The sequence below is a fragment of the Ciconia boyciana genome, chromosome 8, assembly GCF_034638445.1.
Source record: "Ciconia boyciana chromosome 8, ASM3463844v1, whole genome shotgun sequence".
In the NCBI taxonomy this organism is placed as follows: domain Eukaryota; kingdom Metazoa; phylum Chordata; class Aves; order Ciconiiformes; family Ciconiidae; genus Ciconia; species Ciconia boyciana.
Genome location: NC_132941.1, coordinates 52,060,176 through 52,318,650, shown reverse-complemented (window position 1 = coordinate 52,318,650; position 258,475 = coordinate 52,060,176). Strand labels below are relative to the sequence as shown.

The following is a 258,475-nucleotide window of genomic DNA, read 5'->3' as shown; positions in this document are numbered from 1 at the left end:
GGGACTCACCGGGGGGCTTGACACGGAGAGGGTGCTAAAATGGCAGCAGCGGCACGGGGCTGGACTCAAGGTGCCCAGCGGTCAGCCATGTGTTGGTGCCAGCCCCGTCTGGAGACAGGAGCACCATGGAGAAGAGGATCTCCCACCGCGGCCAGGTCCCAGCGTGTCCCCACACAGCAGTCCCTTGCCCAGGCTTGCACCCCGGGGAGAAGTCAGGGCGCTGGCACTTGGGGTTAATTCACATCTCAGAGGAGATGGCCCATGTTTCTGGGGCAGCGGCAGAGGCTTTCTACAACACCGCTCCCGGCACGCCAGGCAGCCTCCATGCCGGATTGGCATGACGAGGTTTATCAGATGCTCAGATAACACGTTAAGAAAACACAGAAAAAAATAATTGACTTAGCAGCTTATCTCCTACCCTGGCATTTTTCAATCAGGGCAGTACTTGGGGCACACCTAACTCCGCTGGATCAGCTCGCCAGACTGCCGCTGGCGTGGGCCGGCGGGTGTTAACCCATTGCACGTGCACCCTGCTCACTCGTTTCTCTGTAGGCAGCCAGCTCACCAGCCTCCGCTGGCCTTTGGGCGAGGAGCAGTGAGCCGAGCCTGCCTGCTGGGGTTGCTGATACCTCAGAGGAGACCCCCAGCCTCCCATGCCTCCCCAGCCCCTCCCCAGGCTCTGCTGCAGCCCAACGTGATGTCTTTGGTCTGGTTATCATTTGAAGGGAGGTTGTAAACATGCTGGAGCACTGACATTTTGGCCACAGACAGTTATTAAAGGAGCTTTATTCCTGTTCCCAGCTAGCCCTGAAATTAGAGGCACAGCAGGGAGAAGGCGGTGAGTGCACCGGAGCACTGAGCTCGGACAAGCCCAGATCAGGTGTGACTCATTGCTGGAGAGCAATTAACACTTGCAGCTCTTCCCAAACAGGGATGAGTCCGGCTCTGACTCTGGGCAATGAGGTTTCTTTCCTGTTGCAGCAATGGGAAACGGAGGCAGGGCTGGACGGAGCCACCCTTGGCAGCATGGGGCCCTACTGGCTGCAGCCTGGCTGCGACCCCTCTGCTCCCCAGCAAGACCAAGGCAGGCTGGGAAGTTACTGTGGTTTTGGGGAGTGCAGGCAGGCACGGCTGCAGCAACCATCTCCCGACACCAGAGTGATGTGAGCTGTTGAGATGACTTGAATCCTCCGGGGGAGATTCCAGCTATAACCTAGAAACCTAGAAACCCCACTGAACTAAACTGTCAGCTGGCATAAATGCATGTCAATCTGAAGAGGGAATCCACTGCTATAAGGTCGGGGGAGAGGTCTGGCTTGAGGATGGAGCCAGCCAACTTGCCCATCCTCCCAGCCTGGAGCAACCCTCTCCCTCTGGCCAAGAGCAACGAGCTGCACCACATCCTGCTCCTCAGGGCAGGAGAAGAGCTGGCACAAGACAGCAATAGCTCTTCAGAGGGTCCCCCTGCACCATCACCCCTCCGGTATTGCTGGGGACAGGAAAAAAGGAGTGACAAAACCACTGAAGCTTTCCCACCATGGTCCCAACCTCGGCTTCGGGTGGATGCTGCCCTGGCATCGCTGGCCACAGACCCCCTGCCCTGCCGGGACCCCCACGCACTGCTAAGGCAGGAAGGGTCAACAGCAAGAGCGTGGCTGCAATGTGTAGGGGAAGAGCAGTTTTAGGGTGCTGTGGCACATCATGTTACAAGCATTGCCATGCTCCCGAGCCTGCCAGAGGCACCTTGGACCCAAAAACAGCCCAGGCTGCTACAGGTACCTTTCTGAAAGTGCTCAAAGCAGTTTTGGGTGTAGGGCAAGAGCAGCTTGAGTTAAGGAGCTTAAGAAAACCAGAGCAGAGATGTCTCCTTGTGGCTTCTTCCCACTCCCAACAGGAGTGACATCTGTTTCATTTCATGTGCTTATCTATTCTATTAATTGCACATTAACAAGAGATCTAGTAATGCCCAGGGAACAGATACACAAGTTTGAACACGTTTTCCCACTTTCTGCTGACCTATTAATTATTTCAGAGCTCTTGTGCAGCTTTCTAGCTGTACTACATGCAGTTGGAGACATTATCCTCTGCCTGTTGCAGCTTGGGCAGAAGCAAACCTGCTGTGGATACAGGTTGGTTCAAGAAGTACGTTTTGGGTTTGGCTGCTCTCTCTGTAGCAGCAGAGGGGTTAATGCCAGAAAGTCCTTTTTTGGCTGCAGACCCTGCGTCTCCACTCGGGCACAGCATGCGGCTGATGCAGGGACACTGCTGCCCTCGAGGATCTGACACGTACCCTGGCTGGAGGGACGAGCGTGGACCATCTGCTGGGCCACAGGGCTCTCTGAGCAGGCACATCATATGGATGGTTAGAAACACCCTTGTCCCATTGAGGGATGTTCACCATCAAGCAGAGCCTGGACGCAGCTGGCTGTGAGCAGGGACTTTAGCCCAGTCTTGGGCTAAGTACTGGGGCTCCTTCCTTCTCTGAAAATAGGCTGCAGCAAACTCAGGCTGTTCTTTTTTGGGAGTGGGAGAGGCCCCATGGCAGGCCCAGGTTAGCGTTGTGCAAACCTGCCAGGCCAAGACAAACACACCCACGGGTGTGGGAAGGGGTCACCCAGCATCATCCCCCCAGACTCCCCAATGGGATGAGAGTCACCATGAGCTCTGTCACCTCCTTTTGTCACTTGCCTCAGGACCGTTTGCAGCCCCAAGAGTCTCTCAGGGAAGGCTGCATGGGATGCCCAAAGGTTTCAGGGCTCATGCCAGCCCTTGCAGCTCTTCCTCCTTCTCCTGGCCCCTGTGCTGTGCCTGGTCAGACACAGAGCCTGCACCTTTCCCTTTCAAGGCAGGCATGAGACACGCATACCAGCCCTGCCCAGGGAAGCAGACACCCAGAGACCTGACAAAAGCAGAACCCGCAGCTGTTTTTTAAAAATCACCACATTTTATTTTTCAACCCTCCTCTCTGTCATTTGCAGTGTTGCTATTCAGAGCCTGAGTTAATGCCCTGATGGCTTTGTGACTCCTATGTCTCCTTCCCCCCGTCCAAGGGGGCCCAGAGTTGACAGTCCCCCAAGGCTGCAGCTCCTTGGTGCTACCATGGGGACAGTGAGATGCAGGACAAGGCTGACGGCTGGCTCTTGTGCTCAGAGGAATGGGTAGATTGCAAAAATTAGAGCTTAAAAACAATTAGCTATTTCTCTCCTGGATTGTGGCAATCGCAAAGTGAATAAAACCTGAACCTGAGAGCAAAGAAGGCATGGTCCAAGCATTGGTCCCTGGACTTTGGGGTGCTCCCTGTGCAGAGGGGACAGGTCCCTTCCCGCCTGCCAAGGCATGATCCAGCTCTTGGTAAGAGGCCACTGTGGTGGTTTAAGGCAGCAACATGATTTGGTTCCTGGTATGATGGCAGGGCGCCTACTTTCGGAGGTAGGACTGTGCTCTGAGCCCCAAGGGAGAGAGCCTGATGCCTCATGGGGCCGAGCCCAGTGTCCGCGAGAGGCTCAGACAGGCTGGGCAGATCCTCCTGCGCAGGGCAGGAGGAAGGCACGGGAAGCGCAGCCATCGCCCAGGGCAAGAGGGACGTGGGGAGGCAGGGACATGGCCAACAGCGGATGGGGGAAGGCTCAGGACAAGCCGAAGTGCTGCAAGCTGGGCACGCAGAGCCAGATCCTGCCTCTCCGGGGGAAGGAGGCAGCAAAGACGGTGCTGGGCTGGGGCGCAGATCTGGCTGGACCGTGCCTCTGAGCCCTGCTCAGGGGACGCGGGGTTGGTGGTGGCAGGGGGCCAGAGGGGTGCGATGGATCCCGAGGTAGTCTCCGTTCACAGTCCCTTGTTAAAATAGACATATGGCACTTTGTCCCCATGCTTGGCCACGATGCTGTCACGCAGCTCTGGCTCGAGGTCAGCCAGCGCAAGGGAGCTGTGGGGAGAGGGGATAGACACTGAGACCCATGATCCTCCTCCCTGACCACCGGTCAGGCCACCCTCCCTCCCCATTGCCATTCGAGGTCCCTTGCAGTCCCTGGGATCTTGAAGGCTCACGTCAAGACCCACCACCCATCCCTGGCATCCACCACTCCCAGTGCTGGGGGACAGAGAGCTGCCCAGGGGGCTGGGGGTCCCATTGCTCCCAGCACAGAGCAGGGGAGGCACATGCTCTCCTGCTGCCTGGGGCACCAGCGTGTACAGGCAGGCGCTGCCTCGAGTTGAAGGGTGGGTGCCCATCATGCTTCTCCTGGGATGGGCAGAGAAGATCTAGAGGAGGAGGAAGGCTCCCAAGGTCCCGCACAGGAGGGGGAAATAGGGGGACAGGTACCATCTCTGTGGGAACAGGGCGCAGGCTGCTGGCACCATGAAGAGGAGGCTGCGGGACAGAGAAGAGCCGAGTGTTAGTGTTGTGGATTGCAGCCCATTTGCCCTCTGCCCGCAGGGATCTCAGCCCAAGAGGTGCTGCTCACGCCCCACAACTCCCAATAACTGGGGAAAGCCCAGGCTGAAAGGCAAGCAGCTTTGCAATCCCCTGCTGGGAAAGAGGTCTTTTTTTTCTGGGGTGATTTCAAGCACCCCTCAGAGCCACGCTCTGGACACCCATGGGCTTCAAGCAGCGAGATACTTACAAGCCCCCACAAAGCAGCACCTGCAGAGGCCCATGGAGAACCCGGATCCGCTGCAAGGGAAGAGCCAGGAGTGAGTCCCCAGCCTCACCACAAGCCCCGCTCACAGGGTGGGAAGACTTCTCTCCTCAACAGGGCTGAAAGCCCAACACCTCCGGGGTGCCACTGACCCCGTCACCCTCCCGCAGCCTCTCCATGTCACCCGAGAGACCTTTGGTGTACCAGTAACTTGAATAGGGGGCAAAGCAAGCCGGGCTCTGCAACACCCCCATTTCATCCCCAGCATCTTGGCGGCTGGGGAGCAGGGCTGGGGCACCACAGGACCCACTAGAAAACTGTGGCAGGAGAAACATGGGCTCACCTGCATGAAGGGGAATTTCTCCAGCCGCTCCATGATGATGGGCAAAATAACTAGGTGCAGAAAGAAGAGGTCAGAGCCCCCCCACAAGCCAGCCCACAGGGCTGCCCCAGCAGGCCTCCCTCCTGAAGGCCATGGCAGCAGCTGGTTGTGCTGGGGGCTGCTGAGTGTTTGCTTACGGCAGGGATCTGGCACGGGCACCCCATCCATCCATCGTTCAGGCAGCACGCTCTGTACTCCTCGTGCTCCCGTCCCTCCTGCCGGGCTTGCGGCACGGCAAGGGTCTCATGAGGGCAAGGGGATGTGGGGCTGTGGGGTGAGGAGTCAGGGCCAGAGAGTGCGAGAGGTGTCGTTGTGGGGCCCGACCACCCTGGGAGCACCCCACATCCCCCACAGGCTGTAGGTTGGGATGGGGAGGGCTGGGAGCTCGGGGGGCTCTGATGGGAATGGCAGGATGGGAGGACCAGCTCCATCAGTGAGATGAGACCAAACGCCACCTGAGATGCAGGGCCACCCTCCCTCTTCTTCCCGGGGGGAAACTGAGGCAGGGGAGGGTGAGGTAGCAGGTTCTGGGGGAGCCCCTGGTCTGGTCCCCCACCCTCCCACCCCACACTCACTCATGCCTGGTGCCGCCATGGTGATCCTGGAGACCACAACCTGCGCGATGCCCTTTGCTGCCGCCCTCTGCAAGCAAGAGCAGTGGGTGAGCCCCCACCGCACCGTGCCCCGACCTGGACACCCATCCCGAGACTCACCCTGGAGCAGCCGAGCTCGTTGTTGTCCCCGTCCGTCACTGTCACCCCATTGATGATCTCCCTGGAGGGGACAGGCAGCAGTGAGTGGTGGCTGGGATGGCTGGGGAGTCATGAGGAGGACGCAGCAATGGGGTGAGGTGGTGCCAAGGGGTCCCCCAATGCTGTGCTGGCACAGCAGCCCCGGCAGCCCCCAGCCCCGGCCCCAGGGCACAAAGCTCCACCGCCCCGGGGTGCCGCGGTCCCCAGCCCAGCCGATGCTGCCATCTTCAGGGCATGGCTGCGAACAGGGTCCGGCCGTCTGGGGGACAGACACCCGCCTGGGACCTGCAGCCAAGCCAGGGGACAGTCCCTGGCACAGCACCCCACCTCCCCATGCCGTGACCTGCGGGGGACCCCAAGCAGCAGACACAGGGCTCCACGTGGGCCCCATCTAGGGGGTCCCAGCACCAGGACATCGAGGACTGGGGCTCTCCCATGACCACAGGCAGAAGACCTTTGGGTCTGCGGGATCTTCCAGCCCAGACCCCAGAACAGCTATCCTCAGCCCAAAATCCCCCTCCTGCTCCAGGCAGAGGCTGAGCCACCTACCCGGCACCCTCCACCAGAGACCTGGCACAGCAAATGCGCAGACCCCACGTCACCTTCCTCCCGTCCTCCCACCCACTGCAGCCCCTGGGATGAGAAACCACGGTAGGGCAACCAGGCTCCCCTGGGTGCCACCGGCTCGCCTTTGGAGGGAGCCGGGTCCCTCAAGCGCCCCGGCCGTGCATGGCACTTACTGTTGCCGCATCATGGGGATATTGACACAGTTGGCAGCAGCCACGGCCGCAAAGGGGACCCAGCGGGCCAGCAAGGGGGGGGCTCGCTGTGGGAGACAGGCTGGTGTCAGTGCGGGAGGGCAGGATGCGGCCAGCTGCCCCACCCGGCCCCAGCCCGGCGTACCTTGGTGTAGAGGTTGAGTCCCACTGCGGTGGCCAGGGCTGTACCAGTGGCCGTGACGTAAGCCACCCCGATTTGCCTGGACAGTGATTTGCAAAGAAGGGAGAGCAAAGAAACACCAACTCATGGATCCTGGTCCTTCGGTGCCCAAGACAGGGCATGGGGGTCTTTACGGAGCATCGGGGGGGGTCCCGACACAGAAGGTCCTCGTCCCGCGCAGGGGCACACTCACCTCAGTGAGATGGGGGAGGCGGCATTGCGGTTGGTGTAGTTGACGATGGCGTTGAAGGACTGGTTCACCCACTGCCAGAAAACCACAGCGGGCACCGTCCTGCGGAGGGAAGGGACCAGAAGAGTGCCCGAGGGCTGTCAGGGACACCTGGCCTGTGCCCGTGGCCAGGCTTGGCGGGGAGACAGCCAAGATGCCCTCAATACCCTTGTCCTGGTGTCTCCCAAGGGAAACTGAGGCACTGTGGCAAAGCTGCAAGCCAGCGGCAGAGCTGGGAAATGACCCCAGGAGTCCTGGCTGTCACGGGGCTTTGGGGAGCACAGGAGGGGGCCCAGCTCTGCAGGGTGCTTGGCCAGGGTTGGGAGACCCAGCTCTCAGCAGGGCGGCAGCCATCCTGCTGGGCTGAGATAAGCCTGTCAATGGGAGCAGCATGGAGGGGGCACATGGGGACAGAGGCAGCTCTGATGGTGACCAGCATGCCTGGGCTCCTACTGGTGTCTCAGGGACACTGAGGTGGGGCAGGAGGGGACATGAGGAGACATGGGTCTGAGCAAGCTTTGGGATGCAGAACAGTGGAGATGGGCTGGGAAGACAGTGACCTATCAGCACTGGGAGATCCCGCACCCAGGCTGGACCTGGCCAGCAACTGGCAAACCAGTCCAGCAAACAGGGATGCGATGGGACGGGGATCCACTGGGAAAGGCAGTGTCTGTCCCACACGTCCTCTGTGCCAGGGACAGGATTGCTCACCCCCCCCAGCAGCCATTTCAGAAGGGAAGTGTAGGGAGCTACCAGCATGGGCTGGGGATGCTGGAGCAGCCTGGCCCGGGGGCACATTTAGCCCGCAGTTTTGGGGGCCGTTATGGTCCATGGAGCAAGAGCAGCGGCCATGCAGGACTTGGCTGCATTAATCATTACAGGGGCTCCAGGAAGAGGTGAGCTGAGCTGAGCTCGGGGTGAAATGAGACCATCCCCAGCCATGCCTGGGGCCGGGAGGATCCATGATGTTTCCACCACAGGCTGGGCACAGAGGACAGGGCATGGGGACAGAGGGCTTGTCCGTGGGACAGAGGCAGGCGCAGCAGCCATGGGCATGCCTCGGGCAGCAGCCAGCCCGGGAGGAGGCAGACTGGCTGTGCCCTGGCCCTTCAGGATCCCTTGAGGGGCTGGGGGCTGCGAGGGCTGCATCCTCAGCCCAGCGTCCCCAGGGGCTCACCGGTAGAACTGGAGCATGCAGCCGGTGAGGGCCATGCCCCCCGGCACCTGGAAGGACATCCTCCCAATGAGGTTCATCTTCTCGCCGCTGTCCGGGTGGAAGGCCGAGTCATACAGCTTCTTGGCGTAGAGCAGCTGCTCCTGGCTGCTTCCCGGCGGCACCAGCCCAGCCCTGCAAGCCCAGAGCCCATCAGGGGGTGCCGCGCAGCCCCGCCGGCACCTGGCACCACCGGGGCGCAGAGCCCCGGACGCCAAACACGAAAGGCAGAGGAAACACCTCCCGCGAGGGAAACTTGTTCCAGCTTGAGGCTCCCGGGAGAAGCCTGGGAAACTCCCCCAAAACTACCTCTGACATATGTTACGTCCCAGCGCGCCCACTGGGGGACGACTGCCTCCATCCCCCCGTGGCCCCGCAGGGTGGTCAGGTACGGCCATGGGCACGGGGATGGCGCCTGCCCCAGCTGCACCCCAGCCCCTCACCTGCAGCCTTCCACCAGGGCCTTGGCCCGGTCCAGCTCCTCCTCTGGCACCAGCACCGTCCGCGGGTCGGTGATGTTGAGGAAATGCTTCAGGCGCCCCAGGAAGGTGCTCTGGTCCCAGCGTGGGACGTCAATGTTGAAGCCAAGGGGGATGGTGGCCATTTCAGCGCGGGTCTGGGCAGGGGGAGAAGGTGGCTCAGGAGGATCCTGCCTCACTTGCCCGTTGAGTGCAGGCCTGCCACGGCCACAGGAGCGGTTAACTGGGTGAGAGCCGTGGCAGGTTTATATTTAACGGCAAAGTTGGACTTTCAGCAGCCCTGAGCCCCAGAGCCTCCTGCACCTCTGCTGCAGCCAAATGCTGCAGCAAGGCCGCTCCTTCACATGCCACTGTGCCTGCATGGGGTCCCCCTACTTGCGCTGTCCCCTCCCAGCATGTGGCACCCTCTCCTTGGGGTGGGCCCGTGCTTCACAGCACTGTGCGGCCCAGCTCGCCCCCTCCACAGGGCTGCATGGGGGCGAGTGCTCCCCGCTGGGGCATTACACTGCACCCCCCACTCATATGCACACAGCATGGCACTGCATCCCCGGCACTGTGCTGTATGTCCCCCAATGGCACTGCATGCCCCCATGGCAGTACACTGCACCCTCCCAGGCCTGCACTGCATGCCCCCCCAGAACGTTGCCTGCACCCACTGTGGCACTGCACCCTCCTGTGACTGCACTGCACGGCCCCACTGATAACTGCATCCCTTGTGGCACAACACTGCACTATCCCATGGCACTGCACCGCACTACACTGCACCCTGCCATGGCACTGGCGCTGCACTGCACTGCATGTCCCCTGTAACACCGACAACACACCTCTACAACACTGTCATGCTCTCCCCCATACCACTACACTGCATCCTCCATGGCACCGCACTGCACATCGCCCATAGCACTACATGGCCCTGCACCCCTGCAGCACTGCACTCCCCATAGCACTGCACTGCACGCTCCCCGGGGCATTGCACTGCACTGCACGCTCCCCGTGCTCCGGCACCGCACGCGCCCCTCGGCACCGCCCTGCCCTGCCCTGCACACTGCCCGTAGCGCTGCACACCGCCCTCGCCGCACTACAACGCCCGGCCCGGCCCGGCCCGGCCCGGCCCGCCCCACGGCACGGCCCGGCCCGGCCCGGCACTGCACGGCACGGCACGGCACACCCCTGCCCCGCCCCGCGCGCCGTGGCGCGGCCCCACGTGGCCCTACCTGGAGTCCCCAGACCCCTCGCGCGCCGTCTCCCGCCCACGTGGCCCCCACCTGCCCCCGGGCTCTGACGCGTGGCCGCCCTCAGCCAATCACAGAAGCCCGAGCGGCCGCGCCCATCTCCCCCCACCCCCCACCCCGGCAGGGTGGCCCCTTGTGCGCGTGCGCTGATTGAGGGGCGGGGCTAGCCGCTGGCTGTGGTGTCGGGCTCCGCCCCTCCCGCCGGCCGTCGGCACGTTCCGTACGTACGGCGGGAAGCGCTGACGCTGTACGTAGCGGCGGCGTGTGTGTGACGCAGTTGCCCATGGTAACCCCGGAGCCGCGCAGAGGATGGTGAGTGGGGCGGGGGGTGCCGGGCCCGCGGCGGGCGGCGAGGGGAGGGCGGCTGGGACGGGGGGCCCGCCGGGACGGAGGCGGGGCCCGGGGGGTCTGGGCCCGGCGGGCAGCGGAGGGCCGGCGGTGCCCATCTGAGGGGCCTGGTAGGCCTGAGGCCGGGGGCGCCTGCCGCGGGGGAGCGTGGGGTAAGGGGGGGCCGGAAACGCCCACCCGAGGCTCTGGCGGGCCTCGGGCCGTGGGGCCGGCGTGCCTGGCCGGGGTTCACGGCGGGCGCTCTGGCAGGCCTGGGACCACGAGGGCTGGCGACGCCCACCCGAGGGGTCTGGTAGGTCTGGGATCACCGGGACCGTGGGTGCCCACTCGGGGGGAGCGTGGCGGCCTGGGGCACCGGGGACCTGGTAGGGCAGGGGCATCCAGTCAGGCGTGGGGGCCTGGGTCTCTGGGGGTTGGGGCACACAGGCAAAGGGATGCCACTAGGGCTGCGGACAGTGTAAACTTGGGGTCTCCAACCACGGGAGACCCTGGCTGGGGCTGGGGTTCCTCGGGAGCTGGAGGCTATGTGGGACCTGGGGAAGGGGGTTGAGTCGTGTCCTGGCAGGGGCTGGGAAGCTTGAGGGTGCTATGGGGGGGCCTTTGTTGGGATGGGATCAGCCTGCCTGGAGTTGATTCAGTCAAGGTGTGGAAGGCATGATGGAGGGTTGTGTGCTTGGGAGGGCTGGGGAGCAGGATGGCAGTGGCTCACTTGGCCTGAGGAGGAGGGAAGGAGCAATGGAGGAGCCTGGTGAGGATGGAGGACAGTGTTCAGGGATTGGCTGTGGAGAATCTGGGAGCATCTGTGATGGTGAAGGGACACTGGACAATCCAGCCAAGGTGGGAGGGAGCCACCCTGGGGCTTGGGTCCTGGCTACAGGAGTTGAGGGAGCTATAGGAGAGCTTGCTGAGGTGGAAGGGCCAGTTGTTGATAAACAGCCTTAGAAGGGGAGTTCAGTCATGGCAGAGGAAGTCTGGATGAGGGGGTTGGGTGTTCAGGGATGGACAGGACTGAGACACAGTGCTCGGGCTGAAAGAAACCTGCCAGCTGGGTGGGATGAACAGTCTGGTGAGTCACTGGGAAAACCCAGTCAACGCTGGCTGGCTCGGATAGTTTGCTGGGATGTTGTGTGCTCTGGGGGTTTCTGCCAGGGGCTGGGGAGATGAGGGACAGTCTGGGCTGAAAAGAAGAGATAAGAATACACTGTGGGAAGGGCCGGAAGTGGAGTTTTGATGCTGATGAGAGAAAGAGAGGACCCAGGGAGGAAAGAAGTGTTCAAGGGAAGAAATGAATTGTTTGAGAGGGAGCAATGTGGACTGAAGGGAGGAATTAGGGTCTTGGGTGTAGCAAAGGATCTGGTTAGGGTGGAGGGCAACGCTGGGAGATAGGTGGGGTGGTGAGGGTGTAGTGCAGTCTGAATCGAGGTTGGCGTAAGGTTGGATGATGGACTGGGGTGTTGGAAACCGCTTGGGTTTAGATGCCGGAGTAGTTGGGGTGGGACAAGTGGGCTGCTGGCAGAGTCCAGCAAGGACTGTAAGGAAGGGTTGGGGCTGCCAGGTGAGGGGTGGTAAGAGAGAGCTGTGGTAGGTGTGGGAGCTGCTACTGAGGATGCAGTGTGTGCAGAGAGCACAGGCAGAAGGAAATAGCAATGGGAAAGAGCTTTCCCAAGGGCAAAGCTGTTTTTTGTCCAGGAGCCCTCTGGACGCAAGATGTATTCATGCAAGTGGACAGCACGAGAGGAGGCGTAAGCAAGAGCAGCAAAGGCAGCTCCTTATCTTCACTGGGTTAATTCTGGCTGCATCCCCACCTGCTGGGCCACGGAGAAAGAGATTGAGATAAGGTCTGTGGGATCTGCTCTATTTTAGATCAGTTGATGATGGAGCATGTCACACCAGACACCGAAGCCATCACAGGATGGGCATCTGCTGTAAAGATGAGGGCAGCTGCCTCCAGCAGTGCAGTGCTTTGTGGGACACATTTGGCCTGCAGCTGCTGCTAGCCAAATCTGGTCTTCTGCCTTGTGATGTCCAGATAAGCTGGTGTAGTCTGGGATCTGGCTGCCGTTATCCGAGCGCTTTGTGTGTGGAGAGGGTGGACTGGGTGTTTTCCAGTGTTCATGTTATTTGATACAACATTTTACTGCCTCTTTGTCTATTTTCCATTTCTGGGAGTTGTTTTGTGATGCAGCCTCTCAGGCAGGGTGGGTGGCGCTTCGGGGTGCCTGGTGGACTGGCTGGGCTGGGCAGAGGACTGCAGAGCTCTGTACTGTCTCTCTGGATTCTCAACTTTCACTTAAAACAGAATAATCCTTAGTGGTAGAAACTCTCTGAAACACCAGCAAATATATTCAAAGCAGCTACAGCAGCCTCGGGGTGTGGGTCAGCAGTCAGAAATGATCCAGACAGCTTGATTTAACAATTTACTGTTTGTCATCTGAGCTGTGGTAGCTGCCTGTGAGCATGTTTCTGGCATGTCATGATTGCATTGGGAAGTGCTTAAACCCCCTTCAATGACTGCTTGCTCCAACTCCAGTGATAAGAGGGTTAATGCTGAGGTTTAAATTATTTCAGTGTTCATCCAAGTGAGTAAGTACAGAGGGGAAGTGTCTCCTTCTGCAGAGCATACCAGCATTTCTCACAGCTGTGGGGCAGGGGTGGTGGAAGGTCATAGGTGGAGCACGGAGGGAAAGATGAGCCATAAAGCTGTATAACATGAGGGATGTGTAGCGCTGAAGTCTTTGGCGCCATTAAGCAGCATCTGTGGTGGGCGCACAGCAAGGGCAAAGGGAGGCTGCTACATGAAAGGATACGCAGCTTTCCAAAGTTTAGGAAATGCTGTGTGAAGCAGAGCTTGTGGCTTCCTCATCACTGCAATAACAATCTGTACCAAGTGCAATGGTATGTTATTGATAGATGGTGGGGCCAGAGGATGGCTGATGTTTTTCTAAAACCGTTGATTGAAGATGGCATCGTTGTGGCAAAACCAGGGTTGTCAAAGTGTGGCCCCATTTTACAGTTAAGGAAACTGAGTCATGGAGTGTCTAGCTGACACTAGGCAGATCTGGTGGAGAGGATGAAATACCAGCATAGCTAAATGCATAGTCAGGCATCTTTCTCCTGGTCTTGAGCTCATGTTTCTAGAGAAAACAGCATCTATCTGTTGCCTGCTGTAGGTGTACCTAGTACCCAGAACTTCTTTCTTTTATCCCTTGTTGCTTGGCAGTAAGGCTCTATGTAAAATGACCCCATTAAAAAAAAATGCTTTCAAGAGCTTTAATAGTGCCTCATTGCTTTAGTTTCCCAGTACAGTTCCATGCCATATTTTTGGCTTATATTACTGATTGCTGAGATGTTGATATGAGAAACTACTTGCAGATAGGACAGTACACCAGCAAATGGACAAGACTTTCAAGTTCTGAAACCAGACAAAGACCGCTGACGTTGTCCGGTGCTGGGCATCACCTCTTCTCTGCACAGGGCATAACGCTTCCTTCAAACTTGCTAAAACCAGAGGAGTTTGATTTTAATTACGAAAGGAGGATTCATGCTGGTATTAGTTAATATACCAAACCAGAAAGTACTGTGTGACCTCTTTGACAGAAAACTATGTTAGCAGGTTTGAGCTGGAAAAACTCTGTAGGTGACTCGACTCCATTAAATTTTGGATTTCAATGCAGGAAAGAAAGTCTGCATTGAATGACACCATATGGTGGAGACATGCAGCAAGCAAATGATTTTTTGGGAGTTTTGCCAGAGTAAGAAGTATTGAATAAACTGTGCTCAATAGATTAATTTACTTCGGTTGTATTTTGAAAAAGACTGGGTGATTTTATGACCATTAGTGACACTTGCAGTTCTGCAGCGGAAGATAAAGGTAATCAAACGTCATTCTTCAGGGCACCAGCTAATCAGTGCAGTTGTCAGGAAGGACTCCCCTCCTCCAGCTCTGTGTGTGCAGGGTTGCACCCTGGACAGCAAATGTAGCCTCAAATATCCACTGCTGAAGGCAGGATATTTGGCTCAGCTAAGCCTCTCGTCCTCCCCCATGTCAGCTTCTCCTGCGTGACTTTCTGAAACCATCATGTGCACCCTCTATCTTTAACTTACTCTTTAAAAACAGTAAACTGCTACCATATTGCTTAATTAAAAGTAAATTGTGGGCCAGAGCTGCGCTAGGTGCCGTGCAGGCAGAACACGGAGATGTTCCCCATGCCGTGGAAATATGGTCTGTCTGAGGTGAGAGATAACCCGAGCGATACGAGTGAGGAGAGCCCAAGACAGGTTTGAACTTGGCATGTTGGATGCCTGAACCTCATCAAGGATTGTAGGTGTGGCAGAGAAGGAATTAGCAGGAGAATCACAGGATGGTTTTATGGATATTTTGTGAAGTTTCTCCCACGGTTGTAGGAAAGGCATAACGGTTTGAGAATAGAGCTCGGCAGTGCTGGGGCTGGCATTACAAGCTGTGGGGAGACAGGAGCCGTCACCTCCATGGCAAATGTGCTTGGCTGGGAAGGGCCTTGAGGGTGAAGACAAGCGACTTGCGGTTGCAGCAGCGAAGAAGAGGGCATCTGTGCAGGGGTGTAGAGATGGGGGAGATGTGGTCGCAGCAGCAGGCTGAGATGCTGAGCTTTGTGGCTGGATTGCATCTCGGTGAATTGATTTGATTCTAGCTAAATATCCACATCTAGTAGATATGCAATTGCTGGTGACTGAGGGTGGTTTTATTTTAAATTCATTATCTGAGCTTTGTGGCTAATAAAGTTAAACAGAATACATTTACTTCTCTTTCCTAATAGGAATCAACTATGTTCTGCAGCAGCTTGTGGGCCATGCTTTACCCATGCCCTGTGTATCCAGCCCTCAGTACAAGGGGAAATTGTTCTTTCCATTATGGCTTTATATTGCCAATCTGATACAATATTTAAACAGATTATCTCAATGCTCTGTTTGTCCCAAACCAATTTTTGCTTTGGCCTATAAAGTGAATCTTCCTTTCAGTGGCTTCTGTGGTACAGGATGTAGTTACATGCATCAACTAGTTCAAAAGACCCATATACAGCATGGATTTAAAGCTGAATAAACCCACAAAACCCTTAGCTAGGACTATAAATGTCACTGTATTTTTATATATGTCTGGTTTTTTATTTTTAAGAGAATAGGATTACTGCATGCAGCTATAACTGAAAGTCCTTTGATAATTCAGTGGGTATTTTAAACCTAGCAATGATATACTTCCATAAAACCACACATCCCTGTTTTCTGAAGGATGCTAATAAGATGGTTAGCTTTGCTTTCATGCTCGATGTGTTTATGAGTGCTCTTGCCCATTTAGTTGCATCTCTGAATTTAATGCCCCACTCTGATTTCATAGTAATTGTCAGGAGTCTTTTTTTCTTTTTGTATGTCCCCACTCACTGTCTGGAAAATGCAGTCTCCTCATTGCTGACCCCATCAGTCTGTCTCCTCATCGTGCTTGTAAAGAAAACCCTCTCCACCAAGGACAAAGATGTTTTTAAACAAGCCAATCTGATATAAAACAGTTTGCTTAACCCAGAGGTGACCAAGAAGTGGTTGCTGGCTGACTGTGCCCAGCCTTGAGTTGCTGTGTATGGCTGCCCTTCTCCAAAGGCTGCACGCGCTGCCATGCTGTGCTGTTCATTATCTGAGCAGCATCTGCAGTTCCCTTCTCTGTTACAGATGCCGCAGTCTGCTTAGTTTTGTGCAAGTGACACCCTGCCCTTATACTCCTGTGAGTCGTCTCTGCAGCTCCTCAGCCAGCTAATGTCTCCGCTGTCCTGCTTGAGACTTGTCCTGCTCCTCACCCTGGATACCCCAGTGAGCAAGTACCACTGGCCTGGCTGCCATGCAGGCATCCTGGGCATCCTCCCTCCTCACTGCAGGTTAAGGCCCAGCATCGAGGCATTTGTTTGCTGCCCCACTTCAAAGGCCCGTTCCTCTCCTGTTGCTTCTGAGCATCCTCTTTGCACCAAATTTTCCCATTTCATGGCTTTCTACCTGACATCTCCCATCAATAACAAGGGGTTGCTTTCTGAATCTCATCAGCCCAAGTTAGTTTCAGCATTGTGTTGGTGAGCGGAGAAGTGCTTGTCCATCAGTGTGTGTGCAGTAAGGGTTGCTTGTCCCACATAATGGTGGCATGCAGCAGGGAACTCGGCTGAGTTATTTTTTCCAGTCTACTAAGCTGTCAGGAAATGCTTTCTGTCTTCCTAGCCAGTGTGCTCGTAAGACCAATTAAAAAAAAATTTAAAAATGATACAAACCCATCTGTGCATGGCTTTCCTTAATCTTAAATCTTCACTAACTAGAGGGAGAATGCTGGGTGCAAGTTTTAAATAATATTTACAAAATAGTAACACTTGTAGTAACCAATACTATTATTTGGCTCTTGATTTGTGTATACAGACCATGTAACCTATGCCGGCAGCTACTGAAATAAAGTCCACTTCTCTATGTTGGCTTGCTTGTCTTCCAGCCTTTTAAATCAGCTTACTTTATACCTTAGAGAATACTTTTATTTCTATATATATCCTCTCTTCTATTGGCTACCCCAGATAATCCTGTGATCAGCCATGCAGCAGTGTCACTTGAGTAGAATATGGAACGATGCTGATCGTTTTCTCGTAGGCTGTCATACTAGCCCAGAAATAGCATCCGTCTACAATGGGAGAAGCTCTATTAACATTTACAACTGTTCCTCTTCCCGACCCCTGAGAATTGCTCCGTGGTAGATAAGCAATACTTTGTAATACGTTTCTTTGCACTCAGTATTTTGGAGTTGAATTCTGAAATATAAAGGCTTCTAATCCTGATCTGCTCTGGGATACACTACTCTGCTCTTAGCAAGTGGTGCTGTGAATAGGATTAGCATTTCAACAGCTTCTTTTTTTAACTGTGAGCAATAAACTAAAATAATAGGGCCTGATTCAGAGCTCTCTGAAGTCGGCAGTAGTACTTTGGCTGATGTGCGTTGGCTTTGGGTCAGGCCCATAAGAACTGGAAATTCAGTGTTTCCCTGGTGAATGTGTGAATTTTAGAGTTCCTGCTCCTGTGGGGTCTGTCCACACTGAGCTGAAATCCATGGATTTACAAGCCAACAAACACAACTGTAAATTTGACTGCAGGTGAAAAGAAAATGTGTGTTGCTAGTCATGCAGTTAAAACTTGTGTTTTTTAATGATGTCAAGGGCACTTAGGACATGCATGTAAACAAGTAAGCATTAGAGGTATTTCTGTCGCTGTTCGTTTTTAATTCCCTCAGACGTGTGGAAGTACAGACCGTCACCGGGGCAGAATGTGGGCCAGGCACTGCGGCCAGGGAGTTGAGCTGTTGGGTTGGGAGGACTGGCTGCACTGAACGCAGCCCTTCAAATTCATTAGCTACTGGCCCGGGGGTGAGAGCCAGCTGTGAGCATCTGGCCCTCAGGGCTCAGCACGTGATGTTACAGGCCTGTACGCTTCAACTAAAAGCAGTTTGGGGATTTACTGTGCCTGCACCATGCAGGCATGGCACCCTCTACCAAGCAGAGCCTGTTCCTTATTAACAGCTCTTGAGGGGGTCCTGTGTTCCCAGTTTTTTACCAGCCTGTTTATGAAGTAGGTGATACCCTGAGCCCGCTTATTGGGCTGTAAGACTGCAGTTTTGCTGTTCCTTGCATGAGCTCTGAATTTCTGAACATCGCCTTTCCACAGTGCTTTTTAAAAGCACAGCAACAGTGGCAACCCTGCAACTTTCTACAGATACCCTTCAAACCCAATTTTACCAAGTTCCTTCTCTTCTCCCTGTTTCTTACACACCGTGCATGTATTTTGAGCTGTGTCTGGTAATTAAATGGAGAACCAGTAAATTACCTGCAAATTGAAAATGCTTAGAGGCGTGGATCAAATCTCACGTGCGTTTGAATCTCAGTGTGTTTTCGTCCTGCATTATTGAAACCTTCGGCATTGTGACCTGTAGCACCACGTCCTTTGCAAAATGCTTCATGCCTCGGAGCGGTGTGATGAGCAGTTGGAAGCGGGGCTTTCCAAATGGCTGAGGTGGGGCTCTCCAGGAGTCGGCAGAAGGGCACTGCTACAGACAGGGGACATGTTGCAGCGGTGACAGTTGTACCGCATCCTGCAGCTCTTTATCCTGAGGACAGGTTTCTGATTGCCGTGATCTGGAGGGGATCGGAAACAACCTTCACAGCTCAAATAGTCCTTAGCTCCCAGCAGGAACACTTAGAGGGTGTAGTTCCTCATAGCAACAAAGCACTTCATGACATTTAACTGATTCACCCTTGCAGGTCGACAAGAAGCATTGTCTCCATTTTGCAAATGGGAGAATAAAAAAACTTGAGATGGGCCCGGGTTTGTGCTGATATCTGAACTTTGTTCCCAGGTCTGGATCTTAGTGGGCTGAAGAGAAACACCTCACCATTGCCCTTCAGGACATGGGAATTGTCTGGGAGAGACCGAACAGGAGTTCTGAGGGCTCCAGAAAGGGCTCTAGGTGTATTCCTCTCCTGAATTTGTTCAAGCAAATTAGTTGCAAGAGCATCTGTGTCCCCAGGCTGGGTCTCAGTGTGGTGTGCGCTGCTCGGGCTCCGAGGAGCCGTCCCTGCCAAGCAGGGGGGTGTGGAGCAGCATGGCTATGTGTCCAAGGACACCGAGGCAGTCGTGGGCTTGCAGCCTGCTCCTGTGCCCTTGGCTGCAACTGCCCCTCCCCTGTGGGGCCAGGCTGGGCAGTGAGAGGCAGGTGGAAGTGGGGTGATTTGCATCTCTTGGTTATGTGCCAGGTTCCAGAATATTTTTCCAGCCATTTTAGAGAAGTGCAGGTCTTTGAGCAGTGGCACTGACAAAAGCTTGGGTGTGCTGCTGTACTGTGCGCGGTTGTAAATGAGCTGACCTGCATATTCTGTTTCCTAATCCTGAGTGATACTGTCAGCTCGGAGAGCTGAGCCTGGCTAATGACTGAAATCCACTGTGCTTTTCTTAGCGAGGATGTGTGGTGATCTGAGATAGTTGTTAAGTGCTACATCCTGAGAATCAGAACTGCGCGTGCCCCATGGGTCTGGCGTATTTTAGACAGATAAACGGGGTTTGAGATGATCAGGGAGTTACTATGAAAAGAACTGATGTCAGGTACACAGTAACCTGCAGTTAACTAGGAGGGAGATTAAATTAATGGGGTTTTCCCTCTGATGAAGATAATGAAGAGCTCGCAAGGACTTGGTTTGCAGCTCCTACACGTGATATCCATAGGCACTGTCTTCCTGGCATAGGGAATGCCAAACAGCTCTGTGACAAGAGCAATGCAGCCAGTGGTGCACCCCACTGAGTGATGTTTGTACTGTCTGAGACCTCGTCGATACTCTCTGAGATGAAGGAAAATTGGGGCGAGGGGGAGGAGTTATAGGGGGTGCAGGAAGGGGTTCAAGGTGTCCTGGGATTCACTGCCATACAGAACCCATTTCAAGGGAGGAGGGCATGGCATGGTGGGGAGAGAGAGTCAGAGGGGGAAATAACAGCTATGATCTCTCTTGCGGATTTAGGGTTTACTGTCAATCCTGCGTAAACTGAAAAGTGCCCCAGACCAGGAGGTGAGAATCCTCCTCTTGGGACTGGATAATGCAGGCAAGACCACACTCCTAAAACAGCTGGCATCTGAGGACATCAGCCACATCACGCCAACACAGGTGAGGAAGGCCTTTCCCCGCCCAAGGCAGTTCTTGTGGTCCCACCTGCCTTATTATACAAAGCACTAAGGATTCAGCAGAGTATTTTAGTAAAAGGGGGAGCAACTGCAGCATGGTGCACCATTAAGTTTGTGTGTTATCTGCATAAGAGGAGGCTCCCTGAAGGAGCCAGAAAGCATCAGGCCAGACCTGTCAAGTAGTGCAAAAGTGGATGAGTACCATGGAGTTCTGCAGAATGCTTTTGGGTCATGCTAGTGTTGCATGGATGAGACTTTGTTCCTGTTGTCCTTGCCAAACAGGGGACATGTACAGGGGATGCTGCAGCATTGGGCAAGCCCCTGTCTCCTTTCATCTTTCACCCAGGCAGCTCCAAGGGTCTTGCATATTCCAGCACTCCCTCTCTGATGCCTCTAGTCCCCTTTCTTTGAGCCTCAGGCTTGGGGCGAGGGAAGTCTTCCATCAGAAGCACTGCAGCATTGCTCCCCTGTTGACCAGAGGAGGTTGCTAGAGAGCTATGGGAGATGCTTCCCCCCACCCCGTAGTTGCCTCCCAAAGTTCCCAGCTTCGACACCCTGATTCCAAGCCCCAGTCCCCTGGGTGGTGTGGCAGCGTGTTGCCAGCCCACACCACATCCTGTTTTTTCTACTTGAATGCCCTTTCAATTGGTGCTCTAATTGATGAAATGGACCCTTCAGACGTGCAGCTGTTGCTCTTTTAAGCCCGGCATTAGCTGTGTCGTGTCGAATTGAGCTGAGACCTCTGACTTTGTGTTAGCTGGGACTCTCTACTCAGCTTTCACAAGCTCAGTCCTGCTTCTCACAGCGCCCTTGTTTTCTCCTTATCTGCAGCTCTCCCACCTCTTCCTGCACCCACCCTGCTGAGCCCTCCCAGGGCACTAACTGCATCATATGTCTCCATAGCCGTGACAGCGTCAACCCTTGACCCAAGAACACTGATGGGTTGGCAGCTGTGTTCACTTTCGCCAGCGCCTCTCCCACAGCCAATCCATCTTTGTGGCTGCCCAGCCCATCTCGCTGCGTGTTGCAGGCATGGGATATATAAGGTGTTAATGTCTGCTTATGTACGTGATCCAGCCATTCAGGTTTATGTTCTATGTGGCTTTGTTTCTGCTCTTTCCAGGGCTTTAACATCAAAAGCGTACAGTCTCAAGGCTTCAAGCTGAACGTATGGGACATAGGTGGACAGAGGAAGATCAGGCCGTACTGGAGGAACTATTTTGAAAACACTGATATCCTTGTGAGTATTGGCTGCAGTTGAATGCTGTGTTCATGCAATGGCTTTCCAAGGTCTCAGCCAGAAATTCAGGAACAAGTAATGTAATGTCCCAGTCCTCAGCAACACCATTGCCATTGTAACAGGAGTTACTCTGAGTGAAATAGCAAGATTGGTTGGGTGCAGTAAGAAAAATACAGTGATGTTTGGAGAAATCATTCAGTTGTATGTTTTTACTTTCACAGGATGGTGCTGGTTATAGCCAGTTCCTTTCCTGTCATCTCAGTCTCCTTCAGATGAAAGAACATGAGTAATGTGTAGTTTATCCATCTATAGCTCCTTTCACTGGAGACTCTGAAGGCCTGTCATGGGCATTAGTGTCTTAAGCCTCATGTGTAGAGGTAGGTCAGTATGGTGCCTTTTTTTTCTAGTTGGGGAAACTGAGGCACAGCAGAATTAAATGCTATGTCTGGCATCAGATAGGAAAGCTTCTGGCTGAGGGACACAGAGAGACCCCTTGTCTTTTGCTCCTTTAATCGTAAGACTGTCCTTTAATGTTTTTGACAACTTAGCTGTAATTACCTTACAATTAGCTACAGATGACTACAATTATATTTACAGTGCAGGACCTTTGTGTTTCCATGCCAGAGCACGTTATCCTGGGACCCTCCAAGTGCTGTCCTGACTAGTTTCAAAGATCACCTCTAACATGCAGCCACGTGTGCCAGGATGAAGGCAGGCTGGGGGCTCCAGGTCTCTCCCCACCCCAAGCAATGTTGCCTGTGGGAACAGAGAAAAGGCTATTCTAAGCAAGGTCTGCAGGGCTCCCCTGGGAAAGCGGGAAGCTTTCTCGGAAAGACGCCCGTCCTCTCTCCTGTCACACACACATACTCATTAATGTGTCAGGAGCTTCAGTGCACTTCCATAGAAGGATCAGTGCAAGTAGGAATAGGACTCTCTGCTCCAAGGCTCATGTCACGGTCCTGAAGGACCTGGCTGTGCCTGCAGGTTTAGAAAATATTGTCCAAATGAAGCTGTTATTTAAATGGGACTAATAAACCCTCAGTAATCTCTTTTGCAGATCCCCCTTTTTCAGCCTTAATTTGGAATCTGATGTTTGAGGGCAGCCACCACAGCATAAACCCGGTTGGTTGCTCTTGCAAAGAGTAATGGTGAGATCTTCCTAGGGGAAAGATCTGGGTTTGAGAAACTAGCAGGACACACTTCACGTGCTCCTCTGTGGCTGTCAAGAAGGGGGACATTGCATGTCTGTGAGGTGATTGTGCCCATTGAGTCCAAGCTCTGCAGCTGTGTGTGGTGGGGAGGCAGTAGGTGTGCAGATCAAAGTCAACACTGCAAAGCAGCAGCTAGGGGATCTTTGCCTGGTATGGCAGGTGCTCAAGCTGCAGAGACTGTGCAACCGCAAAACAATATCTGGAAGACTCTGCTGGCAAAGGCAATAAGCTACACTGGCCTGTGGGCTTCCCCCCTTCCCAGTGTGTGCTACATGGGAGGTGCAGAAATAAAGGTGAATTTAAAGACTGAAGGAGATGAAAGCAGTTGTTTTCCCTGCCCTCCTCCCACCCCAGTTAAAGCAATGTACAGAGAAAACCTTTCTTTTCATACAAGTAAGAACATGGGTAGATAGAAGCAGAATCAGTTTGGGGGTAGCGGCGGTGTGAATTCAGAGGGAATGGTGTGCACATGGACCTGAGCTCCCCTGCCTGCACTCCGTGCTGGCACCCGGTCCCAGACTGGGAACTGTCGGCACGTTAGTGCAGCGCTTTGCTATGTCCATACACACCAAAACTGGAATCAAGTATATGCTGATGACTCTCTCTCTTCTGCCAGCCCTCGCCCCCATTTTAGCCAGTAATTTTACCCTCTGACTAATCTGGTGCGGGTTGTGCCGCTGTAAATTGTAAAACTTATCCCTCATGTTATTTCTTCACCCAGTCCCACCACTTGCAATTTTTGCCCAGCCTACTTACTCCAGGTTTTATTTTGGCCTGTTGCTCAAAGGAGGCACCCAGCTTTACGGGAATGTCTTTCTCGAGCCCCATTTCTCCAAAACAGCGTGCTCAATGGCTGTTCAGACTGGCAAACTGTGCTACTGAGCACCACAGCCAGAAAGAGGCTCTTGTGTGGCCCTGGCCATAGAAGGAGGATGGCAATGAGATACGCTACAGTTCCCAGGACCCCCTGCTTCTGTCTCCTCCTAAACTATATTGCACAAAGCAGAAAGGACCCTCTAAAGGGTATTAAAAAGCAGGAAGTGATTGCAAATTCAAATCCATGCAGGTGCCTTTGAATGAGAGCTTGGTCTTGCATCACACACCTGTGATATTTGGAAGCTTAACCCAGGCAAATAAGGTGTGGATATCTGGCTGATTGCATATTCAGACAGGCACCTGCAGCTATTTGGCACAGTGCTTTCTGGTTTGGAAGTAGGCACTCCGCACATACTTTACCTTCTCTGTGCTGTGCTTTTGTGGCTTTTGCCCCGAGCGCTGTTGTCTCCAATTCTCATCTTGCAAAATAGCTCCCTAGCAAGGAACAGAGTGGTGCAGGAGAAAGCCTGGCTGGTTGGGACTTAGAGCTCTTCCTTGCCAGTTGGAGAAGCACCGTAATATGGGAGGGTCCGCCTTTCAGTTGAGAAGTAGCCCTTGACTATTGTGGTCATGTGTTGCTAAGTTTCCCCTGAGATGTCCCGAAGGAGGACAGATGACAGTCCAGTTTCATCCCACAGCACAACTGCCAGCCCTGCAGCTTCTTCCTTTCTTTTGGTCTGTGTTTCCTACCCCAAATGGGATGCACAGGGGTGGGTGCTTGGGAGGGGCAGAGAGGATGGGCGTAGCTGATACAGTATTGGTGCATGTGCTTGGGATCACATTGCGGGGAGAGGCTGTGTGTCACGCCGTGCCCATGGGCCTTTCCCTGTCACGTGGCACCAAGTGCATGCACTGCTGACGCATCCCCATGCAGCTGCGTCCAGCCCTGCCATGTGTCCCCCAGCCTCTGTCAGTGTGCATCAGCCCGGCCCTGGGAGGACCGCAGACCCCAAGTGATCAGCAGAGAGGTCTGCAAGGTTGCTGGATTACCTCCTCAGGCCTGGCATACAGATTTTCCTGCTGCATGTTTGGACCCATTTCAAACAACTCTAACACTGCTCATTAAGGGAGTGCCTACAGTTTAATAGATATGGCTGCTAGAGATCTTCCCTCCCCCTACTATTTGGTCAAAATTATCCTGGAAGCGTGGAGTCTTATGTTGAGACTGCCTGCAAGGATGTCATTTATCTTGATGGTGGGGTGCTGTGCTCATCTATTCCCTGAAAACCAGGCTGACACTTGCTCCCTGTAAGCCACCAAAGAGCATGCAGATGACATGCTAGCAGCTTCAATCACTGCTGATGGGGAATGGCAGGGACTGGAAGCAAAATGCTTAGTGTTTGTCACCAGTCCTGTCCCTGTCTGCTGTCCCAGCAGCCTTCTCCTTCAAAAACCTTCCTGTACCGAGTAATGAAAAAGCGATACCAGGCTATTCTTGCCTGGGTGTTATACTGAGGTTCCCCATTTCTTCGGATGTAGCTTGATACTTGTGTGCTCTGAACTGCAATAGCATTGCTAGGGGGAGGGAGGGTGGCTGGACTTACTAATTACATATTTAGAGGGACCTTTGAGGAGCCTTTTAGCCTGTGCAGACCTAGAGCTGCCTTCACTGAGAAGGCTCGTTTGCATTTACAGAAAGAAATCAGCATGTGCCATGCTGCTTGGAGAGGGTGGCAGTGAGCCTGCGAGCCAGGGGATCCACCCTTCTCCGTACCAGGGGACAGGTGTCTGGTTGGGACCTCCTCATGGACCATGAGATGTGGTGCCCAGCCCTGAGAGGGTGGCAGGACTCTGCTGTCAGTCTTTGTGAGCCAGCTGTTCCCTGTCTTCTCCATCATCCTGGCGGACAAGGTGGCAGCTGAAGATGGAGTCTCGCAGGCTGGATCCAGCCCTCCTCCCCAGCCACCTGCTCCAGGAGGTTGCAGTAGGATCGCCTGATGGAGAGGAATTCAGTGTCCCCAATATATTAATCTGTCCCCTGAGTGCCATTGTGTGCCTTGGTGGCTTATTGAGGAGGTGATGCGTCCTGCTAGAGGGCAGCATGGCATAGTCACACCAGTGCAGTGCTTGTACGCTGTTTGCTAGGGTGAAAGACCATGTCTGGCTCCTCAGGTTTTGCCCTCCTATGCTCAGCTTCAGCTTGTAAGCCGGTCATTTGAAAATATACCAGGCAGTCTCCTGTTGTCTTCAGATAATAGATGCTGTGGACATGGTGAGAGCATCCCCTATACTGCCCCCAGCTCCTTTCTGATCCTACCCATGTGGCTGTCCACACCCCCAGCTTTAAAAGAGGTGGTTCCTCTCCTTTCAGAATGTCATGAAGTTTTGTCAACATTTGCTATAAATAATACTGGGGATCTTTGTGCCCAAACCCATAATTATTAGGCTCAGCTCACTTAAGCACGTGATACTGTGGAAGAGTGTCTTCTGGGAAGAGTAACTTTTCCTCTCATTTCTTTTTCAGATCTATGTCATTGACAGTGCAGATAGGAAGAGGTTTGAAGAAACGGGTCAGGTAAGTTACTTATGCCCAGCTTCCTTTGAAGTAACTCAGTGCTTCTGAGTGCCCCTTGCTCACAAAAGTTAGGAAGATGATTTTGTTGTTTATGAGGGAAATTTGCATTTCAAGAGACTTGCCTTTCAACATCAATGCAGATTATTTTGGTAGATGCGAAACAAGGAAAACAGGTAGCCTAATTCCGTTTAAATAGAACGGTTTTCATTAAAGTTATACAGTAATAGCAAATGGAGCCCAATACTGAAAGCAAAAACTTCTCTAAGTCCTTTAAACCTTGCCAAACCAAGACCCTGAGGAATCCTATTTTCTTATTTACAAAGTTGAAATGGAAATCATATTGACTTGATTGTGTTTTGGATGTAATTGAAAAAAAAATAAGAACTTTGTAACTAGGACTGGCCAGAAAATAAGATTTCCGTTTTACAAAGTTTTGATGTTTTGTAACATTTTGTGTTTTAGGATGGAACAAAAATAGGACTTTTGAACTTTCTTTTGTAAAATTCGGAAAGTGACAGTGGCCCAAAATAGCTAGCAACAGATTTACCCCCCAGAAATGGGAGATTTAGTTTAAAGCCCTCTGTTCTGCCTGATTTGAAGGAGGCACTTGATCTTTCTCCTCTCAAGTATCATGGACACACCCTAGCAACAGAACTGTTGGTTGTTCTAGGGGTGAGGGAATCTTTCCCCTGTTGGAGCTATTTCATTTTATATCAGTAATTAAATATTCATTGGGCAAAAGAGAGGGAGAGGGAGAGGAAGCAGAAGCTTAGAGCACTTGCCTGAGTCAGGCAGAGTCAGCCTGGACCCCTCATATTTCCGCAAACATTTTTGGTTTCAATAAATCAGCCATGTCAGATGAAAGACCTATTTTGTTGAAAAATTCCCAGCCAACTCTGTTTATAATTTCATTCTCTCATCCTCGTTTCCAAACCAAACATTGCTTTTGGGGGGATGGAGTCAGATTTCCACTGCAGTTTAGCATCTCCCCGACTGCACTCATTTAATCCAAAGGTTTCTAGCCAGTGGATGAAAGATGTTAGGACAGTATCTGAGAGCATGAGACCTTTTCAGCTAAATAAGGAGCCCACAAAAATCTCATGTACTCATCTATCTGCAATGACAGCAGTCCCCACAGGTTCAAGTTCTGCTGGGTTTGTCATATGTTCACATAGGGAAATGATTTGAGACTGTGTGCTTGTTTCACATGAGGCCATTGCACAACCCTAGACATGAAGTATTTCAGCCATCATTGATCCACTGCAGATTCAGATTTGAGCTATTAAAAGACTCTCTTTGAGTCACCCAGTTTTGAATGAACAAACCCATTTCTCAAGATGCCACCCAATGTGTGCTGTGCATATGGAGCCAAAATCCAGCTAGTAAAGCTGATCTAGCTTGTCTTCAGCTAGCCAATGCCTTCAAAAGCATCGGTGCTTTCTTGTGGGAGGGATATTTCCATTTCTGGGGGAAAAAAAAGTCCTATCCCGCTCAAATTGCAGTGTATAAACCTTGGAACAAATCCCTGAAACTCGTTATTAGCAAAGATATCAGGGCTGGTGTCAACGGCTACTCAGGTACAAATGCCAGTCATGTAATAACTTAAGACAGATTCCTCATACTGCCAATTTACATGTTTTTTGCTGTTTCATCAGTTTTGGTCTCCTGGGAGCAGGGACTGGTAAAACACCAAAGTTGTAGCCTTTAAGGCAACTGCTAATTTCAGACTAAGATGAAGATTTTTGTAACCTGTAATTGGAAGAAACAGCTTTTGAACCTTGGGCAGAGATGATTGTATACATTTTTGCTCTCTTATAATAAGATCTAGGTTTCACTGGAACACACTCTTTTAGCATTTGCCCTAAATATATTTATAATTAGAGACAACCACTGGTGGTTGAAGGTTTTCTTCCCTTCCCTTTCTCCATCTTCCCCCCACTCCGCTCCCTTGTAAATGATATAGGAGCTGGCTGAGCTTTTGGATGAAGAAAAGCTTAGTGGAGTACCCGTGCTCATATTCGCTAACAAGCAGGATTTGCTGACGGCTGCCCCTGCTTCAGAGATTGCCGAGGGACTGAACCTACACACAATCCGGGACAGAGTCTGGCAGATCCAGTCTTGTTCGGCTCTTTCAGGAGAGGGAGTACAGGTGAGGCTCTGAAGAAGGCTTGCTGTGCCAGCAGGTCATCTGTAAGAGATTGTTGATCTTCAGGGTAGGGCTGGACTGGCTGCCTCACGAAGGAGGGTCAGCAAAGCCAAACCCTTGCAGCGCAGAATGCGGGGGGTGTGTGTCTCATTGCCTGTGCAAAGCGAAGGGGGAGCTGTGGGCCCTTGGGATCTCTCCATCCCCGGGAAAGGGGAGAGCGATTGCCTCCCCACCCAGGACCCCTTGGCTGGGCCAAATGAAGACACTGATTTATTTTAAAGAGACTGCTGTCAGGTTAATCATTTTCACAAAACAGATAATCTTTTACTGTTAACCCCTTTGACTGTTACGAGGTGCACTTTAGAAACCTGATTTACCTTCGCTACTAATGTTGTTTGGCACTTTGCTCAACCCAGGAGCCAGAGAGAAACTGATCAGTTTTTCTGATCCAGAGAAATGCAATAGTTGCAGACGGGGCAAGGACCACTTCTAATGGCAGCATGGGGGACAGCAAAAACCCACCAAGGGGGCTGAGCTGTGTTCCTGTGCTGAACTGTAATAGCTGTGTCTTGGGCTCCTGTGCTGTAGCCAGTTCCTGCAGTAGAGTAGCTCTTTGTAATGTAAATGGGACCTAGGTTTGTTTATTTCAATCTTAGGCTTTCCTGAATTAATGAAATATTTGCAGTGCTCACAATCCGAGCAGTCAGGAGTACTCCCTTCACTGATATTTAAAGAAACAGAATGGTGAAGACATTTATCTTCATTGCAGTTTCAGTAAAACCTTATTTGCAGATGCTACAGAGCTGTTCAGGATAGTCAGATCTCAAGCTGAGTATGAAGAGTTGCAGAAGAAACCTACAATACTGAGTGGGCAGTAAAATGGCATATGAAATTCAGTGTTGATGAGTGCAAAATAATGCACATGAGGAACAACAATCCTAACTATACACATACGATGATGGACTCAAAATTAGCTGCCATTACTCAGAAGCAGATCGTTGGGAACAGCAGCTTAGTGCTCATCAAAGGCCAGTGAGGAAAATCAACTGCTAGAGAATTATCAGAAAGCAAACAAGAAACATCCCAGAAAACATGTATTTTGTAGCAGGATAAAGGCATGGTGGGCCCATACCTTGACATTCATTTCTGCCTCTGCCCCGTCTAAAAAGATTTTAGTAATAGTAGAATCAGAGAGTCCAACAAAAAATTAGGTTGAAGCATCTTCAGGAGATCTTTAGACCAACCTCATGTTTAAAGCAGGGATAGCTGCGAGTCTAGAGGAAGTTGCTGAGGGCCTTGTCCAATCAAGTTATAAATATCTCCAGGCATGGAGATTCCACAGCCTCTCTAGGTAGCCTCTTCTAGCACTTAACTACCCTCATCAGAAAAAATCTTGTCCATATATTTGCTCAGAATTAAGAGAGATTTGAGAATCCTCTGTCGAGAATGATCAGTAGCACAGAGTGGCATCTGTACACAAGGATAATAAATAAATTAGGACTTGCAGCTTGGAAGAGAGAGGACAGAGAGTGGGAACATCTTCAGGATTTAGAAAATAAAGTATAAGAATGTCAGATAGACTGTACGCTATTTTTCACATTGCTAGAGGAAGGGCATTCCTAATGAAATAATCAGACAACAGCTTAAAAGAAGTAAAAATAAGTGCTTCTTTGTGAGTTGCGTAATTAAATCATGGATCTCATTGGCGTAGGATGTTGTGGAGACCAAAGGTATCAGTCGGTTCGGAAAAATACTAAGTGAATTTCTGAATAAGAGATCTGCAGGCAATCACTGACCACTAAGATCTGGAGGCAGCTTTTGAACGAGGAACAGCTTGGGCCATGGACGGGGAGGGAAGAACAGAGCAAGGGAGATCCTGTTCCTACATGTTCTTTCCCTTGGCATCCAGAAAGGGGATGCTGGCCTGGATGGACCATTGGTCTGACCCAGTACAGCAGTTCTTCTGATTTAAAATTCTTAACCTGATGTTTAGACCTAAATGTAGTAGATGGTGTCCTCCAAAGGGCCTTTATTTAGTTAGCAAAGATACAAATGCAGTTATGTTGTAGCCAATCTTGTGAAAGGCTTCAACTCTAATCTTTATTTTGAAGTGATGGTGGCAGAGGGAGATGCATTCCACAATGGCAGTGTATATTCAAGTCCAAAGAAATGTGATCAAGAAAGTGAGGCTGCAGTTCACAGGGTTGCAGGCAGGCATAGGTCACCTTCTTCCCTCCTCCAGGCCCTCCTCTAGTTTATGGAAGTCCAAGTGAGCTCTCCAGCTGCGAAGGGGCAGTAAAGTGGCAGATGAAATTCAGGACTCATGGAGGATGTGGAAGAACTAAATGACCGAAAGTGGCACTTTCTGTTTGTGAGCTTTGAAAAATGCCTCCTTCTCAAGCTGATCTGTGGGCTCTCTGGAGTGGGCTGCGCACTTCTTCGTTGATAGCGCCTTCTTCCTGTGCCTTCTCCTGGAAGTACAGTGCATCCCTATACATTCAATAGAGTAAAATACACAGCCCAATACCCTCTACCAGGGAAATGAAATCTGCTTCTGCATTCACTTCGAGAAGACAGGAGACAAGATCTACATAAAAGTATTTGCAGGCCTGTATTATTTTGTTCATCATGCTTATCTAGACAAATTAATTTAGATGCAGGCCAGATAACGTCCCGCTTTGTTGTCTGCAGTCTCATTGCCCTAAATACTGCAGCTTATTCCATAAATGATTATTGCAGAAAGGTCAGGGAAGTCACAAACTCTCTACAGCTTATAGAAAAAGAGCCCCTACATTTCTCTTCTGCCATAACTCCAGCCTGTCAAATCAGACAGCAAGAATGCCAAGCTCTCCCTTTTCTTGGAAATTAATTGAACAAAATGGTTTGGGAGGTGGCTTTTAACTCAGGACACCAGGATCACCAGGACAACCAGGTGATCAAGCCCAGTCAGCACGGGTTTATGAAAGGCAGGTCCTGCTTGACTAACCCAATCTTCTATGACAAGGTGAGACACTTAGTGGATGAGGGAAAGGCTGTGGATGTTGTCTACCTAGACTTTAGTAAAGCCTTTGACACCATTTCCCACAGCATTCTCCTGGAGAAACTAGCTGCTCATGCCTTGGACAGGTGTACTCTTCGCTGGGTAAAAAACTGGCTGGATGGCCAGGCCAAAAGAGTTTTGGTCAATGGAGTTAAATGTAGTTGGGGGCCGGTCACAAGTGGTGTTCCCCAGGGCTTGGTATTGGGGCCAGTTCTGTTTAATATCTTTATCAATGATCTGGACGAGGGGTTCAAGTGCACCCTCAGTAAGTTTGCAGATGACACCAAGTTGGGCAGGAGTGTTGATCTGCCTGAGGGTAGGAAGGCTCTACAAAGGGATCTGGACAGGCTGGATGGATGGGCCGAGGCCAGTTGTATGAGGTTTGACAAGGCCAAGTGCTGGGTCCTGCACTTGGGTCACAAGAACTCCATGCAACGCTACAGGCTTGGGGAAGAGTGGCTGGAAAGCTGCCTGGTGGAAAAGGACCTGGGAGTGTTTGTTGACAGCCGGCTGAATATGAGCCAGCAGTGTGCCCAGGTGGCCAAGAAGGCCAATAGCACCCTGGCTTGTATCAGAAATAGTGTGGCCAGCAGGACTAGGGAAGTGATCGTCCCCCTGTACTTGGCACTGGTGAGGCCGCACCTCAAACACTGTGTTCAGTTTTGGGCCCCTCACTACAAGAGAGACATTGAGGTGCTGGAGTGCGTCCAGAGAATGGCAACAAAGCTGGTGAAGGGTCTAGAGCACAAGTCTTGTGAGGAGCGGCTGAGGGAACTGGGGTTGCTTAGCCTGGAGAAGCAGAGGCTCAGGGGAGACCTTATCGCTCTCCTACAACTACCTGAAAGGAGGTTGTAGAGAGGTGGGTGTTGGTCTCTTCTCCCAAGTAACAAGCCATAGGACAAGAGGAAATGGCCTCAAGTTGCACCAGGGGAGGTTTAGATTGGATATTAGGAAAAATTTATTCACCGAAAGGGTTGTCAAGCATTGGAACAGGCTGCCCAGGGAAGTGGTTGAGTCACCATCCCTGGAAGTATTTAAAAGATGTGTAGATGTGGCACTTAGGCACATGGTTTAGTGGTGGACTTGGCAGTGCTAGGTTAACAGTTGGACTTTATGATCTTAAAGGTCTTTTCCAGCCTAAACAATTCTATGATTCTAAAGTAAACCTGGATCAGCCCAGGAAGAATCAGCATCTTCAGTCCTGGTACTCTAAGGAGAGGTCAACGTGCTCCAAATTTAGGGGAATCCAAGAAGAACTTGTTTAAAGAATGAGATTAAGAAGTTGAGGATTGTGGTACACAATATCTCTACCAGTCACTCAGAACAGGAGCTCTCTATGTGTAGTTAAATCTCAGGTCACTGCTTTAAGGACTTCTTGGAGAAATGACAACGAGTGACAGCAAAATAAATGAAGGCATGGAAGCATCAGGTATTCAGAATGAAAGCCAAGGAGTGAGCACGCTAACCGTCGCTGCTGATGGAATATATTAGCTGGAGTAAAATTGGAGACATCGCTGATGGATTTTGCAAGGAAGAGTGGTGGCATATCTAGTACTGAGTACGTGCAGGAACAGAGTTCATAGGGGAAGATTTTTGTGATAGCTTGAAGGAAGAGCAATGAGCAAAGATAAATAATGCCAATACATGAAGGAGAAATAGTTTGAAGGTCATTTAATTAGTTTAGCTGCTAGCACCATGGTGTATAGAATTGGGTAGTTAAGACTGGGGATTTCAAGGTTAATGAGATTAGATTATGGTTAATAGAATGATATAAATTTAGAGAATTTAACTATTATTTGAAATGGGATATTTAATAAAACTGTTAATTAAGAAGGGAATCCATATTGTCATCTTCTCTTTTAAAATTAACCATTGGGGACTCTCGAGAAGGGGCCCAGCAATGTCCTGTGCAGGCTCAGAAGAGAGGTGACTAGGTTAACTGGAAACCCCACGTAGTGTCCTCTGGATGCCAGCTGGTAGCCCCAGTTATGCCAGCTGAAGACTTCATTACCTCCTGACTGTAACCACGGGCAGCACTTGTCTTGTTAGTCAGACTTCATGGTGCCATTGAGGGAGGAGCGGCATCCCTCGTGCTTAGAGGCTTTTTCAAGCAAAATGTCTGCTCGGGTCTGATCTTATCCTTCAGCCCTAGTTAGGAAAGCAGGAAAGCCTTTTCTCCCTACCACAGCCATTTGGGCTCTGCCTCTGCAGCAGAGTCCTGCACGAGCTTACACCGAGACCCTTGCACAGGGTACAGCAAGCGAGGGAGGTAATCGCCAATGTCAGCAGAGAAACACAAGGGAACTGTTGCCTCACAACAGCTCTCTGGTGCCACATAGGCTCTCTTGGGGTTGTGTTTTGTGACCAGATCTCCAATTGTAGTCCTTGGCGTGCAAAAGCTATGTACGTTTCACCCTGGCCAGCTGGGGTGGGGTGAAAGCAGGCAGGACTCCTCTGCTTTGCAGCCTGCCCTCTTGCTGGAGGTGTTATTTAGGGGCCGGGGTGCATATTAAACATGACTCAAGGCTTTGGACCGGTCTGTGCTCTGCAGCTTGTTTCTTGTCTGAAGCAAGAGTCTCCGATCAAGACAGCAGGAGCTCAGCCTGCCCTGAGGAATCATCCTCCAGAACGATGCTGCAGCGTATTGTGTCCGGAGTCTCCCAAGCATAATGGCCCTCTGGAGACCATTAAAAGCCAGTGGAACTGAGAGTAGCCACTAAACTTCTCTAATTTATGCCAGAGGTGGTCTGGCCCAAAGGACTGTGGGAAGGGCTGAGCCGCCTTCTCCTCTCTGGCTGTTTCAACCCAGTTGAGAATGAAGCCCAAGACCTAAGTTACACCGATGCTGCGATTCAGCACTTTCATAAGGGCAAGATTCAGAACAGGACCCCCTGGCAATGTTGTATCTTCAGAGCTAGGTTTTGTCTTAAAGATGTCTTAGCCAGGGCAGGCTAGATGGGGATCTTCCACATCTTAACAAGGTTCTGGGGCTACTTGTAAATGTGATTTAAAACCAGTTTTGATGACTGCAGCTCTCCTGGGGCAGGCAGAGCCGGTGCTTGTTGAGGCAAAGCAGCCATGTTTCCAGATTACAGGGCAAAGTCTTGTGATTTTTAAGCAGGGTAAGGAGGGAGTCTGCAGCGCTGCATCAGGGGTACAAGGTCTCAGAGGACAAAAGAAAAGCTTGCACCCAGGCAAAAAAACAATGGATAATGTACTTGTGGGAGCCTGTAAAAGCCAGTCTGTATGATGACTGGAGGTGCAAAGAAATGACAGATAATGAAGGCACAGTCCTAGCTTTGCAGAGGGAGAAGAAAGTGACAGTTAAAATAACGCGTACCAAAAATGCTAGAGATGGAGAATTTTGTACTTGCGTGACCCAATTTGTTATGGCAGACAGAGGATTACATGAAAGGATTAAGCTTTGCTGTCCTTAAGGTCACATTAGGGGTCACAAGTTTGTGGCCTTGCCTGATCCCTGGCTTGCAGGGGAGCAGAAATCAGGAGGCTTTTTATGGGGTGGAAGGGACTTGTTCGCTGTGTTTGAAGTCAGATTACTTCACTCCTATAGCCACAAAGCTGATAATGCAGAGAATAAGCAAGCAGTGGGCTAATCTCAAGCAGGACTTTTTATTTCTCCCGGGGAAGGCTCTACCAGTCCTTTCCCAAAGGGTGTTAGAGTACGACTCCCTTGGCACAATAGCAGATGTGACTGCAGCAAGGCGGGGTTGTGCTGAGCAGCATTTCTCTGCAAGGAGCATTATCCTCTTCCCTGGAGTTCTCTCTCTTTGCTTTGGTAAAGTTTACTAGCTGCTTGTTAAGGAGCTAAGAGAGGCAAACCTGAAAGATCTGAAATCTTTCCCTGGCTAAGTTTTCCCAGGGTTGACTTGAGGCTGGAATACTAATATTGTATCCGTCTCCATCCTCAGAGTACCTGCCAATGTCTCTGTGTCGCAACAAAGCAGCTCAAGGACATCTATCAAGATCTAAATGTTACTGTAGGGATTGTACTTTCTGCATAGAGCCATCTTTTAAGCATGCAGATATAGGGACAGAGTGTGTAGGGACAAAGGATGACAACAGTTGACTCCTTACGGACTTGACTCTTTCAAGCACCGTTTCTTCCTTCCTGTGTGCCTTCCCCATAGGAGCTCTTTGTGTTTGTAGCAGCTTCCCTGGATTTCTCTATCTTACCAACCCTCCATCCTGCTTTAATCCTTAGGTAGAAAAACTGCAAATGTACCTTCTAGTTTCTTTTGCTTTCCCTTGCATTTGCTATTCTCCAAAGCATCTGGGGACACTGCAGAACACACACCCCCCAACAAAGTTGCACCACAGGCTACGGATGTAGCTGCAGTGTGGCTGAAGATGAGAAAGGTGTCTCACACGTACCTCTCTGATACAACACACGTAGAGCTGAGCATGTTCATTTTCCCTTTATCACTGTCAAGCAGGGAGATATTTACAATTAAATGTGATTTTTTTTCTGTCAATTAACTCATGCCAGAAGAGACTCTTTAAAATCTATTCCTGCTTTAAAAGTTCGGTGACCTACTTACGTATTTCAAGCCTGTTTGGAGTTCACCTTTCCTCTTGCATTTTGCTATGTCATTCTTTTGCCCTCGTTATATGCTTGACGCAGCCAGGCTCCCAGCCATGGTAAATCCCATCATAAACTCTGCTTTATGACCCTTGCTGTGCTGGTGCTGAAACGGTCTGTCTTTCCCCTTCCTGAACTCCCGAATGGCAGCAGGCAGAGTTCTAATCACTGTGAATTCAGGTTGTGGTCAGATTAGGTAGAAGATAGGATGCGTGTTTGTTGTTTTGCAGTGATGTATTGTTTCTGGGATTACTGTGCTGAATAGCAGAGGGTGTCAGCTGATATTTATTACTTTAAGCTGTCTCAGCTGTTCTGGTTCAGCAAATAAACCTACATTCAAAATGAATGAGGAGCTCTGCTTGCCTTGTATGCCATGATGTGTGCAAATGTGATTATTGCTTCCGAGGCAGGGGAAGCTGAAATCATTGTGGGAGCATTTTTAGTTATTTATTTATTTTTACTCTTTGCAGGCAATCATGCAGATTTCTAAAGCACACAATCAAGCCAAAGGCTTGACACCTCTCCTCCTAGTCCCATTGTTAAGCCCTGGCATTCCTCATGCTAGGAATCACTCTCTCCCTCTCTCTCTAAAGTGATAAGCTTTAAACCACGCTATTGATTGCTTAAGGCATTACATGTTTTACACCTAGGTTATCAGTGTTATTGAAAGGGGAAGACACAAAGCTACTGGGCCTTAAAATGAATCTACCTCTCGTCTTTTCCCATTTGCTCTGAGGATTTCAGACAATTTGTTTTACACTGATCTCTGCTGTGGAGCTAAATAAATGAAACTGGAGACATCAACCCTCCCCAAGGTTAGAGTTAGAAGTGTTATTAGTATAGGGCCTCATGTGCACCCCAGCACAAGCTGGGCTCGCTTATTCTTTATTTAACGCAGCAACAAGGGCTGATTTCAAAAGTTGCTGCTCCCCTTCAGATAAGAAGTGTCACATAGCGCAGCTATCAAGGTGAATTGGTATTTTCAAGTGAGAACCTCTCTGCTTCTGATTAAGCCCTGAGGACTCCCTCTCTTCTCTCTTAACTCTTTAGCTCCCCTCCAACATGGCCACCACCTTCATGGCTGAGGGGCAACATGGAGGCACGGTGGTGGGTCTCGGCTCACCTGAAGGGTCTGCCGTGCTCTGCCTTTAGCCGTCTGTCCTTGGGGCAGCTGAGGTCCTTGGCAGCCTTTTGGCAGTCTGGGGACAAGGGCGTAGGAAGCCAGCAACACTGCTACCACGGGGCTAGCAACGATGCTGGCTCAAAGGCTCTGGTCTTTCTTGGGGTCTAACTATGGTTTTAATGATCCAAAAATGATAGTTGAACATAATACAGTGAAATTCCCCCTCCAGAACTACAAGGTGATGTTTGCCCGATTTCCAAGCACAAAGATGTGCCACTCTCCTCTCATCCACAAAACCCTACCTGCCTTCTTTCTGTTCCGAGCCTCCCTGTCGGCAGAGATACCTTGTAGGCAGGGTAGAGGTAGTGGATTTGATGGGACACAAATATGAGGAGGCTGTGCATCTTGCAACTCTGTTCTGCACATCTCACAACAGACAAGTGACGAGAGCAGATAAAATGTCGCTTTGCCCTTCCATAGTGTATCCCATTCTGGAATCTCAGCAATAAACTCACGACTCGGGTATTCATGGCAGAAGTGTTACCATTCTGCTTGCAGTGGTCAGAGATGTTGTGCACACGTTTTTATGGAAATACCCTAAAGAGTATATCGACCTCTTAAAACATGACCACATGTATTCTCACTAAACCCCTGTGGGACCACTCAGGGCCCATTTTCTGTGGGGGCCCTGAGGCACAGGGAGCAGGGTCCAGATCCAGTTATTTCAGTGGCTTTCATGGATCTGGATTTCAAGGCTTGCAGCTAGGCAGAGAATTAGAGCTGTATTCTTAATAGGGAGCTGACTGTGTAACAAACAGCCCCCTAAAATCCACAGTCTCAAAGATAAGATGACTTGCCTGAGGTTACACAAATCATCTGTAGCTGAACCTGGAACTGAGCCTTCATCTGCCACTGACGTACCTTGACTGCAAAGTGATCCTTCCTCAAAGGACCCACACATAGCGACATGATGAGACGATGATACTTTTTATGGTCAGATTAAAGATTTAATAACCTCTGTGTGACAACATCTACTGAGCAATGAAGCACTTGGTTTTACCCACGGCAGTTTTGGGCACAGAGGGCAGGCGGGGGTGTAGATGAGGAGGCAGAACATGGTGCTTGCAGAATGGCGGTCGGGTGGGATTGGGGAATTCCTTTTCCCTTCGCTTGACTAACATTACCTTTCTCTGTCTGAAGGATGGCATGAATTGGGTGTGCAAAAATGTCAATGCTAAGAAGAAATAAAGCGTTCTGAGCTGCATGGAAATGGAGGAGCGGTGGGAGCAGAATTCTAGCCTGAAAACACTAATTTGCTGCTTTCTGACCAAATGTTTTTCCATCTGTGCACAGCTACAGCTGTTAAAAGAAAAAAAAAAAAAGAGAGTAAAAAAAGGGAACAACATCGGTTAAAACCTACTGCTGGATTTGGAACTTGACCTGCTCTTTAGTATCGTTTTTTTATCCCAATAAAGGAATTATATATTTCCTCCCTATGCATAAATAGTATTAAATGTCTGATTAGCAAGCAAGTTGGTAAGTTGAAGCAAGACTGTGATTCAGTGTGGAGCAGAGGGAGAGGTGAGTTACTGTAGTTGCTTAGATGCATAGGACCTGCCCTATATGTGCAGGTTTGCGGTTGCTGAGGACACGCTCAGGTGTCAGTCACAGCATCCCCTCAGTGACAGATAAAATGCGGTTGTGTTACCAATTGTCGGTAGTTTCTTAAAATAAAGCTGCTAAGGAATCACTTGTGTAATGAGGGTAGAAGACTTCCACATATTCCTATAGCCATAAAAGAGGAGTTTGATCATAACAAGGCACTGTTGCATTGCGACACTGCCGTAGAAGGGAGAGAAGGGTTATATGTGTATAATTGAAGCTCTTTACAGTTGGAATAATGCAGGATGAGCATACCTAGGGCTTTTCTCGCAGCTGAAGGAGAATTTAGCCCAGCATTTCACCTTGAGCCAGCAAAAACGTGGTTCCTACGTTCAGTAAGTTCCATATGTGAGATTAGTCTTGATGTTGAACAATCCCTGTTGATTGTCCCTTGATGTTAAGGCAACTCTGCAGCAAAATGCAATTAAGTCCATGATTACTTTCTAGAATGAGATACCAGGTCCCAGGTTTCCTTTTTGAAATGTGCAAAATATATTCTCCTGCCCCCCTTCCTCAGCAGGCCTTGCCTAGCCCTTCGGAGGACTCGGGGGACTGCCCCGCAGCGGGCTGGCTGCTCAGGGCCTGAGGTCCCCCAGCCCGGCGCCAGCTGCGGATTGCCCTGGTGGAGGGTGAGGAGCCCGATGAACGGCAGATGGGAAGCACTCTTTAAAATGAGGATTAATTTGTCCCCGAACTGGCTTTCCTCTAAAAGGATGCAGTCGCTGAAATAGGAAAGAGAATGTGTTTTCCACCTCCTCGTCTCCGATTCAAATCTAGCCCCAGCTGACAGTGAGCAGGAGTCATTAGCACGCCAAAGCAGCCATGTCCTGCATGAAGCGAGCTTGGTAACTCCTGGGCCAGTTTCTAATGCACAGATGGTAAAATAATCCCACTGCCCTGCTTGCCAGCTTTGTTTGCTTCCTGCCTGCTAAAGGCCAGAGAATGACTAGGGACTGCATTACCCCTTCCACCTCTTGGAGATGGACCGGCGGGCACTATGGGGAAAGCTGCGTGTCCTAAAGCATGTGGCTTTACCACGCGTCAGCGAGTTGCCTCATGGACCCAGGCAGACGGCTGACACCCCTGGAGCTCCCAGCTCTTTGCTCCTCCCTTCCCCTGGACGTCTCCACCTCACGGCAGAAACATCTGCACTGTACGTGAAGCAGCCCCTGGCCGCCTACATGTTACAGCCCGGCAGATTAAAATCCTCTGGGGCTGATTCCGGGTCCCCCCATCCATCAGGATGTACAGTAGCGGTTCAGGGGTTGATCTACGTGTAGTTCAGCTGTCTTTGCTGTGGCTGGGGGCAGAGGGACAGCTGGGACAGCAACTGCTTCAGCAATCCAACTTTAATCTGCCTGCGTCCGTGAGTCAGCACCCTCTGAGTGCATCTGTCTCCAGCACTGAGGCAGGACATGCATGCCGGAGTAGTACAGCCTTGCTTTAAAAACCGGACAACTGGGAGGGGGAAAAGAGCAGGCTCAAGCGAGCTGTTAAGCAATTGCTAATGACGCAAAGTGACACAGCTCCAGCTTTGCATGGGTTGAGTAAGGAGTCATAAGATGAGGAGAGATGTTCACTTAAACATAGCTCGTCCAGTGACTCCCCAGCTGCACTGGCTTATCAGGAGCCCCAGGAATCTGAGCACCACGTGTTCCTGGGTCAGCCCAAAGAGGACAAATGCATCCCATCATTGCCTTTTTCTTGCAACTAATGCATTTGCCTGATGCAAGCACTGTAAAGAATTGCAGCTCTTTCTCGAAGGCATGCTTTGTGCTGGCAGAGCGGCAGAGCTTTGTGGCAGATACTCCCGAGGTTTGGATTTGCCCGCACTGCATGCCAGGTGCAGAGTGAAATGCTTGGGTACCCCTCCTCTGGCCCGGGCAGGACAGAGCAAAGTCCCCTTGGGAGCTCGGGCGTTGATCCTTCTCACTTGCAAGGGAGTTGAGTTGGTGCTTCCCAGCTCCCTACTTTTTTGCTAGTGGCAAACTTACCCTGTGACCCTCCACCTGTGCCACAGTTAGTTTTCTGGATCCAAAAAGCATCTGGGAGGGTAATTTGGATTCTTTTTTGGTTCACATTAGTTAAACTTGGAAATGTGTGTAAAATAAATATATATAGTGATTTCCCTATCGCTCCAGGTTGGAAGGAAAAATTGCCTTACTGAACTCAGGATCCAAACGTGTTTGCTGGCTCAGTCCTTATGTTTGCGTGTAGCTACACGTATTGGTTGTGTGCATCTGTACCAGCCACAGCTTCACCTGTGATCCAGTAGATTCATTTGGTTTACCTGCACGAGGTAGTAAGAAAGGAAGACTGTGCTAGAGTGAGCCGTGCTGGGAGGATGAAGGTGGAGAATTAAAATTACCATGACTTAAGGAAATTATCTTGCAGTGATGGCTGTAAATGCTCCTTGTGTTGTGAACTTCTCTCTGTGCATTGACCTGGTGAAAATGTAAAAGGATTTGAGGTTCTGTTCACTTGCTGCTCCTTATCTGAATGCATTTACATCCGCTATATCCTCCGCAGGGCTCTTGTCCCTCAGCAGCACCTGGCTAAATACCACCTGTAAAACTGGCTGGGGCCAGCCAAAACGCCATTCAGTGAAACCCCTACCTTTCTCCCAGCCCTTCAGCTCCTGTTTGGTTTATGGTAATTGCATACGTGAGGCTTTGTCCTTCCAACTCTGTCTGCTTTGCCCTCCTTTAAGTGAGATTTGGGAGACACAAACCATCTCATTGGTATGGGTGGAGCTCTGCCACACGTCGCATCGATTCATAGATTTTTTTTTAAGCCAGAAGGGACCGTTACGTTCCTCTCTCCTGACCTCCCGCATAACACAGCCCATTAAACGCCATCCCGCTGGCATGGTGACTTGCAGTTGCATTAGAGCACCTCTGGTAGGAAGACACCCAGCCTTGATTTAAAGGCTTGGAGTGACAGACAGATCCACCCCAGGCCTCGAGAAGTTTGTCGCAGGGGTTAATTCCCCTCCTGTGGGGAGTTTGTCTTGCTACACTTTCACATCATTAAATCTGGTTTTACCTTTGTGATAGATGAAAGATGCCTCTCCTGCCCCTTTGTGTTCTCTGGAGGGGAGAGATGATGGAGAAGTGAAATTCTCCAAGGGCACATCAGGAAACGTGGGTCCGAGCCCCTGCTCTGACCACGAGTGCTGAACGTGGGGACTTGTGTCCTCCTCCGGCTGCGGCCGTGTCCCCACTGCAGCTCTGATGGAGAGTGTCTTTCCTTGCCCTCGGAGAATGCTTGCCAAAGCCTCATGCAACTTTCTCCCCTTTTTCCCCCTACCAATACTGCTTCTTGCACGTTAATGACTTTTTTCTCTGTCAAAAATATAACTGATCACCACTCTTTTTTTATTAAGTGTACTGGGCTGAGACCAGCCCACTCAAATTCACCCCCTGCCCCACAGGGCTCTTTCTTCTGCGAAAGCAAAAAGTGGCGGCTGTTGCATTCCCTGGGCCGGCCAGGTCCACACAAGCTCTTTCTTTTATGTTCCCTTTTTGAATTTCACCAAAAAGGGGTATTTGCAATATCTGGTCATGTTACTCAGTGTATAATTTAGATGTCTTTGTCAAAAAAAAAGAAATAAATTAAAATTTAGTAGAAAGACAACTCGTGTTTGGGCGTGATCCTTTTTCTTCAACAGGCTCATTTTTCCAGTGGTCAGTCGAGGACTGCCTGTTCCCAAGGAGCCGCCAGTCAGTCTGCAAAGCTGCTCTTCCACCGCTCCCCTCTGTCTCCCCATCAGAGACGGTCACCGGTACTAGGAGCAGTCAAAACTGTTGGAAGAAGCCTTTTCCCTTTGGATTTTTCACTTGTCCAAAACGATCAGAAAAGCCAGCCAGCGAGAAAGGCAAACTTTGGGAGGATCTTCTTGTTTCAAAAATCATTTTGTAGGTTAAAAAAAAAGTGTCATGAAACACATTCCCCACCGACCTGGCAGGAAAAGGGAAGGGAAAAAAGAAAAGCAGCGAATGCTTTGGGTTTGGTTCAGTGAAGTGGGATTTGGAGGGGTTTCAAGGGAGGGAAGCAAATTCTGGGGTTGTTTCTTTCCAACTAATTTGACTCATTACTGTTCCTGCAACACCAGGATGGGCCAAAAAGCGAGAAACTGTTAGAGCTCTTTAAAGCATCAGCTCCGTCCCTGCACGGCCAGGATGCCTGGAAGGTTGTCAGAGCCGCTGGAAAAAAACATTATAGATGGTCACACTTAATTTCTTTTCTCTTTTTTTTTAAGGCACGCTTTATACCGAGTCCTGGTATTTTTTCAGCAAAGTAGGAAATACTTTTTCATCTTGTTTGCCTAATGGATTGGATGTGAAAAATATTTCTCTGGCAAGTGAACACCCTGAGAGTTGTTTGACTTGTCACGACGTTATGTATCGGCCCCTGCGGCCCCCTGCCCCTGAAGCCGCCGCGCTTCCCCTCTCCTGTTGCTGTTTACGGTGGGACACGCCATAATTTATGGCGAGGCTGCGTGTGACCTTGCATGCGTCTGCTTGAGCGAACCGCAGCTCCCTTCCCCGCACAAGCCCCGCTTTACATTCACATGATGAATTTAGTGCTCCCGAAAGGACAAGGAACTGAGTCGATTGGATGTGGGGAGGGGAAAAAAAGAAAATAATAATCCACAGCCTGAAGGAGAAATAAACATTGAGATTTTTGTTCCTCTTTGACCAGTATTGCCCTGTTGTTTATGGCCTCGCACCCCCCCGCCCCGACTGCCTTTATCAGAGCAGAGAAATCGTCTGCAGCCGCAGAGCCGGAGATTTCAGCCTTCGCGTTCTCACCGCCCGGGCATCCCCCAGCCCTGCCGTGCTCTGCTGGGGCACGCGTCGGCGAGGGGCAGCCGGACCGATGGCCACGGCGGTGCTCCAGCCCTGTTGCCCACCCACCTGGGCACCCACCCAGGCGCTGCACTGAAGCTTTTTAAATTTTCTTTTATTTTGTTTTGTTTAAGTGGAAGCAAGCTTGCACTGCGGCCTTGTGATTGGCTCCTGGCTAAATTGCAGCTTTGGGCTCAGTTGGCTGAATTTGGGCTTGCTGGATTTTTTTATTGCAATCTGTTCACTTATTTCCCTTCCCAGTGCCGAATGGAAGCAAAACTCCTGTAAAGCTGCAGTCGGGCTGTGCCCGTGCTGGGGGACGCCGTCAAAGTCTTGCTGGGAACAGCATGGGGTGTGTGGGGGTGTGCCCCCTCCACATTTCCTATTTAGCTGGCTGACCGAGATGAATATCTGTATCCTTTTTAATGGGAAAAGGGAAAAAAAAGTAAAAATCCCAGTCGGAAGAGGAAGGGTTGGAAGGAGTCCCTCTGCTTGCAACGTACCATGACCGTGCGGCTCCGAGCTGCAGCCCTACGGGCGGCACGGCTGGGCAGCCAAATGCAGCCCTGAATAAATAATCCTACAAGGAAGGGAAGCTGTCAGGTAGGTTAGGCCCGAAGTCTGAGCTGCATTAGGAGCTGGCAGGAACGCCCTGCAAATAAATCATCTGGATGAGAGGTATTTTTAAATAGAAGTTGTCCTTGCTGCTTGGCTTTGCAACCTTTATTTTGTGCTACCGATGGGAGCCGAAGCCTGCAAGCTTTAATGCTTTTCTGGCTGATGGAGGGAAGCCAGCGGGGGCTCAGGGTGCCGAGGGGGACGCTGCCAGGGAGAGTGGGTCCCCCCACACCGAGAGCATCGCCTGTGGGCTGGGGACGCGAGCGGTCCCCAGCCTGTGACAGCTGGGTGCCGACCAAGCAGGCAAAGCCCAGCGTCTTGGGGTGGCCGAGCCAGCTGTCCTGCCCCGGCTCCATCACCCTCCCTGATGTCAGGCAGGAGGATTTATATGTATTTTGAGTTCATTTTTATAGCCAGCACCTGTGAGGCCAGTGCCAGGCAGGGATAACGGAGGGGGCCACGCCACAGGGGTCCAGGACAGTGGTATGGGCATGGAGGGCTGGTCTGGGGGGATGGGGAAACTGAGGCACAGCAACCCCTCCGCACCCAGGGGCGGTGCTTGGGTCTGGGACCGGGCAGGGGGCCGGGGCCGCAGCTTGCGGCCACTTTCAGAGCCGGGGCAAGAGCCGCAGCTCTTGCAGCCCCATGGGGGCCGGGGGGGGACATGCTGAATCGGGCAGATTCAGCGCAGCACAGCTGGTGCGGGCTGCAGGGCGGGGGGGCTGCAGTTGCTCCTGACACTTTTGCCTCTGAATGTGATGATAAACTCCCTTTCCCGATTAGCGCTGATCCCTCTGCCTCCAAAACAGTTGGCCCTAATGAACATACGGCCCAACAGCTGTAAGCGGTTATACATATGCATGGATATATATATTTATCCCCCCCCAGCCCATCCATATATACTGGAGATCACAGCTGTTGCTATTCTTCCTTGCAATGCAGATCAGACGCTCTCTCTCTTTGGAGTCTTACTTGACCTATTTTGCAGGCGCAAGATTTTTTGTGATGATGATTTCCCCAGTTGGTGCTTTTGATTCTGCCTGAAACATCTTGATTGAAGGCAAACAATGGCAGCTCCGGCAGCCGGCAGCGCCCCGCACCCACGCACCGCCCCGGCCCTGCCAGCCGCCACGCGCCGGGGGGGCCAAGGGACGGGGTCCGGCCGACGCTTCCCGGGGCGGCAGCGGCTGCTGGCTGGTCCAGCCCAACTGGTCTCCTCTGCCGCCCTTTCCCCGCACCCATGGCACAGGGCTCTGCCGCCTGGGCCATCCTGGGCCATCCAAGCTGGGCCTCAAGGCTTGTGCTGGTCTCCCATCCTCTGCCACCTCCAGCCGGGCTGTCCCCTGCTCAGCTCTGAGCCCCTTCCCACAGCTGGAAACTGCTCCATCACTCCAAAACCTTGCAAACCAGGTGGTGATGCCCCTTGGGGTCCCAGGAGTGCCTCATCTCTAAGGCCAGGCGGGGAGATGGTGCCCAGGGTGCCAGTGCTGGGGAGGTTGGCAAAACCCCAACGGCTGCTGCACCCCTGGGTGCTATGATGCTCTGAGCACCCCATGGGTGATGGAGACCTTCAAAGCCCCTTCCCTGTGAACCCTCGGCCTCTGCTTACTGCTCAAGGCAAGGTTTTGGGGCTGGCAGGGAGCCTCGGCGAGCCCTGCAGCACCCCTGGCTGCGCAGGTGCCCCAAAAGAAAGCCCCCAAAGTCGCTGCTTCCCAGTGCAGCAAAGCACTGTCCAGGCGCACACAAAGCCATTTCTTGTTTAGCGTTTTTGTTTGAAGCATGTCCTTCATCTGGGTTTCTAGAGCAACCGGGAAGTTCCTGGCCTGGCCTGGCTGGAGGGAGCGAAGCAGCCGGGAGAGTTGAGCAGGAGGGTGGGAGGGGAGGATGTGGGGCGGGAGCAAAAGTAAAAAATAAGTTTTTAAGAACCAAGGCTGCACTTTCCGCCTCCATCCTGGGCCTGAGGCTGCTGCAGCCAGGGCAGGGCTCCAACCCTGTCCCCGTCCCTCTGTCCCCAGCGCAAGTGCAGCCAGCTGGGGATGAATCGGGGGGGTCTACAACACCAGCCATCGGGGGCCCCTCTGTGTAAGAGGCACCCTGAAGTGTCCCACCCTGCTCAGCCCCGGCACGGCTGCATCCCCTGAGCCCCTCCACAGGCCTTGGATTAAATAGAGTGAATTACCTTAGAAACACACTTTTCTTAAAAAAAAAAAAAAAAAAAAAAAAGGCAAGCCGCCAGTGATTCATCTTAGGCAGCGAGTCTCTTCATTTATTCATTATGAGATAATACCCAAATCTGGCTAATTAATATTCCTGCATATTTTCCAAGGGCTGATGAGGTATCTTAAACATCTTGCCGAGATGGGCTTTCATATTTATAAGGTTGATGTGCAAACTTAAATTGACGCCGTCTAAATATACCCCTCATGTTTAAGCATGGGGCTTCACTCCCGGGGCACCGAGGAGGTTCCCCAGGCACGCGCTCCGGCTTGAAGTGGGACCTGGGAGCTCGGTGGGTGGGAGAGCCGCCCAAAAAAGCTCCCACGAGCCGGGGTCATGATGTCCCTGTTTCTGTAAAGATGTGAGATTTCTGTTTCCTTAGGTAATGGGAGAGGAGCATGGCGAGCACTGGCCCACTGGTGGCTGTGGGGTCAGCAGCGCTTCGGGGTAAGGGATCGGTGCGAGCACCCACGCAGCTGGACGTGGCAACAGGTACCGGAGCCTTTTCCAAGGTTAAAAATAGGACTTGGTTGCAAACTGAAAGCCTGGTTTGCATTCACCCTCATTATGTTGATTGCTTATTTACATGTATGCAAATGAGGAAGAGGCAGTGGATCCTCCACCTGGGGACCCCTCGGCACGGCAGAGCCTGAACCCCGCTGGGTAAATCCCTGCCAAGGGATGGGCCACGGTGCAGCCACTCCCTCCCCAGGATCAACCTGAAAAAGAAGCATCGGCCCCTCTCGAGGCACCCATCCAGGGGACGAGCTGCAGCCCCGCGACCCGAGCATGGTGGCCGGAGGCGCGGTCGTTATCGGCGCCACCGCCTCTCCCCTCGCCCTGCTCTGCCAGATGTGCGTGTCCGGCTCCAGCTGTTCCCCATCAGCCTCCCCCGAGCAGCACCGCCGGCCCTGGGATCCTTTTTCCACCAGGCCCCATGTCCTTCATCAGACACCAATTTGGTCTGGCCCAGCTGCTCATTTTTCTTTCCGCTGTGTGACATGTTTTCACCCAGCTCCTAATCCGTCTCTTTCCATTCACAACTCGAGCTGTTTATGGATGTGCCTCTGCTCCCCCCCCCTTTTCCCACCCCCCGGACAGAGCCATCCATCAATAAAACCCTGCCGAGCACCCGAGCATCAGCGCTCCCCCTCCCAGCAGCCCCGGACACCGTTAGCCCAAGCGGGCCAAGGGCATGCGTTCGTTCCTCCCGCTGCTTGGGGGTGACCCCGGGGGGGGCATCGCCTCCCTCCTGCCACCAGCAACGCGCGGGGTTTGATGGCATGGTGCCGCAGGTAGCCGCGACGCCGGGGCTCTCCTCCCGGCTGGGGGGGTCAGGGGGCTGCAGCACCGGGGGTCTGCAAGGGGCACCTGCTGTTTTGGGGCTGCTCCCTCTGGCAAAGGCATGGGGTGAGGGTGGCCTGCAGTGGGGACATGTCCCAAGCCCTTGGGGGTCACCCTGCAGGGTAGGGGCTGGCCTGAGTCCCCCCGTCTATAGGCGACAGGTGCTTTAATGCCTGCCTGGGGCCGGCAGCTGCCCGCTCTCGCAGGAGGAGGCAGCTGTGCCGAGGAGGAAGAGGAGTTTGATGATGAGGACAGCTGGGAAGGCAAATCTGGGGGCACCAAGCATAGGGGCCATGGCTGGGGAGCACCCTGGGGTGGGGGGTGGCCCGGGCTGTGCATCAGGGACCCCTCTCCATGGGGAGGGACATCACTCCTCACCCCAGCCTGCGTCCCCCTCACCACCGGCGCTCTCCCTGCCCCGGGCAGCCGGCCACATGGACACGGGGGGACATCACAGGGTCCCCGTGGCGGAGGCTGGGAGCACCCCACCCCCTCCTGCCACCCGGGGACACTTTGCTTCTAACAGAGAAGCCAACCCCCAAATGCCCCAATGGACCGGGTGTTAACTGCAGCGCCTGAGCAGGACGGGGCTGGGAAGAGCCCGGCATGGCAGTGGGGACGAGCCGCTGCCCTCTGCACCCCAGGCACAGGGCGGCACTGACCAGGGGGCGGCCAGGCGCACAGAGGGGCAGGGGGTGCTGGCCTCCCCCCAGCATGCCCTGGAAAGGGGGTCCCGTTTGCAAGGGCTCCGCTGCCGCTTCCCTCGGGATGGAACGGAGGGAGCTGGGTGCGAGGGTCCCCTCCCTCAGAGCCGCTGCTCCCCTGGTTTCGGCTCACTGAGACTCAGTCCCCTTCCTGTTTCTCACCGAAGCAGCACAGGGGGAATCCAAACCGGAACGAAAGCAGGGACCTGGTTTTGCAACCAGGAAAAAAATAAAGGAAGCCAAGCCTGAAGAGAGCGATAGAAAAACCCTAATGCCTCCAAGATGCTGCTCTGCTTTATGAAGTCAGCCCCATTTTCCCCGGATGAAGAGCTCGCCTCTGCACAGCCGCAGCCAGGCCAGCCCACGGCCCCGCCGCACGCTCCAGCTGAAGGTTTCCTCCTCGCCCTTCCCGGCCGAGCACGGAGGGTCCCCGAACCAGCCCGGGGTGCTGCCAGCACCCACAGAGCCCCATGGGGCAGCAGGGCTTTAGGTGGGGACGCAGACTCGAGGGAGGCCTGGGCGCCAGGGCTGCAGCGTGGCCAGTACGGTGGATGCCGGCGGAGGCAGGAAAGCTGCTGTCCCCGTCCCCGTCCCCATCCCACAATGGGGACTGTTCCGGAGGCCGCGGGCAGGATGCGGCCCGGCCGGCTGCACGCCTGACTCACATCCTCGCTGGCTGGGAGGGAGCCGGCGGACAGCCACAGCTCCTGCATCCCTCCCCACGGCGCTGGAATGCGGACGGGCACTGGTGGGGACCCCCCCCGCGGCCGGGACCCGCTGCCGCCCCATCCCCCAGCAGCTCCCCCCAAAACAGCCCTGCCGGAAAAATCCCCGCCATCGGCCGGGCACCCGCGGGACCTGGGGAGCGGTTACTTCCGAAAGCAGGTGGGAGCCTCCCGCCGGAGCTGGTGTTCCCGGGGGAAGAGCTGCAGCAGAGCGAGGCGTTTGCACTAAGTGATCACATTTATTTGAATATTTTTTTGTGTGTGTGTGTTCTAAAATCGGTTACAGAATAAATACCTGTGCCTTATAGCAGGAAGTCCACTTTTTTTTTATACAAAGTGCTTGTTACAGGAAGTTGCATCAGCGATACGCAGGAGGGGGGTGCATTTCGGCCGCGCTTCCCCTCCTGAAAACTAGAACAGATTTTTTTATTTATTTATTTATTCGTGTTTTTTTTTTTTTAAAGTTTCTTTTCCCTTTTTTTTTTTGTGCATTAAATTTCCTGCCATTGTGTATTTACAAATCTCTGAAAGAAGGAAAAAAAATGCCAATATGCATGAGAAGTGGCCTCATAACACAAAAAAAAAATCAGCCTTTAAAAAAAAAAAGGTAACAAACCCAAAATCTACGAGTATCGTTTCATACTGAATCAATGATAGATTTTTTTCTTTTTTTCTTTTTAAAAAGGGAAAGAGAGGGGTAGGGAAAGGGGAAAAACTGAACCAAACCAGAAAAAATTAAGTCGGAGAAATGGAAAGAGAGAAGGTGCCATTGTCCCTTCTGAAGTTTTCCAAAGGCAGAGAGGAGCGAGGAAGAGCGCTACGCACAGACCCAGACGCCCAACTGAAATCCCCATCAATTTCTTCTTGGTAATTTCTCCCTCGTCTTTTCCCAGCGAGGGGCAGGAAGGACTTTCCCAAATTAAATTAAAAAAAGGAATCAAAAGGAAAAAAAAAATTATTATTTTGTTTTAAAAGGATTTTAAAAAAAAGAGAGAGAGAGAGAGATATGAGAAAACAACCCTCCCCAAAATCCTGGAGGGGCGCGAGCCGGGGAAAAAATTGGTTTTGATTTAAAAGGTGGGGGGGGAAAAGAAAAGCCAAACCAAACCAGACTTTTCTCTCCAAATGCGTCATCGAACGGGACTCTCCGGAGAGTGTGACGGTTAACTGGTGACGTAGTGTTTCGCCGACGGCTGGCCGTAGACCCTATAGAAATCCTGCCGCCCGTGCTGCTGGGATGCGTCAATCCATTCCCTCACGGCAAGTCCCGGGAGCGACTGGGGGACGGCAGGGGCGGGTGGCAGCGGGTGGGAGTACTCCTGCGAGGAGACCGTCCAGGGGAAGTGCCCCGACCGCGGGTAGGGCTGGTGCCCGCTGTGGTTGGACACGGAGGAACAGTAACAGTTATCCACGGAGCAGACGAGGATTTTGCGCCCGCCATACTGGGAGAGCACGGACTGCTGAGATGACGTGGTGTTGGGGTAGTGAGATGGGTTGAAGACGGAGCCCGAGTGCACTGGCTGCGGGCCACTGGGAAGTCCAACTATGTGCTGCGTGGAGCTACAAGGCACCATGGCTTGTGCGGACTGCCCCTCGCCAGCCGAAGCGCCCTGGCTCATGTACTGGCTCGCCACAGTCCCGGACGATGGCTCGAGGAAGCTGCCCTCGGGGAAGGCGGTGGAGTGCTTGCGCTTCTCCGCGCCGGAGTTGCTGACGGTGCAGGGGTACATAGGGATGCTCTGCAGGAAGGGGACGGGGGTGCTCAGAGGACCTGTGGAGGGGAACAGGAGAGGGGGACTGCGTCAAGCACGGCACGGCACAGCTCCAGGGTGCTCCGGCCGCTGGTCCGAACCTGCAGCGAAGCCCCAAGACCTGCGCTCCAGCCCCGCGCGAGCAGAGGGTCCCCCAGCCTGTCCCACCAGTGTCAAACTGGGCACATAGCCATACGGAGGTGAATTTGCAGATAACATTTTGGGACCTTGCCAGCAGGCTCGGAGCAGCCCCACGTGCTGCTGTGCAAACACGTGCGCAGGCTGAGCCCATGCACAGCTCGTGACCATGGTCCATAACAGGATCAGAGCGGGACAGCCTGGGTGACAAACCCAAATCCCCAAGGAGAGAGGACTGGGAAGCCTCTGCAGGATGTGGTCTCCTCGCAGGCATGGGCTGGGGGCTGCGAGACCATGCCGGCCCCTGGCTGTCCCTGCCCACGCGCTGACCCCCATCTTTCCACTGACTTTTCCTGCCAATTGCCAGCCCCCACTGCTGTGTCACCCCAAAACACAGCCGTTTCACAAGCCAAGGGAAATGTCCTGGGGAGAGCCAGGAGCTGGCTTCATGGCATCTTCATGCCCTGACCTCACTGAGCAGAGGGGTTCCCAGCATAGGGGGCACCCTGCCGCACCTGACAGCTCTCCCCACCCTCTTGTACTGGGATCCGCAGGGCACCCAGCTATGGATACAGGAGGTAGCGAGGTCCCGTGCCCCCTCCCCCAGCACCCCTCAGGCTTCACCCACCTTCCAGCAACTTCCTGAGCTGCTTCTCCTTCTTGGCGATCTCGTTCAGGAAGAGCTTGGAGTTGAGGTGGCCGATTTTGGGTGGGGGCAGGCTGCCACCTGTACAGTTCTGGGTCCTGTTGGGGACCGTGGGCAGAGAGGAGAGGCATGAGGGACAAAGCACACTCAGGGGAGGGTCAGGAAGCCCCCACGCTCCTTCCCCTGCACCCTCCCGGGGCCAGACCCCCTCCCCAGGGAGGCAGTGCCAAGGGCAGTGGGGAGCCAGCCCTCTCCAATGGGCCAGTCCCTTCCCAGCAGGACCTTCCCCATCCAGCCTTGCTGTGAATGTCCTGTGCCAACACGCACCTCCCGCAGCCCCTGTATCCCCCCGCATTGCCACCCCAGCTCGCCCTGGCTCTGCTAGAGCTGGCTTTAACCCTGGGCCCTGGAGGGAGGAGAAGGAGAGCAGAGCTGGACTGAGCCCTGCGCCCCAACCCAGCTGGTCCCATCCTGGCTGGGGTGCTGTGTCCCAGCTCTGCTGTTCCACAAACACACCACTATGTTTCCCCTAGTCCAAGGGGAGGACTTGATTCAATGCCCCCAGGAGGGGATTTTTCATCCTCCCAGACAGAGAGGGAAACTGAGGCATGGAGCACGCCTCTCCCAGGCCCTGCAGCATCCCTGGCCCTGCTCCTCCTCCAGACACGGTGCTGGTGCCACCCCTGCGACAGCCCCCTTTCCCCCCCAAACACACCTGCCCTGCCACGCTTACCTGTCCATTAAGATTTTCACAGACTTGGTGTTCTAGGAGGGGAAGGAGAAGCCCTGGTCAGTAAGGACAGTCCCTGCCCGGCAGCCACCTCCCCTTTTGGTGTCACCTTCTGCAGCCTCCCAGGAAGGGACAGGCTGCCCAAGGGTGCTGAGCCCCCTCTCCCCCCAGCACGGGCTGCCCCAGCTGTGGCATCTCCTCAGAGGAGGCCAGCGCTGAGCCTGTCCCACTCCTCCTCGCCTTTCCCCACTGCTGAGTCCTCTAGAGGCACCAGCAAGTCCCTGTCAGTGCCTCTAGCCCGCTCCGCAACGCTCCCTACACAACCAGACCTCCCCCTGGACCCCTCCCACCCCCAGCACAGGCAGCTCATCTCACCTTCATGAAGTTGATGTCCTCGGTTTTGTCGAACATGACCTGGACAGAGCTGAGGAGCTTCTTGGCCTCCTGCATGCGCTCATTGAGGTGGAGGACCTGGGCTGCATTCTCATTGCAGAACTTGGCCTGGGCCTTGTCCAGGATCTCCATGGTCTTCCGCAAGTCCTCGTCCAAGATCTGGTGCATCTTCTCGTACTGCAGGCGCACCTCGTCCTTCAGCTGGCTCACCTTCTCCTGGGTAGAGGAGCAGGGTCAGCCCCTCTGTGCCCTCCAACCTCCACCATGATGCCCCAGGACACCTGGGTCCTTTCCCCAGCAGGGATGGGTGCAACTTGAGAGCTGTACCATAGCTCTGCTCTCCTGCAATGCCCACAGAGACCAAACCCTGTGGTCAGCTGCCACGTGGGACTCCTACGGGCCAGGGATGCAACAGGGCCACTGTGTAGGTTTGGCTAATCCAGCAGATCCCCTGGACCTACCTCCTGGGCTCTAGGTGGGGATCGCCTCTGGAGACCTAATGCCAAGCAACAACCTGCCACACCACTGAGGCAGGTGTGCTCCCTTGGAAAACCCTGCCCATACCCATCTTCATCCCCATTCCCATCCCCATCCTCGTCCTCATCCCTGTCCTCATGCCCACCCCAGGCTAGGGTCACGTCATGCTCCAGAGCCCTTCCCTCCACGCTCTGGGAGACCAAGGGGCTTTAAGGAACATGAGCTGATCTTGTTTTACCTGTGTCCCAGCAAAACGCTTCCTTGCATCTCTTCCGCCTTCTGGGTATTTCAGTGGTTTATTCGGGGATCTCCCATCTCCAGACCCTCCCCTCCCACTTGGGATGAAGTGGGTGGCCCGGGGAAGGCTGTGCTGAGCTGAGGTGGGGGGGCCACCTTGTATTTCAGGACAGCCTCATTCCTCGCCTCCCAACTGACCCCAGGACCCACGAGGCTGCAGGGCAGCCCCAAACACATTTTATCTCCCAAAAGTATGACTGCCAGGACAGGGATGGAGACAGCAGGTCACTCTTCCCCTGCATGTCCTCCCTCCTCCCTGCTCACCCGGCCCCTATGCCCTGGGAGCCTGTCCCCATCACGCCATGGGGTGACAGTCCCTGGGGCTGGCTGCAGCAGGGTGAAGCACCAGTTACCTCAACCAGCCGCTTGTCCGATTCCAGCTTGTAGAGCTGCTCTTCGATGTCTTGCTCCCGCTCCTCCAGGCGGTCCTGCTGCTTCATCAGCATCTTCTGCAGAGACGGGTGAGAAAAGCAGCCATCAGAGCCTGGTGACCACATGTGCTGGGAAGCTTCGGTGCTGCCTGCACCGGCTCTGCCCACACATTTTGGAAGGGACAGGGCTTTTTCCCAGCAGGATGCCGTCGCCGAGCTGAAAGCCCACACATGGCTGATAGAGGTGGAAACCTTGCTATTTCAATGGCCATGCAGAAGGGCCGTGTGTGCTGGGCTGCCTTATCAGCTGCGGACCTTGATTTGGGTCCCCTGGATGGGGGCAGCCCCTTGCCAAGCCCTGGGGGGTACACGAAGAGGCTCATCTCCCACTATGGCAGCACTGTTTTGAGGCCCATCACCCATCGCCGGCAGGCTCCCGGGAGACATCGCCGCCCCCCTCGCGCCCCCGTACGCCACGCCAAATCCTTTCTCCCTTCCCCGCCTCCGTGACAAGCCCCAGAGCCAGCGTCAGCGTAATTGGGAGGGACAGAGAGAGGAGGAACGGGGCCTCCCCCCACCCTGCTGCCAGCCCCCGGCCCCCACTCCTCGGGGCTGGGCCTGGGCCGTCAGCCTAATAACTGGGACAAAACATTATCCCCAGCAATCAGTCGCAGTGCCTGCTCCTGCGCACTTCCCCGGTCAGGATGAAACCCACTACCCATGAGAGAAGGGCTCCATCCCTGTGAGCAGGAGCAGCACTTCCCAAAACATCCCTCAAAATCAACTCCTAATTTTTTCCCACCATGGTTATCCCGAGGGAAAGCCACCACACCGGCGGGGTGAGGAGAAGGGCTTCGCCCGGCACGGAGATGCAGTGTTAGAGACTCTCAATGACAGGGGCGAGATGGGAAGAAACCGGCAGCGAGGATGAATTTCGAGGGGATTATTGCTATTATAAACCGCCACTCAGGGATTTATAATCAAGTAATTAATTCCTGGACGAGGCGGGAGGGGGAGGGTGGCAGAGGCGCTGCCGGGATTAATTGCATTGCAGGGAAAGGCTGTCACCTCCGCCTCAATTCGGGAGCAGGAATGCAAAGCCTCCTCTCTCCTGTTGTTTTTCTTAAGGTCTCGGGCACCTCCAGCTTCACTGCTGCTGGGCTCCTACCACTAATAATAATGAGGAGCTAAAAAAGCCCAGCTTCCCACTTGCAGTCGCACTCCACATACGTGCCCAGTGCCCACGTGTGCGCACCCACCCACGTGCATACATGGAGATGGACACACAGACAGCACAACCACTGAAACAGGGTCCAAGGGGCAGCGACAGCAACGCGGACCCCCAGCCGTGGCGGGACGTTCACTGGCACATGCGTGCAGAAATACATGGGCCCGCAAGCATCCAAGGGCATTGCTGCTGCTGTTTTTAGACCAGCTGAATAGGTGGGAGCGTCCACACAGAGAAATATTTGATGCATATATTAAAAATCTCCTTTTTTCATCATAAAAGGGTTGTTATTTGCGTTCTTGCGGCACCAGGAGGCTGCAACCTGCTCCCGGGTTAAATACGTGGGAACTGAGCTCCGGAGAGCTGGTGCAACACCACTTGCTCAGAGAGAGCCAAGGGCGCAGGCAGGAACCACGTCCCAGGTCCTGTGCCGGCAGCCAGGCCAGGGCGTGGGGCTGCTGGTGGCTTTTCTGAGGGCTAAGCCAGGGTTTTGGGTCCAGCACCGGGCAGAGCTGTGGGGCGGGTGGGCAGCAGCCCCATGCAGCCGGGCAGGGAGGTGGCAGGCAGCAACTGCTCCGGCATCGGCGCAGGCAGGTGCACGTCAACACAACCCGCTCTCAAGTACCGCTGGCTGAAAACACAGTTTGCAACATCCCTCTGCATGGGCCTGGCGTGGAGCGCAGCGAGTGCAGCCGGCTCTGGATCCTGCCCCAGCATCCACAGGCTTGAATTTCCCCACTGAAATCACAGTCGAATAATGGGAAAGCCACCTGCTCCAGAGAAGGAGATGCCTTCCCGCATCCCTGCTTGCAGGAGGCCGATCGAGCCTGGGAGCCAGGGCAGGTCTTGCAACGCAGGCTGAGTTTCTTGCTCTCCAAGCGGCAGAGCCAAAAGACATAGCGCGCCTTCGCACCAAGCCCTTCCCTGTGCCTCCCTCCCTGCCGGCAGAGACTCGCTGTCTCCACCGCGAGCAGCCAGACCCCAGCCCGCACCAGCCCGCCACTCCGGTGGGTCCCCTGGGAACAGCCGGGTCCCCTGCCCGCCTCCCCCAGCTGCCAGCTGGGGCAGGGCCAGGGAAAAACGTGGGATGGGATCCAAGACTCACAGTTCGCGGGGCACAGAGGCCAAATCCCCATCCTGCCCTGGCATATGCATCAGGCATCTGACGTGGAGCCACCCTGAGGCAGCCCCTGCTCGTCCCCCCCAGCGCTGCCGGGATGCTCTCGTGGGGAAAAGCAGGGTTCCCCATCACTGCCAGACGCCGGGCAGGCAGAGGCCACCCTGCCAGCCCCACCGGTGGGATGGACCGAACAGCCCTGGGCATGCACGTACCATCGTCCCCTCCCCACCGCCCCGCAGCTGCCATGGCAGAGCTGCCAACCTTTGTGTTTTGTAACAATCCTCAGGGTGCTCCACTCCTGGAATCATACAATTATGTGAAATCACAAATAAATAAATAAATAAATAAATAAATAATAAAAAACAACTTTTTATATATATAAGTTAATTTAATATCCCCTCACAGCTGGAAAAAGTGACTGAAATCCAACCTAAAGCCATAGAAATCAGAGAGAATAGAGGACATGCAGCATTTTCTTTAAATCTCACATTTGAGGCACTCTCTTGATTTTAGGGCCATTTAAAAACCGTATGTGCCTGGGATTGCAGTAGGATGGGAGGGCTTTTCACTCATGGCATCCAAACCCTTAACAAGACACATGGGTATGAACTACCCCTTCTGCCACCAAGGGGCGAAATCTCATTGTCTCTGCAGCACAGGCTGAATTCCTTAGGTATTTTGAAAAGGAAAATATATCCCTTCCCCTTCCATCCCCTCCCAAATCTGGTATTTCTGAAGTCATGAACTCCTCCTCCTCCTCCTCCAGGATCAGAATTTCTCAGGGTAATTTCTCATATTTCATGCATGACCTTGATGCTGGGAGAACTGCAGCTCCCTCCGTACAGGCGCCCTTCCTGGGCTCCAACCAACTCCATGATCCCAGTTTGTCTTTACCAAGACACACCACCAGTTTGCGAAACAGCCACCAAAAATGCTCTGTATTCCAACACCAGCTGAGAGTGAACTCATCTAATTAATTAATAAGTTAATCTGCGGCCAGGGTAAGTGGCCGGTCCACCCTGACCCCGCAGGCCACAGCGAGATGGGGCTAGTTGCTGGACACCAGTTTATTCTGCTGGAGTTCCATGTAATCTCCCCGCTCCTCATGGAAAAAAATAAAGCAGGGGAAAAAAAAGACTGAGCCCTAAGAGGAGGTTAGCGGGGCTCTCTGCAAACGCGCCGTGGGCATCCACCCTGCGCCGGAGCAGGACTGCCGAAGGTGGAAGGAGAAACGAGCGGAGGTTATCCTTTGCTCACTGATCAGGAGCCCCACCACCGGCGGAGCAGGGTGCATCCCGGGGAGCAATCACGGCAAGTCGGGTGGGTTTGGGGTACCGAGGCCACACACTGGGAGAGAAATGCTACTTGGAGGGCACCTCTGCGGGAAGCAAAGCAAGCGCTGCAAGGCCTCATTCCAGAGAGAAGGTGCACAGCTGGTCCCCATGGGATTGTGCTAGGGAAAGGCTTCCTGACCACCACTATCCTCCCAGCAAGTGTTGGGAGGAAACCACTGCCGGGGAAACCACCCTCGCCCCGTGTACACCATACTGCACCTCCCAGTCCGTTCCACCGAACCTGCACGCGGGCAGCTCTGCATGGGGACAGGGCTGCTCCGACAGAGCAGAACTTTTGCAAGATTAAATGCCTGCAGCCACAGGACAGAAAGATGGTAATAAAGAGTTTAACAGCTCAGACAATACGGGGCATCTGGGCTCCTCATCCGAGAGACATTATACGGCTGCAGCACCGTAAGCGTCAGCTGTGTTACACGCACGGGTCCAGCTCAGCTGGCCGGGCAACCCGCCACTACAAAGGGGGGCACTGGGGTGCGGGAAGGAGCTCACACCTACCCAAGACCTCCCAGGCAGGGAGAAATCTGTGGACAAGATGAATTCCTGGCTTGTCTCAGGCTGGTCTCACCACTGTTCTCTCCTGAAGGACAGGGCTAAGTCTGCAGTCACTGCTGAGCCCGTGATAACAGCGGATTATGCCCCTGCCCCGCCTGGAGCCCAGCACTCTCCTCATCCCCCCTTTGAAGCGCCCAGCAGTCTGTGGCCCTGGGGCCAGCACCGGGGCAGCACAATCCTGCGACATGCCCCAAGGTTTCGCCTGCTCCGAGGATGGCCAGGGTCCCTGCATGCCTCCCGGGGAGAGCTGGCAGGGGAGAGCCTGCGGCACCCCTTCCCTGGGGGCTCAAGCGCTTGCCAGCCCCTGCCCGACTGCCGGCAGGATCAGGAAGGAGCCTGGCAGCTTCACCAAAGCTGGAGAGGTGCCCCACGACCCGCCGAGCAGCTCTGGTTTTAAATGAGAGTGGGAGTAGTGAAAAGCCTTACTGTGTTCATGGGGGAAATGAAGCCCATGCAGCTTCTCTGATGTCTAATAAGGGTTGTGCATCCTTCAGGGCCGTTCCCCTGGCAAGACCAACCATGTCCCTGCACAACAACCTGCGAGACGTTTGCAGGATGCTAATTCCCAATAAACTGGACTGAAACCGGCCACGGGTTTGGAGGGTACTAGAGGAGGGCAGGTGGACAAACCACAAGGGCACACAGCCCTTGTTCCTGTAGGAAACCGGGGGGAGCAGAGAGCCAGACTGCCCCAAAGAGTGCCTTTAACCGCAGCTGGACGGCTGGCCCAGGACAGGCGCGCTCGCTCCTCTGCCTCCCTCCTTCCTTCTCCTCTGCGCCTGGGCCTTCCCCTCGCCGCCAAATCCCAGCCGCCGAGTGAATAAGGACATTGTTTGCAGCCACCGGAAAGCCAGAACGGAGGGAGCAGCTCGGAGCACGAGGGGGAGGAAGGGCGAGGAGGAGGAGGTGGAGGAAGGTGGAACCGGAGCAAGGAAGCCGTGAAGGGCAGATGCCTGCCGCGGGAATGGCTCCAGACACCTGCAGCTCAGCCCAGGGACCGGGATCAAGGGCCCCCATTGAGACCCGTGTCCCGGCACATTGCTGGAGACGGGCCTGAAGTCACAGTGACTGAATTTTAATGCACCGAGAGCCCTGGACCAAAGAGGCGAGCACAACCTTTCGCCTCCCCGCGCCTCCCACTCGCAGGCTTCCTGCTCCCCAGCCCCGCTCTGCTGTCAGCTGGCCGGTTTTCTGAGAAAAACCCACGCGATGAGCTATTCTCATCCCTCCTGAAAGCGTCCCCCCACCTGCCAACACACCGGCGCCTCGACACCACGTGGCTCTGGGACACGGCACCCCCGTGCCCCCCAAAAACAGGATCTCAAACCATGAGATCCTGCACTGCTGCAGCCTGAGAGGACCCATCCCCACAGCCTGAACCCCCTGGAACATCCTTCCCACCACCCCCCACGGTCTCCTGCTGACCAGACCCAGGCAAAAGCAGCTCTTTCAAACTCCCCGTGGCCCCCACAGCACTCGCAGGAGGCTGATCCGCTTACAGGGACAGGAAGGAAATGTTTTCTGGTTGGGGTTTCATCTTGCACACATTTACAGTAAGCACCAGGCAGGAGGGGAGGTCTCGGGCCGGAGCAGGAGGCCTCGCCTCCCCCCAGCCAGCCCAGAGCACACGCACGCTGCTCCGGGGTTTGGCTTTTCTCACGGTGCTCCCTGCACAGAGATCGGGCTGGTTTATCCCCGGCAGGGGAAGGAAGAGGGGAGGGGAACAGCCTCCGGGATATTAATAGCTGCCCTTGCTAGGAAGGGATGGGAGCAGCAGCCACGCAGCGCACAGGCATCAGAGACCCCTTGCTAGTGTCAAGGGACCCCCCGAGCACCAGGAGAGCTGGCGCTTTGTGGAAAAGGGCCGGAGGCCAAACATCCAGTGCCAGCTTGGGGGAACAGGATGCAGGGTGTCTCTCGCAAGAGTGGCTCTCTGCCCTGTTCTTACACCGGGGTGGGTGGAGATGCCTCCTGCCCATCTCCCTGCGAGATGCCGCCTGGTCTCTGAGCCTTCCCCAGCATGCCGGGGAGGAGAAACCGTCAGGCTAAGCCCCGTGTTCCACATCCATCAGCTAACCCAGACACAAACCCCCATGTCCCACCTCTGGTGCCCGCCCCGGCACAGGGCATCCCTACGGCGTGGCTGGCACAACAGCAGCTGGATGCTTCCCCCAAGCCACGACTCACGGCTGCTCAGCGGTAGTCAGGTCAGCCCTTGTCCCTGCGGCACCCCGGGACGGCAGGCACAGCAGACCACGCTCCTCCGCACAGCCTTGTACCAGACTGCCACGGGGCTGTGCCGGTGCCCGCAGCCCGGGACAGCTCTTCCCCTTGTTTACGCCCGGCAGAAAGGAAGAACTCGTTAGTAAGGGGAAAATACGAGGCATTGTGTTGCGTGGGGCCAGCAGCGGGATTTCTGGAGGCCAGGAAATGGGGACCTATTCTCCATCGGAAAGCGACCTTCAGAAGGACCTTGAGGATGTTAATTTGCCTCCCCGGGCCCCTGTATCCCCCCCTGCTCCCTGCTGCCGTGGGGGTTACTTGCAGCTGTGCCTCTTGCACAAATGGGGGAAGGAGGCTGGGGCTCTATTCGTGGTTTTCGGACCCCAACTTCAAGCCATGGCCTGGCTGCCACTGCTGTCAGTGTCCTCTGAGCAGGAATGAAGATCTGCTTTGAGGGGAAAAGAGGAATAAGGGAGACTAAGGAGCAGGGAGATGAGGCTGGCGGCTGCAGAAGCATCCCCTCTGTGCCAGAAGTCTCCTGCAGGAGACTTCCTGATACGGGGTGCCCAGTATGGGCAATGTGCCCCCCAAAACAGAGGTGCCCCCAACACCGAAGCCACTTCTGCAGCGTGTTGGAGGGTAGGAGCGAGGCTGTGCTGATCATGGGCCGGCGTCGGAGGAGCTGTCCCTGTGCAAAGTGCAGCAAGAGGCAGTGAAAGCAGGGCGAACCGCCTCTGCCAGACCTGAGGCCCAAGCCTCACTCACAGCGTGGGGAGGAGAGGAGGAAAGGAGATGGAAGCACACCGGGAAGATGAATACAGGGACAGAGGAGCTGGTTTGCACGCTGAGAATGCAGCCAGGTGAGTCCGGACTGATGCTGCCGGCTCCAGAGGACAAAGACAAGCCTCAGTGATGCCCGTGCCTTTGGCCAGTGCAGCCGCCTCCTGCCCTGGATCCGCCAGGAGAGGTGGCATCCAGCCGGAGAAAATGTGCTCCCACACTGTGTCCCAGCGGCACAGGGACAGCAGATGCTTTTGGGTGGTGCAGGAGCAAGACGGAGAGACCAGCTCTGAGAGCTGCCAGGGCTGTGGCTGCAGGCACAACCAGGCCCTTGGGGCACCAAGGAGCTCATGAAATCTTTTTTCTCTCTGCTGGGAAAGGAGAGAGAGGAGATCCCCGCCCAGGCCTGGGCATGGACATCGGCCAGCAGCCCTCCCCAGCCAGCTTTTGGGAGGGAGGACAGTCCAGGCCGCCTTTGCCTGGGAGCAAGGAGAGCCAGGAGGAATCACAGGGCTCGGGTCCGTGTTTATGAAGGACATGGTCCATATCTTCTCCACCACCAGGGATGCAAGGGAGGAGCTCTTCCCCCTGCCCCCTTTTGGTTTTAGGGGGAAAATGTCCTGGTTTGGGGCTGCTTATAAATCAGTGCCAAAATTTACCCTGCTGCTGAGCTGTCTCCAGCACAGGGCTCCAGCTGCAGGCCCTGGCACAAGCCCCCCCTGCCCAGCATGACCTAGCACCAAACGCCCCTTGAGCAACTGGCTCCGGAGCACCAGCGCGGGGGCATTGCTGGGGCATTGCTGGGGCACTGCGGGAAAGCGCAGGGGTTTGCGACATCCCAGAAAGTTTCAGACACCCAGACCCAAGCGCCTTGAGCAACCGTTTCCAGCCACTTGGGACCTCAGACTGACACCAACACCTGGAGCACATCTGGCCCCAAGGACCAACATTGCCTTGCGCTTCCTCCCCGCCATGCCAGAGGATAAAATCTGGGCCCTGCAGCTACACCGACTGGGATTCACCAGATTTCACAGCTTTTCGGAGGCTAAGAGATCGTGTAAGAAGTCCTGCCCTTTCCACCTTCGGCATGCTCTGTGCTTGTCATTTCTTGAACGTTTCAATCAATTTACATGTACTTTACGGGGGCCCTAACCTCCTTTTCTCCCTCTTCTGTCTCTGTTTTCATACATCTGCCCCTTCCCAACCACAGATCCAGCTGAAAAATTAAGCCAGTAAAAAAAAGCAGTCTCTTTTCAGCTGGATCATCTCCCCGAACTGGCTCTCACAAGGGCTCTGGCAGCTCCAGTGGTGGCAGTCTGGGCAGAAATGGGAGGTCGTTCAGTGCTGAAGCTCAGTTGAATCACAAAATCCTGCTCCTCACACAAGCCCTGTTGCTCTGACATATCATCTGTGAGTCGCTCCTTCCATAACCCCCACAAAAAAATAAACAGGCTTTGGCAGCACCCCCAATCCTGCCTCGATCTGCTGTTGTCCCAGCCTCGTCTAGCTCTGTTGAATCCCAAGATCTTCCCAGTGTGCTGCAATCTCAGGGTCCCGGCCAGTCGTCCCCAAACTGCAGCTGGCAGGATGCCTTGCCTTCAAAAGCAGCCATCCTGCAAAGACCCACTCCCATCACTTGGCAGCAAACCTACCCCCATCTGTAGCCCCTGCAAAATTGAGAAACCTTCACTCCCTCTTCCAAATAAACATCTTGGAATCAAGATCCAGCTGGCCTGTGTGATCTCAGAGCTTTCTCCCTGCAGGGGTGAAACACAGCCAGCCTCTTCCACCCTTCCTCCCATTGCAGGCTGAGCTGCCTCTCCCCTGCCTGAAGACCTCCGCTCCGCACCGCCACGGCTCAGCCCCACCATGGGAAGACCTGAGCTCTGAACAACAGCCCCTTCAGCTTCCTATCCCCCAATTTCTAATTTCTGCTCCAGAGGGAGCCCGGCCTGAGGATCTGGATGCACGAGCAGGTTTTTGGGGGAACCTGGATACCACCGAGGAGCAGCGCAGCCACACCGATACCCGCATTCACCCACGTGTCCCAGCCACGAGACCACCGATAAGTGCAAAGGCAACGACCAGCAGCCATGTGCCCCATCAGCACCTCGTCTGGTGACCCAGAGACGGGGGGTGCAGCCCTGTGGGCGGCACAAAGCTCCTCTCCGGGCTCAGGGCAGCACTAGAAGGAAAACCCTGCTTTGATTTAAAGGCCATGATTTTATTTTTTTTCCTCCCAACTGATCTAGTTAAACTTCCAACCGCTCAAGGCTATTTTAATTTGTACTGGTAAGTTAAATCAACACAAACAAGGGCAGAACAGGTTTATATGCACCTCTATTACTGGCTTGCACCAACTAGAGTGCAGCTAGATTTCTCCAGGCAGCTTTTTTTTTCTAATAAAGATAAGGGGGGACGTTTTTTGTGCACCTCCAACTGACAAATGGAACCTGAAAGTGAGTTGGGAGTCAAAGCCTTGCAGAAAGTCAAGGTGACTTATGTGCCAATAGGCTGGATTCAAAGAGCTTTGCAAAAATGCAGATCAACTAACAAGATTTATAAAACCCGTTAGGGGCTTAGAGGCTGCTTAATTCTCAAAGGTGCCAAGGAAAGTGCCTGACTCACAGAGGGATGGATGGGGCTTACAGAGGTGGCTATCTCAACCTTTCAGTTGAGAAGAAAAGGGGACTCAATTTCTCTTGGAAACGAGGTTTTGACATGCCGAGATGTCTACTCCGAGCCTTGGCTCCTCCATCACTTATTTTAAAGAAAAAGAAACCAAGTCCTGCTGCTGCAGACAACTGTTACAAACATGTACTACCCAAAGCCACAGCAGAATCTGCTGCTTCAGCTCGCCAGCACCAGACACCACCCAGAGGAGTATGAGATTCAATCGGATTCAGCACACAAGCTAGAAAAAATAAAGAGGGGGGAAAAAAGAAAAAAAAAGAAAGAGGACTTTGCACTTCTACAGCTCCCCAGCACCCGGCATTTTGCAGGCTGGAAGCTGCCTGTCAGCACCTATGGGCAGCCAAGGCGACGTACAGTGAGACCATCAGCCACTCCGCACCCAAGAGGAGACAGACCACGACCTGCTGAACGCCAAGGACCCCTCAGCCACCTCCCCGCTGGGTTTTCTCTCTCCCCCGTTTTTTTCGCGAGGCGGCTGTTGAGAATCTGAAAGCCCGGATTATAATCTTTATGAATCCCATAGTTAGATCGCGCTGAACAGCAGCCCAGCAATACCAGATGTTCAAACAAAGCTGCCAACCGACAGCTGTCTGCAGCTTGCAGCGTGTTTTTACTTTAAAATGCAAAATGATACCAATCTATATTAAAAGAGAGACGTTCGGAGCCTTGCGATAGCAGCTGAAGCCGCGGATATTGCTCTTTCACGCAGGGTGTGGCGGCAGAAGGAAATATCTCAGAAACTACTGCTTAAGCCGCCCTCCTGGCCCCCCCAAATCCTGGCCCCTTTCCTAATGGGAAAGAGACTCACGTTACTGCCTGAGTGCCGTGAATGTACCAGTGCATGTCCAAACAAGCCAGCAAAAAGAAAAATGCAGCATGAACAAACACCGTCTAACGAAGGATGCCAGAACAAATCTGGGCGCTGCACCTGGCTCTCAGCGGCATGGGGAGGACGAAGCGACGCATGGGGGGATGGAGGGAGCCAGCCCTGGGGTGGAGGGTGCAGCGGTGCCTCCCCTCCTGTGCTGGTGACCAAACTGGAGGTGCAAAGGTCCCTTCTGGCAGCAGAGCATCGGCGGTGGAAGCAAGTGATGGAGAGGAATCTCCAGTGCTCCCACCATCTGCCCAGTGTCCTGCTTTGCACTGTCCCACGTCCCTCTAAAACACACATGGATGCTCGTGTGGCGTTGGCCCCACCGGGGAAACTCTGCTGGGGACCCCTCCAAGACTTGACGTGCAGCAGGTTTTGAACTTGCATCGCTTTGTACCTTTATTTGTTAGGCTGGCTGGGACCAGGCACAAAGCCCTATACCCTGCAACCTTTTCCGCACGCCAGCAGCTGGGGAAGGCAAGAGCCGGAGCTCAGCCTCGCTCTCCATTCTTCCTCCCTCTGGAAAGGCAAGCCACCTGCACCCACCGCATTTGGGGGTGGCAAGTCCTGAACATGCTGGGCACAGCACAGTACTTCTGGCTTGCAGGAATAGTGCAAAGAGGGCTCTGACTTAGTCAAACGTGACGTCCCAAATTCCCCACCAGCCGCGATCACAGGAAATCTTTGGGACCGGTCCCAAGGCTGCCTCATTGTGCTCCGAGCAGCAACAGCATGAATGAATCACACTCCTCAACGTGACACCCAGCTCCCAGCAACGTACTCAGGACCAAAATATTTACGTTGCAAATGAGTAAGAATAGGACCAGATCCCCTCCCCAGCCTGGTGACATAAAAAGGCCAACCTGGTCTTGCATCAAGCAAGTGGGTGGCGGAAGGATAAGAAAGCAGGAGGCAGAGACCAGCCCTGTGTCTCGCAGCCTGGCTCTGCCCAGCAATGCTGAACCAGAGCCCTTCTCCGCAGCAGCAAAACCCCCGCAGCGGCGAGCACCGAGACTATGATCCCTGTGGTACCACACTCCCGCCGGAGCTCAGCAGCCGGGCAACACGCAAGGGAGCATGCTGGGACCTGTAGTTTCCAGCCAGCCAGCTGCAAAACGCCATCCGCCAGTAAACACGTCTCGAATTAAAGAGATGCGAGGCCCCTAAGCTCCTGGCAAGGTGCCAGCCATGGCTTCTTGTTGGCAGGTGCTTGGCCAATTCCCATGTGTTGCATTAGCCCCTTTCGAAGGAGCAGCCAAGAGCCCGCACCCCACAAAGCCCCTCGCAGCCAAGCTGCACCCTGCCCTTGCCGAAGCAATGTGTCTGCATGGACAGCAAGATGCTCCCAGAGCTCAGGTACAGCCCTGGGCTGCAGGAGACGTCAGCCCTGCTCCTGCCTTGCTGTGAGCCCCTCCGCTTCTGCTGCATGGCACTGGGCCACTGACTCTGGAGCAAGACCCCTCAGCCAGCTCTGCCCAAGCTTCAGCTATATAAAGCCCAACGCTGCATCCCTAGAGGGGTCAAATAAAGATGCCACCGAAGCAATCGGAGTTGCAGGCAGCAAGAAGCAACACACCAGCGCAGTGCTTTCAGGCAGAGCAGCACAAGCAGGCAAAGCTCTGCTGACCTACCATGCTGGAGGGGCTGGGGGCAACCACCTTCCCACAGCACCCCGGCCGGGCACGCAGCCTCCCCCTGGGTGCCGCAGCCCCGTGCTCCAGCAAGGCCAGGACCGTACGTCACGTCTTAGGGAGCGTGGCACCCCTCTCCTTGCCCGCTCACCCTCCCTGCTGCGGAGGAAATCGCGGCGCCCGGCTGATGTCAGGAGGCATCACTTCACACAAAGGCCAGGCTTCCTGGCGGGGAAGGGGTGGGGGAGCGGGGAGGAAGGGGAAGAGGAGCCTGGGGCAAAGGCAAGCGGCATCTCCAGCTCCCCATGTGTGCACGAGGGGCAGCGGCAGGAGATGGCACGGCCCCTTCTCCTTTAATTGCCCTTGCACTTGGGAAATTGAGGCAACATCCTATTTCCCAACGCCCTTCACAGGAGCCCCAGCATGGCTCTGCCCTGTGGAGCTGCAATGGAGCATGCACCTCTTTAAGGGTGCACAGAAAAAAAGGACTCAAGTTTATTTTAATTTGTTCCTGCAAATAAATCAACTCCATCTTCTCCACCTCAGCCGCACTGTGGCTGCTGCCAACTGGGAGAAGCATGCTCCAGCCGAGCACAGAGGCACAGCCCCCTGCCCAGTACCCACCCAGGAGAAAAGCCACCTCTGTGACAAGATTGAACGCCAGCACCCCCAAAATGGGCACAACCATGCACCCCACCTGACTGTCCCCTGCCCACAGGTGACTAAGTGCTCGTGGCACCCATTAGTTGATAAATACAGGTAAAAACAACATATTCAGGACAAAGCCAAGAGTCATCTGCAGCCCTCGTTTCCCAAACTCCTCTCCCCAGTGCACTCCCCAAAGCCGAGCATCTTTAGAACATGCAGAACATCACGGTACCCACAGTATCGACAAGACCTCCTGCTTCAGCCTCTCCTCCCCTCCTCTGCCTCCCGAGGCCCCAGCTCATCCCCCAGCAGTGAAAGCGGCTGGTGGCCAGCACCGGGCTGCATTGCTTTTGTCTTCACCTCAGCCGCTCTCCCAAGGGCAGGAGCGCTCCAGACCAACTGCACAGGGACCAGGGAAGAGGGGTTGGCTGTAGGGGACCTGCGGGATCTGGTTGATGTTGACTGAGGGGGGGAATCACTGATGTTGCAGGGGGCAGCCCGGGAAAGTGGGTTTTGGATGTGGGCACTGCCAGGGAATAACCATAAAGGAGCAAACCCCGCTGCTCTCCTTCAAACGTGCTGACTTCTGCTCCTAGGAGGAGGCCTGTCATTGGTTTTTAATCTCACCCGATTACGGGCCAGCCTTTGACATTATTGATCCCAGGCCCCTGAAGTATCATTTATCTTCCAGGTTTGACTCGGCGATCAGAGCTCAACAGCTCAGACCCCAGTTGGCTCCATCCTCCCAGGGAGCCAGGGGAACTGCTCTGCTCAACTCCACTCCTGCCGATTCATGTCAGCCGTATTCGAGGCTCAGTTTCCACCCCCAAATGAAGTGGCTTTCGCCAGATGCCCTCTCCCCACCTGGCATTTTATCTCCTGACTCAAAAATCCAGCTCCTCAGGTTTCCGGCAGACCAGCAGTGCTTTATCAAGGCCAGCAGTCCAAGGTGCCTCCAGCGCCCGCTGCTTCCCCCTTTCAGTTTCATTATCCTCTTTTAAAGAGGATGCGGTGGAGGCACAAATGTTACGGGATGTGCCGAGAGTTGCACAGGGATTGAGGAGGCAGCGCCAGCGTACAGGGTACAACCAGAAGCCATTTCTAGCTGTGACCGCACTGCCATTTTCTAGAGCAGAAGGACGAACAACAGTGGCTCCTCATCCCCTGGTAAGCTTGCACCCACAAAGAAACCTGGCTGCTAGCTTGGTTCTGCAGTGGCTTCTCCTTACCTGCCAGCTAGCACAGCTGCACCTCAGGGCCAGCTCATGATTTCTGCTTGACCTTCAAAACGTTAATGCCTGCTACTTCCGCCGGGCAGAACAAGAGACAGGCTCCACGGATGCAAAGCAGCCGGCAGGGCCGGGATTCAGGACGCCTGGGATCACCACCCCATGGACGGGACACATCTGGGATTGCTGCCCCATGGGTTCCCGCTCCCCTGGTTTCCCCCATCTTCCACCCAAGCTGACAGATGTTCCCAGCCTCCACCTTTTGGGAAGCACAAGGTCTTCCGCAAATGTCTGTGTCTAGAGTTACTGGGTGCAGCATGTGCGTGAAGGTTGTCTTTTCAGATGCCTCCTGTCTCTCTCCTGCAAAGCTGGGCCTTGCGTTTTGGGAAGGAGGAACATTTCCTGAGGAAGGCTCCAGCGGGCAGTTTTAATGCATAGAGGAAGGTTTAGCTTTTGCTTGTCGCCTTGGTATTGTTTATCAGATTGCTGCAAAAGCACTTTGATAAATGGAGATTAGTACCCTGTGCGTTCATAGACGATAGCGGTAGCCAGGAGCCAGCCTTGGGAAGGACCAGGGGAGGAAGCATCTGGGTGGGGGCAGCTAGCAGGGTCCACGTTCAGCAAGGTACCACCACCAGCAAAGAACGTCCGAGTCTCCAGGATTGCCTCCCCACACTGCCATGGACTTCCTGACTCCCTAGCAGGTCCCCTCACCTCCGCTTACCTCTACTTTAGTGTAATACCCTGACTTCCCTACCCAGATTTTAGGTTGTTGAAGAGATTAAACTGACCTTTTTCTCCCTTGTTGTAAGTAAAATGCTACAAAATCCTTGGCTGGAGGACAGGTCGTGGTTTTACCCGCTGGACTTACACCCCTGGGAGATGCATTTGGCAAGGGCTGGTCGTTGCACCACACGCAAGGCGTTATTTCCAGTCCCCTGCCTGGATGCCCTATCGTGCAGGATGCCAGCAGGCAGAGGCAGGAAAATAACCCCAAAATGTGCTCCCATTCCCTTGTAGGGGGCAGATCCCATCCCCATCCTCTATAACCAAAGCACCTCTGACCCAAACAGGGCTCGAGGGCCTCAGCCACCCAGCCACAATAGTGCAGCTGTGGCAGGAGAGCTGCAGTAATTCCCTCCCGGATCCAGCCACCCCCATCACTAAGGGGCTAGCACAATACCCGAGGGAAGGGGGAGCGCGGAACCCCCCCCCCATCCCCAAAGGGTCTGCGAGAGGGACAGGGACCTCGCAGCGCATTTATTCCGCTCCATCCATTTGAGAGGCGTGCGTCAAGGGGCTTTTTGCCGTCGTCGGAGGCGGGTGCACCAGGACAGGAGGAGAACAAAGGGAGGCACCGGCACCCCCAGCCCTTTGTCTGAGCGCAGAGGAGTTCACCTGCAGGGAAAACCAGCTCCCACCGCAGAGCCGGCAGCTCTGCACGGATTTGGATGGGGAGAGGGGATGCAGCCCCCCCGCTAGCAAGAGGATAATGAGCAGAAGGACACGATTGCGTTACCCTCTCTCCCCCTGCCACACGCACAAGCCCGTTACAGCGCACACCAACCCCCCCCGACTTTCCAACAACAACCGCAACCAGCAATAAAAACCATTGCCACAAAAATATCAACCCGCCCCCCAGCGCGATCGATCTGTGTCTGCGTGTGGCCGAGCACCAAACCCCAGAGCTCGGCTCCACCGACCAGGATCGACTGGGAGGGAAGGGGGTGGGAGACTAGTTTCCAGGGGACAGGGTTTTAAAGCCACACAATAACTGGCTCAAACGAGGGTTTGGATTAAGCTGTTGTACAGTGAGGGAAAACACTGCCTCCATTAGGATATGGGGGATTTTCCTTCCCTTTCTCCAAAGCTCCAGCTCTAGGATGAAGCTTCCAGGTCACCCAGGCAGGGAGAGGAGAACCGGGTGATGCTGAGCAAATGGGAGATCCCGCACAGGGAGAGATGGGTGGAGGGAGGAAAGGGCAGATCAGCCCTCCCCAAGCCCCGGATCATACAGTCAGCTGGTCTGACAACGTTTACTCATATTTCAGAGAGACACAGCCATCCGGAACGTCACTCCCTGCCAACTGCCTCATCTGGAGCCATCCGCAGCTCAGCTCTTCCCAGCCTGCTCCGGAGATGGCCCCCCCAGAGCATCCACACACCAAGGAATCGAGAAAGGACAGGTAGGGGGAAGAGAAGAAACAGAGAAATTAAATGGATACATGTTTAATTTTTTTTTTTTTTTTTTTTTACAGTTCTGGTACATTGTCCCAGCAAACAGATGACTTCACGTGTGTGTTACGCAGACGGCACCGCTGCAGAGTGGCAGGGCACTGCTCTGAGCCAGGAACTTTGCTCATGTTACCATCACAAGCGAATCACAAGATAGAAGAGGGACAACCACGATCCCCTGGTGAGAACAGGCCAAAGCTCTCCTTATCAGAAAGGATTCAGGGCTGGGAACCTCTTCCCCCAGTTCATCTGGGGGACATATGTAAGAACTCTTGCGTGCATCCAGAGTCTCACAGGCATAAATAACCATCCCTCCCTCCATATTTGCGACCAGGCATCTCTTCCTCCCATTCCCAAGTGTGCTGGCTGTAGCTCTCCTGGGTAAAGGAAGGGTGGCTGCCCCTATCAGTCCTTCTTCCATGGAGGAAAGAGAAGGGCAGGACAGCTCTGGTCCTGCACGTTCCACACCTCCCCACTGGTCCCCCAGCATCTGCCCCATCTTCTCTACCAGCAAACGGAGGTTCATTGCAGAAAATTGTCTACGACCGCAAGCAAGCTCAGCAGCTCTGACTCCTCCAAGCCATCCCCCTTACTCCAACCAAACCAGCATTGCCTGAGCCTACGGGCTGCTGATAAACACAGAAAGTTGACAAAGTCACCAGAACCTAGCCCAGATCCATAGCATTTTATTTTTTTGAAAGAAAAAAAGCCAGGCCAGACAGGATTCTGCCCCGAAGCCTGTGTGGCAAAGCAGAATCCGGCTCCAAGTGTTTATTTATAAATCCGTACATACATGTACATTTGAATTCTGACAGAATTAATTCTGGCATCCGGCTAATTCAAAGCATTCCTCCCCCATCACACTACTGTTGCAGGCCAGCCCAGCACAGAAGCTGATTATAAAATGCTGCACTAGCCAGGCATTTCTGCAAAGGCTTGTGCTATTGAGCATTCAGTCTTTCCTTGCTTGGCTATTTCATTGTTTCGGTGTCGATCCCTCCTCTCTTGCCCTGTGTTTCCTGGTTACTTTTGTCCCTGCTCTGGAAGCACTGCTGCTCTCAGCCCCATTTCAGTGTCAGATTGAAAAAAACCCAAAACAATTACATGAAATTAAAGAGAAGAAAAGAAGAAATTGCCACCATGTACCAAGACTTCCAGTAAACAGATAGGTAACGAGCAAAAAATAGGCCAATATGCTGCAAGGCAAGCTGCAGACAGATCTGGGGATAGAAAACTCGCTGCCTCCCTCCAAAGCACAGCTAAGAAATCCCTGTGTGGTCACACGCTGTCCTCTGGAGCAGAGAGGAGAGAGGTCAGGGCAGCCAGCACTGTAAGAGCCTCTTTATTCTTGGGCAGTTGCACGAATCTGATCGCTTGTGCCCTTTGTGAGACATGGAAATCTGCCTCTTCTCCTCCCACCCCCTTTGCCAGCCCCCCCTTCTGCTCCCCCTGCTCAGACGGGGGCAGAGGCAACTCCTCGGCTCCAGAGGCAAAGACCAGAGCCACAGAGAGGCTGTGGATCCCCCTCCGGCAGGACCAGGCTTGGCCGAGCATGCAGGAGAGCTCAAGGACAGTGCTTTGCTGGAGCGAGGGGAGGAGAAGGGAAGGATGGTCCTGGAAGGAGGGTCCTGCGTGTTCCTCGAAGGGCTCACCCAGGCTCCCACGTGCGAGGCACGAGGCTGAGGGCTGGAGGAAAGTCCAGGGTCTCGCACTGCAGCCCACGTCCTTCCTACTTCTCCCTCTCCACCATGCTCGCAGGCTTGAGGAGAGTGGCATGCTGCACACCTCCATGCCAGCAGCCACATGATGCTTATATAAATATCACGGGTTGGATTTAGCCTAAACGAGGGTCTGGGCTAAGTTTATTATGCCCTCATCACCAGCCAAAGCTGGGCTTACCTCCTGGTTCAGAGACCAGACCAGGACACCCAGGTCTCAGGGGCTCATTCAAAGCCACCGCTGAGGGAGGGCTTCAAGGCGGAAAGCTCTCTGGCCAGGGTTGTCTGGCATGGGTGGGCAAGGCTGTGCCTACACATCCCCACCTGCAAAGTACAGCCAACCCCTGTATACCACAGGGGCAAGCCTGGGCTACAATTTGTCACTGTTCCTTGCAAAGCAGCTCAAGGTCCTCAGATGAACCTCTTTCCCTCTTCTCCTTCCACCTCACTCTTCAGCAGTACCCATCCACAGAGCATTCTCCACTGCAGCCCCTGTCCTACTCCTTTCCCAAAGCTGTCCCCTCCATGCAAGCCTCCTTGCTCCCACCCAAATCCACCAGGCTGCCTCCTCGCATCCTCCATCTCTGCTGTCACTTCTCTAATTGACTCTACACAGAAGACTTGCTGCCGCAGGTCTAGAGCAAGCAACCACTGGCAACCTGATGGGCTAAGAGCAAGGAAAATACTCAAGCTTAGCAGTAAAGCAGTGGGAAAAAGCCCTTAATCCAAACCCCAGGGAAGCAGGAGACTGTCCCAGTTCAGCCAAAGATCTGGGACTGCCAAGATACCCGCTGACACTTGGCCAGCAAACTCAGATGGGTTTGCAGCAGACCTCCCCAAGACCTCTCTAGGGCAGCACAGGCTGCTGTCGGTTGAACCAAAATGCTGCCCCTGACAATACAGTGCAGGAAAGCCTGACAGATCGATGGTGGTGAACGGCATGGAGCTAGAAAGAGAGGCTAGGTGGGTGCTGGGATTTCTGTGACTGCCCAAGGCCCAAGAAGTCACTACTCATCATGGCAGCTTGACCAAATGACAGCATCCCAGGGCACAATGATCAGTCACATTTAGGAGCCTGGTGCTGGACTCCCGAGGCCCCTGAGCAGGAACCAGGGCACAGGCAAAGCCAGGGGAGGGAGAGACTTGAGTTAGGCTGACCTAACCCCTGGGTTGGGCTGGCTGTTCAGCTCTGAGGTGCTGGTGGAGGCTCAGATGGAGGGCGCAGGGAGAACCTGCACATCTCCAGCTTCATAGAACCTACTGCCAAAGTCATCTGTGGATCAGGTATGTTCAAAGAGCGCCCTGGGGAACGCCTGCCAGGCACCAGCCCACACCACCTACAGTCACGAGAGCCAAATTAACGCTCGAGCACTTGGGCACTTGCGCTCACAATGCCTCCAGTGAGCTGCGTGCCACGCTCCTCATAAACAAGTCATCTGGAAAATAAGTAAGCCCGTAAAAATCCAGCCCATCACAAGTTACCAAACCTGTTTCAGAGTAAAATAACCTACAGCAGCTCATGCTAGGAGCCTGGTGGTGGAGCCGACCACAGCCTCCCCAGCACTGGGGCTCCCTAGGTCCCAGCAAAATGTTCCCAGCACAGATAGCAGCATGGGGATGTGACATGGGACTCGTTTCAAACAGGAAGGTGTCAGGGCTGTCTAGCAAAGAAAAGCTGGTGGCATTTTCTCTCTAGAAACCTAGAGCTTTTGAACCGCAGAAGCAATCAGCTGGGGCAGGCAGGAAAAGCACATGGGCCATCTCTGCACTGGGGCTGGTGGTCAACGCTGGCAAGGGACCAGAGTTTCTGGTACAGACTTGGGATTCATCTCTTCCTGTGCTCCTACCAAGTACTCACCTTTCCTCTCTCCTGTACTTTAGAAAGCACCTGAGCTGGGTTTCTCTCGGGGGCTGTCAAGAAAGCAAGCCCAAACCCACCGAGGAGCAGATGGGCTCAGCAGCCCAGTCCCTGTCTGCCCCCCTGGATTTGCCAAATGGGCGCTGCTCCTACATGCCCGCAGAAGGATCCCCAACGTTTTCCCACAGGCCTCAGCACCACAACACGCTTCCTCCCTCTTAGTGCTCAAAATCACCTGAGATCTTCAGAATGTGGAGCAATTTTCTCGCGATTTCCCAAAAACGCACTGCAAGCTAGGTCAGAGGGAAATTTACCTCCATCCCCTAAAACAAAACAGAAGCAGGAGCAGAGCCTCTACCCAAGTCCCTTCCCACTGGTGGCACCTCCAGCTGAGGACAGGCAGCTGGGACATCCCCAAGGAAGCTCTGATGTACCTGGCCTCAACCAACCGTGTCCCACACAAAGATGGGGCAAACAAGGTAATGCCCCACAAGCGAGTCCTTTGGTTTGGCTGCTGCCTTCTGACCTGTGCTCCAATCCCAGCAATGTATTTTTCCCCTTTTTGGATGGGGGGGGGAAAAAAAAAAAAGCAGCAACGCATCAACCTCACGCTGGAGCAACTTTCTTTTTCAACCCTGGAAGCAGGTTCCCCCGTGTCGGGGAGACGGCAGGTTCCCCCATGCCGGCAGGAGGCACGTGGCTGGGGCAGCAAAGGCAAAGAAGGAAGAAAAAATGTTTCGTTTTGAGACCTTGACACAAACAAAACGACAAGAAGAAGAAAAAAAAAAAAGAGGGTGGGCTGTTGGCTTTTTTTTTCCCCTCTCCTCTTTAAGCGCTACAAAAACAGGAAACAAAGGAGAAAACATCTCACGGGGGGAAGGGGAGGTAAGCGCTTTATACGCCCACGAAAGAAAGATTAACCACATATTTTATTTACTGTTTGTATTACGGTTGCACTGTGGAGTTCAACCAATTCCGAGCCAGGGCTCTGCGGGTTTGTGCAGCACCTAACGCCGAGCGGTCCCCTTCCCCCAAACCCGCCAAGCATGCGTCTCCGCTTCAAGCGAGCCCTCCACAGACACCGTCTTTCCTCCTGCAGACACCTGCCTCTGGCCTCTTTCGCCCAGCACGAGCTCTGTTGCCCGAACTGCCAGCTGAGAAAGCGCTGGTGCTGTCCCCAAGGAGTTTTGAGCCCCCTTTCCCCTTCAAATCGGGCTGTAATCAGGGGTAAGATGCCCTCCAAGGTGGGCTGGCAGCGGAGCCAGAGTAATAAATGCCAGAAAAGGTGAGTTTATGGACAGTGTGTTTGCAGGCTCCCGACCCTCCTCCGGGCTATGGGGTCCACCGCTGCCACACTGGGTTGATGTCGCACCCCCACACACTTTCAAGTCCCCCGCACCAAGGACAGGGCTCCGAGCCTCCAAACTTTGACTCATTTCTCAATTAACGGCTTCCCGAATGCAAGCCACGCATGGAACAAACCTCTCACAACGGGGCCCGGACCTCCCAAGCCCGGCATTACTCATCCGCCCCCCAGCCCTCCTTCCCCAGGATGCTCCAAGAGCAGCTCACCACCGCAGGGTGAGCAAGCAGCCAGGAATCCCAGCCCCGGCTCCCGCAGGTGGGAAGCCGTCACCGGCTGAGCACACGCACCCTAATTTGGGGGCTGAGGCGGCCGCCTTCCTTGCCGGCTGGCAAGGGGCAGCTTTCAGCCAGAGACCTGCCCAAGGCCACACAGTGAGGGCAACCTGCCGGGCGTTTTTACTGGGGACCCTTCCCTATTCCAGCTGGTTCACGGAGGAACTGCTTCAACTGCAGGGGAATCCTTCGGGCACGCCATCGCCCAGCTTTGGGCTGTCCTCCATTGCCTCGGCCTCCGAGCACCCAACCGAGCCACGTGCCCAGCGGGAAGAGACAAGCTTATCATCGCAGAGAAAGGAAATTAAGATAACACGGCGATGGAGGTACCGAGGGATTTGGCCAAGGTCACAAAATAAGTCTGCAGTTCTACGATACAGCCATCCGACACATTCGGTGTCTGGCCACGTATCCTAAAATTACAAGCCAGGGCCAAAATCCAGGCTAGTCGGTGGCAGCTTTCTGCCAGGTCATTAGCAGCGTGCATCCGCAAGGAGCAGCGAACATCCAGCCATAACAACGACAGCAACAACAAAAAAAACCCATGCAGCAAGAGCGGGAATAGATGAGATCAAAGTGTCCTGGAAAAGGACCTGGAAAAATAGTTTTGGTCCCTGGCTAAGGCTCCCGGGAAACGCACACGCGAGCCCCGTCCCAGCCCCACGCAGCCCTGCTGGGGTGGCTCCCCACCCTGGCAGAGGGAGACCAAAATGACTCCCTATAAATAGAAGCAGAAAAGTGCTTCTCCAAAAGCCTGGCTGGGTCTTTCCCCTTCCAGCGCGTGTGGCAGAGCTGCTGGCACCTCCGCGGAGGTCTCTGGTTTTCCCCCAAAAAACCTGGAGAGGAAAATAACCTTCCTGTGAGCTCAGGCTGGCTCCTCTCTGCACAGAGCCGCCCCCCCCTCCCAGGCCTGGCCATCCAATTGGAAAGTAATTATACTGCAATTTTTATTTATGACTTTTTTTTTTTAATTGCTAAATGGTGACTCATTTTGGCAACATTAAAATACACAGGAAATCATCCCCATTTTACAGTAATCACCATTCAATTCATTGTTAAATATTTATTCGGCGGACAAGCGCCGGGCCTCTTTCGAAGGGTCGGAGGGGGAGCAGAGGGGCAGCCCTGGGAGGGGGGGAGGTGTGGGGGGTCACGGCAGGGCTGCCCGCAGGGCTGTTAAATGCCCACCACGAACTTCGGGGTGGAGAGCCAGGGGTGAAAGCTCCCGCCAGATGGTCTGGCCATGAGCAAAATACAGACTTGCTTTCCCTCGAATCCAGCGCTACGCCCCATGCTGCTTTAGGGAGGGGGGGCAGCTCTGTGCCCCCTGATAAAAAAACACATTACTTGGCCAAGCCCCAAGCGCAAATGCCCGCCAGTGAGAAGCCGTGGGTCTCTGACACGAAGCTCTCCCAGCACCGGGGCGAAGGGGATGGCGGCCACTGGCCCCGGCGGGAGGCGGTGGGAAGAGCCGGCAGTTTGACATGCACAGGCCTTACAATGGACGGCGTCCGCGTCTGTGGCCGCTTTGTCCCCCCGGGGAGCCCGATTTCGGGGCGACTCGACCTGGGACACAGGCGGCTGCTCTGCCTTCCCCCAAACGGCCACATGCCCCAGCAGGAACCAGGGAGACGACCCCTCCAAACCCCCCCAGCCCAGGACCTTGACCCTTCCCCGTGCAGCCCAGACCCGAGTGGCCGCAGGTCCTACAGCTGGCTGGCTCCGAAGGCCTCCCGGCGTGGGCCCCCTTCCCCGGGGAGCCCCCCGGCGCCCACTGGCTCCGTCACTGCTCAGCGTGGAGCGGCCACCTAACATGTCCGCCACAGGGCGACCGGGCGGAGGAGGAGCAGCACCGGGGTGGATTTTGTGTAGGCCCTACACAAACACAGCGCTTTGGGGAACAAACACGGCAGGGAAGAGGGCAGCCAGGGAGAGCAGCAGCCCCCCAGGGCTGGGCAAACCCAGGTCTCCACGAAGGTCCGACTTACCCTGATCTCATTGCGGCGGATCTCCACGTCGCAGACCGAGTGTCCCTGGTGGGCCCCGCTGTAGTAGCAGCAGAACTGGCAGACGGCCACCTGCTCGGCCTCGCAGTGGTACAGGCGGTAGGCGTTGTGCTGGGGGCAGCTCCAGGCCCGCACGTCGTCCGCCTCCACCAGGAGATGGCCCCGGGCCGTGGAAGGTTGCTGCAGGTGGGTCTGGACGTGGGACTGGCAACACGGGGCCTCGCACCTCAAACAGATCTTCTGGGCCGGCAGCGGTGGGCCCCGGCGGCAAAAGACGCAGTGCAAGACGGAGGGGGGCTTCTCCAGGTTGAGGGAGTTGAACTTCTCCACGATGTTGGTGAGCTTCAGGTTCTTCTCCAGGTTGGGCTTCTGGTTGTAGGCCTGGTTGCACTCCGGGCACCGCACCAAGCCCGACTCCTTGGCCCACGCCTCCCCGATGCAGCCCCGGCAGAAGTTGTGCTTGCAGGGCAGCTGGACCGGCTCCACGAAGACGTGCAGGCAAATGGGGCAGATGAGCTCCTCTTCGAAGCAGTTCTTCCAATTCTCAGCCATCTCTGCCGGCAGCCTCTGGCGACGTTTCCCCCCACCCGCTTCGGTCGCTCAGTGCGGTCTAGGGGCGGACGCTGGGGTCTGTCCTCCCTGCAACGGGAAGGCTGGGGGTGAACGGCTGGGCTCCCCCCTCCCCGCAGCACGCGCGATAAATAATAAACCGCAGCAGATTTTAAAATCGGGGATAAAATAAACCACAGAGCAGCACTCTAGGAATCTCCAGCGAGAAAACGCAACGTCCCCGTCGCTTCGTTAAAAAAGCAACACAAACGGTTAAAAAACCCCCAACGTGATATTGTAGGATTTACAGCCCAAAGTCTTAACCACCCCTAAAAGCCATTTGTTTCTTTTTACCCCAGAAGGTGAATCGAAACTTACCAAAGGTTGAAAAAAATCCATACAAAATCTAGCAGCAGAGTCCAAGTTCCATATAAAGCTCCTAAATTTAGCGCTCCGGATTGGATTTTTCTTTTCTTAGGTTTGCAACTGACATTCAATATTTTAAAGGGACTTTTGTCCCCCACCAACCTGGCTAACAGCTGAGAGCCCGGACTCGCTCAGGGGTTTTTTTTTCTCCCCTGGATTTCTCCTCCCTCTCCCCCTGATGGGAGTTGGGAATCAGAGTCTTTTAAAGGAAACAGATCAAAGAGTTAAGATCCAAAATGGGAAAAGGAGGAAGATTAAAAAAAATAATAATAATAGCAACGATGACGATGGCAAAAAACCGAATTCTCTCCGCGGGCCCCGAGATTTGCTTCTAACCCGGCAGAGCAGCAAAGAAAAAAAGGAAGAGGGGGAAAAAAAAAAAAAGACAAGACAGGAAAAAAAAAAAAAAGGAGAAGAAAAAAAACCCCCTCTCGTCTGTTTCGAGATTGCGAGGTCTTGAATGGGAGAGCTCGGTCATTCAGAGCAAACCCCCAGGCCAGCGCAGCCCTCCCAGCCTCGACCAAGGCTCCGGAGAGGGACGGGAGAGCGGATGGGCTTTGCCAAGGGGGGATCTAAACCCCGCGGACCCCGAATCAACCTGCTCGGACTTCGCAACGGGGCTGGCGGAAAAAAGGCGTCCGGGGGGGGGGGGGGGGCCCGACCTAGCCCGGTCTCATGGCCGGCCGGGGGGACGCAGCCCCCCGACGGCAACAATGCGATGGAGCCGGGGGTCCCGGGGCGCGGGGCAGAGGGACGGGTGTCCGAGCCGCCCGCGGAGCGCCTGCCCCCGGCGCGGCTTCCCCAGTCCGGCCCCGCCGGCAAGGGGCGAGGCGGCGGCGGCGGGCAGCCGGGAGGAGCCGGCCGAAGCGTGCGGTTCCGGGAGAGCCGAGTCAGCTCTCAGCCATTTTGAGCTGCTCTGCTGAAGAAGGGAGATCGGAGGCGCATTAAAAATGAAATAAAAAAAAATTAAAAAAAGGTATTAAAAAAAAAATTAAAGTCACCGGAACAAAACCGCTCCCGCTGCCTCCCCCGCCCGCGCGGCGGGGCTCTGCGGAGGGGCTGCGGCTGCGGGGCCGCGCGGCGAGCCGAGCCTGAGCCGAGCCGTCGTCCCGTCCCGGCGGGGCCGCTCAGCAGAGCCCCCCGCGCCTGCCCCCGCCGCCGCCGCCTCCAGCCATCTTGGTCTCGCCCTGGGCGCCGCCCGCCCGCCGGAGCCCCACGCCCCGGCCTTCCTCCCGCCGCCCCCGGGGAGGCGGCCGCGGCCCGGGGGGACGAGGGGGGACGAGGGGGCGGGGGGGACGCGGATCCCCGCAGCGGATCTCCTCGGGGAGGGCGGGGGAAAGGGGGGGGCGGCGCCTCGGAGGCGGCCGGGCTCAGCCCCGGCGCGGGGGGCCGGGGCGGCGGCGGGGGGCGGCCGGGGCGGCCATGGGGGCGGCGGCCGCGGGGGATATATCGACCGGGGGGAAGGGGGGGGCGGGCGCGCCCCGCCCCGGCGCGCCGAGGGGCCGCCCCGCTCGGGAGCCGGTCGGGGTGGGGGGAGCGGAGCGGAGCGGAGCGGAGGCGCCGGAGCCGGTGGGTCCCGCCGGGCGCTGCCGCTGCCGCCTCGGAGCTGCGCGGCGCTGCGCTGCGCTGCGGCGGGACCGGCCCCGCCCCGCCCGCGGGCCCGCCCACCGCGCGTCACGGGGGACCGCCCCCGCCCCGCCCCGCCCCGCGGCCGCGCCGCCTTAAAGCGGACACGGCTGGCGGCGGGCCCCACCGCGGTGCTCGGCGCTGTCAGCCCTCGGCCGGCGCGATGGCTGTCCCCGCGCTGTAGCCCAGCCTCCGAGGAGCCCAGGCTTGTCCCCAGCTGGGATGTCCCTGCTGGCCACTGCATCAGCGGTAGGGCCACCCTGTCTGGCCACCAGCATCCCTACGCGGCCAGGAGCCAGGGTTGCTCAGGGTGCCGGTCCATAAAAAGGGGCCGATCGCCCTGCAACCAGCTCACATCTGGGTCACGGCTGGCCCCGGGTACCAGAAGTGCCCTCTGGAGCCCCCTACTCCCTCTCAGCTCCCCCCGGATGGGCTGTTACTTTGCACGGGACCATTTCAGGTGCATTTCGTCCCCGTGCAGAGCGAGAGCCATTTGTCCCACAGGGTCTTCCCAAAACCGGCAGCCCCAGCACCTCCCACCAGAGCCCGGGGAACAGAGGTGTGTCTGTTAACAGCTCTCCCACCAAATGTTTCCGCAGCTGGTTCACGGGACACCGTATATCCAACCCCTGCCAAATGTGCGGGGCTGCTGGCAATAAAGCACGTTGCTGGTGTAAACCCATTTCCTACTGGCGAGAGGGTCACAAATGGCTTCAAAACGGAGTATTTAGACCAAAAAATGCTCAGGGTGCACAGTCACGTTTATGGTGGATTGACAAGGGGGCAAAGGCTCAGATGGTGGCTTCAGGATCTGGCCCCAACCTTGCCCCTGGGTGACACTTGCCGATGGCAATTTGCTTCCGGGAGGGATTTAGCAGAAATTCCTCAACTGCAGCCTCAAAGCCACGGACCAAACCGTCCAGAGACACCACCCAGTAGCATCTACTGTAGCACCCTATAGCCGCAGTGCCGTGGGCCACCCAGGGCAGCCAGCTGCCTGCTAGAGGGATGAGCATCCTACATCCTACACCCCCCTACAGAGGTGGGGGTGATCCAGGTCTTTCCAGGCTTTCCTTTATGGGAACCCCCTGTGCACAGGTGGGTCCTGCCAAGAGACACCCCAATAAGGAGACAGAGTGATGGATACCAGCTATGTTCAGGCTGGTTTGGATTTGAGATCCTCCATCCCATTTCCCTGCCTCCACCTTTCCCTTCTGACTTCGTGCTTTGATGGGACATCGGGGAACACCTCTACCTGCCGTCTGCATCGTGCCCAGCACACCCCAGTCCCAAAGTGCTGCCCCAGGGCAAATAATAACAAATAATAACAGCATCATACCCCAGCACACCCCACAATGCTGATGGGGCTGCAGTCGGTGTGCAGTGCCTAGGCTGGCTCAGGATGCCTCGCTCGCCTCTCATTTCTGGGTGAGGCTCCCACAGCCTCTTTGCCACGATAAAACCTATTTCTGGGCTCGGCCGGCCAATCCCTGCCTGCACGGGAAAGCCCACAGCCAGGCCACCCCAGGAGAGGGGCTCACCCTGTATCACCCCCCGGCTGCGCCCTCCATCTCCACACACCCAGCCCACGGCTCCCAGGGCTCGAGTGCCGATTCCTGCAAAGGGAGCGGTTTGCTGTCTAATTCCTCTGCCAGGCCTCAAAGCCTGCAGGCTGTACATCTCCTCCAGGGCTTTACAAGCCGTCCAGCAGCCGGGACCAGCGGGAACTGGGCAGGGAGACGCGGGATGCGTCACAGCTGCTGTCGGCCGGCCGAGCCTGCGTGGAAGCAAACCTCTTCTCGAAAAGTCAGTGCAAAACTATTTGTGACGCTCACTTCTTTATAAACACAGGCAGTACTGGGCAGCCCCTGGTGACAGCCACTGTCCCCACCCCGCGCAGCTCTCCTCCAGGGGCTGCTCGGGGCCTCCGTGCCCTCCGCTGTGGGTGAGCTGGGGAAGCCAGCTGGTATTTAGCAGGGTTTAAAAGTGGAAGGCGGATGGGATGGGGCTGAGCCAAGCCAAAAGGTGCGTCCTGCCCTCGGCTGGGAATCCCGCTACCCTGGGGCCGGCGCTGGCCCTGCTGTCATCACACCCATTTCTGGACGACGTCATCTCCCTGCCCAGCCCGGAGGAACCCCCTTGGCAAGGGGAGTCCCAAAGCCAGGCTGGGCATCACAACCCTTCCACAGGCAGCAGGACCTGCCTGGGGGGGCTGTAGGCAGGGAACCCCCCTGCCCACACAGCTCCCAAACACCTTCCTGCCAGCGCTGGGTGACTGATGGACACCAGCAGGCAGGAGCTGCAGAAAGCCTGCTGCACTTTGTGTTCCCCTCCTCCAGGACCTGGCTCCGTAGGGGTGCCCCAGCCCACGCCAAGAGGCCACAGAGGCAGTTTTTAGCTGAGTCGTGGTGCGCATCCCTCAACCTCATCAAGGCTTGCTTTTCCCAGCCACCGCCGGGCCATCGTTCCCCTTTGCTGGCAGTCTCACTTTGGCAGCCCTTAGCCCTGCCCTGGAGAGACCACCACCCCCACCAGCCTCCCTGTGAAGTATCAGCATCTCTGCTGAGGCCCCCGTTAGCACCAATGGCTTTGGGCTGTGGGTACCCACCCATGAAGGCCAGCAGAGCATCACCCCATGCCCTGCAGAGCCAGGATGCTCAGCCACTTGTCACCGGGGACTGGCATTGAAGTGGCATTGCCTGCTACAGAGGGATCTTGCCCCTGCGAAGCAGGGATGCACTGGCTGGTCCACAGAGCCCAGGCGCCTTCGTCACTGCGGGCAGGGGACGAGCGGGGCCGTGCCTGGCAGCTTGCGTCAAAAGCCTGCCTCTGCTTTCCCAGGCAGACTCGAGCAACGTTCAACCAGCCTGCAGACGTACAGAAACTCTGTTTGCTATTTAGGGCTGCGGACCCTACTGAGCTGATGGGATAGGGAGGGTGTTTGCACAGATTTACGGAATGGCTGGCTGTTAAAGTGACAGCTTCCCTCCCCGCTGCCACCCCGGCCCCAGGATGCTCCTGGCAGCTCCGGCACCCAGCCCTGCACCTTCCTCAGAAGCCTTGAGCCCTCCAAAAGTAATACAAAGCGATGTGCTGCTTTTATAACTCAATTAACCAGCCAGAGAGAAGCCATCACTGCCCTTCTGCCCCCCCTTCTGCGTAAGCCCGGTGAGGTGGCTTAGTGCGATGGAGAAAGCTCCCCCCGCCCTGCTCTGTGTGATTAACACGTTGAAGGCTTTCACTGAAGTTTTAAGACTGGGTTTAAGGATTTAAGGAACTCACAGGGTGGCAATACCCTGGTTTGCAGCACTAAATCCATCTGCTTGTGGCCGTCCCCTGTTCCCAGCTGGGGTGGAGGAGGAGGGAAACAACCCCACGGAGGAGGCACGACACAGAGGTCCCCACGGCCAGTCACCCCCTGCCCCAGCCCAGAGCACGCCGCTGACATGCAGCGCTTGTGCCCAGCCATCCCACGCATGTCCCCGCTGCGGTGTCACACTTGTCCATCCCACACTGTCACCTGCCTGCTGCGGCATCCTCGCAGCCCAGTACCTGCTGGGGGAGATGCACATGTGCACATGTGGTGCATCTGCAGGGGGAAATCCCATCCTCTTCGAGTAATAAAAAGGGACCAGAAGCTGGGTGTGCAGCCTGGTCCCCGCAGCACACAAAGCACGTTCCCTGCCCCAAGCACCCAAGCATTGCGATCCAGTGACACCCACATCTGACACTGGCAGCCGGGAACAGGGCTGGGACGGTGTGCTGGATGCAGGGATGGTGATGCCCTCGTCGGCCCCTTGGGAGAGCTTTGCCCTTGTGCAATGGTCGCACAATGGGGGCTCCTCTTGGGGCAAAAATGATGGGCTTTCTCCCTTCCTCCCCTAGGCTAAAGCATGGGCCAAAGCAAATATTGAGGGCTGGCCAAGGGGGACTGCATGGGGGGGGGGTGATGGAGGGGACCTCCACTTTGGCCTGGGGCAAATCCAGGGTGGAACGACGCAATCTGGGGTTGAACGGCCAAATCCAGGGTTGCACAGCCAGCCGTGGGACAGGGGTGATGCTCTGGGGCTCGCTGCCCTGGCTGGCCTCGGGGTGCTGATGGGTGCTGGTGAGGGCGGCAGTGGGTCTGGCAGCTGTGGGGCTGGAGCGTGGGGATCTGGGATGAGGGCCGGTGCGGTTCCCTGCCTGGTGGGGTTTCTTTCTATGCAAATGGCTGGGAGCAGCTGCCCTGCCGGCGTGACTCATTTCCTGCTCTTGTGTCACATTCTGGTCAGGCCAGTTTGGCAAAGGCTTTCTTCTCTCCCTCCCTGGCTTCTCCTCCTTCTCTCCCCCACGGCCGAGGGCTGGGATGTGCATTCGCTCAGCCCCTGGCAGGATGAGGCAGGATTTTCAGGAAACTGCGTCAAAGCCACAAAACCTCCATATATATATATATATATATATATATATATATAAACCCCAACCAAACAAAAAACCCAGCACAATTTTCTTTTTTTCTTTTTTTTGAGCATGAGGGAGACTGGCGGCCAGACGGGCTCCTCTGCTCTTCCCCCCGCTGGGGCGGCTGCTTCCCCCAAGATGGGATGGGACCCAGCAGAAGAGCTGTAAAAGTTTGCTGGGTGGCCGAGGGGAAAAAAAATGCAGCTTGGTCTAATTTTACCTTCTGCTGCCAGTTGGAGAGGTGCTGCCGGAGGTGGGCTGCCAGCAGGAAGCCTTTAACAGGGGATGGATGGTGTGAGCATCTGAGGGAGCTGCCAGCCCTGGGGTTCACCCGGTGTTTCTTATTCCTCAGCAGGGCTCTGGGGCAGCCTTACCACTGCGCCCTGAAAAATGTACTGGCTGGGGTTAAAAGTAACCCATTCGTCTTAGTGGGGTTGGGAAGGGATGCTAGCAAATGCTGGCAGACCCCAGCGTGGTGAGTCTGCATGGGGGTGCCATGTCTCCCACCGCAGGTCCGGGGCAGGGGAAGGTGATGCTGGGACCAAATCCCTCCCCACGGCCCCAGCTGGGCTGGCACTGCCCTAAGCCCAGGCTGTGCCACAGGTAGAAGAGTCACTTTTTGGGGCATTTCCCACCTTGGAGAAAGCAGCATCCCTCTACCCCAAACCTGTGGCTGCCAATGGCCCCGTCTCTCCCTCTGCACCAGCCACTTCCCTGGTGCATTAAGCTCTGACACAGCCTCCCGCACCGCAGCTGGGCATCTGCCTGGGGGACAGATGGAGCTCCTCGGCGCTGCCCACCCAGCGATGAGCTTGGGGACACAAAGCTGCCGGCCCCAGATCCGATCGTGGGAGACTGAGGGTGGGAGCAGGGTACGATCCCACCACCTCCCTTCCCTCTGCAGTTTGGTTCAGCTGCCCTCCCACCAGAAGGCCCCTGCGGTCCCTGCCCGGGCTGAGGTGTAACCTTTGCAATCTTCACTCTGGAGCAATTTCTCAGCCTTCCTCTTCCTTTTCTGCATGCTCCCTGCAATTAGAAGCCGGCTGCAGCCAAATGACCCAGCGCCACACGCATGCTAAAAAGCCCCCCGCCAGGCAGCTACCGAGCTTTCCTTTGAAGGGCAGAGCATCCACCGCCGCCGTGCTCCGTGCGACCCCCAAACCCACAGCCCCCGAGTCCCGTGGTGCCGCTGAGCCCCAGCTCGGTGCGGCCGGGGGAAACTGAGGCAGGGCAAGGGCAGGGGCTCGCCCCGGAGCTGCAGCCTGTGCACCCTCCACTGCTGGGGCTCTCCTTCCTCTCCAAAAGCCTAAAGGTCTGTTTGCCCCCAGCAAAGGGAAGAGCACGAGGATATCGGTGTAAACTAGGTCAGGAAGCACTGTCACTCCCGGTTGTGTAACGGGAGCAATTACGGGTTTAGGTCTCGTTAAGACACCAGGAAGGAAAACACGGTCTGTCTGGAGTAGGAGGAGTGTGATGGCAAACAAAAAGGAGGGTCCTGTTGACAGAAGGATGAAGCTGCCTTCGTGTCGGAGGTGTTTCCGTCCCATCCCGGTGCATCGGCAGCCTGGGGCTTGGATTGACTCCCGTGCAGGGGGATGCAGGGGGATGCAGAGAGCGGGTTCCCAGCTCTCCCTGTGCTCTGCTCCTTCCCCCAGGCACTCCAGGGCCCCAGGGACTTGGAGCAGGCAGTTTTAATCCCTCTGAAATCCCTGGTCCCTGATCCACCCCGCTCAGCTCAGCGCTTGGTGCTCGCCGTCCCTGTGCAGCCCTCCCTTGGGGTCCGACGGGGACCCATGGGCAGCGGGGCTGGTGCTGGGCTGTGCCAGGAAAGCCCGGGAGAAGCGTCTGAGCTCTTCCCGCCTGCGCAGCCACCACCGGCCCTCCTCTCCCGGGGAGCTGCCAGGCTTCCCACGCTGCCCACTGCCCTGCACTGCTGCCGGGCTCTGCGTGGGCAGCCTTCCCTAAGGGAACCGCCGGGCAGCGAACGCTTCTCTGCCTGTCCCTCCCTGCTGCCGGGGCGGCCCTGAACCCACCGGGCAGGTCCCTTCCGGGGTCTCCGGAGGGATGCTCGGGTGCTGGCGGAGGTCACCCAGAGCCCAGCCAAAATAAACCCAGGGCTCCCCATGAGCAAAGCCCTGGGGCACTGCCAAACCTGGGGTGGGGGCACCTGCGCCCTCTCCACGGAGGTTCCCAGCGTGAATCCAGCCCATGCACACTGCGAAGGAGGGGCTGGGGCGCCCGGCAGCCAGGGTTAGCCTTTAACCACCCAAAACACGGCATGGAGGGAGAGGAAATTCTTGAGGCATCTATTAACATAAAAAGAGTCGTACTTTATGTTCGGTCCCACTTATGGCTTATAAATGATTACTGCACCTTTTAATAAATGGTTAATCAAGTGTTAGAGTCCAAACAAGTTGATGGGTTGCTTATTACCACGGTTTATAACCTTTTATGAATGCCTTCTGTCGATGTACTTATAAACATCCATACCACATACTTCTCGTGTCTTGACATGTTGGTCACATCTGTTCGAAGTTTATTAACTCTTGAGCTGCTTGCTAACGGCAGACTGGGAGGGATCCCGCTATTTGTCTGTATTAATCCGCGTGGCTCAGAAAGCACACCTGTGTGGCAGGGGCTGGCCGAGGGGCGACGTGGGCATCCCCCTTCATCCGAAAAAGGTTTGAAGCAAGTGGGATGCATCCTCATCAGGAATAAGTCAGCAGCGGGGTGTTGCTCTCATGGGCATGGGTTTTTTTTGCCACCAGGACAAACAAGTGAGGGAAGTTGGTGGCAGATTCTTCATCCCTTGAAGTCTTCAAGCTGAGACAGGACGTCGTCCTGGACTGGCCACTTGAATCAAAGCCACAGGTTATTGGGCTCAATGCGAGAGGAATTGGGTGAAATTCTCTGGCCTGCAAACACGGGAGGTCAAACAGCATGATTTAATGGGCTCTTCTGGCCTGGAAATCCACGGAAATATCCTTGGCCGTCGCTGTTCATGCGCAGCTGAAGCCCCCCTCACGTCATGTTGCAAATAATGAAATAAAACTCTCAATAAGCTGAATAATCAGAAAACAATTTTCCAATAAAAGCATCCCCTGAAATCTCCTTTTAAGGCAAGGACTGGGATTCCCACCGCTGAGCGTGTTCCTGATGCTTCGCGTTATTGTTCGGCTGCCTGTACCGGGGCCGGGCAGGCTGCCACGCCGCCCCACGCCGCCCCACGCCCCCGGGGACGCTCCCTGCCACAAGGCCCAGCCAGCCCCCCCAATTCTGAGCCCTTTTTGCCTTGATTTTTCCCCTTTTGCTGGATGCTTCAGATAATTTTCCTGTTCAAAAAGCAAGCGGGGAGTACGGGGTGCTGCGGTCCCGCGTTCTCTCCAGCGTTTTTAACAGCCGGAGAAGGGATTTGTGCATTAAGCAGATGAGCATGGTCCCAGCCCAGGCGGGAAGCTGGGTCTCCCTGGTCGCCTTGGCCTTGCACACTCCTGGAGGTTTTTTAATATCTAACCGTGCTTTCCCCTTTGCTCCCTGCTCCCCGGCCCCTCCGGAGCGGGTACCCCATCTCTGGCAGCAGGAGCATCTCCAGCCTTGCTTGCTGCCCTCCAGCAGGTTACTTGTGGCTGGAGTGTGGAAATTCTGAGGCAACGTGAATGATGGGAAAGGGTGTTAAAAATACTTTTCCCCTTGGAAAAACAAAACCAAACCTGAACTACGCCTTTTTGGAAAGCTGCTGCAGCAATGGCTGCTGCCTGAAACGCACCCACAGCCAGTGCGTCCCTGCCGCAGGTGAGCGGTGGGGGGACCGAGGGGACCGAGCCTGCACTGAGGCTGCGCCGGCCGTGCTGCCGTGGCCTGTCTCATGCGCTGCTTCAATTAATGTGAGCGATGAGGTCTTGGGGCAAGACAGGGACATTTTTTTCTCCAATGCAAACTCTGCCTGACAGCGGGAACAGTTGCTCTGAAAGCTATTTGGAGAAGCTGGAGCTTTTGGGCACACCGCAGGCTCCTAGATAGGGAGCTGAGGCATACGGGGGGGCTTCCCTACAGTGCTTCTCCCATCCCTGCCAGGTCCCGGTTTCCTGTGCCAGACGGTGGCTTGCAGTGCAGCGAGGATGCTTGCCGGCTTCCCACCGTCCCCGAGGCTTGGCCATGGGGCAGGGGCTGCTGGTCCTGCGTGGGGGGAGGCAGCAGGACCCGGCCCAGCCTGGCTGCTTCGGGCCCCTCTCCGGTTACAGCTTGGCCATGGTGTCCCCAGGAGCGCGGGGTGTTAATGTGTCAGGTCCTGCGTACCGGGCGTGCTGGGAGGCTTTCCTCCGCACAGAGGTGCTGCTGCAGCTGGCTGTGCCATGAACACTGGCCGGACAAAACAGCAAGCAGGGAAGAAACGAGGCAAAAAGAGGGGGGAAAGAAAAATCCAAAGGGACTTGGTGTGCTGATACCCCACGTTTCTGGGTGCTGCGTGACACATCCTTGTGGTCCAGGTGGGCTAAAGCACGGAGGACTCCTCCCTCCCATGGCTGCACCATCCCGCCGTGGGCTGGGGGACATGCCGTGGGATGGGGGACATGCCACGGGAAGGGACATGCTGTGGGGGTGATGCTGTGGGAGGGGGTTCGGGGTCAGGACCATCCCTGGGTGCCCAAGTCCAGCACAACCAGAGGCCACATTGGCTCTGCTCTGGGTGGGCAGGGAGCACTGTGGGACCAGGAGCCCTTTGCCATGGGGGCTGCTCCCTCATCCCACGCCATGGGGACTCAGCTCCCATCCCACCCCGCCTCCCCCTCCTGCCCCGCAGGTGCACCCTCTTCCCCGCCAAGGTTCCCAGGTGCCGCTGTTCATTTTTCAGATGCGAAATGAGCCCCAGCCCTCCCTCTGCACTCAAAAAAAAAACCAAAACCAAGAGAGGAGAGAAATAAACAAACAAATCCCTTCCCTCTCCTGGCTTGGCATCTGCTTGCGGTCCTTCCATTATTAATTAGAGAAGCTGCCGGCATTATTAGCAACAAACCGCTCCTAATGAAGTTCAGAGCCGCAGATCCAGGAGGGGCTCCCAGACACTGCTTTTCAGAAACCTTAATTAAATTCAGGGCCCGAAGGTGCTTTTGGCTGGGGTGGAAGCAGAGGGGTGAAGCTGCCCGGGCCGGGTACGGCCACGCCAGTGGTGGGGCTCGGGCTGAAGGGTGACAGTGGGAGAGGGGCATCCCGCTGCATCGCAGCCCCCAGGGACACCCGGTCCCCTCCGGATTTGGGGCTGAACCAAGGGACCAGCTGGGATGCGCTGTTGCAAAGAGGAGACTGCCCAGCTACCGCAGGGATGGCAAAGGCAGACGATTTAATTCATTAATTAAATTAATGAAGCACCAGGGGCAGGGGTGGCCAGGGGCTGGCAGGGAGGGCTCCCAGCACTGCACAAGCAGCAGGGTCCCCGGCCAGTCCCAGCTCTGCCATCCTTGCTGGGATGTCCTAGCGGGGCGGCCCTTCGCTTGCAAATGCTTCAAGGCTTGGGAAGGCAAGGTCCCCTTGGGTGAGGGGACCAGCTGCAGGCTGCTTCTCGCTCGCTCCCCCAAGGGCGAAGTTTCCTCAAGTGACATGATGAAACCCAGCCAAGCTATGGCCATGTTCCCTTCGGCACGACTGGCACAGGTTGCTCTGCAGCGGTGGCGCTCGGAGATCCCGCCGCTTTGCCTTGGGGCTGGGACAGTTCGTGTCTGGATGCGGCTGCTGGAGAGGTTCTTCGGGAAAGGATGTTTTTCACCTCAAACTTCAAAAGAAAACAAATCCTTGCAGGAACCCTTTCTGCCGATTGCTCCCCTTCCGATCCAGGGAGGGCTGAGATAACACCCCTGAAGAGTAAGTGCAAAACCTGCCCAAAGCTGGATTTCAGCTCCCGTGCATCCTTTCCCTTCCCTGTCAACCTTCTTCTGCGCACAGCGATCTCCCCCCCTCCCCCCCGATATTCCACCCTTCCTCTCTCTGACCTTAAAGGAATTTATTACCGAGGAGTGTAAAACAATTACTGCAAAATCGTTCTGCGTTACTGGGAAATCATTGCAACATTAGCTCAGTAATATTTTTTTGTAAGTGTTTGCTGTGTCTCTTCTCCGACATATTCGGGCTCCACACGCACATCCACACCCCCGCAAATCCCCCTGAAGCCAAGAGGCGCTTGGCAGAGGACAGGAGCATGGACCTGACCCGGCACTCACCCCGGCTCCCTCCTTTCCATGCCAGCGGATGAGGTTGCCATCCCTCGGCCGACCGGCTGCGTCCTCGGACCCACGGGCAAGCACTCCTCATCCTGGCTCGTCCAAACAGCACAGAAAAGCCGGCCGTCAGGCCACTCCGGCTGCCCTGGCTCAAGGGGTTTTGCCAGCGGATGCTTATGGGATGCTCGCGCAGGATCCTGCACTGGGCAAGGCCGGGCATCGGCTGTTTTGCTGAGGATTTTTGGGAAAAGGAAGATCCCTTTCTCTCCCACGCTTGCACTCGGGAGGTCTGGGCGAGAGAGCCCGCTCCCCTGGGGCTGGGGGGAGACGGTGCTGAGGAGGAACGGCGGAGGAGAAGGGGCTGCCGAGGCAGACGCGGGGCCGAGCGGGAGGCAGGCAGCCCCGCTGAGCTGCCCACAGAGAAGGACGCCGACAATTCTGCAAATACGTTTAATGCACTTAGAATACACGGGAGGAAAAAAACGTTTAGTGATTCACAAAAATATTACAAAAAGTCACGTGCAGGCGAAACACACCCAGCACTGCAATAACAATGTAAGAATTTACATTAGAAACTAATATAAAATATTTAAAAACCTCTGCTAGTTTAGCTTTCCATTTGTTTTTTGTCTTTTATAAAAAAAAAAGGAGGAGGGGAGGGGGAAGAAAGGCCATCTACAAGGTACTGATACACCGGCTGCAGAAAAGCGGGCTCCTTCCAGCCCCGTCGGTAGCGTCCTTGGGCTCCTCGCTCGACGCGACCCCGCGCACGCAGACCGCACACACTCGCACACGCACACAGCTGAACTACAGAAAGGTTCACCTCCGGGCTGCGAGGGCAGCCCCAGCAGTCAGGGTTCGCTGTGGTCCCGGTCACCCCACGTGTCCCCCGCCCTGGGAAGCTTGCCTTTGCTCTAGGTTTTGCAGAAACCATCCAGCATACAAAACAAGTAGTGTCCCCAGCGAGCGGCAAAACCTCCATCCCTTTAAAAAAAAGGAAAAGCTGGTGTGTCCAGCCTGGGCTGGATGACAGAAGGGTTTTGAATGACTAAACTTGGGTTTGGAGCGTGATCGTGGCCAAACACGGAGCACCGGGACTCCAGGGCTGGATGGGTGTAAGGAGCATCCCGGCGCGGGGGCCAGGTTATCGGTACAAGCCCCCAGCGGGATGCCGTCTGCTTCCACGGGGCTGCAAATTGCCGCTTTGGGGAAAGCCAAAAGCTGAGAACAAAAGGGCCCGGAGCCCCCCAGCCTGTGATCAGTCACTGCCGGGACGACACGGCCACTCACACCCGCCTCCCCTTCCTCTGCCCCCCGCGGGTTTCGCAGCCCGCTTGCTGCCGCAGGAGGAACAGCGCAGGAGCTTCGTTGCCAGCACCACAAAGTCCTTCTGCGCTTCTGCGCCCATCCTGCCCGCGGCATTGTCAACACATGCCGTGTTTATGTAGGACCTACCGCACACGGTGACAGCTCGGTTCCTCCCACCCTCGCCGCTCGTGCAGCGGAGGGTTTCCGGAGCCGCACTTTCGCTGCAGTTGGGCCCCAGGGAAAGGAACAAAGGAGCCATTTTCATCTCCAGCCTCGCCAGGAGCGGAGGGAGAGGGCGAGAGAAAAGACCAGTGTTTGCAAAACACAACAATCGGCAGGAAATTTTCCTCTGGCTTTTCAAGGTTGGGGTTTTTTGCTCTCTCTTCCTCTTTTTAAAGAGGGGAGACATAGCATCAGGACAGTTTAATAACAACCAGGCACCGGCCAGCCACATCTGCCACGTGCAGCCCCTTCTGGGCTGATGTTCCTCTCCCGCTATCGGGGCCCTACGAGCCGAACGGTGAACGATGCTGTGGTCTTTCGGCAAGGGAAAGGGAAGGGGCTACGTTCACGGCAGATTAGAAATGATGTTTCTGAACTGATGTGCCGCTTATGATGATTTTATGGTCTGTCAGCGATTTTAGGGGAAACAGAATCACGGCAGAAATGAAGAGGTGGTGAAGCACGATACACGACAGGTTCACTGCCTGAGAGAGACAGGTCGACACAGGGCCGGGTTTAAAACACATTTGCAACCTCAGGCTTATTCTCCATTTGAAATTTTGGACTCATGTTGAACACAAGCGTTTTTTTAAAAAAGAAAAGAGAACAAGCAGACACTGCACAACAGAAAAAATGTTATTAAAATAGTAGGTTGCTACAGAGCTTGTTAAAAACTGCCACGGTCCCAGAGACCTAAATCCAGCTTTAAAATCTTGGGAGGTGAACCCCACCGGCAACTGTGCGTTTCGAGATTGTTTTGGATACAGTGTGGCTGCTGCACAGGCTGGCATTTATCGATAGGGACAGATGCACGGAACGGGATTCCTGGTTGCTCCACAATTCATCTGCCCTTGCAGCTTCACTCACAGGGAGAATTAAGGCACAATATATACTCTAAACAGAGGGCAGTCACATAGAGGATCAAGTCCCTGGGAGGTGGAAGGGCTCTCATGGTGCTGGACCTGCTCCTCACCTGGCCGCAAGAGCGCAGGCGCTGAAGCCCAAGACTTCATACAGCGGAGCCACAGGGTGCAAGGCCATGCCCTGGGCTAGGGGAAAATCACACACACAGGTCTAAGGGTTTTCCCTGGCCTGAAGATCTGCAGATCTCTTCTCCCCACCTGACATGACACTGCCTTGCCCCGGCCAGATACAAGCCGGCAAAGCAGGTCGTGGACTTTAGATGCCTACCTAGGAGGAGGGAGTAGTCATCAGGACAGATAAACAGCCGAGCAGCCACGATCCCATGCCAACCTGTCGTCTAACCCAGCGTCCTGTGAAGCATGCAGTCAGCCAAACATTTTCCAGTGAAGCATCTGAGAAAGGTTTTTGTGAGGAGCTGGGGGTACGTTTGATGAAGGGAACGGACGATGGGTGAGCAATAAAGCTCGCTCAGTGACCAGCCTGGAGGTTCTCACGAGATTAATTAGTGTGGGAGGTTCACCACCCCACACTAATTAAAATAACAAATGAGACTGGAGCAGCCACATTGCCACTCCCCATCTTTGACTCAACCTCAGATGCAGCTAACGCAGCCATTTGCAGTCTCTGTCATCAGCGGCAGGTACATAACAGAGCGTGAACACGCAGTGGATGTGCATGGCTGGCTGCTTGCACCCATGCAGGACCTCAGTGGGTCCCGGCATGGAAATGAGGACTTGCCTGCAGGGACCCCATGCTGTGCCGAGGCCCTGATGATGCTCACTTTGGTTTCTAGCTTGCCTGCACCCACGTTAGCTCCCCTTGCAGTGCCTGAGATGAATAAGGACTGCGCTGCCTTGAACAAGCCCAAGCTGTGGGTGCAGGAGGGAGGCTGCTAACCTGCTCCCCCACCACACAACCTCTCCCCAGCAATCGGCCCCCTCCAAGCCAAGCATCGCTTTCAACTATTTTGTTTTAAAAGCTACACCCCCTAAATATTTCTACTGGTCGTGGATGAAAAACACCACAACCCCCACTTCTTCAAAGACCATTCGATGACCCGATGGTGTCATTTCAAAAGTCATCCAAGAGCAACTGAATATTTGAAGTTAAGAGCTTCAGAATATCATTTCAAATCACTGTTGGCAAACCTATGTACAGTAAAACCAATATATCACCATCCTCAAAGACATTATACACAGCAGGCACCACCTATCTAAGCCACTGAAAATATCACTGTAGGTCACGCCAGCAACAAGACTGACTGCTCTGCTCAGATCGTATCCCACATACTTTAATATTGAAACTATACATTCCTTCTCCTGTTTTTAATCACGAGTTGAGAGGGAGAGTAGTCCTGGCTTTTGAGACTTCTCTTGTTTCAGAATTGCTGTCACATGTTGGATTTTCAAGGCATTGCGGGTCTGCCATAAGGCTCTTCATCTTTGGAAATATCCCTATCAACCTGCATCACAAGATTTCTCCAGGAGGGAGAAAACCTGTACTCGCTGCTTCCAAACTGCGTTCATTTCCATCCAGCTCACTATCTTTATCCAACACAAGCCTCACAGGCTTTGGTTTCATACAATCCTGCATCAGACCTTCTACACACTCTAGAAAAAATCAGCACCAGTAGACCTGCCATCTCAGCAGGTTTGGGCTAGAAAAATACCGTGGCGTTTATTAACACTGATGCATTTCCCTTTTTTCAAACTACTTGCTCACTAAAATACAAAGGTTTCTTTTCCATTTCCTTCACACACAGGCATGTCCTCTTTCCCCAAGATGAAAATATCCAAACTTGAGATCTCATTTACTTGCCAATGAGTAAGCCTTTGGCACGGTTGCAAACGTGATGTGAATCAGGGGAGGGGAGGTCCTGTGGGTGCACAGCTCTTCACGATACTGAGTAACATGCAACTTTCTTATTCTTAGATAACTGTTGAGAGGCAGCGACACAACCTTGGAGCTTAAGGGCTAGCTTTCACCAGTTTCTCTCTTATAGTTGGTCTAACAATAAGACAGAGATTTCTATTTTAACAGTTATTTGTCTAATATTTTTCCCTTTAACTAAACAAGAAGATTTCACTTCCTTCCCTTCAAACCTTCCCCTCAATTGTTATCTGGCTACCAGCAAAGATCTGTAAGAAAGTGTCTCAGAAATAGAGATTTCTGGCATGCCACCTGTTCATAACTCAAATACACAGAACTATATATAAATACATGACATGGAACAAAAATACACACACACAAGGATACTGGGTGGATTTTCAAATGCATTCAGTGTGCTCTCTCTGAAGTCAATGAAAACCCAACCCAGAGCGTCTGATGAGAGTAAATATGGTGAGGAAAACATACACATAAGAAAGGCAGAACTGGAGCACAAGCCAGCTTGGAGGAGGTGCTTTCCCTGTGTACAGCACTGCATCCCCACTGCGAAGGCTCAAAGAGTTCATAGGGCAGGAGGTCCTAAGCTTTCCAGATGTGTGTCAGAGCCCAGAGAGGGTCTGATGGACTTCTCTCTGCCCCGTGCTGATCTCTGCAGGAATAGCAACAATTGACCTTCCAAATGTCCCTTCTCCACTAAGATGTGGATTTTAAGCTCCTTTTAATGAGAGCTAGCATCTGGAAACAAGGAAGAGCAGCCAGCATCGTGGCAATGGGCCAGCTCTGCTGCAGACACCCCCAGCAAGCTCGTACAAGAGCAGTCCATGGGCTACTGTTGGCAGATGGCTTTGGGACAAAATTGTAGTTGCTGCCCTTGCCTTTGTCCCGACTGCCACAATTGTCTGTTTGTTCATTATCTTGTGGTGGGACACTTGGGCACGTCATTTTTGAAGCTGGACTGGTACATTTTCATGCCGCTTTCTCACCCACGCTGTCCCCTGCATATACATCTACAGTGCAGAAGGGATGCTTAGTGCTAACCAGGACAATGAAAACTGGCCAAGAGATCCCACGGATGAATGCAGTCTGCCACAGCACAGAAATCACTCTGGCTGGCACATGCAGATATCTGAAAGTTTGTTCTTTCGCAGCAGGATTTTAAGATGATCCTCTGAGTTCAGACAAAATGACAAACTCATTTACATGTAAATTGCTTTCGTAGCTTTGCAGAAAGGAAGGTTCTGCCGAGCAGTGTTGGACCCCGCATTTGGCCTGCCTTAAATTATAATATAACAATTATAATAATACAAACACTACTTTGTACACAAAGCACGCCCTCCCCTGCAAACCCTGGCATGCTTCGGTAGGTCCTACAGCCCTCTAGTCAATAATCACCCTCTCTGCACAGAGAGACATTGAGTGACTTGCCTGAGGCCACAGAGGAATTCTGTAGCAAGTCCAAGGAAAGCTTTGTGGCTCCTAGCTTTGCTTCTTGACCAACATTAACCAGCCTCAAATATATGCAAAAAACATCAAAGCTGACTGTGCCAGGAAGAAATTAAATCAGAAAACAAACAGAAAATCAACCCTGGGGTACTGTGAGGCCTCCTGGACTTTGCTGTTTGATCAGGGGAGTTAAGTGTTAAAAGCTTTTGTTATACTTGTCTTATGATCACACAGCAATTGCGCATAAATCACCAAGTTAGCTTGTAGGCAGAAAGGGGTGGAAGGAAAGCTGCACCTCCCCTGACAAGGAGTGAAGAGTTGTCACCAAAAGACAATGGGCAGAGGAAGGCTGGGGAATAAGCATCAGAAACAACCTGCAACAGCAGCAGGGGGTAAAGCCTGCAGTGGTTTGCTGCAGCATATCCACAGGGGCCAGCACCTCGATGCAGAGACACAACCTGACCCTGCAGGGACTGTCTCCTTTGCACACCACGTTTGCTCCAAGGAGGAAGCCACGGAGATCTAGAGAGAGGGTCTTTTCAAACTGATTTTGATGCTTCACAGTTCAAATCTATCTGAAAGGAGGGACACCCGCAACAAGAAGAGCCACCACAGTGAGGCTAGAAGGGAAAATGGAGCTGCACTAGGGCACAACCCTGCTGGAAGAGGGAGAATAGCTGGCTTTGTCGAGGCTGAGACTCCTCTCTGCTGCGCCAGGGCAGTGGAGATCTCCATTTCATATGCTTTCAAGCAGCCCTCTGGATCCTGCAGAGCTGCTGAAGTTGTCCCTGTGAACAAATGGTCCTTTCTAGCTTCTCAAATTCTGTACAATAGCAAGGAAAAAAATACTTGACAGTATCTCTTTAAAGATAAACACACTGTAAACAGGAGATCTCCCCCACCCCGGTAGCTTTCTTCCTCCCGCTTGTGCAAAACCAGAGGTTGCGACCTTCCCTGGGGTTCAGGCACAAGGACAGGATGCGCGAGAATAAAGTTGCCTCTGTTTGCAGCGATACCATAGCTAATAGCACCAAGACCAACACTTAAAACATGCCTAATTTGAGGGCAGGGAGGATCTGGGTTTGTTTTTCTTGACTGAACTAGAAAGTTCATCTTTAAATCTGTTCAGCTTCAAGCATGTGAGCTTTTGGCCTCCTTTAAACAGGGGAAATACCATTCCGTTTCTGAAAAGAAAAAAAAATAGCACATGGAAGAACAGTTCTGCAGTCAGTAAAAGTTTGGCTAACAAAAGGACTCCAGAGTCACGTAAAGAACATTTAATCCATGGATTATAGGCTCGCACCTGGCAGAAATGCATGTGTAAATACAGGCGTGCAGAGCATCTACACCCTGGGCTAAGGCAGAGGGGAGTTCTGTAGCTAGGAGAGAGAAAGGATTCTTACTACTAATTTTCATAGTTAAATATTTCTCACTCGCACTCACACATACGCAGGCTGTTCCCAGAGAGCTCAGCCTTGGGAAGGATAAAGGAAAGGGCTCAGTTCGGTCTGGGCTGGTGCTGAGTAGCTCCTCTTCTGTTTGCAGTGGTTGTGCAGCAAACTCTTTTATTTGCAGGCAGAGTTTTTACTGCATTAATTATCCTGTGAGTCACTGGGTAATGGACAGTAACTTGGCTCTCCCAGTTGTTAGAAGGGTGTAATTCAGCTCTAATGCAGCGGGTTGTCGAACACGGCATCTGGCAAGATGGAAACTTTCAGTTTCTTTTCAGGCCAGCTGTACTCCTTTGGAAGTTTAAACTGTAAGACAGTAAAGAGAACTAGTTAATGTATATCGCTGCAACCCACACAGAAAAACCAAAATAATTGCAAAGGCAGGCAGCCCCATGTTATTATTATTTTTTAAAACAAGAGGCCACTAAGAAAACATTTCCCCATCAGTATGTTTTGGACAGCAGTGGACATTAGATAACGTGGCCTGTGCCTCAGCTGCCAAAGTAAAGTTCTGAGATTTCAGCCCAAGCACTGTTTATTTCAGCAAATGGATTCTGGAGGGTTTCTGCCCCCATCACCATTTCCTCTCCTCAACCTCTCTGAAAATTCGCACAAGTATCTCCCCTCCTACCTGACCACGTCCCTTTCTTTTCACCTACCCTGGCCCCCAGAGCCCCCCATTTGCTTTAAAGTGAGACTTATGGCAGCTTTCAAACTCTTGCTTGTGCAGGGTGGGATGTAAGTGAGCTAGCATGGCTCTGCTGGGTGACAGGCTTGCAAACGGCTATCACCTCCGGGAGGGCAAACTGTGCCACCCTGGCTGGGGAGAGCCAGTGTTCCTGAACAGCATTTCTGCTCCAGCCCTACCCACCTCTGGTACAAAGGCTTCGCAGAGTGCCTGTACAATGCCTCATATTCATACAGGCACTCAGCTGCTCAGGCTGTTTTGCAAACATTGACTGAAGCACAGGGAATGGAGATTTTTTGCCCCAGTCTGGTTTATACAGCACTGTCTCTGGCCAATGTTTCCCAAACAAGGCAAGTGCACCGGTCCCATCCTGACGTTGCTCCAGGGCATCCTGCCTTGGGCTGGGAAGTCACTCCAACATCTCTGATCCCAGTCATGACCGTGTGGGGACAGAGGTCCAAGAAGCCTTACCACCAACCCTTCTCACAACCACCTTTGACCAGGGCCCATGCATTCACACAGATCTCTCAAAAACAGCTCTGTGGGGGGGGTGTGGGAGGTGGAATCTCTTAGGCTACAGATCTGCCCCATAGCTGGATGGCAACCAGGTCTGGACAAGCATTTCACACAATCCCAGCGCCCACACTGAGGGTCCAAAACCCATGAGGGACAGCTCTGGAAGCCAGTTTGCAGGATGATTTTGTATTTAAAACTCTGCTGTACCCACGGTGTAGCACCGCCTGCCACCCCAACGGGACTCCCAGGGAGAAATCTCACCGGGATCCCACGCCACCAGTGACAATTCAGAACAGTTACAGATACAGTGGTCCTCTCCTAGGAGAGTCCTCAGACCAAAGCCAGCAGTGCCGTAAGCTTCCCAGGGTCTACATGAATTAGAGAGCTGGTGCAAGGGGACAGTGACCTGCAAGTCATCCATCTTTATCCAATTACTTGTCTTTCTTCCCATAAGCTCCCCATTTCTGAAGGACATTAACACACACTCAGTGGCAGGTTCCTGCTAAAGGAGATCCCCTCCAGCTGCCTGCTCCACAGCAAGGGCGGCTCTAACATGAATTTGCTCCTGACCTTGCTCCATTCGCAGCTGTGTACGAGGGTAACCTGCAGCTGGTACCCTTAATATGCTGGGCTGGTGGTTCAGGGTCTGACCCATGATCTGGGGGCATGGCAGGAGGATCCTTCAGGACAGTGGCTACCATGAACTCCCACTCTTTCTCCTCTAGGAAACATAAACAGCCCAAGTCCCACTTATGGTTGTTTTTTTTAAACTCAAGCTCTGCGTATATCTTGCACCGTATAATCTAGTGGCCCTACACTGCCCAGGGGATTCTTCTGAGTTCAATGTCTACGGTATGTGAAAAACATGCTAAAGATACTCAGACAGATCATTTAACTTAATTTCACTTAACACAGGTGGCTCCTTATGTAGCAAAGGAAAGACTCTCCTTGCAGTGCTTCGTTCTACCACATGAATATCATTGGCAACAGCCACGGCTGCTGAGGAACCCCTTCAGCTGGCCCAAACCGGGATCCTGCAAGTTACAAATCCTTGGAGGAATCTGGATGCTGAAAGATCACATTTCATCTCAAGTATTTTCCTTTTTATAAACAGGAGTGGTTCCAAAGCAATCCTCTTGGAGAAGTCATCCTTTGCATTTGTTTGTTTTTCACTTTTTAATTTAGCGAAGTCACAGTAACTCAGAACCGAGCGCCCGCTCGCTGTGCCAGGAGCTGCCATGCCCATTGCCTCTGCCTCTCAGCGGAGAGCAAAGGAACATGAGCCGTCCAAAGCCTTAACTAAAGGGCCTTCAAACCACAGTGCTCCTGGGCTTCCATGTCACTAGCAAAAATGAGCTTTGGATTAGGTTTAACTGGATAAAAGCTGGCCTGAAAGCCACTGCACAGCCAGCAGCGTGCTCCCCTCACTCACACAGTGAGTGAGAACACCCTGGCATTAAATCAACTCTGGATTAAACAATTAGAGCCCTGAGATTTTCCTGGGGGGAGGGGAGCAGGGCGAGGGATGGGAGGGCTGCTCTACAAGCCAAGTAAAGTTTCTTTAGAGTCTGCAGGGAGCTGTAAAAAATGGGATTAAAAATATTACATGTCATTTCTGCCACTGCTCTTTGAAGTCAAGTAGAATATTTATATGGCATGCATGGGAGACAGGGTGTTAAATGTTCCCCAGGAAGATATCACATGGCAGAGGGAAGTTTAGCACCACACAGCAAAGCTTTATAAAGCTCCCTTGGCTGCTGCTATAACGCTTCCAGAGGTGATGGTCCTCTGCACACCGTGCAGCGGCAGCAGGTGAAGGCCAAGTAGCAGATGTGAAAAAGCCCCTGTCTGCTCCCCAAACACAAAAAAGGAGGCCCCTACAACAGACTGTTCAGCAGCAAATGTGCTGCCACCGCTTTCAGCCTTTCTGAAAGCGGGGAAGGTGATGTGCCTGGAGCTGCTGCCAAGGACACTATGAATGGAGGAAACCCCACCACCTGGCCCAGGGGCTGCACCGCTTTGATTCGAGGTGCTCAGATACCACATTGGGAAAGAGGCTGGCAGAAAGGAAATGCAGAGTCTCCCTTAACACCCATCTCTGCTCTGTATTTCTTGTAATCCCTTCTCGCAGAGCCTTAGTTCACAGCAGATGTGAAGGTTTAGCAAGGCCTCAAGTCTACGGGGCAGGGCTGCAGCCTGCGAGCTGAGGGGAGGATCAAAGGCAAGCTGCAGGACAGGCTGAGCTCTCTGGGACAGTACATGGGAGATACGGGAATGACGCAGCCTTACTTCCTCTGGAGAATTCAGATCTTCTAAATCTTCCAGCATTCTCTCTACAAACTCTTCGGTCAATAGGATCTGCAAAGGAAATACAGTAGTTTACGCCTTTACACTCCTAGTTTTAGCTAATTGCCAAGAAACAAAATGACTTCTGCAGAGAGCAGACTGTACCAGCTCACTCCTTCCCCCATGTCCTTCTTTCCCGCAATACAAAGGTTTGAGGGCAAGGAGCTCCTAACTTTGCCTCCCACCCCAACCACTGCAAAAAAATGTTAAAATTATATAGCAATCCTTTTTGACCCTCAATTATCTTCCTCAGTCTAAAATTAGAGGCTCGGCTTTAGACAGAGTGGGGAAGGAGGAAAAGGGGTCAAGATAACAACTGTTGGAAAGACAGTGGGAGACAGAGCCGCTTTCATCTGATCCATTGAAGTTAAGCTCACAGTTTAATCAGGAAACAGCAGTGCAGGGAGAGCCTGAGACCCATACAGAGCCGGTGCTCTGGGCACGGGGAGGGCTCTGACCCAAGTGCAGCACATCGTTCAGATGAACCAGATGCTGGGTACAGGAGGTGCTCCCAGAGGTGCCTGTGCTAGGCACCTCCACGTTGTATTGCACGTGCCCATCCCGCGTGCCTGTGCTGGGAAAGCTTTTGGCTCACCTCAAGGCCAGGCTGGCAAGCACGAAGTGGCCCAGGAAAGCGGCTGCTGATGGGTCAAAATTCCTGGCTGAGGGCTACGGCCCTGGCTCCATGGAGCCCCCCAAGCCACACAAACCAGAGACACCAGGGGGAAACCAGGCCCAGGAATTCAAGGGGAGGAACTCCCACCCTCTTCAAAAAAGCATGTGATAGCCAAAAGCAAACACATCCTGCCTCTCTTCACAACAGTCGTAAAGGCCAGAGCTCCAGGCAGGCCAGCTGGCTTGGCACAGGAGCAGAGACGGCAGCGCGGGACCAGGCAAACATCCCCACGCAGTGAGGGGGCGTTGGAGCGGCATTCCTGGGAGTTAGGTTGCAGCAGTATCCATCAGATTATTCCCATTTCAGCCTACAGGTTTGTTTCTTCCCCCCTGCTCCTCCTTTCTTTCCTTTGCTCCACCCTTTCCTCTGTCTCTGGTGTTGCTTTCCATCCTGAAGCACCCACCATCCCCATGCCCCATTTCTCACCCTTCCCTTTCCCTGTTCTCCCCAGCCATGAGCTCCGCGCTCACTCCCAGAGAAGGGACCGCCCCAGCACCAAACCCTGACAGAGCCAAGTGCCCAGCCCTGCTGCTCTCCACTGTCCCCTCCAGCTCACATCTGGAAGAGGGGCAGCCAGGCTGTCCCACCTCCATGCAGGAAGCCACCTCCCATGCCCAGCAGCTCCGTGGTGCCAGTAACGTCAGTGGGGAGTGAGTCACCGCCAGGATGCCATGGGCTGTTTGGCAAATGGAAGCCTCTGGGCTCCATTTTGGTAACACACAAGCAGGGCTATTGGACAGGAAGAGAAAGGGAAGACTCTGGTCTTCCTTTCTTCCTTTGGTTGGCAAGAGAAGAGATCCGACAACACCAAATCCAGATCTGAGAGCTACCAGGTGTCTGCAGTTCTCTCCCCTTCAACCTTGCCACCCCGCTGCCTTTGCGCACAGATTTCCCAGGGGATGAGGGAACTGCAGCCTCCCCTCTCCACCACATTCCCCTCTTCGCTTAGCTTCAACCTGCAGCAGGCTCCAGGCCAGGGTTTATGACTGAGCTGCTCAGCATGGATGCAGGCACCTCCATCAGGCCTTTCTGATCATACTTTGAGCCTGAAAAAACCCTGCTTCAGCTAGGAGCCAGGAGCTTGCTGCTTTGGACAGGACTCTGCAACCTGGCACCAATCCGCAGACTGGCAAGCTGAGAAACATTGCACTGAAACACGCAGTACCACCGCAAACTACTGCAGTCTCCTTGCAGGAGTCTGTAACTATGCTGCCTGTTGAACTGGAGACACTCGTTTGTTGACTGTTTGCAGGAGGAGGAAGCCGTCTGTCCGTGTCAGAGGCAGGAGGGCAACCCGATCGCTCAGCTCAGAAGGAAGAGTTGGGTGGGGAGCTGGGGCTCTGCACGGAGCAGATCGGTTTCTGCGGAGGTGCAGCCTGCAATGGGGTGAGGGAATGAAAACAATTTGGCAGACATCAAAATCCACAGAGCAGCCGGAAAAAGGAGGAGGAATTGGTATTCACAGCAATCAGGCAAGGAGGAAATGAATATTCAGCCATCCACGGATGAGCAAAAATGCCAGAGGTTGGGATGGGTGAGAGAGCAGGAATGAGGAGCCACAGCTTTGGCAGGGGGACTAGAAGACAAGCGCAGCAGGAAGACCCCTGGGCACTCCCAAGGTGCCAGAGGCAGGAGAGAAATGGGAACCATGTGTGCAAGGCAGCCAGCTGCTCTGAGGCTGGAGGAAAACAAGACAGGGTGTGCAGGGGTAAACAGCAAAGGGTGGAGAGAGTGAAGGGGGGGACGGGTCAGGTCCTGGCTAAGCCACAGACTCCCGGAGTAGGGACAAACCTATGTGGAGCACTGTGGCTAGGACTGACCTGGGGTGCAACCCTCTGAGATGGCTGAGCCCATCTGCAGCTCACTGCCCCCTCTCAGTGAGTTTTGGTAAACCAGCTGAAAAAACCCCCAAATTCCACTGATTTAGTGAGCTGAAGTGGCTCCCTGAAGGGTCTGACAAGTGGAGTGGGACAGGAGTCCACAGCTCAGCTGTCTCGTGGACCACATTTGTGGGATCAAAGCAATGGCAGCCTGCTCTACGCAGCACGCTGAGAAAAGATTGCAGCGCTGTTCTGCAAGCCCTGCATAGACAACTTTGGTGGAGGGCAGGCGTCACAGGCTGCAATGACAAACTGCTGCAGTGACACTCACACAGTGTGTCACTCGGAGCTGGTCCTCAACAGCCCGAGTCAGAAAAAACCCACCCCAAACCCTACTACCCCACATTGCTGGGGAGACCTGCTCTCCTGCCACCGGCACTCCTGAGCTCTCCCAGGGATGCAGGGGGAAGGCATGCGTCCGCAGCACATCAGCTGCTGAAGAGGGCTTTGAAGCAAGAAGTATTGTCATCCTGGAGTCATGTCTAGACAAGACTTCTCCTCTTAGAAGTAGCCCAATCAAAATGGGCCAAGAGCACTAAGGCCTGTGCTCATAGATCAGGCTTCCATCCCCACCTGCGATCAGCAAAACCACCTTCATGCTGGTGAGTGAGTCTTTGCTCCTATGGAGGATGAGAATAAATCAAATCCCATCTCAGCTTCCCTGACTCACAATATTTCAGGTTTCCAGTTCTTGTAGCATGCCTGCTCCTGCACAGTATGATACCCCATTACATTAACACACACACGTTATATGTGCATGATATTAAAGGTGACATTCCCAGCAAATAAACATGACAGACTGCCATTGCTCTAGGCACCTAATTTAATTTCCTCGGGGATTTAAACCTCAGAAGCTCAAATTAAACAAATAGGCCCCGTTCACTTTACATTTCAGACCTGAATCTAGAGTTTTCCTCCGATGCTGTTAACTGATCTTATCAACAGGACACTGCACAGAGATCACAATGATGAAGCAGCTTATTCCTTTCCCAAAGGAAAACAGAGCCCCGGTGTTGTGCTGCAGCCACGGGAAAAACCGACGCAATCTGGAGGGCAAACGAAGTCATCCCATGCACAGCGAACAGGCCTTTTCTCCCATGAAATCTCTCGGCTGGTGCTGAGGAAGCAAAGGAGCTCTCCCGAGTGGCGGCGGATGTCCCGGGTGCCGCAGCGGCCGGGCGCTCACAGCGCTGTGTTTTCACAGCTCTGTGCAAACACTCCCTCCGGCCCAGCCTGACGAAGCTGGTTACAGGGTGTAGCTCAGCCTTTGTAATGGCTGTTTGCAGTATGAACAGGGAACGGCCTCGCCAGCCAGCTGTGGGTATCTGAGACATCTCCTTCGGTGCTGCACGGTCCTGCTCGCACCAGGATCTCCCTGACCTGACTCACAGAGGCCTGGACACGTGCTATCCCATTGCTAGCAGATCCAGACTCCATTTTCTGTGTGCTTTGCGGCTCTGTAACTGTTAGTCATGCTGCAGATGCCTGGAAGACGATGACTAGCCAAAAGATAGGTAAGCCCCTGTTTTCTATCACAGGCACATACCACACAACTGAGGTCCAAAGTCTGGGTTCTCACCACCTCACTAATAGCTGCATGTGTCCAGACACGTTACAAAATGCCAGGCTAGGCTGTCTTCTTCAGGTGGATGTGTTCAGGGAACACACGGGCTGCGTGCATGATGTCTCCCTCTCGTGGCAAGCGCCACCTGAGCTTGCTGAAACCTACTTCTTACCTACAGGGCTTACCTGCAGGTCAACTGAAGGAGCTTGTGTTGAAGCTTTCAGTGTCGAAGCTTGCATACCCGCAGATAGTTGAGAAACCTGTATCGTGACTCGTTACAGGTACATGGCTGCGAGTGTATGAAAACAGGCGAGATCTAAAAATGGATGCAAGGTCATGGGGCTCTAGACCAGTTCGGCTGACTTTGAAAGCAACCGGTTCTTAGTAAAACATTAAAGACTTTATAGTCAGCTTATAGGTACCACCCCAGAGTTAACACCCCATCTCTCACTATAGGTTTCAACCCTACCATGAGGGCTTGAAATTCTCAGCTCAGGAAAGGCTGGCTGGGGCCAGAGGTCACACTGATGTTGAAAGCCTGGCACAGCTGGCAAGTCTTTGATCAAGGAAGACCCTCATAAGCTGAGCTAGGAATTGAGCTGTAGCTCTGTCCAACTTCAGGAAACATGCTTTGTCCAAGGCAAAACACAAGCGATTGGCCCAGGGACAATTAAGCAGGGGTGCTTTTACTGATAATACCCAATTTTCTCGCCTACCTAGAAACAAACCAAACAATCCCAAACTTTGCCCTAGTGCTTTGTTTGCATTAAACACTGCCACTTGCTTTTTTAGCAGGTTTGTCAAAGAAAGGAAACCATGTTTTATTAGTTCTGGACTTAGTACAGAGCTGGCTTGTATGGCTCAGCCAGAGAAGGTGGGGACGCATTGCAATAAACCCCTATGTAAACCATACCAACCCTTCTAAGAAACTGTTCATCCATCCAGATGCTATGCCTGGAATGGGTGGAGCAGTTGTACCCTAAGTCACAGCATCTGTTACATCTGCAAATATCCAGCAACTTTTAGGAGCCCTTTGCCCTAAAAATGTTTCAGCTTAATTCCTGTTGACAGCACAGCAAAAAGTGAAGTTAAAGTGCATCAGCATTTCCCACTGAAATTAAACGTTACCAACAAAACCCCCTGATGAATCATGCTTTGTGCCACAAGCATCCCCAGCCCATCTCTCTGCTCTCCCCTTGGCTTGGCCTTGTTTGCACTGCTTTGCTTTGACTGCAAGCAGCTCAGGGCAGAGGCCTTGTCACTGCATCTTTCCACGTCATGCCCAGCCCTGACACTGTCTGAAGAGGCCACCTTGCTGCCTGAATCCACCACAGCTCTCATTACAGCCTCAAAGGTACCAGTATTGCAACAAACACCTTTGATGGGAAATTCCACTGTTGCTCTTCCAGGAGATTCACAACCCTCCTTTACAAGGAAAAACATCCACTCACAGATGCCTCAGGGAGCCTATTGCTTCACACCGCGATGTTACAATCCCAGAAGAGGAAGTATATGATGACGCTGAAAGATTTTGACCTTGTGGGATCTCTCCATGACATTCCCAACTACAGTGCTGATCCCGGGGACCCGGGCTCCTCAGAGCCCAGGCTGACGAGATCCGTCTTGCAGACAGCTGCTTTGAGTGAACACATAAAGTTTGGCTCAGCTGGGGAGAGGGCTGACAAGGGAGCCAAGACAACAGAACACCAATTCTTTCAGAGCGAAAAAGCAAAGGAAGAACAGGCATTTCAGGGAATGCTCCAAGTGGGTGGAAGAAAACCTACACAAAGTAGCCAAAATGTAGTTTGAGTAGCAAGGGAGGGGCATTAGGTGGCAGGATAGTCAGTTGGCATAAGAAGGATGGAAGAACTTGACTCATCCAAAACTAGCCTGGACAAAGTACTGGAGAACATGCTACAGGAGAGTTGATACGGGGAGGATCATGATGACCTAACGGGACATTTCTACCCTGGCGTTAGTTTCTCCCAGTTTCTCATTCAGCAGTGAGGAAGAAGAACACAAAGGGATAATGCAGTGAGGTTTTGGGGACTGTTTGAGGAAGACAATAAACTTACTAGAAGACTGTTAGCTTAGATTTCCTAGACCTGCTCAAGAATTTGGGGGAAGCCACCCAAAAGATTCTGAAAATTTTTTCTTGGGGTAGATGCATAAAACTGCTTTGGAGAAGAGCAGGTTGTAGTTGTACATGACTTAAACCAGTTTGTGGGTGTTGTCCCTAAACTCACCATGCTAGGCATAACACATCTATTAAAGTTTGGGGAGATCAAAAATCAATCCCTATCTCTTCAAGAGAGGACTCGACCCATAGCTGCCGCTTACAAGCGAGCATCTTAAGCGTGAGAGTAGCTCTTTCAAACGCTGCTTTGAACCTCTGCTGCTGCCATTATGCCAATGTGCATAAATGATTTAACATGTGGTATAGCAGAGAGAAGAACCAGATGTGCTCATTTCCAGGGGAATGTCCTAACTCTACCGGAACAGAGTCATTCTCTTGTGCTCTCTGTCTCTGTGACTAATTCAGTGTTTTATATGATGTGGAACAACTCCAACTGGATGAGCTGAGGAAGAACCAAAATACCCTATAGCTGTGGTGCCCATAAAGCCAAGAAGTAGAAATAGGGGTTCAAAGGAAAGGAATAAAATATGAGTTTCTCATACCCTATGTGAGTGTTTTAGCCCTCAAATATTGACTAGAGAAGGCAAAACTTCTAACAACTCCAGCTCCATTCTGCAAAACTAGATTTTTTTTTTTGCTGTTTTTATTGAAGAAAACCTTCTATTTCTGGTTTCATTCAACACAAAAGGATTTTTTTTTCAGCTTTTGGTCTCTTTAAGGCTTTTGTTTCAGCAAGAAAAACTGAAAATATTTAAAGATTGGGCTCAGTCTGATCTTCTTTCCCAGATTTTTCACTTAGGTTGCCAAACCAAAAGAATGGATCGTCCCCCATGACCCTGCTCACAGTACTCTCCCCCCCACCCCTCCGCGACTGCCAGCATAGATAGCGCATGTTGATAGCTCCTGAATGCTGGATGGTTCCCGCAGCCTCCATGTACCTATCCTGCCTACAGGCACATTTAACATTTTCTAAGAGAAGTTTGACCTTGCTGTCCTAAGCCTCAACTTATTTTTCCATGCTGGATGCCTTGTTTTTACATTTTTTTTTAAAGGTTTTTAGGGGAAAAGGAATCAAGTTATCTCAGATAGGTATTTTGGAAAAAGTATTTTTTGACAATACTAACAAATGCATATCATCATTTTGTTGCAAAGCACGAGAACTACCCCTTAGGAGGAGGGAGACGAAGATTACCAAAAAAGTGCTCTGGAGGTCAAGGGAAAGTCTCTCCCGATCGTGAAAATGCTTTGCCAAGTCAGAAGCCTCCGAAAGTCAGTGTTTGTCCATAGCCTTTCAGAGAAAGGCAGAAAAATGTACTGACGAGCCCTTCTTCATTGAGCATGTCCCAGCCCAAGGCAGCTCTGCCCCAAACACAGGGCAGAGGTAGCTAAGGAGCAGTTTTCCCTCTGATCATTCCTCCGAGCGGCGAGGGATTGCTATGGCACCAGGCACATCAGGACTAAAGGCAGGGAAACTCTCCAGCCCTCTCAGCGTTTCTGCTGGAAGTCAGGCTATGTGGAGGAGGAGGAGAAGAAATTTGCCAACTTGAATGAAGGGGAGGAGAGGAAAGCAGAGACGGGCCAGGATGAGGGGAAGACAGACACACAGAAAAACAGGATGGAGGGCAAATCAGAGGCCAAAGCTGGAGGCGACACAAAGGGCAGGGAGACTGGAGGAGAACCCCTTTTCCACAGCCTCGGCATCCACACGCTGTCTGCTGGACGTTGCGAACCTACTGGCACTGGAGGCGAGCAAAGAGCGTCGTCCAGCAGCGGCTGGTGCCGAGGATAATACCCCACTGCTGCTGTGAGCTCCTCAGCTCACGCGGAGATGCCGGCCCTGTGCTGAGAATCGAAGGGTGCCAACTGCAAATGAACCATAGCCTCCATCTGCCTAACAGGATTCGTTCTGAAACCAAGTAAATTACCTGGAAAAAAACCCTCTACGCTCAGAGACCAGCGACATCGGGCATACAAAACTTTGGAAATGGCTGCGCAGGGATTGCCTGCCCCATGCTAATTTGGCCCCAGCGTACGTTTGCCGAAACAAATCTGTAATCACAGGATCGCCTGCTGTTTTTCTCCCACAAGACCTCTGCCCTGCTCAGTCCTCAGGATGGTTCTGCTCAGTGAATGCAGCATTAGTAATCATTTCTTTTCATTATCATTCACGTTGTTTCCCCGTTCCCTCCTACTCTCTTCCCCTTTATTTGGTACGCTCCATCCAACTACTGCCAGCATGGATTACACTGGAACTACCTAATCTTACTGTCCTTAGCACTCTCACAGCCTCTGACATGCTCTGCCTCACATTTCTGCGAGGCGGGGAAATGCTCCTCTCCATTCAGTGAACGGGGGAGAGAGGCTAAAAGAAGCTAAGAGACCTAAACGAAGTCACGGAGAAAATCTGCAAGAGCAGGGAGCTGAATGTGGGTCTTTGACTCCCAGTCTGACCCCCTACCCCACAGAGATCCTTTCTCTTTCCTGACCTGCAAGAACGAATTTTAATCTCTTCCTGAAATTGTTTCTGGTGTTCATCTGTGGAGCTGGAATGCTTGGCAAGCACTGAATTAATCTTCACAGGATGACTGGAAGAAGGTTTTCCTGAACAGACGGGGGGAAAATAGTGAAGAGAAAACTGAGTCTGAGCGTCCACTTCTTGCGGGTGCCCATCTCAAGACTTGCAGGTCCTTGTTTTCCAGCTCACTCAGCCCTGCAGGGTAGAGGGGTATCCACAGAGGAATTCCTCCGGGTCTCCTCTTACCGCTGGGAACACAGATCACACTTCAGGTCTTGAGCCAGACATCCAGAAAACAAGGAACACAAACTCACTTGCCACCTGAGAACATTTTAGCTTAAGACTCTGGAATAGCACTAAGAAAGAACAGAGTACTAGAGGCAGGGACAGGATCCAATTCTCCAGGGCAACATTTAACAGGCTTCGCCATGAGACTATTGTGATTTTTCTGCAATTACCTGCCTCATTCACTACACACCTTCTAATTTTGACACACAAACGAAATGCAAGTCCTATAGGCGAGAGTCTACTTTACTCCACACTCCTGATTCATCTTCCAAACATGCTGCATCCCTGCACACTGAATGAGGCAGGCGTGCTTTGTAAAAAATATATATGATCCTTCATTTAAATATAGTATGGAAATACACATGTGTAACAGGGGCAAGGCTAAAGTGCAGAGATATTTCTTAAATTCTGTGTGCTAGATTTTGCAGTTAACTAGGACTCTTTAACTATAGGTTTGTTTTTACTGCACTGTATTGGCTCGTATGTCAGAGTCTGCAGCAGTATCTGATGCATAACATGTACGTTGCACATGATCAAAGACTTGAGTGTCATCTTCTTCCCTAGAACAATGACTGCCTAAAGCAGCAGGAGCAGAAATTATCTAAAGGTAGTGTTAAACAAACCTCCTTCTCCCCTCTGGGGAGAGTAAGCAGTCCAGGTGAGCAAGGTAGGAGGGGAGAACAGTCTGCTTTGTGCTAGACGGGCAGAGAGCTCCACATAAAAGCAGAGGAGCTTTGCAGAAGCATGTCCTGACTCCCATCACTGGAGACTTAATGATGGTAATTCCCAAAGGATGATGCATGCTGACAGGCTTTGACACAAACTACCCCAGGATAATATTAATATGTATTAAAGGCTCAGGCAACTTTATTGGGACGGGCTTGATCAGTAAGACATTTCAACAGACTGTCTCTATCATTTGCCGGAACATAAGTAAGGGAGGGAGGGAGAACACATGCACAGCCTCACCTTGCTTTGGGTAGGTTTAGAGACAAACAAGGTTGATCTGTGATGAATTGCATGCTTGGCACAGCTCAGATGTTGGACCAAGAACCTTGGACACTCCACCACGAATATGAATGTCACTGTGGGGCAGTTAATGTCAGTCTGTCTGCATGATCAGCATCCTTAACCCTCCAACATGGGGCCAGACACCTCCTGCACAGCCTTCCTCTGTGAATCTGGAACATCTACCCCTTGGAAAGGAGAGGAGAGGTGCTTAGGAGGCAGCGTGGGGGCTCTGCTGTCACAGCACTGGGGGAAGGGGGAGTGGAAGAAAGAACCGCGGAAGCCTTTGATCATGTGTAATGTTAATGCAAGTGTTACACATCAGAGACTTTGCCACAGTAACTAGCATATAAACAGGAGTCTAGTGTTAACAAGGAGGACTTCTTGAATATGTTTGTACATTTCTGAGTCAAAGCAATTTCCCTAGTCAACAATACATGACACAGTGGAAGAAGTTCACAAATAAACCAGCCTGACATGCTTAGACCTTTAATAGAATTTAGCTTCTCAGAACTAATTAAACGTTACTTAAATGAAAAAAAAAAAAAAAAAATCCAAGTACTTGGGAAAGGTGCCAATTTGACAGCTCTGGAGAATGAAATAATCTAATCAACCCCAGAGCATGGGCAGCAGCAGGACAGGCTTCCCCTACTAACATGCCTCAAACGTGACCTGGAAAGACTGTTGATAGAAATGGGGCATACAATCTCTGTGGTTTAATGACTCCTTGCCTTTTCTGCTGAGACTGCTAAAATGGCTCCCGCAGAGTACCAGCTGCGGTGGCGATACGGACACCTGTCTGGTAGCAACGGCGCTGGGACCTGCCAAACTCCTGTCATCTGCTAACCCTCCTCTGGAGCCCAGCGACTCTCAGCTCATTGCTCAGCCCGGGCAGCGGGCGCTGATAGACTGTGCAGCAGCTCTCCGGCCTGTCCCACCTTGGACACGCTCCACTCCAGCCCACGAGATATAAACAGGAGGTACTGTGTTTAGTCTGCAGGTTTGGGCTTTCACTGTACCAAAGCTCAGGCTCAAGAGGAGTCACTCTCTGGCTGCTGCAGTCGAGGCCAGGATTTTTCAGGCTATTATTCCTCCCCTAAGATAGGGAAAAAGTCCACAGGAGGAGATGCCTGCCACCTCTCTTCCTCTCCACGGTCCCTCCATTTACTTGTGTTTGCAACAAGCCCCTGCATTGCAGTGATCTGCTTTCAGCCACCAACTCTCCTTGGAGCTCATCGCTGTGCCTGGGGTCCCAAGCGAGGGAGGAGGAAAATCCTCTCTGGGCCTTGCTGTGAAAGCTTTGCAGGGCTTGCCAACTTGGCCAGCCCAGGCTGCAAGGGACTAAACCAAACACAGCTCGCCTCCTTGGAAATTTTATGCACCACAACTTCTTTTACTTCTGAAGCAAAGCCACATGAACCTCCCTCCTCCGCTCCCAACACCACAAGGGACTGCTCAGCATGGATCAAGCCTCCCATATTAAGCCAAGAGCCTCAGACACTCCCACATGTATCTCACACAACCTGGTGCTCCTCCTCTTGTCCCATGCTGCTTGTAGCCTCCCTTCCTCCCCCACCCAGTCTGTCCTCCTTCATTCTCATCACAGGATGGGGCAGGAGCCAGCAGCAGAGCCGGTCACATCAGACGAGAAGATCCAATACGTTGACCATATGTAGAAGACAAGCAAGGGAACTTGCTTCTCCCTACCTCTCAGAAGCCAGCAATTCTCCATCTTTCCCTCCCACCTACTCCAAAAAACTTCCATAATTTTCAGCAGGCATGGAAGCAAACAGGTTCATAAGGGTTAATATTAGTTACATGTCTGAATGGTGACCTAATTATTGCCATTCTTCACTGTTTAGAGGTTACCCGACTACTCAACACATCAATACGTTTTGAGATGTGATGTAAATGCAAACAACACTCTTATGTTTGGAGTTAACACAGTCACAAGATCCTGTGTATCATGTGTTGGCAAGCACAGGAACCAACAGCAAATGACCCACCCTTAAACCTGACCGTTTGCTGTTAATCATTACAGGAGTGTTGCACTTTCCAGTCAGTACAATCAAAGCACACAAGCTCTTTGAAAATCCCTACACACAAGATGATTCTAGCCAAGATCAGCTCCTTTAGAAGTCGTACAGATTTCAAGGTATGATGTCCTCCAGACGTATGAATACGGGCAGTGGAATGCCTTGAAAACAAGTCACTGGAAGGTTAACTGCAACACTGCAATGCTAAAACAACCCCCTGCCTTACAAGCAGAAGGGGAGGCAGGAATGCCACAGTAACAGTGAAGGCAGAGACGTACTGCATGCATATAGCCCCTCAGAGATGGGCTTTTCTGCATGAACACATTCCCCAAAGGTTTTTTATTTTCGCAATATGTTTATAACCATGAAGAAATTCAAGGTTAGAATAGCGCTACGCCATCAAATCATTAGTGCATCACTGCTCTGCAGGGCTGACCCTCAACACCAAGCAGATGGGGAGTTTCCAAGGAAAATCCGTGATACAGAAAAAATCTGGGTGCAGAAAATGTGTGGGTGCTTCAAGCAACCACGAGCTTTTGTCAAAGAATCAACAGGAAAGAGCTAAAACTGAAAGAAGCTGTGCTCTCTGTGCTGCACCTCCTAGGGATGATGTAAAACTGAGATCTTGGCTCTGTAGGATCACAGTCCCTCAGCTTTCTAGCTCTTCCGCCCTGGCTCCATTCTTGTTTAGGTCATTCCACTCTGCCTCCCCAAATTCCTTTCTGGAAGAAATCAAGAGTAAATAGAGCCTGTAAAGTGTTCGCTGACTCCAGGAAATGGACACTACTGTATTCACAGATGATTCTTGAACTTTCAAGCCAGTGCTTATCAATTTGAGTTCCATTAATATAAATAGTAACAGTTCACCCAATACTGAACAGTTTTGAGTCCATAAGTACTGAAAATATTATGCAAGAGCTATGACAGATGTTGCAGCAGAAAATACAGGTTTGTTACACTTTTAAACCACATAAGCCTTTAGCAGGAGCATTTTTAGGACACAGTAAAGGAGGAAGGGGGAGAAAAAGGAAGGAGGCTCTCTCACTTGTAACCAAGGTCCGTGTGCTGCATAGGGGTGCTCTTCTGTAGCAAAGGCTCCTTCTACTCCCGTTGATACAAACGTGATTGCTGTATCCCCTGTAATACTTTTATATGTAAAGTGCCGTCCATGTAAGAGCCTTCCCCTGGGGAATAAAACATATGTGCGTGAATTGAGAGGGTGTGAGCAGCATTCAACACAATAATGAAGATACATCGCTATAGCTTCTGCCGTTAGCATGGGAAACCATTTTGAAGGCAGCAACTATTAATGTTTCAGGAATATATGACTGATTTGCTCCATGAAGCAGGCCACAAGCCTCCTCCTGAGGCAAGGAGTTCCCCCTTATCTCAGTCCTTAATCTCAGGGCCTTGTTACAGAACTAGAACACATTTAAATCCCACTGCATGCCTATCCCCACAATGAGGTGCTGATGTCTGTAAGGCAGGGGCCTGCCAGTCTTTCATTAAGATGAAAACTGCAGAAGAGAATCCAGACCCCACATCATGTGGGAATATGAAGATGCCTTTCTAAGCAGGCTCATCAGTGGGGCCAAACTTACCTACCGTGACAATACTTAGTAATCCATTGCCCTGGTGCTTGATGAATGTAACCTGTATTACTTAAGCAAATGCCTAGAAAATACACATATGTGATGATCTACAGTATCACGTCCCTTTTTTTCAATGCTTTCCACAGGGAAAATCATGGCTCTGGTATTTAGGCTCAGAGCATGTGTGACATGCATGCATGGCTTCCGACATGCAAGGGGGAAAACTTCAGGTAAGATATATAGTGCCTAACAGAGTCACAGTTGCTTGATGCATCACTGCTGGTCAGCTGAGCTGTGGTAACTGATCAGGACAGACTGTTCACAGATTTGTGATGTAAAATAAAATACATTTGTGTTAACTATCCCATTGGTTTCTCAACAGGCACAGGTGAGTATGTGCCTGCTGCTGATAACTCTGATAATACAGACGTAACTCATTAAGCTAAAGTAACTCAATCACCTGCAATCATTTGTCTCTACCCCACAGCTGATCTTTGTGTTAAGGACTACATTTGCCACAGGTATTTTTAAAAATAGTGCTGACTGAAATTGTGGAAACCTAGAAAAGTCACTCACAGTGGTATGCACAGCCTGAACCTTCAAAAGACAACATGTAGAGTATGCATGCAATGTTTTGTTCCTTCAATTGTGCAAGTGACATAACTTGTCTAAAAACCACACTTGCATGGATAAACTGACTGCAAACAGGCTTTGCACAACCACTTGTGTCTGAGTCCATAAGCCAGAATTAACAACTTAAGAGTTTTCTTTGACAGAATATAGTAAATCATCCCTTCTTTATCACAGAACTGCCAGCATTAGACTAATAAAAAAATCCCCATACTACCCCTGTCCTATTTCAGCACTCAAAATACACTGGAGGACATAAAAAGAATGAGAAACAATCTTACCACGATGAACACACACGCAAAGAATCATCTGTTTCTAATGTGTTTTGGCAAAATATCTCAGCTCTGGCCTTTAAAGACCCATTGCATGCATGTCTGTATGGTGAAACAATGCCACAAGGCAAAAGCGGCATGTTAGCACAAGCTGAGGAGGAGGAGGATGGCTTCACTCACCTTAGACAGAGGGGAATGAGAGCTCCGGACTCCTGGTTGAATTTCAGGTGTACACTCTCCAGCTGTCTCGTGCGGATTAGCTCATGAGGAATGATAGCTGCTGAGCTCTCACTTTCTAAACTGTCCTTACGGCTTCTGAGAGAAGAGACAAAATGCATATATTTAGGATCCCAGTGCCGTGTGCTATTTTTGCTGCATTTCAGAGTGATTGTGTGAATACTGAAGGACACAGGACCAAACTGTTATGAAGACACATCTTAGTTTTCATCACCCCTACAGAGATGCAGCCTCCCTCAGACTACCGGTAGCAGCATGCAGCTCTTCACCTTGATTTGATGACCTACGATCTGAATTGGTGCACACGCATGGTGCATCCCTTCCCAGCATACAAGAAATAAAAGTTTCTGGGAAGAAGTGGAGCAAAACTACACTCTCCAAAACCCCAAACCACTATAAAATGGCTTGGAAGAATTACTAGGTATGCCCTCTCTCCTGCTTTTGCTTTATCTTCAGGATTTTTAGGCAGTGGCCTGCAGGAAGGAGTTGTCCAGTTCCTTGTGCCCTTGCTCAAATATCTTTGAGGTCTGAGGCATCCCTACAATTGTCTCCAAATCATTTCTTTCCACAGTTCAACCAAAAGGTTTTGAGAACAGTCCACTTCCACCAGCATGAAGTGCAACAGCCAAAAGATGGACTCTACATGTGACAAGTAGGACATCCGCAGATTGTTTTCCCTTGTAAGTGGGGCTGCTTTAAGACAATGCAGCTTTGCTTCTTATTTATTCCTTCATTTCTGCAAGGCCAGCATATTGTGAAGCTACGACTAAAGGTTATGTTGTTACATGATTAGGAACTTTGCCAGACAGAATCCTGGTATATCTCAAAATACTTGACCATAAACACTTTATGTGTTCAAAGAACATCATCGTAATCCCTTACTTGACAGTCCAGAAGAGTGAAGGACGGGGGGGGTTACAATTTTTGCAGATGACATGGACTGATGTGATGTGTCTGATATGCAATTTATATTTTTGTGACCTGGCGTTCCACATGAACTTAACAGAGGTAAGACTTTGTTAAGATAGTTTCTGTAGTACAGAATCACCAGAGGAGGGGGACGGGGAAAGCAAGAGGGAGCTGAAAGATGCCATATTGCAACATGGTTCCATTGTGCCAGACAGACCAAAAGCCAAACAAGGCTATCAGGCTGTGGCTCCATTTGGGAACACTGTTAAAACAAGCCTGGATCCTTCCTCCACCCAAGTGGAGCCATCTTTAACGTACATCTGGAAATAATTGTAAAGAAACAGCTTGACCCTCATGAGCTGACTTAGATCACACCTCTACTTGATTTTACATTTGGGCGCTGTCCCAAAATTACTCCCATCCACCACACACATAGTAATACAGTTCAGTATGGCTTCCAAAGCAGATCAGCCTATTGCCTCTGCCAGGTCACCTAGTCCCAGGTGAGCCTTTCACCCAGGCTGCTGTGCTGCCCACTCGGAAATGAGGATACAAGCTAAACTGATATTTCACAGTGCCTCCCTGCAAATATCCTGCGTGGCCAGGTCAGAGACATGCAGGAAAAAAAATGAGAGCAGCTCAGCTCCCTGCAGGATAAAAGCTGTAAAACGTGTCCCATGTTCTGCCTTAGCACCACACAAAAGTATTAATGGACCCAGCAAGGACACAGTAGGTCAGGATACAGCTTATGCACGGGGTGGGCTGATGGACTGACAGTCAGCAGAGTGTCAGTCTGGTGGGTTAACCCTGAAGCAAAGACACAACGTGCTTTGTAGTCTATAGGTGGCACTTAAAGCTGTGTTTAATCTCCTTCAGCAAACATTTTACAGCTCTTTGTAGGTGGGGTCTTCAAAGAGTGGAGTGGGCCAGCATTTTGCAGGCTGATTACCTGAGAAGTGCAGTTACAGTTGATTAATGATCAGTTGACCTTAAGCTAAGCTTTGCCTCAACTTCCTTATCAGATCTTATATACACAGTGAGCTGTGGGAAAGTCAGCCTGTGGTCTACCACTTCCAATCATTCATTTATCAATCCCTACCAAAAGGGTCAGCCATTAGCAACGCATGATTTTCAAGGAGGCCACAAGCTTGCACTCGTTAAATGCAGTTCCAGAGTTTACGCACCCTGGAGCAGATCAGGAATTTTACAGCAATGTTATTGCTACAGACAAGAGACTGTGCCCTTCTCACCTGGACTGCCTAAGTGCACCAGGCACGTCCCATAACGCAGCCTCCCAGGCAATCGCTACTGTAGGTTCATGCTTTGGAAAGACAGACAGCCGCAGGACAGTTCCCCATACCCCTGGTCTCCAAACCCCCTGAGCTGAAGGTGGGTTTTTAGGTCTCCACCATGCTAGCCAGTACAGCTGCTAGCACAATGGGGCCGCGGTCCTGAGGGGAAACAGCCTCCGGTTGTTAATGCAATAATAGGAATGACGACAATATTCTGGAGGCAAGGGGCAAAGCTTTCTAAGTCTTATTAAAAACAGCAAATGCTGTTTGTCATTACACGCTTAAGAGAAGATGTTGACTAATGTATAACTATCAAACGGAACTGTCATGACTTTAAGGCTGTCAATAATTATGACTTCACATTAATAAGTAACCAGCCCTTCTGTCAAAAAGGTGAAGAAGTGAAGCAAAATGGTAGTTAATACTTTGAATGACATGAAATTATTAATCCCTTCCATGAAACTTTTCCAAAATAGTCACAGTCTCTGTGTTTCTTGTTTCACTTTAGTGGAGCTCACACAATTTCAGCCATTTAAAGTTAAGGGCGAAACTCCAATAGCAGAAACCAAATAACGTTCTCTCTAAGCTATACCTTTCTACACCAGTTTTGTGTGGTGGGCACTTCTGGACACGTTGTGGACTGCACATAACACAAGGCCACAGTCCCGTCACTTTCAGACTCTGGAACATGTTGCATGACACAGGGACTCAGCAAGATCCATTAAAATTCTCTCTTTGGGAATGGAAATCCTTGTGCTGACCTTTCCAAAGGGTCCAGATGAAGGGTCGTCAGGACTTCTAGGTTGTTATTAATAAAAAGTTCATGTCGTAACACATGCTGCCATCCACAGCTTGTAGTTTTCAGCTTCAGAAGAAAATGTAGAAAAAGTTTGCTTTCTAACACTAACATCCCTGGTTTTACGACTGTCAGTTACCCATAAGCCTTTGCTTCCTCCACCCCATCACCAAATAAATCAGCAGCAAAAGCCAGTGGAGTTTTATTTGTTATGACTAAGATCTAGCTGACTATCACGTAAAATGTTGCAAACTTTGTCTATTCCAGATTTAATACTTCATCCAACCCACACAAAAAAATTCATGTTTCTCAGTGTCCAGAAAAAACAAGTCTGCAAAATCCAGGGCTGCTGCATTAGGAAAGGCAGTAGATTTAAATGGAAGCAGCATGCCGGAAATGCCCCAGTTTAAGGACTGCACATCTCGTGTTTTGTGAAACTGGAGGGGAGTTGGAGGAGATTAAAGCGCATTTCCCTCTGATTGGGAGCTTGTGGGAGGTGTAAACGTGGGCAGTTGTCAGATTAATTCTTTAGATGATTACATTCTTTTTGTTTCTTTAAAGCTGTTTGTAGTTGGGTTTGATGTCTCCTGTTCTGGGCAAGTGTATTGCTGCAGTTACCAAGGTGACTTTAGCTGACTTTCAATTATTTTTTCCAGCTTCAGTTTCTACCAGTAGTCTGCTTCTGGGCAGAGGAGAGAGGGAGGAAATGATGTTTGTTGGTTTTTTTATTTTTAAATCTCGTGAATGCTGATTAACAGTCCATGAACTTAACCAAAGCCATATTTGATTTTTTTTTTGAGAGAGAGAGAGGGGCGGTCAAACCATTGCAAAGGCCTGCAGCTTCCCCAGACCTCTGTCAACACGGAGAAAGGGCCTGAGGAGACTACACGTCCCAGCGTGCTGTGCTCCTTCTCGATGTGAGCAGCCACACGCTGGAACCTGTAGAGCCTCCTGGGGGCCCTCTCTTTGTATTAAAGAGGAGGGTGGCTGCAACCTGCTTAATTTTATGCCAACTAGCAGCAGCCCGTGGGGATCCTGGAAAATCGCGAATGCAATCACTAGATTGCACAAAGTTGGGATGTCCCCTCCTTATAAGTCATGTTTATAGCAACCTCTTCTCAAGCAACCCCACTGGCAGTTATTTTATGGGATTCAAGAATAACCAGGTTGGTCAGATTAAGAAAGGTTTATTTATTCTTGCATTTGCATTTTGCTTTATGATCAGAGCGCCGGATCTCATGGATCTGTCATGGAAGAAGGTCTCAGTTCCCTTCCAAGCTCTGTTGCTGACATGGAGCACAATTTTGCTGCATTTCCAAGTTACCCTCCCAGGTACCGAAATCACAAAGGACACACTGTTGGAAGCTTGGCCACAAGCTTTTTGTAGGACTGGGTGCCCACTGCATCACTAACCTGAGTTACAGTCACTGCTCCTTGCTTCCTTGGTACAAAACCCAGCACCGTGAGTTACCAAATGCAAGCCAACAGTGCAAGCTTACACATCTGGGAGAGAAAGGTTGGACTACTTTTTTTTTTCCTTCCCTTCCCAACCATGGCTACTTCAAACCTCCTCACTCCCTAATGAAGATATGGTCAAAGATCACTTATGTGCTGGCAATCTTCCAGTGTCTTTCCCACAGTTTCCCCTGACGGGCAAACCAGCAGTTGTGGGAAAGAGCCCTAAGCGTCTTGGCACGCAGAGTTACTGGACACGTCACAGATGCACAGAGGCAAGTGCAGAAACGGGGAGGACACGGTTACACAGCTCCTGCTGTGGTCACATTGAGACAAGGCTAACTCGAGTGCTTAGACCTGGGTGCTCATCATCCTGGTTAAACTGGACGGTGAAGATGTTCTGTGTACATTTCCTGGCACGGAAGGGCTCCAAGGACAACGCCAATAGCAACAATCTTGCCACTCACATATCCCTTTGGAAAGCTGCATAATAACTACTGTCAGTGCTTGCAGTGGCCAGACTGTTCCAAACCTGCAGCTGAACTGGGATTGAGAGATCTAGCCTGTGCCACTGGCACCCTGCAGGCTCATGGGCAAAGTCAAACAACTCTTTTTATGCTTCAGGTTCCCCGTCTGTAAAACTGAGACATTTTTCCACGTAGGTGTGTTGCAAGGATTAAGTCAATGTTTGCAAAGCACTTTTAGATTCTTAGATGGGGAAAGCTATGTAGAAGTGCAAATTATTAGCATGGTGACCGCTCTGCACTTCTACTGACGCTGGTTTTCCAGACATTTGCTTTCCTAGTTCGCAGGCTTGTCACCCAGCACTCAGCCTCATGCTGAGAGACACTCCCTGAAGTATATTGCCTCCCCCCATTCAGCATTCCTAACTCAAGCAAGACACCACTGAACAGCGTCTTGATGAGAAAGCATGCCTAAATAAGCAGGACTGAATTGGAAACTTACTGCTTAGTGGTTGCAGAATCAGAAAGTCTAGCCAGAACTAGACAGTTTCAGAGAATGCTGAAATGCTCCCCTTTATGTAAAAGTTTGCCTCCAAGAACTGAAGACAGGAAACCAGATACACAGACAACAGCTCCCCTCCGCCCAAGTAAAGCAGCAATCAAAACCCAGTGCAACTGGGAGAAGCAAAGTGCAGACTCGCCTTGAAGCAAATCCTACATCCTGATATTTACCGTCAGAGCTTCCTCAGAAATGCTGCTCAGATGGAGCTTGTTAATGTGCATCAACCCAGGGCTACTCACTGAAAGCAGAAATCAGCATGCCCTATTTACCAAGTCAGAGGAACTACATGGGCAGCGGACTCCAGTCCTGCAAGTGGTGCCACTGTTACTCATGCGCTCCAAGCCAGGCACACTGTGTGTCAGCCTAGGGTCATCCTGGGAGGACTTCTGGAGTGACACAACTCCTCCCTCTTCCCACAAGAGAAGGGCAACACCCTGAGATGCTCAGGGTGCAGTGCACCAGAAGGTCACAGCCAGGACAGTCCTGTCAGCCCCACCTGCCTGAGGGTTTTTCCCTCTCTGTTTGCCAGGAACCTGCCTTCATTTCCCTGCACAGCTGGAAACCGTTCAGGGCTGGATGGAATTAGCACACGGGCACAGAGCTACCATATGTTCAGGTTTCCCTAGACTCCACCTGTCTTTCTGCCTGGAAATTGAATGCAGATGGGATTTGAGGTCTCTGGGGCATCTGTTGTGGGTCCCTGGACAAATGACCGCTGTGCATGAGGGGACCAGCGCATGCAGTTATCTCGGAAATCCCAGACAGAAATAGGGGAATCAGGCATGTTGAACCACATCGCTTCATCCTTCTTGAGAAGAGGGAGAGCAATAAACAGCGGAGAGACTCTGGAAAAGCCTTGTCAAAGTAATGCAGCCTTGGGAGACCTTTTTCCACCACTCAAGCCTCACCTTCAGACACTGGGGATGCGCGTGGGCATTACTTGAATCCTGGCATAATGAAATGTAGCAATTACTGATAATTTTAGCCTCAACATGTGCAGTAATGCAGCATGCTAGCGCTAGGTTTCTACTCCATGCCTCAGCTCACAGGAGCAGTAGAACGGTCTGAGTCAGCCAAGGGGCAGAAAAACATCACTTTCAGCAACACTGCATGATCAAGGGGACCCTTGAGGGGTGGAAAAGGTCAAGAATTCCCCTATCCCAACCCTGGCTCTCACTGCAACTGTGGCAAATTAACTCCTCTGTCCTCATCTGTAAAGTGGAGATACTACTCACCTACCTCACAGGAGAGCACAGAGCTAATTGCCAGGGACAATTAAAGACTCGGCCCCAGAACTTATTACATCAAGAAATTAAATAGCGAATGAAGCAAGACTCCACAAGTGTCACTGAACTTTGACATCTGGAGCTCCCAGCCCACTGAGGTCTTAGCAGTGTTTAGTCTGACATCTGAACGTTCCCTATGGGTAACAGCTCGCCATATCCAACAAGAGTGAACCTGCACGGTTCGGGAGACAGGGAGCCTTGCCCTTCTGTCTGTCTGAGCAGCATCTACTATGCTGATGGGTCCTAAGGAATAAATAATGCGCCACTGTAAAGTACATTTGTATTCATACACGCCTCATTTTTCCAAGCAGTAATCAAGAGTATTATGTTACCTATGGTCGAAATGATTAGTCATGTTTCCAAAGATTAATTTACATGTTCTTTTGTTTAATGCGTACGAACTGATTTAATGGCTGCTTATGAACTGAGCTAACAGTCATTTTGAGAAACAGATGTCCGATGCAGTTTTAAGCATTAAGAGTGCTTTTATTCATATCCTTAGGAGAAAAAGGGCTACACAGTCTACAGTAATAACACTAATGAATCAAAGTACTACAGCTGCCCAACAGGGTTTTGACAGAAACCAGCTTTTTCTCAAAGGAACTTTTTTTTTAGGACTCTAGGACAGTGAACAACTGGTAATATGCATGCTTAACATGTAAGTTTGTGCTTTGCTGGAGCCAGAACACTGAATCAAGCCCTATCTGCAACCAAACAATGTAAGGCTTTTGCATAAGCGCTGAAAACTGTAACTACACAAAGACAGGGAAATCTGTATGGAATCTGGATCCTCCACATTTTATACAAATAAATATTCGAAAGTTTGAGTGTTTCTGATACTATTTTGTGACGCTGAATGCAGAACAGGTTGTCTGCTTTAAACCCTGATAGATTATTGTGTGTGGGTGGTAGGGTTAGGATAAAAGAAAGGGAAGAAAGCTACTAGGAAAGCAGTTGGTGGCTGCAAATCTATGATAAATAAACAGCACATTCCTCTTCTGCACGAAGCCATTAGAGTCTGTGTCAGACTTTAACGTCCTAATGTCAGCTGGGTGCAAATTTGACGGCCTGGGGTTCTGCAGTGCTCCCCGTGGAAGGTAGATTTGGAACAATTTGCCATGCCCCAACAGAGCGTTTCTGTCAAGTTCCCGAGGAGCCTCTAATGCACCACTTATTCACAGGACCCTTGCAACGAACCACGGGTTTGATATTTTATGGTCTGGTGTGTACAGTGCAGGATATGATTACACACATGCCTGCTTCCCATCAGCCAGCACCTCGTAATCGTTAACATATTTATCCTTGTGGTGCCTCAAGAAGATGACACTGTTATTAGTCCCATTTTATAGATTCAGAACTGAAGCTCAATAGCTAAATGACTTGCCTTTGATTACAAAAGATTTACAGTGAAGGACAGAACTGAGTCCCACCCCTACCAGGCCCAAGCAAGGATCGCACCAGAAGGACCAGATCTATGTGCAGACTTGTCCTTCATCTCAGGTGCTTGTAAGTCTTATGAAACAACTATATCTGCACTGGGTTTTCTGTCTTTTGTGTCTCAGCCTTTGCCACTGCAGGTACCTGTAGGGAACATGGATGTAGATATATTACTAAATGCTAAAGCTGAACTCCTTACAGCCCTCTGCAGCAGCTAGAGAGCAGTCTCCAGATCATGCTCATGTACTTAATAGCATGTTGAGCAACTTTGCTCAAACGCCTAAGACATGCTGAGACAGGGTATTAAGAAAGGCTGAGACCTAATAAGATCTTCCTCTTCTGCTTCATCTATACCGCACTGTGATGGAAAATATGTTGACTGATAAGTTTTAGCCACCGTACGGGTAATCATCAGGTCTGATTTAAGTACTAGTTAGTTAGAGGTTGTGAGTAAACACTGCTTTCCAGCACAAACCACCCCTCTCAGTATGGTCAATGCATTGAACAAGTCCCATTGTATCTGCTACATGAATTGGAGAAGAGAAGCCACTGCACAAGTAGAAAAAGACCTTTTCCAAACTCCTCTCAAAGTAGTCAGTAAGACAGAGGAAGAAAGTATTAGGACACACTGCTGTTTTAAGTTGAGGAGAACTCCTCTATCCCTCGGATACTATCACCAGAGTAACCGCTGGCAGGACACACAGCTGATAGCTCTCTTTCCTTAACTGAATTGCTATTATGGAGAAACAGGCTAGCTATTAGTTTCCACAGTGGTAACCATAGACCTCAGAGAAATGTATTGATCTTCTAGGAGGCAAACATTGGGAACCAGCCATTCCTACCACTCAGGCTTTAGGTAGGGTGGGTGTGCAGCTGCCACAGGTAAGAGAGATTTGCAACAAAGAGCACTGTCATGGATATGAGGCTCTGAATTTGACCTGCCTTCCTCTCTGTCTCAGAACAGTTAAAAACCCAGGTAAATATTTGTGTGCTTCATCTTAGACCTCTGCTAACCTTTCAGCACTCTGTCTTGAGCATATCTCTGTTTATCTTACCCTGAATAACGTAAAGCTTTCTTATCTAAGCAACAACTGCCTCCCAGCATTAAGGCTTGCCCATCAGCTGCCTCCCTGACCTGATGTGCACCCCAAATGTTTCTGGTTGTCCCCAACCACTGCGAACTCAGAGCTTTTACTGGGCATGCAGATTCATGCAGGAGCTCAGCATCTGTGAGAAATCCTGCTCAATACTTTTGAGCCTTCCAAAGCTGGGTGTGATTCGTGCAAATCAGATGGTATATTTTTATTTTTTTGGTGGGGCCAACAGGACCAACCTATAGTCCAATGGGAACAACCTTCAGGCAGGGAAGTACTACTCAAAATCTGAGTCAGGTCAGAATCTGGCTCCATATAATTACTATATTACCAAAGTAAGATTATTCCTAAAGCAATAATAAAGCCACTTGAGATTTTTTTTTATAAGCACCAATATCTCATATTAGTACACAGCATCAGCAATTGACATAATACTTACCCCAAAGGATTAGGCAACTCAGAAACATGCATACATAAGGCAAATCAGAAGTCATCCACAAAAAGGAACAAGAAAGGACATCAGGATCCTAAGCAAGCATGAGGAATATTTTTCTCATGAAATGCTTGAATCAAGAAAGAAACAGGAATCGAAACAGAGCAGGATGCTGTCCCTGCCTGGCACTACAGGAAAGAGCTGATTTCATGATGATCTTTACTCTTGGAACAAGAAAGCACAAATGTTCATCAGAGACTAGGAAACCAAAGGAAATACCAAGATGAAAGAGTGCAGCAAAGATGCATGCCTTTCTGTATCATTTAGATTAAAACATTAAAATTGATGGAAAGACATTTAACTAGCAACTGAAATAAGCCTAAGAGGGGAAGGGGAGAAACCCAAAAAGACGAAGTGCAGATACTGCAGATGGCCTGAAACCACAGGTAGCTTTCTATAGATTCCCTGAAGTCAAAAGTTGCAAATGAGGAGAGATATACAGGCCCACCTAGTTCCACTTAAATCACCTGTTAGTCTACAGACTATTAGAGACCAGGGTGGTATTGGCATGTAATTACTGCCAGTACCTGCCTGCTTAAGCAAGGCAAGATCAAAGTCACTTAAAAAAAGAAAAACATTTTAACCAAAACGTTTGTAATTATGAGCTTGAAAACAAAATGCTCAGGCAAAAATATCAGCAAACACTCATCTATATGCCACCCAGCTCTTTGGATACCATAGCACTGTTCACCACAGTACATTTTATAGGGCTCAGTCCAGTCTGATTTCAAACACTGCACACTGTGAACAGTGGCTTTTACAGAACACAGTCAGAGCCACTCTGCATTAGCAAGCTTTGCCCAAAAACCCCTCTCAAAATCTGCCCTCCTGAGCCCATTAACCAACCTGAACAACTCTTCTCCCTCTACCCTTACGCTTTGCAAGTATTTGCTGCTAGCCTTCCTCTTCCCTTGCCAAGTCTTTTCCCACTCAGCTTTAACTTTGTTTTCCATGCTGAGCTCTTTAGCCTCCCTCCTCCCACCATCTGAGTGTGCAGGGTGAAACTTACGGTGCTCGGTCGTGGTTCAACCCATTCTGTCTTTGTGCATTTATCGGAGGTAGAACAGGTTTGCTGTTAATCTCAAGCCCTCTCCGCAAAGTCTCCCTGATTTGCTCCGTATCTGCAGAGAGAATTTTTTTAACATGATTTAGAGTCCCCAGAAACATCACAGACACAAGGAGATGTCAGCTTTTTTTTTTAAAGGCCTGTTTCTATGGTGTGTTTCATCTAAACTCTTCCCCTTCAGAAAGAAATGAAGAGATGCCAAGGGTGAATTCTTAACAGCTCTTCCTGCACCTTAGGAGTTATTTCACTTTATAAAGTCAGCTTGAATTCTCTTGGTTTGGGCTGTGATGTTATGTCAGGCAAGGAGAGCTGGAACCTTTGGTACCGAGCCCTCCTGATGAAGAAATTCTGAGTAGTTTTGTACCCTTTCATAAATGAGGTGTTTGCTGTTTCTGCAGCTCTCACAGAACCTCCTGACACTTCCAGCCTTTGCGCTGGATGTCACTTTTCCCATTAGGCATAACAGGAATTTGTTCCTTTACCAAATGAGTGCGAGGAAGTTCCTGAATTTTTGCAATTGGCTTTGCAAATCTGTTGATTAATTGACAACAAGATTCACAAAAGAAAGGAATTTTATGCAGGGCAAACTTTAGCCTCAAGCTCACATTTGAAAATAAACTGCAAATTACCCAGTTCAGATGCAGTCTTTTTACTTTTTCATTTTCCTATAATGTCCAATGGCCAAATACTTTAATAGGATGATTTCCTACCTTTCTTAGAAGTTTCCTCATCTTTTTTTGAGAAATGTGGAAATCGAGTAGAGAAAAAAATATCCAAATTATTTCAAAATCTTTTGAAGGATATACAAATATCATCGTGTATACCTGTCTTGGGCTTTTAATTTGCAGAGCTGAGGGAAAATAGCCTTTTTAGATCCAGTGCAGTTCAAAATACTTGCACAGAAGCCAGAAGGAACCCTATATGCATTTAAATATTTTTTTTACCATGGACTTAAAAACAAGTAAGATATCATTCCTGTGGAAACCATCGTTAATTCCAGGAAATATCAAGCCCTCAAATTTTACGTTGCTTCACCCATTTGAAAGGTAACATGCATAATTTCAAGTATGTGTAATGGATATGACATCTGTACCCTGAGATGGCATCTCACTGCAAAGGGGAACTCCACCGTATTTTATTTCTTCTTTCCAGAGTTCCGTATTTGCAAGAATCACTTGAGTTCAGCTATAGCAACGTGCAGTGTCAGTCCAGCTTGTCACCCAAGAAGTGACAATGTTAACAAGGAAGCACAGCCTGGGAAAATGCAGTTGCTTCACCTTGCAGGTGTTTACAGTCCTGGTTTCACCCACTGCTCAGTTTAACTTTGCAGATTTAGATTAGAAATAGCCTAAGAACTGAAAGAAACATTTAGACAAAACAATGCAAAGATCTCTTTTCCTCTCTCCTGCCTTCCTCAAAGAGGCCACACCAAAATTCATTTCGCTCCCCTGAGACATACTGAGCCTTCCAGTAACTGTGGTGTTTGTTATGAACCCCAAGATGCTGCATGACTCAGCCCACTGCCCAGACCCACCAGAAGACAAGCCGAAAGGTCATGACAGCGACTGGGCCCAGGACCTCTTACCTTTCCCAGAGAGCCGCCGTGGCTGGGTCCCGATGCAAATGCTCCTGCTGTCTTCGTCATCCTCCGGGGGCCGGCTGAGATCATCCCAGGCACATTTGGCACTCACACCACTCAGATTTGAGCCATCTGTCTCAATCCCTTTGTCAACTCTCTCCTGCTTGAAAAGATCCAAAACCCCAAGACTTTTTTGGGTGTGGCTTGAACCTGAGCTGGAACCCACCCTGGCTCAACCCAACCTTCAGCAGCTCCTGCATATCCCCCCTTCGTGGCCAGTTTCCACTCTCTGGCCCCCATGCTTTGATGTATCAGCTAAGGGTGACTGCCCATTGAGACAAATCAGGGAGCTGGTCTGAACTGGAACAAACCTTTTCCACAGCAGGTTGGTCTGAACTCCTGCCCCTTCCCCACTGCTTTACTAGGTGGCCCTGGTGGGCACAAAGCAAGGAAAGACAGAGGTGGAAGCCAGCAGCCTGGGCTATGCAGAGTTGCCTCTTTCAGCGCTAACTCTACACCAACTCAAAGTATTTATGACACTACAGTGTATACATCTGTATGAAGCACAGCTTGGCAGTCTACCTATTATATGTCAATGATAACAAACTCCTGAATAACTAAACTTAAGATCCCTTTCCAAACTTACCAAGGAGTCCCACAATAAAAACAGCTCACAGAGAGATTTGTCATTCACAAGAGTTCATCATTTGCAAACTGCCTGGACAAACATTGCTTTTCAATGTGCTGGGGTGTTCAGTAAAGGACAAACGTGCAAGGAGACAAGGAGACACAGGTCTGTGTGCAACGTGAAAGCTTTTGCATAGTTTTCTCTATCGGCAAAATACACAAACTCCCTCCCTTGCAAGTTGGACTTTCCAAGCACATAACCACTGTTTGCGTCTAGGAAGGTGTTGCACGTCAGCCACAAGCAGCTGGATACTCTCCGACACCATGCATTTTCTCAAGGACCTGTTGCATCTGTTGCCAGCAAGACTGCCCTAAGCTACAGGCAAAACTTCCACGGGACACCTACCTGGCTAGGGGAACTGGCATTAGTCTGAATTTCCACCTATGTCCCACAAGGGGGTAATGTTGAGCTGAACAAACTCAGGGCTGAGCTACAAGGGGAAGGGCTGCTCTCACCGCTGCCACCTCTCCCCCGGCACCGAATCGCCCGGGCTCGTTTTCCCCTCTGCTGAAGGGGTGTCCTTCTGGTATCGCTCAGCGGCACTAGCAAGATCTGCATCTCACTGCTTACATCTGGGTCACCTCAGAATAGGCGGTAAGTCCACCACTTGTGGGACAGAAACTTTGAAGATTTGAGGAAAGAGCAGAGCTGTGTTACGCACAACAGGAGCGGATCTCTCTGGTCGCTGTTACTACCCTCCAGTTTGACCTTGCCACTGGAGTCAAGAGACCGTGGGAGCATCCAGCGCTTTGCAAAAATCTGTTTGCTAAGAAGCAGTTTCCAGACTAAAACCCACATACATTCCTCCCCTTGCCCAGCTGCACATGCTGTGCCCTAGAAAGAGCATTGCCTGTTCTTGTGACCATTCAAAAGAGGATTTGTGCAGCTCAAAGATAAGCACAAGCGCTCAGGGTGTGGTTGCACAGCAGTTTAACGTGATGTAATTTGGAGTGGCTGCAGTCCCACCCTCCTCCATGTGCTCCTACCCCTTCCCTTGAGCCAACTCCTTTTTTTTTTTCTGCTGGATCACCTCCCTAAACTGGCTCTTTGGCCCAAGAGCAGAGGCAGAAGCCTGTGGCTGGGGACAGGACCAGAGCAGTCCTGACTTAGATTTAAGCATTCAAGAGACGGCCTTCCTTCTGCCTCTCTCCCTGAAAGACTGCTCCTTGTTGGGATCTTCCTCTGGCGTCAGGGGAAACTGGCTTCTATGAAAATGTAATGGGAAAATCTGAGAAACAGTAAATCTGCTGGGATTTTCTTTTGTTATATCGTAAACATAAAATTAGTTGTTTCATCCAGAAATAGAAGTTGTGGAAAAAGAAGTAAAAATACATCCGATCCTACATATGCAAATGATGCTCTAAGTGAGATTTAGCACGCGGCTCCTTCGGGAGCCCTCTGCGGAGCTCTGTGAGGACCCAAATCAGCTGGCATGGGGAGGCTTAACTTGTCAGCACAGTTATTTTTCATTCCAGTGATTGGGGAAGCATGGGAGAGCCACCAAACTTGCCCTTGAGCAGGGAACAGAAGAGCCCAGGGAACCCTGAGGACTCCATCGGGCAGAGGCTCTGGTGGGACGTGCTTCTACATCCCTGCAGCCAGGGCCCCCGCTTACAGACACGGTCGGGTCCTCCAGACAGTGCGCAGAGCCTTGGGGAGGGCGAAAGGGACTCGTCGTCTGCATCTCAGCTGGTTTGCAGAGCACTTCCTCAGGGGAAGAAGTGCTGCTCTGTTGGCATCCCTTGGAGATCAAGGGGGGCTGATGGAAACGAGCTGGCCTAAGGCAGCCTAATTTGCATGCCTGTTTTATAATGTTTGCAAGTATTGATGTTGAAGGGGGGAAAAAAACAAAAAAACCCTAACCAGTGCAGACTCTCAGCTGGAGCAATGCACAGCTTTACCCCATCTTTAGCCAGCAAAGATGTGCCTGGGCTGAGGGGCTGTTCTTCCTCCCTTGAAAGGGCAGCCTGAGCAGGAGGTTGGAGGAGCCCAGGGCAAAGGAGGTTCAGCTTTTTCCTTCCTCAAAGAAAGGATGTTTCTGTCCCATTTTCCTCTCAGCATGTGGGGGGGATGCTCTGAGGCTCTTATAAGTCATTGATCCCTTTCTAAACGAGCCAGAGCACTGCAGCGTGACCCACAGAGCGGCAACCGCAACTCAGGAAATTCAAATCAGCTTTATTCTCTTCTGAGATATCTGCTAAAACAGAAGCAAAGCACTGAGAATCAGCGCAGAGCTGGGGACCAACAGGGATTGTTTGACAGTGCTGCCAGGGAAATCTGAATGGCCTACAGGGAAGCCTGGCTGAACAGAAAACAGCCAGCGTTGCCACAGCGTTAATTGCCGACATCCTGGGATGACATCTTAGTTGGGATCCATTCTCGGCAGCTTCGAACAGAAAGTACAGCTGCTGCTGCCAGGGCTGGGTTTAGGCCTCAACCAATTCCCACAAGAGACAATGCAGCCTCAAAACAAGCTCTGCCCGCTTCCCAGGCAGGCAACGTGCTTGCCTGCTCCTGGGAAAGTTGTCCATTTTCTCTGCCTGCCTGCTCCCTCCCTCCCCTCCACCTATCTTCTGCTGCTGCCTTTCGGCTCTCACACACCCGGTACCACCACCAAGAAAATGCCAAGCGAATGACACTTTATCCTTTCCCCACTAATTAGAGCAGGAGGCTCATGACATGGCTGAACCCAGCCCGGCACAGCCTTGCTCCCCATGCTCAGCAAAGGCTCTTTGCAGGACTCAGCACCACAGCAGCAGGTTTTGCCCTGTGAATCCCCAGGGGCTGCAGCAGCAGAGCAGGAAGAAGGTACGCACACACCTGCGATATGTACTACTGCAAGGGCAAGAGAGAACAGAAACAGGAATGCCTTCGATGTGAGGAAGTCCGGAAAGACCACAGACATAGCAGCTTTCAGTGGCAGGACACACTGGTGAGGCAGAGGTACTCTTTATTTGCCTTAACTTGCCTTGGCTGACTCAGATTCCAGTAAGCTGAGCTACTTTTCATTTACAGTAAATTGAAGAAAACCCTGTTATCATTAGGAATCACCAGCGTGCAGAGAACAGACAAACACCCTCCAGGAGGGGAGAGGGCAAAATTTTGAAGAGCCTAAAAACTTTATAGGACTTGCAGTTGTATTAGCTCCCACATGTGGAACATTTTTTTTGGTGTCTCTCAGACTGGGGTTATTTTAGATGAACAAATCCTTAAAAACAGTAAAAGTAGAACTTGGTTTTGTCCTTAAGCTTTCAAAATAAAGATGCTGTGAGGCAACTGAAGGTAATCAGATGCAGACACACAGGCCATACGCAAATGCAATAGCTTGTACAAAACGTGCACATATGCACGTGCCCTACCAGGCCAAGCCATAAGTTCTCTGTTAAAGGCAAATACTCAGTGATTCACTGAAACAAGGTCAGCACCACACTGGATATGCCTGGGACCCATGTACTCCAGTACCATAACTCTGCTGAAGGGATGCAGAACTGTCTCCCAAACGCATGGATCAGCAGTAGCCCATGGAACCGTAACCCCTCCATAGAGGTCCTATTCTGATCTTTAAACTTCAGAAATTAACTTGAACTCTGAAGAAGGTGGTTTGATATATCTTCCTGCATGGATTATTAACAACTGCATGAGATACTTTTGGCTTCCCATTATTTCTCAGACACACTAACTACTTGGCCTCAAGTGACATCCTACAGGAATGAGCTACACTGTCACATTTGCTGTGAAAAAATATTACTTAGTTGGTTTTGAGTTTTCTGCATGTTATATCTCCTTATGCTTGCATATAAAACAAAGGAGAAATTTCCTGATCTATCATCTCTAAATCTTGTACTCTTCTATGTGCTTTTATCTTCTTCTGTTTTCCTCCTTTCTAAAACATGCAGTCCAAATCTTACCAGTTTGTCTCATATATGAGATTCTGTTTTCCTGGTCTCCCTTCTCTAAATTTCTTCCTAGAGCTGCCATCCACCTGGGGCTGGACATGCGCACTCTTGAACCACCTCTGAGAGGCCAAAGAAAGTCTCTAAGACTTTCCTGGAATTATTGCAAACATTGAGAAGATCACAGCACCTTTACAGAAAATAATAGAACTGTTTTATACCATTAAACCAATTCTCCCTGGCTACTACAAAAGACATGACATTTTATAACTAAAGACATACTTGCAGATGTGGATCAATCTCAAATATTGTCTCTCCTCTTCGCATATCTGTTATCAACCAGGGGCCTCCAGCTCTACAAAGAAAGAAAGAAAGGTAATGAACTAAACAAGCACTTTAGCTAGTACTCCCCAACGGAGTCCTCAGAGGGGACGTGTACTGGAAGGAAGCACAAGACAGAGTTTAAAACAAGGCTAGAAGCCCCTCTATGTTGTGTATACATCCCATAGCATGCATTTGTCCTTTACATTTCCCAAATACATAATGAAAGCCCTCCATGACCTAGCTGTTATCTGCCTACTGTCTGGCACCACCAAGACTTGCAAAGCAGTCAGGATTGACACAGGCTGTCCCCTGTGTGGACCTACTTACTCATACAAGACTGAACTGGGTTGTAATCTTACAGATAACTGAATTGGGACTAAGAAGTCCAGTATAGCCTAGGTCTAAGAAAGATGGGCAAGGCACGGGGTCAAGATTTATACCTCTATTACATATCTAAAGATGGAGCAGGGTCCCAATGGGACTGCACTTTTTGCTGAGATCGACAGTCATGTTCAGTACCGTAAAAAGCTTATTCCTCTGATAAATACCATCACAATAGACATTTTGCCTGGTTAGTACTTAATGGCCAAGGACTCAGATGGTTCAGGGAAATCTTTGTTTTCATTAGCAATAAAAGTCGGAAGGGTCAAGATGTTTCCCAACAAAGGTGATACAAAACAGATTACTGTGAAGATGAACTACTCAAAGACTTTACTTTAGGTCACAGTGCAGGCAGACTGCAGAAGTCAGCCTTAGATGGTGCTTTTCATTTGAAGTAAAAACTGAAGTCTTTTGTAATTGCCATTAAAAATTTCATTTTTTCATGAGATACTTTGTTATTGCAGTCAAAAGCCCCCTCCTCTGGCCTTGTCTGTGTTACAGTCTCCTAAAGCACTTGGAGTGGGAGCAATAAAAGTTAATATTTTATAGCTTTTTAGATGCATCGATAGCCACTCTTTTTTCACATCACTTTGGAAGCTGTTAATTATTAACTGCAGAGGTGCCACCTGCTTCAGTCCCTCACTGGGATGCAGGAGACTTTTACCCTGACTTTTACCCTTACTCTCTCATCAGTGGCTTAGTAGTTCGCAGCTTTGCCTTCGTATCATGCACATTTGGGTTTCACTTTATCCTTGGAAAGGTGCTTGTACCACAGCACAAAAGCCAAAAACCAACATGAGAACAGACTGAGGAGAGGGGTGCTATGTCTGTATTGACTTAGAGGAACCAAGGGAGCTGCAGGCAGTGTTTATTGTCTTGGGGTCCTAGAAACAAAGCTTGCAGCTAGACAAATTCACCCTACTCTAGGGCATTCACATGAATTATCTGCACTTGTGCTTAAAAAGGAAAAGTTCAAGTTTAAGAAATCCAGCAGCAAAGGCTGGACTCTTCCAAATAATCAATCAATTAAAGGCCATTGTAACACTAGAGGGTGTACTATTGTGGCCAGGAACACATATTCAGAACCATTTTGTTTAAAAAAATCTTTTGAGCTACAATCACACGGCAATAACTTCCACTAAATACAAGAGAAAAATATTTAAACAAAACACCTGCAAGCCAAAAAAGTTTAGCTGCAACCTGGCAGCAAATAAAGCATCAACATATTATTTAACATTTAAAACCCATCTCCTCCTCAACCCAATGACATCTTTGTTTTGCCACGGGAGAAATAACAATGAACTTCACTTGCATGAACACTCCTCCTACTGCAAACTGGCCCACCAAGAGTGGGGCCAGTTTGAGAGTGACTTTCTCACTTTCAGACAGTACCCAAGCTTTGCTAGGCACTCTAAGTCAGATACTCTCCTTCCTTTCTTTTGAACTACACAGAGAGGTCACCAGTAACAGCTATCCCAGCTCTCTCAGGAAGAACCAATGAGAAAATGCTGCAGGCGTAAGAGGAAGGAAATTAAGCTTTCAAGATCTCATTCTGTTTCACCCTGAACATGTGGACTTCCACATGCATTAATTTGCCATCTATGTGTCTGTGCATGAGAACAGATTTGCAATGAATTCCCATCTCTTGCTACAGCACAGGATTAAATAACTTCCATCAACAAGTTAAAGATTGTTAATAAAAACAAACAACTGAATTCTCCAAGGGAATGCTCCCCTATACAGGGTTATATGAGCACTTACACTGGGACAGTCCGAAGCAGTTCCAAGATCCCTTGCCCGTTCCACTGCTGAGCCGCATGCAGTTCCTCAGTGCAAACTCCAACAATCTGGAGTAAATGAAAACAGAGATACTAAACTGGATACGAACCGTGCAAGAACTGCAGAGAAAATGTGCGATGTGGTGCTGGATCAAACAGTGCAGATACAGAGAAGCACCATTTCTTTAAACTAACTAGATGAGCGAGGACAAATGGAGCTTGAGACAACAGCAGGATTCTGCAATTCCTTATGCCCTCTCTCTACACTTACTATGTGAAGTGCCCTGGTCACGTAACATTTAATCTTGCATGGCATGTGTGAACTTAACAATGAGGAGGGCCTGGTGACAAATCAGGGTTTACTGAAGATCCACTAGTCTGTTCTCACTCTTCAATCTAGTCCACACAAGACAGGACGGGTTAGGGTCTGAGCACATGCAAACCACTGCTCTGTCAGCCTGCTGCTAGGGGCAAATGCAATACTGCACCAGCAATTTCAATCGGGCAGGGGACCCGCTGCCCCAAGGGAATGCTTTGGTGCCCATAAATCCTTGACCAGCTCAGTTTGCTGACTAGTTACATCTTACCCAGCACCATAAAGTAAAGCTGCTTACACATCACGTAATCCACTTGTCACTGCAGGCAATTGCAGACTTCTGCCTTCCTGTATAAGGCAGGATGTGTTTGCTTTTCAGGATGGGAGCTGCCACACTGAGCAATACCAGATGTCCCTCTCACAGCAGCTGAGATCAGCCACTTCAAACGAAAGGGTGAAACACCCTTCAGCTGATAGAGGAAGGCAGTTTCTTCCTGATCCATCAACCGCTGGCTTCTGCTTTTGAGCACAATGATTCACTCTTTGGGATGAAAAATTATTTTAGCTATGGCCTCCTATTTTCTTCCTTAATACTCTAAGCCTTTTCCAATGACACTGGATTTTTGGTCAAAACCTGTTCAACCAATGTTTTATCAGAAAAGAGGAAAACGGAAAACTAAGTTCTGAAGAGCAGCAAGCAGAAGTGCATGATGTGCCTTTGCCGCAAGCGCATATCTGCACTGATAGAGATCTGCATGGAAAACCATCAACGTCAGCATGTATCCAGTTCTGCACACCCCACCTCCCCTGCCCCTTGCAGAGCTCACTTTCTCAGGACCCAGCCCTTGGAGATGCACTTCATGCCCACCCATCTCCCAGGCTTCCTCCATGAACAGCCTGAATCACCCTCACACTTCAGGACACCCCTCCCTGGGCCTTCACTCACTAATTACATACAAACAGCAAGACTCTAAATAGGAAAGTATTTTGTGTTCATTCTTTTATTTTTGCAATCATTTATCCTCATGGGTCAAAATAAATCCATAACAACAAGCATCAAATAAAGGGGAAAACCAAGCCAACTGTATGTGTTGTGGAAGATTAGAGGCCAAGAGCCTCAGGATCCCACAAGTTGACTGTCCTTTGATCCAGGACAGCTGGGCACGAAAGAAGAGATGTGGACTAATGCAGCACTAACTGGGGAGTCAGCCAGGAATCACCCTGCTTAGCTTGGTTCTCTGTCTCTGCTTCCAGGTCCCAAACTCACCTTTCACTGATTAATCCCACACCCATCTCTTTCTTGTTGATAAAACACAGCCTTTTGGGCACCTCAGAAAATTCAGGAAAGCCTTTGCCCTTGCACAGCAGTTGCCTTGTGCAGGTCTGTGGTAATGGAGCTTCCCCTTACATGTTGTAACTACAGCCAAGGACAAATGGGAGCAACTTAAAGCTTAAATTGTAAAATACAGACACTTGAATTTTCCCACAGGAGGGAGGCTTTTCCACAGAGCAGGGAGAAATCAGCAGTTGGTATAAACTATGCCAGCTCTTCCACTAAGGTTAACAACCCTATATGCAGTTTTAAAATGTCCAAAGCAGCCCATATCTAAGACACATCACTGAGAAGGAGGACTTTGGGAAAGCAAGCAAACCTGTTCGTCCAAGGAAGCTCCCCTCACTGAACAGTAGGGTTAAATTGCAAGGGATTTTTAAAATGTTTCTTTTGCAAAGCAAACCTGAACCTTTCTTAGACTGTAGATCAATACAGAAAAACTCACTTAGCCTCTAAAGAATCTTTGTGCAATGCTGCAAGCTATATTTCTGCCATTAAATAATGCTAAAGCAACTCTGACTCCTACTCCAAACACCTCTTTTCCTGGAACTGAAACCAGTGGATCACTTATTGATACTCCCATAGAATTAATTTGAATTTAGCTCTACATTACCTTTTAAAAGTGTTTCTCTCAGCTTTTTTCCCCATGTTCATGTCTGACATTTCAGAGCAGTAATGTAATATTCAACTCCAGGTCTGTTTCAAAGTGTAAACCTTTTCTCCATCAGACAGACCTCTACCTTGAGAACTGAGTGTGCCATTGCTCAATCCTGGTAAAATGCTTACTGAATACCTTCAGAGTAACAACTCAAAGATGAGATCCATGGTAATCAAATAAGGAAGACAGGTGGAAGACGGGATAATAAGCATCTGACTCATCAAAGCTAAATGAAATGTAATGTTAGCCGCATTCCACTCTCAGGAGGTGACAGTCAGAGCCACCATTGCTGGGTCATACCTGTAGGAAAGTAACAACCCCAAAAGGAGTCTGCACCGGCTGCATCTGAGGGTCTTCTGTCAGTAACATATGCTGGATTCTAGATTCACTGTTGTCCAAAGGGCTGTGCCACGATACATGGTCACCGCTGCAGAAGGTGTTTTCTGCAAGGAAGAGAAACAAGAAATATTTAGTCTGTAAAATGTGCTAGAATACTCCTTCTGTTAGCATCTGCTCCTGTCTGCTGTCAGGCAGGGACCTCTGGTCTGGAGCAGGACAGTCACTGGTGGCTATTCATAGTGACTGCCTCTGCCAGCTCTGCTGCGTCTGAGTCAGCTGATGCACCTGAAGCAGGAAAGGGGATGGCTCATTGAGCCATCTGAATTCAAGCACTGAGTTTAAAATTGCCCTCTCTTGAGTCCTGTGGCAAAAAAATGGTGTTCTGCTTTGATATCAATCCCAACACAGGAATGTCAACAAATAAAACTAGCTTCTCTCTCATTTACTATTAGTCTCATTTTGTGAGAGGGCAGAGAGTCAGCAGGCCATACTGGATGCCTGTAGGACGGCGATTCATACTTAATTTGCAGCTCTGATTTGCTACAGAGAAAAGACTCTGAAATGTGAATTAAACACAAATAATACTCTGCTATATCTAATAAAAATCCACAGTCTGCTGCCCAACTTGTGATGGTCTAAGTCAACATCACTTTCTCTCCCAATTGTCTGGTGGCTCTGGTGCAGAATTATAATTAATATGTTCCTTCTTTCCCAAACAATGAGAAAACCAGTAGGCTATAAATTTCACTCTGTCAGAGTAGACTGCATCAAAACAAAGAGCCAGAAATTATCCTTCCCTCTTCACAACTGTAAGCATTCCTTTCTCTTCCTCTTCTCCTACTTAGAAAGACAAAAACCCCAGATAATCCCATGTTCCACAGCTGGTGCATGCCAGAAGACACACCAGAACCCATCTGTATGTTGCTGCCCCATCACGGGAAAGGCTAATGCTTGCTTTCTGAGTGAGCTAGAAGTAAAACAACCAACCATGACCATTTTCACACCAATTAAAGCATGCTCCGTTTGCACACAGTTCCTAGAGCGTGTGCGCAATAATGCTGCCTAGCTGTCTGCCTTGTCCTCGGGTCTTGTGCTTGTCCCACTCCAGGTAGAGCTTTTACAGCACATACAAATAAACAGCCTTGAAGCCATAATCTGCCCTCTGGCATAGGTGCAGTGCCCCAGGGATGAACCGAGTACTGCCTGCCTGCTTCCAAAGTCAGTGGCAAGCACAGTGCCCCTCTCCCTGAGCAAGCTCATTGATGAAGAGAGTCTGGGCTGCTGTCCTCACCATGGTCTCTCCCAAGGCCACTCTTACAGGAGGGTGGGAAGGGAGGTGGCCCACTGGAGGAGGACTAGGACTTCCACTGCAGACTGGAAAAGGTTAGTGGTTACTTGAGTTGCTGTCTGTCGAGACTGGAGCATCTCATATGATACAGAGCAGGATCCAATTCAGAGGAGAGCAGACATGGTCCTGGATCTTCACCTAACCTTCCCACATCACCTTCCAAATACAAGTCAATAGGACATCTCTTAAATATGTATCTATAGGGCTTATCTGAGAATCCTTGAAAACAGCAGCTTCTGCAGTGGCAAGAGAGACACAGCATTTGCCAATAATTGCAGCTTTGTCCCCAGTCACGTTAAACAACAGTCGCTGAGGAACCAGGTGCTTGCACGCCAGTCACTGTGCATCAGCACCACCACAACTGCACGCATGTACTCTTGGCCAGCGGCAAGTGCAGGATGCTTCGAGGGAGCCATCAGCAGCAGGCAGGTAAACTAAGGAGAGTTGTCTCGCAGTTGCTGTAGTTAAAAATACTCGGAGTCATCTCACTAATGAGCTAACTCATGCTCACCCATTCCTGGGTTTAATGCAGGGCGTCCTGGGCAACTCGTAGTTTCTCCACCAGGTGTCCCCATTGGTGTGTATTTCAACATTTATTATATGTGTTTTTTCAGACGAATTTCTTGGACAGCTCATTTGATTAAGAATTAAAATAAACTCCAAATACCATAAGGAACTTGGCCTGAAAAACGAGGCATGTAACAGAAGTGTTGTGATAAGTAAGGGAATGTTTTCCTTAGTTAAAATTAGGAAAGAAAGAAACATAGTGAATGCAAGCTGCTTGAAAGAAAGAGTTTATCGTTATGTACACTAAATTACACGCTTGCAGCTCTGCGACTGAAAGGAGTGGTTCAGATATTACTTTACTTTTAGAGTTGGGGAAATATAAGCAGACAGAAATGAAAAACATATTTTTTTAGTATCAAAATTGGATTAAAGAAACAGCACTTAGAATGTTGCAAAGGATCTTGTGATATTTTCCAGGTTAGCCAAAATGCGGCTGATTAATTTTTTTTTTTTAAATGATGAAAGCCTCTCAGTCACAGTTTTCAGGAATGAAACAAAGCCACAAAGAGCTTATTCTTGGGCCCTGTCTTTATACCACAACATTTTGCCCATCAAATGCTCACACAATTCTATGCTGATCGATCGCTGCGTTTCACTGCTGGTGCTGCTTCTCCTGGGAAAGCCCGGCCCGTTTAGAGCAGGTTTTCAAATGCAAATGTCTCTGCTGGAAACCCACCTGTTTATGTCCATGTGAACACTGAACATTTAGAAAATCTCCCTCTCCCTTGCATGCACAGGAACACCACAAAATTCACACTGACTACTCAATTAAATCACTAAAAAAATTTTCTGCAAATAACATGAAGCCAAATTAAAACCTGTAAGAGTGCAAGAAATTCAGAATTACAGCCTGAAACTCAGCTCTTCACTTGCTGCATTGTAACCCAAATAGAATGTAAGATCAGCTCTTGTACAGAGACCATTGCAGCACTGAGGACAGCTTGAATTGCAGGACTTGCAGCCACAGAAACTAAGAAATTACAGAAACAAAGGCCTAGATAACCACTTTCTCTTGCCTCATGCTGGAGACAGGGATGAGCATCCTCCCTTCCCACCTTTCACACTCATGTTTTCAAAACAAAACAATCAAAATCTTTCTAAGCATTTAAGTTTTAAACAATGTTTTAGCCAGAAAATCCTAAAGTTTTCATAAACGATTCCTCCAAAGTAAATTTATAACTAAATTTGGGGCTTTCACTAATATTGAATTAGAACATAAAATATCCAGACAAATCCTCAAAGTCATCACAGCACAGACGGATGTGAAAAGTCTCCTGTAGTTTTTGCACCTTTCTATCATTTGCAGTGCTGTCAATAACACACTTTGTACAACTTGCCTTTCATCCACAAACATGTACAATATGCTAGTATTTCCTATACGTACATATGTATTTCCATAAAACCAAGAGATGAGTAGGCACAGGACACATGCACTCATCTCAGGTACACAAGGAACACAAACACCTTACAAGGAGCAACACACTTCAGTCAGACGTGTCGTAAGACAGCTCCTGTTGTTCCCAAAAATGCATCCCCATGTCTCCCATACCATGCGGACTAACCGGAGAAGCAGCCTGCCATCTCCAAACTAATTTCTGAGATCTCTGTTTTGCACTGCTATGAACCAAGGATGGGACCAGGACCTTCAGTGATAATGATGCCAATATGGGTCTATCAACATTCATGGTTTTATTGCCATATGTCTCAGTACACATTTTGATGCCTACTACAGATATCAAATGAGACACCTACACCCACAACTGGAAGCTACTTACATACTAAATACTTGAAAATACAGACATGAAAATAGGTATTAATATACACATAAAAGAAACATTGTATGTAAAAATAAAAGATTACAGGAAGAAGTTTATGTCCATGGAGCACTGACCCAGTCTGACAGGACTCACTGCTACAAGCATCCTAAAACAATTTCTAGTTTTAGGCCAAAACATAACTCCCCTTTCAGATAAGCACAGAACATTCCTTTGCAAATGATCTCAGTTTAGTAAACCTGAAAGTTTACAGCCTCAGCAGCAAAGCTGGTTCTGCAAGGATCCCACCACAACACTGATGATGTCCTGGGCCCTTGTAGATTCGGGAACAGCCTCTGCTTTATCCACGTCCATTGACAGCAACCATCGATCCAACACGTTTCACTCTTCACAAGCTCTGCTATGACAACCCTTTTGACCTGCTGTAATGCTGTGCAGATTAGCATACTGTGGCAATGTTTCTTACTGGTTTTGAGGAGAGATTGAAGCACAACAGATGTTACAAAAGTCCTTTTGCATTGTATTTCTTAACGTGACAAAATACATTTGCATCCAGGAAAAGGTGAGATGGCTTTCAGCAGTAGCTGTGAAAAATCATGGGCTACTACTGAACAAGCACCTTCTCTACACTTTCAAGAGGGCAACATTCAGTCTGCCAGGACTTGGATATCATATGCTGCTGCAAAGACTTCTGCCTCTTTGAACTTTGGTGTTACCTGACTCCACAGCAAAGCCAACAAGAGATGCGATATGTCCAGGGAAACCATTTTATATAATGGGAGGACTCTGACGTATTCTTCTAATAAATAGCAAGCCTCAAACCGGTGGCCAGTTGGTGTGTTCCCATGCTCAGGAGTAGGCTTGGAGAAGACTTCTATAAATGGGGGAACTAAGGACGCTCTTTTCTCTGTGGGTTTCCATGTTGTGGATGGATTCGGCATTGCCTGAGGAAGTAGCTCTGACTAAAGCTTTTACTGCAGCTATGGCACACACGGGAGGAGTCCATCTAGATTCACTTGTGTCTAAGGTCAAGTGTAACACAACTCTTGTCCACTGCAGAGGGCACAGTTAGCATTTTTACTCACCTGCTCATTTTTACAATCCTTTAAGTCTCTCCAAGAGCCCTACCACTCTGTTAAGTCTGTTTGACACTGGCCAACAGGTTCAAACACCATTAGGGTAGCACAGTCAGTCTTCTAGGCAGGAGAACAGCATGACTGCATAAGCCTTGTTTCCTTAGGTGAGCACAGCAAAACCAATAGTCACCAGAAAAAGTTACCAGGACCTCACCAGGGAATTGTTAAAAGCATAGGACAGATGGCAAAGCACAGAAATGATCTAGCCATCAACAGGAGGAATTAAATAGCAAAGGAACTGAAAGAAAATATGTTAAAAAATTAAATTGAAATTATTTTAGTGTATGGCTAAATCAGCAAATCCTCAGATGTGAACTAAGGCTCTGATTTACTGCATGAGCTGATTCACAGGAACTGCTGTTGAATACTTCTGCCTCACAGTAAACCTGAGGTGGTTACATGTTCCCTCCATGGAAGGAAGAGTTAAGCTACCTGACCTGCCTCAGGGTAAATACATATCCTTCAGCAGTTACCATGGGAGCGCTGGATGTATTGTAAATACACAGGCTTTGTACAGTAACCTCTTGGACACTCGCAGCCTTCCTGCTTGGAAAGGGCACTAACAGGACTTAAACCTAATGCAGCAAGGTGATCCATCCTCACAGTTCTTTTACTGCAAGTTTGTGTTTTAACAAAAACTACTGATTTTTTTTTTTTTTTTCTTTCTGTGGGGGAATGCTGATTCCATGAAATCCAACTGCTTCGTAGGAAGGTATTGATATCCTAAGAACTCAACAAGGAAATCATTAAAACATTTCATTTCAAACTTACTATTGTATTTCATAATTTATAACAGCAAATCTGAAGCCTCTCTCCAGCTCCACAGAAATGAGAAGTCTCTAAATTTCACATAGACCAGCTCTTGTACCATTCTATTATGCAAAAGCAGCATCTAAGACAGTTATACCAGACCACTCTGTTAAGCTTCCCATATTTTGAAGTCTTTAAAATGTCATTATCCATTTTCCTTTAGAGCCCACATAAAGCAGGTGAGGTTCCTCCATGCAGCAATGGTCATAATTCAGCTGCACAATCTCTCCTAAGTTTACTATCCAACTGCTCTATAATGAGAACAGGGAAATAACTCAGAGGGAACCATTCCACTGTGGACTAGTAAATTGTGTTACGTTGCTCATGTATTTTCTTGGAGTGCATTCCCCCCCCCCCACCATTTGACTAAATATAGCTGATGCCTAAAAACCAAGTCATATTCTTGGCTTCAAGATGTTCTACAGTGTAATGCATGCAATCTATGCTCAAGAGGTGTTACCTATCTCTTTAAACCTGTCAGTTTTGCAGGTATGGGATCCTGCTAGGAGCCCTTACTCCCTTGAATAGCCACAGGGAGTAAGCTGAAAAGGACAGCAAACTGAGACAAGTACTAGGATCTAAGAGAGCTCCATCCAAAGGGTGGCCCCAGGATGAATCTGGGTCAGGGAACCAGTGAGCTTGCTACCCTGCACCCAGAGCAGATGGGAAATAGCTGTTTGGGCATCTGGGAGTCAAATGCCTTCTCTGGCATGCACATAGGGGACCGCATGGAAGAAAACAAGGAGTTGATGCTGTTCCACCAGCAAGGAGACAGCAAGGGAACTTGAAGCGTATCTCCTGTTCATGCATGGCCTGGCATACAGTCCCCAGACTGAGACTGGCTCCGGGGCAGTTCAGACTGCACCACCCTGGTTCATCCCAAGGCCAGAAACTTCCCCCTTCTGACATGGTCGCACCATGCAATTCTTTAGATAGATTTTCAAATTAGGAGAATAGATTTGTAGCCTGACCGTTCCTCTGTATCTCTTCTAAGACACCTCCTCCTTTGAAATGCCAGCTAAAATCTGCAACGGAGGGGTTAAACTGTTCTGACTAATCAGTCAGGTAAATCCATCTGGACAGCGTGTTACAGGTTATGAGCTGATACTGCACAGAGTTGGAGAAACCCTAAGTACATTGACTACTAAGTGCTTGGTTTTGGGAAAACAGATGCTCTAACTGCACTCATATCCCTCAAAAGCAAGTTTCTGTGTTCCTCTCGTTTCTGCGGAAAGCCAGGCCATCGTTACATGGTCACTTTATTCTGAGATACATGCAAGATGATGCTGAAAGAAACAATCCTGCTTATCCCCCTGAGAAAGCAGCGGCTACACCTGGATCACCCCCTCCAGCCAGTAATGTTGCTTAGCTATGCTAGCATAATGCTTGGCACTTCTCTGCTCGCTTGGTCTAAAAAAATATACTCAATAAATTTGCAACAGTGTGTGGCACTGGAGATGCTGGCACGCAAACAAGATGACCGCATCCCTCACACGAGCCAGACCTACATTATCTGCATCACTCAGCAGCTTGAAAACTCGCTGCTCTAAGGGATACAAACCTGCATTTTGCATCCGACTGCGAGATCTCAGCTAAACTGCAGGCAGCGAGTCACAGAAATTCTGTTTTGAGGGCAGAGCAAAGAAGGATTTCGACTCCATGACTTACAGGTGCAGGAATGTTAAAAAAGGCCCCCAGTGAGTTCCTGACCAGCATGACAGTGATGCAGCCAGATGTTTAAATTGAATGCAGCTTATCCGATACTTACAGGAACAATGTAATTTATTGCATTGCTATTACCCCATGCACAGTCTGTATAATTTATTATATAAATGTATTTTCTCCAACACATTCTTAATATGCAGTCTGGCTTTGTTAAAAAAAAAAGGTAATCTGGCAATCTGTCACAATTAAGATTTGATGCTGTTTTTCAGTAGCATTTTGCAGACTGAACAGCTAGAATTAATTGAGAGAAACTAAGGGCAGACGCAGAGTCCAACACTGAAATGTATTAGCTGTATGTTTCACCAGAGCTACTTAATATATTTCTAACTAGCTCAATAATGGATATAAGCATGCATGCAAAGATGTAGCTATAATAAACGGATGCAGAAGCTAAACATGAAAATTGTGTCTAAAAATCTTAAAGTAATACTGTTATTGCAACTCATTACACAGATGCAAATTTAAAAGAAAAACAGAGTATAAAGAGAAAGACTTCATTCAGACTCATTTGCCAGCCACATTAAATTAAGATAATCTAGGGATAATCAAATTAATGCTAAATTCAGTCTGTCTGCTTAGTTTCCTAACCTACAAAGGACTGCACACATGGATTGGTAAAGGGGAAAAACAATTGTGATATAACCTATGGGGCCTGCTGGCAGTTAGTTTATAATTTCATTTTCAACTTAAGCTGAATGTGTTTAAAGAACATACAAGTAGAATCCAAGCCATGATATATTTGCATTACATTTAAAAAAATGCTTTTCCTCCCTGTTTTTCTTTTTCAGTTCAGTTTTGCTGCCCCTTATCTCATGTCTGGGAAACAGGAACTGCCCCAGCCCGGGCACTCCAAAGAGGTGGAAATTCACACGGTGCAGCTGCCTGCTGCAGACATGCAGCATAGACAAGATGCCTTAGGAAGAATTAAATCCCTGGAGTACAATTAAACAATAGCTCCACTGCAGGGATTCAAATTGGGCTTTTAGAAACAAGGGGCCTAGGCAAAAGGCTCTTTAAAAAAAAATAGCGTGGAAAAAAACAGATTATCAATACTGTAAGGACTGCTTGACCTCTGAGGTTTGATGACAGTTTCAGAAGACAGAAGTGTGAAGCAGATTTTTTTTTTTTAAATTGATCAGCCCGTTGAAAACACAAAGTTGATTACTGCGCAGCTCCAGGTTGTTAAGTCTGGAAAATTAACGAGCCTCTCAAAAGAGCCCCATCAATTTATGCAAGCATATATAAATTTATTTTATCATCTAAGTCCCCTGGACCGAAAGCCTGATGAAGGGGCCAGAACTGGGCGCTCCCATGCCTCCCCAGGGTACATCACCAGCAGGACGACGTGATTCCTCACTCCTCTGTGCCCCGCTCAGAGCCCTCACTCGCCCTACTGGCAGTGGGATGGTGGAAAACGTGTCTCGCTGCACTGCAGCTTCCGCTGATGGAGTTACAAGTGCTGCTTTTCTTATCACAAAGTAGATCCCAGACACCTGGATGCCTTATGTGACATCGGAGAGTAATATTTTAGCCGAAAAACAAATACTAAAATGCTATCATACAATAAGCAGTTTGGTTCTGTTTTCTACCTCTTCTGTTTTCCAGGACATTTCTTTCCATCCCTCACACATCTGCGTGTCTGGCTTGCTCCCTCTCCCTGCCCATCTCTACGCGCATATACAATTTCCATGACTGCAGCCTCCGAGAATTTCTCACGCAGGCTCCCAGCGAGTGGCTCCCGTGCCCAGGGCACGCTCCCACCCTCTGCAAGCCGTGGGCCCCCTGTCCTCTCCCTGACTCCGTACAGCCTGCTCCGCCAGCCACCTCCTCCCACGCTTCCTCTCCTCCCCACAACTTCATTCAGCTCCTCGACGTCTGCTCCTTACAGCCTTCCCCAGCCCTGGCAGCCAGCAGAAGCAGCGATGGCACATCCAGCAGGCTTGGCACCCCCTCAGCATAAGCGCTGCCTGGGGCAGGATGCATCTCCCGCCTTGCTTTTGCAACAACACAGTTCTCACCTATCTACAGATTTATCTGCATGGCTCCCTCCCACAGGGAGGAAAGGCTGGAGGAAGGCATGGCAGCATGAAAGGACTTACCTGGCATTGCCGAGTATGGCAGAGAAAGGAAACGAACACAGACGCGAGTTGTTCATTTGCAGTCCCACAAAACTCTCCTGCTCCAAGCTCTTGCTCCTCTACACCCTGTCACTCAGACCAATTGCCCTTGGGTGCTGCAGGGCTGGGCTGCTTTCACCTCTTCCAATAGGCAAGTGGGACAACTTCCCCCTTACCCCCTCCATCCCCAGCCAAGCAACCGCAAGGGAGCAGGAGTAATGCCCTTGCCAGATCCTGAGCTCCAGGCCAGGCAAGAGACCCTTCCACCTCCATCCAGCTGCGCTGCCACCAGCTTTCTGCATCCTTCACCTGAACAGGATGTGTTTTACAGCTCCCCTTCAAAGGATGGCATTTAGGTCTTCAAAACTTTCAGAAACTGAATAGCCTCAGGACAGGGTGGAGGCCCAGGACTGAGAAAGGATGTTATATAGCAGGATCTCCTGTCAGATAAGGACTTGGCTCAACACACATATTTAATGACAGTTTATTTACAGATTACGTGGTCCCACATGGCCAATTTGAAGAGGTACTTGCCTTTCATTTAAAAACCCTATCCTGTGTTCTGACACATGAAAGCCAGAATGTTTTACCCTTACCTGAACATTTCCCAGACAGGTGCAACGAGAACAAAGACTTGTACCTGCAGCATTTAGCAACCTTTAGGTGTCCTCAGTGAGGGAAGAGAACTGCAGCAGGAGAGAAAAACATTTTTTCTCATTTTTGAACCTCCTACATACTTGCGCATGTGGAAGCCACCGAGAAGGGTGGATGCTTAGATGGACACAGGGGCACCATGAGACTGTACGGTCACTTGTGATCTTCCCCTAGATATCTGTCTATGAGACGTTTCTGTTCAAGAGCTTTCAAGGAGCTTGAAGGGGAAGCGAAGGCACTATCCTCCTCTGAAGGACCCAAAGAAGATGCAAGCAGCTTCTTTTAATAGCCTTCACAGCACAGACGTATGACAGAAAGACTGCAAGACTGCACTAGGGTATCCCTTTTAGCAAAAATTACTCAAGAAAGGGAAGACTGTCTGTGAGAAAACACCTACAGAGTTATCACATCACTATCTCTTCAGAGAAGTTATCTAGTTACCGAGGCATTAGTCCTGGGGCTTGTAACAGACAGGAAGAGCAGGGGTCTTTGAGAGAGCACTGTAGCATTTTCCTCGGTGGCTGATTATTTTTCTTAAATTTTAAGGAATTTAAAGCTTGCACAGGCCAAACTTTTGTTTTACTTTGGCAAAGCAGGAGGCTGAAGGGCAGGAAACAGAGGAACTTTGTATTCACACATATTGTGTAAAATATTAGTCACGCATTGAGCTCTACCTACCAATTACAGTAGTGCAAGAGAAATGCACAAACTTAGTCCAAAAGCCATATTTACGGTTCAAACATAAAATGACCAGCCTGTTTATGGAGCACCTTTTGAAATACCATCCCAAGTGTTCCAAGATCATTCCTTTAAGGCCCTCATTTTAAACCAAAAAGCAGGAGAGTCCACTTTCCACAGGCTCTGGGCTGCCTGCAGTCTCCGAATACACTCTCCCAGTTTCACTTCCCCACCAAGAACAAAACGGTTCCCCTGCTGTGCCCATTTGCTGCCTCCTGGTTGAGCAGGCTGCTGCAAAGGATCTCTGCATCTGAGTCTGTCAGAAGATGGTGTGTAATGAGCTCCGCATACTGCCAGTCTTGCAGGCAGAGTGGGTTAGGCAGAAAGCACAGTTTGAACACCACTTGCTGCACAGATCTTCAATAGAAAGTGTAAGAAGGTGGATATGTAACAGTGAACCCAACTTCCAGCTCAGTCCACTCTTCTCTGCAGTTTCATCTAACATGGGCTTGGCAGCTGTCAAGGGAAAAACTGGTCCTTTTCACAAGGCTACTCGGTACGCGTAACCTTCAAACTCTCCTCTGTGCATCCCAAACAATTGCACACAGGCAGCGAGAGAGGATGCTCCTGTGACCGCAGAACAATCCCTCTGTGCTGTGGCTTTCAGCTCCTCGATAGGAGGAGGCAACACTATTCTGTGCAGAAGCCTTTAACTATCACAGTGGCTGCTTCCGTTTCCCAGAAAAGGCCGGGTGGGACAAAGACCTCATATATAAGAGGCCAAAGGACCTCACACCAGCAGAAAAGGCAGTATTCGGCCTTCCCCGAGCTGTTTTCTTTGTCTTGCATTCCTCCTTCAGTACAGGGGACAGGGCCTTTGTCCAAGGCTGGGCTGACCATGTGCAGCCTCTCCCTCGCTTCCCTACCCCGGGAGTCAGAGATGCTCTTCTTAACGCTGGTCCCCAGCATGCGGGCTCCTCCTCACCCTCCTGCAGCAGGGAGGCTCCAGGTAGGATGGAGAAAAGGCTTCCTGCAGAGAGCTCAGCTCCCCTCCACTTTGGGAAGAAAACGTTAGCAAGATCAGTTCTGATCTTGAACTGCGGCCACTCAGGATAAACACCTGCTAGAGGCCAGCATCCAAGCGTCCCAGGGCGCGGGGCCTGCTGGCTCTCCTCCTGCCGCTTTGGCTGTTGCGGCAGCCTTGCACCGAGATGCGTCATACAGCTTCCTCTGGGTCTCCATGGCCGTTTCTTTCCTCCCTCTCCCAGTGGCAGCCCACATGCAGTATGAAGGCTAAAACAACTTGTGCATTTATAAATGCAACCGTATTTCAGATTTACAAGTGTTGCTGCTTTGTCCATCCCTGACATTTGGGAGCAGCCTCAGGGCACATGGACTGATGCAAAGCACAGAGAGAAGACAGGTCTTTTTTCCCTCCCTTTTTTTTTTTCCTTTTTCTTTTTTTAAATAAACCAACTGAATGAACTGTATTGAACAGCTGAAAAGCAACGAGTCAAGCTCAGTTCTCAGGCAGGAACAGGACACGAGTTGAGAGAATTAAAAGGGACAGCATCATTTGAAACCTAGCCAACTCAAACTGGGCCTAAACCTACTTTATCTAAATCACAGTAGCAGCTAAAAACAAGCCTCCTCTTTCAGGCAGTGCTGAGATCCCTCACTTACTGCCTAGAAATACTATGCAATCAGTAAAGCAGTCCAGGGAAGACAGCTTTCCTTCTATTTCAACAAAGTCTTTTATAAGGAACAAAGACTTTCTGTGCCTCTGCTCCTGGCACAAAGTCTCTCCGTGCTTTAGTGTCAACCTACCCTTTGGGGCTGGAAAAGGTCAGAGACCCGTTCTCAGCTGAGAGCTAGAAGTCGGAGAGACAATAGTGGCTCCCGTGACAAGGCACAGGAAATACCCAGTCTAACCCACTCATCCAGACAAACTGCAGGAGAGAAAAAAGCCCAAACTCCACGAGGTTAGGGAGGTAGGGAAGAAGAGGCTTTAATTTATATTACAGTGAGCTAGCTCCCTGACAACATAAGCCATAGACTTTTCCTCCCCCAAGTCGAATGAGAGTACAGGTGTCCTTGGAAACTCCTGCATTCCCAGTCGTGCTTTCCTACTGCTGAACTGCAGACTGGGAGGAAGCCTGGAGGGAGCCTCATGCACAGTCCAGGTCCACACCACCAAGTGCTGACGAAGCAAAAGGCAATGTCACACAGCAGTGGTGTTGGTCCCCTTTTCTCAAGTTCCTGAGAAAGCGTCCAGCACTTTTTAAACCTGGCCAGAGGGTTGCAGGGGCTTTTCTATCACTGCAGCAAAAGGAATTTCATGGAGAAGACATTCTCCGGTGTGGCACAATCTCCTAGCAAGTCTCAAGCAAAGGCCAGGAAGATGCTACCCAGCAAAACCAGCAAGAGCTAAATAACTTCCAGCTTGTCACATCAGCGGCTGAAGAAGTGACAGTGCTCCAAGGCAAAGGGCATGACTGAGCCTGGCACTGGGGTGCCTCCAGTATTGCAAAGGGGCAGCACCCTGCCTATTCTGAACAGAAGGATAAGTGAAGTTAATTTAGTCAGCCAAACTCTAAGGTCATGCAACTCCATTTATGCTGCCAGGAAGGAGAACAGGGGCGCACCACCTGTGCGGGGGCATAACTGCACTCAGCAGCATTCACAGCTGTATTTCTGCTCTATGCCCTCAGCTAGTTTACCACCCATACCTGGACCGACTCTGACCAAGACAGGACTCACACAGACGAAGGACGGACCACCAGGTGCCTGCTAGTTCACAGCCTGGGAAGCCTCAGCCATGGCCCTGGCCACCACAAGGTTCCTCTCTAACGACTGGCAAGCCTCTTAACCTCCCCCTGTGCCTCGGCACCCAGTGACAAAACGGAACTGGGTGTGTTTCCCTGCCTCACAAGTGAGGATAAAAGCATTGGACTCTGAAGGTCCCGAAAAGTACAGTCATACAAACAGACAAATAATAGTAAGTTTTGCAAGCGTGCAGAGAGGAACTGCATTAACTTCATCTAGGGAACCCAGCAGCACCTCTGTATGCTGACCCATGCGCCAATCTCAGCGTCACCAGTGCCGAGACCTGTCCTCTCCCTCCTTTCCAAGTGAAAGGCTTTCTCTGCCGCAGAGCATGGAAGTTGCAGACGGTCAATATTGCTATGCTTATTCCCTACAGATCCCTGCTAGGGGTTGGCAAGACCATCTTAACATTAAAAGCAGGCGCTGGAAGTTTACGGTTTCTTTGAGAGGAGGAAAAGAAGAGCTATAATAATGCCGTTCAGTGAGCTCTGCTGGACCAAACCCAGAACAGTCACAGAAAAAAACAAAATGGATTACAGAAAAAAGTTTGATGCCAAAGACTAAACAGCAACAAGGCTTCTTGAGACTTGCCTGAGAGGTGCTAGAGGAAAGCAGATAGCTGTCTAGCTGCTCCATCCTTCAAGCACAAAGAAAAAAAACACATAAAGCCACACTGCAACACTAATGTCTCTCCTCCGAGAGCTCAGATATACAATCAAGTTACTGTGGGTTACAACTGCACGCAGAGGCTGAGGCTGGCATGAGGCAAGCTGTCATCTCTTGTGCTGCAAAAGGGAGGGTTTCCTACAACTGGTACTGCCTTGTGTATCAGCTAATGGGTGCACACACAAAGTGAGCAGAGCTGCTATAGCAGGACGAGCCTCATCTAGCAGGACATGCAACAGGTAATGAGCATCCAGCTTTGGGCAGGGCAGGGTGATCAGACAGTGCCAGCAGGCAAGTTTCAACCCTTGAGCATCCCGAGCAGTAACAGAACAAGATGGTAAGAGTAAATCTGGTCCCAGCTTCAGTGTTTTCTCCGCGCAACCCTGGGACAGTATTTCAAGAGAAGATGCATTTATGTGCCTACAAAACATCTCCTCTTAGAGCCATCCTTTCTGCAGACAAAAACATTTTCCATGAGGTCTCTTCAGTATTGTTTGTCTGATCGACAGCTTTGCAGACAGATGCTTCTCTCTGGATTACCAGCAGCGCTGCATAAGCTTTATTTGTGATCTACAGGGGGAAGTAAAAAGGGCCGCGTCCATCTGCAACCAGCACTTTGCTGCAATGCCTATCAGGATAATTTACAAGAGTTGCATTTGGTGACTCCCTCCCCAACAACTTCAGAGCCTCCAGCCAGCTTCGGGGGATGCCAGTGACAGGTTGAAGACCGAAGCACGAGCTCGATAGCTGCCTGTCATGCCCAGCACATCAGCCAACTGCTCTGCACACAAGCAACCAGTTTGCTTTATCAGCCAGCACATCGTTTGGTACCAGCCCCAGCACGTACGTCCCAGCTGGAAGCTCGGGGTTGTGACAAGGCTGGCTTAGGAGATGGGGGGGAGGGATGGGAAGTATTGTGGAGGTGAGCTCATAGGCAGCAGTACGGAGAGAAGTGGATTTATTGAGGCGGTGCGGGACACAGAGAGGCTAGAGCACAGAGACGTAAAGGACCAGCCTTGATCTGTGCTGCTGCTGCTCACAGAACAGCTTGTTTTATGGGAAACGTCTAAGAGGAATTAGGCTAAAACCCAACCAATTTCTCATGGACCACTGAATAACTATCAGATGATGAGAGCTTTTGGCCATGACAGACTTGGGTTAAATTGGAACCAGTGACTTAATGTTTCCATATCCCTTTGCAGAGTAAAGGCACGCAGCCTGCGCACTTGGTTGAGTCCTGTTCACCTACATTAAACGACAGGCCAGGAGGCTATTTCATAAACTTTACTGTGCTACAGTTTCAGTGTTTGCACAGCAGAGTTCACTACATAACAGGTTCTGTTGAAATAAAATTGATGTTGATTTATACTTCTTTGTGGAGCTAAAAAACACAGTTAATCCCCCCATTTTTAATCTAAAATCCTGGAATACTACAGAGGAGCTAGGGCCAGCTCTACACTGGAAACTGGTCAATATTACAAACAGATGATAGAAAAAAAATATATATTTTACAGAGCCATAGCAACCAGAAGAGAACAATAAATCAGCCTGGGGTTGAAAAAAAAAATAAAGGCACAGTCAGAGAAAAATATATATGAATTACTGGGAGATTTTATTTGGATTTAGTCATCCTACTGGGAAGAAATAAACACTGTTTTACAAACAAGCTAGACAAGCCTCATTTGTATTCAAGGAAGCAAGGAGTTTGTTTTGGGTTTGGGGTTCTTTTTCCTTTTTACACGCAGAAATTGGCCTGTGTCAAGAATGTCTGAAAACATGTTGGCAAGGAAAGAGTCACTGAGGCTACCACATTGAAGCTTTCTGGACTCCAGAAGATCTGAAGATGAGGTCTAGTGGTTATGCCAGGGCAGCAGGTGTCAAGGTGTCCGCTGGCTTAACGGCTGCAGGTCTGTGACCCCAGCCAAATCACTTAATCCCACTGAGTCCCATTTTCAGTGTAAAAGTTATACTGCCTGTCAAATGCAAAGTGCCTCCGTGGCTCAGACTAAACTTAAATCAGATGGAAATTGCTAAGTAAGAAGAGCATATCTACACCTGCAGTCCTTACAACTCCTGTAATCACCCTCGTTTACCAAAGGGGAAACTGAGGCACACAGAGCTGCCATTATACCCTCAAATTGATGTCCTTGGCCAATGACATCGGCGGGAACAGTGTATGTGCTTTCTCAAACTACAGACAAGCCGTCAGACAGTAATTCCTACCTGAAGAAAGTATGACATGTCAGAAATAACTAAGGAAGGCTAGACATACCTCATTTTGGGCTTGCTTTTCAGCCTGGCTGCTGAAGGCTTGCGTGGCTGTGCTGCCTCGGGCACTTGCATGCATCAGTCAGAACCATCCTCCCCTTCCAGTAACTTTGGGAAATTGGCCTGTGGACTAGAATTGTGACAGAGGACAGAAGCTCACGGATACTAAGTTCCTGCAGGTTTCACAGAAATAACTAAAGGACAAGAAAAGGTATTTCATACCTTATCCTCTGAAAAGGGAATCCTTAACAGTGCAGAGGAGGCAGACGTGCCAAGAGAGGTGTTTGTAGGGAAAAAAACCCAACACAAATCAGCTATAGCTAGTTTGGTCATTGTTTAGACACATTGTTATCAACATTTATAAGTCGTTGTGTACCTGCTGGAATTAGTTCTGTCCAATACATTTTCAAAAGTGTAATAAATTTTCTAAGGATTAATTCATATAAGCAAGTTTCTCCTGAAGTAATCAGCTGAAATCTACATTAAATCGCCACCCACAGATTGCATCTTGCATGCTTACTTCCTTTGCTTGTAGATTTTGTTACTACTGTTTTGCAGTCTCCAAGACACAAATAGCTTCCTACTACTGACCAGTCAAAAAGGTTAAATATTAAAATTCAACTTTTAAATTAGCGGAGACTTCAAAATTCACATTTAAATATCTTTTAATGCACCAGTAATCAGGAAACTATGAAAAAAGGTAAATCACATTTAGAAGACCTGAAGAGGACACCTGGTCAGTCAAGACATATTTATAATATGAAGGAGACTAAGAAGGCTCCTACTCTGCCCTCACCTAAAGGAAGTATCAACTCTTCCTGGCAAATATCCATGAAGAATAGTTTGACTTGTTCTCAAAGCTATGCAGCAATGAGGAATCTGCAACTATTCCAGTGCTTCACTGTATTTATCATTCAAAAGCTTTTCCTAATGACAAACCCTAACCCTACCTTACAGAAATTTTAGTAGCAATGGGCCTCTCATATCCCCAGTAGGCACACAGAAAAATTTATTACTTTATTCCCTACAGCAACCTTTTGTGTATTTGAAGACTGTTCTCACATCTTCCTTCCATCTTCTCTTCGCTAGACTAAACAAACATAACTCTTTTGATGATTCCTCCACAGGTCATATTTTCTGGACCTTTGGATCATTCTTACTGCTCTCCTCCAGACTCTCTCCAACTGGGATGCATCTGATGAAGTCTTTTGCCCAAAACAAGATACAGTGCTCTCCCTTTCCCTTCAGGGTGTTGCCAGCAGTGTAGAAGGACCCTATCACATGCAATACCCAGAAAACTTCTATTTATACTTCAGAATAGTTTCACTTCTTATCTCTCAGAGTGAAGAGAGTGTTGGTTTAGGTATAGCCCCAGTGGTGATATTAAGTCCAAATAATTTTCTTCTCCTTTCAGAACTGCTGCCTTTCCCCATCTGATAATTGTGCATTGGATTATTCCCGTGTAAGCACAGGACCATGCACTTGTTGCACCTTCCTGACCCTACTGCACATAGGTACCTGAGATCATTTCCGCAATTTGCAAAAGTCGTTCTGAACTCCAGCCCTCTGCTCCATAGTGCTTTGCTGTGCCTGCAGATTTCATCAGGATACTCCGCATTTCACCACCCTGGTCCATACCAAATTGCATGAGTGCTAGGATAGATTTTAGACAAATCCCAACTCTACACATCTTTTGTGGTTGATGACAACACATTGACAATTACTCAGTCTAAATATCCAACCAGTACTACATCCCTCTTTCTTTAGTTTTTATCAAGATTGCATTTCCTCAGCTCGTTCACATACCTGTTGGAAGGGACAATGCCAAAAGTCTCACTAGTATCAAGGTAAACAACATTCACTGCTTCCCATGGTGCCTGTTAACTTGTCACAATTAGTTTGTTCCATTTTATTCTTGACAAATCCATGCTGCAATGTCCATTATTCCCTGGATGCCTTCTAGATGGTTTGTTTTTCCTAGCAGTTTCTTGAGACCTGAAGTCTGGTTGACCAATTAGAAACCTCAGGTTTGCATTTTTGGGGTTGGTTTGGTTTTTGTCTATTTGTTTGTTTTGTTTGCTTGTTTGGGGTTTTTTGGGGGGTGGGGGTGAAGAACAGCATTTGCCATTTTCCAGCCACCTGGCTCAGACTGCTCAGGCTGATGTGTTCTGGGGTAAATGTTATCAAGCTCAGCCAACCTGCAAACCTCCAATTCATAGACATCGAATTAATACTTCTGAATCTAGTTTCACTAGCTAGTTCCCCACTACAATTCATCCATTGCAGAGGATATAACCATGACAAACTATACCGTTATCTTTAGGGTCTATGCATGATGAGTTTTTCCTGACAATTTCTCCAAACCTGTACCTTACAGCTGCAGCCGTTTTCTTTCAGGCCAAGAAACATGGAAGCAGCAACAACGCATACACGCAACACATTTGTTTCCATGCTACATCAATATATTGCCCTCATGATGTATATCAGGCAGGCCCTTGAAAACAACCTAGCTTTACCTTAGAGAGAAAAAAAATGCAGATTTTAATTTCAGGAAAGCACAAACCATGGCCTCTCTATACTGATCAAGTGTAGTAATACTGCAGTACCTAAAGAGTTAACAATTGTAACAAGCCCTGAATAAGCTTTCTGTAGGAAGAGTGTTTCTTCCTCTTCGTTTGAATTGAAGTATAAATTTGTTCTACCATGAGATATTCCCAGTATACCCATGAACCATGACAAGCTAAGGTCACTGAATTGTGCGAAGTTTCATTTTCAAGGTTTGCAGGTTTGGGTTTTTTTAAAACTAAAAATAACAGAGTTGGAATTTGTGGTCATGGTCAAACAGTGATAAAATTAAGAACAGATAAAGCCACAAATAAATTTTTTGAGACTTGCAAGCTTGGTTTTGTTGATGGAGGGGAAGTAGTGCCATTTAATCAAAAGCACAAAGCATCAAGTGTTTGTTACAGTGAACAGAGAAGCCAAGGCTCAAAGAGGTCTGAAATTCAATGCAGAAGACGGCTTTTCTAAAGCACAGCCACAGTGCAGGAGAGATGGAAACAAAGGAATACAACATTAATTTGCCTAGAAGTGTTTGTTACAAAAATACATCACTTGCAATGAGACATGCTTTGTAACTGCAAAACACAGTAATAATATTTAGGACAGCAGTAGCTGCTAGATGAGTCTTCAACTCAGTCATCACCATCTGAAAATGCTCAGGCTCAGCAGGAGTATAACTATACCTTACGCTCCCCCAACTTCAACCGGACCCAGCAAAGCACATCTATGATAACCAAAAAGTTGGCTTGTTATTCAAGAGACAAGAATTTAGCTCTTACCATAGCTTTCAAAGTAAACAATCTTTTGACATGCAAAAGTGCTTGGAGCCTAATCAAAAAGTTCCTGCTAGTTTCATTTTTTTTCTTGCTTCTTGTTCAGAGTGGATTCATAAGCATTAAGTTGTTTTGGTTCATCAAATGTTTAAGGCTATTTTGGAGTATTAAAGAGTCTCCACAGATTATTTTTAACAACTGAAGAGGACAACATTAAGGTACATACACCAGAGTCAAACAATGCTTATCATTGTTGCATTTGACAAATGCTCCAAGTGGCGCAGTCAGAAGGAACTTGAGCAAAAAGAAACCTTTCATCATACAAAACAATGCTGTCGTGCCACAGCCTGCCTAATGTCCAATGGGCTTCAGAAGAACCACCCCTTTAAATATTTCAGAGTTCTAAAGTTTTAACATCTGACCAGAGAAGTCCTGTAAAAGACCAAGTTAAAAAGATGACGGCAGAAGCTCACTTGGCTTTGCCGAGTGGCCATGTTAGACTGGGGGAAATCCCGCTAGGCAGAACAAAAATAACACTGCTGAGCACATGGGTGCCTGATCACCAAGGGATGATGCAAGGTAGAACATGGGAATTGCTCTGGAGACTGCCAGCCTGAGAGGGGGCAGCTCATGGGAGGAAAGCAAAGCAAAGCGGGACACGTCAGATGTAGCAAAAGGACTAGGGACCCTGCACAGCAATGGAGTGAGCGAGCTTACACTGAATTAGAAAATGACTGCATCTAGCTATGGTCAACTGCTATTGCCCTAAGAGATCAAGAAGAAACTTGATAGAGTCTGTCCCATTGCAATGCAATGAAATTTGCACCATTGCATGCATCTGCCCCAAGATGCATCATCTTGTCAGGATTAACCTGATGTCTATGATTAGCCAGGAGATTTTAGCCTGAGAAAGTTCTTATTCAAAAAAGACAAGTGATAAACAAATTTGTACTAAAATAAAACTAGAGCTTGATCACTTGCTGCAACAGCATACAGTTTCCTTTTATACAGGGCAAGGAACGGTTGGTAATACTTGGTGACAGCACACAGCTGCTTGCTGAAGGGCATGAAGCTGTATGGAAAAAAACAAAAACACAACTCTTCTGTGATATTTTAAGGGGCCTCCGGAGGTCTCTCATCCAGACTCCTATTTGAAGTGGAGCCATCAACAATGCTAGATCAGGGCCACTGTAGCTTTGTTGAGCTAAGTCCTGAACCCTTTCAGGAATGGAGATCCACCAGCTTTCTGATAAACTCTTCCCTGTGCTTTGCCACCCTGCTTGTGAGCCCTCCAAGTTTTCCCTGAAGCCCTTCCAGAACCTCCCATACTACAGTTCAGACCTGTAGCCCCTTGTTGTATTACCTAGGGCTTGACCCCACAATCTTGTAACTACCCTCCCAATAGCTGTAGGCTCCCGTTAGATCACCCTACACCTTCTCTTCACGGGCTAAACCAGCCCTGCTCCCTCCAGCTCTCTGCATAGCTCACATGCTCTAGGACCCCAACCACTCTGGACTGTCTCTGTCTTCTCAGCATCTCTTAAACCAGGAGGCCCAAAACAGGACACTGTCTTATGTGAGGCCTCCCCAGTGCCATGCAGAAGAAGTAATAACTTCCCTTAATCTGCTGCTCATGCTCTTCCTAAGGTAACCCAGCATGTGGCTTGCCTATTGCATATGAGCGTAGTGTTGGCTCATACTCAGTTTCACAAAGAAGTCAATTTACGATTCATACACAGGGTTTTTTAGTAACATAAATTGAGAGCTAAATACCCAGAGGCTAGAATCCATTCATGTATATTTGAGCAGTGCCTTTAAACAGTCATGGTGGATAGAAAGTCAAAACCAGCATGGATAAGCTGAGGATAATACTGAAGGCCCTTAGAAGTTCACGTCAGATTGATATGCATGGGCACAACCGCTCTTTCCAGTCTAAAAACAGTTCATTTGCTTTGAGGTCAGAAAGATAAGACTGCATTAGTGCAGGAAACCAAACAACGAAAGTCTCTGCCTGGAGTGCCAGCTTAGCCACCAAGAAGTTTGTCCTAAAGTACCCTACCATATCCTGTTTCACTCTGCAGACCTCCTCTCACCCATGGAAAGGGTGAGACAAACAAGCAACTGCTACAGAGAGGCTGCTTACTGTGCAAATAGAAGGCACCGAAATTACTGTATTAAAGAGACTGTTATGAGAACCTACACTGGACTAGAAAATTTAAAAGGTCTTATATGTAAGATAAGTCAACATATAACATGTTGTATGTTATTTTCTATCTAAGAAGGAGACTTTAGAGTCAGATGTTTTCTTCAGACCCTGCAGTCAACACCCAGAAAAATGTGAGTATGAATTAATCACTGCATGGTCAGTATCAAAAAGCTACTGTACAATACAATTTAGGCAGGACAGGAACCTCAAATAATGGCAAAAACAACAACAGTCATGTGGATTTAGATGCTTAAGAGTTTCAAAAATCAATATAAAAAAGAGAACAGGCGAGCCCAAATTTGGATGGCAACCAGGGAAGATAGCTACACAGCAAAGGTTACAAAAAAAATGCTTGTCATTTCAAACTGCAACAAGAGACACTCCCAATATGAAGACAAGCGATCAGCTGTGCTGGCATTGGTCTCTGACAGTCAACATTTAGAAGAAACACCCCACAATAGTTGCCACTGCCTAAGAGATTTGTCACTGAGGTTACCAGAGCAATCCTGTTTTCATGCAGACCTTTCCCCTTTGAGAGTCAGCCAGTTGACTGAAAATCAGCAACAGAATCAGAAGTTACTGAGCAATTTATTAACTAGCAGAGCAAGTACCAAATGTTACAAATTCAATAATCATTGATTTAGAAGGTACTTTACCTGTAACGGACCCAAGCTAGGTTAAAAAAAGTTCTTCAAATATTTTCATTCAGATCTTGTGATGCAGGAGGGTGCCTTTCAAATACACTATGCACTCAACCATTCCATAGGTCTTCATGTGCTCACAACACAAACTAATATTCAATCTGCTGGTATAAACAGAATCCAGGAAGAGTAGTGCAAGAAGATGTTTTGTAGGCACTGTGGTTCACAATTTTCTGGCAAGTCTCCATCCGCATTAATGATTCCCAATTGTTAATTCCTTAGCCCTCCCAGCCTTGGCATCCCTTACGACTTTTAAGTTTTCTCATCTCAGCAACTCCTTGTTTACATACGTTGCTGCTGCTCAACTGCACAGACCATAGGAAGACACTTGCTTGTGAAGGAACTGCAACTGTTTTGGAACTTACAGCCCTTCTGCTGAGAAGTGAGACCTTATCAGATGGGTGCTTCTCAGCCATTTCAGGATAAGCAAATGAGGTTTTCTTACTGACAGAGAGTGAAACCAACAATGCAGGAGAGCAACAAAGAGCCACTGAGCAGGCTTCCTATGATTACTAACTGTTCTGTATCGTCAGCTTTTCCACACTAGGGATTTGGAGTTACCTGGACAGCAGTTGGGTGTTGTCCCCAGCAATCTGGGCTGATGGAAGGAACACACTCTTGGTTTCCCATACAAAGAAAATTCTCAAGATTTGATTGAGCGCTGATGTAACAGATGCGGCCCTTCAGAATGAAAGCAGCAAAAAGCGAGGCAGCATATTTAACCCTGCAGTACCTGACTGGAAGACGTATCTCGCTAAGCCTTGCATTAATTCTGCTGGCCAGGTAGGTGGTGCCGACTCCCCCGTTTCTCTCTTTAGCCGAAACGTCAACTCAAATCCAAAACCACTTGGTCCATCTGTTCCTGTAAACCTGAAGGGAATGAAAAATGAAAAGTCACAACATACTCCTTGTAACCAGAGCAGACTGCAAGATTAGGACCATGGAAAAAGGATGAGTGTTCTCCTCATAGAAAAGATAAGTTTAGAAGTTCTCTTAGTCTACTCTAGCTTGAATGGCGTAACATTGTTGGTTAGTTGATGTAATACAATTCCAAAGATAACTACCATAGTAGTGTTTTCAATCAGAATAATGCAGTGTTGGAACCATGACTTTTTTCCTGGGGCCAGTCGGATTTTCAGCATCCTGAATCTGTTTTTAAAACATTGTTGTAAGTTTTGCACCAATAGCTGCCCTAATTATATTTGCCTAAATGGGAACACCAAAGAAAGTGCACAACAGGAAATAATGTTATTCCACCCTTGTGAATTCAAATTTCTACGCATTGAGAAGTGGGATGCAACTAAAGTACCGGGTAGTAGTTTCTGGGTCGAAGCAGTTCAGTTTTTGATGTACAGCACACCATTTCTGTGTTGTGGATGGTCATGGGGGGAGGAGGGATACAAGAAGATGCAGGCAGAAAGCTAATAACCTCTCACACAATGCACTAATTCTTATTTTGGTCCACTATATGCTTGTGCGCATTCTCCTTGTGTATCTAGGAGGACAACAGCGGAAAAGCACTGAACGACAACTACTGCTCAAGAAGCAGTAGTTTGGCCATTTCCCCATTTGACAGAGACAGGTGCCAATTTATCTGGCTAGGTCAGATAGGGTCTACCCAGTAGAAAAAAGTCATATTAGAAGTATAACGAAAAGGAGCAAATAAAGGATATCCCCATACTACTCTTTGCTTCAACAAAACTAGTCCTTGAGAATCCTGTATTTTATGCTTATGCATTCAGGAAAGTTCCTGTTCCAAGCCCCCAACAACTAAAAATGTCACGTTTGCCTGTGAAAAAATGAGAAACCTCATGGACAAATACATAAGCTTGCAAACTTGAAAGCAAGTTGGGGACATCCATGTCCTTTCTACCACTGTCTCTGCATCCCTCACTTGTTTGCTGTGGCTGTTCCACAAAGGCAGAGGAAAGAAAGAAGGATTTACACTGAGCATAAAGACACCCCACAGAAGCTTTCATAAACTAGTATCATTCTGCAAGTTCAAATCTCCAACATCTGCAGCCATTGGCAAATTCTCTGAAGAAACTTTATGAATGTCTTGGATGCTGGTACCTTGCTGGCACATATGAAAGGTACAGTGCACAAAGCATTAACATTGTACTACTTCTAAAAACAGTCAGGAAAGTGACGAGAGCACTTTCCATTTGAAAAACACATCTCACCAGCAGTGCGGTGACCAGTTCCAAGTGTTGGATGGATTGTTCCCAGAGGAAGGAGTTTGGTTGGAAGCAGAAATGCTTTATAGCGAACCTGCCTAATGACAAGTGTTAAAAGTGATCAAACTTAAGCATCGATGCAACTCCTTCATCATGCAATGTAACTGTATTTGAGGATTCTTCAAGGAAAGTTTGATTGTGGTAGGCTTTCAAATTATGGAAATAAAGTAGTTAAGAAATGCACCCAAGGACAGAACTAAACTATGGGACAGCCCAAAGAGATAACAACAACCGTGACTGAAAAAGAGAGCAGGTATTGAAAGTCAGTCAGACATCTACAATAAAGGGGAATAAACAATATGTCAAAAAAGACTTTATTTCATTAGTATAAAAATATACAAGCATGTCATTTTTTGTTTCCCTCCATATTATCCTCAATAAAGAATTTGAGAATTATATACTACTGAAGCAAATTCTCTATGAACAGACCAGATAATGCATTTCAGAATGGTCAACTGGTACACCTAAAACCTCTTTTAGGAAACAAGTGTACCTTTAAGCAACAAGTCAAATAATTACATTTGGTTCTTAAACAAAGCAAGAGCTTACTGAGTAACCAGACAGCCAGGGAGCGGAATCTGGATGAGCAACGAAACCTGTGTTCTGCAATCATGCACGCAGGTTCACCAGAAAGATTGCTACAGGATGGTGATAGCCTCACAAATGTGAAGTTGTACTTTGTACATTCAGCACCCCTGTAGTGTTTTATTAGTTTCACATATCAGATAGCAAAGGAAAAACATAAATATTTCTTAAAGGGAGAAACAAAAAGACTTCAAAGTGGGTAGTTCTCAAGGACTGATTCCAGGAAAAAGCATACACCAGAAACTGAAACACATTATGAACGGGTCAATTTTAAGAAAGATCAAAGTTAACAAAAAGCCTTCAAGCTGATCTTTCACAGTTAAAATTTTTGGAAAGTAAGATGGTTCCCTATTGAATTTCCTCCTGTCGAGGCACGTTCTGAAACAACACAGCTTTACTTCTAATATGCATGAGCTACAGTTTAGTGGGTTGGTTGTTTTTTTTTTTTAACTCCACAGATCTCTCTACTTCCCAGAAATAACTGTTAAAGACAAGACCACACAGGCTTTATATTGATCCATACACAAGTTACTGAGTAACAGAAGTGTTCAGGTGAGTATCCATCAAGTTTAAAGCAAGATGAGCATTTAAGAGAACATTGCTGATCAGCAACACATCTGTAGTCGCAAAGCAGTAAAACTGACACACAATGTTACTTACCTGATTTTTTGGATGATAATAAAAGAGACTCTAAAACAGAGAAGAACTACTAGAAAATAAATAGAATAAAAGATAAGGAAACGAGCCGTAAGTTACTTCCCTTCTAAGATTTAAAAAAATCCCTGAAGAATCAAAAGATGTATCTTCTAAAAAACACTCAAAAATGCAGCAGCACACAATGCTTATAATTCTCAAATTAAGAGTTAAATCTTAGAAAAATCATATTTGCATGCAAGGGATTTGTATTTAAAGATTAGATTTAAAATGGTTTTGAATGGTTAATGGTCACAGGTTGCTGAAAATACACTGCTTTGTTACAGTGAAATTTTAAATACATGCAATTCACCTGTATTGTGCAGCTGTTCCAAGGTAACAGTCTATAAAGTAAAAGTCTTGGATCTGTTTAACTTTAGGTTGGTAATTTGTTTTTGAAGAAATTGTGACACATGTGGCTTTAAAGCTTGCGATTATTTTAGAAATCCTTTATGTTTAATTCAGACAAGTCTTTCATAGGAGGAAATATTAATATTCAGTATGTAATTAGGATAGTCATTTTCAGTTAGCATTTTTGCCAAAGCTTTTGCTTTTATTCTTCAAAAAAAGTCTTGTATTTGAAAATAAGTTGAATGTAGTTTCAACAGCTGCCATAAAACTTCTTTCAATGAACAACGGACCATAGTCCAGGACCAGAGCTCCTGGCTGATGTTCGGAGGATGTACATGAGAATGGAGGCAGATGTGAGCTTCAGAAACTAAATAAACCTATAACCCTGCCACACGCCTCTGACCCTTGGTCTAATGAAAATCATAGAGAAGAATCCAGTAGCCGAGTTACACAGCTTGGCTTCTCTTACGGAAGTCCTTTTCACTAGGGAGCGAGCGCTCACACCGGCCTCAACTCCAAAATTTGTGAGGATAAGGATGCATCAGTCTGCTGGCAGAGAGGCAAGTCACAGCCACAGCCAACAAACGCATGGGAAATGAATTTGCCCAGTAAGAAGCCCAAGAGCTCCAGATACATGTGCCATATGAATGGAAGACCAAACAAATGGCTTTTTATCCCTCACAAGGATAAAGAGACTCCTCCCTTATATCTGGGCTGTAAGCAGCTGCTCATTCCCCTAAATCACCTTTGTTGTTCATTTTGTCCATTTTTGTTCAAGGCCTTATCAACAAGACAAAAGATGCACCTATCATAACCAAGAAACCCATCCATGATGGGGGAGCTAATCAAGTGAGATTCCCCATAAACAAGTTAATTTCTACCAAGATGTTCCATTACTTCCATGTGGAAACACTGGATTCCCATAGCTGCCTCCTCCTTGTAGGGTACGTCCCCACTGCTTGGGGGTTATCTTGGGAGGCTGCTGAGGAACTGGACAAAAAAGGATCACACCTTGCAGGCTTGTAGATGTTCAAACTCATGCTCCTTCCCACAAGTTCCCAATTTTCACCAAACTTCCAGAAAACCTCCAGAAAAGTCAACCACCTTCAGCCAGCCACGGTCAACCAACAAGCTAAAAACAAAACAAAACAAAAATAGTTCCAGAACAGACAGACCGAGCAAACCTCATTTCCATAGAAAACTGAGTGGAGGGGTGAAGATAACCCATAGATGGAATAAGTCCTGCTAAAGCTCATGGAAGGCAGGTTTGCCCACCACTTGTTCCATCGACCCCCCAAGTTCACTGCTACCTGCACCTGTACTAACTTGTTTCCTTCCAAGTGGGCAGCAAAGCATCCGCAGCAGGTTAGCCTGACCCCGACTCCTGGGTCAACTGTGGAGGTAACGCATTTTTATTACACGCTTTTTGTTCTACAGAAGGAAGATTCTGGCACTATTTGGGATTGGCTTCTTTGTGAGCAAGGGAGGTGGGGACTGGGGTAGTGGTTTGTGGTTGGTTTGGGGTTTTTTTTGGTTGTGGTTTGGTTGTTTTTTGGTGGGTTTTTTTTGTTTGTGTGGGGTTTTGGGGTTTTTTTGTTTGTTTGTTATTTTTAAATCTGAAGGTGACCAATTCAGACTACAGCCAATTTTGAAGAAAAGCTTTGGAGCTCAGTTCAGCATCTCAACACTAAAGTGCTTTGCAGGTCATTTCTTCGGCAAAGCAATTACAATACAGCAGTCCAAAAGTGCCTCAGCTTTACAGTAAGACGACTATCTGAGATGGAGCATGTGCAGGAAGGAAACCTCAAAATTACTATTTTGTATCTGTGCGTGGCTCCAGGTACATAAACTGAACACTGCAACACAGCATTAAGTTTCTGTACTAACAGATCTGAATATTTCACATAGTTTGGTTTACGCCTTGGTTCTGCTGAACCCTGAAGTTTTGAGTTAAAGTTTCTTTTAAACACCCCTAAAATGCTATGAAGGAAAAAAAAAAAATCCATATCTTGCCCTAAAACTAAAGATATTAACTATAAAGAAACAGCATGGATCATATTGTGCCTGCCACTGCTTTGCCCCCTCCAACATGAGGGCACATCACCTTTATAGCCAACTCAATTGCAAAGCAGCCAGATAAGTTTTCACAAAAAACAAACATTGATGGAGAAATTCTTGGCTTGCTGCATGCCCACTGGCACACATCAGATAGTTTTATATTATGACTACAGCAGTAATGGAAGGCTCTGGTATCTGCCAAGTCAAATCCAACCCTATATTTAATATTAAAACCTTATTTTGTCACATGAACAAAAATAAACCTTTAGAAAGCCAAGGTCATATATTACATGCCATTCTTTGGGTTAAAATTCTCTTCATCTGTTCAGCAAATCAGCTCAGCAGAACAGACCACATTGCAGCACTGCACATACACTGAAGGAGCCTAGCTTGTTCCTTTAATGAGGTAAGAGTTTCACTGATCATGATATTTAGTTCCAGCAAAAGAATCCAAAGAAATAGAGGCCCCTTTATTTACAGAGCCGTGCGGCCGGGCCCCCCGAGCCCCCCACCACCCCACACTCTGCCAGGCACTCTCCTGAAGCCACACACAGAGAACTGAAAAGCTGCTCCCCTCTGCAGCAGGGTACCCAGGGCGTTTTTCACATCAAATAACCCAGCTTAAGAGGATCAAAAGCCAAACTAGCCCTTTGCTTTAAAAGCAGCTCTGAAAACCAGAGGCTTTTCAGTTTAAATCAAAGCTATTTGCCAAAGCATTTTCATTCTCATTTTTGCAAGGAACGAGAGAAGGTTTGCTTCACTGCACTGCAAAATGGCTGTATTTCTGAAATTCTGCTTTTGAAAGCTACACAGCTCTGGACAAGGAACAGAGTGTACTAGGTGTTTATTTTTTGAGAGTTTAAGAGTATGTGTATATAAATATATTAGGTGAACCAATCCCTGAAAACGGGAGTTTACACAGGGAAATGCTGGCCCTTCACTACGATTATTTCAGCCAGGGAACAAGAAGAAAGCTCTTTCAGGGTATCTGGGGATAGTTAGGACTGCACTTTCAGAAGTCACAGCTCCACTCCCAGCAACGCCAGGGAGATAAACCAGGTCTCTTCTGGGAAGCGAGGGCAGGCTCACAGTACCCTGGCCTGACTTGTCCCAGCTTCAGTTTTCAGCTTCATCGTCACTACTTTTGTGAAGCCACTTAGGATGCCTTTTGCTTCAAGTCCCTAATTGCATTTCCCCACATCTTCTACAAAGACAAAGCTTCCTGCTCTGCTGCTGGTGAGCCACTCTGATACTGTTTTGAAGGCTATAGAAATACAGTATCACTATATTTCTAAGCCTGGCATTAGGAAGAACTGCTGTTATTTCCATCAGAAAGCAGTTTTAATTCTACTACCACCACCACCCCCCAAAAAACCCCCAAAACCCAAAGGAATTGTCAATCCATAGCTTTCAGTACTCCAGATCAGCCTACCAGGACATTCTAGAAGTTTGAGAAGGTGGTTAAACCAAGCTGATGGGCAGTGTCCACCACTCTGCTTGAGGAGACCAAAGACCTTCAAGGCTCAACTCTCACTAGTGTTTTAAGACTGCATAGCTAGTAACCATCCCAGAAGATTTTTCTATTAGCTAGCAAAGATATTACTATTAGCAACACAGAGGATTGGTGTAACAAAAAAGCATCAGGGTACTCAATGACAGACTCCTCAGGTCCTCACTGAGAAAAATCAAGACGTATACCATTTCCCTTTCACTGCCCACATCTGCTTACAAACAAGCAACACAAAAGGTGGTCTCCTGTCTAAAACCCAAGGAGAAGCCTTCAGCAGGCTGTTACAGCCATTGAGTTGAACACCTTAGGGTCTCTATCTCCCGGGAAGGACATCAGGCAAGAGCTGATGTGTCCCAAACAAGATTATGCAGACAGTCAGTCTTCTGAATTCAAGCTCCAGGTGCATTACACAATGTCTTCCCACTATAAGCAAATGACTCTCAGATTCCAGAGCTTCAGGGGAAAAAAAAGAAAAAAAAAAGAAGAAAAAAAGAAGTGACCCTACCTAGTGCTTCCAGCATCTTGCCTAACAGGAAATGGTTGGTTTTAGTGCAGCTGTCAAACAATATAAAAGTCTCATCCGAGAGCCCTGACGGCATGCTGGGATGCTCCTGTGAAGTGATTTCAAAAGAACATAGGCACAGCAACCCTCCTATATGAAAGGCTTAAAAAGTATCCAGAAAAATTATTTTGGCCAAAACTCACTTTCTTACTCACATACTCTCCCAGATTGTCTCCTGGCATTGAAGAAAGCATCAATTTTAAAGAAAAACACATAAAGACATCTGAGAGAAGCAGGGGGTGGTTATCTGGACATCAGATGCTTATCTCTTCACCCTCGACAGGAAATTCCATGAGTTCTCACCACCCCGAATCTGCGCACAGGGTCTTACTGGACTCCTTTCTAGCTTGATTTAAGAAAAAGCTTCATGCATAAGCAGGGCAAATACAAATGCAAAAAGAACATACGCTCAAAGATTTCTGTTCATGTAAAATCAAGGTCAGAAAGCGAGTGACACACGGTGCTCAAGACATCAGTCTGTGGCTATGCCCAAAGCTGTTGCTTAGAGCTTGCTCTTGCAGTACATCATATCAAATGTGCAAGTCATCAACCAAATGGAAAACCTTTCTAGAAACAGCAACTTAAATTGTTTTTAGAGAATTATTCGAACATCTAAATCCAAACAGATGCAGAGGCACTTGCTCTGCAGTTATCTGGAGGTGGGTTTCTCAGCTTTCCGCAATACTCATGTAGGATCTGCTTAGAAAACTTACATTGAGATAGATCTGAATAAGATTTGTGAATTGATTTGTGCTGGCCAGTATGAAAACAGAACTGTGCTTCACGGAGCTACCATTCAGCAAGTGAAGTGCTGTTATGGGGCAGAGGGGGAAGAGGAGACTTTAGTTTAAGTTTCACTCACACATACACAACACTGATTTCACACATTTTACTATTCAGATTCTTCAAAACTTGGCTGGTGACAGTCTTGCCCCTGAAGCCTGGAGATTCTCAGTTTAGGTTTTGCTGTTAAAAAATTATCTCTGTAAATAACGAATGTTCATACAACAGATAAATTGATTTTTCCTCTAAACCTTCAGACAACCTTACTGTTAACTCTGCAGACACAACTGTCTTATGAGAGATAGTGTCACCTGAACTACATGATAATACAGTAAGGGTTTCCAGCAGCTTTAGACACAAGCAGCATGGGAATTGTGTGCATTTTGTAGACCTGACAGACTGGCCACGTTTTAGACACCTAAATCAGTCAGGCATGTGAGGAGCACTTGGCACACAAGTGTCATTAAAATGTGTCCATACCACAGTCGCCTCCATCACATGAGGAAAGGCTGAGCGCTGGGTTTGTTCAGCCTTAATAAAAGAAGTCTAAAGGGAGGGGGGGATCTTATCGCTCAACTACCTACTGGGAGGGCGAAGGGAAGACAGAGCCAGACCTTTCTCAGAGATGCACAGCAAAATGGCAAAGGTCGATTCCAGTTACATGTATCTGGAAATCTTTTTCACATGACAGTGGTCAAACTCTGGAATGGATCCAGAGAGGCTGTGGAAGTTGGCCCTCTGAGCAGGCATCAGCTGGAAACTTTTGGAGTTGCTTTCCAACCAAAGTGATCCTATGAAGCATCACAGCCAAGAACACAGGTATGAACTTTTGCTACTGGTACCCTGTATCCAAAACCAAGCTGGCAGGACCCACAGCTGATAACTCACAAACACATGAGTTAAACTTGCTTTGACAGAACTCGTTACTATACTCAGCTCCTGCTCAGCCATGTGGGGGAAAGCTCCTGAACTATGCTCTCTCCAGCCTAGCATGTTAAAGTAAACCACCATCAGTTTTCAGGTCACTTTAATGTGCTGGGCTGCAAGTTAAGGCAATTTAGGGGTTGGTTCTTTGAGGTTCAGCCGTCCATGCCATGAAAGTAGTAGCATCTTGGAAGAACGACAGGATCCTGCTTAGCTGCTGGACGTTAATCCCTTTGAGCTCTAGAGGCCTGGAAGAATTATCGTCTCATTCTGGAGACCGTCAACACACAGTCATACATGTAAGGATAGTACACACAGATTAAGGGCAAAAGGCTGTAATGGCCCTGCCTGTGCCAAAGGGATCTACCTGCTTCATTATTAACTAAGTCAAGAAATGTCAGAATACTCTTAAAGTCCTAAAACAGCATCCAGGTGACCTACGTTTGAATCCCTTTTCTGCTACAAACTTCCCATCCTCCTCAACAAGTGACTTAGGAATTTGATTCTCAGATATAAAATAATGATACTTCCCTGCTTCAAAGAGTAATGTGATGCACTCATCACATAGGAAATGCTTATATACTCCATCTATCAAGGTCACAAAAGCTGGGAAATTAACTCCACATTCTGCACAGCATGGACAGATACTGAACACGGGAAATGACTAAAACAACAAAATATGAAACAGGAGGTTGCGTGGGATGTGTCACACTACCCCAGCAAAAGATGTCCACATAAGGGCAGTTTACTTTTTATTTTCTCTGTTTTATGGTGCACGGATGTAGCTATACCAGTAGGTGATGGTTTGATCTCCCATTACAGTCATAACTAAAATGACACGATCAAACCATTTCATCTTCATGATTCCCAAAACATGTATTTAAAAAAAAATATATATATTTATATCTATATATGAGAAATCAAGTGACTAGAAGACTCGCTATGCTTTTCAGCTTGAGGGCTCACACATTTCGCCATGGAGCCACCCAGGCTTCCCACCTCACAGCCAGCAGAACCCATCCCAACCTAGCCGAGGGGTCCCCGAGAGCAGGTTCTCAGCCACCACCTGCCGCAGGCTGCAAGCACAGCTAGCACCACAAGTGAGGCTGCGCTTCTTGGCACTGCAGGGAAAGCGCAAACAGCCTCACTGCAATGGCCCGGGGAAGTCGCAGCAGAGTTGCATCATCTTAATGCCCACTGAAAGGATCTGGAAAGAATAGCTAGGAATACAATAAGGATTTACTATTGCATTCACAGAATAAGGGGCAGGGAACTAGTGAAAAGGAAGACAACTTATCAAGATCTGTACTTTAACATGTTACTTAAGCTGTCTATTTATGCTGCACTTCAGAGCTACTTATCCTTCATTTCTACAAGGTCCAGCAGAACAGTGCTCTCATTTGGCCTGAGCTGGAGGTGATTCTGCAAACACAGCACGCAGTCACTGCGCTATACAGTGCGCTAGGAAAGACCACCTTTCCTCTGTACACGGATCCCATTTCATATTGGGATGGAATCCTTAGCTCCGGTGCACTGGTCTTTGCATAGCCTGCAGGGAATGGTAATGCATCTCCAAAACTTCACCTAAGGCCTCAGCTGCAACCTCATCAGGCAAGGGAATATAAGCAAAGGGCCAGTTCGAGCCAGCGTGGCTGGGAAGGATGGTATTGCTGTGCTTGGTGAGCAGCTGGGAAAAGGGCACCGACTTTTCTTGCAGAGTCTGCTGGCTCCTTCCTAGCTCCTACTGTGGAAAGTTCTGCAGCTGCTGGGAGGAACCCATTCGCATAACAAAAGCGGCTTTCAAAAGCAGTATGGGAGGGTGGAAAGAATAAGAGAAAAACCCAAAGCCAGAAGCTACACTGACAGCTACACTTAGTTTTTTTCACTATTGCCTAAGTCTCAGGCAAGGATCAGGGCTCCAACATGTTATGTAGAATAGAAACACTGGTGTCTCCCATTACTTTCCTGCTGGCTAAAGAACATAGGTTAAAAAAAAAAAATCATGCAAGAAACAACTATAGCACACCCTCTAGCACATTTTTAGGACTCTGATAAAATTAAGTTCTCAGCTGTGCAATAAATGAACTCGAGGCATAAAAGGTATTTAGGAGCTTTTAGGATCCTGAACTCCAACAGATTTCAACAGGAGTTTAGGCACCCGAGTATCCTCCTGCATCTGGGATTCACCCCCTGATGTTTCACTTCATTAGCTGTGGAAATCAAGACAATACTTCCCTACTTGCTGAGCTGTTACATAGTCTCATTTCATCGTAAAGGGTGCACTCAAAAACATACCAATGAGCACCATAATAGATCTTAACCAATTAAACAGGGAAAAGCCCTTGGAGTTTGAGCCATAATTCCAGGGAAAAGAAAGCACCAGACTGCTGGTGAAAGACTCCCAAAAGGGAAACATGAGACAGTTGCAACAAAAAATCTACTATATATATTTTTTTTTAAATCTGCCTTTAAGTGTTAAGCTTCTCCTGCAAGACTATGGTTCCTTTGAAGCACCGGAAACTTCCAGAGGTAGGAATCATAGGCTGATCATTTTCGATCTATACAAATAAACACCTGGCTTGTGAATGTTACACAGCCTCCACCCATTATAAGACAAAATCCAAAAGGATAAAATAAATCTTGGCCTCTTTAAATCAAACAAAGGAAGAAAGAAAGCATCATTCCTCCCCTTCATTTCAGTGGGTCCAGGATCAGCCCTAAATATTTTAATAGCGGCAAAATAGTTTTGCCTCTCAGCCAAACCACTTCAGTTACGGAAACTGCAAAATGGCTCAGTTTCTCTTACAAACAGGAATAAAGTTGGGAGAGAGACGTCAACTTGCAGCATACTTAAGTACCGTTTACTTTTTAGTGCAGTAAGCACAAACACGCTCCTCACGTTCCTGCTCACTTCAGGAGGAAGAAGCTGTCCAGTAAAACACAGTTCAGCATACAGCTCATCACAGCCGCTCTGTTACAGAAAATCCCCCATACATCTCTGAACACTAAATTCTTTGCTTTTCTGCTTAATGTTACTCTTCTGGGTAAAAAAGAATTCAAGGCCCAGAGACGTTATTTTTGCGTAATAGAGTTATACATATGGATTCAACTTAGCTAGGAAATGTCAACTTAAGGCTTGTCTTCATGAGGAAATTTACTGTAACTAGTCTACCAGTATAATTATATTGCTGTAGTTCTACTGGTAAAATTCCCCTGTTGAGCCTTATTCATAACAACAGCCGCCTTTATGGTTTATTTCTGTCGACTACGCCAAAAAAGGCCCCTGCTGCAGGAAGGCCACAACAATTCACAGGAGAGGAGGGGAAGGAGCTATGCCAGTGCAACTGGAGCGGTAGAAAGAATAACAGTATAGAAATGGCAGTATTTCTCTGTGCTAACAAATTATTTGCTACAAAAAAAAAAAATGCTGTAAGAAAACTATACTGTACATCACATACTGTTGCAGTTAAGGTATGTGCCAGGTTTATGCCCCATTTCATAGCTTTGGTAAAGTTCCCCAAGGTGGACACTGCTCTCGGGTGCCTAAACTCCTGTTGAAATCTGTTGGAGTTCAGGATCCTAAAAGCTCCTAAATACCTGTTATGCCTCGAGTTCATTTATTGCACAGCTGAGAACTTAATTTTATCAGAGTCCTAAAGGTGGACACTGCATCAGCCCCTCCATGTGCATCCTTCTGTCTCGCCTTCTCCCGGGCTGCTGCAGCGCATTTCCCAGGCGCGGGCTCTTTCCCCCATCCCCTTACAGGAGCAATACCTCGCAGCCCAGCAACTGCCCCAGGCCCCTTGGACAGAGCACTGACCCTCCAAAACAAACGGGTGTTAAAGACCAACCCCTCTGGTTTACAGTTTGCCTCTTCAGGGACAAGGGATAGCTGCAAAGCAAACAGCTCTCTTTGCAAAAGGGATTTTAAAACAATTGCCCTTCACTTCGGCAGTGCAAGAATGCTGAGCTAGACAAAACAATGAGCCATCTGTGCACTCTTCCCTCCTTCCCTTGTCTCTACACTCTGGGCTTACATCAGAGCTCCCCAAGAATGGCTGAGTCCCCCTTCACATCCGCCCACCCTGTTTACATCCTGCAAAAAACAGTTTTCTGGCTTTTTTTTCCCCCCTTTTTGTTCTTAAGAGCCCTTGCAAAGTCTTCCTTTAAACCTCAGCCCTTTGTCAGGTGGTATCCCATCTACCCAGCTTTGTCAACTGATCAAAAAATGCCTCCCACCAGCCGATCCCTTCCTTGTTTACCATCCCTGGAGGCAGAGTGGCACTCAGGAGCCCTAGCCACCCCTTTGTCCACGGAAGGGAATACCATCTGAATGGGAGACCACCAAAGATTCGAAGCCTTCTTTTGTTAGCCTGGTGTCACTGCCTATTGGGCCTCGATTCAAAATTGAGATAACAGTAGAGAGGCAGCCGAGTTTGGTAATCGCTATGGAGTTTTCATCTTAGGCAAGAGAAATACCAATAGCTCAAATTTTCAAATAAAATTGGTAATATTATTATGAATGGTAATTTGTGGTTATCAATTGTAACCACTGTCCCACCAAGAAACACAGACTATTCTAGTACTAGTCAGGAAGGCATGTTCCCAACGCTAAATCTGCGTTGAGGAAAAACAGGGGATTAGGTCTGAGTAATAGCATTCAGATGCATCTCTTCAAACTTTCATTTTGTTAGTATCATTATTCCAGCAAGCAAAGGGATAAAAAAAGTCAACCTTCCTTTGATCTCACAGCCGGAATGGCCACACAGCTCAAAAAAAATGCTTCTACCTTCATGTCCCACTGAAAAAAAGCCCACTAGCTTTTAATTCTTGCTTTTTAGAACATCCTAAACAGATCTTTATCACATAAAACAATCTTTCATTAGAAGACCCAACTTTGATCCTCAGTCACTCCTCTTCCCAGCAGGCTGAACTCGCTGGGAGAGCAGAGCCTGCAAGCTCTCCCACGTCATTCAGCACTAACCCAGCTGGGAGACGAGAGTAAGGAAGCTCTGTCTCAGGCCAACTCTCCTCCCATATGCCAAGATCATAAATGTCAAAGTTCTGCTGACAAAAAGAAATCATCCAGTTTGAATACCATGCCCCTTCCTCTGCACGGCAGCAAGAGGCTCATCTTACCAGGGTGCACGTGCAGATGCGCTACTGAACAGGATGAGGGGCTTGCCTTCAGTAACGCTCTGCTATAAACCTACTTCCAATCTTTTTCCTTTTTTTTATTGAAAACAGTCCTTCTTGTAAATTCAACTACCATGCTGTAAACCTTAAACGAATTTCCTTCAATGCTTAAAAAAAAAATTTTCCAGATCTAGCACAGTTCAAGCGTGCTCTCGTCCCACAACCTCCGCACGCAAACACAGATACACCGCAGCACAAAGCGGACTTCTCTCTGTAGGTGGCCTACATCTTTCATATTATTAACGGTGCTAACTACCTCCAACAAATGACATTTGGAAGCCAAGTGCACTCTGCCTGAGAGGAGGGAAAAAAAAGATTTCCCCATGGTGACCATAGCTCCAAGGGAGGTCTGCCTCCAGCAGAGAAACACAAGTCTTAGTCCTCGTGCATTGCCTCAGTCATCAGAGGGACACCGTAAATAGGCATGACACTTGGTTTAACTGTTTTTTGCCTGGGAAACAGGAAATTGAACCTTACATGATCACACTTGTGCTTCTTTAAAACCTCCACAATTTTTGAACTCACTGGTCAAATTCAACGAAGTCCTTCAAAGGAAGAGTTGTCCACAAAACACCATATTTCTACAAAGTAAGCATAAACAGCCAGACAGAAGAGGATCTATAGGCGCTCCCAGTAAGCAAGTTTCAGTGGAAGCACAACTATATTTCTAGACACCAGAGAAACCACACAGGAGAGAGCTGTTACAAATACCCTAATCTTGGGAAAAGCTCAGTCTAACTCATATCTTTATAAACACACAAAAAAATCCAACCACAAGACAAGTCCATTACAATACAGATCTTATTGCCCCCCTGCAGCTGAACTACTCATTTCAAATTTGATGGATTCTCAAATAAGCTATCATTAAAAGGAAATACCTTTTTTGTCACAGAACTCCCTAATTCCACAGCCTCTCCCTTCCCACTCTGCCATGAACCTTTCTCTCCCCTCTGCCTCAGAAAAAAGACCACCTGGAAAAATAAGCATTACATTTGGGGTCAATCTCTGATAGACAAACAAGAGACCTAGGAAGAAAAAGGAAGTCCAGAGTATGGTGCCCATCTTGGACTCTCCCTCCTCCAAGTCCTAGCTCTTGTACCTCTTTCCCAAGCTGATGCTTATCAATGTCCTCTTCCATGTCATTCCCTTTAGCTGGGGTAGATGCTCCACCTCCAGCAATGGTACGCAGAAGGAACATTTCTTCAGTGCGCTGGCTACAGAACAAAGTTCAGTTCCCATAGATAAAGCCATGGCAACATGAAGCAGGAACATATGGAGACCTGGAAGAAGCTACTCAGGATGACCGTAAATCCCCAGAATTTCATTGCCATGGTGGCTGTTCCCCACAACCAACCCATCACAGTCACACCTCACAGAAGTCTGACCCAGGAGCAGAATCACTATTTTCTGATCCTCAACTTGAGGACACGTCCCCAAAACTCAACCTCACTTCCCTACTCCATGTGCTGAAGTAGCTACCACAGGGCTAGCCCTGACACAGCAGGTGTCCTTTAACTTCAGAGCTAATAGCCTAGTGAAAATTAGGACGAGGAAGGGACGGTTCACACATCTATGCTACTATTTGAGAAAGTCCTCAGGTTCCTCTGTGTGAAGTATGCTTCAACACCACACTTGAAAGAAACTAGACACCGTGAAAGGTGGAAGAAAACCTTGGGATTTTAATAATTTTCTTTGAATTCCAGGCTCAACTCCCAAAGTAAACTGATTTGATCTCTCGTCTCTTCAAGGTAGATATGCTGAACTCTACAAAACTTGTTTCAAAATCTTATCTGAAATATGGATCCACAACTACCACTATCCCTCTCTAATTTACTGTCTTCCCAAAGGCGCTTTATTTTATTGCATTTTCATGAAAACAAAGAGGGGCAGAGTCAGTCTCCACCATTTTAAAAGCGTTCACTGTCACCTTGGAGTTTGGTGTAATATTTCAGCGGTGCTTTAGGCATGTGGTTTATAAAGCACTTAGGGACCCATTAAATACCAAAATTTAAGGCTAAAGGCTGGCAAGCTGAGGGCACTGAGCTTTTAAATTCATGAAAGGCTACAGAACCAAGAGGCCACTAAAGTGACAGCTGTCAGCACCACTCCATCCTACATTCATGCAGGCTCAAAGGAGAAGCCAGCATGCACTCAAAAGAAAGAGAGCACTCGTTCCAACTTTCAGGCTATTTTCTAAATACTCTTTTCAAATTCCTTTCATACTCGGAAAAAGCCTTCCAGAAAACATCCACCCCTCTGCAAGCCTTGCATTTGTTACCTGATCCAGTTTTGCGCTCCTTTTTCTTCCTCCCAGCTCTAACAAGCATCCTTGCCCTCTTACAAGTTAAGGTCATTCAGAGGATCTATACAAGCCAGCAGAACACAAGCTGGACTGGAGATCTTGAAAGGCTCCTGCTTACCCTCACCTTTAATAGGGAGGCACCACCCACAGAGACAACACGTTATCCCGACATGCACCGCTCCCTCCCGATCCAAATGGTAAGTAGCACAAATCAAAAGGACCACAGCAAGTTGGAACCTGTTGTCTCCGCGGGTGGTACCCTGCATCTGTATTAGAGATGAAGGCGGCTGTAATCTCTTCGGTTTTATGCAAATGGGATGCTGCGCTTTGGCTCCTGGCTAGCTGCCAGCGGAAAAAAAAAAAACCAAAACCACCACCCTTGTCAATATGAAGTTTGTGTAGATCAGGAAACCCAATTATTGGAATTTGCATAAAAAGCTAAACATCAAAACACAGTTGGCATATTTCTTCTCAGGATGTGGGAAGGCCACAAACACAAATCTTATCTCTTAACCTAGCCGTAATATAAGCTTTGTTTTCTATTGTGGCTCTGAATTACAACCTTGCAATTTTAATACAAATAAGACTATTCAAGGTTTTCAGGATTTCTATCGCATCATGGTTCTCATTTTCCAAGCACTTTGTAAACTGTTAACAAAAAGGGTGAGCAGTCGAACTACAGGAACAATTAATTGGAGATTCAGCCCTGGCCTTAGAGGGAACTGGAGACAGAAGTCAGCCTGGGGAAAACACACGTCGCTTCCTAGCTCTCTGGACAGCCCTGCAAACCCCTGCGCCAGCACAACCCAGGGCTGGAGCACGCCGTGGCACCGCAGCAGCTGACGCTGGCATTGCCGCTGATGGAGTCCAAGTCCAGCTACGCTTGCTGACGCTGCGTTCCTCAGGCACCCGTTCTCCACGTAGGCAGAAGTCACTGTCACTCCTGGAAACTGCAAGAAGTATCAGGTGCCTGTGCCCTGGCCATGCCGACAGCCTGGCATCGGAGCATAAATCTGCAATTGCCAGCTGAGGCACTGCGCTTTGCGCAGACATACAGGGACACGTCCTTACTGCTGACTTTGCTGTGGGGAGGTAGCTGCCAGCAAGGGGTGGAAAAGGGAGTAGGGCCTGTCTCTTCTCTCTCAGCTGCCCAGGCCAGACGCTCCCTGCCAGCGCGCTCACATGCTACACGCACACATTGCTGCAGTACACAATCTTTCTTTCAGAAAGCAAGAACAGTCCAAAAAAAGGCTCTGCTCTAACCCTGTTGAGTAGATTAAAGAAGTTACACGTCAGTTTTGATTTTAAAGTAGATAGAAAAAGTTAAAAATGGAGAATAACTTGCAAAAATGTCCCGGAAGGATTTCTGTTGCCACTCAAGTTGTGCAACATGCTCGACTGGAGAGGCTTATTTCCATACAAGCAGCTTGGCATGAAATCCCACTGAAAGGTCTGTGGTTCCCTAACGCTGTCATGACGTCATGATTTAGGATTTTTAGAGCGATCAGCTCAGCACAGCTGGTGTCATGGTTGCCATTATACCATGAAACACTGAGTGGTTTTTAAATGAAAAAGGTTTCCCCATTCAAAATTCTTAGATTTCTTCCATCTTATTCTGTGGACTCTTAAAACCAGACCGGTTCTGTAAGCAGAGTATAGCTGATATTTAAGCAGAGCAGGAAATAGCGCTGCTTTAACTGAAAATAAATCTGTCAACAAGGAGGCACAGGGAGAGCTCCACTTCAGACTTTTCAGGTTCTTATTAAAAAATATAAATTAAAGTCAACATTTTCACATTACATGCTACATCTGTTTGCTATTCCATTATAAATAAAAATATAGGGGCCTCCAATTCAGCATTGGTTCACTCAAAAAAATCAAAAAGTCCTTTTCATTTAATACTGCATTATAATTGGTCTAGATTGTACAGTATTACCAGAAGAGGTCCACAAGAAATAAGCTATACATAACCCAAAGTCAAGCTGGGAGATTAAAAAGACCTTTGGCAGTGTACTATCCTTCCCTTTCTAAAGGATGAAGGACAAGCACATCCTGTTGTAGGAACCTTGCGGACTGTCACAAGAAGGTCCAGCTCTGCACTCTTTGCAGAGAGAGCTGGGAAACCAAAAAAACCCACAAACTAAACCCTATCTCCTGAGGCCAGGGCAGTTGAGCAGACCAGGTTCAGTGCCACACCAGCTTTAAAGGAAATCTTCCAAAAATTTACATGACTCCCCTGCCACCCCACACTCCTGCCAACCATCCCACAGCACGCTTCACCTGGAACAGCAGAATCCCAAAGTTCTTCAAGCAACAAAGAGACTGATACCCATTTTCTTAAACAAGGGCTTTATTAAATTCCCTGCCAGAGAACAAGAGCCTCCCGAGCGCATAGGAAAACCACTACATTCCGGCAGTGTGTGCCCAGTGCCCGTCTGTTGATGTGCAGTTCACGTGGCAGTCGTGTTTCAAGAGTAGTTAGCAAACAGCAACTGCTGTTGGGAGTAAGAATTGCTGGCGAGTGCTGAGCTCCTTTGAAAAATCTTCTGTACACTGCTCACCTACGAGGTGATAACTTCAGGTTCAATGTTTAAGAGATGTGTAGGTTCTGACAGCTTTACCACATGCATAATTGTATATTAAGACTATTTGCCATAAAGGCAGACCCAGCCTTCTCGACAGCATGCATAGGATTAAGTTTTGTAGCTCCAAGAACAAGGCCAAAAAAAAAGGTGACAGTGCAGACAGCTGAACTTCTCGGGGCGAGTGACACAGGGACACCCTGCTGCGGAGCCAGGAACACTGTGCCAGCCACAGAGAGAGAAGGGAAACAGGCACATGTACCCAGGGCACGGAAATCACTTTGATGGATCTGAGCAGACCCGTGCTCAAGAGGTTGCTGCCAACATCTGCAAAGCAGCGCAGCAGCGAGGGCTCACTGTTGGCATGCAGTGCCCAGCTGCAGCAGCCTCCGGCAGCGCAGAGCCAGGGGCAGCCGAGGCACACCGGCTCTCCAAGCCTCCTCCCAGGCTCACGTACATGCAGGGCGCTCCGGGACTTGGGACCTCGCACAGCGTGGCACAGACTTTGCTTCTGCTTTGCTCTGCAGGCCTTGGAAATCGCCTGAAGCCTATGTCTAGAGATGGGATTTTAATTCCTGTGCCCTGTAACCAGCAAAAGGCACATTCCACTATCTCAATCCAAATTTCCAGACCAAACCATGACTATGAAGAGTTAGGAGGTCTTGTGCCAGGAAGTTATTTAAAGTTGTGACATTCCACCTGTGTGATACTGTCAGTCCTCCTCCCCCAAGCCTTCCACTACAGAATAACAACAGCTTTTTGTCTAGCAGATGGTTTTTGGGACTGAGAAGACAGAGCATGTTCCAGGGCCAAGAAGGCTGTGTCCTTACATAATTCATGTCTTCAGCTGAGACCCTTATGTCCACTCCCTGCTCTTACCCGAAACCATCAGGAAAGAATCTGGGCAAAGAGAATAGTCTCACCATGGGAAAGCCTCAGGCTGACAAGTCACCAAAGAGAATAAGTCAGCACAGCACTTCCTCTCTCCAACATTAAATTCCAGCAAAACGAGGTGGGCAAACACAAGTCACCTAATCTTGGCAACCTCAAGTTTTCAGTGGCAAAGATGAAATCTCGTGATCTGAGAACAAAGGTACCATGTGAAGGCCTGCATGTCCATGGTAGCGTCTCTTGTGGAAGTGAGGGAAGGAAGCCTTTAACTTAATTTCTTTCACTTGCCCTACCTTTCCCCTGCCCCAGCAACTAATGACTGGGGTTTGTTGCTAGTAGAGGTGTTGGTTAAATGTCCCAGGCAGATCTCTGTTACACTAGGGTCCTTTATAAACTCCAGTCTTAAGAGACTTGTCTTCTAAAAAACAGCTCTGTAACCAGAAACAGGAGAAAAAAAAACAGAAGAAACTGCCTTGAGGACATTGGTAAGGTTAAAGAAAGTGCCTGACTGCTGCTGTTACAAGAGAAGCACCTGGGAGAAAAAACTGGTGGCTGAATCTTAACTAAGACAAACAAAAGAGGGAAAGCTTGGGTGAACAAACCGGGACCTTTGCTGCACCATTCATCAAGGACATTTACCCTTCAACTATGAAACAGCGCAATGACAGTTTCACTAAACAGTGACAGTAGAAACCTTCTGCCATTTCTGGCTGGCTAAAAGGCCGTGTTCACAGCCCCGAGATCATGACAGCTTGGCTACTGCTACTCACTTTAACTGGAGTTAAGGAGCACGGTCAGTAAAAGACAAGAATAGGTTAGATCATGCTGCTTGCCTGGTCTAATACAAAACACCTGCTAAAGACCACCCTAAGATAAGATAAGCAAGATAAGATAAGCCAGCTAAGATAATAATTTAATTATTGGAGAGAAGAGAGTCAAACAATTATAATTTTATGCTTCTGTTACACAGATTGGCACTTTATACAGCAGCCACCGGGGTGGCAGTCCACTGACAGCAACACTGCTGTGCCAGAAATAGGGAAAATGCCCTTACAGCAGTTTTCCAGAGGAAGGCATTTAACATGCACAGGGAGAGGTCAGGATTTAAGCATATGACCATAACAGACTACCAAGAGTGAAAAACACAACAAGACATTCAGTTAAAAAAAAATGTTTCCCTACCAGTTAAAAAAAAAAAAAAATACTCAACTTTTAACACTAACAAGGAAATATATTGCATTCAAAGCCTGCAGAGGGGAACACAGTAACTCTTCTACATCCAAGCACAGGCATACGTCACCCCTTGCGAGACCCTGGCTACGGCATTCTCAGCAGAAAACCAGCTGTTCAAATAATAAGAACAGCGGGACAGGGTTTTACCTATGCTCCCCCAAATGCAATGCAAAACACAACACACAGCAACAGAACTTAGATGACACTTACTCATGTACTCTGTTGTCTCCGTACAAGTCACTTAACCCAAAGCTGACGTAGTGCCAGTGCTCAGGAACATTCAGCGCTGGGTTTCCCAGGTTTCTGTACATGCTAACGTAGTCCAGAGGATCAGGTCCCCCCAACCTGCATTAGAAACAGAAAGATTCTTAAGTAAGTTAGTTTATCCAAGACAAATTGGAAGTCTGCACACGTGCTACAAGGAGGCTGCACAAAGACCTGCTTTAAAACATAGCTAGTGACAAAAGTGAAATTAGCATGTTCAAGTTACCTCTAAAAAAAAAAATTGAGGAGAAAGGTTGGGTTAAGTCCAGAAAGCTTCAAGCACAGGAAGGCAAAGTGCATGTGCACAACATACTACAATGTTTTTAACGTTAAAGCATAAAAACCTCCGGAAAATCATATTAAAGCTTCCACAAAACACAAAGAAAACTGGAAAATTGTACTAGTGAAAGAGCAATAGCTGTGTCTGCACTGCAAGCTCTTAATTCAGTCCAGAGGCACATACCTCAATTAAAAAAATAAAACCAAAAACCTGATGCTATTCCTCAAAGTAGAATTTGAAATGGCTAAGTTTTGAGAAGAGTAATCCATACTTCTGAACATAAACATGACAGTTAAAATAGTGGAGGAGAAAACCATTGATTCAGAAAAATTAGTATCAGAACTTGAAAAATACACTAGCTGCGTTAATCAAGAATGAGTGAAAAGCATCACTGCGGCCTGTTTCAACATTCAAATGGGTTCCTTAGAATAATATTACTTAAAAGTCAATGCAGCACAGCCAGACTACGTTAAGCAGCCATCACCAAAACCTGCAGCCACCCTTCCCGTTGGGACACGGCAGCAAGGCTGCTGTGCCAGCAGAGTGAGCACAGCACACTCCTCCTGTCGCTCGCTGTCACGTCTGCCCGCGCAGAGGCAGGTCAACTCCCCACCAAAGGAAGGAACGTGCTAGACTGTTTTGCTCGCTGTTCGTCTTGTCAGTCATAAAACTCATAGGTAGAAGCAAGCAAGAAGAGACAAGACATCAAACCACCTACCACAAGCATTTAGGGAATAGCATGAGCAGCTGTTTAACTGTTTCCTGCCTCCGATTCACTTTTTCTTCAAGTAAAATACTCTCAATTGCTCCAAACAAGAAAATCCAAACTAAGACAACCCCCTTCACTCAAACCACGTATTATGCACCAATTCCCCTTATCTGCATCATCCATTCAGACACTGACTCCATCATCTGCAGGTTGCAGGGCATGCCTGTGCTTCCCTCAATAGCCCTGGGGGTTTGTGTATCATCCTTACGGGCACCACAACCGCTGCACAAAAAGCGTTTGAGCACCTCAGTTTTGTTCCCTGATTAAAGTCCTGCTGCCTTATATCAAACACAGGCATGCTTGGCAGGAAATAGTTTCTCAGCATCTAGCCTGCTCATCAGCCTCTTGTAGCACCCTCCACTACCACTGCTCCATGCCTCCTGGAAGTGTTTGTGCTTCACATGTGGAAATCCCTACCTTGCCTTACCAAGGAAGCTCTGGGGTGATCAAACAGCAAAGCTTAATTGCAATTATCCCACTTAAGGCCAGCACCCTTCTCAGAGTCCCATCTAACAGCACAGAGGAAACACTGACAAGCATTTCAATCCTCAGGCATGAGTGTAAACCAGGCTGCTGGTAGTAAAGATGGAGTTACACCCACCAGCCTCAGAAAACAGGCAATCGGTGCAGAGATTTAACCCTGAGCTTGCACAATTACTCCTAGATCACATTCACCGGGTACAGCAATTTCCTGAGGTTCATTTAGGAAAGATCCTTGAGACAACAGGCTTTTCAGAGCTGGGGTAGCTGGCATTACAGAACAGAGGTGCTAAAAAGTCACTGTGCAATTCTGCACCGGCCTCACCACAGAGCTGTGGCACCTGGTCACCTCCACAGGAGATCCTCCAGAGCAGTCACCATGGCTGGACAGATGGATCCAACCCTCCCTGGTAGTTCTTCAGCCTGGCAAGAGGCCAGCCAGCACCCAGTCAAGCTGACATGCAAAGTGCCTATAAGAAGGTGCTTTCCAGGGTGAGCTCTGGGGAGAGTTAATGCACATGGGGACTCCCCAGGTTTATCGCCTGCAGGGAAGATGGTGCCAGGAAGGGCCACGAGAGTAGGTTTCCTGTTGTTTCCAGAAGGCATGTACATACTCTAAGCAGATTTCTAGTGACAGTGTCACACTATTTGAAATCCTCTACCCACCTCCTGCTGCCCAACCTTATCAAGTCTGTACAAAGTAATATATCAGCTTGTTGTCTTAAAAGGCCTGTGGGCTCTCTCCGTGAGTGTGCGGTGCTGCCTCCCTCCTACTGCTGCAGGGAAAAAAAAAAAGCAGAGCAGGGTTATCTAACGTGAGTGACTTTCCCTAGGACAGCTTCCCTCCTCTTAAGTCACATAAGGCCACCGCAGTGGCTCCAGGCCAGCTCCAGCTTCCCAGTGGGTCAGTCAAGGATGCAGCCCTGGATATCAGGGCAGGGTAGAGGGGGCGGGCATGAGCATCCCACCCCCAGTAATGGCACTGAGGTCCATTGGCAAGGGCTAAGTCAGAACTATGCAGCCTTCTCATATGACAAGCGACATCTTCATGGCGTAAAAGGCAAACTGGTGAGCAAACATGGGGAACACATATTAGACCCTGGGATGGAGCAGAGTTTTATCCTCAATTGCAGCCTAGGAAAACCCATTCTCAAAGTCTAGCGATAGATTGAAACACTCGGAAAAAACAAGTCCCCCTGACGTACCACATCTCCACACCTGCCTTTCCATTCCTCCTCACCGGCACCAGGTTGTGCTGGAGGCTGAGATCTCTGCCGTAGATACCCATTCAGGGGGCTACGTTCAGAGCATGGCACCGATGCCCTGGCCAGCGCTGAGGCTCCCCATGGCAGTAACCCCCGGATCCATGATGGAAGCAGCCAGGTGGAAGCAGTTCCAGCCAGGATAGTCACTCGCCCCCGAGGAGTGGCAGTGAACAGCAGCAGCCACGCAAAATTATTCAAAGTTACCTGACTGGGAAGACTCCAGAGCAAGGGAGGTCAATACACTGACCAGCAAACCAGTGTGGAAGATTAGCAAGTGGTCGGAGCAGATGCACAGGATTTGCAATGCACGGAAAACACCTCCACCTGCTAAGCAACAAGCATCTCCCACACACAAAACCTGCTTCCGAACTGGGTTTAGTAACACTTTAGATGTCAAACGATTCACGCTGGAACACTGCTGACACAGGCACTTTGACACTGAGAACACGCAAGACAAACCCTTAGACTGCCCTTTTTCAGGGCAGGGACTGCTCCGTGAGCACGCTCCTCCCCAGGGCTACCCAAACGCATCCATCAGGCCTGATGCAGACAGCAAGTCCTGCCTAGATTGCACCAGGTGACCCAGACATCTCTCCCTCACTCCTGCCGGCAACCCCGCGCTTCTCTCCAAAGGCCAAGCCTCTCTGGGGACCCGCAGCACCGCGCTACCCGGGAGGTGGCTGCGGCAACACGGCACCAGCCGGCTCAGGGGAGCTGAGCTCTGCCTTGCCCAGAGCAGACCCAGCCAGAGTTAGCTACCCACCGGTTTACACGCTGCACGACAATCCAGACAGACTGTCTTTACTCCCTGAAAAATTTGGTAGACTTGGAAGAGAGTCAGACAAAAAGCCTGCAGCAGTGACTAATTAAATTTTGAAAGATACGCATCCAGGCCATATACCTATCCCAAAACCACTGCAACTGCAGGAGCATCCAGCACTAGCTTTAAACCAGCTACGTGGAACACAGCTAGTAGTGTACCCATGGCAATAATGCTCAGCAAAGGCTAGTCAGCACAGATATTTATCAGTTTCGGTGGCAGGTTTCACTGCTACGCTAACTAGTCGAGCACTGCTAATGCCTGCTGTGGTACATCCTCCCGCCCACAGCTGCTGTTGCAGGGTTCGACCTTGTATCACAATCTACATATCAGTACACGCATTCACACAAAGAGCTGGAAGCGTTGGAGGATTTTATTAGGAAGAGCCCAACTTCAAAGCCAGAGGTACAGTACAAATTTGTTGCATTCTCTATTCATAGAGCTCATTCAGGAGCAAGAAGGGCAGCCTCGGGGGAAACACGGTATTTGCATCTGCACCAAGAGTCTTCTTTTGACTGATGTTAAGAGCGCTCTGAAGTTTCTGTGGAAGGAGAAACCCAAAGTGGGCAGAGAGGAAACAGCTCCACAATGGAAAAACATTGGAAAATTCCCAATCCGTTCACCCTGAAAAGTCGTTAGTGGATTGTTTGTAGTCGCTTCCCAGCAGCTGACCAACAGGCCTGCTTTTCACAGCTACCTTTTGACAACCCTCCAGAAGTAGTCCGTGATCCCCAAGCAGCTGCAGTCCAGTGCACTGGTTTTCGAGTACGTGGCCTAAGTTCAAGAGGGTGATGAAAAACCAACAGTCCAGCCCAAATTCTGCCTATTTCAAAACCTATCACAAAGCAAGGAAAGTACAAATTGGCTTTTTCACCAGCAATTTTATGCATCAAGATATTTCACTTAGAGACATTCAATCACGTTTTAAAAATAAAAGTGGACACTGGATATCAACAGAGGCAAACTCCTTCTCAGCACACGGCCTTTATAAATACAGTCAGGAAGTTTTCCAAGAAGTTCTGATTGCAATCATGAACTCTCTCCCAAGATATGCAAATAGCATTTTAAAAAAGACTAGTTCCATGAAATAATCCACGCAGCTAAACCCCTTCATTTAATAGGTATGCGATTCTGCAGATTCTCCAACATTACAAAGTAAGGATCTGCTCTGCCATGCAAGCCGAAGAATACAATTTCAGCTCCCTGAACAAAAAAAATTGCTGTTAACCATAGAGAAACCGATACATATAATTAAAGGCTGATCAGTGTTACAATATTTTTCCTAAGGCAGGGAACTTCGTTCAGCAATTTTCTCTTCTAATCTAAACCAACTAATAGCTGGCAGCCCAGGCAGAGGAGGACAGACTAGCAGAGAGCAAGCAGTGGCAGAAGTCATTCTATCACACTTAAAACCAAGCTCCAAGTTTCACCTAACAAAGAGAGAGAAAGTACCTGTAGCATCCACGTAGGCTTCACCTCGCACAAGAATTTCCTGCACAGGACAGCAGTAAGAAATCAGAGGTGAGCTTCTACGAGTGAAGCTCTCAGCTCTCACTGCCAGCTGAGCTGACAGTCGGAAGAACTGCTAAGTGGAAAATGCCAGGATAAACAGGCCTTCACATTACTTCTTACTTGCAACCAGCCATCACTGCCAATAGCAGTTTTTCTAGTGTTTGAGCTCTAATTGCAGTGAAGCCCTAATCAACCCCTTAAGCAAACAAGAAGCAAGGTTTCTTCCCAAACAAGGGTCTCTGCCATTCTTTGTTATAGACCTAAATCTCCCTCCATCCCACAAAAATCTTACATCACTCTAGTCAGTATTGTTTTAAGCTGTTGACAGAAGAGTGCTGACTCCCAAATTAAGGTGACTGGAAACCGATCAAGCTTGAATATCTAAGATTAGAAATAGGTGTAAAACCAGACTGATCAGACCACCACCAAAGTACCGCAGTACTGACCCACACAGATGATTAAGAAATTATTTGTATTTTGAGGTCTCATATCTGCAACATCACATCTCGGCCCACTGTGTCAGTTTAAGTACAAAAAAACCCTAAGCAATAAGGACTAACAGACATATTACTTGCTAGAATCACATAAAAAACAACACTCCTTTGGAAGACGACAGCAATAGCTTGGCTGTCAGAGCAGAACACAGGGAGGATGTTATTCTGCTGTTGCTCAGGACTCAAACAGATAGAGACATACAGGTTAAAATTAACTCTAAATAAAGAAGTTAAGCATTTACTAAACTTTTTCCAGGTGCTGGAGTAGGGACTGGTCAATGTCAGGTCCAGGAAACACTCGGGTGTGACCTGATCATGTTCCTTAGGCCCAGAAGAGGGGCTGAGCAGCAAAGTGACAGTAAAAAGCAAAAGAAACTTCTCTTTGCACAGGGCTAGACGCTAGACACTTATCTTGATAGCTAAACATCCAAGTACTTCCTTCATGCCACTCTCCCACATAAACAACTGCTGTTACTGGTGTCAGACACTGTGTCAGCAGAGACGGTAAGCAGCAGATTCGCAGTCTGCGATAACACATGGCTACGCAAGGGTGAGAGAAGCTGGCTCTGCCCCGTGGGTTTTATGGGTACACGCACAGCACGCATCTGGCTTGGAGGCTGGAATGCAGGTTCACTCCGGTCGGTGCTGCCCATACTTGAACCCCAAGCTCCGGGCCCGAAGAGAGAGCTCGTCCCTCATGTCCAGGAGGGGAAACTCCAGCCCCCCACCCTCTGTGGGAACCCCTTCACTGAGTAACAAACATGCCCTTTTCCCATGACCTGCCCTTGCCAAGAACCTCATCAGCCATCTCTCACTCAGGGAAGCTCCAAATCACCTCAGAAACCCCAATACATCCTCCTGTCTTCAGTGCATCCCTCCCCACACCCTTCCTGCTATTGCCAGTGCATCCTCCCCAGGAACCCCCCCAAATACACCTCCCAGGCACCCAATTGCATCCCCAATGCTTCCTCCCCCAGACCCACTGCATCCCCCAAACCTCTCGCATCTCACCCCAAACTCAGTACGCAACCCCCAGTCCCTCTCCCCTTGCAGCAACCCTCCTCAGCCCCACTGCTTCCCCCCCTCCACCCCATGCGGTGTCCCCAGCCCCGCTGCTGCCCCCAAGCCTCCCCCAATCCCAATACTCCTCCCTCGCTCCACTGCTCCCCCCAAACCCTCTCCAGCCCCACACAAGGCCCCCGGCCCCACCGCTCCCCCAGCCCCACACAAGGCCCCCGGCCCCACCGCTCCCCCCCAGCCCCACACACGGGCCCCGGCCCCACTGCTCCTCCCCAGCCCCACACAAGGCCCCCGGCCCCCTCCAGGCCGCAGCCCCGGCCGCCTCACCAGTACTTGAGGATGGCGGTGACCTGGAGCGGGTTGGGCTGGTCGGGGTAGAGGCGGCGGCACTCGCCGTAGATACCGTGCAGCCCTGGCGGGAAGAGCGACGGGAAGGAGCCGGACCCAGACCCGGACCCCGAGCCTGCACCCGGCCCGCCCGCGGGGGGACCCCCGCCAGGCCGCACGCCCTCCATGTCCCGGCAGCGGGGACGGCGTGGCGGAGGCGGCTGGTCCCGGCGCGGCGCGGCCCGCTCAGCGCGGCGCGGCGCGGCTCGGCTCGGCTCGGCTCGGCTCGGCCCAGCCCGGCTCGGCCCGGCTCGGCTCCCAGCCCGACGCGCGCCCGGCCCGGCCCGGCCCAAGCGCGCTGCGCGGCGCGGCGCTGCGGGAGGAGGGGGCGGGCCCCGCTGCCCAGGCGACGGTGAGTGACACGGCGGCTCCGCCAATGGCGGCGCGCGTCGCAGAGGGCGGCCGCGCCTCTCCCACACCCCCACGCCACGCCGCGAGCGCGCCCTCTAGCGGCCGCGGCGGGGCACCGCGTGGAGCGGGGCGAGGGGCGGGGCGAAGGGCGGGGCGAGCGGGCCCCTCAGGCGCTGAGGGGAGCGCGGTGCGGGGCTGCCGGGGGGCACGGGGCTGTGAGGGTGTCCCGTGGGCGTGAGGGGGAGCCTGGGGGGGGCAGGAGGTTACCGGCACCCGGGTGGGCCTGAGAGAAGAGGAGGGGTCCCCGTGGGGCAGCCTCAGGGGTCGCCCCGCGGCGGGGAGGGGTGAGAGGCCTGGGCAGCACCGAGGTGGGCAGGGGGCCCGGCTGGCGGGAGGCCTGGGGCAGGGGCCTGGTGGGCTCCTTCCCTCGGCCCTGGCTCGCCCCGGGGGCTCTTACAGCAGGGCGGGTCCTGTCCTGGGGCAGCTCCCAGCCACAGCCACCCCCAGCCTTGACGCTCGAGCCTGTGTCAGTATCCCCTAAGAAGTGAGGCTGTAAGTTGCAGCGGCTTCAGGAGCTGCTTCTGTTGGACTTCATCTGTCCGTGCAGCAGGGCCCGGGACAGAGAGCTGGGTGTGAGGCTTAGCACTCGTCTCCGTGCCGTTCATAACCCTGTGGTTCTGTGGGACCATGGCTGTGCTCCGAGACATGGCCAGCTAATAGCCTTATTTCCTTTACTACTGCTCTTATGGCTTTTGTTACTGCTATCTTTATACCTTCTCCAATCCTCACAGCACCTTTATTCTCTCCGTGCACCTTTCTGTATTCGTAGATACCTCAGAGGCAGCTCTGAAGCAATGCAAAGCAGGTGAAGTTCAAGGGCTGTCAGATCGAGGATCTTAACCTGCATACTAAGCACGCTGAAGATCTGGCTCATTCCTGAGTTGCAACTACATCTGTGGTCGTGCAAAGCCTATAGTATATATGTGTGAGCCAGTGTGTGTTCAGTAGTCCTATCTTCGCTAGAGCAGTGTCCTGCTTTTTAATCAGCATAGAGAAAAAAATGAGCTATAGAGTGCTGAGAGGATAGGATGACTGCTCCTGCTTGTTGCTTTTCTCATTTAAATAGCTGAGAGTTTATTCTAAGATCAGTGTTCACAGCATACCTTTTAGGAGATCACGTATAGCCGAGAAGCTGGCAAGCAGACAAACAAATGACTGTCCACCAAGAAAGGAGGTGAGCAGTTGGTATTCTCGTGAATCACTGCTTCCCACAGTGAGCAATATTTCACTTGTCCCGTTACTGTGATACTACTTTTTGTGACATCTGCCCGAGAAGTCAATTACAGTCAACTGAGAAGGTAAATATAACAGAGTCATGTATGAAATGCTGCGTTGGCTTAGTACACGCATAATGAGTCTCTCTTGGTATTTACTGCAGTGATACAGTACTGGTCTTGAAATAGTTTAAACCCCTCCATCCTGTTGTACAAAACCCCTTCTTTGACGCTAGGTGAATGGTGAAAAATCACTGAAGATAAATATCTGAGATGAGACTGTCTGCTTGGGCTAAAGGCAGAAACTACAGAGGAAAAGTCTCAGTGTCTGCATGAAAGATGCAGGACAAGACAGGTGAGTTCTCAGTCAGCTGTCACGTACGCTTACTGGCACTGAAGTTCATTTTAGTGAAGTTCATTTTCATTTCAAGATCCAGTGTTGTTGCTCAGAGTTTGAAGTAAACGCATCATTTTAGTGCCTTTGTCAGTCATCAACTATTCAAAGTGGTTTTAGAACATGTAGCAAATGGAAAACAACAGGGAACACATTGTTTAATACAAGAACGCCCGTTATGTGCATTATTTGCACCGACACCTCTTTTCTGGTTGCCATGCCGCAGAAAACGCAGAGAAACTAGGTAACGCGCAGAGAGAACAGGTGCGTTATGTCCAGCAGTTTGTAGAGATGATCCCGTGAAATGATGGGACAGTGAAACACTTTCATTAGTGATAGAGTCCCTCCACAGAAGGTGACGTGACTGTTTTTTCACTTTTCCTATTAGAAAAATTAGAGGAAAAAAAAAATCTATCAAAACTGGAAAGCAACCAACGGAAATCCAGCGCTGTTTGGTGGAAGCGCGCAGTTAACCCCTGGAACACAACACCCACCGCCCCACTCAGGTTTCACGCCGAAAAGGCAGTTTCCAGGCCGTTGATGTTTTTGCAGCCTTTCCTGTTTTCCGCACTACATCTCCCGGCATGCCCCGCTCCCGGCGCGCCCTCCCGTCAGGCGCCGCGCGGGGCCCGGACTACATTTCCCAGCAGGCACTGCCGCCGGAGGAATACATCACCCAGGCGGCTCCGCGCCGCCGTTCCGTGCATGCGCTGCCGAGGGCTGGGCTGTTGCTCCCTGACGGGTGGCTGCGGCGGGTCCTCGCCATGGAGTCCTACGACGTGATAGCGAACCAGCCCGTCGTGATAGACAACGTGAGTGCGGGCGGCCGCGCGTCCCGGGAGCAGGGAGGGCGGGAAGGGCCCGCGGGCCGCAATCCCTTTGTCATCGGGGACGGCCGCGCCCCGCCCGCCGCCCCCCCCCCCCGCCGGCCTGGCTGCCACCTCGGGCCCTCGTACAGCGCCGTACGCTGCATCCTTGCAGGCCGCCGCCGCCGGGGCGGGGCCGCCGCGGCTCGGCGCACCGCGATTGGTTGAGGTGCCTGCCTGTCACCCGCCGGAGGGCCGCTGCCCCTCTCGGGTGGGGAGCGGCCGCCGCCGAGGTGCCTGCTGGCTGGGAGGGGTGGGGCGACCCCATTGGCTGGGGCGGCTGTCAGTCAGCGGGAGCAGCCCGCCGTTACCTGCCGAAGCGGGGCTCCTCCCGCCCCGCCCTTGCGGAGAGCACCTGTGCTCATTGGCCGCCAGAGCTGTCCGTCAGGCGGGGCTGCACCCCCCCCCCCCCCCCCCCTCCCCACCCGGCTCTGCGGCCCCGCCTTGTCCCTCTTTGTGCCTGGGGGACAATGGGGCCTGGTGGGCGCAGGCCTTGGCCAGACTCCCAGCATGCTCTGGGCGCAGGCCTTGGCCAGACTCCCAGCATGCTCTGGGGGTGTCTGCCTTATCGGCTGGACCACGCTGGAGATGATACCCTGCAGCCAACCCCCCCATCACAGGCCCGCTCCCTGACAGGCCCAGCGAAAGGGAGACGGCCACCTCCAGTACCAGCCCCCTCCTCCCAGCGCATCCAGCCTAGTGGTCACAGCAAGGGAGTGCTGGTACCCAAGGTGCCCATTCATATGCCGAAGCCCTCAGGAGGCAGAGCTCCAGGAGGAACTGCTCCCAGCATGGGTTGCATCAGCTTTAATTTGACAGTGGGGTGTGGTGTCACAGATAGCTGCTCCTAGCTGATAATGCTTCTCATTAGCTCAAAGCAGACCTTCAACCTGTGTGCGTAATAGCTCAGTTTGAGATGAATGAGAGTGACTGCATGCCTTGGTGAGATACTTCTGGGTCCAGTTCTGATTAGCCCCATCCGTGCTGGCCTCCCAAGAGAAAGGACTATCCAGGAAGGAGTGGGAGGGCATGTCTTGGAGGGAGCCTCCTTCAAGTGTAGTGAGTCACAAATTCATGCTCCTCCCTTCTGACCCCTACTGCCAGTGATTCAGATTTTTGTTGTTTCGGAGGGTCAGTGTTGTGCTCTCTTCTTTCTCCATCATCTTAATTTCTGCTGAATCTTTTTGCCGTATGACATGTGGACTTGCTAGCCTAGCACTTCTCAACCTACTGCTTTTTTTTTTTCCATAAGCTGAATGATTGTAGGTCTTCTCAGATCAAGCTAATTATTCTTCTGACCCCTTCTGTATTATTGACCCCACTTTCCTCTCTACAGCTTGAGCTCTCTGATACAGTTTTGGTTTTGTTCCTTGCCCTGGAATCACAGCAGAGTGATTTAGGTTAGACACTGAAGGAAAATATCTAATGGAAAAGGAGATTAAGCAGTAGAATTGACTAGGTGGAGAAAAACATGTTATCTTCTTTACTGGAGACATTAAAGAATAAGTTAGGTTGATTGTTCTTAGAAATGACTGTAGTAACACTGATCCTGCTGTGGTGCTGAGTGATTAGGTAGCCATTAAAGTTATTTCCAGGTACTCTGGTACTGTGAGGATGAGTTTGTTGTGCTATAGTCATATAATAGCAGCCTATATCTAATTTCAGCCCCTCCTTTTGCTATTTAACGGAATGATTGCTGCCCTCGCTTCAAACCTGAAGAAGGGCTCATGTGCCAGCAACTGACTGTATTTCTTTTCTCGTTTTATCAGCTGGTCTTATAAAAGCTAATTCTTCTTCTTGCCTCTCTGATAAATGAGTTCGCTCCCTTCCCCTCCCTGTACAAGAAGTAGAATGAAGCAGTTGTTGTGACATCTGCCTTTAACGCTGGCAGGCTGTCAGCCGAGGAGCCTTGTGGTGACACTGCATTTTTGGTACTCTTCTGAGTTCAGGCAGGATGGGAAGTAGAGCCGTGCAGAACAGGTACTGCTGTTCCTGCTGCCTCATTACTGCTTCTCCTCAGAGAGCTGCAGGCAGCTTTTCAAGGCTGAATGTTATCCCGTCTCATGTACGTGTGTGTATGGGAGGGGGAAATGAGGTACTGAGCTGGTGAACAAGCCAGACTCCCCCCGGTCCCAGCTCTGCTCTGCTATGTCGGCATATTGCAAAAGGACATTAAGGTACGTAGCTAAAAACTCAACAAGGAGGTTTTTTTCCTCTTTCCTCTTACCAAATAGTACGCTCAGCTTCATGTTTTCAGCAGGGAGAGTTTTGTAATATACAGTGAGAGGTTGGAGCTGTACCTCAGCACTACCTTAATACTCTTCATTGTCTAATAAGTAATTTTTAAGAGTTGTGTTCCCATCTTGCACTCCCAACAAGTTCTCTCTGAAACAAATGGTCTGGGAGCCCTGGTGAACATAGTGCACATGTAAATAGACAGCATGGTTCAGCTGTAGCCTAAGCAAGTGCAAATTCCTTGACCTCCATGGAATTGTCTCTGTTTACATAAAAGAGGATAAAATTTGGCTTTGTAGTCTAAATGGTGGCATTTTAAACAGCTAAGCAGTCAATAAGGGCCGTTGTGTCCTTGGTTTGTTCTTGATCTTATAAAATGTGTATCTAATAAAATAATTTGACAACAATATGAAATGTGCCCTCCCCATAAAAAGTGCTACATGGCAGATTGACTCTCTTGGTGATTTCTGTTTAAATAAATGACTAGCTACAGAGCTAGTGAAAGAGGCATGTTCAGTTACTTCAAGGTACTCACAAGAATTTTCCATGAGATTATCTTGACCTTTACATTTGGCATGTAGTTTTTCTTTCTTCTTTTATTCTTTTGCTCAGATTAAAAGAAACCCACAAAACAAACAAACAAAATGGTATGAAAGCCCAGCCAGGATAGTTACTGGTAGAAGGGTGTTAATTTTGAAATTCTTTTAAGTTTTAAAAAATCAGAGCTTGTAGCAGAAGGGAGGATGTGTTGGTTTTTTTTGCTTATTTGAAACAAAGATGAAAAAACAGGTTTTACTTTAAATGTTCTGAATCAGCCAGGGTTATTTCAAAATTTAAACCTTTTCCTCTCATTGTATAGGAATCTCAAACCGGTCTATAGTAAGTAGATTTACTCAGTGCACACAGCTTCAAAGAAGTAAAATGTTTCAAGAAATTTGAATAGGTCAGAAAGTGCTGTCATGTCTTTGTAGTGCGGAGATAGCCAGCAGCTGTGCTCGGTTTATTCCCATGCACTTGGAAGCATGACTGTGGTGAAGTCCCATCCTACTGGCACATTCAAAACAGTCATTTGTCTTTGACTCCAGCTAGGAGTTCTGCACTACCAACACGTTCAGTTAACTTCGAACTTCAATTTGTAAATCTTAAAAAGCATAACTTGCTGGGAATCTCACCAGGACATGCTGGGTAACTTTTGGCCTGGCATAAGGAAGTTTTGATCTCTGCATTAAAATAGGAGCATCATTGTTTTTCTGAAACCACTTCGCAGCAGCAGACTGCTGGCAGCAAGATCAGTCATTATCTTGAATAAAATATTCAATAAGCACAATATTCTGATGTGGTTATGTTACTGTGTTTGATTCAACTTTTTTGCTACAAGGCTTGACAAAGGATGGTATTATTTCCAGGTATAGAGTTGTTTATAAGATATGATAAGGAAAAACAAAATGGTGGTTTTGTTTTATTCCTTGCTTGAGTTTGAAGTGAATAGCCAGAGGAGAGTCTGTCTAAAGGGAAGTCTTTTTAACACTTCACAGGCCACTTTGTCACACCGGTACCTGTTAGTGCAGACCTTGGGAGTCCCTCTTGTCCAGAGGGAGTAGTCCTGCCCAGGTGCCAGCTTGGGTGTGCTCCTTGAGCCAGCCTGGCTGCAGGCGTTTGTCAGGAGATGAGGATTTGAGGGATCTGTCTTTTCTAACTAGCTAGGTCTGGTTTGCAGTGTTCCTGATACTCATCTCTGACAGATGCCTCCTGGCAAATCTGACTCTGGCGGTTTTAAGGCAGGAGTGCCCTGGCCCTGGTGGCAGGGCACACATGCTCTGTGCAAAGCCCAGCACCTTGGCTGAAACTGCTGATGAAAGTAGCTTGGGAATAAGGCACCGGACTGTGAACTGGAGAGGCTGGAGCCGCCCCGCATTCCTTTCTGCTGAGCCTGCTCTGGCTGGTAACCTCTGGCACTGGAATAGGGCAGGCAGCTGGGACGGCAGCACCAGAAACTGCTGCAGCCAGAGCTTGTCTGGCAGAGCCCTGAGCAACTCATTTGGCCTCAGCCTCCAAGTGAAAGCAGTGATGCTGACCCACACAGAAGTGGTGGGAAGGGGAAAGCAGTGGAGAAGCTGTGCCGCTGCTCATTTTAAAATGCTCTGGGGCAGCCAAAATGTTCTTTTGGCCTCATAAACAGAGCAGTCCTGCTGAAAAGCCCTTGAGAGTGAACAGGCACTTCATAGGTCACTGGTTTCAGTGCAAAGTCACACGCTTTGCTCCCAGTATGGCATAAAATGGAACTGCTCTTCTTTCTGCAGAAGAGCTTGCTCCCATGGTAGTCTGGGATTATCAGTGAAATGGCTTATCCAAGGAGATCCTATGAAAATCCGCTCCTTAGCAAAACTTGGGTGTTCCTGCAAGCTGCTCATTGTTTCAAGATGTCATTCCCTTGTGCAGGGAGAGGAAATGGAGGAGGGGAAGGAGTCAGCACAGATCCAAGTTGATGATGGGGTTCCCAGGATGCCTCCGGATGATATCGGGACAGGAGCTGTGGGGCCAGATGCCTGCACTGACTCCTTGCCAGGGCCTCCTTGTGGCTGGCCTTACCCACTCTGTGTTTGCTACTTGTGCTGCTTTGAATGTCACAGAAGGCTTTTTGGATTTGTGCCTTTCTGACTGCCATACCTAATCTCTTCTTCCTTGTCCCTTTTAAACAAGCCCTATCCTGTCAGGCACTCTTCATGCCTCCAGCCCTTCCCCTTGCAGTCTGACTGGCACCTTTGTTCTTTCCAGACTCCAATCTGGTTTAGTTTCCAGTGTCTTTTCTAACCAGATTTCTGTGACCTGACTCTTTAGTGTTAGCTCATTTATTCACCACCTGATCTTCTTTTCCCTAGTCTCCACTCCAACCTGTTTCACATGGTCCTTTTCTACTCCCTTCTCTGACTTTATCCACCTTCCCTCCATCCTCTCTAAATCTGCTGCTTCTGAGAGGCCTACAGCTCATGTATTTATATGTTCTTCCCACAGGGTTCAGGCGTGATTAAAGCAGGTTTTGCAGGCGATCAAATACCGAAATACTGCTTTCCAAACTAGTAAGTATTCTGCTGGTCATGGTAAGTTCTTAGTACCGCGTACCAACTCTTTGATACATAGAGGGGAAGAATGGTCCAATTTTGTAACTGGAGAAATGAGTTATTCTTTTGCTGCCTGCTGCACAGAAGCATCAGGGAGAGGAGATCTCTGCTGTTAAGTACTTTGAGATTTTTTGCAGGGGGGGAAACAAACTATAAAAGATGACTTATCACTTTGTCAGGCTCAACACCCAACCAAAGCTGTGGGCTCCTTTAGTCTTGAGGCATTAGGACACCAGGAAAAAGACAAAGCTGGGGCAAGAGGTGTGGAGACCTTTGTATTTCTTTGGTGTGTGGTCTGACGTTTTGATTCCTGCCAAACTTCCTTGGAAGTTTTCTGAGAGTTTTACTGGAAAAAGAACTGCTGGATCAGGAACTCTGAATACTCACTGGCTTTTATTTTCAAAGGGTGGGTTTTTAAATGAGTATGTTTTTGTTCTGAGCAATGTGTTCTGTATAGTGAGGTGGGGTATGGGACTATAAATGTCTAATCTGAGAAGCCTACCTGAGGTCAGGCAACACCATGTGGATCTAACAGCTCAGACCATTGCTCAGTCTAGCCATGTTCACCCCAGCATTGTTGGAACAAAGAAGTCCTGAATCATCAGGGGAAGTGTGGCCAGGCTCAGCTGGCTTATGTCCTGCCAATTCAGAAGTGTCTACAATCTGTTCCCTTCACCTCTGATTCTGAGATTAGCTCAGACAGGGCAAACATGGGTCTGCCTGCACCTGGTAGTGCCCCAGACTCACCCATCGCTTTAGAAAGTACTGGTTAGGAGAGAGAGGAACACAAAATAGTTAATCTTTGGGTGCATCTGAGCTCTCTCTCTCGAAGCATTTATACTCTTGCCTCTGTTCTAGTGTGGGCAGACCAAAGCACATTCGTGTTATGGCTGGTGCTTTAGAAGGGGACATTTTCATTGGTCCAAAGGCAGAGGTAAGAAAACCTGTGTACTGCACTTCTCCATATATCTCTTTATACTGCTGTAAGGAGGGGCTGTAGCAGTTGTGCTTAAAAGGGCTGTGGTTCCTTGGTATCAGTGTATAGATCTGAAGAGCAGAATAGGTTGCCACTTTTAAGTGTGTCCAAGGCGGAGTGGGAAGCTTCATGAAATTCTTGTGCCAACCTGCTGACCAGAGACCTTTTTCCCAAGTCCTTCTATATCTCTCCTTTTTTTCTAGGCCACTTCTAAGTCTGTATGATTACATCACCATCTTTTTCACTGGGAACGTTAGAAATGGACCCTACTTAGTTGTCTTTTATCTCCCTAGTGTGGGCAAGAAGCTTGCTTTCCACAGCCCTGCTTTTGTCAGCATGTAGTCATATGGTCTCACATTTCTCGTGAGCCCTCTGAACTACATTCCCCAATACCACCCTGTTATGTTTTATTTCATGACTGAGCTGGCAGAACAAAGATACCATTTGATAGGTGTCTGTATGTTGGCTTGAAAACTGTTAGGATGGAATGTGCTCTGCAAATGCCAGACTTTCCTACTTGGTATAAAAAGGCCTTGTTTAATCTCATGAGTACTTCTCTGGGAGAGATGTTTGTGATTAATGTTCAGTTTTTGCCCTATATGCTAGATATAAGTTGTCTTTTAGTGGAATCAAAAATAAGTGAGTCTGACATTAAATCAAAGTCATAGTGCTCAGAAATGTGATTAATTGAGTCTCTGACAGATATGCTCTATTGTCATTTCTGTTTGCTCAGGAGCACAGAGGTCTCCTCTCGATCCGATACCCGATGGAGCATGGCATAGTGAAGGACTGGAACGACATGGAGCGCATTTGGCAGTATGTGTATTCAAAAGACCAGCTTCAGACATTCTCAGAGGAGGTGAGATACCTCGTTATGTAATGGCACAGGTGTCATTCAGTGTGTGTATAACACCAGGAGCCTTGGAACTCCAGGAAAGATATGGGACTTTTCCTTTGCTCTTCTTTCTAAATGTGTCCATTGTTAAATTGGGCTCTTTCACCTCTCAGGAGATACTGCACAAGAAGTGTCCAAGCAGAATTGCTCCCCAGATCTAATGTTCTGGCTTGACTGAAAATCTGACTTTCAACATTTGTTATTCACACTCTCTGTAACGATTCTGCTCTAGGCCAAGTGCTTCTAACTTTTCCTGTTCTGCCTGTGCATCAGGCCTATCCGCTCAGCAGTGACATGATTTGAAGTGAGGAAGGAGAAAACCACAATCCTGTGGTCTGGAAGGAGCTGACCAAAAAATTATTAAATGACTGAGAGCAATAGGTTGTATAAGTGGAGTAGGAATATTTCTGCCTGCTCATGCTAGGACCATATGCCTTCACCCTTTCTTAGGTCTGTGTATTTTGGCTAATCTGGCTGACTTTTGGCACTGAGTCATCCTGTCCTGTGAAGGATGAACAAGGTCACTCACAGAATAGATTTTCTATCAATTCTTCGTAACTAGACCAGAACCCTGCTGGTCCTCCAACTTAACAGAGGTTATTCACAGTCTAATACAGTTCAGTACCTGAAATTATTCCCTTCTACCGGTCCTCTTGTACCAGTGGTTTCTAAAGTGAATAAATATGCAGAGCAGAGATTTTCAGGAGCACACATCTAGCTGCCTGTGGTTATTGCAGCATGGCTCCTTCTTTTCTTTACCAGCATCCTGTGCTGCTGACGGAAGCACCCCTAAACCCACGCAAGAACAGAGAGCGTGCTGCTGAGGTGTTTTTTGAGACCTTCAATGTGCCAGCACTATTCATCTCCATGCAAGCTGTGCTTAGCCTGTAAGTGTGTTTTGTCTTTGATTTGTGCTTGTGAAATGTTGCTGTGAAATCCATTTTTTCTCAAACAAAAAAAACCCCACAGAAGACCACACTGATGTCTGACTTATGCCCTCTTCAATCAAGAACTGAAATTAAAAACTTAATTTCTATAATTAAGTTTGTAATTCTGTAAGAGTTTACAGGAATTTGCTGTACTATGATGAGAACTAGGTTTTTGGGGTTTTCTAGCCCCTGTTCATGTGAAATATCTGCTTCCTGAGTTGAGCCTGGATGTGCTGCATGCTTGGAGTCACTTTGAATTGCTTGTTCTGACTTGATTGTTTGCCCCTTTGCTAGCTATGCTACTGGGAGGACTACAGGAGTGGTGCTGGACTCTGGGGATGGCGTTACCCATGCGGTTCCCATCTATGAAGGCTTTGCCATGCCTCACTCCATCATGCGGATTGACATCGCTGGCCGTGATGTCTCACGCTTCCTGCGTCTCTATCTCCGGAAGGAAGGCTATGACTTCCACACAACCTCTGAGTTTGAGATTGTCAAGACCATCAAGGAGGTGATGCCCTGTCTTTTTCTGTGTTTATCCAAAAAGGGATTTCTCCAAAGGGAAGTCGTGACTTGTGAAATCTAGTGGAAAGTGCCAGCCTACCTAGCTCTGCACCTCATTCCTTTATCTGCCTGAGGGAGACTAGGGCTACTAGGATGATTAAAGGACGGGAACATCTCATATGAGGAAAGGCAGAGAGAGCTGGGACTGTTGAGCTGCGAGAGGAGAAGGTTGGGGAGGATCTTATCAATGGATATAAATGTCTGAAGGGAGGGTGCAAAGAAAACAGAGCCAGGCTCATTTCAGTGATGTCCAGTGACAGGACAAGACGCACAAACTGAAGCACAGGAGGTTCTGTCTGAACATAAACTTTTTTACTGTGAGGGTGACCAAGCACTGGCACAGGTTGTACAGAGAGTTGTGGAGTCTCCATCCTTGGTGACATTCAAAAGCCATCTGGACGTGGTCTTGGGCAACCTGCTGTAGGTGACCCTGCTTGAACAAGGGGGGTGGACAAGGTGATGACATCCAGAGGTCCCTTGCAATCTCAGCCATCCTGTATTCTGTGAGACTTGGAGTCAAGGTCACATCTAATCCCTATTGAGGGGCTGTTGACATGGAGGTGAAGACAGGCTGGTGGTCCAGAATGTGCTTTGCATTTATCTGTGCTGCAGTTTCTCAGGGTCTGATGATATCTTTCACTAGTGTTTGTTTACCCTTCAGAGCAAGGTAAAATCCATGGCAGGTGGGGGTCACAAGTGGGATATTGCAAGTTGCTTCCCCCCCCGCTCTGTGAAAGAATTCACTCACAGAATTCATGTTTACAGAGGCTTCCCCTGTTTATACGGTCTGCAGTATTTAGTGACCTTATAGCTATGCAGCAGTTTGGAAAGGCATGATTAAGATCCCTAGCAAAGCAGTTACCTTGGCTTCTGTTATGTGCCAAGAGAGGAGGGCAGAGGTGGGACAGTAAATACTAGCTCAGAGCTGGTGACTGCTCACAGCAGCTTTGCAGCATTGCTGTGCTCACACAGGCAGGTTGCTCTCTGATTTCAGCAAGACTGTGTGTGACTTGGGGCTGCCTGCGCATCCGTGCCTTCAGTACGTGGGGTCAGTACTGGCTGATTGCTGCGTGCGGATGCCTGACAGTTGCTGCCATGCTGCAGTCCCCCATCACAAGGTATGATTGCCGCAGATAACTTTGGGCTGAGTCAGCAGCCTGTGCCAGAGTTTGAGAGCGTTAATGAGCTATTCTGGAGCCTGTGACCTACCAGCAAAGGGCCATAGTGGAAATAGTTTGCTTGTTCTTCATGGCTATAACTCAGTGTGGCTGTGCTGAGGGAGCAGTGCTTGTGCTTCATGTCACGGTACAGCTGAATGGCTTCTGCCTGTTGCCCGGAGCAGGAGACTTCATAGGATTGTAGGTTTTAACCCGGTAGCTGCTCTCTCTGCTCCACAAGTGCTGATTGCTGAATGGGACAAAAAAGCTGACGTGCAGATACTGCAGCATCTGTGGACCAGAAGATCTAGTGATCAGAGGCTTCCTGGAGAACTCTTTGCTTCAGGAGAAGCCTGTTTTGTACCAAGCGTTAGTTGCAGTGCAATTGCAGTGGCCTTACAGGACAAAGCAAGAGACTTGTATTCTTCATAAATGGCCAAGGCTCCCTTTGCATCTTGGGTTATGAAACTATTAAAAGACGTTATGCTGACTGTTAAACGCAACGTCTTGTACCAGTGCAATCTTTTCTCTGGACTATATGCTTAGGGAAACAAAGAGCAGGGGAAAGTGAGCCAAGTCCTGCTTTGCATACTGACTACCCTCACCCGTGAGACTATTGAAAAAGGGAGGAAACAACCTGATGTTCGCTCTCCAACTTAGACGTTTTGCTTTAAGATTAATTTTAGCTGAGGAAAGTGTTGCAGACTTCTAGGATATATGTGCCTGGAACTTGCAGTGAGATTTCTGTTGATGCTGGTGCCATTTGTGACTTGATTTGCAAATCTGAGCGGTTGAGTGTGGCTTCTTGTGTTTGCAGCTTTCTTGCCTTGGGAGAAGTTTGGATATGTAGCCTGAATGCACCATGACAAGCACAAAGCTGAGATCCTGGACGTGAGAGTTTCTCAGTCCTAAAAGCTGCTTGTGATCTGTTGGAGTCTGTCTGACTCAAGTTTTTGTTGTTGTTTGTTTGTTTGTTTTGTTTTTTTTAAGGGGAAAAATATTAGGAAAGAAATTTGGGGATGTTGAAAAGTCTAGAGGAGAAATTACCTTAAAAGGGGAACCCTTAATACCTACTTCGGTGCAAACATTGTTCTCTGTTTTTTGGTTTACTGTGAGGGCGGTCAAACACTGGAACAGGTTGCCCGAAGAGGTTTGTAGATTCTCTATCTATGGAGGTACTCCAAACATGACTGGGCATGGGTTTGGGCAGCCTGCTCTGACTGACCCTACCTGAGCAGGGGGATTGGACTAGATGATCTCAAGAGGCCCCTTCCAACCTAAATGATTCAGTGATTCTGTTCAGATTTTTTTTTTTTAAATCCCCAAATGATAACAATTTGGAATAGGAAAGCTTACCGTGGAATAAAAAATATGGGGTGCTGGAGCAGTTTGAAAAGTCAAAGTATTTTGTTTCCTGTAACTTAAAACATAGGTGGGCAATGGGAAGTGAGCAGCTTAGATCATGTTGAATTTTTGCTGTTAGTTATCGTTAACACTGTTGAAATGTAATAATGGACTCTGTTCACGCTCCTAATCTGTTGCGAAGTTACCTGAGCCCACCTTTATACAAGGTTAATGTCACTAAACGTGTTTCAGGTGCGTGTTTTACTTTGCCCTACAGTAGGCTGGAAGCGCTCACAGGATAGTTACCCCATCTATGCTAGAGGGAGGTAACTTCTAAGCAGTAAGAGAGTGCTGGAAGCAAGAGGTAAGCAGCAGTTAGAGGGGATGTGAGTATCCTTAATGTCTCTAATCATCACATGGAGCTGTAGCATGAATAGGTATTTTACCTGATGTGAACCCAAAAGGTCTTTTCCCCAGCACAAAATATTGTTGAAATTGGTCTCCCCAAGGGATACACAGATTTTGATTGTTAGTGAGAAAAGTATTTTATTAGAGGCATTTGGGTCTACCCTTCTCACCTCCCTGTCCCTGACTCTGTTTCCTCTCCAGCGTGCCTGCTACCTGTCAATAAACCCCCAGAAGGATGAGACTTTGGAGACTGAGAAGGCTCAGTACTACCTGCCAGATGGAAGCACTATCGAGGTTTGTAAGGACCACCCTCAGATGATTCCTAATGTGAAGAATTGCCTTCTGCCTAGTGATGGGAAATTTGATGCGGTGTTAGGTGGGAGGGGATAATTTTAAAAGACCAGAACTCATCCCAGGCTGTTGACTGGACACTAGATTTTTTTTTAGGGGAAGGAAACATTATTAGAAACCTTACAACTTCTACTGGAAGTCTGGGTAAGGATGCAGCATGACCATGGGGACTCATCTGTTTGAGTGCAGGCTCTGATCTAGCAAATCTTTGTGCAGATCAGGTACAGGGTGTGGGTAGTTATCAGCACGCTAAATTCAGCAGTGGTTTTGTATGTGGCTTTTGTCCTGCCTAGAAGTGCAGAAACGATTGCTTTGAAGAGTGAGTTAGCAATACTCCTCAAAAGACTGAGCCCTCTACAGAATGGCTGAAGGAGAGGAAATACAGGTCTTACCTCCAGCACCAGGAGTGGATCTGCTCCCTTTTCAGTGACCTGCTGTATGGGGCTGAGCAAGTTTCTTCATCTTTCATCTGCAAAATGGAAATAGTGCCTTTTCTAGGAGCAGTAGACCAAACTGGTGTTCACTTGGGAGCTAGTGATGCAGCATGAATGTCCAGAAAACTTCGTTACTCTGAAGTTTCACCTAAGGCAGGCCCAAACTGTAGACAGTGAACAGAGCCACACTGCTCTCTTCTTTCCCTCTGTACTAACTTCTCCCCTTGCAGATCGGCCCTGCCCGTTTTCGAGCCCCGGAGCTCCTGTTCCGGCCAGACCTGATAGGGGAGGAATGTGAAGGACTCCATGAGGTGCTTGTTTTTGCCATTCAAAAATCAGACATGGACCTGAGGCGAACACTGTTTTCCAACATCGTGCTGTCTGGAGGCTCCACGCTTTTCAAAGGTTCCTGCCTCTCCTCTTTCAGTGGGCTGTGACATACCTGATGTCTTGCTTCTTTCTCATGTGAAACTGGGAAGATAACCTAGATCACACAATTTGTCCTGTGGGGTGAGGGCTGTGGGAACTCTTCTCTCTTGCGGGGGTTACTGTCTAATTTTCTGAGTCCTAGTCATACCCTTCTGGGTATGCAAGACACCTCTGCCCTTGTACATCACTTCCTGGGCTTGTAGGGCTTTTATTGTCTTCCTCCTATCACTCCGCCTGTGTCAGGACTGAATAGCTATATTCATTCCTGCTGCTGTAGTTCAGGATATTTGAGACTAGGTACCTAAAAGGCTCTTGCATCTCTAGGTCTCTGGTGTGTGAGAGAGTCCAGCGGTCCTGGTACTGCATGAAGTGTCAGCTACACGTGTGCAGAAAGCTTTCTACCCATCCCCTCAGGGCTCAGCTGGTCCCCATCGACTTAAAGATATTCTCTGCCGGAACCCGTCAGCCTGTTATCCACAGGTGGACATCTCCAGATAGGTCCTGGTCTTCCTGTTCAAACCCTGCTTCCCTGTACAAATGGGCTGGACACAGGAGGAGTGCCCAGGGAAGGAGGAGGTCCTAGCTAAAAATCTTGTTTTCTTGTCTCAAGTTGCTGCTGAGGCATAGAGCCCATTGTGCCAGTGTTTGAGGTCTATCTGAGTGAGACAGAATCCTGTTATCTCACTGGCTGTGTTCTGTGCCTCTCCAAACTGGTCTCTCTGTGAGATCTGGAGGGGGATATTTGAATAGGACTGCATAGGACATGTCCACATTGTGAGTAGATGGAACTTGGGATTTTGCTGAGGGGCTCACGCTACACATTTTCTGTCTTGTGTAGGCTTTGGTGACAGGCTGTTGAGCGAAGTGAAGAAACTAGCTCCGAAGGATGTCAAAATAAGGGTAGGAGCAATCTCTTTTGTGTTTATCACTTGCTATGTGTGTTGTTCTGTGGCCTTTAAAGAACCATGCTGAGAGCGCAGCTACCATTTGCTTCAAACCTGAAATGACTTTCCTGAGACAGCCCAACAGTATTTGCTGTTTGATGAAAGCCTGTTTGGTTTCATCACTGAGAAGGTGGCTCCTCTGACAACATGACCCCTGTCCAGGATCTTGGACCACAGTAGCTGTTTTGGGGGGGGCTGCTGGGTGTCTTTCTGGTGGGAGAGATCATACCCGTGTTTGTGAGCTGTTAGCTGTAGTGAAATGGGGCAGTGTCCCAGGAGGAGCAGACTGGAGCTTGGGAAGGTACTGACTGATTCTGTCTTTCTCCCAGATATCAGCTCCTCAGGAGAGATTGTATTCCACGTGGATTGGGTATGTACTGCACAGTGACACATCTTGCTGTGGGATGAGGGCTGGGGAGGCGCAGCCTGTTGGCACTCACGCTCTTGTCCCTTCTGGTGCTGTGTGTCAGGAGGGTTTCATTGTTCAGCTGTGCGATGCTCAGCGTGTTACTGGAGCAGCGATCAGCAGGTCATTTGGGAGGGGGTGGCTGGTGCCAGGCTCTGTAGTGCCGACACGTTTGAGGCTAACAGGCGAGGAAGTGACTCTCCAGAGAGCATTTCTGTTGTAGGTAACTGGGAGCCTTGGCACCTTTCTGACGTGGGGAAGTGTCATGAAATAGAAACGGCTCATCTCTGCAGAGATGTGATGAGAGTGCCCCCAACATTTTCCTTTAACCCATAACATGCCTGTCTCTCCCCAGTGGCTCTATCCTGGCCTCACTGGACACCTTTAAGAAAATGTGGGTTTCGAAAAAGGAATATGAAGAAGACGGAGCTCGTGCCCTCCACCGAAAAACCTTCTAGCCCTGGGACCTGTCCTCAGTCTCCTCCGAAGACTCACTTTGGTTCTAAACTCGCTTTTCTGAGTCCGAGTGTCTGAGAGCTGCCTGTGTGTGTGTGTGTGCGCCAGCATGCCCCGATGTCACTGAGCAAAGACAACAGCAGCAGGAGGGTTGTATTAGTACTTACTAACTTCTTATTTTTTTATTTTTTGTTGTTTGTTTTTGTTTTGTGGTTTTTTTTAAATGCAAGGGAGAAAATATCAGTCTGAATTTCTCCAGAATGGCCCATTCCTTCTTCATTTCGGTCCCTTAACTCCTATATTGCAATCATGTTTGTCACTGTAAAACAAACAAGCAAGCAAAAACAAAGGGAACAGCTTATAGAAACTGCCTAGCAAGCCAGAAGGGAGCTAACCACTGCAGACTGCTCACGCAGGCTTTAGTCAGCCCGACTGCAACGCCTGGATTGTCTGGAAACACATAGCTGAGGCCCCATAGCTACTTTCTTCTTCAGCAGTGTCTTCACCATCAGTAGGTTTATGAAGTTGGTTTTAATATATATTTTTTTTTAATTAATAGAAAGCACATTCTCAACAGTTAAGCCCATTTGCCCCCACTGTTTTTGGTGCGTGAGTGTGTGTATGCATGTGTAACTTCTTAGCCTGATGTGTGGGTCTGCACCACAGCTGGAGAAGTTGGTGATAGGACTTAGGTTGTATTGCATGGAGTAGAACAAAGCAAATCTAATCAGCTATCATTGTACTAGGCGGTTATTCTCTTGTACCTTGTTTTAAATACCTTTTCTCCTCTGCAAGCAAGTGCTCCAGAGTGGGGGTGAAGGCACTTGTGTGTTTCCCCCTCAACCTGCCAAGATCTACAGTGCTGAGTTCTCACGTTCTTTCTCTGTAAGAGTCGAGGCTGTTTCCCTCCTTCCTGCCACGTCAGGGCAAAGGGAGCATGTATTTGCAGCCAGGCATAACTCTTGTGTACTCTATCCATTCTGGGGCAAAATAATAATTGGAAAGGTGCATTGTAATGTAAGAATTGTTTTATTTATTGAAATGTCTGAGGATATCTCAAATACTGACCACAGCACCTGGGAATTATGCTTTGGGTCTTCCTTGAACACCCGTTACCCAGCTGTCCATTGTTCAATGTTAACACTGTTTACAGCACACATGCTTAGTGGAATAGCCAGCCCGCCCTGCGACGCCACCCAGTAACTGCTCTTTAGGGAGTCTTGCTGTTCTCTATGAATACACTAAATGAGAGGACAATAAACCATACCAGGACGTTGGTGTGAGCAGCAGGTTTGTGAGCAGGAAGCTGTCGCCATGGCTGTCTTCTGCTGTACTGTGTATGCCTTTCTGCTCACCTGGTGGCTGCTTTGCTTCTACTGCTTTTTCAGCCATGGGCAGGCCTACAGACCTGCTTGTGTTGGGTTGTGCCACTGTTTTGCCTTTAGGTTTTTTATTGCATTATTTGGTGCTCCCCCCCCCTGCCCCCCAATGTGGATTCTTCTGCAGTACCTGGCAGTAGTAGTGGAGCTGGAGTTGCTCGGTGGCAGTTCCTCCCTGTTCCCCTCCTCTCTGTTCATTGCCACACATCACCTTGGGGTCACCCTCAAGCGCAGAGATGGGGCAAGAGCTGGAGGGCTGCTGCAGAGGTGTGGCAAAAGCTGGTGCAGTGCCCCAGCCAAGATGAATGTAAGCAGCAGCATGCAGTGTGCTGCCCCTGTGGGAAAGTTCTCAGGGCTCACCGCTGGGCTCGGAGAGGCTGTACGCAGGCAGCTGTGGTGGCCTCTTCCCAGCTGAGGCCAGGTTGCTTGTTCACCTACCCCCATCAGAGCAGACTGTGTTTTTTAAGCAAGAACCTGTCAGGTAGAAAAGAGCTGTCAATGCTCAGCCTTCTGCTGGAAAATCAGTTGCGTTCTTGCTGGTTTGCTGCAGTGTGCAGAGGGGAAGCAGCAAACCCCTCTCGGTTCACCCCAGGCAGTGCCAGTGATCTCTTCCTTCCCCTCCCACCCCTCTGCTGGCCTTGCAGAAGCAGCAGTGCTCCATTTTGTAACCCGCAGTGACCGGACAGAAAGGTGCCATCTCCAATCTAGCATTCATTTGATCTGCCTGACTGTTCCCTCGCACACTGTCCAAACCATGTTGCCTGGTGGTGCCCAGCATACATAAATAAAGTCATTCATATACAACCCTCAAGCCTCCTGGCCTCATCTTCCCCCATTTCCAATTTTAAGGAGGAAACGTGTGTTCTTCTCTTGCCTGTGCAGAATTGTTGCTGGCCAATCTCTGCAAGGAGACACCATCTCTGGTCCAGGATTGCCTTCCTCATCTGGCTTTTGAGCTCAGGGAGGAGAGTCCTGAGCTGCAGCTGGTGTCCAAAGCTGCTCTTTTCCTCAGCAACCATTACATGGTATGTTTCTCACTGCAGACAGGTCAAGGGCACCTGAGGTGCAGAGAAGCTGTGAGTGAGGGCTGGTGCAGGCAGCAAGGGCAGCACTGGCTGATGCCACTGTTGTGAGAAGAGCTGGTGCCAGCCCAGGCGCTTGCAGAGTACCAACACAGCAAGCTTCGCTCCCAGTGCAGGCAGGGGGGTGTGGGAAGGTGCCACAGCACCCAGGCCTTGTCCCCTGAAGCAGCTGGTGAAAGAACAGGACAGTCCAGTCCCTGGGGCCTTCCAAAGCAGCAGGGGTAAGTGACTTGCCTCCCCCCAAAAGGCAGGTGATACACCAGCCTGCTGATCCTCTCTGCCCCTGCAGAAACAGGCCCAGGCCCCAGCACAGAGTGTTGCCGGACAGGAACAGTCCTATTTTCTCCCTACAGTTGTGCCCCTGTGGCACTGCATGAACCCAGCCAGGTTAGAGCCACCTGCTAGAAAAATCACCAAGCACTACAGAAAAGATCATCTTTAATTTATGAAATGAAGAATCAATCATTCTCAAACTTTGTTAGAAGTCACACAAATAACTTATGATTGAACCATCAAGAGCTACAGAAGCCTCGCAGCAGGAACGTCTTGGTCCAAGACAGAAGGCAGCCGTGTCCTGAGGCAAGATGGCAGGTTTGTGGGCTGAGACCCCAGAGGGACCATGGCACTAAACAAAGAACAGCACAGCCCTAAGCACACAACTGCTTTCACATGCTGCCTGCACAGCCCCTCCGCCTGCAGGCATGCACAGGGCAGAGCTCTGCTTTGGCACATCTCTTCCGCCTGCCCCCAAACACAGTGCAGGGAGAGGAGACGCTCCCTCACCTCAGGGAGCCCTTGGGTGACTACCTGCCCCATCTGCTCCCAGCCAGAACCAGGGAGGCCAAACCACCTGCTCTTCCCCTTGGGTCCATGGCTCAGCAGCCAGATGAGATGATCAAACTCTGGGGCACCGCTTCAAGCGGAGAGGAGCTGAGGTGTCTATTTCTCCCCACAGAGGTAAAATCTCAACCCTGTGACTGCCCAGCATTGTGTCAGGCAGGCTCCAAAGAGGAATCAAAGGCACAAAAGCAAGACCTGGTGTCTCCTCCAGGCTGTGCTCTCCCCCTGCAAGACGGGCAGGCGCCAGGCTGCCTCACTGGGTCACCTGGGCCAGCCCTGGGCAGGGAGGCACTTCCATGGGCTGGGCTAGGGGTTGGTTCCCTGACCTGGGCCCCACAGCCCCAGCCAGCATAGGAGGGGGCTCACAGCACAGCTGTGTGACAGTGCTGACTGGAAGGGGCTGTGGAGGGGAGAGGGGGATAATCACAGGCAACGGGATGCCAGAGGAGATGTTCCCGCCCAAGGCTCTGAGCCCAGTGCCTTTCCCAGCCCAGCAACAACCCCCTGTGCAAGGCCACGAAGGAAGGAGCCTCACCATAAAATGAGCACAGCCAGCAGACTCTGGCTGTGCAGGATATTGCCCTGGGAACAAGAAACACCTAAGAGCAGATTTGGTCCAAGAACTGCAGCACTGTATGTGGGAGGGGTTGTACCAGCTACTGGGAAAGGCCTTCAGGGTGCTCTCATCCCTGCTCCTGCTGTCCTGCAACCACCCTCTCGGTCACTTGGTCCCTCAGGAGCCTCTCACTCCACTCCCCAAAGCTGCAGGGCTCTAGCAAGGAAGGACTACCCTGTGCAGTCTCCTCCTCTTCAGCCAGAGAGGCTGTGGTTCCCCAGGGCCATGCCCAGGGCAGAGGACTGCACTGGGGATGTGTCTGTCTCTAGCACACACTGCAACCCAGCACCTCCCTGCTGGGATGAGCAGCCCTCCACTCCCTGGGGCAGGTTAGGAGAAAATGTTCTTGCTCCTGTGGCCAAGCAATCTATCCCAGGCCCCTCACACGCTGAACTTCTCTGCCTTCCCCAGCGACCACCTCCTGGAATGAGTAAACATTGTCATTACAGCATTTCACAGCTGAACTGTAAACATCAGGGTTTCTCAGCCCGCAATCCCTGCGCTTAACCTGCAGTCCTGCACCAGCCTGGAACCAGAAACACCCCAGGGGCTCAGGCACCCCTAGATCATTTTGACCTCTGGTGCTTGGCCTTGCGTCAGGCTTTGGCGCTGAGCCTTCACCATCTGCAGACGCTTCCCATGCAAGCTGAACTGAGACCAGCTGAGGAGCTGCAGCAGCGCGCATGTGATGGGTACGAAGACGAGGAGGTAAAAGCAGCCCTGGCGAAGAGTTGGCTCCAAGGCTGCGGCAGACTCCAGCTTCGGCTGGGCACTCACCACATTGCTCAAGGGGTTGCGCTGGAAGATGTCGTAGCCTGGTGTCAGAGAAGAGTTTGTGAGACTGGGGACAGTGGGGATGGACCCTTGTCCATTCTCTCTGTGAGTGACTGGCCTTGGAGATGCAGAGACCAGGCACAGCTTAGCAACTGCAAGAGCCCTCTGCACCCACACAGGGCTCAGGACATGCTGAAGACACTGAACTCCTAGGTCTGCCATCTCCTGCCCCGCTGCTTTCCCCAGGAGCATCCTTACCTGTGTACGCGCAGAGCAGCCAGGTGCCGATCAGAGGGGCGAAGGTCTGGCCCGGCTTGGTGACCAGAGCCACCATCCCAAAGAGCAGCGCTGAGGCTGCCTGCTTCCTACGGTTCAGGACTAGATCCTCATCCACCAAGTCGGTGACCACCAGGTTGAGCAACTTACAGGTCCCTTCTGTGAACACCCGGTTGCTGCAGAACAACAGGCAAAGCACTGAATAGGGGCACCAATAAACGACAGGAGTAGGTGAGAGATCAGAGAAAATGGAAAGAAGGATGAGAAAGGTTCCCCAACACTTAAAATAAGAATTTCAGAAGGCTACAGGAGGGAAACACTGCTAGTAGTAAGCCTTGTGTACCCTGCAGGGATGCCTTGGATCAATCCTGACCTGCCACACAGACAGGCCTGGGGACAGGACATTCTGGACCAGTGGCTAACAGGCAGCTGCAGCACATGCTGAGGGCTATGGCTGCAGAGGAGAGGAGCTCAGCTCAGCAGCTGGGAGAGGCTGCTGCAGGCTGCCACCAGCCCTGCCAGGTCTCTGTCCTCCTGAACATCGCTGCCTCCCTCACTCTGCTGCAGGCACAGCCAGTGGATTCTGCAGTGACCCATCCCAAGCTCGGGTGCTGAGCTGCTAGCCACATGGCTTCTGTGTGATCCTGGCTACTGCTACCTGCCTCCCACTCCCCTCCATAAAATAGAGACAAGTCATTTTCCCTCCCAGGTGGCAGAGAGCAGGGGAAGTGAGTGCTGCCTGCCTACCTGGCAATGAAGATGCAGAGCAGGTACACCTGATCAGGTCCTGCCAGGAGCATGACAATGCTGAGAGCCAGCTTCAGCAAGAAGAGTCCTCGCACCACAGCGTAAACCCCACAGCGGCGGCAGAGGGACAGGAAGTAGAGGTTGTTGAGATGGGGGACAATGTAGGAAACACCTGAGCAGAGACAGAGGCACAAATAGCTTGAGGGAGTTTCAGTATCCACCATGCCCCCAGGACCGATACCGAGAGAGGGGACAAGGCTGGCTATTGCCAGCAGGGCTGTAGGACACAAGGTACAGAATAGCCCCCATGCACATACAGAAGGCTGCAGCAGATTTACTCAGTGGCTTTGTGGCACAGCACACACTCTTCCTACAGAGGGAGGCCTTCTTCCATCAACCTCATGGCTAGGAAGGAAGAAAAGACTTCCCAGTGTCACGCAGGGGCTGGGACTCAGCCTTGGAGCAGAAGAGAGAGGGACAGGGCAGCATGACCAGACCTGACCCATACAGAACCCTCCTAGGGTAACTCTAGGACCAGTGCCCACAGCTCTGTGGCAGCCTGGATATGGTCCATACGCCACAGAGACAGGGATTAAATTCAGGGCTGTGTTCCCTGCTGCATCCTGGGGACACTATCTACAGCCACTAACGCTCAGGCCAATAACTCCATGGTGTCTAGGCCTGAGTCCAGAACATTGGGCTCGTCACCAGTAGAAAAGGCTCCAAGCTACCTCTCTTGTGCCCACGAAGGATGACTTGGAGATCCCAGGGAAGCATGTGGGGTGTGAGCATGTGTGAATCTTACAGCCCAGAGACCAGCGTGTGAGCACACCTCTCCCCAGATGGAGTTTGGGAAGAGCGAATCCAGACTCGGGCCAGGTCCTAACCCGGCTGCTCCCTCCAGTCCCACCTGAGACTCACCGAGCAGGAAGGATCCAGTAGACACAGAGATCTGGTCTGACAGCAGGTGCTCCAGGAACAGAGGGAAGAAGTTGCTGTTAAAGTGGCAGTGAAAAACCTGTGAAGGCAGCATGCAGACAAGCTGGTCAGCAGGAACAGCAGTAAGAGAACAGAAAAAGCTAACAGCCCTCTGGGCTCTGTTATCCTAGGAGCCCTATGCCAAGGGACCATGCAGGATGGGCCTGGAGTACTTCAGCAGAGCAAGAGCTTGGCTGTGGAGTTTACGACACCGTAGGCTGAGACTGCAAAGCTGCAACACCAGCAGCCATGCCCGCTGCATGCCTGGGGTCAGTACCGCTTCCCAGCTGCCAAGACATTGCTCGCAGGGCACCTGCTCAGCACACAGTGCTGCTGGGGCAGGCAGGGCAAGGAGGTGACAGCAGTGACCGTAAGGGTTTAGGGGAGATGGTGGCATGGCAGGATGGAGGTGGCAGCTGTCAGGAGGACAAGGATAAGGTGGCAGCAAGGCTCAAACATAAAGATGCAGAGAAGCATCAAGAGCCTGCCTGAGGGGAACTGAGGGATCCCCAGGGAAACGGGAGCTGTGATTGCAGCACACGAGAAAAGCTGGGCAGGCTGCCCACATTTGGTAGTAATCACTGAAGAGGATGAAGAACAGAAATGGCAAAAGCCAGCTGGGAGGTGGATCCAGCCGGACAGTGAGAAGAGTGATGTGAGCCTCAGGAAAGCAGGAGGAGAAGGAGACTGTGCTGACAGCCACGCCAGCAAACTGCACTCCTGAACTCACCCCCACCATGAGCCAGACCTCGTGCTTCTGCACCACAGATGGGGCTGCACAGAGCTCAGCCAGCCCCTGTAATCCAGCCTCCACTATGGAGAGAGGAAGGAGCACCCCACAGCTTGCTCAGGAAGTATCCTTGGGTCACAAGCAGGGAGAGCGGCTGCCAGCTGCTGAATCAGCCAGCATGTGCAGAAGGCTCCAAGAGCAAGTGGGTGCTGGAAACACCTCTGCCCTTCCTGGGGAACTCTCATACTGCTGAATCACCATCTCAAACAGCCAGAGCCAGCGCTCATCCTCTGAATCACAACACGTCGCTGCTGCGCCTACCTGGACGAGGTTCATGCAGACAAACCAGAGGAAGTTGCGATGCCGGGAGAGCTGCTGGAGATACTCTGCCAGGGTGATCCTCTTCTCCTGGGGGACGGAGAGTTTCTCAATGTACAGCCTAAAGGGAGAGGAGGAAAAAAAAAGCAACCGTGAATCCCTCACACCAAGCAGGGGAGAGCCCCCAGCTCGCTCTGTGTAGATGCAGAGCTGACTCTCCTCAGCTCCCATCCCAGTCTTCCCTCTCCCTGGACCAAATCAAAACAGTAGAGTCAACAACAATGTTTGCTTATGGCTAACAAGAACCACAGGCAACAGGTCTCCCAAAGAACATTTGTCTTCTGAACCCAAAATTCAGATTTCCGTCCATAAAAGCATTCTCCTCTTATTAGCCATTCCACTATGCATACACTCCTCTTCCAGATCCCTGCAGTTAGCTCACCTGGCAGATCTCATCATGATCTGCTGTGTTAGTATAGCATAACACTGGCAGCTCATAACAAGAGCCAAGTGAGGCAGCCCAAGGAAAAGCAAGAGAGCTGAACGGGGAAAACCAGCTGCGTCGTGGCCCACCAACAGCCCAGCCAGTATCAGTCAGCTAAAGCGAGCAAAAGGGTAAGAAACATTCACTTTTCCAACTCCATAGGAATGGGCAGCAAGGTGGTCTCATGCTCAAGCAGGAATGCTTTCATGATAAGCTGCTTCTGACATTTTGCCACTCACAGGCCTCACTGGGTGCTCTAGATATTAACTCATTTCATGTTCCAAACACTGGATGGCCATACAGCAGGTCAGGGCTCTGCCTCCAGTTTGGGCCAGGGGTGTCACGAAATAGTTTTTTCCTATTTTCAGAGGGCATTAGAAGCCAGTGTGACAGAGGTGATTCTGAAAACTGTATCAACAAACAAGAACCAGAGATGATTAATAAAAATTTGCCTCGTCCTGGATCTTCCCACACATTTAGTTTGCTGCAGTGCATAAAAGGACTCTACAGATCTATGCCAGGCCTTTGCTCCTGCCACAGAATTGGTGACACTTACTCCTTTAGGGTTGATTCTTGGTCCCATTTCACTTTCCCATCAGCCTCAAACCGCTGGCGGAGGAGCTGTGTGGACAGGGTAAAACCAACGATGGAGCAGAGGGCCAGCACAACACAAAATATGCGAAAGGAGAAGAAGTTCTCTTTGTTCCACACTGCGTAGGACATGAAGACAGAGAGAGAGCCTATGGCACTGAAGAGGGAACAGTAGAAGTTGAGGCTAGTCCTGTCTTTTGCTGAAACAGCCAGGTCTGCGAGCAAGGCATTGTGATGGAGGTCGACCATGGTGAGAAAGCTGTCGTACATGCAAAGGCAAAGAAGGAACTGCAAACCAGGATGAGCCCAGGCGACCCAGAAAGCCAGGAAAGAGATGGCAAAGAGGGGGCCATTGTGGCTTAGCGCTCTGAGCCTCTTCAGAACTACTTCTGGGGAGGAAATCTCTGCTCCTGGCCTGCAAGAGAAGACAAAAACTTTAGACACCTGGACAAAACCCTGCATGCCTCCCTCTCCAAGGAATTTGTGTAAGCGCCCTAGACATAAATACAGCTTTTTCTCATGCAACAAGCACCCACATCGGATACCTTCTCAGCTAATATGTGAATACACTGAAAACATGCATTTAAGAAGGCCAAAAAGCATGAAGGAAAGGGACTTATTTTCTCCAGAGCAAGCCTCTCCCTGATAGTGCTGCACTGTCTGCACTTTGCACAATGTAAATGATTTCAATGAGCACTTAAAGTTTTTACTAGTTGCAGGAAGCCACACCATAATTTTCATTAAAAGCTTGACATAAATACATGAGAAATGTTAATGGCCAACAGCAATCCACAATCCAGGGAGTTTGGAAACAAAGGGTCTGAGGCATCCCAGGTGGAAATAATTGTCCTTTCCCCCCTTGTGTCTCCCAAACCATGTACAGACACTCTCTAACACCCCACTAAGAGGCTTGCTCATATAGCAAGGGCTTGAGATTTTAGATGCCCATATTTTAGGTTCTGTACCACTCATGCGATTGTTAAGGGTTAGGGTCACATCTACTTGATAGGTGTTTAACTTCCTCTATACAACCAGGTACTGAAATAACACACAAAGAGCACTGAACTTCAAAGATTCCAGGAAAAGGAGGTATTTAAGAGTTCCATGCCCCAGAAACCTTTCCCACACTATCATTTTAAAGCTGACAGTTTCATTTCATCTCCCCTAGAGACTAAACAACTTCCCAGCCTCTGCTGGAAGTGGAACTTAACTTACTGCTGTGCGCTAAGGAACACCCGGTCGCTCAGCCAGCCAAACAGAGGGTCATTGAGGCTATTCCAGATCAGAAACACTGTCTAGGAAAGAAAACAGGACAGTGAAACAAACCACAGGACAGCTCCCACAAAGACTCAGTTCTGTTACTGAAGCAAGCAGTGCTGAACTGGCATGGTGAACAACCAGCAGGAACCGTCCCAGCGCACCTTCCCAGCCCCATCGCCACCGTACGATTCCTCTGTCTGGGGCAACTGCCAGATTAACAGAGCGAGGCCAGTGGTTTTCCCTGCTTGTGAAACACCTGACGTCCCCACAGGAAAGGCAGCCTTAAGACCAAAGTCTCTGGGTTTTCTATCCCAGCTTGTTCTCTGTTTATGTAAGTGGGGAAAACTGAAAAGCCCAAGCTAGCACTTGGAAGGCTCTCTTGCTCCCTCTCCAAAGGGAGCTATTACAACTGCTATTACAACTAACACTCTTCACACTTCTAGCAAGGAGCAGTCTTGATTTCAGAATTTCTTACTTAAGAGGGCAGAAATCTATGGAAAAGACTAACCTCTCCTATCCAAAAGGACAATTTATCAATCTTGTAAACAGAGACAAAGGTGTCCACGTAGTACAGGAGGAATACGTTGTGCAAAATGGAAACAAACAGCGACAGGGACCCGTAGATCACTGCAGTGGGCAAATGAAAGAGACAAGCCAACAGTCGCAACCCCATGTTGGTGTAGTCAGCGTTCAGCTCCCTCGATCACCTCCATTTCAGATGGGATGTCTTCTCCCAACACCTGCTACATATTTGTTGGGGCCAATCCATTGTTGCTCCTACAGGAGAGGGAAAAAAAAATTAAAAAATGAAACCAGATTCAATTTCTTAGATGAACTAAAAGTTGAATAAAATTAATTGGTAAATCTTTGCCAGCAGAGATCAGAATTCATATTGCTTTGAGGACCTGTTCAAAACTGGATTGGAGGGGATTTAAAAGACTAAAAGCTGTCTGCTGCACTAAAGCTGTTTCATTAAGCTGAGGCCAGGCCGCAGGCTCCCGGGGGTACAACTGTCTACTCCTGAGCAGGCTGCCCCATCCTTTACCCTGTAATGTTCTTTGTTATCCAGCAAGTAGCCGATTAGCTCTTTCTAGCTCTTTAAAGGCAAGGTCACAGGAGGAATCAAGCTAGACAGCTGCAAACAACAAAGCAGCCTTCAGAAAACACACCTAGTCACTGACCTTTTTAGGTACCGGTGTAAATTTTTAGCCAAATAAAAATGACAACAGCTGTGATGTAATCTCAAACGTGCACACTGCTTTCCCCCAGCAGTCACAGCTGACTGCACCTGGGCTGGCTTAGACAGGAGTTATTTATGGCAAGCAGCATTGCTGCTTTGTGGCATGAAAAGACATGACCAGAACATGACAGCATGCAGCAGACACACTGCCATCAGGCGATAAAGGCAACCAAGAGTTGCTTAGCAGCTGTCCAGCTTGTCTTGGGATGGCCTGAATTTTAGGATCAGTGTCTGAAATAAAGATGCTTTGGCTGGACAGCAATATATATGGAAATAAAACAAGTGGAAACAGGGGCCTTATACCAGAACAAGTCACTGTATGTTCACAAGGGGCTGAGGTGTGAGGGGAGGAGGACTCACACCAGCACGGACAGGAGGTGGGACTGTTGTCCTCCCATGATGTACTCTCGTGCTTTTCAGACTAAGCCCCCTCTCACACCCAAGTTCCTACGGACCAAAGGGAAAAACACAAGGCACCTCTTCAGAGGCACTCGTGTATCTGGAAAGTTGTTAAGGGTTCTTAAATCAGCGTAAGTCAGCTTCTCCAGCTCGTGCCATCCTAAGAAGCTCTATTCACAGCGTACACATGACAGGTGATGACAGGGTCGCTATCTTAATGCTGTCACAAGCAAGATAAAGGGCTGGAAGTCACTCCCGTTTCAGCCTTCCAGGGTCCGCACTCACCCAACTCAGATGCGTCGTGGGGACAACTTTACAACGCAGGATAAGAATGAGCACATCAGAAACAGGAAACTACGCACCAAGCCAGCCTTCTTGGGCTTGCAACATCAGCTGCAGCAAGTCCAAGCAGAAGATTAAGGGGAAGAATAAACGGCTGGGTATGAACCCTGATGAAACTCCAGTCCCATTCAGTATTTCCCAGAAGCCATGAGTCTGACCACTTCTAGGCAAGATTAGCAAAACAAAAATAACCTCCATTCTGCCTAGCCCAAGGAATTCCTCATAACTAGCTCAGAAGGAGCAGGAACAGCATTTGTTCCAATCAATTACATCACTAGATTGAAACTGCACATCGGCTCCACTCCCAGCCAAAGTGCTAGACCTCAACTGCAGAGCCCTCGTGGAGCAGAGCCACCATCCTGCATCCCTGCCATGCCAAAACCCACAGCCAGATTAAAAGGAAGACACTGCTTGGAGGGGAATTCAGCCAGACAATGAACTTTTATAGGTGTAATTGAAGACAGACAAGCCTCAAGGGGAAATTGCATTTTGTGTGGTCATGAAATGAAAAGGAATCAAGAATTTGTGATGTGTAAAAATAACGGTTAAGAAGAAGGGAGAGCTAAGCCAGGTGACCCACCAATGAGTCCTGTGTCTCTCACCAAGAGCCTTCTGTGGAGGCCTGGCTCAAGGGCAGATGAAGCCACCAGAGTGCTGGGCACCCTCATGAACAGGATGGAGAGCAAGCAGACAGCATAAATTTTGCACCGTATGAAACCTCAGTGAATCCAGACCTTGACCACTGTGTGCACATCTAATCTCACTACAAAATTCCTGAGACACAGAGGTGAGGGAGATCAAAGAAGGGCAACTAAAGCGATCAAGGGACTGAGGCAGCTGCTTGCAGAGGAAAGACTAAACAGCAGGACTCCAGGCAGAGAGGAAAGGCTGAAGGGGGACACGATCAAGGTTTACAGAGGCCAAACACAGTGGATAAAGCAAAGGTGGAACTATTGTGTGCCAGGACACAAGAACTGGGAGCACTCACTGTAACTAGCAGGAAATCAGTTTAAAGCACAGGAAAATACTGCTTTACCTGGCAGGTAGCAACCATCTGACATTTGCTGCCAAAGGAGGTTGCAGAGATGGGCAGCAGGTTCAAAGGATTAGACAAGTTCATGGAAAACAGCTGTACACAAACAGCTACTAAAGGGAACAGGCAGGGAAATCCGCTCTAGCATCCCTAATCCCAGGGCTGCGCATGCTGGGGGCGGACAGGTGGAAAGGCACACAGACAGCAGCCAGGCTCACGTGCTCTTCACCTAAACAGCATCTCCTGCTGTCACCGTGGGGCAGAATATGGGGCTAGACAGACCAACGGTCTGACCTGCTAGGGCTATTCTTAACCTGGACTTGACTTTGCTACCCAATGCCTGTTTGAAAGCAAAGCCCGCTCTAGGCTTGGTCCTTAGCGCTGCACTTTACCCTTGTACCCCTCCAAACGATGCTTCAATAAGCACATGTTGCACAAACCACAGCTGCTGAAGTTTCCAGAGACACCTCATTTTGTCATTTATATGCTACAGCGCTGTTTAAAGAAGGTAAAGTTTCACTTCCTCTCCCTCATCACCCCCTCACAGATGCGCAACCCCTCCAGCCAGCTGACATTTGTAAGTGATTTCACTTTGCTGGGATAGCTGTTAGGTCATTTTTTATTTTCCCTCCCCATCTGCAAATGTGCAGATGAAGAGAAAGAAATCATAGTTGTCCGTAAAAAGTAGATTTTGCTTCTACATCCAAAGCACTGTGTTATTTAAGCTTGCCACAATGGTATTTTCATAACCTTTTCCTTGGGATGGAGAATTACTCATGGAGTATGTCAGAACTTTTCAACATTAGGCTTTAAGTAGTAATGGGAAGAGGAGCCGCAGGAGGGAATAGCTATCATTCATTCATGCTGAACTTCTAACGCACAGTCATAAAGCAACAAGCTCATAAAGTAGAAAGCAACTAGCCTTTATTTCAGAAACTTCCACCTTTGCATCTGACATCTGGCATTGCTCCTGCCAGTGACGTCTGCAGATCTTATCTTTTTGAGAAGGATGTTTGAATACTGGCTACCAGGAAAGCATTGCTTTCAGGAAAGCATTGCTTTTGTTTGACAGTCCTCACGTACAGCGGCTGGAAACACACCACAGTTTGGGGCTCGCACATCTGCTCTAACTTCCTAGCCAGCTCACAGCTGGATTCACAAGCCATTGTGTCCCATAGCAATTCAGCAACCCTTTGGTCTTACAACAAGACAGCTCCAGCCTTCCACAGCTGAAGCTGGTCGTACTGAGTTGGCAGCAGAGCCATTTACATGAATCTTGGCCTAACCCAGTCTTTTAAGCAGGGCCAAATGATTCCTATATGCTGAAGCTGCCACTGAGGAACCTGAAATAGTCATCTGCAGACCTGACTGCAGTAACAGGATGACTCTCCATTCTCCACTATATGGGTAAAGCAGGCTGGAATATCCCAAATAATACTTCAGGATATGTCTGTGCTTGCTCCAGCTGTCACTACGCTGCCTTTACTGCATATTCTGGATTTTGGGTGGCTTACTAGCTAAAGCAGAGGGCCAGAAAAACATACCAGCTCTGTGTCTCTGCATCTGCTACACAATAAATCCACCAGCTAGATAAGCCACCCAAGAGGGGACCCTATTTCTAGACATTCCTCACAGCCAGACAGGACTGGGCTGCTGGTGGTCCGGCCCCATCCACAGGGAAGCCAGGCTGGAGCTGCACCCATGAAAAAGCTGCTGCCCTGTGACCTGTCCCAGCATAGCACCTGGTGCTGGGCACATCAATTCCTCACAGACCCCATAAGTGACAGTCTCAGACAGAGGGAACAGTCATGGATGTCTTCATCTGGTCAGGCCTATCCATCAGTGACAAGTCCATTTCGTAAGCACGGACCAGGTTCTGCACACTCCTTCCCAGCCCACACATGGTACCGCAGGAGGCCTCCAAGGCCTGTCTGTGGAGGCCTCCACAGACACCTCTGTGGGTCTTCACCCCATGGAGCTACTCAGATTCTGGCAGGACTCTGTTCGGTAAGAAGGGAAATCCCTCCATGGAGCTATTTCACCGAATGAAACTGAGACAGCTTTTACTTAAACCAAAAAAAGTCTCAAAATCTTATTCTTATTCCAGGAAAGCTCCTATCTAGACACACACTCCACAAAATTTAGGCTCCTCTGACCAAACTTGGATCCCATGCACCCTCTTAGAGGCAGATATATCTCCAAGACTCTCAATTTCTCCACCGTACTACTTCTGAAATCCTAATGCCACTTTTCCTCAGATAATCCACTTGCTAACAGAGAGTCTCGAGGGAACGCCAAACACAGTCCCATGTGAAACATTAACCAACTCCCTAACAGCAGACTCCCAGCAGCCTTGTATCTGAACAGTAAAGCAATAAAGCCTTTGAAAACCTGATACCACCTGGGTCAGGGCAAGGAAACGTGCCACTTTGAAGAGGCTATGAGGGCATTTCTCAGTACTGTTTACCAATTCAACAGTCACAGATGCCTCCATATCATGAGAGGTTTTGTAACACCCTTCTTATTACAGGCAATCTCATGCTTCCATCAGATGCTTCCCTCACTCCTGCAGAGTTCATACACGTAAACAGAACTACCACACAGATGACAATTAACATCTTGAACCAGCTGGTAGTTTCTGTGGAGCTGTGTTCCAGCAGAGCAATCTTGTTAAATCAGATCTCATTCCCTAATGAGATTACAAGGTTCGTTAATAGAGGTAACCAGGTAGATCTCATAGTCTTGGAATCTGGTAAGGCATTTAACTTAACAGCACACTGCATCCCTTTTCTAAACAATTCATTGTTTTACGGTGTAAGGAAAATAGATTAAGAACTGGTTTCCCATGATGCTACCATCAGCGTTAAGTGCTAATCCTGTAGTGGACTTCCACAGCACTGGTATGGGGACCACTGCCAGGTAACTCTGCCCTCAAATTACAGATTTGGAAGTAAATATGAAACCCTTACTGAAAACAATGCCTAAGAGTGGAATCACAGAAGCTAGAAGAGGGGATTACTATACAGATTGAGCCTGTTCTTGTTAAGACTTAATAGAAAGCACAAGGTGAGAAGTCCTTTTTACTGCTCTGCCCAAGCAGCGGCAACTGGGAGTTTCTGCTATGCTATCTCCATCTTCTCGCCAGGGAGACTTTTCACCTATGCAAACCTTTCAAAGCCGCAGTCACCCCTTAACCCCCTGGCTTCTGCCACCAGCCACATGCCACCAACCAAAGGACTAAAGGAAGCCCAACTGCTGAGGCCACAGGAGAGTTCTGTGGCATTTAGGCCTAAAAAACACAGCACTTGGTTACCAACTAACATAGCTGATGTCCCACATGTGGGAAAGGAACATGGGGAGCCAGGCAATGCCTGCAAAGTGAGGCTGGAGACATGGACGCCATTTCTTTGGCCACTGAGAAGACAAGCCCAAGCAGCGGTGCCACCACCAGCACCCCATCTGCAAGGTCCCCCCTGCTGAGGGGAGGCCTAGCAGCCCCGGGAGAGGACGTGGTGGCCGGGCAGGGGCACGCCCGTCGTTTTGTGTGGGCTCCCCCTCAGGCTCCATGGCGGTGGAGGGCCGGTCTGGGGTCGTGTGGCGCAGCCAGGTGAGGGGAAGGTGCGACAGGGACACGGCATCCAGAGCCCTGCTCCGCACCTCCAGGTAGGGTGGACTCCCCGCACCGCCTGCCCCACGGCAGGGGACGGGGCAATGCCGGGGCCACCTCTCCTTGCCGGGACCCTGCGAGAGGGTGGGAACGAGACCCCGGCCGGCTCCAGAGCGGAGGACAGACGGACGGAGGCCCCTGCTCACGGGCACTGACAGCAGGGAGGGAGGGCACCCCCCAGACCCACATGGGACCGTCCAGAGTAACGGGGGCAGGCACACGCCGAGGCCCTACCAATGCAGGGCGGGGGGGAACCCCCTACCCCGCACGGGCGGCCCCACTGCAGTGGGGGAAATCCCCACCCCACCCGGACTGCCCCACTGCATTGGGAGGGGGGGGGAGGGGGTGCCTCCCCTACCCCGCCCGGACAGCCCCACTGTCACGCGGGGAGACAAACTCAGGCCGGCACTGGGGTGGGGGAGGCACCGCGCCGCACCCCTCCCCACGCCGTCCCCTCAGCACCTCCTACCTGCGTCCGGTACCGGCGCTGCCCCCGCCGTTCCGCCACCGAACCCCACGTCCGCGCATGCGCGCCTAGCGGCCTCCCGACCCCGCCCCGTGCCAGGCTCCGGCCCGAGGCCATCTTGCGTCCTGGCAAGTGAAGCCACCCCCTCCCGACCGCCATCTCGTGTGAGGTCACCTCGCCGGGAAGCGGGCGAAAGCCGCGCCGCCTTCCTCGGCCGCCTCATTTGCATTAGCCCCGCCCCCCAGCGAGGAGGAGCCGCAGCAGGGAAGGGCTCCCCAGGCCTTTCTAGCCAGAGCAGGCCGGCTCCTCTATGATCCGTCCGGCTCCCGGGGCGCTTGTCGCCAGGGAAACGTTACCGGCCCGGGGCACCGGCGGTGTAAGCGCCGTGCGCGGCTCCTGGGCCGGGCCGGGCCCCTGCCAGCAATGCCAACGGGGCAGTGAGAGGCGCGGTGGCCCCAGGCCTCATCCCCCGGGGTGCCCTCAACTGGGCAGGCCGCCCTGGGGCCTGCCGCCCCTTTGCCCAGCACCGTGGGGCTGGGAAGCACAAGATGCCTCCTGATGTCTTTGCACCTTAAACACCTCAAACCGCTCCATGGGAGCCTTGAAAGAGCATTGTGCCAAGCTGCAAAATGACAAAGTGGAAGCAAAACAAACCTGGGAAACGCTGAAGTTGCAAATGTGGCTGCTCAGGGGCACGTAGCCTTCCCCATAATCCATCAAACGCCCCACTTGCAGTTGGTCATAGTCATCAGCCACTTACACTTACCTCTCAAGATTCAGTTTACTTTGCATTGTCCCAAATATTTCAGAAATGAGAGACTGTCGTCGTCCTTTGTTATTTAAGATCTCCCTTTGGCGCTTTCTCTTGAAGAAGCGACTCCCGTGTTCGGCGTATGCATCCCCTTCTGCCTGTCACCGCAACGGTTGCTCCCATCCAACTATTCACAAATTTCACCAGGGAAAATTGAGTCGGAAGACTAATTGCTGCGTTCAGAAAAGTATCGTTGCATCCTATTACTTCCCAACGTTTTTGTGTATTAGACTTACTAGCGGCTTCCTAAACAGGTAATTCTTATAAATTCATAGAAGGCAGGCAATTAATTGCAGTCAACAGGTTTTGTAATTAAAGAGTGATTTGTAGGTATTTAGCTTCAGCTATTGAGATCACCTGCAGCAGAGCAAGGCATTAAGCGTCCTTAAGGAGCTGCTCTGCTGCAGCAGTTGTGCTGAGCAATGATGAGCTGGCCTTGCAGAGCCAGGCGCCCTTTTTAAACCTGTGTGGGACTCAATCTGTGAAGACTCACAATGGTGCAGGTGCTTATGATAAGGTAGTGCTGATGGGAGCCATTTGTATGGCTTCTTACTTAATTACAACCTACTGAAAGAGCAGTGAGTACAAATACCAGCTTAGCTGTCTGTAGCTGAGTGTAAACAAACAAACAAGCAAGCTTGGGAGGGGAAAACAAAGCAAAAGTAAGGTTCAGTTTCAAAGCACTCAGTGGTGGGCTCTTCTCTCTGTTCTTGAATTCTCCTATTCAATCTGTTACTTTAAAAGTTACCGTTTTTCTTTGAGTGTTGTTAACAGTGTTTTGCTGCTTTGAGGAAGAACCTGAAGTTTTGGTGAGTGTTTCTAAGTTTTTTTTATGCAGGCTTCATACACTGACTTTAGCTGTTCCTTTACCTGGGTCATCTATTCTTGCTATGTCTAAGTTTTTGTGTTCAAGGTCTATTTTTTTCTGTAAGGCTTCACACTAGCTAAGACACATACCTTGTATTAGCTTTAGTAGCCCTGTCTATAGGCAGCTAGGCTTAAAGTTTCCTGTCTGAGCATGTAATGTAACTGCTGAAGGAATGAGCTTCCTGTTGCTTTCCTTAGCTACAAGGTCATGTTCAGACAGGTTTTGAAGCCCTAGTTACTACACACTTCTGCAAGGTGTGATGTGGTATCTTAGTGCATTGCCTGGCTCTGTACGTGTCATTGATGTGCGTCAGTGAAAAGAAACTGTAGAAAGCAAGCTGCTTTCTTAAGATCAGGTTGTGTATCCTACTGTTTCTTGCTCCTCAGTTAACTGAAGGCATCATCTTGGCTGGTTTTTCTCAGTATGTGAGTACACGCGCACCAAACAAATGTAGGGCTCTGCTTTCTGTACTTATGACTAAAGACTTGTCTATGTTGCAATGTTTTACCAGTTACAACAGCAAAACAGTATTAGGGCTAGGTTAAATGTTTGTAGTAGTGGTATACAACTGAGGTGTTCTGCACTTTGCTTGGCTTTTTGAAAACACAAATGCTTAAATCTTTCTAGAGGTGATGCCTCTTTCACCCCAGCACATCTGCTTTTTTACCTAGCAGATGTAAGTCCACATATAGCAGCATAACTTACTTAGGGCATTGATTCATGCCAGCACTCTAGCCTGTAACTTTCCTAGCATCTTCTGCTTATGAAAGATACTAATGTAAATTGTTATTGTTGTGTGGTGGTAGGCTTTAAATGCTTTAGTTTGGAAAAAATTACATAGAAGGGCTTCTCTGAGGGATTGTGTTCTTGGAAACACAAGATTGTCTTTTGATTCCCATTAAAAAAATCAATAATATTACTTGTAAGCTATGTTCTGTATTGTCTAAAGACCATAACAGAAGGTAGTTAGATTTAAAAAAAAAAAAACCAACTTATTACAGACATAGATCAGCAGATGCTGCAGCTGTTTGCCTTGGGGGATGCAATAAGAGCAGTATTCCCATGGGTAATTCTAGCTCAGATGTTTGAGCTTAAGCTAGAAATACAGTGTGTGTTGCAACAGAAGGCATTTTTATACATTAAAGGGATGATACGTAATACAACCCCAAAGTCTGGATAATCTGTTTCCTGCCCTGTCCCACCTTTTGGGGTGTTGATACCATGGGAAAATCCAGTACAAGTGCATAAGAAGTTATGCCTGCCTTGCGTCTAAACATACATCCTAGATGCAGGATGCACAGGAATGGCATCCAAGTGTATTTAAAACACAAGTAGTTAAAATGCAAATGGTTTGCTGTGACATTGGACACTAGTGTGTGTCAACAGTTAGAAGAAACCCACTGTGAACGTGAAGCCCCTCTGGAGAACCAGGCTGTGTAACCAGCTAAGGCCTTTGCAGGATGCCAGGAAACTCTTCCAAAAAACACTTCAAGGGCAAAGACTTGTAATCAAGCAGCTGAGAGAGCAGGATGCTGTGAAAGCACAAAAACTGTGTGCAAAATATCTTGCTCTGCTATGCAAACTGTCTGCATGCGAGATAAGAAAGTGCCTGTAGGTAACTGGAGCTAGGCAGAGGAATCAAGGCTGAAGTAGAATGATTTGTCTTGGACTGTGTAAAGTAAACAATATATAACCAGGAGGAACCAGATAATTATAGGAGTGTCTGAAGCAACTCCTGCAGGGTAGATAGAACCTTGCAAGGCCGCCCGTACCATATCAGGAATACCATGTAAGGCTGAGATTGCCTAGGTAAGGATATCGGAAATGCCAGACTTGGTTATGGATGTAGCAAAACTGAGACCAATGGGAAGAAGTAATTAGGGGTGGATTGTCTGTTTGGGAGGAGACTGGCTGGAGGAAGGGAGGCAGGCATGAGCATGGCAAAAAAAGTGAATCCTGAAATGAGAGAGAGAGAATAAGGTATAAAATAAGATTAAAAAAATGAAGGAAGGTGGGATGCTGGGCAGCTGACCACAGGAGTGCAGACATCTACAGCTGGTAGTGAAGCCTGAGGACCCAAACCCACTGGGATGCTGGAGTGATGCTCGTTGGACAACCTGCTGGACTCTCCATCAGGTCTATGTTGGAAAGACTTGTTGTGGGAGGGCAGAGCAAAGAGGGGTAGATTTGTACCCTAGTACTAAGTGGTGTGGGAGGGAAGGTTGACACACCTGTAACTTGACGACAGTCGTGTTGTTCATAAAACTTGATTAGTAGCTTCATAGTCGTGTGCAAAATGATATAAATAACCATGAGGTACTAGTGGTGTGTTAATGAGGTTATTGATCATTCAGTTGACCTGTTGGTGTGATTGATTGATGAAAGCTAGTCTTTTGAGTTGGTTGTCTCAAGACTGCAATGTGAAGAGGGACAGCTGGGCAGAAGAAGTGGCAGCTGGGGGCTCATCCAGGATCTCCCAATTTGGAACCTTGAGCTAACTGATACTGAGGTCTTCTGTTTGAAGAAGAGTGTGTGTGGATGGAGGTGATGGATATCAGATGATCTCTTGAGTGAGAGGAGGACGGGGTCTGTTTGTGCAGGCTGTGTTTGAACATGGAGGGGATCCTTGGGACTGTGAACACTATAAACTGCAGATTAAAATGTGCTTGATTAAAGAAGAGTAGTGTCTAGATAGAGAGCTGTCTCTAGGAAAGAGTTTAGATCAGAAAAAGGTGGCAGCTTTTGGTAGGGCAGACTGGGATACTGAGACATTGGGCAGAGGGATTTGAACCTCAGGTGAGGGAGACCTGATGGAAAGGGTGGCTGCAGTGGTTACTAGGAAGATGAGACTGGTGGTGGTGGGAACTTCAGTAACACAAGTTATGCCGTGGGAAAAGGAGGACACGTTGAGAAAAGAGAAAGCTTGGAGGAAAAAAAGAGGGGTGATGCATGTGTGTGTCCAAAATCTAGACTTTGGTGCAACAAACATCTCCACCCAGGGAGAGGATGGAGGGGTGACGGTGTCAGGATCACCTTGACAGCAGGCAGGGGTGGTTTCCAGAGCCCTGCCTGCTGACGCAGTGACCCTGTGGTAACACTCACAGTGTTTTATTCTTGGCAGTGCAGCTGTTTCAGACCTGCTGTGTTATCCAGCAGCTGCAGTGAGAGTAGGAGGAGTGGCTGCTCCAAACCTCTCTGTCAGCAGCGAGTTGCGTTTTGACTGCTATTTGAGCAGAGTTATGCAAGGGGGTGGTTTTTAGATCATCGGAGTCAAGTAAAGACTTGCTCTGCGATGACTAGGGCTTTTCCTGGTGTTTTGGCCTCATACAGAGTCTGGGCTTTGCACAGACCTCAGAAATAAATGCCAGACTCTTACTACATTTCAGTGCTTTCTGGGAATGCTGCTTTGAATAGCTGAAACGGATCTACTCCTTCTTCAAAGGGCCTATGTAAGGGGTGACTGACTGTAATACGCATTAACTGCTATTTCCACGGTTACCAGTGCCAGCTGGAGCATCAGCTCCCCCTTCGTCTTTTCTTTGTGGTGCACTAGTAATATCAGAGTTCAGAGGGAGCAGGGTGAGGACTGGGGTCTTCTGGCTTCAGAATGAAATCCTCCCCCTTGTTTGAACTTAAGGGATTGTTCATGGTGCAAGAGCTGGGAGCAGTTCTGAGCCCACCTCTTGGAGGGGAGCATCAAGTGCAGTAGGTTTTGCATGAATGTCCTCTCAGCAGGGTGGCAGCTTGCTCCCCTCTGGAGAGGGAGTTGGTGTGTCTGAGGTCCTCGAGGCTGTCCGTCCCAAAAGGAGCTCTGGTATCAGCTGTGCTCGTAGTATCTTTTCAGTTGGCTTGGGCAGCTGTAAGAATTTGGACAGTGAAGTAGTTCCTGATGGAAAGGTCCCTCCTGTGGTGTGGGGGGAGGCTGGGTCAGATCTCCAGCATTGCTAGGGGAGTTCCTTAGACTGGGTGAGTGGTGTGGGGAGGGGAAGGGGATGAGGCTGCTTGCAGAACTTCATCTGTTGCCAGTTGTGCCATTCAATGTGCCAGAGGAGCGAACATGTATCTTCCTGGCTGAAGAGCTCTGCATTTTTGCACGCTAGAAAGCCTACAGACAGATGCCCTGCTGCTCAGGGCTGTTCCAGGCTCCTCAACTGTGCTCACAAGGCTAAATCTTTGTTAGACAGGCTCAGAGATGAGTGGGTGAAGGAACTGGTCCACTCTGAAAACCTGGGCTGTTCATCCTGCTGCCAAGGTGAGGGTGTTGCCCCTCAGCCACTGCTCCTGCCATGCTCTGCACCCCAGGGGCAAGCAGGAGGGTGCACAGCCATCTCCATCTGTCTGCTGCCCTGTGCTGCTGCTTTCTTTGATCTCACCAAAATAGCTTCTTTTAGCACAACTGCACAAAACTATCTGGATTGGGGGGTTTCTCCTGTTTCTACTAATAACATCACACTTTTATCTCTCTCAAACCCTTTTCACCTTGCAGCTTTACTGCTCTTTGAGGAGTCATTAAGCTTCCATTCAAAGTACCTGCTCCTCTCTGCAAAGAAAGTCCTTTTCTTTCTTGTGGGCTGTTTTCAAGCTGCTTTCACTATCAGTTATCTTCCTTTACATGTTACCACTAGACAGCACAAGGGAGCATGGCAAATAGCCTCCCCCCTTTTCTGAGAAGCAGAGGCTTGTGTGTTCTCCTGCCTCACCAAACTTTCTGTCTAGAAATATCTAAGGGAGGATCAGTGTAAGGAGCCACTGGTGTGTAATAGCTGCCCAGCTCCCGGTACGCAGTGCCAGCTCTGCCTGCAGGAAGCAGGTTATTGCTGCGTGCACTGTGGCTTTACAGAAAATGAATTGCGTGCAGAAATCTGTGACCATGGTGGCACTTGGGGCTCAAGTCTGAAGCAGACCGCTCCTCCTGAGCTGGCCCGCTGTGCTGCCTAAGCGTGGGAGCTGGCTGCTGTCCTCGTCCAGGCTGGGCTCTGTGCCATCGGAGGGGCCACGGGGGTGCAGTGTATGCACAGGAGTGGGGCAGAAATGGCCCCACTTCATCTCAGCCCACCACATAGCATCTTTCTCCCTTTCTAGATGCTATGAGAGCTTGTCTCTTTCAAGAAGTCAACCCTTCCCTTAGGCTGTGCTGGGCTCTGCCTGGCAAATGGGAGGCAAGACCTGTTCCCTGCAGCCCTGGTTTGTACTGCTGTTAATCGGCTACTGCCTTGTGGCATCTTGTTGTACTAGGCATGATGTAATAACCTTTGGTGGAAGTATTTAACACTCCTTGGAATGCTTGCTGGGACAGTGTGGGTTTTCCTTTCTCTTGGAGAGTGCAGCAAAAACCTGTGGTGCTGTTTCACCTTATTGGGGGGGGCAGGGGAATGCATGTGTGTGCAAAATCCAAAAGTGCTCCCACAATTAAGCAGCACTGGTGTGGGAATCTGCTCCCCTAGATAAAAATTAAGGCCTGAAAGGACTCAGCTTGTAACGAGCTACTGCACTTTCCTTGAATTCCTGTGTTGCTGCCAGGCACATCTGGCTGAGTGAGAGCATCCCCTTCAGGAAGGCAGCCAAGTGCCTCTGTCCTAAGGATCGGTACTGGTGGCAGAGGATCAAAGCTATTGTGTTGTGCCACATGGCTTTCTGTGCCGCTCTCCTACCTCCCCAAGAAGTACTTGAGAGTCTTCTCCTGGGTGAGTTTCTTTTAAAAGACCTCGAAAGGAGCATGACCTTATATTGGCAATAGGGGGGATGGGAGTGACAAGGAAAAATAAGAAACCTCTTTGTTGTGATCTTGTCCCATACACTATCTCCAGCTACTAGGATGCTGGATAAGTGTGTGGGACTCTGACACCAGAGCGTGGAAGACAAACCTTAGCTTGATGAGTACGTGTGATTTTAACCTCTCGCTTCCAGGGCAGTCCTTGAAGTTTTGTTTTTTTCCAAGGGAGGCCTTTGCCAAAGCTTTGTCAGAGGGCAACAATTTTGCAGAGTCTACTCAAAATGGGGAGACTAACTGGAAATAACTCATGACTTCTTCATCCCCTTGGTTAGGGGAAAATGTTGCTTTTGCAGTATTCATCCCTGTACCCTTGGGAGTTGCTACAGAGCAATGGCAACAGATCTGTGGTTTTTGTGGGGTGGGGAGAAGAACAGGGCAGGAAGAAAGCCAGAAAGAAGAGTCTGAAAGTTTGTATGCTGGAACAGTGGAGAGGAAAAGGTAGCTAGGTGGGATCATAGAATGGTTTGGGTTGGAAGGGACCTTAAAGATCATCTAGTTCCACCCCATTCTCTTTGTTTGGGAGCTGATCACAGGGCAATGGCATGAGGAAAGAATAGTCTCGGTCGACCCTTAGAATAAAATAGATGGCCATGTCCTCTCCTGTGGGCCAAATGTCTCTACAGTTGTATTGGCTTTCAGTATGCTCCCCAAGGAAGCACCTAAACCTGTTCAAACTGCCAGCCTGGTCTGAGGACCAAGCTAACTTTGGTTGCTGCTTCAGGTGGACGAAAGACTTGGTGACACTTATTGAACTGTCTGTCTTGGTGAAAACAATTTCTCCAGACATGCGAGATACTTGTATGGTTTCACGCGTTGGGTACTGTGGCACACCCTGTATGTTGGTCTGTGCCCATGCTACTGTCAGGCTCACTTGAATCTCTCTCCTAGAGACTGTGCAGTCTGGCATGGATTTCAATATTTACATCTTCATCTGTTTTCTGCAGCTCACAGTGGTTTTTGTGTTCCACGACTACTTAAACAGAAAGCTCCCCAAATTCAAAGCTAGCTTGGGTGATAGTAAAGCTTTACTGTCCTGAGGCATGTCCAGCAAAACCATGGTCTTCTGTAATGCTAGGAAGTAATTTCTGCTGCTTTAGATACTAGAAAAGCCCTACCAGCCTTGGGCATTTCTGTATTAACTAGTGATGGATTCATCACCTGTAGTAACTGTGTAATAGAGCGGTGAAACAAAATCTTCTCTGTACTTGAGCTATCAAGTGTACTCTCTGGCTTTGTATTGCAAACATTGCTTGATTGCTCCATGGCAACTCTGCCTGGGTCAGCTGGCGCTGAAGCACGTTTTGCTCAGCAGATCAAGTATTTTGGGAGCTGTGGTGTCAGTCTCCTCAACCCGCACCAAGACGTGTGCGGGGGAAGAGGCCCTGCCGGATGGCTGGGCGGTGGGTGGGGGGGGTTGCTGGAGTCAGCTGTGGCAAGCCTGGGAAGAGTCTGAAGTATCATGTTCTCACCAAGCAGAGATGTCAATCTCATTCCATCTGGCTGTGACCTTCTTGGGAGTTTCTTCTTTTTTTTTTCTGTGCCTGGCTTCTCATTCAGCTCCAGCCAAGTGGGGTTGAACCCTTTTCCAGCAAGGTCAAAATTGCTGGAAAGGCTTGAAGGGGGAGGCTGCCTTGTCTCTCCCTGTGGCCTTTCTTACTGGGTTGGTCCCTTGTTGCTCCCTGCTGGCAAACACAGCTCCTGGTGCCCTGGCTGGGGAGGCTTGGCTCCTGGGCACAGACAGCATGGTGCCTGCCCATCCACCCTTTCAGTCTGTGCCACCAAGGAGCTGGTGTATATTGATGGCTGTTAGTGACCCTTGGGACCAAAGAGGCATTTAGCAGAGCTCAGCTTCAGCTTTAAGGACTGTTTTGCACTTTCCTGCTCAGGACATCCAGGTGCCAGGCAACAGATGTGGTGATTTTTCCCAAGGCATAGCAGAACTTGAAATTGGAGCAAGGGAAGAAAGTGGATGGTAGCTTGGAGAGAAAGATCAGCCAGGATCCCCTCTCCCATTCTGGTCCTACATCTAACAGCCTCCAGCTCCTGAAGAGCAGGGAAGAGAGCTGGAGGCTGTTAGATGTTCACTTCCAAAGCCAGGGCAGCCTTTGGCTGCTGGCACTGGAGAAACGAGGGAAGTAGGAGCAGGTAAAGAGGAAGGGGAGAGGAGACTGAGTGGAGGTTGGACCCTCCCCTCAAGGGGTACCACTAGGTAATGTTGGCATTTGGGGGTTGGTTTTTTTTTTAAGCATCTGGCTTTTGATACCTTCTGGTTATCAGGTGGCCTAACAAAAGATCACCCTCCTGGCAAATCCTGTTTTCCCTGAAGCACTGCCTGCTCTCACCTCCCAGTGACGGTGGGACAGGGTCAGGCAAGCTGGTACTGGCTCTCTAAGCCCTCTCTCTTCCCGTACACATGGATTTGTCACACCCTAGCTCAGCCCTGCAGAGTCTAGCAGGGTCTCCTAAAATCTGCCTCTGGAAGCTGGAGCAGCCTGAAGGTCTATATGAACAGGCACTGGTGTAATGGTGGGGTAAACCATGTTGCCAGCCCCTGGGAGCACAAGGCTGCAGCTCTGGAGGGGCAGGGCAGGAGCCTTGTGCCTCCTGCATACCAAAACGTTGCTGCAGCACACCTAATGATTCAGAGCAGCGCTGTGCCCTGCAAGCCAGGAGCTGGGATTTGGGCCCTTGTGCTTGCAAAGGCAAGCCTGTGTTGGGGCAGTCCTGAGACCTCTGGTGCTCAGGCACAGGGGGAGAGCTCTGCGTTGGGAAGCAGGCAGGGACAGAGCAGTGCCAGGCAGCTGTGCGGTGGAGCCCAGGAAAAGCAAAGCCAGCCAGAGCCCCAGCCACCAAGCCAAGGCTTGCCCTGAGGGGTTTGCGGACTTCCTCTGGAGCTGTGAAGTATAGTCTACGCTGTGTCGGCTGTCAACACCCTCCTCCCGGGTGATCTGCTTCCAGGGAAATGTCTTCACTTCTGTGGTCAGGCATGTGACAATGCTGCCCTGAAGCACTCCCAGTCCTGCTTAATCCTCATCTCATTCCCCCTCTCATCTCTTCAGTTTGCTTCCTCTTGTGGGCCATCCTGCCTGGCTGAGCCACCAGCTTGTTCCCCTTATCATTTTCGAGTGCAAAATCAAAGCAATTAATAGCTGTGGGATGCCTCAGTGCTAAGACCTGAGTGGTTTAGATGGCCTGTTACCCCATTCTCCTCCAGCTACTGGGAAAGCCCAGGAGCACTGATGCTGCCAGCCAAAATGCAGGGTGCTGTAGCGGATGTTAGATGGACCATTTGTAGTTTTTTGAGCATGAGCTGGTCATCAACTAGCTGAGATAACAGCTTCCCCAGGGCTGTCCCAAACTGGCATGAAGCAGCACACTGTGATCCAGCAGGAGGGGTAAGCTGGACTTGCTTTGTTTTGCTCAATGGATGCAATACCTATGTGGTCTCTCTGCAGATGAGATCTATGGAAGTGATACTGTGGATCTCAGTAGGGATGCAGGGTTGACCTGGATTAAAAGAGGCACTGAAACTGGTTTTTAAGAGGCCATTTATTTCATTTACCCACCTCATACTGCTATTGACATACAATACCCCTCTAGATTTTTGTGGTGGTTCTGAGTAAGTTAGGCAGGCAATGTGTTTGGAAACCAGCTAATAGTCTCATTTCAATAAAGGTCTAACGACGTGTGCTCAAAGAAGGTGCAGTGGAGCACCTTGCTGCAGGAGGCTCAGCTCTAAACCTCTTCAGAGTGGTTCGGAAAACTCAGGAATAAACGTTTAGGAGCCCTCGTGCACAGAGGGGCACCCAGCCCTGCCCTTGCCTAGTGAGTGCCTGAGCTACGCTCTGTTGTGAGCTGGGCTACATGCAGGAAACATCAGGGTGCCTGCTCTCCTCCTCCCCAACACCTGCTAATGAGCTGGGGAGACCTCAGTGAAAGCTGTTTCAGCTTGCTTTATTTTGCTTGAAGTTGTTTGAGCCTTTCTTTGTAAGTGCTTTAATGAAATAGGTTGAACTTTTTTTTCTTCTTTCGTTCTTTCTTCTTTCTTTCCTCCTATGTGGGGAGATGATGGTTATGATGGGCTTTGCCTCTAGGCTGCAGCTCTTGCTTAAGGGTACTCCCTGGTCTTGTCTAAATACTCTAGTGCTGTTCCCCTGTGCAGCGGATAGACTTCTAGCTTTGCACCCATGGCAAAAGCAGGCTTGAGCTAGTGCAGATTATGCACCTCAAGGGACAGGAACAACTTGTGCTGGTTGACAAAAGAAAAACCTCCATTGTGTAGTACCCAGTACTGCTTGTGGCAGGCAGGTTCTTGGGGGACTGCCAAATTTCCTGTTAGGCTGGAGGAAAGCACTGGACTAAGGGATGAGTTCCATCTTGGTCAACGCCCGTGTGAGAGGCAACTCTGTAGTTAAGGCTGAAGCAAAAAGAACCTACAGGATCTGAATTCCAGAGGGGGGTGGGAGGGGAGGGAACAAACCTTGCTGCCTTTAGTTCTGTGCTGGTCTTTTCCTGTCTCTGGTAGCAAGCTTTTTTAAAAACCCCATGCTATGTACAGCTTCCCTTCCTGCCCTTGGGGAGAGGACAATGAGTCATGGGAGGACATTGCTTAATGCCCTGGAGGATGCTTGGATTGTCTGGTGAGGGCAGGCTACGAACAAATTCATCTGTGGGTCAGAGTTGCTCAAGGTGAATGCACGCTTAAATGTGAATGTTAACTAGTGAGACCAAAACGAGATGCCTTTTCCTCTAACAGGTTCTCATGTAATGTAGATACACCTGGATTTTGCTCTAGAAACAAATAGCAGGCACAGCTCTTGTTTGCTTATCAGAATAGAAGCAGGGCTGTGGGAGGATGGGGAGAGAGTCAAGGACAGTTGAAGATGTGGGGTTTTTTGTTTTTTTTTAAGATCTTGTCTGGGCAGGATGGCAGCTGAAACAATTGCAGCCAGGCTGGGCTGTGTCCTCTTTCCTCTCTTTGCCTGCTTTCTTTATTTTTGGACTTTCATTTGTGCTTGCCTTCCCCATTTTTATGCCTGCTCAAGGGTCTCTAGCTTCTTGCAGTCTGTCTCGCTGCCTCCCAGCAGTGCAAAACCATGTCACGAGGATGTGAGGCCATCTCTTCTGCCCTCAGTGGTTTTTATGCCAGCTTGTTCCCATCCTTGTAACTCCGAGATCTGGGTGGGTTAAATGATGAGTCTTGCTGAGTAGTTAACAGGCAGTGGCTGGCAATGCGGCTCTGCTTGTTCTTGGTATGTTACGGCCCCTGCAAGCTGCAGATGCAGGGAGCTTCTTTTATTAATTGGTTGGTATGCTTACAGTGTTAGGCATATCTCCTTATTCATCCTGGTTCTGGAATGTATATAACCAATGTAAATTGTTTCTCTTCCCATCCTGTCCTCACAGGTTTTGAGACTCAGCAACCCCTCTGGAGAAATGTCCCCTGTGTAAAACCCCAGTTCCTGTACCATGTACCAGTCTGGCTTTGTGCCGCGGGAGTATTACCCAACCATGATCCCACCTTCTGGCTACACCTACCCACCACTGCGGACTGGGAGAGCAGAAGACATGACCAGCTCTGTGATGTTCCCTCCCATCCACATGCACAACTTGTACAGCCGACCCATCACTTTTGTGGTGGACCGGAATGGCTACCCTGACTACGCAGGAGGTCAGGTGGAGTATCATCATCTCTACAGTGCCTCCAATCCCTACTTCCGTCCATACTACACCTGGCACTTCCCTCCTGTGGTCCCCATCCCTCTCTACAATCCCTATGCAAACTACAATCCCTACGTCAGCTACCAGAGGTCAGATCAGTATCGAGACACGTGGCCAGAAGGCTTCACAATGAGAGGGGAGCTTCAATGGGGGAAGCTCGGAAAGGTGTTTGGACCAAGGAAAGACCTCCCAGAATTTGTGAAGGATGATCTCCGGAGGGTTTATGGCACCTACCCACGGACCAATGTCTCCATAACCTATCGGAAAGGGGAGTTCTTGGTCAAGGGAGACCCCAGTGTAGGAGAGCAGGAATATGCAGTGGAAAAAAAAGTCATCCAGCGGGCTGTGACCCCCAGTGCTAGCGAGGCAGATGACAGCAGTGAGGACCGGAACCGCAAGAAGAAGAAGAAACTGAGACGTTGATGTAGTCAGTCACTTGATGGACAGATGCTCCAGAGCCCTTGTGGGAGCCAGCTGGCAGCTGTTCTTGGTGCAGTTGGCAAGTAGCACAAGCAATGGATGCCACCACTCCTGTTGGCTTTTAACTGCTCCCCATCCTCCACAAGCTTACAGAAACTTTACCCTGTTTGATGCACGATGCCCATCCTGTGAAGAAACCACGTGACACTTGACTGTCTGTCGGATCAGCTCTTTGGTCCTGGTTTTGAAATGAATATTTGCTTTCCACGGGTTTGAGTGGTCACAGTCGGGTGGGGGGATTTCCAGACAGCAGCCCTTGATTAGAAGATGGGTCTCTTCCTACCCTGTCCAAGGGAAGGTCCTGGAAGCTGGCTCCCTCCCTGGCACTCAGTTAAGGAGATCAAAGCAGGATTTCCTCCAGGCTGGGGGCAGTGTAGGTCCCAGAGGAGAGAGGCATTCTTGAACACTGTAAAGAGCAGTTGTCTGCATATCTTGTCACTGCTGGTTATGACCATACCATTGTGCTTAATCACCACATGATGCCTGTACACAGCGCTTCCCTACACGCTGGTGGAAGATCCTGGTGTCCCCATCCTCTTACCACCTAGTAACCTGGTGCTCAGTTCTTCTGGTCACATGTCCTTGTGGAAATCACTGCTTGAGGCCCTGCTCTGCGTCTGACTTGGCTCTAGTTGGAGGTGCTCCAGCAAGGTTACTGGAGTTGTGTGAATCACAGCACTTCCACAGCTTGGTCTCTTGGAAGGGTGGACTTTGGAGAGTTGTGCTGGAAACCTAGAGGGTTGTGAGGGGCTGGGTCTGACTTGCTTGCAAAATTCTGTACCTTTTAAATGATTATAAATAATAATAATAAAAAAAAACCAAATGCAAATGCTTATATTTCTGGGTTTTTTTAGCTACCTGACAGCAGTCTCTCCTGTGAACAACTTGCAACCTGGTCTGACACCTTTTTGCAAAGTTGGGGATGACTTCTGACTTGTTCTTGCCCAGCTCTGGTGGGTTATTCTGCTAGCTCTGCTTGGCAGCATCCTGCCTTGCCCCAGTTTGTTGCCCGACAGCTTCCTCTTTGGGGACCAGCAGGGACTTTCTGAGCATGCAGGAGAAAAAGGGGGCCTGCTCTGTCCCCCTGTAGCCTCCCCCTGACATGCCACATGGGAGAAAGGCCTTCTAATGCAGGAGGGAACTGGGTGCTCCCCATCTGCATAGCAAAGGAGAGAGCCTGTGAGGGTGAACTTGGAGGCCCTTGGTGGCTCTGAATTGCTATAAAGTCAAAGCAAGTGGATTTTTTTAAATTAATGCAACAATTTTTGTTTGTTTAAGCAATTGCCAGAATGTTTCAGCAACTATCTGGATTTCCCCTTCCCTAATCAGCTTCTTGGAAATGGGTTAACTCTGCTGCCAGATAAACCTGCAAGAGGGCTGAGCTAGAAAAACTGCTGCAGAAACCTCAGACCAAGCTGATGCTCCTTGGCTGTGTCGCAAGCGGTGGCCATGGGACTTACTGGTGTGTGCCAGAAAAGGCCTCCACTAATGACTGGTAGCCCTTGGTTATCCAATGTAGGAAAAATGTGGCAATTCCTGTCTTTTTGTACTTTTTGGCTAAGCAGGGCATCCTGCACAGGTAGAGATGTGCAGTTAGATGTCTGCTGTCCTGGTCTGCAGCAGCCTTGCTGCAGCACTGGCATTGAGCTCCCTGTCCTTCCAGCAGCAGCTGCTCCTGTGGGCAGTGGCTTAAGCAGTGAACCCAAAGTTTGTGGATTGGATCTTTATGCGGGCAGTACAGCACTCTGATGGGGTGCTGGGAGGAGTTTCTTCCCCATCCCCTATGGCTGGTGCAGGGTACAGCTGGGCTGTCAGAGCTGGAGCTGGATGCTGCCTGTGGTGGGAAGGGTGTTGGGAAGGAGCTGGTTTAGGTGAGATCCTAGAGCAGGCGCAAATCAGCTCTTCTAGGCAAGGTGAATGTGGTTTGCTCTATGGTGATGATTAGATACTACCTAAATTACCAGGACTAAATGCCACTCCTCCAGCCAATAAATTCCTGGTGGCATCTTTGTACCATGTTATAGTGGCAAAGGTCCCCAAAATTAAAGGTGGGCAGCCAAGGTCTCCCAGAGGTATACGATGGATGGGTGGAAAGAGCCTGTTGCCTCCACAAAAACTTTCTCCAAATACCTGTCCTTGCTGGGGACATCTCCAGGGCCAGCAAGGAGGGAGTGGGCACAACCTTTAACTTTACCTAGCCTGTCCTGTTTATCTTCTCCAAAGTTTTGTTTGGTTTTACTGCCCAGACTCTGAAGAGGAGATTGCTGGGCACACCCAGGCTGTTGTTCTGATGATGTGTATTTTTAGCAGAGGTTTACAATCACATGCAGGACATCAGGAGGCAGCAATGTATTTATTTTCTCAAGTGCCATTTCACTTCCAGATGGGAAAAAACCCATTTTGTAGTTGGGCTTTTTTTTCCCTTGAGGGAAAGCCCACCACAAACAGCCACTGTGTCGAGTGGCTCTCTGAACGCAGGGTTTCCCGTGGTGGCCATAACTCACCTCCATCCCTACTCTGGTCTTTGTGGGAGCAAAGATTTGCACGTTCCTCGCAGGAACAGCTCACAGCCACGCTCTTCCTGAAGGTTTGAGGCTTATTTGCTGCCCAGCTGCAGAACTGAATCCATAGGGCATTTCTGGAGACTTTAACGCCTATGGAATTCAGTTCTCAGAGCCAAGCAGCCAGTGTGAGTTGGCTTCCCCTGGCCCCAGCCAGCTGCATCTCCATCTGCAAGGGGGGAAAAAATAGGAAAGAGTTCATGATGTTGCTGACACAGTGCAGGCACTGAGCTGACACAGATTTCTGCAACAGGGAGCTGCTGCAAGGAGAGGACTTTGACACCTCTTGCTCTTGCCCCAGAGGCGGCACACACAGCCGTGGCTTTCTTTGGAAACTTTGCTCAAGTTGGCTGCTATTTTTTTCCGCTGCTTCCACGTGTCATCCTGTTGTTCGGAGCTGCTGCAAAGCTTCAGGTCAGTCCTGAGCTCTGTAAACCTGCTGGAGCTGTAAGGGAAATACCATTTCTTCCAGATGGGCCTGGTATTCACAGGTGCATTGGGAATCAATCCTGCCTATGTGTTTGCCCTGTGCGTGGGTGGTAACACATCCCTCAGTCTAAGCTGTTCCTCTGTGTGTGCATCTGAAAATGGGGTGCAGCTGTGCCAGGGGCAGTGGGGGGACACCCAGTGCTCCCAGGCACCAGCCCTCTGCTCTGCTCATAGTGAAACCAGCACTCACAGGAACCCCTGGAACTGGGATGTGCCAGCTGATGGATGGATGATGATGGTTTGTACTGCAGGTGGACCACGAGGCACAGCAGAGCCTGCCCTTTTGGGAGTGGGAAGGGTCAGAGGGTAATTCTCCAGCTTAAAATGAAGCAGTGAAAGGCTTTTTCCAGGCAGCTCAGAGAGGGGATCCAGGGAGGGATTGGTCTCGGTCTGGGCCAAGCTGGGACATGCTGGTGCATCCCACAACTATGCACGTGCCCTTTGCTGCCCGGTACCCCCACCCTCCAGTTCAGGCTGCAAAACTCACGTGCATGGAGGGGCAGACTCGAGGGACACGTGGGGACCCCCGTGAGCAGCCGCAGAGGTGCTGACGCTGCCGGCAGATTTGGGCAGCCTCGGTCCTCAGCAGGAGATGTTTGTTTTCAAATCCAGGGACTGAGCTGATGGCTGAAAGGCAGGGAGAGGCTTTTTTTTGGCTCAGCAATAGTTTGACACAGTTTGTGACGACAGCAGCTCAGCGTGGCTCGGGCAGGAGTAACTGCTGGGAGAGGGTTACAGCCCTTTGTGTGTATGCCAGCAGTGCAGGAGGGGAGCCCTCGGGTCTGACAGATCAGCAGAAGAGATGGGAAATGACACACACACTTCGGAGCACGGGCAAAGATTTCAATGGGGGAAGCACCAAGCAACTGTCAACGTGAGGAGCTAACTCCACAATTGCTCAACAGATGGCTCGGGGCTCTATTTTAATCCATCCACGGAGTATCCAAGTTCAGTTGGGCAGTGTGAACTCACTGTCCTGACGAGTACCCCAAAGGAGCCAAGCCCCCGTTGCAAAAGCCATGGGGTCCCAGGCTGCGGGTCCCAGCCCCGGCACACCACGGGGACCACATGCAGCAGTACTGCAGGGACTACCTGGAGGGGCAGCAGTGGAGGGAGATGGGGTGAAGCAGAGCCTTACACCAGGGTCCCCCCACCCTGCAGTGGGTGGTCGGGGTCAAAGAGGCGGCTCAGGGACCCGGCTGTGTGCCGTGCTGCTTTTCAGACCACTGTAGCATGGCGGAGAGGTTTCAAAAGCTCTGAGTCCCCTGAGCTCAGAAAAGTGGGGTGATCTCCCCTCTCCTCCTCCTCCCCCTGCTCTGCAGGCAGGCACCTGTGCAAGGGAGCGGGGCAGGAAGGCAGCCTGCTGGAGACGCTACAGCTGGGTGGGCAGCCTGCGATGGCTGGTAGGGATGGGGTGCTTTGGGGCTGCTCCTTGGCCAGCTCATGCTATGGGGTGGTCGCCCTGCGGTCCCTGGCTATTTAAACACGTGGAAAGCCTTTGTGCTTCATTTTTTTTAAGCTGTAAAACTCCTCTCCGATGCATTTACCCCCAAAGGGCTGAAGGATCACTGCAGTTCAAAGTCCTAGCCACCTGCCTTCAGCCCTCGGCCGCTCTGAGCAACCACCGCTTTCAGGAACTGAAAGGTGGAGGCGAGGGAAAAGCCTTCCTCCCTGTCTTCCTCCGTGAGCTGGTTTGCAAAGAAAGGGGAAGGGTTTCAAGCAGACAGGTGCGCGAGCAGTATGGGGTTCAACCCCAACAAGCCCTCCCTGATGGTGCTCTGTGAGTTATCCCCTTCCCTCACTCCGTGGCCCCAGGGAGGCAACATGGGTGCTCATAGCTCCTCGCAGCCCCTCAGCAGCTGCCTGGCGTGTGTCCTGCCGTGTCCTGTGCCCTTGCCCTCCCCGGGATGGGGCAGGGACAGCTCCAGCAAGCTACTTTCGGTGTCCTGCCTGTGGGTGCTGCGGCACCCCATTGCCAAAAGGTACCAGGGGCAGTTTGACCTGGATGTGAAGGGAAGCCCATGAGGGGAAAGGAGGGGTTGAAATGCAAACTCAGACAAGCTCCATCTCCTTTCTTTCACTCCTGGCTCTTCCTGCAAGCAATGTCCCCACCACATGGCATCCACAGCACCCCTGGGACCAAGGAGCCCTGGGAGCGGGGAGCAACGTGGGCTCTCCCTGGGGCACGGCACCGCAGGCAGCCGCGGGGTGCAGGAGGCTGCGACCCCCCTCCAGCGGTGCTGGGCTCCCATACTGTGGGCAAAGGGAGGGCACTACCCAACCTCCTGCTTCCAGCCCTGTCCCTTCTCGCGAGAGCGGGTGCTTCCATGGTGTTTTCAGAATGCTTGTGCAGGTTCCTATGCGCCGCGCGTGCCGGGCACATCTCCTCCTCTGGGCTCTGCCTTTGCTCCTTGGTGTTCCCGTCTCCAGCTTTGCCCCGCATTCCTGCACCCAGGCAGGGCCAAGGCTGGATTTGGCCCTGTGTCGTTGTGGGTATCCCTGGCCCCTTGTCTGCACTGGAGTGGGACACCAGGTAACGCCAGGGAGGGCAGGGACGAATGGAGATAAGGGAGCCATCTGGGTGGTGGGTATTTTGTTGGTGTGGAGGTGCCCTGCCCTGCCTCGACCCCACGTTTTCTTGAGGACGTGTCAGGATGCAGCACTGAGCTATGGGGTCACCAGCATGTGCGGAGCCCGTTGTCCCAGCTCAGCGCCGGGGAGGATTGCATCAGCTCAGTTGCCTGCCATGCAGGTGGGGGTTTCGTAGCCCCATCGCGATGTGCCTCCCCGGACTCTGAGCGGGAGCCTTTGGCACCCTGCACTGCTTAAATCCTCCTCTCTGCCTGGCTTGGGGCGTGCAGGGTCCCCATGCTGGTTCTGGTACACATCCCCTGCTGGTGCTGGCTGTCCTGGGCTTGTCCTCCCTCTGGGAGAGGTCTGGATTTGAGACCCTGACGTTGATCCCAGCAGCCAGGTGACGCCTTGTTGGAGCTGACAGACATGCCCAGGAGCGGGTACCGGAGGAGAGATGGGCTCCAGCAGAGGAGCCAAGAAGTAGAGAGCTCCTCAGGGCTCCTGACCTCAGCCTGAAAATGCTGGTGAGTTGAGAGACACCCCAGGCAAGGGGTGCCCAGCGGGATGCTGCTGCGGGGTTTTCTGTGTTGCGCTGAGTGAACCTGCAGCCCCTCACAGCCCCTCACAGCCGCTGCTCCTGGGGCAGGAGGCTCCGAGGCCCCAGGGCAGCAGTGATCGGAAAAGGCCAGCCGGGAGCTGGGGGCAGCCGGGCCCTGGAGGGTCCCACGGCAGCACCCACGGGTGCATCGAGCTGCTGCAAGAGCCACCCCAGGGAGACATCTCCCCCAGCCCTGTGTGTCCAGCACCCACCTCTCCACGGGGCTGTGTGAGGTACACTTTGCCTTCCCTGCAAAACCCCCATTTCCTTTCTCTGCAACAACTAGGGGAAATACTATCAGCAAAGATGAAATACCCCAGATGAGAAGCCTGGCCCGGCCCTCAGAGCACAGCAGAGACGGCCACGCAAGCGCATTTCCCGATGGCGAGCCGTGTCGGGAGGCGATGGGAGAACGCAGGAACGCAGACGTTCACGCACGGCCAACCCCGCCACCCGGACATCACCGCCGCACCGGTTCAGCCTTGAGCTGCTGGTCACGTTTAGTCCTTCCTTGGTTTCACCCTCCCTCCCTCCCTCCCGTGGGGGACACGGGGCAGGCTGGAGGGCTCCCGTCTCCCTCGCTCCTGGGGCGGCGAAGCACGAGCGACCGCACCAGGAGGGGACGTGGCTGCCCTGCCAGGACCCCCGAGAAGCAGAGCCCTCCTTTTGGTGTTGCCAGCTAATTAGCCCAGGAGTCACTGGTCAGCCAGGACGTGCCCGGGGCCACGCAGCGGAGTCGCGTGGGTGCTGCACAGCCACTGGGGCCGCGCTGACATGGTGGCCGGGGCGTTAATCCAGAGGGTTTCACTTTGTCTTCCCGGGAAGTTTGCAGGAACAGTTACATGCCTCCCCTCCCCCGCCCTTTAAAATATTCGCAGAACGGGTCCGGTTTTGCAGATTACCAAAAAAGCCAGGGATAGAAGTGAAGATGCTCGTGGCCCACGCGTGGGGTCTGGCACCTCCTCTCCCGCTTCCCGCAGCCGGCAGCGAGCGCGTTGACACCGACCGCATCCCCGCTGCTCGGCATGGGGAGAGCTGCCGCCCGCAGCGCCCGGGCTGTGGCTCCTCGGGGAGAGCAGCAGCAAAGAAACCACCCCGCACCCAGCCAGACCGGACCCCTGCTCCGGTGCGGACCCTCCCGTGGCAGCGGCGGGACCCCGGCACTCACCCGGCACCTCTGGCTCCCGTCGAGGCGGGTCTGCGAGTGGCGGGGCCGGAGGCACTGTTAAATATTGCAGCCGACTTACTCACTTCTCTTCCTGGACGGCAGCGTGCAGAGTTTCCACCCACTTCTTTCACCTTTGGTTTCCAGGCTTTCTGAGAAAAGGGGAAGCCGTGGGAGGGAGCGACCGGCATCCCCGTGCCAGGGCCACGGCCCCCAGCAGCCTCTGCTTCCCGGGAAGGGGCAGATGCCAGAGGGGGGGCTGCTTTCCCGGGGAGCTGCGGCATGGCCAGGGAGCCCCCTCTGCTCGCGCCAGGCTGCCCAGCACCCCATGACCCTCCTGGGTTGGGGGGATTTTCCTCCCCGGCTGAGCGGAGGGGATGCCTGGGTGCTGCCTCCCTGGCACAAGCTCAAGGGTGGCTGCCCGGCCAGCTCAGCCTCCCCCTTTGGGAGCGAAAATCCCCCCCACGGGACTCAGACTCATCCTGGCCTCAGCCGGTCAAAGCCCATCCACCTCCTCCTTTAACGTAGTACCTCTGCAAGTGGTGCCAGCGCTGGGTTTGGGGTCACCTCCACATCGCTCGCACCTGTGGCGAGCAGTGTCTGTCCTCAGCCCGCAGAGCCCTGCCAGCAGCAGGCGCTGCCATGGGCCCGGCAACGCGCTGGCCGGCGTTCAATCCAGCAGCATGCCTGTCGGCACGGCAGGTGGCTGGTTGCCCTCCCCTGGGACATCGGTAGATGATGTCCCCCAGGACATTATGGCCAGGCAGGTAGCCCCCGCCAGTTACCACCCGCTCTGGCGGGGCGAGCGCACGTGCCCGGTGGGACTCCATTTCCATAAGGTCCCGTCACCCAGCATCCTCTTCCCGTCCTCTCACCCCGGTGCTGCCAAATGCCCGACCATTGTTTTTGCTCAGAAATGACGTCAGGTCCCCTGGGGTTCCCCTCCGCCGGCGGTTTGGAAATGAGAGTCTGGGGCCCCGGCGCAGGCTGCGGCACTGAGATGATGGTGGGGCAAGCACTGCTGCTCCTCCTGCGCCACGGTGAACAAATCGATAAATAAATTGGCAAATAAATTGATAGGGGGATGGTGAGAAGCCTGGGCATGCCTGTCTGCCCGCATCGCCCCTGCCTGGGCTTGAGAGCCACCCTGTGGGTTTAGATAACATTTACAGAGTGGTTTTGTCTTTTGGGGGCTGTCGTGCGTTTCTGGGGCGGGAAGCACCTGGAAGGCTGTGACGTGGAGGTGACCAAGCTGGAGCCACAGATTTACCCACGCAAGCCCCCAAAAACAGCTGGCATCACCAATTCAGGGCCTTGGGGTGTATTTTCTGGTGGCCAGGTGTGGGCTTGGCTGCGTGCCCCAGCTTTGCGTGGCTGCTGCTCTCTGCCCCGCGTCTCCATCATGGCGGGGCTGGACAGGAACTTTGGCATGTGAATCAGTGAGCTGAAATATCTCCTATTCCTCAAGGCTGGGCTGCCCTCCTGCCCGCAGCAGGTCCCACCCGGGTGTGATACAGCTTACGAGCACCCACTGCTCCCTCCGCACAGCCATCGCCCCAGCAGCTCCCAGTCCCATGCCAGAGGGATGGGTGTCTCCCGGCTCCTTCCTCGCTAGCTGCTGCCCCAGCTGGCTGCTCAGCCCTTCCCAGAGCAGCGCTGCAGGTCGGGGCCGTGCCACTGATGTCCCCGTAGGGGATGGGGTCTGGCCAAACCCCTCCCTGGCGCTGGCTGCATTGATCCTCCTTGCTGGGGTTGGATGCACATTAACGACCTCGGACATCCCTCTGCCCACTGCTCCTGGCACCTTCCCCGGGACGAGGCTTGCCCCCAGAAGGGTTTTCCCCCTTCCCAGTACCACAGCTGGCCCTGGCCACTGCTTCACACAATCCCCCTTGGCACATGGGTCCCCCAGTAACCTGCACACCCAGGCTGGCAGGGCTCTGCACGCCTCTGCGTGCTGGGTCCGGTGCACTCCTGAGTGGGAAAACCACTGGGAAACAGGGGGAGAAGCAGGCATGAGGGAGGCACAAGTGGGGCAAGCAGGGAAGCCACTGCAGGCCTGACGCCAGGGGGATGGGCTGTGAGCAAGGCAGCAGGGCAGCTCTGACCCTGCACAGGTGGGAGGAAGGGGGTGCACAGCTTTGCCAGCTCCCACGGTGCAGCTCGTGGGAGGAAGAGGAGGAGGAGTGTGCTTGGAGTTGGAGTGGCCACCCGGCTCCCAGTTTTTGTGGGTCTCCTGGGCAGAGGTGGGCGAGCAGGAGCAGACCCTGGGGCTCACCCTGCAGTGCATGGGACCCATCCCTCTCCTGTGACATCAGAGCAGCCGAGACTCGATGCCGTCCCCAGGCCCCATTTCTCCAGATTCTCCCTGGTTTCCCCTCAGCCGAGGGCAGCAGGCACGAGCAAGGAGCAGCCCGGCCCAGCTCCCTGCGGAAGCGCTGCGGCTCCGTGTTTATCGGGGGGAAGCGGGAGCTTCCTGCAGCCTTGCTGGGCCGGGAGCGTGGGCGGGCACGGGGGGTTCACCCTCGGGGGGGGTCCCATGGGAGGGGAGGCGGGGGGACACTGCAGGGCTGGGGCTTCACCCTGGGGGAAAAAAATCCACCTTCCAGCTCTGGGGAGGGGGCAGAAGAAGAGACAGCAGCTGGATTTTCCTGCCCGTCCAAAGAAAGCCAGTTAAAAAAAAACACCTTTGAGCTCCTGCAACTGCAAAGCTAGCCAGCAGGACCAAGGCGCATTTTAGGGCTCAGAAATTAGCCGGCAATTAAAACACCTTGCAGTGTTACTGCTCAAAGCAGCAAATGGCCTTAAGGGAAGGGCAATGCATGCTTTCTGAGTGCCTGAGCCCCACACTACTGCGGGGTCTTGGATGAAAGATGATGCAGCTGCCCCGTGCCCTGGGGAGGACACCTGGAAAGGGGATCGGTGAAATGGCTGCAGCCTGCAGGATGGTCCCAGTGGCCAGCCACAGCCTCTGGGGCTGAGGGAGACAAGGGCTTCCCCAGCTCCACCGCCGGCTGAGATGTGGTCCCTTCCCAGGAGACGTGGTCCCTTCCCAGGAGATGCGGTCCCTTCCCGCGAGGGGACAGCAGGATGCGGCCCCAGGCTATGCACAGCAGGGAGGCTGCAGCTGGAGGTGCTGCAGGGCAGCAGTTGCTGCTCAGCCCTTTAGTAGACACTAGAGAAGCCTAAAGGAGAGCCCAGATCCAGGCTCGTGCCCAGCCAGCACCAACCACCCCTCCCCAGGCAAGGTTTCTCACTGGCATGGACTCACAGGTGTCTAATACAGAGCTAATCCCGAGCTTCAGCCTTAGCTGGGGCTCAGTCCATCTCCAGACCTAAACCTATGGACACTGGGCTTTGTGTGATTCAGTGTCTGGCTCTTGTGCTTCTTTCCTTTTCTCTCTCCTCTAAGCCAGCAAACCACCTGCACACCCCTGTTCCTCCACGGAAAAAGGTAATACGTGGGGGAAACCACATCTTTCAGCCTTCCCCTTGGGATGAAAGATGCGGTGTTTGGAGCAGTTTGGGCTCAGCAGGTGCTTTTTCCACTGTGAAACTGTGACAGCACGAGGCCAGGGATGCCCTTGCTGAAAGAGCCGATCAGCCTTGGCTCATCCACGGAGCCTGATCCCTCGAAACTGGGTTCCAGGGGCCACACCAGTGGCCTCAGAGCCAGGGTGGCAGGGCAGGTGGCAGCCCTGGGGATGCTGGTGCGAAGGACTCCTGCCCACCCAGCCCTGTGCCGAGCATTTGCATGGCTGCAGAGGAGCTCAGCCGTGGTTATAACCATCAGTGATGTCTCACAAGAAACTTCGCCCTGCGAAGGCACAGCCAGCAGTGGGTATTTTCCTGCCACACAGACTCACTCTGCCTCTCTCCCCTGCAGAGCTTTCTGTATGCAGCCAGGGTTTCGCTCAGGCTGCATCTCTCTGAGCTCAGCCTCCCCCTCCACCTGCCTGGCTATTTTTATCCCATGTCAGATTTTCACATCCTTTGAGACCTTCTGCCCTCTGGCCACATGGATAGAAATTGGGTGAGATTTCCTAAATTACCAGGAAGGGGAAGAAATGGAAGTGAATGGGGGACATGCACAGGAGTTTGGCCGGTGCGACTGCCAGAGATGGCATTTACTCCTCTGGAGCAACTCCTTCTGCCCCCGAAGAGATGCTGAAGGCAGCACGTACCCCGCTCAGCTCCCCACTAAGTGTGCTCCAGCAGCACGAACCAGTCCCCTCCAGGCTGGCGGCCCTGGAGGAAGTGTGGCCGGGGGGGAAGGGAGTTTCTCGGGTTGTTTTTCCCCTCAAGGTTCCTGTTTCCCCTCCAGCCCTGGTCCACAGATGCCGGCAACCCTCCCCGTCCCCACGTAGCTTTGCAGAGGGAGCAAAATGGATGGTTGGGGCTGAAGGAGCACGGGAGATGGAGGATGGATCCCCCCCCACGGGAGAGGGGGGCACGGGGAGGTAGAGGTGCCCCTGGCCCCGCTGCCTGCCAGCAGCCCTGAAACTGTTTGGGAGCCAAATCTGCTTGTGGGGAAGGGAGGAAAACCGCAGGGCTGAGTCACTCCTCTGAAGGCATTTGCATCTGGGCAAATTCCAGTCGAGCCCCCCTCCCGCTACCCCTGCCCAGGGCGTCAGGGGGCGGCTTACAGGAACGGCCGCATCCTTCCCCCGGGATGTAGCCTCCGCGGCCGGTCACGCTCGGCCAGCGGCTGGGCAGCATCTGCCGCCGGCTCCAGCGGGTTTTCATCGGAAGGTAGGAAGGCTTCCCAGCAGGGAAAGCTGCGCTGGTTGAAGCAGAAGCGAGAGCGAAGGCAAGCGGGGCTGCGGGGAAGCCGAGCCTTTTACCAGAAATGGCAAAGTGGGGTGCTGGCCGGGCATCGCTGCCTTTCAGCATCTCCCAAAAGTGGGCAGACTGGGGGTGGTCCCCCTGCAAGCTTTGCATTAGCAAACAGGGTGACGGGTGACGGTGTGCAGGTGGTGGCCCCAGCCCAGCGGATGCTGCTCTGGGGGTTTAGGGTAGTGGAGGAGCGGCTTACGAGGAGGACACGGGGCTGGCAGCACCCCAAACACTGCCCCAGCACCAGCAGAAGCCCGTGTTTTCAGCAGAGGTGTCAGAGGGGTTGGAGGAAAGGAGGCAGGGCTGGAGTTTCCCACCGGCGGCAGGGGCCGGCAGGGGCAGAGGAGCCACCCTGAAGGTCACAGGGTAGAAATAGCTTATCCAGGAATAAAAGTGCAGCAAAAGGGCATCTCTTCGCCCTCAGAAACATCCCAGGGAGCTGTAGGGGGGCAGGGGGTGACCCTGGTGCTCCCCCATGTCCCGCCCCTGGTGCAGCCCCTGAATTGCCTGGGTGCTGCCGGTGCTGGGAACGCCAGCGGGAGGCCTGGGTGCCCAGCACAAGCACAAGGTGCATTTTGGGCTTCCCTGCTGGAAAAGGCTGGTGAGCCCTGGGCTATGCTCTGCACCCAGGGCTGATGTTTCCCCAAGGTTTAAATCCCCCTGATGTGCAAAACCATGTTCCTGCTTGAAAAGAGCCTGCCCAGGTCAGGCGCTGTGCGTAGCTGGAGCAGGATGGGTCCCGGGATGGGTCCCAGCCCAGGGTTGGGCTCAGGCATCTCAGGGTGAGAGATCAGTGTCCAGATCTGGGACCCATCGTGCAGTGCTGGAGCTCTGTGCATCACCTCCGCGGCGTCTGACCTCCCACTCCTCCCTCTAGCAGATAAAGTCCTGGCATTGCCCAGGGCTCCCACAGCCCCTGGCATCACCCAGGGCTGGGGCTGGGGCACGGGGGTGCAGGGGGACCCTTCCCCCCGATTGACCCCACGCTGGGACATTGGGTCAGTGACCCCAGTCCCTGCCAGCCCTCCTGGCAGGGATGCTCCTGCCTGCCCCAGGTCTCATCTGAGAGGAGATGGAGCTTTGCAGAGGGATTTTGGATTAGGGACCACGTTATACACGATAGGAAGCTTTTCCCTGGTGTGGGGCAGGTATCATGCTGGTTCCCACACAGCTCCATGCCCACAAATGCCTGATGAGGAATGCAAAGGGAAATGTCAGCTCATCTCTAAGTAATTCCTTTCAGCTAGCCTTGCAATTAGTCCCTTGGAAAAAAAATAAAGATTTTGGGCTTAGCCAGCAATTCTCTTTGAGAACGGTGCCCTCGTCTTGCAGCTAGGGCACAGTGGGAGGCGAGAGCCAGTTAGCTCTTACCTAGCATCAAGCTTCTCACAGACAGTGCGAGGCAGATGGATGAGCCTGCTGTGATGCCGTGCTCCTCCTCGGGTGGGCCACTCTCCTGCTGGGGTGGGGAAAGGAGCCTGCAGAGGCTGAGTGGGCGGCGAGGGGTGCACAGCAGCGAGGGATGCACAATGCATGGCAGCTCGCCCGCATCCAGCGACCCCGCTTGGGGCACACTGGGGCTTTCTTTCCCCTCCACACCCCATAAGTACTGTGCAGGTGTGCATGGACCACAGGTTTGCTCCTGCACTGGTGCTTTGCTGCTGGACAGGTTGGGAGGATGAGGAGAAGGAGGCGTGGGGCTACGGCTCCCCAAGCCGGGAATCAGTGCCGTGCTGCTCCCGGAAATCCAGCTGGGATCCACCCACTGTTTACAGAGGAAACTGCAGTGAATCATCTGTGTGAGGAAGGAAAACACACCAATCTTGGGCCTTTTTAAGCTTTCCGGGCAAGTGAAAGCTGCTGGGAGAGCACCTGACTGGGAGCAGACCTGACTCAGCAGCCCAGGCACCCCGGGGACGGGTGCAAGGGCTGGCACTGCTTGGAGGGGTCTGTGTCCTGGGACAGGGCACCTGTTTCTACCCCAGCCCAATAAAGCAAGGGTGGCTAAACTCATCGCAGCCAGCAGCAGCAGTGCTCTGCTCCCCGCAGGCCAGTCTGGGGGAGCACCCAAAGTGCTGTTTGCCAGGCAGATGTCCTGGCTGGCAGGGAAGAGGGGAAGATCAGTCTGGATACGGCTTTGCTATAGTAAGGACTGGGCTGCTACAGCTGCCGCAGCACAGGGGCACAGAGCCCTTGGAGATAGCCTGGGGTGCTCCACCTGGCCTCCAGAAGGACATGGGTCTGCTGGGGTCCTCTGATGCCTCTGCCAGCCCCCTGGGCTGTCTGGGGTGCCCTCTGGTGCTAGGCAGAGCTCAGGCAGCTAAACTGAGCCCTCAGCATCTCAGCACAACACATGAGAAGGTTTCTTCCATCTGCAATAAATGATAGATGAGAAAAGGGTTTATGTCCATAAAGAGCTGTGTTAATTTCCAGCTGTGGCAGCTGGAGTAACCACTCTCCCCACAGATGAGGCCATAAACCCAGCTGCCCGGTGCTGAGACCTGTGTGCTGTGCCCCCAGGGCTGCAGCAGAAGAGGAGGGCGATGCTGGCTTCATTTAGCACCTGGAGAGCATTTGGGATGGGGTCTGGGCCTTGTTAGGATCAGCCAGTGGGAGATGGGAAGGGCAGACTGCAGGCACCTGTGGCCAGCAAGTAAAGGTCATGGCAGGCAAATCCAGCAACTTGCTGTTGGATCCCTGGTGTGGCTCTGGGGAAAGCTGGGTCCCTCCCAGAGGTGTGCTCTGGGGTCTCCAGAAAGTCACCAGGAGCAGAAACTGGATGTAAGTGGAGATACAAGGGGAGGAGACCCCTAAAAGCCAGCTGGGACCCTAGGCAGGGGTGGTAACAGCTGCCGTGCGTGCTGAGCGGGTGGCAAAGGGCTGACCTTGCACAGGGGCTGCAGCCCTGATGCCACCCTGCCTGCTGACCCAGCTTTGGGCCCCTTTGGGGTTTGTGAGGTTACACCTGCCAGAGAGGACAGGAGCAGCTGGATCACAGGCAGGGTGTTGAAGTGCAGCGGCTGTGAAGCTGGAGCAGAGACCCTTAGGAAGCCTGGGCTTCTTTGCATCCCAAGCCAGAGCTGATGCCCCAGACGAAGGGGAGATGTTCAGCATTCATGGATAAATTAGAGGAATCAAAAAGTTGTGAGCTGCTGGGGATATTACCCTTACAATACAAATGCAGGTGTATCAGCCCTGCATGCTGAGGGAAGGTTTCTGGCCGGATGGAGCTGGAACAGCAGAAGGTGCAGGAGAAGAGAGCTCCTGGGCAGACCCCTGCATGTGAAGGGTGCAGCTGAAAGCCACAGAGTAGGAATTTAAAATTAAAAAAAGGTGCATGAGCCTCAGGGTGCAAAGCCAGTGACCTGCTGCCCATCAGGAGTGGTTTTGGGAGTGACAGGTCCTCCTCATGGCAGAGAAGCAGAAGGCTGTGGCAGCTCTGCAGGGCCATGGCCACTGGCGTGAGGAGATGGCCGTGCTGAAACAAGGCGGGGAGCGGGCACTAGAGGGGGCTCCGCACGCACGTTATTGCTGCCAGAGGGGTCCCAAACCGCACAGCCTGGTCTGGAAACGCTGATCACTTCTGCTAGACTCAGTGACCCGATGGAGAGAAGTGAATAGCTTTGAAGAAATAGCAATTACACACTACATGGCCAAGATGGTGATTTTTTTTCTTCATTTAAATTGCACTTGTCCCAAGCTCTGCTGCTGCCTAGGCAAACTTAGAAGGTGAAAAGAACCAAGTTGTGCGTGGGCTTGATGCTGAGGTGTGTGTGCTGAGCTTGCCTGGTTCCCTTAGCCCTTGGAAGCTGCCCCAGCATAGCACTTGCCTCCAGGAAAGCTGCCTCCTCAGCAGAAGTAGTGGGCTCCTTGGGTTGTTTATCGTGAGTAAGCAGTGGCTGGGGATGGCGCAGGCATGGCTGATCCTGCCTCAGGTCTGGGTGATCCACTGGTTTTTGTCCTAACATGGATTTTTAGGAAACCCGGCAGGACTAAAAAGGGGGAAAATTAAGGCACACTTACTCAGAGTCATCTGTCTCAAGCAATTTTGGAGCAATATTTACATGACCACTTATGTACAGTGCTTTATTTTTTTTTATCTGTTTCTGGCCTTTCTGTTTCCCTGCAGGAAGCCCCCACTGCTTTGGGGCCAGCTGTGGCCCCTTCCACCCCATTTGCAAGCTCTCTTGTGGATATTTGCTATACTGACACCTTCCAGGAGCTCCCACCTTGGTGCAGTTCTCCTGCATTTTGCTCCCAATAACCTTTCAGTGTGTCTATGCTTTTGTAGGTGAACCTGCCCTGACATCCTGGGTATCTTCTATGCAAGATGAAAGCTTGTCTGCAGTTTGAGCACCCTGTGAGAAATCATCTCCAGATCCTGCATGCAAACCCACATTAGCAAGCTTGAGACCATGCAGCCTCACCCCATCTTCAGGAGAGCCCTGTGCCCCCATCAAGTGCTGTCCCTGGCCAGGAGTAGACCATGGAAAACCTGATGTTTTCATTAATGCACCACAAAGTATGTGAGATGTTAGCTTTTAGCTGGGTGAATGCTGTCTCTGGGTTGTCTTCCCACTCTTTACTGCTGACAGCAGAGCATGGAAATGCTCCCCTTGGTGCCTGCTCTTGCCTTCAGCTGTGTGGTAGGTACTGAAAGCATCCGTCTGCCTCCCCCCCTTTAAGTAGGGCTGTTCAAGGCCTTGCTTCTTGTCTCCTGTCAAGTGTCCTGGCTGGGATGCTGTGTCATATGGCAAGAGCAGCAGCAAATTTAATCTGCCTTCTTTTCCTTGGTTTGCCTTGCTGTAATGAACCAGCTCATTTTGAAGCTGAGGTCTGCTCTGTAAAACACTTCTGAGGCCTGCTGGAGGCACCAAACCCAGGGAGAACATCACTGCCTTTCTGACCAGATCCCCCTCTGCCTTTGCAAACACTGTTTTATGAGTATGGCTGGCTTCTTTCACATAGCATATGGGTAAATCTTCAGGTCCCTTGCGAGAGATGTGGGCTATCCTCAAGTATATAGCAGCGACAGCGTGAACTGATGCACTCTGCACGTGTTTGTACCCTGGAGGGAGAGGAAGAAGTAAAACCTCTGTCCTCAAAGGTGTCAGTGGCGTGGGAGGAAGGCATTTGTCAGACATGATCTCCATATGCTCACCAGGCTTTGAGTCCTGCCTTGTCCTACCTTGTAATAACCTGGTGGCCAGGGGTGTCCTGGTTTCAGCTGAGATAGAGTTAATTTTCTTTATAGTGGCTGGTATGTGGCTAAACCGGCTGGGGTTAAACCATGACAAGGGGAAAAAAGGAAAATCAATGGCTTTGTCCCCAGGAGCCTCATGTAAATGGAGTGTGGGGAAAGAACTGCAGGAATAGCTGGGGATGAGGGAATGTCTGCAGACATTGCTCAGGGCACTGACAGAGCATAAAGGTAAGGGAAGAAAAAGCCATCACTTGCTTGGGAGATTATGCAAAAATCAACCTGCCCACGCTAGGCTCATGATGTCTTTGGGAGGATTCATTAATATTTCTGTGAGTTAAATGCTACAGTTTTCACAGCACTAGCGAGTGTTTGTGTTCCCCCAATAAAAGAATATTTTCAGTTTCATTGTACTGTCAGCACAGGCTCACTGATGAGTGCACAAGGAATCCTAAATCAGATTTGCTTGATATCATATCAGGCTGGATAATCATATTTATTGCCTCTTTGAAAACTGAAGCTTTCAGTTTCTGTCCAGATTAAGGACCTGTCCAAGGACTTGTAGATCTCTGATCTACGCTTCAGTAAACGGTACCTGGGAAAAGCAGGCCAGTCACTTTAGAAACCACTTGTTGTACACTGAATCCTTAGGATGAGCATCATTTTCCTCTCACATGAAAATGAATCTTGAGTGTTGCTATGTTTGCAAAGACTCTTCTCAGCTTAATTGCTTTCTCTTAGCAGTGTTTAACTAGTATCGATCTTCTGATGAGAATAAACCCATCCTTTTTGGTGGTTACAGGGCCTTCATGAAAGCAGAGTGATGGGGGAAGTGTCAGGTTCAGGGTATTTTCTCTTACACAAGCAAGTGTTGGTGGGTCACTGCAGGTGTGACCGCTTGAGTTGCTCATGCTGGGAGAGTCCAGGGGGAGCGTAGCTGTGTCCGGTGGGAGCAGATGTTTAAGACTGGTATTTTTTTACCTCTTGGTAGATGAATTGTGATGTGGCTTTACAGAAGTACTTGACCTCTGTTTTCCTGTGACATGGTGACCTTATTTACTTGGCAATGCTGATGTTGGTGGGCAGAGGGGAATTTGTGCACGCTCCCCAAAGCTAAACTGCCTGGGAGATGGGCTAGCTGATATAATAGTAATGGGAGCAGTACGAGACGTGACTATCCTTTCAAAAGAAGGCATTTGATTTTGCTAGGTAAAAACTCAGATTTATTGCCTAAATTTGTGTGCAATATTTGAAGTGGATGGAGTTCTAACAATTTTTGTGATGAGAGTATTTTGCCAAGACATCTTGAAAGATCACTGTGATACAACAGAGGCTGTTAACAGTAATAGTTAGCAGTGTATAACTGAGGCTTAACTGCTGGAATAGGGTACCCAAAGGTACTGCTGGAAAGATTGCTATGTGGGGCTGTAAAGGAATATGTATGTTAGGCATGCTGGAATTCAGAAAAACCATATTTGTGGAAAGGCTGTTCAGACCTTTCCCAAGCTGCCTGTACCTGATGCCTGCTGGTTACCTCGTCCCACCAGCTGAGCGATCAGAGAATAGTGGGGGGGAAATTGCTAGTCAGGTTTTGCTTTGTAAGAGCTTCTTACCGATATTAGTAAGAAATAAGAGGCAAAGTTAGTATTTTTCTGCCAAAGGAAACATCTTGTTTTTGTATGGTGATCTAAGTGGGACCCCAAAAAGTGACAAGTGCTTGTGGGTTCCTTGTCTAATCTGACTGTCAAACTACAGAAGAAACTACAGGAAAGTTGTACTGTAGTAAAAGGGATAATGGGGTATGTAGGACACCCAGGCTCTGTTTTGTCTGGGATGATTGCTTGTGTGGAGCAGGAAGGAGAAGAACCTGAATTTGTTTCCTGTCCTGGAATGAGAAGAGCAGAAGGGCTGGGAATTGGATGTGAAACGAGCTGGCATGTGGCTTTGGTAGTGTTAGGTTTACAGTTGGACTCGGTGATCTTAAAGGTCTTTTCCAACCTATACGATTCTGTGATTTGAACATGCAGCAGACCGCTGTGTGTGGATGCGGTGGTCAGCAGTGGAAGACCCCACGTGGGACTGAATACCAGCTGCCTGCGGGCGCGGGATGCGGGTGCATGTGGATGCAAAAGAAACCCTTTATTTCTTATTCTGAAGTTCAGCTCTGCAGAACAGGCAGAGACCATTAGACCCCACAGACTGACCTCCCATCTTTCACAGGCCATGCAATTTCTTCATG

The 258,475-nt window shown here is 50.4% G+C and overlaps 7 protein-coding genes across 12 annotated transcripts; 3 read left to right on the top strand and 4 right to left on the bottom strand.

The window, feature by feature from the left end:
• Nucleotides 1-2,942: 2,942 nt before the first annotated feature.
• Nucleotides 2,943-9,944, bottom strand: SFXN2 (sideroflexin 2). The gene is made up of 12 exons (XM_072870313.1): nucleotides 9,843-9,944; nucleotides 8,593-8,765; nucleotides 8,114-8,284; nucleotides 6,901-6,999; nucleotides 6,672-6,747; nucleotides 6,509-6,594; nucleotides 5,730-5,790; nucleotides 5,592-5,658; nucleotides 4,978-5,027; nucleotides 4,620-4,669; nucleotides 4,319-4,366; nucleotides 2,943-3,922 (listed from the first exon to the last, which is right to left on the bottom strand). The coding sequence occupies exons 2-12, from the start codon at nucleotides 8,751-8,753 to the stop codon at nucleotides 3,823-3,825; spliced, it is 969 nt and encodes a 322-aa protein (XP_072726414.1). The 5' UTR covers nucleotides 8,754-8,765; nucleotides 9,843-9,944; the 3' UTR covers nucleotides 2,943-3,822.
• Nucleotides 9,945-10,016: 72 nt separating this feature from the next.
• On the top strand, nucleotides 10,017-46,493 carry ARL3 (ARF like GTPase 3). Of its 2 annotated transcripts, none has more exons than XM_072870314.1 (6): nucleotides 10,017-10,172; nucleotides 19,760-19,903; nucleotides 21,044-21,160; nucleotides 25,712-25,762; nucleotides 27,726-27,911; nucleotides 46,401-46,493. In XM_072870314.1, the coding sequence occupies exons 1-6, from the start codon at nucleotides 10,170-10,172 to the stop codon at nucleotides 46,467-46,469; spliced, it is 570 nt and encodes a 189-aa protein (XP_072726415.1). In that variant the 5' UTR covers nucleotides 10,017-10,169; the 3' UTR covers nucleotides 46,470-46,493. The 2 variants fall into 2 exon arrangements, with proteins under 2 accessions (XP_072726415.1, XP_072726416.1); XM_072870315.1 differs by lacking the exon at nucleotides 46,401-46,493 and adding an exon at nucleotides 37,872-38,160 and having other exon boundaries at nucleotides 10,018-10,172.
• Nucleotides 46,494-49,728: 3,235 nt separating this feature from the next.
• TRIM8 (tripartite motif containing 8) lies at nucleotides 49,729-79,644 on the bottom strand. The gene is made up of 7 exons (XM_072870312.1): nucleotides 78,308-79,644; nucleotides 77,363-78,019; nucleotides 53,577-53,672; nucleotides 52,432-52,665; nucleotides 52,060-52,091; nucleotides 51,309-51,424; nucleotides 49,729-50,562 (listed from the first exon to the last, which is right to left on the bottom strand). The coding sequence occupies exons 2-7, from the start codon at nucleotides 77,930-77,932 to the stop codon at nucleotides 49,955-49,957; spliced, it is 1,656 nt and encodes a 551-aa protein (XP_072726413.1). The 5' UTR covers nucleotides 77,933-78,019; nucleotides 78,308-79,644; the 3' UTR covers nucleotides 49,729-49,954.
• An 11,433-nt stretch (nucleotides 79,645-91,077) lies between these two features.
• On the bottom strand, nucleotides 91,078-190,731 carry SUFU (SUFU negative regulator of hedgehog signaling). Of its 3 annotated transcripts, XM_072869151.1 has the most exons (13): nucleotides 190,347-190,479; nucleotides 185,575-185,684; nucleotides 183,326-183,460; nucleotides 161,942-162,078; nucleotides 138,358-138,500; nucleotides 135,734-135,819; nucleotides 133,550-133,622; nucleotides 128,693-128,849; nucleotides 127,051-127,162; nucleotides 116,197-116,331; nucleotides 114,568-114,706; nucleotides 101,362-101,430; nucleotides 91,078-98,174 (listed from the first exon to the last, which is right to left on the bottom strand). In XM_072869151.1, exons 3-13 carry the CDS (start codon nucleotides 183,424-183,426, stop codon nucleotides 98,085-98,087), a joined length of 1,242 nt encoding a protein of 413 aa, XP_072725252.1. In that variant the 5' UTR covers nucleotides 183,427-183,460; nucleotides 185,575-185,684; nucleotides 190,347-190,479; the 3' UTR covers nucleotides 91,078-98,084. The 3 variants fall into 3 exon arrangements, with proteins under 3 accessions (XP_072725252.1, XP_072725250.1, XP_072725251.1); XM_072869149.1 differs by lacking the exon at nucleotides 185,575-185,684 and having other exon boundaries at nucleotides 190,347-190,731; XM_072869150.1 differs by lacking the exon at nucleotides 185,575-185,684 and having other exon boundaries at nucleotides 128,693-128,846; nucleotides 190,347-190,731.
• Nucleotides 190,732-193,078: 2,347 nt separating this feature from the next.
• ACTR1A (actin related protein 1A) lies at nucleotides 193,079-210,123 on the top strand. 2 transcript variants are annotated; one of them, XM_072871501.1, is made up of 11 exons: nucleotides 193,079-193,237; nucleotides 198,539-198,603; nucleotides 199,504-199,579; nucleotides 200,355-200,480; nucleotides 201,279-201,403; nucleotides 201,740-201,956; nucleotides 205,120-205,212; nucleotides 205,934-206,108; nucleotides 206,971-207,032; nucleotides 207,406-207,446; nucleotides 207,838-210,123. In XM_072871501.1, the coding sequence occupies exons 1-11, from the start codon at nucleotides 193,190-193,192 to the stop codon at nucleotides 207,938-207,940; spliced, it is 1,131 nt and encodes a 376-aa protein (XP_072727602.1). In that variant the 5' UTR covers nucleotides 193,079-193,189; the 3' UTR covers nucleotides 207,941-210,123. The 2 variants fall into 2 exon arrangements, with proteins under 2 accessions (XP_072727602.1, XP_072727603.1); XM_072871502.1 differs by lacking the exons at nucleotides 193,079-193,237; nucleotides 199,504-199,579.
• Nucleotides 210,124-210,820: 697 nt separating this feature from the next.
• MFSD13A (major facilitator superfamily domain containing 13A) lies at nucleotides 210,821-225,255 on the bottom strand. The gene is made up of 9 exons (XM_072871500.1): nucleotides 225,164-225,255; nucleotides 218,522-218,790; nucleotides 217,969-218,048; nucleotides 216,719-217,168; nucleotides 215,682-215,799; nucleotides 214,574-214,670; nucleotides 213,653-213,824; nucleotides 212,888-213,081; nucleotides 210,821-212,670 (listed from the first exon to the last, which is right to left on the bottom strand). The coding sequence occupies exons 2-9, from the start codon at nucleotides 218,684-218,686 to the stop codon at nucleotides 212,417-212,419; spliced, it is 1,530 nt and encodes a 509-aa protein (XP_072727601.1). The 5' UTR covers nucleotides 218,687-218,790; nucleotides 225,164-225,255; the 3' UTR covers nucleotides 210,821-212,416.
• An 847-nt stretch (nucleotides 225,256-226,102) lies between these two features.
• Nucleotides 226,103-239,558, top strand: C8H10orf95 (chromosome 8 C10orf95 homolog). Of its 2 annotated transcripts, none has more exons than XM_072871498.1 (2): nucleotides 226,103-226,225; nucleotides 238,019-239,558. In XM_072871498.1, exon 2 carries the CDS (start codon nucleotides 238,082-238,084, stop codon nucleotides 238,754-238,756), a length of 675 nt encoding a protein of 224 aa, XP_072727599.1. In that variant the 5' UTR covers nucleotides 226,103-226,225; nucleotides 238,019-238,081; the 3' UTR covers nucleotides 238,757-239,558. The 2 variants fall into 2 exon arrangements, with proteins under 2 accessions (XP_072727599.1, XP_072727600.1); XM_072871499.1 differs by lacking the exon at nucleotides 226,103-226,225 and adding an exon at nucleotides 237,253-237,301.
• Nucleotides 239,559-258,475: the final 18,917 nt, after the last annotated feature.

Excerpts from the sequence above, each read along its gene's own strand:
- ARL3 (XM_072870314.1), top strand. Across the intron at positions 19,904-21,043 it reads GCCACATCACGCCAACACAG|GGCTTTAACATCAAAAGCGT; the intron begins GTGAGGAAGGCC and ends TGCTCTTTCCAG. Across the intron at positions 21,161-25,711 it reads TTGAAAACACTGATATCCTT|ATCTATGTCATTGACAGTGC; the intron begins GTGAGTATTGGC and ends TTTCTTTTTCAG.
- ACTR1A (XM_072871501.1), top strand. The coding sequence starts at position 193,190 with ATGGAGTCCTACGACGTGATAGCGAACCAGCCCGTCGTGATAGACAAC. Across the intron at positions 200,481-201,278 it reads TTCAGACATTCTCAGAGGAG|CATCCTGTGCTGCTGACGGA; the intron begins GTGAGATACCTC and ends TTTCTTTACCAG. Across the intron at positions 206,109-206,970 it reads AGGCTCCACGCTTTTCAAAG|GCTTTGGTGACAGGCTGTTG; the intron begins GTTCCTGCCTCT and ends TGTCTTGTGTAG.
- TRIM8 (XM_072870312.1), bottom strand. The coding sequence starts at position 77,932 with ATGGCTGAGAATTGGAAGAACTGCTTCGAAGAGGAGCTCATCTGCCCC. Across the intron at positions 52,666-53,576 it reads CGGACAAGCGGCTGGTTGAG|GAGAAGGTGAGCCAGCTGAA; the intron begins GTAACTGGTGCT and ends TCCTCTACCCAG. Across the intron at positions 51,425-52,059 it reads GTGAAAATCTTAATGGACAG|GACCCAGAACTGTACAGGTG; the intron begins GTAAGCGTGGCA and ends GGTCCCCAACAG.
- C8H10orf95 (XM_072871498.1), top strand. The coding sequence starts at position 238,082 with ATGTACCAGTCTGGCTTTGTGCCGCGGGAGTATTACCCAACCATGATC.
- SFXN2 (XM_072870313.1), bottom strand. The coding sequence starts at position 8,753 with ATGGCCACCATCCCCCTTGGCTTCAACATTGACGTCCCACGCTGGGAC. Across the intron at positions 6,748-6,900 it reads GCCTCCCCCATCTCACTGAG|GCAAATCGGGGTGGCTTACG; the intron begins GTGAGTGTGCCC and ends ATCACTGTCCAG. Across the intron at positions 4,367-4,619 it reads GTGCTGCTTTGTGGGGGCTT|CCTCCTCTTCATGGTGCCAG; the intron begins GTAAGTATCTCG and ends TCTGTCCCGCAG.
- MFSD13A (XM_072871500.1), bottom strand. The coding sequence starts at position 218,686 with ATGGGGTTGCGACTGTTGGCTTGTCTCTTTCATTTGCCCACTGCAGTG. Across the intron at positions 214,671-215,681 it reads TCTGCATGAACCTCGTCCAG|GTTTTTCACTGCCACTTTAA; the intron begins GTAGGCGCAGCA and ends CTGCCTTCACAG. Across the intron at positions 213,082-213,652 it reads CTCTGCATCTTCATTGCCAG|CAACCGGGTGTTCACAGAAG; the intron begins GTAGGCAGGCAG and ends GTTGTTCTGCAG.
- SUFU (XM_072869149.1), bottom strand. The coding sequence starts at position 190,534 with ATGGAGGGCGTGCGGCCTGGCGGGGGTCCCCCCGCGGGCGGGCCGGGT. Across the intron at positions 162,079-183,325 it reads GGAGACAACAGAGTACATGA|GTTTACAGGAACAGATGGAC; the intron begins GTAAGTGTCATC and ends CATTCCCTTCAG. Across the intron at positions 133,623-135,733 it reads CTGCTTCGGACTGTCCCAGT|AGCTGGAGGCCCCTGGTTGA; the intron begins GTAAGTGCTCAT and ends CTTTCTTTGTAG.